Consider the following 258579-nt stretch of genomic DNA (forward strand, 5'->3'; position numbering starts at 1 on the left):
TTAGTTTAGCTTCTACTCTTAGTATATCACCAGCACTCTCATGTCAAGTGATTCTCCAGATTCTCTTAAATTGAGTGCCTCCTAACAACTGACTGGCAAGTTCTATGAAAACATAGCTCTAAGTTGTACGTTTTAGAGCCCCTAACACTTACGGCTTAATTTTGCTTTTTTTCAGTTTTGTTTGGTTCTCTCTTTTCTCCAGCTATATAACTTCTACAACTCAAAATTCTCTGCTCCAGTCAGTAACACTCTCCCAAAATCACAAACATGACTTCGAAATTTTTAAGAAACTATCTAAGGAAAAAGACGAGCCTTCCCCTGTTTCTTACACTCAAGGGTTCTTATTCAAGCCTCCTCAATACCAATGAAAAGAGCATATGTTAAAGATAGTACAATATATTCCACAGAATAGCATGAGGGGAATTTTACAAAAAATTGTAGTCTCTTATTCTGGAGAAAAAGTTGTAAATATAAGTGAAGAAGCCAATGAGAAAGAAATATGGAAATTCTTTTCTGTAAAAAGCAATTCCAAATAAGTGACTTATGGTCAAATAACTAAGATTCAAGGGAAAGAAAGTAAGTTTGCAAATAATAGGACAGATGCTGTTAAATCATCTCTAAATTGCAATTACGTATTTTACGTATACACTTACTTGCACACATAAAATTGGATTTACGTATAGCTTAGAGGTGGCCCTGAATCACAGGGTTTAAATCTGGAGTCAAGCTTATATCTGCAGACCCATAAAGCTGGGGAAGCAGGAGATTGAATGTAGGGGTTTTTGGTCTCATTTCCTGTACAAAGCGAAGTACATGTGATTTCAAGGGACAGAATAAGTCATATAAGAAAGAAGAGTCAAAGAGATTTCACTTTAATTCACAGAAAAGTATATCTAAAGTATAGAGAAAAAAATCTCATCATTTGATCACGTCATGAAAAAATACAAGCTCTAAAGCAATGAGAGAGATTCACTGATTTGCAGTGTTAGCAGTACTAAAATAATTAAAAGACAGACCAAGGAAAAACAAGACAAAAAATAAGAAGTTAAAAATATCATGGCTATTCTCTGAATATACAACATATATCAGATTTACAGCTTTTTAGCAAATATTAATAATTAGATTTAGTAAACATGTTAGTAAACATCTTTAAAAAATAGGAGGTATGTATCTAAATTAAATTAATATAAATCAGCCCCTAGATGTCATTGTTGCAGCTGAAATATCACTTAATACAGAAATTTCCTAATTCTGTAGTAGAAAAGGCTGTGTAAAGCAAAATAAACCATCTAAGTAATACAAATTCTGCTCAGTTTTAATGCCTCAATGCCAAAGCACAAAGACCTCTGAGACTGTAACAAAAAAAAGACAACTAACTCTATCTACACTGAAGGGTTATATACAAGATTCAGGTTCTGACAGTAGGTGAGCACAATCACCTCAAAGGACATTGCAATCTAAATCTCATAGTATAAACATCATATACCTCTTTCTTCTCGTAACTCCTATCAATGTTTACCTCAATACTAAAAACACTGACATTTCATATAGTTAACACATTTCTAATTCTATGTGGAACAGCTGTACGTGTTCTACATATATATATACACAAAAAATTAATTATTGTTTTTTAAATCTTACAAAGATTTTATTTTCTACAGCATTTCACAGCAACAAATTCCAGGTTAACTACACCTATATAAGAAAAAAAAAGGTAAAACTTCCTGTACCTGTTTTGAAAGTGCATCTATTCAACTTCACTGAATATTTAATTAGTAGGACAAGCATATTTAAAGTGTAATTTATTTTCTTTATAGTATTTATTATCCTTATATATCTATATCATCTCTCTAAATGAAGAAATGCAGTGTTAATTCTTCCCTGTATAATTTTTCAGTACTTCTAATAATTCTTAATCCACCTGCAACATTTTCTCAAATATAGCCCTATTTCATAAATGAATAACACAGTATTATTTTTTCCCTATACAGTGTTCTTACCCCTCTTCTCTTACTCTCTGTATTTTCATAGATTATACACCAGGTTTGCAAACTTCTGTATTTAGAGTCAAAACGTGCCCTGTGTAAGGCTCCATTTCACAGTAAGGAACTGCCAAGATGCCAGCCTGATAAATTAAAGTAGCCAATACAAATGCACCTATATAAATATATGCAAACTCTTCCACCATTTTCTAACCAAGACTCCCAAAACTTTATTTTTCATGGGATAATCAACTGTATTTCATGCACTCTGCACTTTTTTTTCCAGAAACAGAACAGCTGTGAGCAGATAAAACTAGTATGCAGATAAAGACAATATGAAACATATTCTGTCATCCAAAAAGAATGAGAAAAATAAGTCCAGGCTTATGTGTTGCAGTTAGTCTATAAAGATAGCAGAAAAATTCCTAGTTGCCAATAGTGTTTCAATGCTACTGCAAATTTCACTTTTTTTATGGCATATCTATTTCATGATAGATAAAGGCCCCCTCCAGGCTGCCAAAACCTAAAACTTAAGTGAAATATAAAAGAAAAAACCTACTTCTTTAAGTGCTCACACAGTACTCTTGGTCACTGTTCACCCAGGAAGAGGTGTACAAGGCAAGGCCTCTGTTCCAACCAGTGCTCCATGCAAGATTCACTTCTGTTGTACACAGAGCTATGAAGCAGTTTATTTAATCTCCACTCACAAGATTCAGGGACCCCATTTATATAATACATTATTATAATGTGAAAATTATAAAGCTTTTGGAATGGTTTTGGAACAGCCAGGCATGAAAGTGTAGAAAACTCATGGGCTAAATTGAATTTTTTATTGACAACTATATAACTCATTGCTGTACGAGTCATTAATGAAAATAAGCCTAATCATTAATCTTGATAACTGAAAAGAGTTTGAGACTGAGGCCACAAAGAAGAAACAGACACCTCATAGGCAAATTATGCAGATTTCTCTCATTTTAAAAGTGTACACAAAAAAGTGTGTATACTTTACATGTATTTTCTTCAAGATAGCATCTTTGCTTATGTAGCTCTACCTGGTGTTTCTAGACTATGTATTACTCCTTAAATTAATGTAATTATGTTTACCATAAAAACTCATGCCACTGACATTCTGTACTTATTACATTACTTTCAAAGCAATTTTGTATAAACTTTTACAAAAACATCAAGATTCTGAACACGTCATGATCAATACAAATGTGTCATCTCTACCACTCAGGGATAGCTGCCTTATCCAACTTTCATTTGGTTTCATGTCTCCTTCAACTTGAAAGCAACGAAAATGAAAAAATATGAACTTTGTGAATTAAGAAGCCTCTCCATTTAATGTGAAAGTATAAAATCTAAATCTGTTTTTGTTGTACAATCATACTTAGAGAGAGAATGAAATCTTTAACTTAGCCCAGCTTTAATTACAACAGAGTGTATGGAGACCATTACTCATTATCAACCCAGTATTTTTAATCCAGACATATCAGATCCCAGTGTATTTTGATTGGAAAAAGGAGGGTGAGAGTTCTGTATCTACAAGAGTGATTTAATTCAGATAACTGGTTAATTAAACTATGACTAATACAGAAGTGGAAACTAAGCTTTTAAAGGAACAGGGTCCATGAAAAATAATCACATTTCTATGAAAAGGCTCCACCTGATACAGCAGAAAAAGCTGAAACAAGATGCTATTATTATTACTACTACTACATTTAACATTGTGAATTCTGTGCAGCTTGAAATTTTTATTGTTTTGAAAAATGAAATGTATTTTAGTAGGTATTGAGAAGATAGGTTGTATCCTTGCATTTTCCCCACAGCAATTTCTTTAAGAAAAGTCTTAGCAAAATTTTATCAGTTATCTTACCACATCACAGACTGTAGGATAAGGTTTGAAGTGTCTTAAAACTTCACACAATTAAACAGAGCTTCACAATTCAAGGAATCAACAAAATAAAACTAGAAATTAAATAATGCCTATTAGAAGGATGCCTAAATCCATCTCTTTAAGAATACTTGATTTGCCCATATTTCAAATGCATCTCCTATCTCTATGAAACAACATACAAACATTAACACAACTCCCAGCTGTGGGAAAAACTGAACTTGCAAAAAGTTGCTACAATTTTACCAAGACACCCCCAAATCCAGTGTAGACAAATCCACAACAATACACTTCAAGCCCCTTTCTGGCAATGACCACTCAATTTCAGTTGACATGACCCAGCCAACAGCCGCTTCTGAAACTCATCATTCCCCTGACTTCTGAGTTTATATGAAATATCTTATAAATTCACAGCATGTATCATTTCTGGTACGTAGTTTCTAAGGTTGCCCCTGACATGCAGCATACACTTTCAACTCTGTATTCCTCTACCTTAAATCGCTAAACCTTCTTTTCAGGTCTCTGCAACTTACACTTCCAAACATTTGCTATTTTAGACCCAAAATGGGGGGTGGGAGTGTTGTTTCTGTTGTGTTTACCTACAGGTGTTTACCATTTGAAAGCTGTGCTGTAAGAAAATACCTTTCGGGAGACTATACTATTTCTTGAAGCGCATTGTGCAGCCTGGCTTGGCACTGGATACAGGAATATTGACGAAATCCTGGCTGACAAAGCCAAGAACTCAGGACACCCCCTAACTCCCGGGAGCTGCAAGGTAAACAATTACTGTGAGACTCTGAGTAAAATCACCAGCTCAGCCGCAGTGGGCCATCACGAGTGGCCGTGCACTGCTGTTGGGTCTCCGCGCCGAGCGAGAATTTAAGTTGATGAACGTATCGCTGGCGCCACCTGCACCACTGCCGCCCTTGCAGGAGGCCGGAGGCAGCGGTCCGTGGCGGGGGCCAGAGGAGCACAACCGCACCGCGACCCAGCTCCACCTCGCCTTCGGGACGGAGGGAGCGTGGAGGCGCCACCGGCCCTGCGGCTCCGAGCAGGGACGAGGCGGGGCAGGGCCCGCGCCCGTCTCCCTGGCAACGGAGCCGAGGCGGCGGCGCGGCGGCAGCGTCCACCCGCCGGTCACCTGACCCAGCCCGCCGGTCACGTGATACGGTCTCCATCGTCGCCATCTTGAAGCGGTGGCCGGGGGTGAGGAAAAAAAATTATTATTTTTTTCTTCATTAAAACGCAGGTAAAACGCGGGGCGGGCCCTCGGCGCCGCTGGGGCGAGCGGGCAGCGGCGGCGGCCCGGCGGCCGGCCGGCAGGTAGGGCGCGAAGCGCGGCAGCGGGCAGGCAGGCCCCGGGGCGACGCGCCGCAGCCCATGTGCGGAGCCGCGGGCAGCTGCGGCTCCCAGCGGAGCCTTTCCCGGGCCAGCGCCGGCCCCGGGTCCAGGCCGCGGCCGCCCTCCTTCTCTCCCCTCCCCTCCTCACCTCACCGCATCGCCTCGCCTCCCCGGCGGGCCAGCTCCCCGCGGCTCGGCCGCCAGTGCGGCGGGCGCTGCTCCTCGCCCGCTCTGTGGCCCCGGGCCCGCTGCTTGAGGGCCGCGCCGGCGGCACCTGCGCGATATTAAGCGGGGGCCGCCGGGGAGTGGCGGCAGGTGCGGGGGTGGCCGGCGGAGACCGCTGAGGCCAGAGAAGGAGGGGGTCCCGCAGGAGGGGGTCCCGCAGGAGGGGGTCCCGCAGGAGGGGGTCCCGCAGGAGGGGGTTCCGGACCCGCGACCAGACGTCCCCGAGGTGCAGTCCCGGTGCAGGGGCTCCGCTGCCGGGGAGGGACAATTGGCAGCACAGAGTTCCCGCTGGTGAAGTTTCCCTGCCCTGCGGAGCCGCGATGCGATCAGACCGGCCTCTCCGACTTAGATTGTTGTGCAAAGCGGTGGTTGGCTTTTCCTAGACCTGGAGGCATTTCACTCTGCCTGTGCGGTGCTGCTCGAGTGGGTGTTTGACACGTGTGGAACGGGCCGCTCCAGCGCAGAGGCGTGGTCTGGATCTTCCCCTTGGGGCCCCTTGTCATCCCCAGGCCCCGTATTTTAATTACTGTGTAGGTCGTTTAAAGGGTACATGCTGGCAGAGCCATTTGCCAAACTGAAGTTTTATGTCATGGGAGACTGAATAATCTTTGTTCTTAGAGAAAGCGATGTAGTTATTAAAATCCAGATTTTGTGTACAATTCTTATCATCCCTCTAAAATCCAAAGTCTGTAGTAAAAAACAAAGTCAGCAGTAAGCATTAAACTTACTCTAAACAAAGAATGACATAACACATACACACTATAGTTACACATCTAATAACTTAGGTCTGCTGCAAGCACCCCAAAGCAATACATCTGAAGGTACTCCCCTCTTCATTTTTGACATAGCAGTAGTATGTGGCAGATTATTTCTTTAATGGTTTGTCTAGGATCTTTCCTCTTAGTTTCTATGCTGCTTTCAGATGAAAAAAGTAGGGGAAATATTTGCCTATTTAGCATTACTTACAAAGTTTTAAAAGTACTGAGTATAATTTAAAGTAGCACCATGTGCTTATACTTAATTCATTCTCAAATTGAAAATATTTCAAGTAGACATTTCTTTGAGCACTTCATGTAAGGTTAAATCTGCTTTCAAGGAAAAAAGCACATTTGTGTACTTTTCATAAACATATTACAGCCAGCATGAAACACACTGCAAAGTATTTTTGTATAATAAGATGGTTTTCAAATAATAACCTTACACTTCTTTTAGGTTAATATATAATTGGAGATATTACATGAAAGGGGTGTAATTTGTCTTAGCCACATAGACAAGAGTTAGTCATTCAATATACTGTCCCAAACAGATCATAGAAATAGAAGCAGAAAATGCACATTGAGGCATCCACTGGTTTATATTTAAAAGGTTAAATACTTGGATGTTTCAGTTTAATAGTAACTCTGTGGATGCATACATTGATTCATGTTAATAAGAAGATACTGAACTTGAATTAAATAAGCAGGCTATTTGGTGTACTCTTATGTAAAATGATACATTTTTTGTTTGAAATGTATTTATTTTTACATTTATACCTCCTACAATTGATCTATTGGAGTGCAGTATTGATCACTGTTAATCTGTTTACACAGATCCAGCTAAAAGCATAAGGCCTTATGTAGCTTTGTTTTCGTGTTATCATGGATCCAGCTTCCCTATGGCTTTATATTTTATTAATTTTTCAATTTTAATGTAGATTTTAGCCATTACCAAGTAAATAATGTTTGAACTGACAGTGAAAATAATAGCATTGAAGACAGTAGTCTTGTCTTTGTTAAATTGACAAATATTGCTGCATTTTCAACATGGAATATTTTACATGAGCATGTGAGGTGTGAATGGTACTTAACATTGCTTATATTGATAGTTTTAATGATAACCTGAATTGGAAGTCTAATGCCAAATAAAGGTAACTTGAGTAGTTCTGCCCAGAGTTTTTTATATTGGGAAAGGGGCACCACAGAACCCACTGCCATATGTCTGTTCATTGTATCACTGTAGAAAAGAGTGGTTTTCGTGGGTCTTTAGGACCAGTTCTGGAAGTTCTGGTTTGGCCTGTGTATCTTTCTTGAAAAAAAAAAGAAAAAAAAACCACATGAAAGAACTCGGGATACATTTTCAAGGATGACTGACAAAAGAAATATCTGGCATTTCTTTATGTTATAGATTTTATATATAGTATATAAAAATAAGTATTGTGTGTAAAATCTATGTGTACATATATAGTGGAACTTGAATAGCTTTTTTTTTCAGAAGTAAATTTCACTGTAAGACGTTTTGTCCAGCTCTTCCACCCCTCGCCCCACAGCTTTGTCCACATCACAAAGTATGATTTCATGTAAATGTATACATACTGCCTTCTAATTTAACCTACAACAGTACCACATTATTGCCTGTGGTTTATGGTTAGATATGTTTAGAGGAAGTGTAAGTGGAAATAGTTACTGCCTTTAGCTTTCCCTCAAAAGAAAAAAATTACCCTTTATAACTTTAGTATCAATTGATTTGAGCTACAATTAAGGAACTGTAGAAAAAGCTACAATTAGTAGTTTTTCTAGAAAATGACATTTATAATAATAAGTATGATTTGACATTTGAATGGTCTTTAATATGATCATAGCGAAATGACTAATGCAAGTAAATATCAGAACTACTTTATTTTTCTAACATTTCAAGGAAAAAAATGGCTTATTTTTGTAAATTATGTTATTTCAGTTTGTTGTTTACTTTAGGACACATCAGTGTATCACAGTAAGTTTTCATGTGGTATTGTGGCTTTTAAACATAAATAGGCCAGTTACTATTGATTGGTTCATCTAAGTGTCTAGCATTCAAATGTGTAGTCCTTGTGAAGAAAAAGACAATAGATGTAACATTGCTAATCATCCTATACTTGAAAAATATTTATCTTGCCCTTGTACAGCTCGGAGGTAGGCTGTTATAGGCTCTCCTGGAATCATTCTGTCCAGCTGTATTGAACAGCTTCTACACTATTTACTAAATGTCCTCAAAATCTTTGTCTATTTATATAGCCATTCTAAAAGTTTTTATTAAGTTAGTGGCATCAGGCTTCCATATTTAGTAGAGGGGGAAATCTAAATAGTACTGAGTTGTATTTTTATTATTGTGCATGTATAAATTTTACTTTTTTATAAAACCCTTTCTTCTAGGTATTATGGAAGAAGGAAGTAGTGTTGCAGTATTGATGCCAAATATTGGGGAACAGGAAGCTGTGCTGATTTCTGAAACAGTCATTGGCCCAACACTGCAGAACAGTGAAGATCAGAGAAAATGTAAAACTGATCCACTAATCCATGTTATCCAGAAACTAAGCAAAATAGTTGAAAGTGAGAAGTCACAAAGATGCCTCTTAATAGGGAAAAAACGTTCCCATTCTAATGGTTCTGCACAGCCCTTTGACGCAGATGATCTTTGTGAAATCCCAGCTAAAGCAATTGAGCTATCTGTTATTGCTACCAAAAAGACTGAAGAGTTACAAGCAGATTATTTTGTGACTGAATGTCTTCCACAAAGCAAAAAAAAGGTGACGTGCTACCAGTGTAGTCTATGTAAGTTTCTATCACCTTCTCTCTTAACACTACAAGAACATATAAAACAACATGGGCAAAAAAATGAAGTTATATTAATGTGCTCAGAATGTCATTTTGCATCCAAAAGCCAAGAAGAACTTGAATCCCATTTCCAAAACTACCATGAGAATGATGGTAAAAATAGCATCCAGACAAAAGTGCAGCAATGTGTAAATGTCACAAGTTCATTTTTACAAGGGCCAGTGGAAGGAAATATAAAATCAGGGACTGATCAGACAGGAAATCGGGAATGTAAAGATGTAACTCAGTCTACTCATATGCCTGAAATGGGTAGGAGAAAATGGTATACTTATGAGCAGTATGGCATGTACCGGTGTTTAATTTGTCGGTACACTTGTGGTCAGCAAAGAATGTTGAAAACACATGCTTGGAAACATGCGGGTGAGGTTGATTGCTCCTATCCTATCTTTGAGGAAGAAAATGAAACTACCAACTCGTCAGAGATGGTTGTAACTCACACACCTCATAGTGTGGATACAGTTGTTCTTTCTTTGGAAAACAATGAACTTGATATCCGTAGTGAATCTTCTCTTCAACTTCAGATTTGCAATTCTGAGCAACTGTCATGTAAATCACCAGTAGGAACAAACTTAAAAGAGGAAGACATGTTAAAGCAGTCTGTAGTGCATTCTCCTACTACAGAGGTTATAGAGGAGACTGTATCAGATACAGAACAGGATAATATGATTACTGATAGCCTACTTTCATCCGCACAGAAAATCATTAATTGTAGTCCAAATAAAAAGGGTCATGTTAATGTAATAGTAGAGCGTTTGCCGGGTGCTGAAGAAAGTGTCTTACAAAAGCCTTTCTTGATGAATGCGGACATTGAAGCAGAAAAAAAATTAATCTCAGAGGAGTCCAATGTTACCTGTGAAGAACCTGAAGAAGTTTATCGTTCAGATGAAATTCAAGAAGTAATAATAGGATGGAACAATGCTGAGAAGAAAGATAATGAATTAAGCTCTAATAAAAATGTAACAACTGATGAAAATGTGCCTCCTGCACGAAGAAGGACGAATTCAGAGTCTTTACGATTACACTCACTAGCTGCAGAAGCTCTTGTTACAATGCCTATCAGAGCTGCAGAACTAACAAGGTCTGGCTTGAGGACTCTGACTGGGGAAGATGCTGTGGGTGCAGGTGCAGGTGCAGGGCAGGGAGAAGCTCATGGCCCATGCATGGCTCATTCTAAAATGGTATCCTCTCTTAAGAATCCTTCAGAGGAGTTTAGTGGCTTAAACCAAAGTGAATGTGCAATAGTTGAGATACAGAAAGAAAGGCCAGAATTATCAGAAGCACCAATTAAAATGGGCATCAGTATGTCACTACTCACTGTCATTGAAAAACTGAAGGAGAGAACAGATCAGAACGCTTCTGATGATGACATTTTGAAAGAATTACAAGACAACGCACAATGCCAAAATGCAAATGACACAAATATTCCTGGAAGTAACCTAGTAGAATATATACCTAATGTTGATCGACCGTACCGCTGTCGCCTCTGCCATTATAGCAGTGGTAATAAAGGCTACATAAAACAACACTTGAGAGTCCATCGTCAGAGGCAGCCGTACCAGTGTCCTATCTGTGAACACATTGCTGGCAATAGTAAGGATTTAGAGAGCCACATGATCAACCACTGCAAAACAAGAATGTATCAGTGCAAGCAATGTGAAGAATCCTTTCATTATAAGGTAAAGTTCATTCCTGTGTCTGTAATAGCTAAATAACCTATCTTGCTACTTTTTTAATAACTGGTGATCCCTCCTTCTAACTTAATTCAGTCTGACATCCTGGCTTCATTGTCGTTACAATTGGGGATTATTGCCAGCAGCACTTTTCAGATGTATAATTCAGCTATAATTATTCTGCTTTACCCACTGAAATAAACTTGCTTCCTCACAGAAGTTATTTTCCTTCTCTAAAAGAGAACCGTCTTACGGATGTATTGATACCGTGTTGTTTTTCTGCCCATGTGTAGCAACTACAAGAAGAAATGGAAGCATCAGAGAACTTAGTAGTTGAAACTTTAAAAGAATGCTCAGACATGCCCGTTAGTTGTGAGTGTGTGCAAAAGTAATCAGGGCATTTGGGGGTAACATGAGACACCCCAAAGCAGAAATTCTTTATTTTTTTCGTCTGTTGTTGTGTTGGTCTGGATGTTCTGTAGAACTTGGATCTGAAGGATGAATTACAGACAAGAGCAGAATAATGTACTTCTGTCATTTTTATACGTATTTTAAGTATTAGTGCTGCTGAGTGTGTTCCCACATACTCAGTTCGGTACTCAGGAATATAGAATAGATAGCATAGTATCTAGCTGTACAACTGAAACTCTTGTAGGCAATGGTAGTGCAAATTTTCCTATGTTTACTATTGTTTAGTTCTTGTTTGAAAAAAATGTACAGCTAGGGTAGCAAAAGGCTCTCTCTCCCCTCTCCTCCCCAAGCAAGTAGAAACAGGAATAACCTATTCTTAAGTCACTAGGCAATATGAAAATTGAGTCGATTTTCACACAAGCCATCATCTAACTTTTAATCCAATACTGCTTTTGGAGTATAATAATTTTGGAGGAAGAACTGTTTGCCACTTGTCTATGGGAATGGGAGAAAAAGGAAATTTGTTGTCTGAATCATATAATCCTCTCAGTCACTCTCATCAATCCTTTATGTTATTAATTAATGCTACTTACTTTGTTTTGTTTCTAGTAAAATTACCTGAGGGATAATCTGTATATATGTTAACGTACATTTTCTAACAGTTGTCATTAAAACTTGCATAATGTTACAAATTACTGCAATATTTGAAGTGACCAGTGTATGTTTGTAGGGTATATTTAAATGTGGGAAATTGTTTTTTCAGAGCCAACTGCGAAATCATGAAAGAGAACAACACAGTCTTCCAGATATCTTTTCAACAGCTACATCTAACAAACTAATAGTTTCCAATGAAGTAGATGAAAGAGAAGGTACTGTTTATATTTACACTTGAAATTACAAAAAGTCACTCATAACATTACTCGTTTTCTATATTTGTATAAAACTGGTTTTAAGACCTTGCTCATGCTGAAATGTTTTCATGCCTGTTCATAACCTTAAATGTATGTTCTTTTCAGTGTGAATAACTTAGCATAGTCAGTTTTGAGATATCTTACAGATGTTTATTGGTAGGTAAGACATTTTTAGCCCCTGTAATTTGACCTTGTATTTCTTCTCATGAAAAACAACTGGTATGGAGTATTACTATGAATTTTTAAGGGAAAAAAAAAAAATCTTTTTTTCCTTCCTTCAGCAGCTACAGTATTTTCCAAGTCACCAACAGTAAACAAAAGAAAGCCTTTTTTTAAACTCACTGTGGTAATGTAGTCTGGTGTCAGTGGTCATACAATACCATCCATTCTGTCTTTAGAAATTTCTGTTTAATTATAGTAATGTCCAAAATGAGTCATTTGTTTTAGTCCTAGAGAGGCAAACTAAAAATGCCACCTGTATCTATAATAGTTGCCAGGGTAACAGTAGGTATGCATTTTCTAAATGTATGTTTAACTGTGTATCTGCTTATAATTTAATAAAGTTTGTTTTAAAAGCGATAACAACAAAACCCCCCAAACTTGTGATGTGTTAAGGTAGTGAAATAGGGGAAAAATTAGCCAAATTTTGAAATTGAGGAGAAAATCTGGTCTTAAAATCATTTGAGTATCCTGGAAGCCTGATTATTTATTATTGCAACTTGATTGCATCCTTTGAGTTAAAGTTACTGAAAATATTTACAGCATTTTTATTCCGAAGGCAACACTGTAATTATTAGTATTTGAAATTTTACACCACTGTGGAAAAATACTAGTAATTTTATCAGCTCTGAACAATCATGGGCTGAAGTATTTCCATTTTGTGCATATAGCTTTCTGTCCTAACTATGGTCTCTTATTTGTTTAGATAGCAAAATGTACACTATAATAGTGCATAGATTGCAGTTCGAATTTCTGGGTTCTACTCTCACCTCTACAGCTGATCAGTGAGTGTGAAAGTAATCATTTAAATTGATGCAACTACTTGTGAAAAAAGGTACTAACCAGCATGAGCTGGGGTGAATGGCTTGAACCATTAATGATTTGTCCAAAGCAACATGGTACCTGTCAGAGTAGAATGAGATCCTTACCTCTTGAATTCTGTTCTCTTAGCTCATGCTGCCTCTTTTTCTGGCTTTCAGTGTACAAGTTAGAAACTTAAAAGTTTATTATCTTATCTGCCTCAGGTAAAATGACCCTTCCCAACTCCTTTTTGCTCTCATCAATGCAGAAGGCACATAAAATCAGGAAATGGGTCTGTGGTGCTTGTTACACCCCTAAGACCTAAGCCTGAGAGAGCCATCTGAAGTTGGGGGAGACAGGAAAAAGGCTAGGGAGGGTCTGCTGGTAGTGGGAATGTTCCCCATTAAGTAATGGGCTTTTTTTCCCAAAAGAAATAGCATAAATGTTTTAATGGAAGTGATAGGAAATAAAAATAGAGTTCTACACTTCGTCCGCAACAACCCCCAGCAGCACTACAGGCTTGGGGAGGAGTGGCTGGAGAGGGACCTGGGGGGGTGATTGACAACCGGCTGAACAGGAGCCAGCAGTGTGCCCGGGGGCCGAGAAGGCCAATGGCATCCTGGCTTGTGTCAGCAATAGCGTGGCCAGCAGGGACAAGGAAGGGATCTCACCCCTGTCCTCGGCACTGGTGAGGCCGCACCTCGATTCCTGGGTTCAGTTTTGGGCCCCTCACTACAAAAAGGCCATTGAATGACTTGAGCGTGTCCAGAGAAGGGCAATGGAGCTGGTGCAGGGTCTGGAGCACAGGTCGTACGGGGAGCGGCTGAGGGAACTGGGGGGTTCAGTCTGGAGAAGAGGAGGCTGAGGGGAGACCTCATCACCCTCTACAGCTCCCTGAGGGTGCAGAGAGGGGGGATGAGCCTCTTTAACCAAGTAACAAGCGATAGGACAAGAGGGAACTAGTTTTGCCAGGGAAGGTTTAGGCTGGATATTAGGAAGTATTTCTCTCCAGAAGGGGTTGTCAGGCACTGGAAGGGGCTGCCCAGGATGGTGGTGGAGTCCCCATCCCTGGAGTCGGGTTGACATAGCGTTTTAGGGATATGGTGTAGTTGGGAACTGTCAGTGCTGGGTTAATGGTTGGACTAGGTGATCAAGGTCTTTTCTAACCTAGATGATTCTGTGAAAACATTGTTAGTTTAGCTGGTTACAAATATCTATGAGCACAGCTTGGACTATTACTTCTGACAATGTTTTGTTTGTTTTAAACCAATATTTTTAAAGATGTCATGATACAAGAATAACTAGCTTGCAATGCCTGAAATATGTCAGATTTTGCAGAATAGTGTACCTTTTGATCTAGTCCTGTATGATCATCTGCTTTTGAAAACAGTATGTTTTAATAAGGTGGTTTTAGAGTTTATATCCTGATCTTGTAACATAACTTCCACAAAAGAGGAGACCCTATTCAAGAAAACTGCCTGCTTTCAATTTAATTACTTTAGAGACTTTTTAAAAAAATTTTTTTGCTGATTATTATCTTATAAAAGTGTTACAGCCATGCAGTTTAATTGATTGTTTACCCCACATGAAATTTAGTAATGTGGCTTGAATGAAAACAGTTCTCCTTTTAAACTTTTATTAACTCATACTGTGGCATGCTTAAATTATTTCAGAACCAATTTATAATCAAATTGCAACACCACTGCAGTACAGCAATCTCTTGTCAAACAGATGTCATCCCTATAAAACGACACAAAACAAAGAAGTTTATGGCATAGCATCTGTTTATGTGAAAGATGCCTGAGCTGGAACAGTTTCATTTCTTGTTTATGAAATAGTTAGTCCTAAAAGTCTCTTTATTCATCATGGTTGCACAATAAATTAAAAGGGAGCATTATGACACTGGATATGATCAGATTGTAAATGTCTAATAATGAAGGAATAGGGTAATAAGCAGCATTACAGGAGCACCTGTTACTGCTGCTAGAACAAAGATCTGTCATTTCCATGTTCACTTTTAAGAGACCTGATATCCTCAATCCAGAAAGCAAAACAGGCCCCAAACCCACAAGAAATAAGCCAGTGGAGGGGGCGGGGGACACAACAGCTCTTTTGTAACAGCGAGAGATTATATGATGTATTATAATTTATGTGCATTTTGTTGAAGGAATAAATATAAAATAGTAATTGGTATAAATAATTGCTTTTAAGTGTGTGCTACTGGGTGGTTAGCCACTTACAACTATGCAGTAGATAATATGTTTGTATAACTCTTTAAAAATCTCATTAGATACTGTTTGTTTTAAGCTGCCTGCCCAATAAAATAGCAAATTCGTAACAGAAAATACATTTGGAAGCAGTTTATTCTAAAGCTGCGGAATTTAAGATGGAAAACCCATTCAAGTAGAGCATGCAATAGCTTAACCTTCACACAACCCCTGCTCTCCCATAGATCTGCAGCTCAGTAAGTGTCTTTGTATTATTTTAGGTCTTCTACATAAATGTGAATTCATAAAAGAATAATTGTATAAATGTAAATTCCAAAGTCTCCTAGTATATAATTAAGATTATTTTGATAACTTACATCATCAAAAACCCTCATAAATTTTACTGTATGAGCATATTGTAGGAAAAATTCTGACATATTTTGCTTTAAGGTTGCTGTGCAAAAAGTGCATGTTATATATTACTTCCATATTATTATTTATAAGAATGCTAGAAGACTGAGCACTGTGTCACATTTTAAAGTAAAAAATATGAAATTTTTTTTCTGTTATCTTGGTACACAGAGAATTATTCAAATTTTGTTTCAGACTGTCTTTGTATTCAGATTGCTATTTTATTTTATAGTCATACTATATATTCTTCAGAAAAATCTTTTTTAGTTATCAGCCCTACCTAATTACTTTGTGTCTTGAACCAGAAGTGCTGAATTTTGGAGTCAAAGTTTAACTGGTGGTAATTTCCCTTGCTGTTTAAGTTAGCTGTGTGACAGTATCCCTCAGAATAATATAACTTTTTTGACATAATTCAGTGCCCACCTGTGGAAAAAAAAAATCAAAGTGAAAAGTTGAACTTCCATTTTGGGTGACTCATTCTGCTAGTTTATTCTGCAGTGTCTCCTTAGAAGAGTTTTACCATAAGAATTCTTAATTGTTGCTTTAGTAATGAAGAGATTCAGTCTGTGTTATTGGAGTCCAGCATCATCAAGAGGAAATTCCAGAACAAAATTATCTTTACAAAATCTCTTCAGTATTTTGGACTCAGGAGATGGAATTTCTGGTTTTGATAAACTCTACAGTTTCTCCTGAATTCAATCTGCTCATCCCATTCCTTTCATTTTTAGCTAAAAAGAATTGGAATTTAGGAGGTGATAAAGGAGAGGGTTTTGGTCAGTTTTAATTACTCCAAACTGTAAATAAGTTCATGGTATTTGGACCTAAGCAGAGATATGTCTAAAAAGTCTACTTTTCATCTTTTGGGGCAGTCACTTATTTCAAATTTCAAGCTTGCTTGTCTTTTCAAACTACAAGTCAAACAGTGGCAGACAGACCTTCCTCTCAGTGTGACATGAACCTTCAGTGCTCTTGACCTTGACAAGCCTTCAACAGAATTCTTCAGGATTCAGATCAGAGGGTCTCATTTGGGAAATCAGAACTTACCTTTGTCAGGGAGGGGAGTTATTTTTGGTTTGGGAAGGAGCTGGGAGGCCTGAGAAGTAGATCACCTGCTGATGTTATCAGAGTTTTTAAGGCAATATCGGTATACTAAAAAATGTCCACCTAATACACCCTTTTCTGATCCACCTAGAATCTTCTGGTGTATCCTACTAGTAGTAAACCCCTTCACAACACAAACTAATGATTTGTTTGTGCTGGAGACGTGTTTCATATGAGCATGAGGAGTTTCTGAAGTATGTTCTTGCAAGATTTGAGCTTTCCTTAGTCTTTCACACATTATTTATTGAATTGTATATTTATTTTGGTTTGGGGATGTACTTTAGTAATGATTTTTAGCCACCAGAGAAATTCTCCAAGAATCTCTATCAGAGTTTCTTCAAAGCCCATGTATGTAACTGAGTGATGGCCTGACTGTTCAGCCAGCTAATAAGAATTTGGTGTAAAGATAAAATTAACTTGAGCACCTTACTTGCACTTCAAAAAAAAAAAAAAAAAAAAGTAGAATTACTTAGACTAGTGAATATGTTAGATGCAGAAAGAAAACTGATTTTAGTTCAATGTTTCTTTTGGCAGTAGTGCTGATTTAAACAGCTCCAACCTTGGCATTCCATCATGTTTGTGCTGTTCCCTCATTTGAGGAGTGCATGAAGGCTGCGTGATAGTCTGAAATGTGAAAATGACCTGCATAAAAAATACCATCCCTCTTCCCTAATGTTAGTGTTTTAACCCAAATCAGTTCCATTATTCAGTGAGGGAGAAGGAATAGGGCTGTTTAAGTCCACACACATCTCAAAAGTATTCAAACTGCTCACTGGCGGGCACATATTTGCCTATATTAAATTAGTCATTAATCTTTGTCTCTGCAATCAATTTTTGAAGAGTGTCTTTCATTCTAGAAAGAAAAAAATATTTTTGTTAACAATTGCTTTTTAGTAATACGGAGAAGTTCCAAATTATTTCTTTACACAAATGGGTAGTACCTGTTTTCTTATCATCTCAGATCCTTCTGAAAATGTGAGTGTATGTGGATGACAAAGAGGGTTTAGGTGCTTCTGGAGGCCTTTTTCTTTTCTTTTCTTTTCTATGTTTGCCAGTTGGAAACTTGTCCTTTCTCAATGCCCATCGTTTGTTTTTCTTTATTTGATTCATTCTGCAAAGCAGTGAAACTGCTGGGTTCAGCAGTTCCCACATTTTATCACCTTTTGCTGTAACAGGATTTTAACCCAACTACAGGAAGAATGGAAGTGGCCACATAGGGAGAAAGAAGGCATTTTCCTAAAATTTTAATAATTTCATTAAATAGTAGAGAGAATGCAGAACAACATAGTAAATAAACTATTCCTTTATTATCTCTATGTCCATTGCCAGTTTGCTCCAGAGGCTTTGAAAGCATTAAATATTTATAGAAATTTAGAAGTATTACTTTAAAATGTTAATTTATGTTTTGTAATTCAGTTGTGCTGAAATTATCATCTGAGAACTTCTTGCAATGCTGAATGCAACTCTAAAATAATGGATTTTTTTTTCATATAGGAAATAAGTCTTCAGTTCAGAAACTGTATAGATGTGATGTATGTGACTACACAAGCACAACTTATGTTGGTGTACGAAATCACAGACGAATTCATAACTCCGATAAGCCATATAGGTAAGTGTCTCAATTATTGCTGGCTAATGCCACATGTTTGGTTTACTTGTTTTAACTAAAAAAGTAGCTTAATTGTTCATGCAATTTTGAAGATACTGTTAAAGAATTTAAATTACATAATTTTACTGCCAATTTGAAGGAGCCACACTTGCTGGTTGACTCAAACTATGTAATTAAGATTTACTAGCTTTTCCAGGATGCATCTTTTGCTATAGCAGTCTACTGCCTGTTTTCTGTTTGAAGCATTCAGATGTGGAAAGGGAAATAATGTTGTAATATTGAACTTTGGCCAATAGTAATAATATATTTCTTGAATTCCTTGCACACTGAAGTTTATTTTGGATTTGCTTTAATACAAGGTGTTCTCCATTGTCATATTGCTACTTTGCACATTGGCTTTTACAGAGTGTGGCAAAATTCTGCCCTTTTTCTTGTCGCCAGTCCACTCATCTTTTTCACAGTTTCAAACAATATTAACATGCTCACTTAGGATCAGATTTTATAACTTTTCTACAAGGATGTTACATAGATTTATAGAGAAACTTTGATATCTAAAATCATGTGTAATATTATAGTTCAGGTCCCCAGCAGAAAAATAAATCATGCATTTTCTATTGGTTCCTGCATAAATTCCTGCAAATTCAATCTGTGCTCATTCAGTGTGGATCTCTGTCCCTCTCTAGTGGCTAGAACATAGATCTGAGTTAATAGAATTTTTGAGCTAATATACTTCTATCTTTTAACACAAATTCTGGAAACTCAACACCTTGAAATGCTGAACTCAGCCAGGGAATTTTTCTTTTGGATAAACAAATCCAGAAGACATGTTGTATTTTGATTTGTGCATTATAATGATATCCTATAACACTAGCAAAAATTTGCAAGGTGTTTGCTCAGAGAGCAAATGTGGAATACAAATAGATTTTTTTTTTCTCCTCAGAATCTTCCCTATTGCCGTTATTTGTTATTTAGTGGGCTTGGAACAGCAGATACTGTAGCGTGTCTTATATATGGTAGTTTTCCGAATTGGTGTTAGCCAGCCTGTTAGCCAGCCTGTCTATATCACCGATTTTCCATTGGTGATATAGACTGCTGCATACTAAATTTAAGCCTACTGATCTGGCTCACTTTTCTTACTATTTTTTCATAAACCCCTTAGACAAATCTTCAGACCTGGTAGGACACTTAAGCCACAGCCTAAAAACCATAAAGATCCAGTATTTATGGTATTTCTCCTTCTGAAACATGTATTCCTCAAGCCTTCCATATTATCAGATAGCAACCTACTATACTGCTGACATTTTAATAGTTGTAAACATATTTTATTATTTGGTTGACAAAAATTGCTGGAAATTAAACTGTATAGTCTCCAATGATGCATTTTTGTAATTTGATACCTTATGGATTTTAATACTGCACAATTAAATCCTTTCAAAAATAAAGTGAGTAATCTCAAAGCATCCTGCAGTCTCAAACTGTTTCACACTATAGACCAGACTTAATAAATATTTTACCATTTCGTAAAAAGAAACAACTGAAGTCCTAACATATGCAGAGTTTTAGCTCAGCTTGATGGCTTCTGTTTCAATATGTTCTACACAAGAAGCTTGTGTGGTAGTATGTTGATATATATGAATAGCATAATATTTTGTGTAATACTTTGGGATCTAAATCCATGGGTGTAAATCTAGATCCAGACTGTTCTATATATTCTTTTTATACAAAGATACTGTGACAGAAGTAAAAAAGTAATAGTTAGACAGCATGATGTGACTCAGTTGTCTTAGGGCACTTGAACCTAAATGTGGTGATCTTGTCCCTGACTTCCATTTCAGGTATAATGCTCTGAAACTTAAGATGTTTTATTATTAAACAGATAGTTTGGCTTTTAAAATGTAATGATGAACAAAGCTGTTGCATTACGTAGAACACGTATTCTTGAGGAACAAGACTTCTAAATACAGTGTCCCTTATAGCTTATGGTCATATTCTGCCTTTGTATAACATAGTCAAGCAACTTGCATCAGGGCTGCATCCATTCAAGTGCATCCACATCTCCTTTATACTTTGTGATGCTTACCAACTTCAGTAGACGTGCACAAGGTAGATGTCAGAGAGGAACATAGTCCATATGCCTAGTGAGGTAATGTCATTGCTTGGACTTCCGCAAATATTGTTAGTCTTTAACTGCAGTCTTTCCTCTCATAGATTTTTATTTCAGGAATAGTGTTAGCAGTTAATTGTCAGATTAGTTACTTCTTGTTGTCTCTTTAGATGTCGAGTATGCGACTTCGCCACCACAAATATGAATAGCTTGAAATGCCATATGAGGCGCCACCCCCAGGAGCATCAGGCAGTGCAGCTAATGGAACAGTACAAGTATGTAACAGTTCTAATTTGGCAAAAAGCTGTGATAGTAGTGATCTTGTTATGTTAAGGTACAAAGCAGAGTTCAGATTCTATTCTTTTCCCTCCTAGACTCATTCTTTGTTCCAGTGATTTTTTTTCTTTTTTTGAGAGAGAAAGAGATTTGATGTGGCATTTCCAGGTGATGTTTATGCTAGCTAATTAAACATGTCCATGACCTCCCTCTGGTACAGTATTCAGCTTTTTCTTTCCAGAAGCGGGTTGTTGCATATAAACTGCCTATTGCAAGTAGTTTCTGGAACGTGTTAATTACCAAAGCATGCTCAGAATTGTTTGGGAGAATGCTTGTGCCAAAACCATGCCAGAAGCACTTCTAACATTTGACATTACACATTGGTAAATTCCAGTACCCAGGAATGTTCTCTGGCTTTGTTTAATATCCTAATCTAGGCACAGCCTTTGTGCATACATGTTACAGTCCAGATTGGCATCACACTGCCCTCGTTAAGAATTAGAATGAATAGCCATTTTGTTTAAGTGAGGCATGTTCTTTATAGTCTGTCCATAGATATGTGTGTTTTATATATATATATATATATATGAGAAAGTTGGCACGGATATGTGCAATTGTTTGCTACTGATTTGCAACAAAAAATAAAAGCTGGGAAAAGAAAGAAAATCAGGAATATTCTAAACTTTTCTTAGTAGAAGATTTTAAAGGTAGTAGGAAGATTCCAAATAAAACACATTCACATAAGGTTTTCTTCTCAAGAAAATCTGCTTCTACAACTTCAAAGTCCTTCCGCTGCATCTTTTTCCCCAAAATGTTCCTACTAGCATGAAGTTCTATTTGCTCTGCTGTTATACTTCATACAGTATTGCTGAGAGCTCTTAGTATTACAGAAGATTACTGAAAACCTCCACACTTTGGTCCCTCTGTCCCCAAGGAAATAGTCTTTCAAAAACTGCAAGATAATTATTTCCTCAGTAGATCAATTTAGGATACACTTGAACAGTAAAGTTTAATAATTCAACATAGGTCAACCAGTAGGGCAAATCATGCTATAGAATTGAAAGGATTCTACTACTAAACTCAATGGTAAAATAATTTTGTTTCTCTGGGAATGTCTTGCATATATTGTAACTATACATTAACTGTATGATCATTAAGTATAATGCATCAGGCTAAAAACTGTTGAGTTTCTGTGTCTTTGATTTGAACTGTATGCTAAAGCAGTCAGTGGCATTTGGTTCATGGTACTGTTCTCAGCAAAGTAAATCTGATTAGTAAATCACCTGAGTAAATTAATGCACTTCAAAAGATGAGACTGTAATTAAAAGGGGCTAAAAACAAACACTGAACTGTTGCCTCATTCACTGTGTTACCAACCCACTGACCAAGCTGTGTTAGTGAGGCAGAAAAATCATATATATAATAAGACTAGTGGAATACATGTGTATATAGAATGGAATTAAGATTATTTGTTGACTTCATGTTTTGAAAAACAATAAATGATGCCATTATTTTATAACAGCCTTATTAGAAATACTAAGATTCTTGACCTGGGAGTGGACTTACCTATATTTGAAAGCATCTGTTTTCTTTATAAGGCTTCAAATTAGAAGGAAAAGAGAAAAATAGGATAGTACATTCCAAATCAAGTAATAGAGAAAAGTGAGCTAGAAGGATATTCCTGTTGTTACCCAGCAGGACAGAATTACCTTGCTACATAAGCAAGGCAATGTACCATGCCTTCACCTAACTTGTGCTCATGATTTTTGCTGTTCTCCACAATCTTCTGCTGAGCGGAAATAGTTTCCTGTATATGATTATTTGCAAAGCATTTAAGGACTGTATCCTACAGTTGTTAAGAAAAGTGGCAAAACCTTACTGTATTGTAGTGTGTAACGCTTTTACGTAGGCATTCTCATGTTTCCAGGTTATATTTTTGAAAAGGTCTTAAAAATTTACGAAAACTTATTTAGTATAGTAGTCATGCTAACAGACACATCATAGTGTGACGTATCGGGAACACATTGCTTGAGCAGAAAACATCTTAACCTTATTGAGGAATGAGAGAGACTGAGATGCATTCCTAGCTGTAATTTATTAGAACAAGGTCACGTTCAGTTTCTAGAAAAATTTTATCCTAGTCTTTTCCATCTGATTTGGGAAACTGAAGACTTCCAAAGTAGCAGGTAGCTAAGCAAAGTAGCTTCCTTGTCCAAAAGGCAAGGAGGTACATCATTGTTACCATGAATACTGCTCTGCTCTGATGTCATTGCAGTATCACTCATCTCATGCTGAGATGACTAATTTATCATCTTTGAAAACACTTGTAAAAAACACTCCTCTATTATGTATATGAAAAAAGTCCTATGGGATTGATCAGTCCTGGGTTATTTGTGTCCATAAATATACACTACATCTCTGTATAAATAGGATTTATTCTTCTAGGTTTTGTTCTTTACTGTATAAGACTGTTTTATAGGAAAATAGAAAATTTAGTCTTGTGGTACCCACACTGATGGAAGACTATGGACAAAATTGTCACCTGTCTGAATCTCAATCTGTGGATATTCAACTGGACACTGTGCTCAGCAACTTGCTGTAGCTGATCCTGCATGAGGAGGTAGATCAGACGAGGTGATCTCAAGAGGTCCCTTCCAACTTCAACAGTTCGGTGATCCTTAAATAAACTCATATAAGCTACACAAGGAAAGACTCTATTAGTTCAATTAAAATTATCAGTGCTAATTACACAGCTCCTGCTTGGTTCAGACAACAGCAAAGAGAGCTCACTCCTGGCTTGCCAGGTACCATGCTGATGTACTCCCTGTTTCTGCAGTCATCAGAACTATTGCATTTTTGCAGTATTTAAGCAGTTTTAACAGGCCAAACAGATAAGATTTTAACTCTTTTAAGAAGTCAGAAAACTCAAACTTGACATTTCTCAGACCCTAATGAAATGAAACTGCAAACTAACTTGACCTAGCCATGAAATTGAAAAGGGGGACCAAGAAGAGGATTGACTGTTTCTCTCTGTGTACTCATCCTTTTAGAAGAACTAATCCATTACTGAACTAATAAAACCTAACTTCTAAATATTTCTCTTTTTCCTTCTCCCCTTTTTTTTTGCCCTAGATGTTCTCTCTGTGGATATGTATGTAGCCATCCTCCATCTCTGAAGTCCCACATGTGGAAACATGCAAGTGACCAAAATTATAACTATGAACAAGTGAACAAGGCTATTAATGATGCAATTTCACAGAGCAGCAGGTATGTCTGATTTATTTTCAAGCCCTACCATCTAGAATTTTCAAAGGACCCAATGATCTAAGATAAAGTTCCTGTCAAAAAGCAACAATTACATTTTGATATTTGTTTTGGGTTTTATTATTATTTCAGGTTTCAAGGACAGCTTCCTGACAAAACCTTATTAGAAGGCACAGATGAAAGTACAGTACCTATACTAGGAAGTTCAGACAACTTGGTGTCTCTTACGGAGTCTATTAACCAGACTACAAATGAAATTTCAGGTTCTGATGAAAATGAAAAACCTAACTTGATGAATACCTCATCCAGTTTAGAAAAGAACTCCACTCTACCCCACCTTGGCACAGAATACTGTGTTCTTCTCTTCTGCTGCTGCATTTGTGGTTTTGAGTCTACCAACAAAGAAAATCTGCTTGATCATATGAAAGAACATGAGGGTGAAATCATAAACATCATTCTAAATAAGGACCACAGCACAACTCAGAGTACAAACTAACTAGGTGAAGCAGTAAGTTAAAGGGAGGGTTTCATAGAATGAATATTTTCTTTGTTTGCTAATTTTTGCCTGAGAAAACTTGCTAAAGAGAATAATTGCAAGCAAAACTTGATTTCCCATCCTGAGTCCTTGTTTCAGTAGGAGTACGATATTTTAATCAGGGACCGATGAATCATTTAGGAGATAAATATAAGGAGTGGGGAATAGAACAATCCATTCTCACCTGTATGGTGCCAAGAATGTAGGATTCTTGGTTTTTTTTTTTCCTTTTGTTGTCAGGTACTAGTCAGTAATAATGCATTAATACAGTATGTTAAAACCCAAAGGTATGAAAGCTTTGTATCAATTGAAAAGTATTTTTTCTTCCTCCCTCTTTGTTGTTTTCCAAGTATTTCAGCAAAGAACTTTTTTACCCTCTTTTTTGAAACTGGCAGCAGAGCCAGTTTTACAATATGGTCTCGTAAACCCCACTGCCTGGATTCTGGAAGGTAAGGGGAGAGGATGTGGGTGAGGGCATGTGTGTGCTTGCATGCACACATAGGTGTTTGATTTTTCCCAATCTCTTCTTAAAGGACTTACAAACTCCCAAGATGTCCTTCAGCAGACTGCTGTCCTTTCTATCGATTTAGAGCAGCAGGAGCTGAGGAGCCTAGATGCATTTTGCTAATAACTATTTGGATCCTAACTAAGAAACTTCTATCTTTTGAACTGATAGTGTGTAAAAGATCCTTTATAATAATGACCTGCTGTTTCTTAACAGTTTTCTTGACACGTTCAGCAGAGCTATTATTAAAAAAAAAAAAAAAGCTTATCATAGGTCACTTTTAATTTGTGGTGATTACTTTGCAGTATGTATGAGCAATGTTTCTTAATGAGAACAAGATATTGCCACAAAGAGATGTAGATTAAATCTGTACAGAATCCTAAAAATGTAGGTGAGCACAAAGTGGGATTTTGAGAAATGTCTACATGCTTTGGAGTTCTTTGAAATCCCACTGGCTGTCTAAATTTCCCATTTTTCTGGCAGAGCTGTAACTGTAGAAATAATTCACTGAAAGATAGAGTAATCTTCCTGTAGAAAATAATATTTAAAAAAAAAGGCAAACAATATTTTAAGCAAAAACTGTATCCAGTCACTTGTAGAATAAATTTTACTGGCGCATATAATATGGATTCATAAAGGGAATTAGGGATTACTTTGTTTTCTAAGAAACACGTAGAAATCTCTCTGGTTTAAAGCCTTTAGCTTCTAAAATCACAGTACTGGTTTTGTTTTGGTTTTTTTTTCTTACAGTTACAGCAGTTTGCAGTACAAGACATTGATCTGTTTATCAGTTTGGAATGTTGTTATACTGACTAATTACCTGGCAGTTTTGTTGAGGTTATTTATAAAGTTGGCTACTTAAATTGAAATATATGCTTCAATCCAGTGAAGTAGTAGCACATCCAAAGAAGCCCTTTAGCAGCCAGGTTTAAACTTTCTAGTTTGGGCATGTATTTCTGCTTTTGATGAATGGCAGATGCACAGAAGCATGCCTAGTTCCTGTCATGGGGATGCAGTTACCTGATTTTTAGTAACTCATTACTTTAAAAATTACTTACTCTTAGAAAAACAGTATTTTATGGTTACTTTATTTATACATTTCTGGTAGCAGAAATAAGCCTACAACTGTTAATGTAAGAAGGGGGCATATGTAGTATGCAGTCTATTGTGCTATCACTAACTAGAAGTGGCAAATACATTATTGTCAGTTAAAAGTTAGTTTTCATATTCCTACAGATGGATTTTACATTTGAAAAACATTATTTATTTACATGAGCTCAAATTCAGGTAGAGATAGTAAACTTTTAATGGGATATTCATACTGTCTTGCTGACACCAATATTTTACCTTCAGTATAGAATTAATGTGAAAAGAGTACATTATCTGGAATATATCTCAACTTTCTCATTCAGAGATCCCATTTGTTGAAAAAATTAAAGGTATAATGAGAGCCATAGTAATGCTAAACTACCAGTAAGTATTCACAGAAACAGTACTTTGCCACATTGTTATTTTTGTGTAAAGGGATCATTATTTCAAAGTTTCTCAGCTAATGAAAGATGAAAAGCTGAAAAACTTGCATTCATAAGCTAAGAAGGAGATGACAGTGAACCAAGACTTAAAAGGAAGTAACCTTGAATCAAAATTACCCATTTTGGTGTATGTGCAAGCCACGCTTGCAGCATTAAGCATGGTGCACAAGGACTCATTGTAATGGGATTACTGAACAGGATGCATCTATTCACAGTAGTTGTTTGCCATCTTGTTGCTTTTTTCTTTTTGACCATGTGTTTCTATAAAACAGTAGAAAGTTAGTTGCCTCTGAAAACCATTATGAATTCTAACAAATGCCAACAAATAATTCTTTCCCATATGCACAGAAATTTATTTTTGTTTTAACTGTCTCCATGCTGCTTGCTATTAGTTGCCCACTCAGTTCCCATGGACTTTATCAGAAGTTCTGCATGTGAAGTAATTATACACTTAGTTTTTCTGAAAGCAAATTATTCCTCAGGTTATCTGCTTTAGAAGTGTATGGCTTGGCTGCATGTTATGTAAGGGTTTTTAAGCACATTTCAGAGTCACCAACACTGCAGTCTTCCCCTTTCTTTAAGCTTTTAAAATATTTTTGGATCTTCTGTCACAGTGCTGTCAGATGATCAGCTATTCACTTGCTGTTTGTTTAAATTAGATTTTATTCTGTGATACAAACTGTAACTTGCAGCTTTGTTTTAAATGCCTGTACTTCTACTAAAGAGAAAACTTCATTCATATTAGACTATACTGATAAATAGGTGCATATTTCATCTTTCTGATTTATGCTTGGGCTGGAAAAATAGAGTGGGATTCAGTCAGAGTTATTGTATTTTCCTCTTTCAGAAGCACTTGTTTAATCATTTTAAAAAATGTACAGTTGGTGCTCAAAGTAACATTTGTTAAGATATATTTAATAGAAATTTACATTTGCATTTGATATTCATGGACATGGGTACATGTATTTTTTTAAGAAAAGGTATTGTAACACTATGGCACTGCTTTTATAGCCAAAGTATAAAAAAATTTAGAAAACTGACACGTAAAGACTGCAGTTAATTCTGATACTGTATCTTATTAAATAGGATGACTTTCATTTTATAAAATTATCCAGCACATTAAGCTGCATGCCTTAAGCTGTCTCTAGGATTGTGTTCCTGATAGACAACTGTTTGGAACTATGAAGCAAAGTCTGTAGTACTACTTTAACTACCTTCTGAAATACTGTACAATGTTAGAATAATTTATTTTGCTTTACAGGAGTTTGTCACGTATTGACTTTAATATTGTATTTTGGTAATAAACTTTTTTTGTTAAACACTTTAGTCACTTTTATTTGACCTGTATGAAATATGAATATGAAAAATTCAAACACTGAACCAGTGTTTAGAGAGATGGGAATCTGTTTAAATCAAAAATTATTTTAAATGCTTTGCTGCCATTTCTCACTCTTGTGTCAAGTTATTACAGTTTTAATACTGTTAATACAAGTTTTATAAAAATACAAGTTTTATAAAAGTAATTGTGATAATGAAATATGATACTATCAAATTAAAATACTTGTAAGCCTGCATGCAGTTATGATGGGACAGTGCTGAAGTACAGAACTGCACTTTCAAAATTCATAATGAACCTAGTGGGAGTGTTTTTCCCTAATTTAAATGGAATGAAAGCTTTACACAGCTTTTTTCAGGTAAGTGATTGACTCTTACTTCTTACTTACCATCACATAAGCTAGAACATATCTTGCAACCTGATTTTAAATGTACAGCATATTTTTTGGCCTTTCTGGAGCTTTTCTCCCCGTATTTTTCAGAAAAAAAGAAAAATCTTAATGCTGTTGCTGACCAAGGAGTTTAAAAAGAAAGTAACGCCAGAGTACCCATTGCTGGTGTTATCATGGTTTACACTCATATGAACAGGCTACCTTTTTTCCTTTTGTTTATTGTTATGGCCCTGAGCCAATTAAGTTGAAGTAAAAAAAAGCTGGAATTACAAATAGGTTTAGATGCAATGCTACAGAACACAGTGTTGTGCAGCTTTTTTCACATTTTCTCTAATGCAAAACCTGGGGGAAAAGTCTCTGTAGTGGGATGAGGCATTCAGGTATTACCCTATTCACTGGACTAAAATACCTTTACTGACTTCAGCTTAATAAAGTGGAAGAGCCTCATCAGAAGTTACTTCATCCCATAAATAACCTGGTGGTGTGTGATCCAACTGGTATTCCAAGACACCTTATCTGCTGTGAAGCACAGGTCTTTCCAGACACCAGCCCTCCTCACTAGTGCTGGCCAGCCCAGAGGGAGGCTGCTGCTCCCAGGAGAAAGGGCACCGTACTTGCTCATGAACATTGCCGCTGTTGCAGAACTGGGACTGGACACAGAGCTTGTTGGGCTAGAGCTGCACTGACCTAACGTTTGATGATTATAACACTCCTGGGAATTAAGAGAAATTGAGTTAGAGCCCTGCCACACATCAGTGGGATTTGAATCACTCTGTCCTGTATCTTTGGCAAGTATTTATGGTCAGAATTATTGCAGAAAAGTTAATACATCATGCCACTGTTCTTTTTTTGCATTGTCTTCTACACGTATTTGGAAAAGAGCTGTCACACTGAGCCACTCATGAAGTGAAACGCCATTAATACTGACTTGACTCAGCTAGGTAAACAACTCAGAATTGGTAAAATTAAGATGCTTTTGCCCCAAAAACTTCAGGCACCTTACAAACTTCAAAAGTTGAAAAAACATTGCAGGTTTAGACTCCAAATTTACGTAGGCAGAACTTGAGTCCTGCGTTTCTAGTTCACAGTACTCTACAGTATTGAATGTGACAATCCAAGAGAGCACAAATGTAAATAGTATATATTGAATTTAAAGTTTAATTTGATTTCTTATATACTATAGTTTATAGATGTTTAACATTTGTTGGGATTATGGGTTACTTGATACTAATGTTAGGATTTTGCTACCATACGATCTAGTTGGAACACTGAGGAACAAGAATATCAACTAATATCATTTTGCTGCTTGGCAAGTATAAAGCCGGCATTACAGTATTATAAAAATAATACAGTATTACTGATTGGTATAGTTTGATATATTTTAATTTACATTTTATAATACAATTTTCAGACATTAATACCAATCCTGAAGTTCTTTAGTTTTTCTGTATATTCACAACTTGAAACATTGAATCTCATTATCAATGGACATGCTGCCCAACAAATAACTGTTTCAGTGAGAATATGTTGAATATCTCCCAGGTGTAGCTCTCTCCTGACATAGGATTTTTTTCTTTTTACACTTACATTGCTCTAGTTCCTGGTAAAAAGAGGCAGTAAAGAATGCCTCTTGAAAGTGTATTACTTTCCAGCTACTACTGTATTTCAGGTGTTGTCCCTAGAATATTAGGCAAAACAGCATCAGATTCATCTTTTCTGAGATCAGAGGATCAGGGCAGAGGGTTTTTCTCCCACCCCATTTTTTTTTCTAGTGCTCTACCAAAACACTTAGTGCAACAGGAAATATGATTTGTTAAAACACATAGAATTAGGGAAAGAAATGTATTTTTTATTTTTCCTCCTGTCTAATCTTTTGCTATGTGAAACTTGAACAATAGGCATTAATATTTCAAAATTATAGCTATAGCTGGATTAGTTATTCTAAAATGACTTATGGATAAGTTACTCTTAGATACATTAGCCATTATGTAAGGCTATCTAATGTTTTTCTATTACACAAACTGTTTTCAGTCCAAATAATGCTATTTCACAGTCTAGACTGCATTGGTAGTTTATGAATGTCAGTGGAGTTCGTACTGCTGGAAATCTGCAGTCATTTCCACAAGATGGAAAACTTCTTCAACTGACTATATTAATTTATTTATCCCATACAGATACATTCATACATGCAGTGTCATAAAACACAATAGAGTTAAGATGACTGTAACTCCCCCTCTTCTTAGTACTACAGCCTGTTGGCAACTACACTACACAGCCTGTCACTTAGTTCAAGATAACATCTACCCAAGTTTGAGTTCTAGAGAGAACAGGCTTTTAGTGGTCCTAAATTTATTGGACATGCATAATTACTGGATGTCTAAAGCTCTTAAATGATTATGTTTTCTCAACCATTTTTGCAACTTCTTGTTCTGTGTAATTTTACTTTGCACTGGACTCTTTACAGGTGGTGGATAAGCAGAACTTCCCCTGTAAGAAACGGCTTCCATAGCATTCACTTTCTTAGAAATTTAAGTACATTATCTGACCTCCTTTACAGAAAAACATACACACACTCAAGATACTTTTTCCTTTATTCACACTGTAAAATCACTGTATGATCTGTATACAATGTTAACAAACATCTGACATGTATGATGCGGCAATGATGCTATTAGTGATAAAAATAAGGTACATCTAATGCCCATTGTAAAGCCCATAATTCTTCAGTTTCCGTATTCTTAAACATTGCCCACAAATGTACCATCTGCCTTATTGCTCAAAAAATTGAAAGTATGGCTAGTCTGTTTGTTGCAAATTGACTTATAGTATAAATTTTTAACTATTTGGAGAGCTTAATCAGAAGAGAAAATCATTCTGTTTGTTCTAAAAAATAGCTGTAAAACATAAGTGTGCAAAGACAGGTACTGAAAAATTTCTTGATTTCTAATGTCAATGGCTTCGACTCTGAATTACCAGGATGATTACTAGTTACACAGTTTGCCCAACATCTCTGAGCATGTTTACTATGAATTTAATGCCACTTTTTGCTCAGAACACCAACTTTGCCAATGAACCAAGGTTGTAGAATGGAGGAAAAAAAAAAAAAGTATTGCTGGACTAGTAAAATAGCAATGAAAGAATCAACTTCCTGAAGAAGTGAACTCTGTCTCCACCTGTTTCACAGAATTTGTATGGATTATTGGGAAATCTGCTTTCTATAATAGGATCTTGGTGTCACTATGTTAATAAAGGCTTTATGGGGATTTTTTTTTTCTGTGATAACTATATAAACTATCTTTAAAGACACGGCAAATAAAATTTACAATAAAGAATTATTGTAAGGGTAGGTTGTAGCCGTTAAGTAGAAAAAAGTCTGGTATTGCCATTATCTTTCTGCTACAGTTGCATGTTTGTGCTGCTGTTGATCAAGAAATACAACGGAGCTTATAATGAACTGAATACAAAATACACCGCTACTGCTTAAGATTCTTATTTAAATTACAGAAACACATATACCTGGAACCACATTCTTTGGAAAAACAAACAACCAAAACACACTACAAATAAGTTCTACGTCACTATTAAAAAAAAAAAAAAAAAAAAAAAAAAAAAAAACAAACAAACAACAGAAGACCACTCCAGTTTGAGTCCAGCGGGTCGGCACGACGCGGAGCGGCGGCGGCTCGGGCCGGGGGGGGCCGGGCGGGCCTCTCACCGCCCCCAGCCGCACTGACCGCATTTGGGCGGCCCGCGGAGCCCCCCGGCCCGGCCCGGCCCGGCGCCTGCCCGCCTTTTCAACTTTAAACTACTTAAAACCCTTTCGGGGCGGGGAGGGACGAGTTTGAGCCGGGGGCGGCTTTGCCGGTCTCCGCTTTCCCAGACCACCTCGGCCCCGCCGCGCTTCCCCTCCGCAGCGCCCGGGAGCAGCGGGGGGAAGCCGGACGCGCCCGCCAGGTCCCCCCCCCGGCCCCAGGCGGGTTCCGCCCCACCCGCTGCCCGTCCCCGGTCCTCAGCCCGCCCCCTCCCCACAGCCCGCAGCTCCTCCCCGCCCGGGCCTCCCCCGTCCGGCCGCCGCCTGCCCACCGGCGCGGCCCGGCTGCCGCAGCCCCGCCGCTCCGCCTGACAGGGGCGAACAAAAGGCGCCGCGCCCGCCCCCACCCCCGCCCCTTTCCCTCCTCGCGGCGGGGCCCGGGCGGTTCCGCGCAGGCAGCGCCGGCAGGGGAAGCCGCCGCCCCGCCGCAGCGAACCCGCGGCCCTCGGAGCGCCGGCAGGTATCGGCCCCGCCTGGGGGGATGCGGCGGGGAGGGGGAGGAGACGGGCGGGCGGCGGAGCTGCCGCCGAGCAAGGCCGCGCCGGGCCGGGCCGGGCAGGCCGCAGCGAGCCGCGCCGCTGGCGGCGGGAAGGCGGTGCTGTGCGGAGCGGCCCGCGGGGCCCGCCCCGGCCGCCGGGGGAGCCGCGGCCCCGGGGCCAGCCCTCCTGCCTCCGCTCCGCGCCCGTGCCCAGCCCCTGGGGCCGCTTCCCTCTCCGCCCTCCGCCGCCCTCTCGCCTGCCCGCCGCGCTGCCCCGGCGGCCTCGCCCCGGGACCCCCCCCCACCGCGATCCCTCCCCGCCGTGTCGCCCGGGCCCGGTTGCAGCCGCAGAGCCCGCCCCGCCCCGCCGCCCCAGGCCTCGCCTCACCTCGGGCGGCTGTGGGGACGGAGGCGGGACTCTCCCTTCCCGGCGCCCTGTCGAGGCTCTCCCCGCGTGTGCCGGCCGAAAGCGCTCCCTTGGCCACCCGGCTGTGAGGAAAGCGGTGCAGGGAAGGAGCGTGGTTATGATGACTCTCTTGCCGGTATTAATTAATTATTAATTTTCTACAAACCAGCTATTTCAAAACAACTTCGATCTCTGCTCACATAGTTCCCTCAATGTGTTTCCCCAGGCACGCGGGAAAGAGGAAGCTCATCCAGTGCAAAAGCTTTCAAACAAAGTTGCGCAGTTGAGGCGTTTCTTCGAGCATTACCAGTCACTTACACCAGTGGTTACACACATATTGGTGTTTGTGCTTTGGGAATGGCAGCAGATTTTTGCGTTCGGGATGGGACACCATTGATTTTTGAATGTGGGACGGCAGGTTGAAGCAGTTTTATGTATGGACCGTGCTCACAGAGCAGAGAGCGCCTGGGAATTGACAGGGGAAGGACTAACTGTTCATTGTCTTCTTTGTAATTTTCTCAAATTTTATGGTACTTTAAAGCATCATGGATTTTTTTAATGCTGTGTCTAGTTTTTTATAGCAGGTGTTCTCTGGCATCATTTTTTGTATCTTTTTGGCCCCCTCTTTTGGGATTTCCTGAAAGCCAAGATTTAAACGAGTTACTTCCTAATTTAGGTACCTAACTAAAATACCATAAAAGGACTAATTTTTCAGTGAAGTGCTTATACTTTATTAAAGAACTGGAGCTTGGTGTGCATTTTGAGTCAAGGGCCAAAGGTGAGGGCAGTCAAAATAATGAATCATTCCAATAACCAGACAAGAGTATGTAAAATTGTGAAGTTAAGTCTATACAAATTTAAAATAATGTTTTCTATACTTTCATTTGCAACTCTGAGTTATTTTTTTTTTTTTAAATCTTGTATTTTTTTAAGATACGCTTCAACTACAGTATAGTGCTGTAAGTCACAGTCTCTATTGACAGTAAAATATGGTTCTGTTTTCAGATATTTCATACAGTATTAAGTGAATGTTTCAGTAGGAAGATGCATTGCTTGTATGTGCCCATTTAGGAGTCAGACTGAAGAATAATGAATTAAAGTGACTGACATCATGACAACCGTAAGACAGAGAAGGGTCGGAAAAGGCACAGAAGTAGCTGAAGATCAGCCTTCAGAGGAGAAGAATGCAAAGCCTGATGGGAGAATTCTGACTGGTGAGTAAATGAAAAGGATTGTATCATTATGGCTTTTTAGTATTGTTTAGCTTTTGGTACCTACCCTAAGCACAGGTTAGAACTAGGTATGTACCAAATAAATTTTTATACTTGAATATCAATCACCAAAATTAATTGGGTAAGACAAAGGGTATGCAGATTACTGCATGTCAATCTCATCTCTAATTTAAAATCCTAATATAAGTTGGTGAGAACTTTTTTTTCAATTTAGTATCAGTGACACACTATCAGATTTCATATAGCTGTTGTAGGTTCTTGAACAAATCCCATTTCAAATCATTGGTAACATAAAAGGATTGGAAGATCTCTGAGTTGTAGTTAAATATAAGCAGGCTGCACAGGAAATCTGAATTTAACTGCAAACCCTTAGGTTTTGACTATAGGACAGACTAGCCAGGTAAACTTAAGAGAGACATTAAGTGTCTTAATTTGAGGATCTGTTTAATGAAATACTGACAACATTTTGCTTGGAATTGTATCTTCAGAGTTGGCAAAGTCTGTTGGGTTTGGTTTTTTTAGTTAACTTATTTTAAGGGATGTTTTGATCTAATTTCCAAATGTTTCTATATTTTGGGTAGATGAAAGTTACATTGTTGTTTCCACACAAGTGCACTTAGGCTAAGTACAAAATGCGAAAGTGATTATAATTCTCATCTAGACCAGCCCTCAGTTTCATTGAATTGTGTAATTGGTACCCATTATGTAGATGTCACACACAGTATAAAAGAGCCATTTCAGCAATATAATTCCAGATTACTAAAACCTATATTAAGCCTTATATCAACATTTAAAAAAAAAAAAAACAACCAACCCCAAATTAAACCAGGTACATAATTGTATAATAAATTGATTGAACCACCTAGAAATGTAACCTTTCTTTCCCATTGTTCCATCTATTATAATCTTACTCTGATATCAACAGGAGGTTATCTTCAAGTGAAAGCATGACACCATTATCAAAGGCTGCTTTGGCCACTGTTCAGTCTCTTTGTGGGTATTTAGTGAGACTTCTGAACCTTCAGTGGTGTTTTTTTACAAAACCCAAGCAACTCCCAAAAATACAGGCAGCAGTTTTAAGAGCTTGAAGACGACTTTAGTTTCTTTCTTTGTGATCTAATAGTCATCCTGTATTGCCTTAATTAAAAAGGATGCCATGGAGGATATTCCAATTATTTACAAATTGAATTTTTATCTAGGTTTGTATAGGATCGTGGTGTTCTTAAACCATAACTACATTTTAGCAATTAAGGCACACCTTATTTCACTTTGCATGTAAATAAAACACTGAGCGTTTGCTATGTGAGAAAATAAAACCCACATCTCCATAAAGATCTCTTAAAACCAAGTGTCCTATTACCTGTAGAATGTAAACTGTACTAGCACAGGCAATGTGTAAATAAGTTTCCAAAATTCATTTAAGCTGAATTATGTGTTTCACAATTACAGAGCAAAATATTTTTCTTTCAAGATCATACAGGTGGAAAGCTGTGGAACATACTCTCAATAACTATTGGTGGAATTGTTGCCATCTCCCTTGGACTTCTTACTTCTGTTTATGTTGCAACACTGCATGAAAATGACCTGTGGTTTTCCAATATTAAGGTAACAGTCATTTTCATAGTTTCATCAGTGCTTTCATAAAGCATTAACATGAATGTTAGTTGAAAATTCATTTATGTATTTGTCTTGTAACTTGCTCACAAACATGGAATAATTTTTTTTTGTAATGTATTTTTCAAAAAGCTGTGCTTCTCTTCGCACCGCTTTTATGATCATTTCTATAAATACCTGTCCCCAGTTCTTCTCTAAAAGCATTGCTGCTGCTTGAGTTGTAGCTATGGCTCTTCTAGAATAGAATTTCAACAGTCTACTATGTGTTGCTCTATAATCATCTTTGTTTTATCCAAAGCAATCCAAAACCAAACAAAAAACTGTTAAACAATATGCAAAGTCCTGGCATACAGTTCTTTAAATTTATTTACACTGTGATCTTGTAATACAGTTTAGGCACAGTCACTTACTATTCAATACTAATTTTATGTATTATAACATAATACACAGTTACTAATGTTATCCTAAATGTACAAACCTCAAAACATATTTCAGACATTCATCAATGTAAAACCAACATTTACACTGTAGGAGAATTTTCATTGCCAAGATCCAGGACTGACTAGTTTTTTTCCTAGAGTCATTGTATGGGACAATAATATAGCTGTACATATACCTAAATTTAACCAGAAAAGAGAAACAGGTGAGTCATTTTCCTTTTAGATGCCTAAAATTAACTCTATTAGGTCTATGTATGACGTTAGTCAAAGAGTATGTATATTTAATTGGAATACTTGAATTGCAATATGTCTTTCCTATACTACACGTTTTTTCTGTCCAAGAAACATTTACGTATCTGTAATAAAAGTAGTTGGCATTTACTGAAACAATTGCTGTTGTATTATACATATAGTAATGTTTTGTACTCACTGTCTTCTTCTTTTGAATATATATAGATTGTATATATATTGAAGGGACACTTTAGGTTTGCCTTTTCCTTCCAGAAGCAAGTACTGATTTAGTTCCACAAGTATTGTATATATTGAAGTACAAACAGGCATGGACTTGTGGCAGTGTATTAATGTAACGGATACAGCATTTTTATTCTTTTGAACTGATACAGACACAGAGGTCACTGAGAGAAGCAAGTCTGTAGTTGCAATTAAGTTGTCCTCCAATGGATAATTATTTTGATAATTATTGTTCTCATTTTAAGTACACTAGAATGCCATTAGATATCAAAACTGAAATAAAACCCTCTAGATACTTTTAGTCTGGATTATGTTGTCTCTGTAGCTCTCATTTCATCTTGTGTTGATATAACTAGTAACATTGGAACATGAGCAATTTCAGCCAATTTGATGGAAAGGTTCTAAAAAGCATTAAGTTCATCTACCAGCAGGTTAAAGGAGAAAGATGCAGATACTCTCTGATCTCACATTATACCTTCTTCAGTAAGATGTTAACTCCACCAGAGAATGCATGTGGCTACAGTGCTAATTTTAAACTGATAAAGCCAGGGAAAGCTTTAATGAGATTTCACATATTATTAGAGATAAAATAACCAGTTGTAACACAGAGCCAAAAGTGATCAGGCTTTGTACATACTCCTGCTTTTCGGAGCTATGTGTTCAGTGAGTGTATACTGTTTGTGTTTTGCATGTACACACTCAACTGTTGTTTCCAAGGATATCTTCCCAAATAGAAGACTATAGCTCTAACTCAATTGATCAGACAAATGAAATTTATTTTGTAAACACGTCCCAAGTGAGAGTCAAAGGTACTTTTAAAGATTTGTTTTCAAATTATTTATTACAGCTTGAGACCAAACAGGTAGTATCTGCTGCAGTTTATATGCAAATACAAAGATGGTCAAATTTTCTGCAGTTGTCTGCCAAGTCAGAATCTGAGTGTGCTTTCACATTGATTAATACAAAGCTTTCTAAGGTTTTACTGTTAAATATAGTCTCGACTTACACTATTATATAGTATACTATACTTGGACTATACTAAAACATTGTGTTTCATTAACCCCCATGCATGTGAAACAGTAGTGCATCACTGCTCTGAAACATAGAAAATAAGCTCTAAATCAGTTACATTTCCATACATTTTAAATGAGTAATTTCACTTACTCTGAATTGGGTGTAAACAGGACAAATTTGGGGACTTTGTTGCTGAACTCTGATATAAAAATTATGTAACATACTATCCCCCTGATTTTTTTTTTTTCCTTTCTTCCAATAAGCTACAGTTGGTTAGATGGTAAGAATTCATACACAAAAGGGTATGTGTGGCTACTAAATTAATATAGTGAGATGTAATGGGATACTTGTTTTATCATTTTTTTCTTTTACATGAAGCTTTAAATACATCAGTAGAAGGTCTGCAGTGTTTATCTGACACTTTTGCACTAACCTGGACAGAGGTTTTATATATACCAGTTACATACAAGAGGTGAATTTTTTGTTCTGAAGACCCCATTCACATATGGACATCATGATTGTTTAGTTACAAAATTGTGCAGTTTGCCAATTGTATTCAACCCTAAAAATTTAAAGTAAAAAGAGTTCATTATGCAAAATCATGATTCTTAACTTCTGAGTAATTGACATCACAACTTGCACATACACTGCTAGTGATTATCCTTCTGTAATTGCAATTCATAGAAAACCAGTTCAGTTTTGGGTGTCTTCCAGCAATGGTTTACCCAACTAGAAAAAACTGTTTTGTGGTTGTTACACCATTTTATTGTTTTGACTATGGCTTTAAACAGTGCATTTCTTTCAGCTGCTGCAGTATGTGTGAATCTTGTTCTTATTCACTAATAAATATGCCTGCTATTATAAATTTACCATGGTTATTGGACAAAGATGTAATATAGTTTCCTTATCAGAAAAACTCAAAATGCAGATCTTAAGGAGTAGTTTATGCTATGAAAGAGGTACATTATGGGTATTCTTTTTATTCCAAGATCTCCTGAAAAAACTACAAAAAAAAAAAAAAGAGGATGCAGAATACACCTAGTCAGAAGCTGTGTTTGTGTACACATCCAGCAGAGATCACAGAAGGTTATTATTACTTATCTTGACCAAACAATTTTGAATAAAAAAGTTTGAATCCCTTCTCATGTGCATTAAAACAACAAAGATTCCTGTTTATGATGGTGACAGACAAAACAGATTTCTTAACCAAAAATCCTTTCTCAGTTTTCTGGAAACTAATTCACACTACACATAAAATGGCTAGTCCATTTTCAGTAATTTTCAATAATAGTTTTGTGACTGCTCCTCACATACAGTATCTTTTGGGAACAGGATTTACTATGAGAATAACAAAATGGGGAGCAGGGGGAGAGTTGCATCACCTCTTCTGTCAGCTGTTGTATTGCTTGTTCAAATGCACTCCGAAAAAACCTGGAATGAGCCAAGGCCACATAGTGAACTAATACTGTAACATAAACAGGTAAAATCCCTTTGGAGTAAGCATTTAGACTACTATTACTGCATTTGCCTTTAACAAAATTGCTACTTGAAAGCAGTCTGCAATAAAATACAAAATTTTAAATCTTTTAGACATACAGGATAAGAATCGTGGGATTCCTTCTCTGAAGTGCTTGTATTTTCCCTTTTTACATTTTGAATATAAAAGAAAGATGTGAAGAAGTGGGGAAAGGGGCAGCCAGCTAATTAGAACTCTAAAAAATGAACATGTAAGCCATAAAGAGAAGGAGGGCAGTCCAGTGCTTTAGTGGTACTTTTCTGAAGAAGTACCTGTTCAGAGGTTATCAGTACGTTCACTCCAGATCAAAAGTCTAATCTTAGTAGGAACCATGCCATTCTAACAGATGTGCAGGAGGTTAACCAGCCAAGAGACCATGTACAAGGATTAAATACGTTTTCTGAAGGCATGATTCACAACTGATAGCAGCTGTCTCTACTGTTTCCACTTGTATGGTTGAGGCTATTTCCAAATCTTTCTGGTCTTAAATTGAACAACTAAAAAATATTTTCAGTTACACAAACTGTGCTTTAGCTTTGTCAAAAAAGAAAAGTAATTGGAGCTTTGCTTATGCTTTTTTTAAAAAAAAAACCCAGACTTTCTTTGCTTGCTCAGTGTTCTGAATGACCTGGTTAAGGATTTTGAAGAAACATAAGCCTTAGAATTTTGCACTCTCCTTGAGAGGAAATGTCCTTTGTATTTTGTTTTGAATGCTTATTATTAGGATACAGTTGCTTAAATTGAAATCATATGCAACTCTATATATACATAATCATGGAGGATAGTGTTTTTTATTTTCCCATGAAACAGTGGTAACTTCTTTATATTCAATTTGTGAGTATTTAACACAGAAAGATAAACATGTGCTCTTTTAATGCTTACCCATAAGTCTGTATGTTTTTATTGACATGGAATACTAGGAAAAGTATAAACTGCTGTAGAACTGGAAAAAGTATTGTGAGTGAATAAAACAGATGTTATCTTAGCATGAAACAGATGTAAAACTCACTAGTGTTTGTCTCATAAAGTATAGCATTTGGTTGAATACAGCTGGTGCCAGGATTACAAATTAATCATGTTTGAATGCATTTTTGCTAATTAGATCCCCCTCTGTGACTACTCTCTCCCCCTTAATAAATTCCAAATGTTAACATTCCTTTTTTTTTTTTTTTTTTGATGAGCACTTAGAATCAGCCACATTTTGGTATTAGAAAACTTTTCAGTAGTGATGAATTAGAAACTAGAGCTTGTTCAAAATCCAGCATTCTCATTTTTCTAAATGTGTGGCTTTTAGTATTTAGTGCCAATGTCAGTTTCTTCTGATGGTATTATAATGATTTGTATATTGTAGAGCAGCTGGAGAGTTTAATTGTGAACTTACATTGAATCAGATGCGGTTTTATCTGTTGATTTTTCTCAGACCAGAACTAATATTGGTTTAGTTTGTCAACAGTTGACTTCAATAAAACACATGTTTTGAGATAAGATTCTATACTGGGCACTAGAGGAGGGAGGAACATGATTTTTTATCTAGCTTTATGTTAGCTCTGAAATAGTATTGATTCTGTTCCAGCAAGAGAGATGGGACTGTATAAGATGAAAATCTTGGGATTCTATGCAAGGATTCATTAACCAGATTGGCATTCATAAAAAATCTCAGAAAACAGTAACATTCTGTTATTTTAGTAATGTTCTTCTGTAAAGAAAGTTGAATTAATAAGATTATCTATAGAAATCTCACTTAAATTTCTTAATGACTTGCTTATACCACATACAGGAACCTCACTGGATTTTCAAATCTGGATAGAAATCTTTTCTAACTTAGTGCTTATCAGAGATACTTGCTGAGATGTTTTTATATAAACTACTAAAATGATGACTAATAATAAAACAATTTCGTATAAGATGCCTGTTACTTCTTTTCAGATTGGTTGTTCATGCAGTCTCACTTTGTCTAAATGTGGTTGCCCAAGGCTCTGAATTTGTTAACTTAATTAGGTCTTCACAACTAATGAGTTAACAAAAGGAGGTGAATTCCAAAGCAAAGACCCTGTTCTGAGAGCCTTTTTCTCTAGGAGAGCTTTCCTATCTCACTAGACTCCACCTGCTGCGATACCAGTCTAGAAAGAGGCATAGTTTGAAGTGTACCTAGTTTAAATAATTTGAATATTTTAAAATTAAAAATAAAACCAGTTTTACCTACACCTAAAACCAAGTAAAGAATCACCTTTCCTTTAACCTATAATTTAAGTATGAGAGTGGGAACAGCTGGCTTCCTGCAAGAAACAGCATTTAACAAGTGGGCAGCAGCATAGCCTGCCAGCTGAAATCTCAGTGGCCTTGTGTTGCAGTCCCAGCTATAGCACACTGAGTTAAGTGAGCTTTAAGGTGGCAAAGCCATGGAACACTATGGGAAATCTACAGCAGGAAGAAAAGGTTAAATGCATGGAGCAAGCATATGCGGTTTTGAAGTCCAGCTGTTGGCCACTGCACCTATCTAATTTTACAAAAAAATAGTAAAAGATAAAAAATATTTCCAAATGACATGCACGTTTCCCTAGTTAACTGAGGCATTGACACATCAGCCATTTGCCTTTCACCCTAATTTGTCCATTTACTTTACCTTTATTTGAACTAAGTTGCGTAGAATGTGCAAACCCGAAGACTCCAACCACTGTATATGTCAATTCCCCTGACACAGCAAGAATTTGAGTTGAAGCCAGCTTCATATGATTGTGAAAAGCACATGGAAAATGAATTTACTATTGAACTTTCACTCGCAGGAAGTCGAAAGAGAAATTTCATTCAGAACCGAATGTGGACTTTATTATTCCTACTACAAACAGATGATTCAGGCTGCTTCCATCCAGCAAGGTATTGTAAACTGTAAAGTAAGTTTTACTGTGTGTTGCCAGCAGACTATTTTTGATATTTTTTCAAATATAGTTGAGAACAAGGAATACCTTAACTGTGAAAGATAGTGTAACAATTGTACTGGAGACAGATTTATTCTGTTCATATGTCTGTTATGAACATAAAGTTCACAATGATACAGTGCTGTCCGTGCCACACCGTCACATTCTGATGAAGGCAATCATTTTGTGGGACAACTTCCGTATCTGTTAAAGTTTCAGCCTTGCTGGTTTATTCAGTATATTACTTTCATTTTTATTCTCTGGTGTAACTTGAATTATGAGCTATTTGTGGGAAGGGACATTTTTTTTGCTGTATGCGTGGACAGTAAGTGACACTATGAGCAGCTTCCAAGAAAATGATTGTATGATGGGGTTTTCTGTGACAGTCTAATGTTTTCTAGATACTTAAATGTTGCTCCCCAACAATTTTGCTTATACTGCACATTTGTCAATATTAACATCACCTGTGTTCAAAGTAGTGACAAGAAGGGTTCTCAAGCTCCAGTAGGTACCACAGATTCTGTGCTAGGAATGTAGGTGTAAAAATAAACGTTTTATACATTACTAAATATATAATACTTGAGTTAGCACTCTGAGCCACATTCAGAGCAGGGGAACTGAAGCCTCAGAAGGTCTGTTGATTCAGAGTTAATGTAGTCTGAATCCTTGACTCAAAGTTTGCAGGTTTTGATGAGACATCCTAAAATACCTTTGAAAAAGTTATTCACTGTTCAAATGAAGATGGAGGGGGAAAATGACAATCTCCTATTTCAATTTCTCTTTATCATTAAGGTTTACATGGTTTAGTATATGACAATAAAACTGAATCTGTGAGGACAATTAACATACTTGAAAGAATGAATGTTTACCAGGAGGTGTTTCTCAGCATTCTGTATAGGATTCTTCCAATTCAGGTAGGCATTTATTTATGGCTTTAGATTGTAAGTGCATTATGAAGATTGCGCAGTGAATCATAGCTCCCCTTTTTAGTTATTTTCTAATTAGAAATATTCCTGATACCTTTTTAATTTGTAAAAGCAAGCCTAATTCATATTAAGTATAATCCCCCCCCCAAGTGTTTTATGTCAACATCAGTATTCTTGTGTTTTACAGCAATACCTAGAGCCCGTTTATTTTTATATCTACACTTTGTTTGGACTTCAGGCAGTTTATGTCATTGCTCTGTATGTAACAAGCTGGCTTCTTAGTGGAACATGGCTTTCAGGGTTGTTGGCAGCTTGCTGGTATATTACAAACAGGTAAGTGGGATTAAACATTCAATGCTTCTAAAATTGTACCTCATGTCAAAAGGTAAAGCATTAAACCTTCAAATACATGATTACTTGGGAAAAAAAAAAAAAAATACAAAACAACAAAAAAAACCCCAACCTCGAGATTAGCCAGAAAGTGGCCAGAAAGTGTTTAAATAATACAAAATAATTAGAAAATAATCAGAAGTGAGCTGAAACTGTAGTCTGTCTGTAGAAGTTTGAGTAGGAAAGATTGGCTTAATTTGGTCTCTGAAAGTGGACTACATCTTCCAGATGTGTCTGGATCTCCAGATGATGTACCCTGTCTTCTCCAGCCTAGGATCCCTTAGATGTTAAAGACACCTGCATATATGCTCTTCAGTTGTCTCCTCAGTGCCCCACACCCAACCTTCAGGGATTCCTTCAACAACCTAAGATCATCAGAAGTTCAGCTTCTCTGTTCCCTTATTCCTGTAGACATCTCCTGCACTAAGGCTCAGAGAAAAAAGACGGTAATTGAGCTGTTCTAGTGCTTTATCACTTGAAGAATTCTCAATTGGGAGAGAAAAATATAAAAACTGGCTTTAGGCCAGCAGTAATCTGCTGGTATGAAGCTAAGACTGGTGACACAGCCTGTTACCTGTTACTTAATCAAGAAAATATAAGTACAATGTCAGTTCTATCAGAACTGTTAATCAGCAGCTGTAAGAAGTTTATCTGCAAACATGTCCATTAGAGAATAAGTAAAACATTTATTTCTCCTATGATGAGAGTAATTTTAAAAATACATGTAATGCGCACTAGTTCATACGTTTATTTCATATTTTCCATTTACAGAATACTTGGAGCAGATTTGTTTTGTCTGTCTTTCTAATAATTCATGAACAATGGAACCTTGTTGTCCTTTATGCAAATAGAATAAGTACATGGAATTGATTTGGATAAAGACTTTCTGTCCAGATGAAGTACAACTGAGGCTACTGAGTAACTCCATTTTAGAAGTTCTTTTCATCCAGCTAAGCATGTCTCAGATGTGTTGCTTACATTCCTTTTTTAGCATTTTCTCTACACAAGAAAAAAAGGAATTGTTTTTTGGTTTTAACTTGTAATTCAGGTTTTGTAAATGACTGTCCTTTGAGGAACTTTTACTAACTTCTGTCACATACTGTTATTTTAGAACGTTCAAAAAATGACCAGAAGTTCCTAACCAGTTTAGTGGTATTCACATCCAATGCACTGGGATCATAGTGAAGAAATTGAGACCTATTTATTCTTGCATGTGCTTTTTGCAAACCAAAAAATGAAGTAAAATTACCTGTGGCACTGGAAACTCCACATGCTGAATTTGGGGAGTGTTTTTGGTTTAGGGTTTGGTCATTTTTAAATTACCCAAGCTGTGCTTTGTAAGTAAGATTTAATCCATAGTATCAGTTTTTAACAGTAAGTGAAGCTAAAGTGCAAAATTCAAGGTACAGATTCAATGGATGACTTGCAGAACCTTCATAATGATGTTTTTTCAGAGCCAGGCATGTTGAAGGAACTAGAGTGTAGAGCCTCTATTATAATCAATAAGTAGTTAAAATACCACAAAGCTGCCTGTCATTGCAACCTCTCTGTCACCAAACTGATGTTTTATTTGTTTTAAATTTATGAAACTACATTTGTTTTGTACAGAATAGATACTACAAGAGTAGAATTCACCATTCCTTTAAGAGAGAACTGGGCACTGCCATTCTTTGCTGTTCAGATAGCAGCCATCACATACCTACTCAGAACTCATTTACAGCCTGTTCAAGAAGTGAGTATTTCTAATAAGTATGACACAGTAAAAACAGTATCAGAAAACTGTCTGTAAAACTGAGGAGAAAATACTTAATAAGTGTTTATGGCAGTAGATATATATGCACACAAATCCCTTATAGTGTTGAAAACGTTAATCAGATAAGCCTTCTGTTAATTTAAATGTAGTTGAAATACAAAGGAATACATGTGCTGAGCACTGAAAAAAGAAGTTAAGCTCTAAAGAGTACAAGACAACAGTCCTGTGTATTTAAGAAAACATAAGAGACTAACACAAAGTGCAGGAGAAGAGCTTGTAAAGTACAAGGATTAAAGATTTTTCTTTTGATTTCATTTGCTTTACAAATATAGGAGGTTGCCCTGATCTGCAAGAATAAAAGCAAATTGGTAATACAGTTTCTTTGACAAACAGTTCTTAAGTTATTACTTCTCAATTTGTTCAAATAACTGCTATTTATACCGTAGTAAAACACATACTGCATGATAATCTGTGGGCTGAAACTATTTGAGATCTCACCATTTTTATCATTACAATGGTAAAATGTAGGCATAAACGCAAGAAACTGTAACTCAGAAATGGCTCTATTATCCTCCAGCAGTTATTGCAGTTAGAGAACTCATATTAATGTTTTTAAAATGAATTTTAAATTTAAAAAATTTAAGGTGTTTTTATTGGAGGTTTTGGGGAGGGTTTTTTTGGTTTGTTTTTTTTTTTTTTTTAATGAAGGAAACTATAAAGTTAAATAAAACTTCCTTCCCTCCTTCCAGAGATTGACACTTATAGCTGTATTCATATCAACGTTTCTCTTTAGCCTGACTTGGCAATTTAATCAGTTTATGATGCTGATACAAGCATTGGCATTATTCATACTAGACTGCTTTGACATGCTTCCCACAGCAAAGGTAAGATCATGTTTGGAAATAACAAAACTTTTTTCTTTTCTATCATAAAACTAACAATTTTTAAGGTATTTTACTAACCAGTGGCCTGGATGCCCAAAGTAATACAGATTATATGTTGTGCTGCTTTGTGCTTTTAAGTAATCTCAGTGTATATACTGCAAGTGTAAAAATGAATACTCAGAACATCATTTCTGATTATTTTTCAGCTGATTCTATTTCATGTAATTCACTTCTATTGTTTAATTTTTTTTCTAGTTTTGTTTAGACACAGCTATGTTTTGATGCTATCAAGGCATTGCTTTTAAACACCATTGTAACAGTTGATCTAATACCACAGCTTAAGTATGTCCTCTGGAAGTCGCCAGAAAAAGCAAAAAACATAGCACAAGAAATGTTTGCCTGAGCTGAAGTCATAACAATGTATGAATTTCGCCTCAAGTACTGTGCGCCCTTGTTTGAAAGTTAGGTGTAGGCACTGTACCCAAAAGAAGAGGAAGAAGATAGACCCCATTGCTTAACAGAAGCAGTTAACTGTTGTACCTTGAAATTCACAGCAAAACAACAACATTGTCACTGCTATGGTGCTGACCTGAATGAATCAAAAAGTAAAACCAACTGTTACTAAGGAGAAAAGGGATCATTTGCAGTCAGTTTTAGGAAATAGAAATATACTGTAGAAGATTAAAACTGTCTTTGATTTTAATGTCACTGTGGAATCCTACTGAGATGATTTTAGCCCTTGGAAAAGCTTACATTACGTGAAAAGGGTTCTAATGTACTTTAAGGAAAGTTACAGTAGGATGAAGATTAATTCATGTTAATGTCATTTTAAATTTGAAGCAGACCTGAATATTAGTGATTGCATTAATTTAACTGAAAACTAGTATGGTGACTGCATATCAAAGTAAGTGTGGTTTATTTAACAGTTTCTAAACTCTTCATTATATCTGCAAATGTAAGCTGAAGTAGAGATTAATGTGACTAATCAGCTACCCTGGCAAATTACCAGCTTCATCCTGAATTATACCAAAATGGACTTACTGTACCACTCTTACTCCATATTAATTTTTTAAAAACTGCTACTTAAAACTCTTGAAGTGTGTTGGACCATTTGATACTGACTTAAACCACTGCTGTAATACAAGACTAAACTCAAGATCTTTGTGTCAGGTAAAATTTATGTTTCAGTACCACTGTATAAGAAAATCAGCTGGTTTTTAGTGTTTGCATTCAGTTGAACATTTGTAATAGTTTCACATAGCTCAGAAAGTTCTAGCTAAACTACTAACGTAGTTAATCAGCTAATGTTTGATTGCTGAACTGCACTTAGACATAACTCCAGTCATAAAGACATTTTAGAGGCTACAAAACCACTTCTTTGACTAGAGAAAATAGAAAACATCTCCCAAATATTAATAATTAATAATTAGCAATTAATAATTTTCCTCACTTTGCAATTGGTTAGTCCATCTACTTTATTATAGCATCAGGCTTTCCTAGGTATAAAATAGGTATAAAATGTTAACCTAACTAGTTCAGGACATAAACATAGAAAGGATATAGTAATGGCTCTAAGTGTAATGATTTAGTGCAAGATGATTTTATAAAAATGATTGATGTTGAAATAAATCATAAAACATTCAAAGAAAAACAGCTATGACTGTAAAGCTTTGTAGGCATAAAAATCTCATTATTGTTACAGGTTACGTGGCTCTATATCATTCAGATTTCTGGATTACTGCTAGTCTGTGTCCTACAGTTCTTTAATTCTATGATTCTTGGATCATTACTTATAAGTTTTAATGCTTCTGTCCTGATAGCAAGAACAATCCAGGTAGGTACCAAAATGTTTTTGTAGTACTAAATGATGTGATATATAGAGATAAATGAGTCATTTATATGCATTATAATCTGAAATTACTAATCAGAGGAATTACTATAGCTAAAGCAACAAAAACACTGCATGATCAAATAATGAATTCAATTACACTAACTACCCCAGCATATCCAAGTACATCAAACACCATAATTCTGTGATTGCTATTAACATTTATGATTGTACAAGCTGCAGTTTGAATCCTGCAAAAGATTACATAAGTGGACTTTACACCTCTTTCAGCAGGATGTGTCTCGGATTTATGGATGTGCCTCCAACAAAATATTCTGTGAGAACTAGGCACATGTCAAATTCAGTTTACTGAAGTCTATTGTTTCTTTCAAAGATTAGAATTTTTTCCTGTATTTACAGTTCTCTTTCTTCTGACCTTTTAAAATCAGGACTGTGTTTTTTATAGTTAGATAATGTCTGCACCTGTTTCAAGTTGCCTGAACCATTCTCAGATATGAAGCTTTGAACTGGAAAATTGCTCAAAATCCCATCAACTGACAGAGCCAGAAGACACCTTTGCCACATTGAGGTGGAATGTCTAATGAACAGATATTTTAAAAGGCACACAATATTATTGAAATGAGGGGAATTTTGGAACACAACCACAATTACACTGAGTGCCGGCAGTTGTATAAATATAATGGGGCCACCCCCAAAGGAAGGCTGTTTGCCTAGTTACAAAACTCTGCCGGGTCAATACTCTGGCAGTTTTTATGCTACTGTCCTACTGGACAGTTTTGTGGAAGAAATGTATCTTTATTCTGGATACTTAGTAATATGTACGTTGTTGCTTACATGAACCTAAACCAAATTTGAACCTGATCAGGCCTAGCAGATAAGCAATTTTAAATAGTCTGCATAGCTTTTGTTCCAAATATATACAAATGTACTGAAATACTAATATTTTGTTCCAAAGACATACAAAAAAGTACTGAAATACTAATATTTTCTTTGTAGAAAAACCTAAAAAAGGGTGGCTTGCTTAATAGGCTTGGGAAACTTATTCTCCATGTACTATTAGTTTTGTGCTTGACTCTTCTAATAAATAAATTCATCAAGGTAAGCAAAGAATTTTTAATATAGAAACTTAGAAAATGTATTGTTAAAAGCTACAGTTATCATTAAATTAAAAACTGCAATGAGATTTCACTGCATTTCAGAGACTGCATTTTAGAAATGAAAGATCATTTTACTAATCTTTTTGGTACATAGATTTTAAAACATACTCTTAAAACTTCATAAATTAACAGGAATAATCAAATATGAATTTGTAACTTGAAGCTCACTTGAAATTTTATAACAAGTGTAGATTTATACTGCATTCTGACTGTGAGGCACTTGCAAAGTTTTTCATTGAATTTACTTTTTAATGAATACTTGTTATAAAAACGTTGTAGAACATACAATACTTCTAGTTGCTTCTTGTGCACAGATATCTGCAGACATTAGTGACAGCAGCATGTTTTCTGCTTTTGAGTTTTAGTCTCTTCAAGAGATCTATATCAACAGATTAAAATTTATTACACGTGGAAATTAAAAATACCACAGTAAGATATGATAAGTCATTGAAATAAAAAATACAGCTAAAACAAACTTGTCCTGGGTAATCTTTATCTGTAAGTAAGAAACTAATAGATATTCTAACAAGTAACTTGCCCTTTGGACCACAGAAGCATAATTACAAACTGAATGCTTATTTGGTTGCAGAGCACCCTATCTCAGTAAGCCTTTGTTGCTTCACAGTTTCATTTAAATGATGAAAAAACTGTTTACTGTGTGAAGCTTGGTTTTTAAAATATAATTTCCTTTTTCCCCCTTCGTAGAAAATTCTTAATCTTGAGTCAGATGAACATATATTCAAATTCCTGAAAGCAAAATTTGGATTTGGGGCCACAAGGTATGATTTAGCTGCACTTTTACTTTTTTTTTTTTTTTTAATGACCTCAATAATTGAAGCCTGATCGTTGTTCTCATTTAAAATCTTGGTGATAAATCATGTATTTTTACCTCATGTTTAAGTCATACAGTTTCCTTCATAATAATCTGCACGACTGTGGCTTTATAATTGCATGGAAAAAAGAAAACTGTGGTCCTTTTTGACGTCAAGTTATGAAATACATGATGACAAGGATTATTCTTTTTTCTTCAGAGATTTTGATGCTAACCTGTATCTTTGCGAAGAAGCTTTTGGTTTACTACCATTAAATACTTTTTCAAGACTCTCGGATACATTACTTTTTTACGTCTATGTATTTGTTCTCTTCCTTATGACAGTAGCAGCTGTAATTGTTGCCTTTCGGAACCTCAGGTAAAGTATGTTTTAAAAATAATTCACATTTTTATCAATTTTTTCTTCTTCAACAGGCTGAGGAACTGACAGTTGAATACAGCAGCATACAGTATCACTTTCCACAGGTACTAAGGACATATAATAGAGAGATCAGGCAAAATAAGTAACTTCCTATTAAAGCTAAAAATATAAAGGATGTAATGAGACTAAACAAAGAAACATTCTTCCCTAGATTCCTTCAAACTCTTTTATTTGCTGTTTAAGTTCTGCACTATGTGTTCTTTGGTTGAGTTTTTCTGGGGTGGGGGAAGCAGGGGAAGGGTGTCTTTATAGAAAACAATGTTAGTTTCTCTAGTTCATCACATTTTCCCTGTGCAGAGCACTTCCAATCAAAATTTCCCTGGTGGTATCCTCAAACTGTCCAGAAATGAGGTAGGATAGTCTGTTCTGAATTTCCTGTGATCTGCGTGAAGAAGCAGGAGTGGTAGACCAACTGTGCATCGCTGCTGCCAGTTCCTGTAGCTAATCTGTAGGATTTGGAGGAGGTTACAGGACACTAGAAGAAAATTAGTACTGAACTGCTGTTGGAAATAAAAGTAAATGGTTCATTATAGACCTCTTGGTTTTACATTTACAGCCTGGGCAAAAGTCAGAAGGGATGATATAAAACTTGATTAAGCAAAAATACAAGGAGTGTCACATAACTAATGCCACTCATCATAGATTTTATGTAAAACAGGATAAACAGGAGAGAAAGGAAAGGAGGGGGAAGGGATATGAGACATTCTGATTCTGAAACTGTTATGATAATTGTGAAATCACAGTCATCTGTAAGGCATTTTGGTACTATTCAACCAGCCTCTTAAAAAACTTCCTGCATCAGTCGATCTTAAAAACAAACAAAAGAATCTGCAGCTCTTATTTTCTGTAATCCCAAACATTACCCTAATTGTTAAAACTGCCTAATTATCTCAATTATCACCCACCCAAAAAAACAGAAAAACCCCACATATTTAAGCAGCTTCTGTTTTTGCAATCAGCCCTCTACATTCACAGGACCAGCCACATCACGCGATAACCAGTCCTTTCAACACCTTTGCTATAAATGTACTTCCAGTCTGTGGCTTTAGTAGCATCCAGACATACCAGCACAGCCCCACACAGCACAGTTAAATTCTTCACTCTCATCAAAAACCCTGTGAACCCTGTGGGAGTAGCTGCTTCAAGCAATAAACCAAGCATGCTTTTCTGTAAACAATTTTATCATTCTAAAACAGCTCATTTAAACCCATTGCATTTCCAGAAAACCTGATGCTGCATCAAGTTGGTGCTATCAGTCTTAATTATATCATAGATATAATAGAAGATTGTGGACTGATAGCAGTAGTATCTCTCTTTAGTCTCAGAAGAATTAAATGCTTTTTAAAATGGAGACAACTATATGAAATGTGTTACAGAACTTAATATTTTATTTCTTCTGTTTAATTAGTGGTTCAAATCAAGTCCAGTTCATGGAAAAAATTGAAGAATGCACAGTAACACTGAAGCCTGATACTGCTTACAACTTAATTCACACAGTTCTTTTTGGATGTCTGGCATTAAGCACAATGAGGTATTTTTTTTTTAATTCTATTTAATTTTCTATTTAATTCTACTAAAGGCTTTTTTAGACAACTGAGTATATGTTAGTAAGAGTGGATAGGATCATGACCCTTCTTTCTTTCCCTGATGTATACTGAAGCATTTCCCCAAATACTGCCAATAAGAATGTTTGGAAATTTGGGAGCAGAGGTGTTCTCAAGAGACCTAACAAAGTGCAAAGTCAATCTTTTGCTCAGTTACTTCACAGTCCTGAAAGTCCAAAAATGCTGTGTTCAGAAGTTCTCTTGACATAAATGCTGTCGTCGACACTGCTTAGCAGAGCTCCAGATGACCACCAAAACCTTGTCTGTATTCTTCCAGAATGAAGTACCTCTGGACATCCCACATGTGTGTATTTGCATCATTTGGCCTGTGCAGTACAGAAGTCTGGAAACTTATCCTGAAGTGTATTCATCTCTACACATCACAGAGGGTTAGCACTATAATTACAGCATTTCATGAAGTTTGGTTTTGCTCCATGTCTAAACCAAATCAAGACTCAGAATTATAAGACATCTGAAATTAATAGTGTGTAGTTCTCTTAAACTGGATATCTCTGAATTATATTTATATAAGTTTAGTAAGTAAAACGTATTTTCTAGGGGTTTGTTTATTAAACAATTCCATTTGAATACACTAGATGGCAATATAGATGCGGCTATGAAAAATAACCACAATTTTACTAAAAAAAGTCTTAGTCACCGTATTAAGAAATCATCATTGGACGGAGAAGACCTGTACAGTCTTAAGATACTGAATGATACAGTGTTTTCCACTTTGTCAAATACAGATTTAAAAATATAGATACAAATCCATCATTTGTGATGGGTCTGTAACGGGTTTTATTTGAAAACAAAATCAGAATATGGTCTTGATTCATGTAAATTCTGCCACATGATAAATATGTCAGATATCAATACATTAAAAAGTCTATGCAAATGAATGTATCATCAGAATAACTTTTTTTTTTTTTGCTATTTCTCTTAGACACATGTCATTAAGTATTCTATGACAATAATTACATTATTATACATTTCATATAAGGTAAGAATTTATTTTCTCAATGTTTTGGCATTTTTTAGTTTCATAGAATTTTGCTTTTTCTCACAAAGAGATGCTGGTTCCTAAATAATTACATACAAGATTTGTAGCTGAATTTTAAAAATTGGGATAGACTACTTGAAGTGCAAGTACCTTTATGTATATGAAATTGTATGTAAAGGATCAGTTGGGCTTATTTGATCCAAATTATCAATACAGTTGTTCATAGATACAAGTGCTTGTCTGTATGTTTAAGTTATCAGTGTTATTTAAATGCATAATTTTGTGGAAATACAAGTTGTCTGTGTTGGTTTTAACTAAGTTGCAGATAAGATGCAGATTGTTTAACTGTGTAACAATTCATTGTAGGAGCAGAAATAATCATAGTGTTCTATACTGCTGTACCTCCTGTCATATATGTACAGAATGGTTAAACTAGTCCAGTACTTTATTTTATCTTTAGTCTGTCCCAGAAACAAATTATTGTTATGGTCAAATGTTTAAATTGTAAGTACAGAAAACATATTTGAAATACCAGCATGTACAAGATTATTAGTCTGTCATAGCAGTGAGATTTAGAATATTAATTTAAATGGGTATAGCATTGTTTTAATCTGTATTGACAAAGACAAAATATTCAGATGCTACTTTGATGGAGAAGTTATTTCTGCAATACCTACTGTGACATGAGCATATTTCTGTTAAATAATTACCTTCAGAGAAATTCAAGGTGAATTTCATTATTAAAGTTAAAAAGGCAGTAGTAAAGCGTAACAGTTAAGAAAGCTGCTAAGAGTTCACTCTGAAAGTCTATTCCCACCTTTAAAACAGTGAAACAAAAAGTCTAAACAAGACTGTTAACAGTTTGTTTAGTAAAGTTAAACTGATGTCTTCCACTTAAATTTTCTTATTATTCTGCTAGAGGACATTCTATTAATTCTTTTTTTCCATTGGCATGCTGGTTAGGGAAGTCATTTACCATTTTTATCATCTCTGGAAATGGTAGCTATAATGCCATTTCTTTTGACATGGGTGATAGCAGAAGCATGAAATTCTAATAGATAGTCAAATGTGACAGATCAACTAGGAATAATTTTCCTCCCACTCTTCATGAGCAGATGTGAAGTTCCTAAATCCTGTCAGATTCAATTCTGAAGTCAACAGAAGTCACTGATTTTCATAGGCTTTAGATCACTCATTAGTTGTGCTCCATCTGCCCAAAAAGCATTATTTTTGTGTTTGTTCTAAATATATGAAATAATTTTTATTGACATTAAAAATACAATTTTTCATAGTGCCCAGTGGGAATAAAAAAATACATCACCTCTCAGAATTTTTTTGTCTTAAGTCAGTTCTTGCAGTTCAGCTACCAGAGGAGTGGATATCTTTGTGTGTATGTCTTTTCTGCAAAGCTGTAAGTGTTAGCGAGCCTTCAGGCAAGAAGCCTACCTGACAGTTAAACTTGTCACCAGATCCCCTGGCAATGGTCAGAATAAAAAGTCTTAGAGAGATCTGAAAAGTATCCATTGCTTCTCTGAGAATGTGTTTTTATATTTTCACTCTAAAACCTTTAGAAACAAACCAACAGTTCAAGTAGATTTTGATAAGAGACTTATCTTTCTCCTTTCCAGATAAGAATTTATCTGTTCGTGCACTGTGACTGCTCAGATTGCCTGAGCAGTTTGTGTAATCACCACAAAGTTAACCAATCATGGCTAGTTTTCTTGAACTAATAGTAGGGCAATTTTGTATTTCATTACTTGTGGTTACATTTGTCAGAAGAGCTGTTCTTCAGTGCCATTCCTCAAAATAGTAATTTTATTGGATTATTAACCTAATCCTGATAAACTAATGAAAGCCTCTTTTGAGGCATGTGGTTACTACAGTCCCAAATACATCACTTGAACAATAATTTATTGAGATACAGATGCAACTACAATGCTAGTTATCTTTCAGATTTCAGGTACAGTATGTTTTGAGACCCTATAAGACATCTATATTTCTATTTATACATTTTCTTCATTAGTATAGCACAAACATCTTTTAGATAAAGTGAAAGTGCTGAACTATTATTTCCATGCGTACTTTAGCTGTGCTGCAGATAACACAATATATAACGGAGTACTAAATATTATTTATGTTTCACTTCATACTCTTTTTAGGTATATTTCAGGTGTATCTGTGTCCAGTGCATTTAGCTTTTCAACAGAATAATACCCATCAATTTGTGTTTGTATGTCAGTCATTCCTAAATTAATTGTTGGTACTTAAAATTAGTTCCTGAGCTTCAGCAAGTCTGTAGTTCCTGGTTTTGCCAAATAATCTTGATTTTTCTTTGCTAGTAAACCAACCATTCATGTAATTTCTTAAACTGCATTTTTATCTTCATCATGGCCAAGTCCTTTTGCTCCAAATATATACATTTATTGCAGCACATAGCACAACATATACCAATGATCTCAGCAGTCTTCAGCTATGCTGAAGAGCGGTCATGTACGTACTGTATGTATTTATCCTTTAAACCTAAAGTGATATAGTGACCTATATCACACTGATCTGCTCAGAGGCCAAAGAATTAATGCTTACACATTCTGAATTCAAAATAAGTGTCCTTGTATAGGAGAAGTACTGAACCTCCCATCATCAGTGGACTGTTCAGCACTTCCAAGTTGGTGGCTAGCACAATTGTCTAACTCTGGACTTTCTAGCTGGAATGAGAAAGGTTGTTTGTGGCGAGATCTGGGTGCTTACCACGGCCCTTGTGTTAAAAACTGTCAAGCGTATATCCACAATATATATATTTGGAGATAGTAACTATTCAGAAATTGAAGCACACTGAAAACTCAAAGCACACCAGACATTCAGTGAGAAACTTAAGCGTTGTTGTACTGAGTGAATTCCATGATCATGAGCCAAAGCAATAACATATGTGAAAGAGAAAGCTGAAATCTTTCTACAACCCAGAGAGTTAGAATAATGTTTTCACTCACAAAAGATTTAATTTTACTCCTGAAAGTTAAAAATTGTCTTACATCCAGCAAGTATGTGGAGGAACATACAACAACTTTAGTACCAAAATCTCCTAATAATTCAATTTCTTTCTGTAGTCATGTCATCAAGTTTAGAGTTTATTATTTTGTTTATTTTTCTAGATCTTAGTGATATTTTTCAATGAGTAATTACATACCTTAGGAAAAATATTCACCATTGTCAGTTTAGAGTATGCCACCTTTCTATTTTCTTGGGGTTTTTTTTGGTTTTGATATGAGTCAGCAATAACATGCCATGTTACCTTTTCCTATGCTTTTTAAGCCTTTTGGAAATTACAAATCCTTAAGATTTTTCCAGTCCAGAACAAAATCCTCGTGTTGGTAATTTAAGCCACTTGACAACAGGCTTCTTTTCCTGAAGGCTTCAACCCCAGAGATGAGCATGTTACAAGTTGGAAACCTTTTACATACCGCTCATTATTCTGAACAGTTTATTATATCCCTTATATACTCCATCTATTCTTTTTATCCATTCCTTGTGTCACGGTACACTTTTTCTCAGTCTGACATATACTTGATTTACAAGACAGAGTTATATCGGTGTTATTGGTCCATATATTTGTATACTTTACTTTTTATTTACTTTGTCATTGTTGTTCTATTGTATTTGGAACTCCTGAAGTTCCTTAGTTTTCTTCTGGCTTTACTAATTAAACACAGTGTTACCTGAAAAGTTTGCTACCTTGGAATCCTCTTTAATTCAGTGATAGGAAGCCACACTACCAAAATTTTCCTCCAGTGAAAACTGGTTGTACTCACTCAAAAGTTGGCAGTAGTATGATACTGTGACTTGAAAAACTTACATAGTTAATGCCACATAATAGTCCCAGCATTCAGTAGATAGCGCAGTATCATTAAATTCTCAGTAGATTGTCGGGCAGGTTTGCGGCATGATCTAGAAGAAAAGCAGAGCCCATTTCCTTCTGCCTCCACCCTGAAGGACTCCAAGCTCTAAAAACGTTTAGCTATCCAGGGTACTTTAGTAACAAAAAACGGAAATGAGACTCTACAGTCTTATTTCACAACTGCTTAATTTATTTACTAATCTCTTGAGAGATCTGAAGAGCAGAAATATGTCTATTATAATACTACTGCACTTCCCAAAACGGTAAGGTTGTGATACTGCCATAACTATCTTTTAGGTGTTTCTCAATCCACCAGACAGGATTATTTTAACAAATGTATCAAGTAAACGGTTAAACTAATAAGTATCTTAATTGACCCAATAATATCTCCTGCTCCCCAGTCCTCCTACATAATTAGTTTTAGTAAAAGAATGTATATTTTTGCTAAGTAGCTTAGCAGCATCACATTCAAATTCTTTCTGACTCTTGGATGAATATTACCTAAATTGGATGATTGATGGCTTTTTAGATTATCAGGCAGGTTTTCTTATGCTTTTTCCTGTGACATTTCACTTTGCAAGCCAGCAAGCCTTGTTATCTAAAGAAAGCAGGCTCGGAATAGGTTTCACCATAACATCCTCTGTAGTAAACACTGATGCAAAGCAATCAGATATTAGCATTGTCATTACGTCTCTTAATGATCCCTTTTGCCCTTGAGTATTCACTAGCTTAAACGACAAGAAACCCTTAAATAAGTCTTTGTTCTGTTAGCTTTTGTGGGGGAAGGTTAAGCTTTCCAGAATCAGTTTCAATCTCTATTTCTCTCCTCCAGATTTATGTATTCTTTTTTTGCAGTAAGTTTTGAATGTTTTTCCCCCAATAATTCATTGGATGTTGCTGTTCAGTCACACTTTTTTCCTTCAGTGCTTCTCTTAATTTAAACTTCTGAAATGCCATTAATGGCATCCACAGCACATCTAATGATTCTAACTCCTGATACAGATTTCCCACCTTTTTTTTTTTGTTTAGTTATAGGTTGCCTTTCCAAACTTAATGTTAATTCCTGGTGCCTTTCCTTCTCCTGTAATCACAGACATTATTTAATGGCTTGGCTATTAGTATCGAACTGTTACATGATGATTCTTTATCTCATTCCTTTTCTTAACACTTGGTCTGTCAAGAAATAACTTAAAACAACACCATTCATACTATAGTCCAGGAACTGAAATGGTTCACTTGTAAAGTAGATACACAACAGTCATATTTGGTAGCAAATTTTAGTTTCACATTGACTTTAAAATAACTGATGTTAACTAATTGAATTCTGGAAACTTTCAGTGAGATGTGCATCTGAGAAAAGCTGCTGTTCTCAGGCTCACCACAACAGGTGATTCTGTTCCTTCTGGTTACCTGGCAGGAGCTGCAGATCTCAAACTCTGAAACTGTGTATTCATACTGCAATGACAGCCACCTGTCCCTCATAAGAAGGGTAGATATGCTTATGTTTTGCAACTTATCCATGAGCTGGACAAGATCATTTATGAGCCAAGATGAAATAATGTTTCAACATCCAGAGCTTTTTCTGTTCATTCTGTCTTCAGTTTGTTTTATTTTGTTTTCATAATAGTTCTGGCCAGGAATAATGGATGAACTGTCAGAGCTGAGAGAGTTCTATGACCCGGACACTGTGGAGCTGATGTACTGGATTAAGTAAGAGGATTTTTTCTCTATTTAAGCTAAATGCTATTTGTGTAGATCTAATGCTCTTAGTTATAGTGTTTTTATTTGTCACAGCTCATCAGTGAACTCTGGTGACCCATGGAGATAGTTAAGGATGGAAGGGCTATCAAGAGGTTAGGTATTAATGCCTGTGGAGAAGAGCTGTACGCAGAGTCCCCCTCTGCTCTGCTCTGGTTCAGTATCATGCTGCTGTATTGCCTGTGCATCAGGGAATCAGTTGACTCTATTTGCTCCCATAAGTACCCATAGTTTTCCCAGTTGAAGGAGGTAAATTTGGAGGTGTCAAGTTTCTTCCATCATATAATAACTACCTCTTTACATTAATAAACTTTGCAGTGAAATAATTTTTTTTCTCCTTAACCTGTTGAACTTCTCTTTTCAACTTAATTTTAAAAAGCTTGGATATACAGTTGTAGGGCTGGAAATCTGTATTCTACAGCTCATTTCTTGAACTTTAAAATAACCTAATTGTTTATACTTATTAGAATTAATCCCAACATGTGTTCTAAACCATAAACAAAATATTTGTAATTGAACTTGAACTTGCCACAGCTAAGCATAGATGCAAAGTCTCTTTCAGAAGTATGAGTTAATCTTTTCAACCCCACCTCATCACTTCTGTTTTCTCACAGAGCATAGGAAGGTATTTTTTAGGTGGAAACAGTTTGGAATACTGCATGTAGAAAATCCTGAGAAAAAGGGCCAGGTAGGATGTTCTCTGGAGAACTGTGAATTTAAAGAATATGTCCTCTATTAACATACAATAACCACTAAAAACTTTCAGGTTAAGTTCTGAACAGAGATATGCCTGGGACTTGTATTTATTTGGAACTCTGACAAAGATTTTTAAAAAAAAAAAAAATCAGTTTTATGTTCTGGAGAAAAATATTCTGAAAGTAAATCTGAATTTACTACATTTGACATTGAACTATCTGAAGTATTTCCTTGGAGCACTGTACTGTGTTTTCATATGCAATGAACTTCAGTGAAGCCAGTCACCCAGCCTATTCTACCTATAGCAACATATTTGCACTCCGTAACGTTGTATTAATCTATAAACTAGAAGGAGTAATTTAGAAGTAAAATATATTACAAGCCTTCACTGACTTATCTTGAAAGCAGGCCATGTTTTTTTCTTCATTTAGAATCTTTGCAGCCATATTGACATGTTTTTGTGACTGATGTTTACCAGCCAGTTCCATTTAGCACTACTGTTTTATTGAAAGATGGTAAATGTCTGATAGTTCAGGTCTCCTGTGTACAATATATAGAGTTGTATATAGATTTACACATAAAATATGCACGTGGAGTTATTCCCAGGCATGAACTGGATTTGACTGGATCCAATGAGAATAATTTTTCATGTATTCTTAGTGCTGAGAATGCTAAACTGGTGCTTGTCCTCTTTTCATTTTAAGTCATGACAGACAATTACAGAGGGAAATTTTCTACTTAGAATTTATTGTGTTTAGAAATATTATTCCTGTAAAGAAGAGTTAATTATCTGTGCTTTAAATGCAAGTCAACACAATTTATGGTAAGTTTCTCAAAGTGGGACAGATTTTCTTAAGTTTTGATGTGCAAGAGAAAGATTTTACTGTACTAACACTTGATAGTTCTGCTGTAGTTAATGATCTGTCAAGGTTGGTGTCAGGAACTAATCATTCATTATTAAAACTCGGTATGAGAAACTCTAATTTGTCATGTATAGCAGTGAACTAGGAATAACTCATCTGTCTTGCAGTCTCTCCACAACAAGAAAACCCTATCTGCTTAGATCTAAATGCATATTAGCTTATCCAAATATACAATCTGAGTAATAGCCAACTATTAGCCTGTCCACTGTGAAGTGTCTGCAGATTATTTTTTTACTCTTCCACTTACTAAAATTATTGTAGTGTTTTCAGGGAGATATACTTGTTTATATCTTTACAATAAACTTACTGCATAGTATTGGACTGCATCTATTGCAGGGCACAACTTTTTACATAATGATCTTGCATAAGTCTCTTGCTTTTTCCTACCCACCACCTCATTTTCTTAGCTATTAAAAAAAAAAAAAAGAGGTCAAGAAGGTCCTGCCAGTGACCCAGGGATAGTTCACAGCTGTGTTCCCAGATGGGAGTTATATTAAAATTCTTAGTTTTGGTCTTTCTCCCTAAGACAACAGGAACAACATGCTCATTTGTGAGATGGGGAAGAATATCAATAGAATGAGCAAATCAATAGCGTGAACTTCCCTACTCTGTTTACTTCTGGTAAGTGTTTAAGAAGCAATGTCTTCTGCCTTTAAAGGGGAAACCTGTCTAGAATTGTGGAATATTTCATAAGCAGTTACCGAAAATGATAGAAAAACACCTTAGAAATCTCGGACAACAGCCAAAACAGTGGAAAAGTTAACTGAGACTGAGATTTGGCAGAGCATAGTTGTATGTCAATCAGGTGTGGGGGACAAGCAGGCAAATTTTTATATTAGTAGAAACCCCACAAATTTCGAAAAAGCTCCTAAGGTTACAAAAATGGAATACCCATATTTCAGTGGTGGTTCTTTCATTCAGTAATTTATATTAATGGCTATATTTAAATGTCAAGCCAGCTATAAATTTTAACTCTTCACTCTTTCTTACATGCCTGATTTTCAAGGGTAATCACACTGAAATCAACACATATTCCAAACTTTAAAGGCAATATTACACTTTTTTTTTTAATTATTGTTCTTAAATTCTTGGGCTTATCCTTTGTCTTTGTAAAATTCAGGCATGGACTTGATAGTGCCTGAGAACTAGGTTTATACCAACTGTGTAGGTGCACTCCTTTATGTGAACAAAATATGCATGCATAAAATTGAAGCTGGGACTAACAAAAATGCATCTTGTTGCTCTTTCTTTGTGGCTGTTGTTTTCCATTTTTGCAATTTTCAGTCTTTCCAAACCAGAGGGAAAAAAAAGAACCTTGACCGTTACTGAATATGCTTTACTGCCTATCATTTGCAGTTAAACCTGTAATATTTTCATATAGCATTCTGCAAATAAAAAGACTTTCTTTTAAAGGAAAAAAAAAAAATCTGATGTGACATATTTGAGGACCCATTTTCAAAAACCCCTTTTCTCAAACCCCTTTGCTTTTTAGATTCGTATCACACCCAGGCACGAGTAAAGGAATAATCTGAGATTTGTCAGATTTTATGGCTTTGAAAGCTAACTACAGAATTCAACTCTGGAGGACTTCTAATAGAAATAGCCATTTTATTTCTAGTGATGTAAACTATAATTGCAACGTTGGCCATTTCTGTAGGGTTTCCTTAAACCAGCTCACAGTAATTCTTTAGCAGTTTAAGAGAAGGAATTATTACCACTTTCAGAGTCTGTGCAAATAGTTCCTGCCAACCCCTTTTTATTTTTAATGAGTTATTCTTTAGTATTTATATATAATTCTCTAAATTCTTAAATGTAGGTAAAGAAAAGCTTCATACAATGTATTATAGTGCTCAGTTTACCCATTAGTTTAGCTGTAATTAACTTGTTGAAAGCTGAGAGCTTCAAAAATAAATGAGATTATTTGTTCAAAATGCCATCAGGTCTGCTTGGAATGACATGTAAATTATATAATGTAAATCAGTTTGACCTGTAAGTCCTTGTCATTATTTAGTGACATTTTGTACAGAATAAATTGTTTGCAGGTTGGGCAGTGTGGTATGGAGCTTGGCAGAAAGCTATAAAAACAAATTATCCTTTCATTTTATACATCATTTGTTCAGTCATTTGTAAAAATTGCTTCGTTTTTCTGTAATAGAGAAGTGTCATTCAGTGGTTTGAAGCACATTAACTGCCTTGGATACAGACCACAGCAGTTAGTGTCTGACTCAGGTAGGAGTATTGGAGAAAGACGCATGAAATGTAGAAACCATCCTGTACCCGAAAAATATTAGTTAATTGTCATGTCTCCCTCTAGTGGCTGTTTCAGAAGATAAACACTCAGTAACGGCCACCAGCTGAAGGTCTTTGTGTAGTTAAGGACAGACACTGGACGATGCTCACTGTCACCTCCCAGCTCCCAAGTGTCTGTCCACCGCAGTGGAATCCAGTGCCAGGTTTGTGTTCCTGGCAGCGCCAGTAAAGCGTGGGAAAAGAGTGTCGCTAGCATCTGCGGTAGTGGCACATGTTGGCCTGGGAACCATCTGAGCTGGCCCCAGTAAAATACAGACTTATCATTTTCTAGGACTTCAAACAGGTAAATCCTGAGTCTCAGGAAAACATCTGCCTTCCCCTGGAATACCTGATTTTGAACTCCATCCAGGGCCAGGGCACGTAAGCCAGTTTTCTGTAAAGCAAGCAAGGGTCACTAGATTGTTTTTAAGGTATAGGAAAAGGAGGAAGTGCTGACAAAACTCTTAATACCTGATAAATAAACAATGCACTCAGCTATATTTCACTTCTTCTGGGCAAGAGTGAATACTTCTATTGAGGGGAGGAATTGAACCTTGCACCTTCTGCATTTTTGACAAGCATTTTTACCAGTAAGGTATGGAAAAAGGGCACTATCACCATTTCCTCTTGCTTTCTTTTGTAAGAAAAGAGGCTGCAGGATGTTTCTTGAGATTGTTTTGTTTGCTTGTGGTTTTGCCTTTAATACTTGTGGGGTTTTTTTTTAAGAAAGTTTGATTCTGCGAGTTTGCATTAAATTGGGCTCTTTAGGAATCAGAGGTACAGAATTGACTTGATAAGCCCAAATGAGGAGATAAGTACTGCAGAGCATTAGAAAATTGGAACTCATTTTGAACAGAGAAGCAGACTTTTTGCACTAGAAGTTTCACAGACCAAGAATAAACAGAGAAACATGTTAAAGGTGCTTTGAGAATCATAATTTTCATTCACATGTCCTAGCTCTACCAAGTCCCTCTGTGAATCCAGTCCATGTTCTTTTCAGCTTAGTTGAAAAAATTTTGCTTTCCTGCAGATTCAAGGATGAGTCCTGGCTGAGAGCCTGTCAGGAACATTACATCAGCATAATGTTAAATTCTAAGACAAATTAATTTCATTTAATGAAACATTTATTTCATGATACTTGTGGGGTTTAATATTTTAAGTAGCTTAAATATTTTCAGACTTTAAAATGAAACTGGTTTTATAAACTGCTGAAACACTAGTCTATCAGTAAAGTTAAACTGGCCTATTAAAAATACTATCCCTGTCCTTCCTAGATGAGATTAATATACCAGTGCCAGAATTTTTAGAAGTTTGTAATTATTAATTCATTTGCTAAGCATACTCTCTTGAAAGGCAATAGTAAAATTTAATACTTGTCTCTTAACATTTTCAAGCCGATCATAGAGCTTAAAGAAGACTGAATATATAGCTGCAGTTTCAAAAGGCTCCCTAAAGTGCATCCCAAAGTGTCACAGTATTTGAGTACTATAGGTGCCATATATGCATGTACGTGGATGTTAGGCAACTATTCACATTCCTTTCTAGTTTCATTTTACTTGAATTAATGTGTGCTTCTTTCCATTGTTTTAGTCTTTATAGAACTTTCCATGGTTATATGCCTACTAAGTGCTAGAAAACACTCCAGCATACTATGACCATTTTTAATTAGCCAAATTATAGTAGCCTCTGTTGCCTGGCATTTTCCCTTTATCTTTTTTGCTATGCCCTTCTGTTGTGTCTTTACATATATTTTAGATTGTAAACTTGTTGGGGGAAAGGTGAGCAAAAAAATCATTTTTTCATTATGGGTATTTAAACAATCCTGAGATACCAAGACTGTTATTTAGATAACAATTCTAAACATTAGCTTTGAATTTCAGACGAGATCACAGTACCAATAACTGACAGCATTTTCAATCTGGCACCTTCTGAATCCCCCCCACACACACACATTTGCAAGTGGGGTGACTTTTATTGTAATTTCTCTCCCACAGTTGTCATAATAGGAGGATTAATGTCTCACATAAAGTTTTCATTCCAAGTGAATGGTGGATGCCAGGGCAATAATAAGAAGTTTTAGTATTCAGATTAAATAATCCATTTTATATAGAATACCTTATATATCAGACACAAATCTAAGTCACAATAAGTTTCTTGAAATATTAAAAAATTGGGATATAGAAATTTATAGATATTCAGAGGCTGTATGAACCCAAGAAATACATGAAATATGGAAGTAGTTTGACATTTTGGGGATCATGTTTTCCCTAAATTTCCTCACAATGCATAGTAAATTTTTTATTTGCAGTTAGAGAGTATTGTCATGATTTATCCACTTCATATTTGAAGTTGCCTGAACAGTTTGCTCCCTAAATAGAGGAGAGGCAGAAAAATATTTTTTCAGTCTTTTTTTTCCTTCTGATCTGTAGCAAGCAATGCAAAAATGCCCCTACAGAGACTTCCTCAGACTTATCAACATTTGTTTAGGTCAAACACTCCAAACACAGCAGTGTTTGCTGGGAGCATGCAGCTGTTAGCAGGAGTCAAACTGTGCACTGGACGGACCTTAACTAATCATCCCCATTATGAGGATAAGAATCTGAGAGAGAGAACAAAACAGGTAAGAGTATTCTGATTGTTTAAGCTAATTCTTATCTGTATCAGTGGCTCCATTCCAGAAGACAGATGTAATTTCTAATGGCACATTGAAAATAACATCATGTGCTTTACTCATTGAACTAACTTATTTACAGATACAATTCCAGAATTTAACAACTTCTGCAAAACTCATAGTACTTTGGGCATCTGCAAACTCACATCTGGCTGCTGGTGTATGTCTGAGTAACTGTACCTGGGTACTCAAGCTACTTCTGAGTGAACTGGTTTGGGTACTGTTGGCATTAATAGATCCTGCTGCCCAGTTAAACCCACATGGAGCATTTCCTGATTTGCCTGATAATCCCTTCAGTTCCCAGACCATCATAACATTTTATATAGAAACCATCTTGAAAAACTCCACACAAAGCTGGGGAGAGTGTTTTAAACTATTCTTTCTGATAATTTAGACATTCTGAAAGTGTTACAGGCATCTGCCAAGGCCTTTTTGCAGACAGCAGCACCATCCAGTGCTTTTGTAGTCAGCAGCAGTACTACTGTGCATCATAGTAGCCCTAACATGGAAACTCTGGCTACTGAATAAGGCTTTTTTTTTATTTTAAAAAATATTTAATTCAAATCACATGGATTATGATCTCAGTTCTTTTTCTGGTTTTAGATGAATCATGAAAGAGCAAACAAAGAAATAGTGGTAGCATGTCTTACATCTTAGTTTTCTTCTTCTATAGATTTATCAGATCTATGCCAAGAGATCTCCTGAAGATGTTTACAGAATACTGCGATCCTTTGGCACAGAATATGTGATCCTAGAAGACAGCATTTGTTACGAAAGAAGACACAGCAGAGGTTGTCGGTTACGTGACCTGCTTGATATAGCTAATGGACATGTAAGTATCCCATACAAGATTTATAAAGAAAATACATTTCGCTTAACTTGGTTTTGAAATACAATTACAATCTGAAGTAGCTTGGGTTCTTTCCACTTCATCATGTGTGGGGGAAGTAAAATCTAATGGAGCCTTTAGACATTCTCCAAATCACCAGATTTAACACTGCTTGCTTTTAATGTTATTTGATAATAAAACAAATTGGCAATTCAGCCTGGGCAAAATAAGTAATTGCTTCCTGATGAGCTTCAGGTTAGCAGTACACAGATAGTGTTCCCTTTCAGAGTGCAAATCATTTCATAGCTTCAATTCCCTCAGGACCAGTGGACGGTTGTATTACTCCATTGTGTCACTGGGAGTTTTCAAGCATTTCTGGGGTACCATGGAACTAGACCTCATAACCCAGAGCAGCAATGTGCCTCTGACAAATCAGCTTTATCCACCACAGAGACAATATTTATAAATCCTACTGTTTAATGTTTTTTTTCTTCCTCTCACTTGTTTCATACAGTCACTATTAACAAATCTGGCCACCCTGACCCTCTGAACATATTGCTGAGGTTGTTTTTAGCTGCTTGTTCTTGCCTAGAAATATCTAAAGATATTTCACAAATATGTTCAATTTCATTACAGATCATGGATGGTTTGGGAGAGAATGAACCTGATTTGAAACCTTCTCTGTATCCTCGCTTCTGTGAGGAAATTAAAAAAAACCTGCCTTCTTACACAATACACTTCACTAGAGTGTTTCAAAACAAAACATTCCATGTTTACAAACTTGCTAAGCATAAATAACATTTCCAACCATGGCTTCAAGTTCAGTATTTTAATGCTAGGACCCTCATTAGCAAATGCAGAATTTTACAAACGTGTTACATTTGTAAGACATTTTACATTGATGGTTTCTTGTTTAATTACTGTGATTCTTATTTTTTTTAGGCAGTTTAGTTTTGATAACATTCTCGATGTTGCCAAAATTTTTCAGATTCATAAATAAATGCTAGCAGAAACCATTTTGATTATAAAGTCTGACGTTCTGAACACCTAGGGTATAATTGTTTTCCAGTTTTAACTGATTGGAAGACACACAAAATGAGCAGCCTGCATGACCACTGCAGAGTAGATAGCCTATGAAATTCTGCTTAGCAGTGTCATTTTTACTATAAAATGATAGAAATTCAATGAAAGCAGGCCATGCTGCTCCTATACTGAGTATGCATTATCTTTGTGAATCCTGAAAATGGTCACAAAAATTCAGTTTTGTCTTACAATGTGATCCTCTTTGACAGATCCTTGTGCTCTTTCAGTGCCTCTTTTTTGAATTCTTTGGGAATGTATGTGGATATGAGTTTCCAAGCTTGCGAGTGTGATTGCAGAATCAGTGAGTGCAGATTCAGCAACCAAGTTTGAAGGGTAAAACTTTAATCATTGTCCAGCATTTTTAGTGATATAGAAACATACTGGTTTATAACATTAAGCATTTAAGTGTTACATATTTCTAATGAGAAAGATTGGAGCATGCTTGATGCACATTGCATGTTTGTATCCTCATAAAATGCTCAGAACAAACAAAAATCCAAATTTCTCAGCTTGGATTCTCACAACACTATTTTCTGTATTCGCTTTCTGAACTACAGGGGATTGTTTTCTCCCCACATGGATTCCAGTAGGATACCAAAATTGAACACTGCCAACCTTATAAAAGAAACATTCATCTGTAAAATCAGCAGGAAACTTAGGTCTTTAAAATATGTTTGGGTATTAGAGCTTTGTTTTATGTTATTTCAGACACAAAGCTATGTATTTTAGCAGAAAACCATTGTGTCCTTGCTCTTTATCCTAAAAATTAGACTGCAGTTATTTTAAATTGACTTGGAGGATTAAGTGAAGACAGGCCTCAATCCTGACAATTTTGTGATTTGTTTGTACCCTTTGTCTTTTTACCAGCTAGAACTTTGTGAATTGTATTGACTTTCTAAATGCTATGTAGATAACACATGACTTCTGCTGTGTTTTAGCGCCGCTTTGGTTTTATATTGAAATTAGAGATTAAATCTGATTGAAAGTCTAACAGTACTCTCCAACTTTAATTAGACATCCACTAGGATCATTTGTTTCTTATGAAAAACAGAATTGTAATAATCAAGTGCCTCTAGGCCAATGTTGAATTAACATTTGAACACCTATAAGAGTGTTTGTGGCCTGTGCAAATAACTCAGTTATAATAATTACCACTGCAATTAATTTCTAATGATGGGAAACTTAAAGTGCTACTGATAGAAGACTCCACATTTAATTTAATCAAGATGTGTAATGAGATTAGCTTTTGCAACTGAGCTGTGTTCCAATTCCAAACGATTTAAATGTTTTCTCTTTTCAGTTTTACTAAGATAAATTACTGAAGAGATGGAGATAGTTATGTCAGATGCTCAAACTATTTTATATTCAGTAAATACTCATTAAACAATGTTCAACATCTTTCTGCACTTCCACGCTAACAGAAAAGGAAAGTGTGCTTTAATCAGACCGTATTTAAATCAAACATTGACAGTAGCTAGGTTGTTAAACTGAGCAACTGAAACTCCTGAGTAATTTCTAGCCTGTATCCCTTAATGAGGTTGGAGACCACTGCAGTTTAACATAATACAATAATAAAACATTTTAATCAGTATTAAAACTTTAATTAGGCCTGTAATGATGCATGCCTTTTCTTGCTGAAAGCATGGGTCAGTGAATTCTTCAATGAGTGCCTTACAGTAATTGAAAACAAGCACATGTAAGGTAAAGTAATGTCTAGGCTGTATTGTCTTACTTGAAAATGTGGTTGCACATTTCTTTAAAGGTACAGTAACTTTCCTCTGATTGAAATGAGAGACTCTGAGAGCCAGTGGTACCCTAGCATTTTCAGAATTTACTTGTAGGTAACAGCTGAGACTAAGAAGTCCTGACAGTAACAGTAATTAGTTTTAAATAGGCTTTTGTCTATTAAAAATACAGTCTCTGATATTATTGAAGGAGAAATTTAACCTTTTTGTAGAAACTACCAAGTGCAAATGTTTTTGTTTTGTTTCTGTTTGGTTTTAAAAACCAAAAGAGACACCAAGCCAAGTTGGTCTTAGGAAAGCATAAAACCCAGTGGCTGTTATGATCCAGAACCACCACAGTGACACAGATTCTTCTTGCAACACAAACATCCCCCAAAGTAGCACATGAGAAATTTGAAATTTCAGATATGAAGTATTCTGGAGATTGCTTAACTCTTGCAGTTCATTCTAATGGTTCCTGTATCTGAAAGATCTGATATTAAAGGAAAGAGTACGATTCAGTGACGATGTAGTACAGTGTTCAGAAGGTCAATCTCCTTAAAACAGTAAAATAGAAAATGCCAAGGAACAAAATCACTTACTAGCTCAGAGGAAAGCAGCACACGCCTCAGCACAGCCCTTGGAGAGAGGAGCAGCTGCTTCTCTGCCCCTCATTTAAAGGCTTGGCCTGAGCAAAGCAGGCTGGGGCAGGTGAGTAGTTGGGGCTGGCTGAGGCACGAGGCTCTGGAGCAGGTGGTGGAAAGGGCTGTGTGGGCTCTTCCTAGCCGTGGGGTGCAAGAGTCCGAGAAGTCTAGGAGGTAGGTGGTGGTTGGTTTAACTGCCCGGTAATTCTTTTCTACTTCCCGTGTCTTGTTATGATTTACATTCACTGCGTTAAAAATGTGCAATTTTTTCTTAAATAACTTCACCTGTTCCTGGGCTACATCATCCTGATGCACCTGATTTCCAAGCAGTTGCTGTGGCATCACTGTTTCATTTGACCTACCCCAGGAGCAGCCCCCCTGGCAATGCATTTACTGCAGTCCCACAAATAACCACCCCTGGGAATGGCACGTCGTGACTTCTTGTCTGTGTTACCTCTTGTCTGCGAGGACCTTGAAGCTGTGCGTTATCAGTAGAACTGTGGTATGAACTCCTTTTTTTAGACTGCAGAGACAAAATGTTATCAAGTAGCTAGAGTGTTTTTAGGGGAGAAAGGCCTTTGAGATCCACAAGTGTATTTTCAATTCTTGTTTCAATGTCTGCCAGTGAGATCTAACATAGTTATTTTATAATATGTTGTTGTAAAGAGATGTAATGACTCTTGTATACTAAATAAATTGTGTAATTTGAAAATCCCTTTTTTGGGTTTTATGTTGGGATGGATTGAGAAGGGTGTAGTTAGGGAATCAACTTTGTTTTGGTCCATACGGAGGACAGCAAAGTATTTCTCAAGCAGGAAGTTTTGCCTTTTCTCAAGTTTGTTACATTACATGTATCACTGACTCATTGAATTTTTTTGTGTTCTTGCTGGACTTCCTTTCTCTGTTACAAGGTGAAGGTCTGTCAGCACTTACACCCAACACGCTTTAACTCTAGCAGGGTCACTGGACTGAGGCAGTCACTCCATTTACATCAATATAATTTGCTTTGACCAGTGGGGATCTGCTTGTTTCCCCATTGTAGCTCAAGCTTTAGTATTCCTACTCAATGAAGAGAAACATGCATTCTTTTGACAGAGAAAAATTACACATATCAAGTGCTTTATTTGAATTGGGATGTCCTGGTATAGGTAAGTTTTTGTAAGTTTAGGCATTCTGGTGGCTGGTACTAGCCAGTAGGTCAGACTTAACAATCAGCTTTCCTATGGCTTGGCTACATGTTATATGCTTGAAATGTTATTTTAAAAGAGGCGAAACACAAAGATTAATGTAGTTGAGAGGCAGACAGATTAAATAATAATAATAATATCCACATGATTATTTAAATTTCAGACCTTTACAAGTATTTTATACTAAATAAAATGTTATTACATGTTTAAAGTCTGTAAAGAACATGGAAGAAGATTATTAAAAGTACCAGATTATTGATAATCCCACTACCTAGGGATCCAGTAATTTTTTAAATTTTTTTCCCTGCATTCACCCATTGCAAAGCTTCCTGTTGTCAAGTCAGCTGGTCTTGTCCTTGGGTGATGTCAGTGCTAAACCGTGCTAAGCTTTTGGTAGAAGTACTGAAATATCTGTACGTCAGTGTAAATGCAGAACAAGTGAAGATGATTTCAGAAATTACACAGTGATTAAAAGAGCAGCATGCAAATTAAAACAGATAAATTATTAGTAATCCCTAGAAAGAGGAAAACTAGGTTTTAATAGGGCGTGACAGCTGCACATGAGTATGTCCTACTACTGAGATTGTATCTACACAAGTTCCTAAAATAGTTTTAAAATGTTTTCTGCCCTTTCCTATAGTATATTCTGTGAAACGTATAGCTAACTGCAGTTACACAAGCAGCTCTGTGGTTCTGGTTGTCCTGTTCCCCCCCATAGCTGCACTGGGGGAAGCTGCAGTAAGCAGTAGAGCAGCAACTTGAGGTTGGCTTCCAAGTTGCCTGTTTGGGAACATAATGGGAGTCACCTGGACCTCAGCAGGCTGTGCAGGCACTGCCCCAGCACCAAGCTCCAGGACTGGCTTGCTGCTACCCTCGCTCAGTGCATCAGGGACAGAGTAACAGCTTCAACAGATGGGACTGAGACCTCCATATCACAGAAGACTCTGCCGTTGGGTTATTTGGGCACATTCTGGGGAAGGCAAGAGAGTGAAGTTTTTTTTCCCAGGTGCTCAGTAATGGGTTTAACTGTGACTCTCCTCTCAACCTAGTATTCATGTGGGAATGCGTTACAATCGGGGCTGGGCAGGAAAAGGAAGGAAAATAACTGGGGTGTTTGGGGATGTATTAGAGTCTTGCAGTTTGTCCTGCCTGTCAAGCCTGGAGCTCTTTTGACCGTCTCCCTCTGGTGCTGGTACACGAGTCCTGTCGCATGCTGTGCACATGAAGGATCACGGGGTCTGTCCAACGTGCCAGCTGCTTCTTGGCACTGAAAATCCCAGAGTAGGGAATAAGCCTCTGGGTAACACCACTTGAGGAGTTCTACTGAATGTAAAGTTAAGGATTTCTTCCTTCTTTGACTAACTGCGGCAAAAACCACAACCATGCTATATGCAAAAAAGGACTTAGAGATCTGAGAAAGTACCAGTCTGTGGCCCCAGCCATCCCCAGCCTGCAGGATAACTCAGAAATGGTAAAACGTGTCGTTTGAGTGTGTAACTAGAGCCTGGGTCTGCACATCAGTTGCAGCCGCAACTGCGGCTTCCCTCAGCCTTTCAGCCAGAACAGCATGCGTGACCTGTGTCTGTAGAAGTATCTGATTAAAGCTGAGTGAGAAATAGTTCAGTAGAGTCCAAGCTTTAGTCTACCTTCAAAATATGCAAGGAAGAGACATCATACACAGGAGGCTTATTTATTATTTATACAGTGCCTTAGCCACACGTGACACTTCACAGGCAAATAAGGACAATCCTTGCCCCAAGGGGCTTACAAGCTGAATTATGTGACAATAGCCACAGTTAGGTAAAGAACACAAGGTATGCAGACACAATTACTGCTGTATGTCGAAGGAATAGATTTTTGTGCATAACACACCTCATTTTCCTATCCTGTTTGTGACTGCTATGATCACAAAATACAGAAGCTGACATACCTGACCTGTGAACACCATAAGATATTTTAGCCTATGTTTCCTCACAGGTAGATGTATCAGTAAAATTACAAGATCACAGACTCTCCCATCTGTGAATCAAAACTATGAGGCATAGGTAAAAATGGCATTTAGCTTTTCCACATGAAAATGCCACATCATCTGCAGTGTGTACCCATTGGTTAACTGTGTGCTCAAGATTTTCCAAAGTGTGTCACAAATGCACGCAAGAACAAGATACTGTGTGAACATTTCTCATTTTGGAAACGTGCAAATTAATCCAGCCTGTAGACTGCACTAACCTTTTTCATTTTTTTTTAAAAGATATGTATAAAAATAAAAAGCCAGACCTCCCAAAACAAGCTACTGATGCAACTGTAAGCAAAGAAGTTTTAATGTCTTTTACAATATATTGTTCCATGCTTTGTTTTAATGAAACTAATTATCTTAGAATCTATATGATAGATTCATATTATCAGCTGATAATATATACTATTTACATATATTAAGAAACAGCACAGAATAAGGTTGTGTTCTTGGTGCACTTTGTTCCATTTATATAGACAAGTCTCAATATTAAAAAAAAAAATCAAAATTAATTTTATGGAGCCTTCTCTCTTCCAAATATTGTCAAGTTTAAAAGTCCAGAATACTAGCTGGACATTAAACAGTCTGAAAAAGGGACTGACAATCTAAAGCACAATATTCCACCCCTTGCAAACCCTGTTAGTTTTTCCCTGTGTTTCTCTGTCCCAAATTGATGATGATTTTCTACTAAAATGTGTCTGAGGGAGGCCTGTATTATTATGTGCTGTCATTCACAGGTTTTGGAAAATTACCATCTTTGCATGGTAATTTTTGGCAGGGTTTTGTTCATCACAGGATTTTAGTTTTAGAAGTCCCAGTGCTGGGGAGGTTCTTTTTTGGATACAGGAAAGACCTTCAGTCTGCTGACATCCTAAAGCCACTAGGCATTCTGACAGCACCCAAGGATGTTGGGTTTCTTGCTCACTGAAAATGCATCCATCTCCACAGTCAGCTCTTCCAAGCGCCCTCATGATCCTCTTGTAACGTTAGATTACAGTTAAGGTATTTTGAGTACTTTGGGGTTTTTTAACCTAGACAAACAATTTGGTATAAAAAGGGTACTGGAAAGTTTTAGTTGCAATCCCAGCAACTGTAAAATTTCAGTAATTTAGGAACAGTGTACAAAACCCGTAGAGGCTTCGCTCCAAGCAGCATTTCTTCAAGAGTAACAGCCTCGGATGAAGATCATCAAGTCACTAATTTGATTCCACTGCTTAAAATAAGGAGTGTATTTTAAGAATTCTCCAAAAGTAATTAAACATGTTGTATAGTAACTGAGGATTTCCTCAATCTATTGACCTTCTGGGTGTAAAATTACAAAAGTATTGCAGAGGAAGTTGATGAAGGAAAACAGGATTTATGCATACAGCTTGTCTATATTATCACACAGAAAATGTCACTGTGTTTATTATGTTCACACCAATTCATCAAGAAATTAAGGATACTCTACAAGTAAGAATATTTTCTCAGATGACCTTGTAAAACACTATAGAACTAAAAATTCTTGGAGATATTTGGAATTTTGGGATGGGTCACATTTAGTATTTTTTTTACATCACTGGCTTTTTCTGACCCATTACATTAGTGCCAACTGTTATTACCTCTGCAGAATCACACCACCTTTTGAATCCATGAAATGAACAGTTTCAAAGGTGGCAATGAGTCCCTTACCTTTTTTAAACATAGCACATGTCTGTGGGTCAGCAAATAATCTATTTAAATTACTCCTCTATATAACATCTGCAGTTTTCTTTCAAAGTTCTGTCTTAAACTGACATGTAGAAACCCTTAAAACAACTATCAGAAACGTTAGTTAGCTCTGATTTGGGCATAATCTGGTCTACTATAAACACAGCTTGTGTTCATTAGTGTATTTCCCCCCAAAATAGGAAAATGCAGAAAGGTTCTTCCACAACCACCACGTGCTTTAAGGCTTAAGAGGAACACATCTACTACCTCGCTTTCTTCACAAATCAAGGCTGAGTAACTGCTGTTACGAACAGTCTCCAGAAAGAGACTGTCCATGAAGAACAAACAGTTCACGTCAGGCTCTTACAAGGCCTCAGTGCTACAGCAGTAATTACCACCGAGAACCTCCTGAGCCACGAAACCAAAAGTATCAGCTGTTAGTTCTTTACTGCTGAACTCCCTCTACGAGCATTTTTAAATATGCACATAGGAGCACTTGCTTTAAGACAAATTAAAAATTGATAGGCACTTATCTCCACTTAAGAAACTTGCGCCCTTGTGTACATAACCTTGCAAATAATTCATCTACCAATTACAGTAATGAATCAGCAGAACAAAGGCTAAGGTCCTCAGTTATAAAGGGAAGCATCAAATAGATTTTCCTCAGCATAGTGAGCACCACCAGTCCCCTCTTAATTGTAATGTAACACAGTGAGCCTTACTTGGTCTTCTTCCCCACCCCTTCTTTGCTGTAGTTGTGGATAGTTTCTCTGATGTCATCCAAATCCTCATGATGCTCAGATATGTGGTAAACTCTTCCCTTCAGATCCCAGCGAGCCCCCATGCACACAGCACCGACCAGAGCTGTGTAAACACACAGGAGCAAAACAGAACGTCATTCAGAACCAAATAAAAATTTACATACCGAAGTGCTGCAGTATGGCTCAGACGGCCGCCGCTCTGTACCAGTACTGCAGCACCAGTTTGCAGTCAGAGCCAGCAAGGCTCTCGTTTTGTGTTTCTCAGAAAATGTTTGATTTTTGCACTCTTTAATAGACTTACAAGTGAACATCATCTACAGAAGAAAAGGCCTTTAAAGAGCATTTTAAAATAGTGGTTAAAGTACGACTTTGAAGCTGTTAAAGAACTGACTGACACCAGCGGTGTTCAGAGACCTATTTACTGTATTGAGTTAAACTTTGTAGGAGAAAATGTATACAAAAAGGTAGCACTTAGTAACGATGTGTTGGCAGTAACAGATACAGAGAAATGAACCACAAGACAACACGACAGAAAAGAAATTACTCATACATTTTACTAGAAAAAGAAAATCAGGTGCATTTTGCCCTAGCACCTCTGAATTTAAACATTTTTCTTAAACGCTTAGGTGCATTTTACACACTGACAGTTGTAAAGCTTCAACATCAGACATGTAAATTATGTAAATAGAAACATTATGTAAATAGAAACTTGTGTACCACTGTTACCAACTCTATAAAGTTGATAAAAGCTCATAGTAAGACCTCACACCATTGGATACCATAACTAACAATGCAGTGAATTAAAGAGACTGGGCTCTTACAGAATACATACATGGCAGAGCAGCATCTAGTTGAGCTGGGGACTGAACCTGGTATACATGGAGGTCTATGCCCTGCACTGTGCTCTGCAGTTATACCCTTCAAGCTGCATCAATGTGTTTAAGATGTATATTTATCTCTTCCTCCCTGCCCCCCCCCACCCCCAACAGAATGTGTCTCACAGATTTTTACACATGTGGTAACATTTTGGTGGCCATTTTTTAGCCGAGATAATTTTGAGATACTCAAGTCTTTTAGTGTTCTACATCTGTCTTTTACTGTGACTGCTAGTAGAAAGCCAATACTTAAAATGGAGATAGCCCATGTTCCAAGAGTGCAACAGGAGTATAAACCAGAAGTACCCCCACTGAAAATAATATCTCTTCCATACAGGTACCAACATTACAAGCTCCTGGCTGATCTTCTGCTCAAGATCATACAATCCTGAGCTGTCATTAAGCAGTGCTGTCTTTAAAAGCATTCTGTGAAGTTTCTTGCTGCTTTGAGCCATAGCATTAGTGTTAGGGCAGCTGCAAGCACCAAAGCATCACTGTCTTTAACTGCACAAAATGAGCTGAAGTCCCCTCCTGGCAGGGTGGGGTGTGGAGGGTTCCTGTGATACTGAACCAGAACCAACGGGAAGTTCCACATTTGAATTTAAAAGATGTAATCAGATGTCAGAAAAGCAGCTGTCTGATCTATTGGAAATCTGTAAATTTATAATTGAAGTTGCATGAATTAACCACTTTAAAGTGCATTACCACCTTCTAGAAGCTGTGTAAGAGAAAGGGCATCTGAAATCTTGAGAACAAGGAATTTTATTAAAAATTCTCCTAATGAAACTTAAAATTGTGTGATAACACCATTGTTAACCACATATACTAAAATTTTCACAACAATGCACACCATTTAGTTAAAAACTGTTTCTTCCTCAGAATTTAGACCTGAAAGATTAGCAGGATTATTAGGTAAAAGATGTTGTTTCTTCAGTTGAGTTCAGTCAAGCACAGGCAACACAAAGTCAGCTCACAGTAAGACTGCTCTGACACAGCAAAAAACATTTAACAATGATCCGTTATCAACCTCAACTAACTGAGACTCCAAAAGCTGTGAAAACAGTTAGCTTCTCACATTATTTGCTGTTCATATTTGCATGGCAAACAGTATCTAGCAGAGTTGGGAAAATGACAGTATTTCAGGTCACTACACAGATGGATTCGAAGCAGTCCACAATACACTTTCATACTCTTACTACAACTTCTGAATGAAACTTACATTAACACTGTACAAGCCATGGGAAAAATCTATGTCCTTACTGAGGCAAACTTTCATGAAATTTGAATAAACAAGAAGGGCTCAAATATGTGATCCTTCCTCACTAATGAGATCCTTCTTTCTCTTTCCTCTTCTTTTTAAGATATGGTGCCTAAGCCTGAAAATGGCTGAGGAAGCCAAAAACAGCTCTTAGGAGCTGTGACACCACTGGTAAGACACAACAGACTGCTCCTGTCTGACCAAGTGTATTCCTGCAGAGCAGTATATTTCTCCTAGACTGAAAATTGTGTCACGCTTAGTAGTATTTTAAACAATGTTTATCTGGTAGCAATTTTCGCTCTTGCTGTTCAGTCGAATTTGCTTCCAATTACACATCTGAACAATTCCTTAGCAATGAAGTGAAAATGTGCAGAAAATAAAATGTCAAAGACTTTTCATTGCTCACAAATGTTGATTCACTTAGCAATATATGCACACAGGGATGAAAAGTAAGTTACTGATGGAGCTGAGACCATGGCAAGGAAATGAAGGCAGAGTCAAATCTCCATTAGGAAACGGAGTTTTTCAGCAGAAGGAAGAGATGACAGCTGTTCAGGACAAGATGGATAAATGAGTTCACCAAAGGTAATACAAGATGTAGTTGCCATAACTACCTAACAGTGCCAAAAAGCAAATGCAGATGGCAAACATGGAACTAAAGCTCAGGCCTGTGTCCTTGTGAAAGATCGCCAGTGTGATTTCACAGTTACGTCCAGTATAGCCATCAGGGCAGTGACATTGGAATGTGGTTGGTGACTGCGAGCTGCAGGTACCATAGTTACAGGGCCTTTTAGCACAGGCAGTGTAGACACACTCACTGTCTACCAGAGACGTTCTCCATGAGCATGTGTCCTGGAGGGCAACTGAAAAGACGAAGGCAAAATAAAAGCATTACACTGAGAAAAGTAGGCATGAAAGACAGCATTTAAGATTTTAGAACAGTTCTTTGATGACACTCTATATACAGTTTCTGAAGTAGCTACAAGATGTTACTCAGAATAATTACAGGACTAGTCTTTTCTAAAGCAATCATACAACAATGAGCTCCACAGCCTTAAACCCCAACATCTGGGGTTTTCAGAACTTGGGTAGTTCCACTGGCTTCTGCAAGATTACCCATGTGAAAGATAGCTGGATTGGGGTCTGCAGATGTGTCTAGGTAGGACAAGTTATGCCTAGTGTTTCCATCACAGTGTATTTCCAGAAAAAAAAATACATTTCTAGAAAATTCTGTTTGTGTGGAGAGTGGCAGTCAGTAATGATCGAAGTGTACATTTTCACAGCACAACTAACTTGAATTAGCACTGTCCTAACCTCAGCCCCAGCCCCACACAAGCACTCTGGCCTTAATGACCGGTGCTTCTAATGCAACTTGAGGGGCCTGTAAGGGAACAGAGGTCATGGCGTGAGACAGTATAAGAGGTCAGCCACTAACAAGAGGAAGCACACCTACACTGCACAGCATGAGCTTCACAAGACAGCCACGCTGGTGTTCCACTCCACCCCAGGTAACATACCCTCTCTTCCTGATCTTCAGGGTTTACAAACATTCTGGATTTGCTGCTATTCTTTGAACATTTTCAATTAAGACAGGCAGCCGAAACTGTTACAGAATCAATGGAGATACACTGATTTACACCAGCTAAGGGTAGCACCTAAAAGGACAGTGTTCTCTCAGTAACCTATGCAAAGCATCTAGCTTAGTGCTCCACTGTGGTTCAACTGATTTGATGAGATTGCCAGTGGCTGCCTTCAAGTGGCACACTTCTTCAGCATCCACCCTTTCCCACCTGAATCTTAAGGGGTTTGTGCTTTTATTTTCACCAATTACCTGCATTCATGCATCACCCACAAATAAATACAAACAAATTCCTGGTTACATGGGTTATTCCTACAAGCCTCTGAAGAACAGCCTTGTTTGACGCCTTGGGCACTTAATACTGACACCAGCTCCTTCATGTGAGTGTCCAGAGGGATTCTGTCGTTATTAAATCTGACATCCTTCATACACCCTGAGGCAAGGCACAAAGAGACTCTTTTAAAAGCCATTCAGCAAGAATGATTTGAAGCAGCTGTAAGATTCAGCAGTTTATGTTTAACAAAGGACCCAGGCTACCAAAGTTTAAATCTAGAACTGAATCTACCTAAACTTTCATAGCATTGTTCTCTACCTATTGATTGAATTTATTAAAGTTTTGATCAAGATTCCCAGCATCTTCCACAAGAACCAAGTGTTGCTGCAGGCTCCTATTTGCTTGTGTTCAAGACAGTGGAACACACCCCTTTACTATGTTTTCAATAGAAAAGTCCAAATATTGTGGAAAATCTGTTATATGTGGAAAATCTGTTATATTCTTCAATGTGTACCAGTATAAATTGTGTTTGTGTTTGGTTGATGTCTAGTAAGAGCAAACCACAAATAATGGTGACACAGCCTTGGGTCACTGATAAAAATTTTGTACTGAAGATGACATTAATTTCATATGCACAAGATGCCTCAGCATAAAAGCATACACCTTGATGAATTAAGTACATTTTATAACTTCAAAGCCCTTAAAGTTTCAGCTGCTTAACAGCAACATTAATTGTCCTATTTAAAATGACCTTCATGTAACCACCTGACTTTATTTACTTAAAAACAAATACTATTACTCTCATAAGTAAAAATTCAAAATATGGTCCCTAGTTCTCAGCACAAACTTTAGTTATCAGAATGCTTCTAGCATAACAATAGAAAACAGTCTTTTTCTAAATAATTTGTGATATAATTATGTTGTAAGTTGTTATTCTATTTAATGCACACACATTTTATAAGTTTTCTCCTCGCACTTTTGTGTTATTCACTGAAACACTTTTATTTGGCGAAAATATTACCACCCTGTTTCAAATGGATTTACTAGAATCTGGTTAAAGACATGAAAGGCATGAGGGAGAGAGGTGACAGACAGGTGCCAGGCACATTTAATCAGGTAATGGTTATGTCTTCCTTGTCAATACAGAAGATGTGCTGCATCACTGTGCACTGATTATACTGTGACTTTAGGGGAAGGGTGAGCTGCCAAGCTGGGGACAGAGTAAAAAGCTGTTATGGGTATCTTAACCTTACGTTTCTCTATACTTCTCCTTTGTGTAACTATTAAATTTCCAAGCTGAAAACTGATTTGTTTTTTAACAGACATCATGACTTCATCCACTCAAAAATTTAAACTGTTAGCTCTAATTCAATAACCAGTTTCTAATTTTAGTTAACACTGCAACTGAGTGATTGTAAAATCTGGTAATACAAAGGTAGCGCATAAAGGTAATAAACCAGAGTCTGTTGTGTGCTATGCAATGCACATATAAAATGGAAGTATTCCCCTCAGCATAGGAACTGTTGTATTCGGTCAGTCAGGACAGCTGCCAAATGCACTGGACTGAACCCTGCAATGAACCACTTCTGTGTATCTAATGCAATGAGCCACCCACAGTCCACCTGAGAGAAGCTTTCAGAACTCCAGTTACAAATACTCTACATACAGTCTTGTGAAGAGGTTACCATCTTTGTTCCAAGTCCAGTAGCTGAGAGTATTTGCACATAATTCCCTGTTGTACCTTTTTTCTAGCAAGAGCAGATTATTTGTCCCTTTTGCAAAGTGTCATGCAAGAAATCTGTTTACTTTGGGCTCTACATAAACAAGAAAGCTTCTCGCAATATGCCCAAGTAGTACCAATAAACCTTCACTTTTACAGGTCCATATTCTGAACAGTGAGATCAAGAATTCCTCACCTTGAAAACTCTTGTTTTGATTGAATGGGTAGGTGTTTCCAAGGACCAAGATGCTGGGGTCAATCACAACCTCTTTGTATATTCCTGCTGCTTTCAGAATTTCTCTCTTCCCACCTCCTTCATAAAGGCGAAGAGTAAATTCATTGCCATTTCTCTCCAGTGTGACATGATGCCATTCACCATTATCAATGTGGTAGGAGGGAAGGCCTACAGAATAGTCTCCATCACCCAGATTATACGAGACCGTCAAGAATCCCCGAACAACCTTGCAAATAATTAACAAAGTAGTAAGAAAGAAAGTAAAAGTCACCACCTGACATTTTGTATTGACCTGTAATTTCAATCTTAAAGCATTTGTTTAAATTTAGGGTATGTTTACACTGCACATACAGTATAATATAAAGGTACTTTGAGCGCTACTGAGCTAGACAACCTAAATACTGGTAGCTGTGTACTCACAGCAGTATGCAATGCACTCAGAGGAATTTTACCCTGCAACTCTCTTGCACAGATTTATGGGGTTCTTCAAATGGTCAAGAATCTGGTGTATCACCTCTACACTGACAGGTCAAACCAACCTGGCTGACTCATTCAGCAGTATGTATAAAATGCTGTTATTCTCAGTCTGACATCTTTTGAACTGCTAAAGGCACCTCTCTTGGCAGAGCCTGAACTATGCAGGATCAGCCACTCCTGACCAGGGCTTAATAGGACACCAGGGTAGACACACCATTCATCCTATTGTGTAGAGTAAACTATATTGCACTGTAACTAGCAATAAATTCCCTTGAAATCCAGTGGGATACCATGGTTGTGTAGTCAACATCTTAAGTGAAGGATCAGGTCAGCAAGCATCCATAAAACCAATTCCAAAGTTTTTATGATTAGCAGAAGGGTTTTGGTTCTATTTCTGACTCCTGAGCTAATGTTTCTCTGGGCTAATTATTCACTGGCATTGATTTGACTTTATGCTGTCACTGCCTGGAATGCCTTGCTTACCTGCAGGGTGATGAGTTCATCCTTATTTTGAGACAGCATGCTCATGAGGACACTGCCAGGCTGCCGTGTCCTAATCATGGCTTCAAACAGCGTCCTACGGGCTGGGACGCTGACGGGAAGCTGACTTCCTGGACCAAATGAATATTCTTTGGCAGCTAAAAAGACAGGATAAAGACCTTTAAACCATTTTGTAGCAAGAAGGAAATATTACTGTTTCCATTATTTTCATAATAAGGGTTGAAAGTAGAAGAAAAAATTGGAATGCACAGCATGGATCCATGAGACATAACTTGTCTTTTGGGACATGTCCCTTTATCTACTTCCAGAACTTCCCCAGTCATTCTCCCACCTCATCTTCCTCCATAAAGAGGTGATCTCCCTCCTGACTTGATCCTGCTAATGCTTCCCCTTAAAATGCTCGCACAGTATGATAGGCAGGAAAGCAGGAGCTCTGACCAGGACATAGGAAGAGACTGCAGACAAAGTCTTAAGTACCACAACCAATTTTCACAACATGCTATTTTATAGTTTTCTTTTTGCTGAAAACTTTGGCTCCATGAGGGCTAAAGAAAAGATCCTACTATACTGAAAGCACAGATCCTTAGGCCAACAGAGTCTCCTCCAGATACCAACAGAGCAGTAACTTCCAATTCCTGCTGTGAAGTTCTAATTCTGCATAGTAAGTGGTACTGGCACACTCACATTTAAGTTTTAGGTTACTAGATATTTCTGAAAGTGTAAACAGAAGCAAATTTTAAAAACTGTTATGAGAACAAAAAATTTTGTTCACAATTCTTTTGTCATGCAGTCTCCATTATACAGTTATTGTGCAAACACCTTCAGGACTAAAGAAATTATCTGATCCTGAGAATGTAATTTCTCAAAGGGAATTAGAAAATAAATTATTAAAAATTGCAGGAGATTACACTGAAACATGGCTTTACACAATGTAAACATCAGAAACCACTGTGTTGGTTTAGGCCCTGCCGGGACCGGAGACCACATTGCTGTAGCCCCTCCCCCACCCTCAGCCGGTCAGGCTGGAAGTGAGGCACAAACCCCGGGGTAAAATAAGAAGAAATTTAATACAGCAGTGTGATAAACAATCTGAACAACAGTAGCAATGATAACAACAACAAACAGTAATAACAGTGAACAAGACAAAAGATATACAGAGAAATACTGCAATGGATACAGACAGCCCACCTCGTGCTTCCCGTCACCAAAGCCACAAAGAAAAAGTTCCTGCTGTCCCGCACCCGGACCTGACGTCAGCATGGTATGGATAACCCGCCTGGAGATCCCTTCCCCCTCTCTGCTGGGGAAACTTAAACCTATCCTAGCTGAACCAGGACAACCACCTGCAAACATTTTAAGTTTCCTGTAAAATTTACTAGCCTATCAATAACATAACAGAAAAACAGACTTCACCTTTATCACATCGATGGCCATAGTAACCTGGCAAACAATGACAAGCAAAGGAGCCCCAGTCTCCAAGACACCTCCCATGAATACCACAGGAAGAAGACCTTAGGCTCTCACAGCTCCCATCTGTAAGTGTGCAGCCAGGGAAGCTATCCAGGGACTCTGCAGGAGCCTGAAGGTCATATACCTTCAAGAGAAAATTGTATGACATTGAAATATCATTTAAGAAACATGCTTCATTTTTAAACAGAAATAGCTATACCATGTAACAGTCTGTTCATCTGCATTGCTTAAGATGCTAAATTTGTTTTTTGACATTCAGATTTATCAACTTATTTTGCCTTTGAATAAACTCAACTGACTATAGAAGGGAAAAACCACTAATACTTCTGAACAAAGCAGACAGCTAGCATACATATACCCCTATACAACTGCCATTCAAAAGTTCCTCGAATGTGCAAAGAAGCTTGGTAGACAGCTGCATGAAGTAGTGGATAAACAAAGGCACAGTTTCTAGCTCACAAATACATCTGTTTGTAATTGAGAAGTAACTTTTCAAGGTAACTGTTCTAATTATGACAGAAAAATCCAGAATTTTCTTGTATTTTACACTGACATGTACAAGCATTGAACAGGCTAATGGAAGTGAAAGTTTCAGGTATAAGACAAATCTCCCAAAAATTTCATAAATAAGTTTATTCCTTTGCTAAAGCAAAATGTTACACTTTTCTTACCTGAGTATCCAAGATGAAATTGCGCAAACAACCAGAAAAGTGTTTGTGTAGCAACTGTGGATAAGAATATGGTAACGATTCTTTAACACCATCCAGCTGTAAAACATGGTTCATGCTCAAATACCTTTAAAAATATATGAATAACACAACCTGATGTGAATTTACCTTCAAACATGAGCATTATATTATAAGGCAGGTAACAAACATCTACACTTCATTTCCAATTAATAGAGGCTTTATAAAATAACAAAAGAATAAAAGTATTTAATCATCTTCTTTCTCTGAAATGCAGCCAATGAGCAGAAGCTGGCCCTTTAAAATAAAGGGTTATTTATTTTTTTAAAATGACTGTGAACTATTGGGAGTTTAACTGTGGGACATTATTCCAATTCAGGTATGTTTGTGTACAAGTTCGGAACAGCTGTGATATTTTAGACACCATGTTCTCCTTCAACTGCTTGTGTATGCACATTCATCCTGTGCTGTAGGAATACTACAGAGAGTGTTTTGTGTATGATAAGGGCCAGAAACCTAAAAGCTGGGTCAATGTGGTCTGAAAGATATGATACAAATGGCCCAGGCTCTCCAATGTCTCCCAATCATCTCTCTGAGCCAAAGAATTCCATTTTAGTCCTCACAGTTTCTTTTTCCCCCCGAGTATCAACTCCAATTTTTGTTTTCATTTGTTCTTTTATTTTTCTCTTTTTTTGTGTGCTCCTTTCATGGCCGGGAGGGCTCCATGCATCTGCTGACAAAGCTTAATCCCAATGCTAATGGGCACACTGGCTGGGACTATCTATTCCACTGCTCAAGCATCTTTATTAGTACAAAGGTTTCCCTAAAATATAACCTGAATATTCCTCACTGTAACTTAAAGCCCTGTAGAGAAGAGATTGTCTAAATACTCTTTGTAGCATTCTTTTACATACACTGAGACTTATCATATCTCTCCTCGACTTTCCCTTCTTTCAGTTAAGTGACCTCAATTCCTTCATTCTCAAGAAGTCTTATTCTCAAGGCAAGCTGATTACAGTCACTGCTTTTCTCTGGACTATACCCAGTGGGTACACCACTATCCTGCACTGCGGTGCACAAGCTGGACCCAGGACTCCAGCTGAGGCCCAGCAATGCTAACCAGTGTGGAAGGATTATCTTCCATGTCTTAGAGAGGTACACATGTTGAGGTATTACTGGGTAGTGCTTGCCTTTTTCACGTTAATGCAGCATTACTGACTCACTCACTCTCCAACTACCATCCATATCTTTTACAACTTTGCAGTTGTTCCCTTCTCTCTATTTGTGAGGCTGGTCATTTCTGCATACATGCAGTACTTGGCCCTTTGTCACAGTAGAAAAATACAGTGTATTTCCAGGTCCTATTTTCAGTTTGTGGAGATCATTTTTAATTCCAAGCCATGCCAACATACTGGTCATTTCACCCAACTTGGTGTCATCAGCATGGGCAAGAGGCATCAATTCAAAGGACTGAATTATCATAAATCCAAACCCTTGAAGAATACAGCTGGACACATTCTTCTGCTTTGAATGTAATAACTGCTTTTTGAATAAGATTTTCCAAGTTTTTCAGTTTTAACTGAGGCTAAGGGCTGACTCAACAGTAAAAGCAATTTAAGCCACCAGAGTCATTATCACACCTTGGCTGTGTTACTTTGCTGGAAAACAAACACTGGTGGATTGTATGAGACACTGCAGCCCACAGTCAGGCAGACCAGCACCAGTCTACTTGACTCAGCAGTTTCAAGTAGTACATACAGCAGGCTGAGAGCTGAACAGCTGAGGTATGGCTAGAGGTGCACTCCTCTGACTGCCATAATGGCAGCAACCTTGGATCAAGCAGAGACCCCGATGTGTTAGTCTGCCTTAATACATTTGCAAAGGTTGTCAGTAGGAGCCCTCAGCCTTACACCAGTCAGAGTGTAAGACTGGTTGAGGATCCAGAGTTACTGCCATTAAAATAGTCAACTGGCCTAATTTAATGAAGTTTTCAAGAATAGGCTTACAGTGACTTGATAAATCAAGTGGAGAAATCCTGTGGGTAAGGGTTGGTACACAGTAGCCACAAAAGCTGCTGTATTAACCACACAGTGTTCTGGGGTTGTCATTTAGTATTGCAACACTACTTGAAGGAAGACTGGTTCCTTAAAATGGTTTTAGCACTTTAAAGTTCAGACTTGACCCAGAAGATCCTAGAGAAAAGAAAATGCTTTTATGCTCCTAGTCATTAGTAATTTGGCTTCAATTTGGTAGGTAAAATGTTCAAAGGCCTTAGAATAAACTGCCTTAAAGTGAATCTCCAGAAAGATACCTTGCTCTTCGTGGAACAGACCCAAAGACTTCACAATTTATACGGTTTTCAGTGGACAGCCATTTGCCTAGTCCTTCTATCTCTGAAACAACAGCTGCACTGCAGTGATCCAAAGTGAATCAAACATCCTACATGAAAGCATAGGGTTATTAAATTAAGAATTTCTGTAAAATTCAATAACAAGTTATATCGAAATTTCATCTTTTTCTTTTTGCATACCAACAAGTAAAAAGGGTTGGGATTTTTTGTTGTTCTGTTTTCCATCTTGCAATAACCAGTAAAGCCAAGATGGAACCATTTAACAAAAGCAGCCACTTAATTCTGCATTTAATTTATGCTTCTCGGTAGTTTAACTACTTTTACAAAAACTGTAACTGCCTTTGAAAATAAATATGGTTTTTGTGCATAGGTAATTGATTTCAGTGTCCAAATTTGTACATTGAATGTGCAAATTACAGCTAAGCCTTTATGCACATTCCGCATGTACTGCAGAGCTTAAAAACCAGGGAAAAAGGTTCCTCTGATTTTGGAACATGGATTACAGCATAGGTAGACTTGGAACTGACAATGCTGTCTTCTCAAAATTTGTATTATTCATCAAATCTACAAGCAAAGTTAGAATAATACATATAATAACCCAGTTTATTTTTTCTACCCTCCTGGTTTCTGCAGAGGTAAATGCTATTGGAAATATAAATAACCTGGTGCAGAAAAAAAAAAAAAAGAAATTAAGTAACTGACCTGACCATTGGTTCTGACTTCTAGTCGATGCCATTTTTTGTCTGCTACATTCAGGTGACTTGGAAACTGCAGCACCACAAAACCTGAGCCATGGCTCATCTTCAGCACAGGAATACCACTGGAGAGTTCTAACACAACATGAACAAGAAATTAAATTCAGCTACAAGAATCTTTCCATTTTGGATATGTTAGCAGTTAGGGAATATACTGATTTAATGGTTATTACTAGTCACATAAAGTGGGCTCCACTACAGAAATAACTAGAATTATATTCTATGACTTATATTATGGAGAAATATTCAATGTAGTATTTATTTTTATACTTTAGATCGTGCCACTTTGATGTCAAAACGCTGAAACTAATTCCTGATAATCAATCTGCAATTTTATAATGCTCTAAAACAATAACACATACAGGTTTTACTCCCTCCCATCTTCTATTCAAATTTACAAGTAACTGCAAAACAAGGCAAAAAAGGTAAATGATTAACAATATCCAACAACATTAACTCTCAATTAATTAGGAAAACATAAAATGCCAGCCATAGTGTGCATGTTGTATATTAATTCACAAGAAATAAGCAGTAGTAACCTTTTAAATATGTGTCAACATAAAGTAATGAGCTCTACTTGTGTATAAATGTTCCTACATTGGCACTCTGGGGCTGGATTCATCCATCAAACCATTGCCTGTTTAAAAAAAAGCACAAAAATGCCCTGAGACTGAAAGCAGTTTAAGTGGATTTCCTTTCTCACTAAACTAGATAAGAAAGACATGCGACTAAGACTGCATTAATTGTGTAATATCTATCTTCAAAATACCTACATTTTTTTATAGCACAACAGTTTTCCTAGGGGGATTATTTTTTATATATATCAATCTGTCTATTTTGCCTTTCCCTTGATTTCTACAATTCTGCAATGGACCTAAAGCCATAGGTGCAGGCTACAAAAATAGACATCAAAGAAGTAGGACCAGTTAGGAAATGTTTCAAAATATTTTCAAAACAGAAAATAAATAATCTCATAAAATGGAAAGACAGAAATCATACTGTAACTACTACACAGTTCACAAGTAATCCATACACAGAAGACATTTAAGTTTTTCACACACTTCTGCAGAAGTACCTATTGCAATGAAGTTTTCTGTACTCCCAGGTTCTGGATTTTATAAAGGACCACTATATAGTAAAAGTCCATCTGGAACAAGAGCAATAAACTCTAGAGAGAGCAAGCTTTCAAAACAAGGCCTGATGGGAGGAAACCATGCATAACCATTTCCATGGAAACTGTGCTTAGTCTGCTGGCAGTCTGGTCCATGGAACGAAGCAGGACAAAGACATCTGACAGAACACAAACAAAAAAAGTCAAAATTCCCCAATGTTCAACTTTTTGTTTTGTTTTGTTTTACATGCAACAAATGTAGCACTTAAATCACAGTTAAAAAGCAGCAGTGAAGCAATAAAGATTTTAGCAGAGTCTCAGGGACGCTTGGCTATTACTAAAATACTTTAAGAGTACAAAACATATTTATCCACTATACTATCTCCACCAAAAAAAGTATTTTTGAGGCCATGTTTTGCGAACTTATTTCCTTAAATAATTAGCATAGAACACCAAACATCAATTGGTTAATTTCTTACAGAGAAAACTCAGGGAGGTTAATTCCTAGCTAGAATAAACAAGTATAATTTCACTAAAGGAATAGTGGTGCATGCCAGGTGACACTACAATAAAGCAAGTTTCCTATCTAATGTTTCAAAGCTCCTTATTACCCATTGTTTAAAATACATTTCACTCCTCCTAAACACCTGCTGCTACCACTAATATTTACCTTTATTACTACTCTTCTGGAAAAGAAAAAAAAAAAACAGAGCACTCTTCCCATTAGGTGCTCTTAAAAACTGACGCGCGTTAATTGTACCACTGTCTTTTCCCCCGAGTTTTCTTTCTTACTCACACACTATTTCCACCACTTTCAGCACTACATCACCATTACTGGGCCGTTAGTAAAGATGCTGTTGTCTTTCAGTTTACACTCCAGTGTACTCAAGGGGTTTTTGTTTCTCCTTCAGTCAGAGGTACATCTATGAGTTTTTTAGACCTCTATCTTGTAAGCTCCACTTCACTCTTTAAAAATAGAAGAAAAAAAGAAGTAAGAATCTGCAATACAAGTTTCCTCACCTGTAACCATTCAAAGTGTCAATACACATCCCACCATTGAGACAAGGGCTTCGAGGGTAGGAGGAACAGGACTGATGGACTCGGTCCCTAGCTGAACAGGCGCAGACCGCGTTGACGGTGGTTGTTACCGAGACAAATGACACGCTTCCAGTATCCGTCACGGTTGGGATATCGCTCATGGCAAGGTAGTTTGTACAGCCATTGCCCTCACTACAATTCGCACTCCTACATTCATCTACATTGATCTGTGAAATGTTCAACTGTAAAGCTGACTGGATCTAAGAGAAAATACAGTTTAACACACACCAGTGATGTTCTAATGAATGCTTTTACTTACTCCTTAATTTCTGAAAAATCTAAGTCATCACAGATTTACTGAAATGCTTTAGTTTCTTGAGTATAAGTTATTAACATCCCTGACTATATATAGGCAAGTTTGACAAATACTTGAAAAATTTGAAAAATTTACAATAGCAGTATTTCCTAAAAACTTAATCAATTACATGACTGTCTGTGTACATGTTAAATCTGTCCTGGTCTCACATGATTTCCAAGAGCCAAAGGTCTGAGAGCAGTGATACTCCACCTTCTGAGCTGTGTCATCTGCCTCACACTTCTCTGCACTCTGACAGCAACAGGCATGTTTTAGCTCAAGCCAGGATAAAAATTCTCCCCTGCAAGTTATACCCAGAATTTTTTTCTTATTTTCGCTCACACATAAGGATACAGAAACAGAAAAATGCAGGGCTGAGCTGCATTCAATAATAACCTCCACAGACAGTGGCCTGACAAGACAACTCCGTAGCAATTAGAATTCAGTCTGTTGATATGTGCCCCATAAACTTAGATTTAATGTCAAACTATTTGAAACAAAACACAGTCAGCGCAGCATACTGGTTACTGTATTCTATTCGACATTAATCTTTACTCGTTTGTTGTTTTTATCATTAATTGGGGTTGCACCTGAAAGCCCAAATAACCAAATAAAGAGAAAAGCCTCACTGTGTATACAGGTCTTGTAACACAGTAATAGTGTCTCAGCAGTTTGCAACTTCTAATCCAGACCAAAGAAGTAGCAGGAAGCACAAATAAGGGAAGCATTCTGCTCACAATAAGCCTGAGAACAGTAACAGGGCTGCCATTGTTTCAGACCTGTTGTACTTCAGCCAGTAGCCTACACAGTGGACTAAGTTATCACGAAGTTTGTTCCCTGGCACAACAGATTTCTTCCTTTTACTTGTTTGGGGATTTTACATGGGCACCTATAAAGCTTCAGTATTTGATTTGTATTTGGTGATTCAAATACATTAAAATGATGTGTATTTAGTGCTCAAACCTCAATACAAGAGACCTCATACTCTCACAGTGGTATACACTGAGGTATACAAAAGTAAAATTAACAAGTAGATCAGACTTGGACTGTCTTTATTTATACCTTTAATATGTATTTTTTCAAGTGATAGAATGTATGACATATATTAAAACAAGCTTTGAAAAGATAAAAACAAATACATAAATAGTAAAGCACTTATTTTTTTCACTTGTGCAGTCATCTCAATTCAGCACTCTAAAAACTTTGACCTTTATAATCAATTGTCAGTATATCCTCAAATATTTTAACATGTATTGAAAAACACGTCCCCAAAGGTATAAAATATACTTCATAATGACGTGATGCATCCTGTCAATGCAGTTTCGTGTCTGCTGCTCACATTGTTCACCATTAGCGGAGAGTCTATAATGCACTTTTGGACAGCTATGTAATACTGTTACGGAAAAACATAGTGTACATAAACAACCTCGGGTCCTTTACAGTATTAGGATGGATTATTTTTCTGCTAAATAAAAATAGTTGTTGTAAGCTATATCCCAAGGAGCTAATGCAAACATATTATTTATTTGGCAATTCAATGAATAATTCCAGTGCTAATTACTTATTTTCTGTATTTATAGTTGAACACATGTACAAAAACTACTGGAGAAATTCTCCAGTTATGATTGGTTTTCTGTAAGCTATTGCTGATTACTCACTAGAGCTACTCATTAAATATTGAAAGGTGATATATAATTAATACAAACATATTTTTTCATTAAAATATGTGAAGCAATCCCCTCGTTACCACTTTGATGAATTCACCTGCCATATATTATGGCACAGAATATTTGAAATCAATGCAATTTTCTGTATTATTTTTCAGTAATTCAATAAATATGCAAAAGAAGCAGGCGTTATGCTTCATGAAGACTGTCCATCTCTGGTATTTCCTACTTGGTCACTCTGGAGAGACCACACAACTATTCAAGATACAGTCAGATGTAGGCAGGTGGTACATTAAGATATTCCTGTTTGGTTCCCAGAACCAGGCAGACTCCACCGTATTCACATAAATGGGAAGAGCTGTTTTCTCTTCAGGAAAAATCCTCTGTAAGATGTATCATGTATTAAACCCAAATATGCCCTCATAGCCACAAATTTCCCATCAGGAAGTGCTGCCTTGTCTAGGTCAAGTTACAAGACAAGCAGTGGCATTTTGCCTTTGTGCAAGGCAGCAGCTTTTGTGTCTATTCAGCAGCATCTCAAGGGCTTCTGCAAAGCCAAAATCTGGAAGACTACAGAAAATAAAAGTGGAGACAAGACAGACTGTGTCTGGATAACTGAGTTAGAGAGCATGCAGGATCTGGTAAGAGAGTAGAACAGTTAGGGAACACCAGGAAGGGGAAGAAAGAGTCTTAGATTCAAATACTATTTTCCCTTTCTAACAGTAAAAAAACAGTTGGGGAAGGCTGTCACTTAGTATTTTAAAATGTCCTTCAATGAGTTAAATACTATCACAAAATTGGTTGTCTCCACCTCATTTATCTGTTGTAACTGCTCTTTACCCTGCATACTCCTTCTAGCACGATTTTTTCTACTGAGTGTCATCTCTTTGTACAGTAGAATTTCCATCTGGGTGGCATCAAGCCTCTACTGTAAGTGTCTAACCACAAGCTGATGATCTGGGTATTTCCATCAGTATCTGGAATGTCCACATAGCTGCCATTTCCAAGACATTCTCAGTAGCGCTTATAGGCTTCTAGGGATTCTTCTGATTTCATATTCAAAATTCTGATAGATTACACAATGAAACACTGACTGGAGAAAACACAGGCAACTGTACCATGATGGGAATGGAGAACCATCTTTCTGCGACTAAACAGTGTTTATATTTACTGAACCAGAAGTTAGTACAACCACAAAATAATTGTAGGTATAGGACTAAGGAGAAAGAAATCTTGAATTAAGCACTTGCTTGACAAGTGTTTTTTCCTCCCCCAAGTGAATCAAAAAACCCCTTATCTGTAGATGTGGACAGTCATTCCACTGAGATTTGGGATACATAGCCTGCAAACTCAGTATCTGGGTGAATTACACAGATGCATGATAACCCCAGAGAATATACCTCATTTTTAAATGCTGCCATCTCAGCATGCAGTTTCTCAGGTCTGTAATATGTCGAGCCATCATGGACTGCAAACCTTACATCTGTCTGTTTTCCATCAATGCTCATCACACTGAAGACAATGATATTACTAATCTTAGCAGGTAACATTTTTGCTCGTAATTCCTTGAACTTGTCATGTCTTGTTTTGCCATCTTCATCTCTCCTTATGAACTCCTCTGCTGTGACATCTGAGTTTGGGATTCAAAAACAAACATAAAATACTGGGGGACCACAGGTTAATTTCTCAATTTATTTCTTATTTAACAATACCAGAAAGTGCCCTAGAGTGATAAGTAAATACAATAATACCTACATCACATAATCATTCAGTTACAGAAGCAGGTGATCTAAACCCTCACCAGCAAATGAAACTAACCTGACAGACGCACACTGGCTGAGTTTGGTATGGCTTCATTTTCCAGCTCTGTGACATGGATTTGTACTGTAGATACAACATCAGGACAAACTCCATCAGAAACTTTAAGTTGTATACTCCTTGAGGAGTGTTATCCACCATCATCAAAGAACCAGTCCTCTGATTTAATCTGAAAGACCTAGGCATAAATCTTCAATTAGAAAACCTTAATAAATCAAAATTGAGCATTTACTTTATTTGTTAACATAATTCAAAAGGCCTTAAATGTTACTATGAAGGTTATAGTATCAAAATTTAGGGGAATTCAGAAATAATCTCAGAAAAGCACCAGAAAACCCTTAATTCAGAAACTACAATCTGCAGAGTTTATAAAAAAAATGTTTCTACCACTCCCACATCCCCAGACTTTCCCAAACTTGAATAAAAGCAGTGTGCAGTTGAACCACAGGGTTCAACATTGTCATCATGCACAGGTCTATGAGGTAAGTAATAGAAACTGATAAACCCACACGAAGTCATTCCAGATTCTTGTTTATCCATCTGGAAAAGGATAACGTCTGTACAAAATCTCTGATATCATCTTCATTTACCACCTCAAAGGGACAGTAATCAGTAATTATGGAAATATTCCATGATCACTATTACGGAACAGTAACCTGTTAATATGGAAATAGGCCCAGGGGCTGCTGACAGACAGAAAGTCAGTCCTTAATTTTGGATTATATAAAGCTTTTAAAGTCTTATTCACAGCAAAGACAAATACATTCATTTTCACATCCATTTTCTGTATTTCAAACATCATACAATTATGTTATATGCCATCTCACTTCAGGATATGAGCAAATAATGTGTAAGTAGGAATTAAGGATCCAATTCAACATTTCAATTAACAGAAAAAACCACTAATCTGAGTCATGGCTGTCACGTGCAACTGTGAATTCAGTCAAAGGAGATCACCAAATTCCCTTCCACTTTTGATGACATGATTCCATTCTGCCTTTTTAATTTGGGATTTGTATTCCACCAATTCTACCATTTGAGAGCAAGAATTAAAAACTCTGCCTATGTTTAAATTGGATCTTACAGAATGCACATTTTAAAATAAATTAATGATGACATCTGACTAAAAATCAACCTCATGGTGAGATCTTGCATTCTATTGCAAAAAATATTTCATGCATTAATTTCTTAATACCTAGTTACCCAAGTAAAAAAAGAAGAGCAGCACTCAGAAGGTACATTCCTTAATACACCCAATAATCCTGGCTTTATGCACATCCTGAACACAGAGAAATAAATAGTGAGTAAAATAATTACAGAAGCATAAATATTACTCATTTTGACACAAATACAATCCTCACTTGAGCAGTTTTCCTTCAGAAAGAAATGTTTTACTGTCCCAGTCATCTTGATCTGGTGCAAACACTTCCCCAAGCACTGTGGTTGACCATTTTCCTGTTGAGATAAATTATAATAAATCTGCATTTAATTTTTGCTTTTCAGCGCACTTTATATTCTGCCGCATTCATTATTTTCAGATCCCTGCTCAGTTTGGTGATGGTTATGATCCAAGATTCTTAAAACAATCCATAGCCTGTCATATGATTTCTGCCATTTCTGGAACTGTGAGTATACTATGGATGTCACATGAAAGAAGAAAAGCTGAAAACAACACAAGACAATGACAGAATGATACAAAAATACAACTATATAAAATTCTAAAATCACATCAGGAGTTAATCCCCAAATGTTTCATTCCTACTCTATTATTTCAAATGGCACACAAGTGGAATCCACCAAAAGAGGAATAGCATCTTGGGGGGTGCAGCTGGGAGAGAAGGATGTGACTGAGAAGCCACCAAGCTGTGCCAGTTCTTGGCCCTTTTTTCAGGCCCCTGTGGGCTGCCACGGAACATCCAAGCAGCTGTTCCAAAATAACAAAAGAAGCAACTCCAGGGAAGGAGACCCTTGAATTCCACCGTCAAGATCCAGCAACATATGAATTTTTTAAGGTTCCAATCAGGAGCCAGTCTCCCCTAGAAACTTAATTCTCTCATTTCTACAGTAGGATCTTGTCACACCTTTTTCTAATTTAGGCATACTGAATTCAGCAAAAATAACTCCTTGCAAAAATACCTTCTGTGGATTAATATTTTCTAAAATTTATCAGAAATTCTACCATTGCAATGATAATTGCAATAAACTGCATAATAAACTATGCTTAATAAGGGCCACCGGGACTAGTTTAAGGTTAAGTTTTACATTCAGTTTCAGGAAAAACACAGTAATAGAAATTCAAGACATAATAAACTGTTCATTCTCTGCTAAACTACTCTGATGAGAAAACATAAAGAGGACACATTTGCTCTGCTCTCTCCCACTACAGCGTTAAACCTCGTGGTACTGTGGCTGCTATCACAGAGTAGCTCTCTTGCTAGTATTTGTTGAACTAGGTACTGTGCACCACTCAAGAATGCATCCAGAACAGCATCCTTTTTTTTTTTTTTTTCAGTTCAAAGACTACATCTTCTGGGAAGCAGTCACTTCCTGCACCCCAAAGATTATTTTTTCCTAAAAAAAAGCACTGACTCATCTTTCTCTTGGATCTTTTCTTGCCAGCAGAAAATCTCTCCCCACAAGATATCTAATCTTGCTCAGCCGTACACTGGCTGTCACAGCGGAGGTGGGACTGGTCTACAATTTCTGGGTAGGGCTCATCTATGAACCTCTGTTTCTCTAAGTTGCTCCACTTCTGCCATTCTCATCTCCAGATCTCTCAGCATCAGATACTTTCTGAATCACATGTGCACATACAAAAACCTCTTCCTCCATGTAGGTGAAAACTAGTGAACGGAAAACAGATTTTATAGGTTTATAAAAATACTGCTTTTTCTGCAAGTGCAATATATACTTCTTTGCATCTAACAGTTTTTTGGTAAATGATCTTTTACACACTAGGGTCTGAGCTTTGCAAATATACTTTACTCATTTCACTTCGTAGTTTACAGAATTAGAGTTTTAGTTTTGAAATATGTTAACCATTTAAAGAATAAATTAAGAACAGCAAGAGAAAAAACTATGTGTAAAACTGTGCTATATTTATCAATCTGATATAATGTCCAGATAGCACTTACCTTTGTAACTGTACACACAGACTTCTTTATGGCCAGATTCGCGGCAGTTGTCATTTTCATCACCAATTGTTATAGTCAGGGTGTTTGTATAGCTCATGGATGGAATCCCACTATCTGTTATAACTACTGGCAGATGAAACACCTTCTGCTTTTCTCTGTCAAAGGACCTCAAAGCAGTTACAGTTGCTATATTATTTCTGTTGTCAGTAAGAGAAAAGTCCAAAGAATTCTCATAATCTGGTGGCAATGAAAATGTAAAGGGCGGCCCATTTCCTTCACTGTCTGGATCAAATGCATGAAGCAGGTTTGATGTATGGTTCATATACACTATTTCAGGCCTCAACATATTTTCCCAAACTACAGGCATGTACGGTGCATCAAACCCTGGTCCATTGTCATTAACATCAAGCAAGTTAATCAAAATCGTAACATTTCCAGTGCAGGCAGGTGTCCCTTGATCTGAAGCTTCTACAATTAAACTGTATTTTTGAATGACTTCACGATCCAGTGTGTTTGCCACAATCACACAACCATGTTGGTCAACTGCGAACTGTCCCATAGGATCCGAATCTGACTTTATAGAATATATAATGTTCCCATTCAAACCAGAATCCTAGTCTGTGGCTCTCACAGTAGTTACTGTAGTACCTACAGGCATGTTTTCAAAGAAAGGGCTTGTCTGAATAAACTGAGAAAGGAAAACTGGGCTGTGGTCATTAGAGTCTTCAACGTCAATCAGGCATACTGCAATACTAGAAAAATCAAGATCTTCCACTGTAATAGTGAGATTAAACTGCCTTTCACGTGCATTCTCAAAATCCAAATTTTTTTTCAGTCGAATAGTAGCACATTGCCATTCCTTGACATTCTCAATATAAAACTTCTGCTCTGGGTCTCCCCCGATGACACTGAATATTAAGTCAGCATTTTCCCCAACATCTGCATCTGTAGCACACACTGGCAGAACTTCTGAGTCAATGGCACTGTTTTCAGGAACTAGTGCCTGCCACATCTCTTTTGTGAATTTAGGTACATGATCATTGACATCTGCAATCCAGATAGTGGATGTGCCAGTTCCTGTTAGCCCTCCCCCATCTCTTGCTTCAACAGTCAGAAAATACTTGCCAGTCCTTTCTGTGTCTAGCATTCCCCCTGCTACGTGGACTGTGCCAGTATTGCGATTGATATCAAACATGTCAGTACCAAACTCATTTTTTACATTCTCTGTTATCATGTAAATCAGGACAGCGTTAAGACCTACATTTGGATCATCACGATCAACTGCACCCATTTCCATGACTAATGTGTCTGCAGGAGGATTTTCAAAGATGCTCCCATTGCAATCATCAGGCTTGCACGTGAACATGGGTGCATTGTCATTTATATCCCACACGTTAATAATATCAGCAAATCCCGTAAGTCCTTCTCCACCTTCATCAGTAGCCAATACAACAAATCTCCACAGTGCTCTCTCTTCCCAATCCAGCATCTTGTGTGAGTAAATGATGCCTGTTTTCTCATCTATCGTGAAAACATCAGCTGCACCATGCCCATGTAATGAGTATCTCAAGTCTCCTTCATCCATATTACTATCAGGGTCATTGGCCATAACCTACAAAAGTTTTGAAAACAAACACACAGAAATTATAAAATACGCAATGACTGTATTATATTATATATGCTGCTAGTCTAAAGGAGTCCAAGCAAAAGCATATGACATGCTATTAATATCTGCATGACAGATGAATGGCAAATAAAAGGTGGCTGAGGGTCAATTCTGAGTAGATAAATACACTTTGCACCACAATAACAATGTAGATATTCTAATACTAAGATAATAATTTTTTTTCATATTGTAGAGGTATTTTAACTATCCTATTCTGATAGCTACTTTAAAATGTTAATGATTTGCTTTACAATCACAAATGATCCATCCTGTTTATCCTACTTAATATCTTTGTAATTATTTTTTCCATAAAAATCCATTTCTCTTCATCCAGTGACAAAAATACCTCAGTAAAACTAAATTTCATTAATATGTATAAAATTGATTATTATTAACATACCTGTATCAGAGTAATTAATCTGTGCTCTTTCATTGACATATTACAATCTCTGAAACGGGGTACACTACCTGAACTACAAAGACTGGTAACCCATCCATTTCCTCAATTATACTTCCATAGTATTCATTGACAGAGAAAACGGGAGTCTCATCATTTTTATTCATGACACTGATGATGATAACTGCATAATCTTCCCGTTTCCCATCAGAGGCCAACAAGTCAATCTCATACATTTTTGTTTCTTCATAATCCAGTGGTTGGGCAATAAAAAAGGCTCCTACTTCTGGTTCTACATCAAGTACTCCTCCTGTGTTTCCAGCTGTTATCTGATACCGTAATTTAGCATTTGTTCCTGTCAATTACCAACCGTGACAGAAAACATACATTTCTTGAAGCAGATTAAAACATTGGATGTTAAGATGAAGTACAAGTCACGCAATAACTGATTTTGGTACCACAGTTATGAGATCTTTTAAAACAAGCAGCTATGTCAGATCACTTAGCAGCATTTTCAGTTCTGGTATGTCCAATTACATCTGTGTCAAATTATAAAATGTCTCTTTGCAATGAAGTACTAACTGTGCTTTTACTTATGATCCCTTGAATTCACTGAAGGATCACTATGACTGGTCAAGACTATGGGACAAATTCATCTTTGCTAACACCCAGCATGTAAGAATGAGTTATCATAAAATACTTCATACCGTAGAACCATTTTGCACTTACATTAATTTATGCATAGACTTTACCAACAAACAGGATAATTCTGTATCAAGCCAGAGGAGACAGTACTAACAGAACTTCTGAAAATTTCAGATGCAGTACCAATTTGCTGATGGTTTTAGTAAATTGGTAAAGACTAGTAAATTTAGTAAAGACTTTTAGCCTTTCTACAAGCTCTACATTCACATTACCATTCTTCTCTTCTTCCCTTCTTTCATAGCTACAAGTTTAATCATTTGCTTTATTAAGAGGACAGAAATGAAGTGCTGTATATCCATCACATCAGGTCCCCTGATCCAACAGTACAGAGTAGATTTACAGGCAGCCTAAGTAGTAAACTGTAATTTCCCTGAGTTAGTAAATCCTTCAGAACAACTTAGCCACATTTGCCTCAATCTCCTTGAGTGAGTGAGGAATAAAGTGCAGCCAGGATCTACTTGCACTTCACAGACATGCTGACAGAACAGTCCTTTGGGAGTTGTGCAACAACAAAAAAGTATGGTTTCACCATACAGTAAAGTCAAATTAGTAGTGGACCATAGCCAGAAGATGGAAGTCTGTACTGTTCCCTCTCTTTTATGAGCACCGGTTAAGTAGTTGTTTTTACATGACTGATGGCTGAATTACAAACTGATAGCAATATAGCTAAGCCTCATCATATGCATTTAGGAAGCCCAGTTTCACATATATGAACATGTACCAAAAAAAATAAAGAACAATACAACTATACTGTCCACAGAGAAAGCAAATGAATCTCACTGAAATCAAGTCTGATTCATTCTAGTTAACCAGGACATTTTTATTGGCACTCATTTGTAAGAAAATTATATGATCTATAATAAATTTGTATTTGCTGGCACAGAAACTATTCCCCATCATCCCACATTAATGCATTGCCTCCTGAAATAAGTTATTTGACTTATGCCTCACCGCTCCCTTATGAACTAATGTTCACGCCTGATCAGTTCACACTTAAGAGAAGTTTTTAAATCTAGAGACAAAAAGATATCTTCCTTTCTAACACCACTAAATATGTCTTGGTGTACTGAAATTAACTCATTAATATTTTAGACACAATTATGGCGAATTTCAATACTTCACCTTCATCTTCGTCATTAGCACTGACTGTAATGATAGTCGAGCCCACATCCTGGTCTTCATCCACATTTACTTCATAGACACTCTGAGTGAAGACAGGCTTGTTATCATTCACATCACTGATAAAAATGTGCACGTAGGCCGTGTCTAGAGAGACAAGAAACAAGAGATTAAAATACTCGGCTGTGCCACTTCTGTCAGCTACAATTCCTTAAACTGTCTAGCTGCACACTAAATGAAGACAAATATGCAGACAATACAGAAACAAACCCTTAGGGTTGTGGACAATATATATACCAACATTACCCAAAAGCACTTGGATATCAAATGAATGTCGCATCCAATTTGTTTAAACAGATAATATGTGAATAACTGACGCCTAATACGGCAACTGTACAGTTTTTAGTCATAACTTTTTGTCCTGAAGCCACAAAAGCCAAATTTTAAGTCTTTATTTAAGCACAGCTGTCAACTAAGAATGAGGGTTTCTATCTTGAACTTCACTACTTCATACTTCATAATTACTTCTGGATGAACACAGTATCAGATGCAGTGCTCTGAAAAACACCTGCACTACCCAAAGATCTGCATGCTACAGATAATGGGTGTATCTTCACTAGCTAGGAAATACTCTCTAAACTCTATGAAGCCCTAGTTTTCTATTCATTTCAGAACACAAAACTTGTCTGATCATCATATAAAATATCTCTGACAAGACTGTTGCACAAACAGTAAGGAAAAAAAAAGAAAAACCAAAACAAAAAACAATACAGTAAACATTCGTTCTTGCATTTCCAAGCTTCTGTTTTCAGAGACCAATCCATGCAAAATCATGCTTGCAACAGACATCTGTCTCTTACCAGAGTTTGGTTTCCCATGTTTTCCAAGTCGAGCTGATTCAGAGCCATCTACTGACTTGACTTCTAGAAGATAGGACCCCTTCTTCTCTCTATCAAACACTGAGGCAGTGTAAATTGAACCTGTCCGTGAGTCCAAGTGAAAGTATGTGTAGTCTCTACCACTGTCATGTAAGAGATAGTAAATTATCTAAAGGATGTAAAAGAAGTTGTTAATCCGTGCTTTACTTCTGTTGAACAGTTCACAACTAAATAAGTACTTAAAAGACTGGTAGAGCAGTCTTGTGTTTAAGAACTTGACCATGGCCAAGAAAGCTGAGTAAAACTGCCAGTTTGAGCAATCTACTTTAAAGTCCTTCACTTTACTTCCTTGCATGTTGACTGCTGATCTGTAAATGGAAATAAATTTGTGTTGTCTAATCAATTCCTGAGTTCACTAGTTCACATTTGCACAGTGCTTGTGCAACAGCACTCAAACTCAGCTAAAAATCCCATGTACTAATGTAATAGCCACATGTGAGCTGAATTTGAACTTGCTATCATGGACCATGTTCTAGTCTATTATATATGTTTCCGTGCACTTCACTTCAGCTTGCACTGTTGTTCTAAGGATATGCCTACTTTCAATTTTTAAAAATCAGTAATGAATACATCCAACTTTTGGTGTTGACAAATTTTCTAAGGATTCAGTTTTCCACACCCCCAATGATTTACAACACACAGAAGCTTTTAACACACTTTTTCTTCCATTAATTTATCCAATTGTATTTTAGGTCTATGTACACCTTTCCAAAGCAGACCATTCTATAGCAAGTTTTTCACCTGAACTACAGGCTGTGTAAATATTTCTTCTTTGTTTTCTATCTCACACCTACTAGTTTTAGTTGCATTTTTCACATGCAAGACAGAGAAATATGTAATTAACTATTTCATCTCATGTTTTGCTATTAGTCATCCCTTTTCTAGGTTGAAGACTTCTAGTCCATTTAGCCATTGTTCATACAGAAGTTATTCCCATATCTTTTATCACAGAAGATGTAGGTCCCTGCTTGCTTGCCTCACCATTCTGACCAAGGTCAAGGTCGGTGGCAGAGACCTGAATGACAAATGTGCCAAGACCAGCTCCCTCTGTTACCGAGGTTTCATAAATAGATGAAGTGAAGAATGGGACATTGTCATTGACATCTAAAACATCAAAAAGAGTGCATAAAGAGAACACTATAAAACTTTAAAGAAAAAGGAAAAAAAATACTATGACTATACTATAAGATCACTGAACAGCTTACTCACCTGTTACATTAATATAGACTGTAGCAAATGCTGCCAGAGGAACCGCAGCAACACTGTGCTCGAACCCTTAGCAGAAAGTTCTTTGTTGTTTCATAATCTAGTGGCTCAGCTACCAGAATTGAAGCAGAACCATCATGTCTGTTTGGAGTCAGGTAGAAACAAACTGGCATGTTGGTCTCTCGAACAAGTCCCTCTTCCAGGTTATAAGTCACACAGGGATCACCAAGAGAAGTTGCTTTGATTGTCTGCACAGTTCAAAAAGTATAAGTAATCAACACTTTCGTAAGTACAGCAACATTTCTAAAAGCTTTTGTGCACTGACTCTCCCAGATCTTCACCTCTCAACTGAAAACACTAGAACAAGTATTTCCTGATACCAAATCTTAACCCTGCCTGATACATCTCCAGGCTGCAAACAGCTGCAGCCAAAGGCTCTCAGCCATTACATGTTTGGTTACTTGTGCTTTTACCCTAAAAATATGTGTTTTGGAGATACTTCATAAAGCTCTTCCAATTATTCATAACGAGCAATCACACTAAACAACTCTAAGTACTGCGAAGCCCAATAATCACCTCAGGTAACACAGCAGCATTCAAAAACTGGATCACCTATAGCGTTGTCCAAATGGGAAGGAAATTAAATAGTGGTTGCATGCATATAAAAAAATAAATAAATAAAAACCAGCAAAAATGCTGGTTACTATTAGCATTTCTAAAAGAAAACTGATAGCAAGTTATTGGGTCCTACAATACACAAAACTGTTAAAAAACGTCACTATATTTAAGCACATAAGCAATGTTCAGTTACTTTACAGCCTTAGAGCTATATACAGGCAAACAAGTCTGTCCCAACCTTACAAAAATTGATGTATCTCGTGTAGTATTCTCTGGAATAACAACTTCATAGCTGTCTCTTTCCCACTGCAGAGGCTGGGGTTTTTTGCACTGGTAATAGTTACCAAAGTTCAACTTTACTGCTCCTATTACCTCCATTTGTAGCAATAATCTCTCGAATTATAGACGACCTCTGAATAATAAAAAAGGTTTCATTATAGAGGCTTTTGATCAGGGCTCCAATGAGCTGCTTTTTTTTTTTTTCCACAAATAATATATAAAATTAAAGGCACACTTTAGAAAACTTTAGAAGGAAAATAGCCACAACTGCAGAATACTGAGCTCAGAATATGAAGTAGGTACAAGGTTGCTATTTTATTAAGATTGTTGGAAAATGTGGCTATTTGTCTCAATAAACCTTAGCAGATTTCACATAAAGCTTAAAACAAAACAAACAAAAAAACCACTTTGTGCTCTGAGTTCTTAAGCTTACCTATCAACAGTTCTTGTTATAAGGGCTGTAGTGTTCTTAGATTTGATAAAGAAAATATATTTAAAGGATACATCTTCACCAAAGTATTGTGCGTCAGTTACTTAGAAGTTAAACTTCAATACTAAAACTATCTATTATGTATTTAAAGATTGACATCTACAACAATATTTTCACTTCAACACACATTATTTTACAATTCTGAAAATATCAGACTCCTTATTCAAAAATGGCTGAAACTGGTAAATTTTAGATAACTACATGCAACAGTATTGTTCATTATGCCTTCACCTTCCTGAGGGGTAGCTATGCTTAGTCCACTATGACTAACATGTATCAAGTTGAGAATCTGTATCAGAAGCAAAATTTCACACTCTTTCTCATGCAGGCTGGCCTGTTAACACAGTGAAGTTCTTGTTGCCCTGCTTATGGTCTCAGCTCTCCAGTCCTTGGTATTAGAATGCCAGAGGTCATGAACTGGAAAGAACAAGTTCTCAGAGGCAGTGCTGTCAGCTGCTACTTTCCAGCTAAAAGCAGGACTTCCTTATATGCAATTTACAGTCAATGAACTCATCAGCTAAAAGCCTCAGACTCATGCTTAATTTAAACATGATGTATTGATCCTTTACTGTGAAGGGATAACACACATGTAAGGACAAGCTCACGACCTCAGTCCCTCCTAAAATATATTGAGATAGCCATCTTAAAAAGGAAAGCAAGCACTGTACCTCAGATATGGGTTGGTTCACAAACACCCAGCCCATAGTAGAATTAATTTGTAAATAATTTGGTTCTTCACTTGCTATTGAATATGTAACGGCAGCATTTGAGCTGTAGTCATCATCATGGGCTGCAACACGAAGAAAGCTGGTCCTAACTCTTGTGTCCTCTCTCAGAAAATCTAATGTAAGGAAAGGATATTTCAAACTGATCATTAATTCACGAAAATACCATGAACATCTTACTAAGATATGAAGAAATACTAAAATAATAATGTATGGAGGCTGTAACTTTATCTTCCTTGGAATGATGGCCATAAAAATCAAACTGAATATTCTAGAGCTGCTATAACTCCAGAGCTATGGATCACATTTGAACTTCGTATTATCACACTCATAACCTGGAATTCTTATTTCTTATGAGACACTACTCTTTTTTTGGCTTGTATTTTCAGTAGGTGACTAATTGTTCTGTATGAAATATACATAAATGGTATTTTAATTTATTGCATAAAACCAGAAAAAGACCACATTGTGAGAAACTACTTTCTAGGATTTGTGTAAAAACTGAGAATTATCAGTCTTCATTTTTTAATTAATATTACATATGCCTGTAGGTGTTTATTCATAAACAGGATGGGGTTTTTGAAGAACCAAGAAGTAAAGGTAAAACAACAACAAAGAATGATTAAATTCAAATGGGAGAAATATGTAATCAAAAGTTATGACAAAAACCTATTTAATCAGAAAAGGATACAGTTAGTGCTCAGTACTGCCCACTCACACGCTTATTCCAACTTTCACATCTCTGTGTATACCACAGACACTTGGTATACTCAGGTAAGGAAAGATACTGACATGGCTATTCTTTCAAGGAATTTTCTCATAACAACAGGAAGGCCTACGAGCCAAGACTGTACTTGTTACACTGCACACTACACAGAATAACAATTCTGCAATTAATTAAGGTAAGTGCATCTCTGGCTGCACTTAGCTGGTCACAAGATCTACTGCCAGGGAAGACAAAACACAAAAATCTTAGACATCAGATAAGCTCACACTCAGGGCACTGAAACTCTATCCAGTGACTCTCAATTACATTCATAGTGGGTGTTTTCAAATCTGGGATCATTGTCATTTTGGTCCAGGATGATAATATTTATCTGACATATTCCAGTGAGTGGTTCCGCTGCCTGATCTGTTGCTGTGACAGTGATAGGATATTCCCTCTGTTTTTCTCAATCAAATACTTGAACAGTTGTCAGAGCTCCTGAAAACAAATTAAATACCAGATAGTTAAAATACTATGCATTTGACAAAATTCTACATTCAGATCTTTATTTGACTGTCAATACATTGAGATACAATGCAACAGGTTAAATACACCTATAATGTGAACTTCAGGTTCAAGGATCCAATCACAAGATTTAACAAGTTTCAACAGCTTAAATTCTACTGCTCAGAAAGACACAAGCTTCATATACACTTACATCTACATACAATTGGACTTAAATTTAGAAGTGATCTAAACTAACTTCACTGAGCACAGTGATCCAAACTAAGAGACTGAGTTTCTAAAAAAATATTTATTCTGAAGAGCAGTTAAGTATAAGGTAAATGCATGTTTTCTGGTTTTTATCCTCCAAAAGTTCAGCCTGAACTTAGTTTTGGCTTTCCAAGACTTAGTCTCTTTGCTGTTTCTAAGAGTACAGGCATTTGGATAAATCATTTATATGCCATTAGTAACGCTGAAAGATAATGTGCATTTAAAATATGGTGGGGTTCTTTACATCTAGTTACAAAAACACTTAAGTTATTCACACCGCAGAATTTCTATATTTCAGGTAAACATCAGTTCTAGTTCACTACTGAACATGTATGAAACTAAAAGGAGAGCATTTGTTCATGAAGGTAATACAGTTTATATTTTGTCTGCTATCAAAAAACTCAATGAAAAAGCACAAAGTCTGATTTTATTTAAGTTTTTTTTTTCATCAATGTAACAAAGTGGTTTCTATCTGCCAGTAGCAGTTCTGATATTCTCTTTACCTGTGTCAGGATGAATACTAAATGCGGGTAGGACATCACCTCTGTGCATCAATCCATATTTCACTATACCATTGCCTCCCTCATCAGCATCAGTGGCTTCAACCTGCAGTACAACTGTCCCCGAAGGCTGGTTTTCCAATACAGAAGCTGTTCCCGATAATACTGACACTAAGGGAGGAGTGGAAAAAAAAAAGAAAAATCAAGGATTTACTATGCCATTTGATTTAAGGATATACTAGAGGGGGAAGAAAGAAAAAAAGATTTAGCTATACTTCCCATTCATATGCATTGATGTTAATGTTTTATCTGTATCATGATTAATATACAGGCTTCACTTTCTATTTTCCAGTTATACAAACAAAACAGAAGACGAGGTCACTGAGCATCTCCAACTAGTGACAATATTTGGAGAAAAAGTTACAGTTACATATACCTCCAAATGCAAATATTTTTCTACATTAGCAAAAGACATAAAAGAGGGCATACACTTGCTGAAACCACAGAATCACTTTGGTCAAAAAGCAATTTCTACCCAAAGTAACTTTGTCAAGGACAGATGACTGAGACTTACAAAGACTGACATGGATAGTCACTGACTTTTCAAAATATGCAACATTGCCCGTCAGCATCAAATTTGAAATTTTTCAACAGCGGATCTTTAATATGAATTAACATTCTGAAAACATATTCAAGCATTTATTTTTTTTACAATACTTTATAAATTAAGCTAAAACACTTTCATTCTTCTCTTTCATCGATTCCAATCATGAGAAGAAGCCTTTGTAATTTAGAAAGGTATTCTGGAACAAGTTCACTGCACAGATAGCTACACCTATCGATTCCTCCTCACAGATGTCACACAGAACCTCCAAAAGTTATTCCCTCAACCTTATCTTCTAAAATGCCAGCAATGAGATGTGGTTCAGGGAAGAGACAGTGCTCACAGGGGCTGTTCTGCCACAAGAGGAGAACAAACCATGAAGTCTTAGGAGAGAGATGGAAGAGATGAGGAAGACAGTAGCATCAGGACACAAAGAGAGCCAAAAGTGGACCAGTCCTTGAAGAGCTCATCTGCTGTATCACTTGCAGTGACAACACAGTCTTAAATATTCACCACACAGTATAATACAAATGACCAAGCCTCATATATTTACCTTCTGAAAGACAGGTTTGTTATTGTTGACATCATCAATTTTCACAACAACCTGGGCAGTACTTGTAAGAGAACAGGGCCCTCCTGAGAAGTTATCATCAGTAGTTGTGACATTAAGTACATATTCTGTCCCCTTCAGCCTAGGAAACGGGCTTGAACGATGCAGTGGGCGGAGGAAGCAAGCAGTCGATTCAATGTGAATGATAGAGCAAGCTTCAACTTTATTAAAAGAAATCACATCTTATATAAGCACTCTACAATACTACTCGCAAATCTATTGGATATATCTAAAAGGTTACATTATAATATCCCAACCCCTTGAGGTATCAACATCCTCCATCTTCTGACTTGCTTTCTTTCCCAAGGTTGTTTTCCATTATAATCAAGGCCACTCTGTACCTCAGTTTCTCTCTTTGTTAACATAACAGTTCTTTGTTAGCATAACTGAGCCCTGAATCTCCTTCCTTGTTAACATAACTGTACCCTGGGTTTTTTCCTTTGTTTACCTCAGATGGCTGTAATCAGCTCCTGCACAGACCCATGACCTTGCTCTGCAAGCCATTCTCCAACAAAACGAAGTCTAACTAGCCCTGTAAAAACAACAATAGGATGTGGGGGTTTATGTTTTTACTACATTAACCAATCACTGTTATTCTTCTTACTAGTAAGCACACCAACAAACCATTCTGCCTTACTTGCTCATCAATAAACCACAAAGCTGCTGGAGTTTAATTTAACTACAGTATTTTTACTGCAGCCCAATATAAAAACAAAATTCAGACAGCATGACAGGTTTGTTAGGCTGCAGGTATGTCTACAGAGCTAAATGAGACAACAGGTACAATTCAGTTGCCCTGCACATACTAGCTTTAGCCTATCTGCTGCATAAAAAAACCTCAAACAAAACAATAACCCAGAGAAATGTTATGGCAGGCTTCTGCTTAACCTGCACCAGCCCCACCAGCATGCCTGGCTATGTTCTGTATCATTATCATGATGAAGCATGTCACCATGTCTACTGCTGTAGCTACCAATGCTAGCTCAGCTGAAGCTAGTTCCAAGTTTACCTTCCTGTGGCACAATCATAGCAGCATCCTCAGAAACCTCTATTTTACTACTCTCCCAGGTCACCCAAATGATACACCCTGCTGAATGGGACATAAAGGCACCATCAGAGGAAGAAGTATGACAGATTTGCTACAAAAGCAAAAGAGACTCCAGCTGAGACCATGCAGTAAGAAGCTGTCATTCTTTTGCTGCATCATCCATCAACCACGTCTGTTATTCATCAGGCATAATAGTGATTGTCATTACAACAGAGTATTGTCACAGCATCAGTGTCACTCAATTTGCCTGCAAATGTATTGTTTTAGCTGCAGCACTGATTTTTGACACATCCTCACTTACCCTGACATTTCTGTGACAAGGGGATACAGACTATTCCCCTGACATCATTTCTGAAAAGAAACTGCTGCAAGCCACTGTATAAACCTTTACTGGTTTATCAAGCAACAAAAGCCCAAAAGTATTGTGAAAAAAATGCTAATGTTTCTAAAATTTTCAGAGACCATAAATATTCATTGGTAAAAAAAAGTATGTAAGAACCATACATAGTTATCTATGTTAAAACTATGGAGCTAATCCTAAGAGATATTATCAACCAGATGTTAAGATTCTTTGAGCACTTACAATACATATTTTTACAAGCATCAGATATACTACCCCTGTGGCAATCAGACACTTTTAAAACTATCATTCCTCTTTAGGTACCAAAGTATCTTTAGAAATTTAACTCTTGGAAGCTACAATTTTATTTTTAAGTCAGAAAGGATAAAAAGAACTCTCAATAAACTCAGGATCATGTTTCAACACTTGCAAGTTACCTGCTGACCATATTTTTGGCAACATTTCAGAATCTAACATTAATACTGCAAAAACATGATTTCCCCTGAAATTAAAATTTTGTACTCAGTGATCTCTACGAAATAAAGAGAAGGAATAACTTAGCACAGCTTACCCCTTTCTATAGATTCAAATGCTTGTGCTTTGAGAAATTTAAGTGCAGATTTTTAATTACAATTCAAACAGGTTAAATATAATGTAGTTTAACTGAAGTTAATTAAGTCACTTTAATCTTTCCATGGGATTTCAATTTGATTGCCTGTTCCTGTCTCGAAACATCCTCTTTTGTTTTTTCAAGCAATAAACATCAAAAAATCCCTGTTAATTTAAAGGGATATGCCAGTCTACTCAGATGATATGTGTTTATGCTTTTCTTTTAACGAGGACACTGACGTTGTGGTATTTTATCCTTTGGGGTTTTAAAAATATGTGACTACTGAAAATAATTTTAAAAGATGTAAAAAACAGTATTTCAGAACAAAATACTTGAACTGCAAAGTATTCTCCACATATTTTTCATTCTCGTGTATGCAGTACTCTTGGCTAAATCATCATTGGTCATGTGAATGATTTTGTCTTTATATGAAAGTATACTTACTTAGTTCATACTTTTGCCTTCACTAAAATAAAACAGTGGTAGTTCATTCTGCCTACAGATGCATCATTCTGTGTCACTACAACACAAGTAAACTCAGTTAAGGAGTGTTTGTTCACACATGCATAATCAGGACATAGACGTAAGCATGGGGAAAAAAAGCCTCATCTAAAAACCCAAATGCCCACTTTAAACCAGTTGAAATTGAGTTATTTTAAAAGTTGCTCAAAGAAAACTACTCCAGCCAGAACTGTCATCCTATTGGATTTTTTCACCTCACATGGCTATTTGATTACTAATAGTATCTTTGGCTAATCACAGCAGATGAATGCCAAGCTTTGAGTGCACCAACAGGCCTTTCAAACTCTTCCTCCTGTTCCCTGGTTTTGGCTGCCCATGTTCAAGGCCAGCTCTGACAGGATGCAGCCGGCTAACCTTGGATCAGACAGTCAGTTGTCACAAGCCTTGTCTGTGGCCTCTAGCCCATGTCTTGGGAGCCGCGCTTAAGCTCAGGTCCTTTCCCAAGCCCCGTCCCCGCCAGTGTGTGCTGTATCTGGCCGTGCATCTTGCTGCCCCTGACATTGCCTTGCTGCCTTGGCTTCCCAGCTTGACCCGAGACCTGCCCCATCACTGCATGTTTGTCTGGAGACCACTGGACTGTTGGGTGAACCACGTTTATATCACAGGACCTGCTCTGCTCTTCTTGCTCAGGATGGTGGTCTGTGGCTGTGAGGTCCTGGCCCCTGTCTGCCTTGCTGTCACCCTCGACTCCCATTTCACCTTACCCTGCAGAGTAGCCTTTTCTTGCTGCACCTCTGAAACTAGTTTCCTAAATTGAATGTTATTCAAATACCTGTTTGACATTTTGGAATGTCACACTTACTGTTATCAATAATAATATTCTCTATTAAGTTACCAGTTATCTATAATAATGCTCTTTATTAATTTACTGCCTGAAAGCAAACACTGAACAAGTAAGACAGGTCAATTACACAAAGCTTTTAGGAAAATTATATGGGTTTTTTTAACATTATAAGACAGCCTAGAACAATTGCATCTTTTCCGTGCACTTTGTACAATTAGGTTAGTGTTAGCTTCAAAAATAGCCTACACTATCCAGTTTTCATAACTGCTACCTAAAGAAGACCAAATTCAAGCTGCATCAGAATAAACATTATGACTGCAGCAGCAAAAAGATAATATAGTATTACCTTTCTTAGGGTCAATAACAAAGTTTCCTTTTTGATTCCCAGACAGAATATCATATGTCACACCATCTCCATCAGGGTCAACAGCATTAACTGTAGCAATCAGTGTGTTTGGGCCTGCATCTTCAGAAACAAAACTCCCGTAGCTGTTAGAAGAAATTATAACAACACAGTTACAAATTTAGACTGAAAATAATATATCTAGCACTTTTACAACAGCTACTGACTACCTGTACAAAGGGTACTGCAGAGATTTGTAATTTATTAATGCAATTACACTGTTAAGATTCTTCTTTGTTAACCGGTGAAATAATAGTACTGACGATCTATCCAACCATTCATGTCTTTCTGTCGTTACCGCCTATGGATTTCCATTGCAAACTTTCAGCAGCATTGAAGCTCTGAAGCTTAGCTTTGCAACAAGTCTTGGGCTAAATGCAGAATTCACTTTTTTTAAATTTAAAATAATTACTTTCATGATTCAAAGATCAAAGAAAACATTTGGTAAGTTAAAGCATTGCTTGTTACAGCACAGTTTCTGACACAAGCTGTAAAAATGCTTTCAGCTTAATCTTTGCAACAGCATGAGAATCAGATGTGGAGGATATGTGCATAGTGTCAGTTTTACAAAAACCTCATCTCAAGTCCAGACACATTACTGGCATTGTAAGCTCTTAAGAGGCATTATCAGCCTAAGCTTAATGCTCTCTGGAGGAGAAAAGCCTCCTGCTTTAGCAAAGTCCCAAATATTTCTTATATTTGACCAGATGAAGCATAGGCCAGACTAAACATACTACAGACCTGTCCACAGCAGATATGCCAAAGCTCAGCCGTAAGAATGAACTACAGCTGGTTGTATGCAACAATATAGATAAAATATATATGTACCACTGGGTTCAGAGTGCTTATGCACCCACTCTCCATATGCTGAGAATAGGAAAAAATTCAAAGAAAAAGAAAATGGATGCACTGAAAACCTCTCCCTTAGCTTTTGCTGTCTAGATACGTGGGTTTTCATCAAAACCTTCACAGAGACAGCTTTTTTTCTTCTCCCAATTTAATATGCAATAGAGTAAATTATTCTGGTTTAGCTCACTCACAACCCTCAGGACATTGTCTTAACTCTGAATCTGGAAAGCATATGAACAGTAATTCTGATAATTTTGAACATGAAATATAGGGACAGAAGAGTTCAAGTCATCAGAAGAGGTCTCTTAAAAAGAAGAAAGTAAAAACTGACAAACTTAAACAGAGTGGTAGCCTTAAGCATTTTATAACTGAGATACAGAATAACTGTGATGAAAGAAAGCTCATGGCAAGGAATCATAAAGTTTATACTGGACTGTAAATCTATTTAAACAAAAAGCTAGAAGGACAACATCATGGTCTTGATTTCTATTAGCCTGTCACAGAGCATAACATTAATTGCAAAGTAGTTTCTCAACAGGACCTAATTTATGGGTGCTCGTGATGAAGCAATTTCACAGAAACTTCAACTTAGTTCTGCCTGAAATTCACCTTTGGGTTAAAGATTTTTTTCATAACTGGAAAGATAAAGCAAAATCAAAGCCTGGTTAACCTGGTTAAACAAAAACTTGAGATAATTTGAATTCCAGGAGCCAAATTAAACTCCAGTCAGTCTACACATTGTTTCCCTGCTAACGCATAGGGAACAGAAGGGCTTCTTGTGAATGTTTAGTAGTTTAAAATAATGTTCATTTTAATCATATTCTTCAGTAAACTTTAAATATAAGACCTGGCAGGTTTGGGTTGGTTTGGTTTTTTTTTAAAAAAACTATGTTTTGTGCTTCCAATTTGTTAGACATGTTTACAGCATCTTTAATACTAGCACTCATTTCTGATTTTAAAAAATAGAAACAAATACAAGATTAATAGATACAGATAAATACTCAACGACCCAGAATACTAAAATAAATAAATAAATGAAAAGTAGGCATCATCTGAAGAATGAGAAACTGAATCTGGTTTAGTATTTGAAAATGCATAGCAATCTAACAAAAAATTACAAAAGATCAACTTTTCCAAGCCATATCTCCTAAGCAATGTTTAGGAAAGAAAGGAAGGCTGAAGATTTTGAAACCAGAGGTCGCCTTTACATGAAATAAGGACTGTCAGTGAGGCATTCTGCAAGATGGAGGGAGGGAGGCAGACATGGCTGCAAGATGGAGGCAGGCAGTCTGCCAGAGGGAGGCAGTGAGGCAGGCAGGCTGCAAGAGGGAGGGAGTGAGGCAGGCATGGCTGCAAGAGGGAGATAGGGAGGCAGGCAGGCATGATGCAAGACAGATGGGGCATGCAGGCTGCAATAGGGAGTGAAGCAGGCAGGCTGCAGGAGAGAGGGAGAGAAGCATTCTGCAAGAGGGAGGGAGTGAGGCAGGCAGGCTGCAAGAGGGAGGGAGTGAAGCATTCTGCAAGAGGGAGGGAGTGAGGCATGCATGGTTGCAAGAGGGAGGGAGTGAGGCAGGCATGGCTGCAAGAGGGAGTTAGGGAGGCAGGCAGGCTGCAAGAGGGAGGGAGTGAGGCAGGCATGGCTGCAAGAGGGAGATAGGGAGGCAGGCAGGCATGATGCAAGATAGATGGGCCATGCAGGCTGCAATAGGGAATGAAGCAGGCAGGCTGCAGGAGAGAGGGAGTGAGGCATTCTGCAAGAGGGAGGGAGTGAGGCAGGCAGGCTGCAAGAGGGAGAGAGGGAGGCAGGCTGCAAGAGTGAGGCAGGCAGGGAGCCTGAAAGAGGGAGGCAGGCAGGCTGCACGAGGCAGGCAGGCAGGCATTGCTGCAAGAGGGAGGGTGTGAGGCAGGCTGGCTGCAAGAGGGAGGCAGGCTTGGGGGAATTGAAAGGCAGGAAAAAGTGGGGGTCAAAATGGAGTGGAAGGAGCAGAATGACTGGCAGGCTGCAGGAAAGTGGAGGCCTAGATGCCACAGGGCAACTCTCTGCCAGGAAAAAGGAGATGCAGAAGGCGGAGCACGTTCTGATGGGCATTAGTGTTTGAAAAAGGCTGGGAAGCCAAAAAGGGATGAGAGGCTGTAGTGGAATTAGAGATGGTGAAATCACTTGAAAAGGAAGGGGGAGACCTACAGGCGCATTTTGGAAGGAAAAAGAGGGTCAGCGAGCAAGACAGAGGAAGAGAGATAATGATGAGTGGAGACTACAAAGACAGAGAGAAATCATCTGTGGGGGGAAAGGAAGGTGGGAAGGAAGGAGAGCAAGAGACCGTCAAGAAGAGAGAGGGATTGAAGGGATGAGAGAGCAAGAGTTTGAGAAAGGGAGAGGGATCGGCATGGGCTACAAGCTGAAAGGGAAAAGGCCGTCACGGAGCAGAAGAGAATGGCACAGGGAGCTGGGCACCAGTTTATACCGAGTAAGAACACCACAGAGAGGGGTATGGATCTCTACAGGCAAAATGTTTGGGAGAGGATGGAGGGCTGAGAGAAGAATGGAAAAGGGACAGGCAGTGATGGAGAAAGAAACAGTAGCAACGGAGAGATGAGAAGAGGGACAGGTCCGAGGCAGAGAGGTGGGGAAAGAGCATCAAGCCAGCGATGGGAACAGGCCAGAAGGCTCAGGAAAGAGAGGAGGCAGCATTGAGGCATCTAGAAGACAGGTGAGCAACAGGGAGCCAGAGAGCAGGTGACGACTGCCGAAGAAAGAGAGACAGGGAGTAGGATGCTGGCCTGGAAACAACAAGAGCAACAGACAGAAGTACAGAGAGTTGGAGCCTGAGAAACGACAGGAAGAGCGAACAAGAGAGAGAGAGATTAAGCCATCAGTAGATTCAAAATCTTCCATCGATTCAATTCCTCAAAGAGCACATCATGGCACGAATGTAGGCCGTGCAGAAAAGCTGCAGGAGACCTAAAAGAGAGGCTGGAAGGGAAATACAGGCCAGAAAAGTGGGGTATCCAAAAAGGGGTGGGAGGCCGAAAAGAGGTGGGAGGCCGGAGGGCAGTAGAGGCCAGAAAAAAGTGGAGGCCGAAAAAAGGGTGGGAGGCTGAAACGGGGTGGGAGGCCGGAGAGCAGTAGAGGCCAGAAAAAAGTGGAGGCCGAAAAAAAGGGTGGGAGGCTGAAACGGGGTGGGAGGCCGGAGAGCAGTAGAGGCCAGAAAAAAGTGGAGGCCAAAAAAAATGGTGGGAGACTGAAACGGGGTGGGAGGCCGGAGAGCAGTAGAGGCCAGAAAAAAGTGGAGGCCGAAAAAAAGGGTGGGAGGCTGAAACGGGGTGGGAGGCCAGGGGAGGGTAGAGGCCAGGAAAAAAGTGGAGGCTGCCAGACGGAGGGAGGGAGGCAGGCAGGCTGCAGGAGGGAGGCAGGCAGGCAGGCATGGCTGCAAGAGGGAGGGAGTGGGGCAGGCATGGCTGCAAGATGGAGACAGCCAGTCTGCAAGAGAAAGGGAGTGAGTCAGGCAGGCTGCAAGAGGGAGGCAGGCAGGGAGCCTGAAAGAGGGAGGCAGGCAGGCAGGCTGCAAGAGGAAGTTAGTGAGGCAGGCATGGCTGCAAGAGGGAGATAGGGAGGCAGGCAGGCATGATGCAAGATAGATGGGGCATGCAGGCTGCAATAGGGAATGAAGCAGGCAGGCTGCAGGAGAGAGGGAGTGAGGCATTCTGCAAGAGGGAGGGAGTGAGGCAGGCAGGCTGCAAGAGGGAGAGAGGGAGGCAGGCTGCAAGAGTGAGGCAGGCAGGGAGCCTGAAAGAGGGAGGCAGGCAGGCTGCACGAGGCAGGCAGGCATTGCTGCAAGAGGGAGGGTGTGAGGCAGGCTGGCTGCAAGAGGGAGGCAGGCTTGGGGGAATTGAAAGGCAGGAAAAAGTGGGGGTCAAAATGGAGTGGAAGGAGCAGAATGACTGGCAGGCTGCAGGAAAGTGGAGGCCTAGATGCCACAGGGCAACTCTCTGCCAGGAAAAAGGAGATGCAGAAGGCGGAGCACGTTCTGATGGGCATTAGTGTTTGAAAAAGGCTGGGAAGCCAAAAAGGGATGAGAGGCTGTAGTGGAATTAGAGATGGTGAAATCACTTGAAAAGGAAGGGGGAGACCTACAGGCGCATTTTGGAAGGAAAAAGAGGGTCAGCGAGCAAGACAGAGGAAGAGAGATAATGATGAGTGGAGACTACAAAGACAGAGAGAAATCATCTGTGGGGGGAAAGGAAGGTGGGAAGGAAGGAGAGCAAGAGACCGTCAAGAAGAGAGAGGGATTGAAGGGATGAGAGAGCAAGAGTTTGAGAAAGGGAGAGGGATCGGCATGGGCTACAAGCTGAAAGGGAAAAGGCCGTCACGGAGCAGAAGAGAATGGCACAGGGAGCTGGGCACCAGTTTATACCGAGTAAGAACACCACAGAGAGGGGTATGGATCTCTACAGGCAAAATGTTTGGGAGAGGATGGAGGGCTGAGAGAAGAATGGAAAAGGGACAGGCAGTGATGGAGAAAGAAACAGTAGCAACGGAGAGATGAGAAGAGGGACAGGTCCGAGGCAGAGAGGTGGGGAAAGAGCATCAAGCCAGCGATGGGAACAGGCCAGAAGGCTCAGGAAAGAGAGGAGGCAGCATTGAGGCATCTAGAAGACAGGTGAGCAACAGGGAGCCAGAGAGCAGGTGACGACTGCCGAAGAAAGAGAGACAGGGAGTAGGATGCTGGCCTGGAAACAACAAGAGCAACAGACAGAAGTACAGAGAGTTGGAGCCTGAGAAACGACAGGAAGAGCGAACAAGAGAGAGAGAGATTAAGCCATCAGTAGATTCAAAATCTTCCATCGATTCAATTCCTCAAAGAGCACATCATGGCACGAATGTAGGCCGTGCAGAAAAGCTGCAGGAGACCTAAAAGAGAGGCTGGAAGGGAAATAGAGGCCAGAAAAGTGGGGTATCCAAAAAGGGGTGGGAGGCCGAAAAGAGGTGGGAGGCCGGAGGGCAGTAGAGGCCAGAAAAAAGTGGAGGCCGAAAAAAGGGTGGGAGGCTGAAACGGGGTGGGAGGCCGGAGAGCAGTAGAGGCCAGAAAAAAGTGGAGGCCGAAAAAAAGGGTGGGAGTCTGAAACGGGGTGGGAGGCCGGAGAGCAGTAGAGGCCAGAAAAAAGTGGAGGCCAAAAAAAAATGGTGGGAGACTGAAACGGGGTGGGAGGCCGGAGAGCAGTAGAGGCCAGAAAAAAGTGGAGGCCGAAAAAAAGGGTGGGAGGCTGAAACGGGGTGGGAGGCCAGGGGAGGGTAGAGGCCAGGAAAAAAGTGGAGGCTGCCAGACGGAGGGAGGGAGGCAGGCAGGCTGCAGGAGGGAGGCAGGCAGGCAGGCATGGCTGCAAGAGGGAGGGAGTGGGGCAGGCATGGCTGCAAGATGGAGACAGCCAGTCTGCAAGAGAAAGGGAGTGAGGCAGGCAGGCTACAAGAGGGAGGCAGGCAGGGAGCCTGAAAGAGGGAGGCAGGCAGGCAGGCTGCAAGAGGAAGTTAGTGAGGCAGGCATGGCTGCAAGAGGGAGATAGGGAGGCAGGCAGGCATGATGCAAGATAGATGGGGCATGCAGGCTGCAATAGGGAATGAAGCAGGCAGGCTGCAGGAGAGAGGGAGCGAGGCATTCTGCAAGAGGGAGGGAGTGAGGCAGGCAGGCTGCAAGAGGGAGAGAGGGAGGCAGGCTGCAAGAGTGAGGCAGGCAGGGAGCCTGAAAGAGGGAGGCAGGCAGGCTGCACGAGGCAGGCAGGCAGGCATTGCTGCAAGAGGGAGGGTGTGAGGCAGGCTGGCTGCAAGAGGGAGGCAGGCTTGGGGGAATTGAAAGGCAGGAAAAAGTGGGGGTCAAAATGGAGTGGAAGGAGCAGAATGACTGGCAGGCTGCAGGAAAGTGGAGGCCTAGATGCCACAGGGCAACTCTCTGCCAGGAAAAAGGAGATGCAGAAGGCGGAGCACGTTCTGATGGGCATTAGTGTTTGAAAAAGGCTGGGAAGCCAAAAAGGGATGAGAGGCTGTAGTGGAATTAGAGATGGTGAAATCACTTGAAAAGGAAGGGGGAGACCTACAGGCGCATTTTGGAAGGAAAAAGAGGGTCAGCGAGCAAGACAGAGGAAGAGAGATAATGATGAGTGGAGACTACAAAGACAGAGAGAAATCATCTGTGGGGGGAAAGGAAGGTGGGAAGGAAGGAGAGCAAGAGACCGTCAAGAAGAGAGAGGGATTGAAGGGATGAGAGAGCAAGAGTTTGAGAAAGGGAGAGGGATCGGCATGGGCTACAAGCTGAAAGGGAAAAGGCCGTCACGGAGCAGAAGAGAATGGCACAGGGAGCTGGGCACCAGTTTATACCGAGTAAGAACACCACAGAGAGGGGTATGGATCTCTACAGGCAAAATGTTTGGGAGAGGATGGAGGGCTGAGAGAAGAATGGAAAAGGGACAGGCAGTGATGGAGAAAGAAACAGTAGCAACGGAGAGATGAGAAGAGGGACAGGTCCGAGGCAGAGAGGTGGGGAAAGAGCATCAAGCCAGCAATGGGAACAGGCCAGAAGGCTCAGGAAAGAGAGGAGGCAGCATTGAGGCATCTAGAAGACAGGTGAGCAACAGGGAGCCAGAGAGCAGGTGACGACTGCGGAAGAAAGAGAGACAGGGAGTAGGATGCTGGCCTGGAAACAACAAGAGCAACAGACAGAAGTACAGAGAGTTGGAGCCTGAGAAACGACAGGAAGAGCGAACAAGAGAGAGAGAGATTAAGCCATCAGTAGATTCAAAATCTTCCATCGATTCAATTCCTCAAAGAGCACATCATGGCACGAATGTAGGCCGTGCAGAAAAGCTGCAGGAGACCTAAAAGAGAGGCTGGAAGGGAAATACAGGCCAGAAAAGTGGGGTATCCAAAAAGGGGTGGGAGGCCGAAAAGAGGTGGGAGGCCGGAGGGCAGTAGAGGCCAGAAAAAAGTGGAGGCCGAAAAAAGGGTGGGAGGCTGAAACGGGGTGGGAGGCCGGAGAGCAGTAGAGGCCAGAAAAAAGTGGAGGCCGAAAAAAAAGGGTGGGAGGCTGAAACAGGGTGGGAGGCCGGAGAGCAGTAGAGGCCAGAAAAAAGTGGAGGCCAAAAAAAATGGTGGGAGGCTGAAACGGGGTGGGAGGCCGGAGAGCAGTAGAGCCAGAAAAAAGTGGAGGCCGAAAAAAATGGTGGGAGGCTGAAACGGGGTGGGAGGCCAGGGGAGGGTAGAGGCCAGGAAAAAAGTGGAGGCTGCCAGACGGAGGGAGGGAGGCAGGCAGGCTGCAGGAGGGAGGCAGGCAGGCAGGCATGGCTGCAAGAGGGAGGGAGTGGGGCAGGCATGGCTGCAAGATGGAGACAGCCAGTCTGCAAGAGAAAGGGAGTGAGGCAGGCTGGCTGCAAGAGGGAGGCAGGCAGGCAGGCTGCAAGAGGAAGTTAGTGAGGCAGTCTGCAAGAGGGAGGGAGTGAGGCAGGCATGGCTGCAAGAGGGAGATAGGGAGCTAGGCAGGCATGATGTAAGATAGATGGGGGCAGGCAGGCTGCAACAGGGAGTGAAGCAGGCAGGCTGCAGGAGGGAGGGAGTGAGGCATTCTGGAAGACGGGGGGGGTGTGAGGCAGGCTGGCTGCAAGAGGGAGGGATGCAGGCAGGCAGGCTGTAAGTGGGAAGGAGTAAGGCAGGCATGGAAACAAGACAATGCAGGCAGGCAGGCATGGCTGCAAGTGGGAGGGTGTGAGGCAGGCAGGCTGCAAGAGGGAGAGAGGGAGGCAGGCTGCAAGAGTGAGGCAGGCAGGGAGCCTGAAAGAGGGAGGCAGGCAGGCTGCACGAGGCAGGCAGGCAGGCATTGCTGCAAGAGGGAGGGTGTGAGGCAGGCTGGCTGCAAGAGGGAGGCAGGCTTGGGGGAATTGAAAGGCAGGAAAAAGTGGGGGTCAAAATGGAGTGGAAGGAGCAGAATGACTGGCAGGCTGCAGGAAAGTGGAGGCCTAGATGCCACAGGGCAACTCTCTGCCAGGAAAAAGGAGATGCAGAAGGCGGAGCACGTTCTGATGGGCATTAGTGTTTGAAAAAGGCTGGGAAGCCAAAAAGGGATGAGAGGCTGTAGTGGAATTAGAGATGGTGAAATCACTTGAAAAGGAAGGGGGAGACCTACAGGCGCATTTTGGAAGGAAAAAGAGGGTCAGCGAGCAAGACAGAGGAAGAGAGATAATGATGAGTGGAGACTACAAAGACAGAGAGAAATCATCTGTGGGGGGAAAGGAAGGTGGGAAGGAAGGAGAGCAAGAGACCGTCAAGAAGAGAGAGGGATTGAAGGGATGAGAGAGCAAGAGTTTGAGAAAGGGAGAGGGATCGGCATGGGCTACAAGCTGAAAGGGAAAAGGCCGTCACGGAGCAGAAGAGAATGGCACAGGGAGCTGGGCACCAGTTTATACCGAGTAAGAACACCACAGAGAGGGGTATGGATCTCTACAGGCAAAATGTTTGGGAGAGGATGGAGGGCTGAGAGAATGGAAAAGGGACAGGCAGTGATGGAGAAAGAAACAGTAGCAACGGAGAGATGAGAAGAGGGACAGGTCCGAGGCAGAGAGGTGGGGAAAGAGCATCAAGCCAGCGATGGGAACAGGCCAGAAGGCTCAGGAAAGAGAGGAGGCAGCATTGAGGCATCTAGAAGACAGGTGAGCAACAGGGAGCCAGAGAGCAGGTGACGACTGCGGAAGAAAGAGAGACAGGGAGTAGGATGCTGGCCTGGAAACAACAAGAGCAACAGACAGAAGTACAGAGAGTTGGAGCCTGAGAAACGACAGGAAGAGCGAACAAGAGAGAGAGAGATTAAGCCATCAGTAGATTCAAAATCTTCCATCGATTCAATTCCTCAAAGAGCACATCATGGCACGAATGTAGGCCGTGCAGAAAAGCTGCAGGAGACCTAAAAGAGAGGCTGGAAGGGAAATACAGGCCAGAAAAGTGGGGTATCCAAAAAGGGGTGGGAGGCCGAAAAGAGGTGGGAGGCCGGAGGGCAGTAGAGGCCAGAAAAAAGTGGAGGCCGAAAAAAGGGTGGGAGGCTGAAACGGGGTGGGAGGCCGGAGAGCAGTAGAGGCCAGAAAAAAGTGGAGGCCGAAAAAAAGGGTGGGAGGCTGAAACGGGGTGGGAGGCCGGAGAGCAGTAGAGGCCAGAAAAAAGTGGAGGCCAAAAAAAATGGTGGGAGACTGAAACGGGGTGGGAGGCCGGAGAGCAGTAGAGGCCAGAAAAAAGTGGAGGCCGAAAAAAAGGGTGGGAGGCTGAAACGGGGTGGGAGGCCAGGGGAGGGTAGAGGCCAGGAAAAAAGTGGAGGCTGCCAGACGGAGGGAGGGAGGCAGGCAGGCTGCAGGAGGGAGGCAGGCAGGCAGGCATGGCTGCAAGAGGGAGGGAGTGGGGCAGGCATGGCTGCAAGATGGAGACAGCCAGTCTGCAAGAGAAAGGGAGTGAGTCAGGCAGGCTGCAAGAGGGAGGCAGGCAGGGAGCCTGAAAGAGGGAGGCAGGCAGGCAGGCTGCAAGAGGAAGTTAGTGAGGCAGGCATGGCTGCAAGAGGGAGATAGGGAGGCAGGCAGGCATGATGCAAGATAGATGGGGCATGCAGGCTGCAATAGGGAATGAAGCAGGCAGGCTGCAGGAGAGAGGGAGTGAGGCATTCTGCAAGAGGGAGGGAGTGAGGCAGGCAGGCTGCAAGAGGGAGAGAGGGAGGCAGGCTGCAAGAGTGAGGCAGGCAGGGAGCCTGAAAGAGGGAGGCAGGCAGGCTGCACGAGGCAGGCAGGCATTGCTGCAAGAGGGAGGGTGTGAGGCAGGCTGGCTGCAAGAGGGAGGCAGGCTTGGGGGAATTGAAAGGCAGGAAAAAGTGGGGGTCAAAATGGAGTGGAAGGAGCAGAATGACTGGCAGGCTGCAGGAAAGTGGAGGCCTAGATGCCACAGGGCAACTCTCTGCCAGGAAAAAGGAGATGCAGAAGGCGGAGCACGTTCTGATGGGCATTAGTGTTTGAAAAAGGCTGGGAAGCCAAAAAGGGATGAGAGGCTGTAGTGGAATTAGAGATGGTGAAATCACTTGAAAAGGAAGGGGGAGACCTACAGGCGCATTTTGGAAGGAAAAAGAGGGTCAGCGAGCAAGACAGAGGAAGAGAGATAATGATGAGTGGAGACTACAAAGACAGAGAGAAATCATCTGTGGGGGGAAAGGAAGGTGGGAAGGAAGGAGAGCAAGAGACCGTCAAGAAGAGAGAGGGATTGAAGGGATGAGAGAGCAAGAGTTTGAGAAAGGGAGAGGGATCGGCATGGGCTACAAGCTGAAAGGGAAAAGGCCGTCACGGAGCAGAAGAGAATGGCACAGGGAGCTGGGCACCAGTTTATACCGAGTAAGAACACCACAGAGAGGGGTATGGATCTCTACAGGCAAAATGTTTGGGAGAGGATGGAGGGCTGAGAGAAGAATGGAAAAGGGACAGGCAGTGATGGAGAAAGAAACAGTAGCAACGGAGAGATGAGAAGAGGGACAGGTCCGAGGCAGAGAGGTGGGGAAAGAGCATCAAGCCAGCGATGGGAACAGGCCAGAAGGCTCAGGAAAGAGAGGAGGCAGCATTGAGGCATCTAGAAGACAGGTGAGCAACAGGGAGCCAGAGAGCAGGTGACGACTGCGGAAGAAAGAGAGACAGGGAGTAGGATGCTGGCCTGGAAACAACAAGAGCAACAGACAGAAGTACAGAGAGTTGGAGCCTGAGAAACGACAGGAAGAGCGAACAAGAGAGAGAGAGATTAAGCCATCAGTAGATTCAAAATCTTCCATCGATTCAATTCCTCAAAGAGCACATCATGGCACGAATGTAGGCCGTGCAGAAAAGCTGCAGGAGACCTAAAAGAGAGGCTGGAAGGGAAATACAGGCCAGAAAAGTGGGGTATCCAAAAAGGGGTGGGAGGCCGAAAAGAGGTGGGAGGCCGGAGGGCAGTAGAGGCCAGAAAAAAGTGGAGGCCGAAAAAAGGGTGGGAGGCTGAAACGGGGTGGGAGGCCGGAGAGCAGTAGAGGCCAGAAAAAAGTGGAGGCCGAAAAAAAGGGTGGGAGGCTGAAACGGGGTGGGAGGCCGGAGAGCAGTAGAGGCCAGAAAAAAGTGGAGGCCAAAAAAAATGGTGGGAGACTGAAACGGGGTGGGAGGCCAAAGAGCAGTAGAGGCCAGAAAAAAGTGGAGGCCGAAAAAAAGGGTGGGAGGCTGAAACGGGGTGGGAGGCCAGGGGAGGGTAGAGGCCAGGAAAAAAGTGGAGGCTGCCAGACGGAGGGAGGGAGGCAGGCAGGCTGCAGGAGGGAGGCAGGCAGGCAGGCATGGCTGCAAGAGGGAGGGAGTGGGGCAGGCATGGCTGCAAGATGGAGACAGCCAGTCTGCAAGAGAAAGGGAGTGAGTCAGGCAGGCTGCAAGAGGGAGGCAGGCAGGGAGCCTGAAAGAGGGAGGCAGGCAGGCAGGCTGCAAGAGGAAGTTAGTGAGGCAGGCATGGCTGCAAGAGGGAGATAGGGAGGCAGGCAGGCATGATGCAAGATAGATGGGGCATGCAGGCTGCAATAGGGAATGAAGCAGGCAGGCTGCAGGAGAGAGGGAGTGAGGCATTCTGCAAGAGGGAGGGAGTGAGGCAGGCAGGCTGCAAGAGGGAGAGAGGGAGGCAGGCTGCAAGAGTGAGGCAGGCAGGGAGCCTGAAAGAGGGAGGCAGGCAGGCTGCACGAGGCAGGCAGGCATTGCTGCAAGAGGGAGGGTGTGAGGCAGGCTGGCTGCAAGAGGGAGGCAGGCTTGGGGGAATTGAAAGGCAGGAAAAAGTGGGGGTCAAAATGGAGTGGAAGGAGCAGAATGACTGGCAGGCTGCAGGAAAGTGGAGGCCTAGATGCCACAGGGCAACTCTCTGCCAGGAAAAAGGAGATGCAGAAGGCGGAGCACGTTCTGATGGGCATTAGTGTTTGAAAAAGGCTGGGAAGCCAAAAAGGGATGAGAGGCTGTAGTGGAATTAGAGATGGTGAAATCACTTGAAAAGGAAGGGGGAGACCTACAGGCGCATTTTGGAAGGAAAAAGAGGGTCAGCGAGCAAGACAGAGGAAGAGAGATAATGATGAGTGGAGACTACAAAGACAGAGAGAAATCATCTGTGGGGGGAAAGGAAGGTGGGAAGGAAGGAGAGCAAGAGACCGTCAAGAAGAGAGAGGGATTGAAGGGATGAGAGAGCAAGAGTTTGAGAAAGGGAGAGGGATCGGCATGGGCTACAAGCTGAAAGGGAAAAGGCCGTCACGGAGCAGAAGAGAATGGCACAGGGAGCTGGGCACCAGTTTATACCGAGTAAGAACACCACAGAGAGGGGTATGGATCTCTACAGGCAAAATGTTTGGGAGAGGATGGAGGGCTGAGAGAAGAATGGAAAAGGGACAGGCAGTGATGGAGAAAGAAACAGTAGCAACGGAGAGATGAGAAGAGGGACAGGTCCGAGGCAGAGAGGTGGGGAAAGAGCATCAAGCCAGCGATGGGAACAGGCCAGAAGGCTCAGGAAAGAGAGGAGGCAGCATTGAGGCATCTAGAAGACAGGTGAGCAACAGGGAGCCAGAGAGCAGGTGACGACTGCCGAAGAAAGAGAGACAGGGAGTAGGATGCTGGCCTGGAAACAACAAGAGCAACAGACAGAAGTACAGAGAGTTGGAGCCTGAGAAACGACAGGAAGAGCGAACAAGAGAGAGAGAGATTAAGCCATCAGTAGATTCAAAATCTTCCATCGATTCAATTCCTCAAAGAGCACATCATGGCACGAATGTAGGCCGTGCAGAAAAGCTGCAGGAGACCTAAAAGAGAGGCTGGAAGGGAAATAGAGGCCAGAAAAGTGGGGTATCCAAAAAGGGGTGGGAGGCCGAAAAGAGGTGGGAGGCCGGAGGGCAGTAGAGGCCAGAAAAAAGTGGAGGCCGAAAAAAGGGTGGGAGGCTGAAACGGGGTGGGAGGCCGGAGAGCAGTAGAGGCCAGAAAGAGTGGAGGCCGAAAAAAAGGGTGGGAGGCTGAAACGGGGTGGGAGGCCGGAGAGCAGTAGAGGCCAGAAAAAAGTGGAGGCCGAAAAAAAGGGTGGGAGGCTGAAACGGGGTGGGAGGCCAGGGGAGGGTAGAGGCCAGGAAAAAAGTGGAGGCTGCCAGACGGAGGGAGGGAGGCAGGCAGGCTGCAGGAGGGAGGCAGGCAGGCAGGCATGGCTGCAAGAGGGAGGGAGTGGGGCAGGCATGGCTGCAAGATGGAGACAGCCAGTCTGCAAGAGAAAGGGAGTGAGGCAGGCAGGCTACAAGAGGGAGGCAGGCAGGGAGCCTGAAAGAGGGAGGCAGGCAGGCAGGCTGCAAGAGGAAGTTAGTGAGGCAGGCATGGCTGCAAGAGGGAGATAGGGAGGCAGGCAGGCTGCAAGATAGATGGGGCATGCAGGCTGCAATAGGGAATGAAGCAGGCAGGCTGCAGGAGAGAGGGAGCGAGGCATTCTGCAAGAGGGAGGGAGTGAGGCAGGCAGGCTGCAAGAGGGAGAGAGGGAGGCAGGCTGCAAGAGTGAGGCAGGCAGGGAGCCTGAAAGAGGGAGGCAGGCAGGCTGCACGAGGCAGGCAGGCAGGCATTGCTGCAAGAGGGAGGGTGTGAGGCAGGCTGGCTGCAAGAGGGAGGCAGGCTTGGGGGAATTGAAAGGCAGGAAAAAGTGGGGGTCAAAATGGAGTGGAAGGAGCAGAATGACTGGCAGGCTGCAGGAAAGTGGAGGCCTAGATGCCACAGGGCAACTCTCTGCCAGGAAAAAGGAGATGCAGAAGGCGGAGCACGTTCTGATGGGCATTAGTGTTTGAAAAAGGCTGGGAAGCCAAAAAGGGATGAGAGGCTGTAGTGGAATTAGAGATGGTGAAATCACTTGAAAAGGAAGGGGGAGACCTACAGGCGCATTTTGGAAGGAAAAAGAGGGTCAGCGAGCAAGACAGAGGAAGAGAGATAATGATGAGTGGAGACTACAAAGACAGAGAGAAATCATCTGTGGGGGGAAAGGAAGGTGGGAAGGAAGGAGAGCAAGAGACCGTCAAGAAGAGAGAGGGATTGAAGGGATGAGAGAGCAAGAGTTTGAGAAAGGGAGAGGGATCGGCATGGGCTACAAGCTGAAAGGGAAAAGGCCGTCACGGAGCAGAAGAGAATGGCACAGGGAGCTGGGCACCAGTTTATACCGAGTAAGAACACCACAGAGAGGGGTATGGATCTCTACAGGCAAAATGTTTGGGAGAGGATGGAGGGCTGAGAGAAGAATGGAAAAGGGACAGGCAGTGATGGAGAAAGAAACAGTAGCAACGGAGAGATGAGAAGAGGGACAGGTCCGAGGCAGAGAGGTGGGGAAAGAGCATCAAGCCAGCAATGGGAACAGGCCAGAAGGCTCAGGAAAGAGAGGAGGCAGCATTGAGGCATCTAGAAGACAGGTGAGCAACAGGGAGCCAGAGAGCAGGTGACGACTGCGGAAGAAAGAGAGACAGGGAGTAGGATGCTGGCCTGGAAACAACAAGAGCAACAGACAGAAGTACAGAGAGTTGGAGCCTGAGAAACGACAGGAAGAGCGAACAAGAGAGAGAGAGATTAAGCCATCAGTAGATTCAAAATCTTCCATCGATTCAATTCCTCAAAGAGCACATCATGGCACGAATGTAGGCCGTGCAGAAAAGCTGCAGGAGACCTAAAAGAGAGGCTGGAAGGGAAATAGAGGCCAGAAAAGTGGGGTATCCAAAAAGGGGTGGGAGGCCGAAAAGAGGTGGGAGGCCGGAGGGCAGTAGAGGCCAGAAAAAAGTGGAGGCCGAAAAAAGGGTGGGAGGCTGAAACGGGGTGGGAGGCCGGAGAGCAGTAGAGGCCAGAAAAAAGTGGAGGCCGAAAAAAGGGTGGGAGGCTGAAACGGGGTGGGAGGCCGGAGAGCAGTAGAGGCCAGAAAAAGTGGAGGCCGAAAAAAAGGCTGGGAGGCTGAAACGGGGTGGGAGGCCGGAGAGCAGTAGAGGCCAGAAAAAAGTGGAGGACGAAAAAAAAGAGTGGGAGGCTGAAACGGGGTGGGAGGCCGGAGAGCAGTAGAGGCCAGAAAAAAGTGGAGGCCAAAAAAAAGGGTGGGAGGCTGAAACGGGGTGGGAGGCCAGGGGAGGGTAGAGGCCAGGAAAAAAGTGGAGGCTGCCAGACGGAGGGAGGGAGGCAGGCAGGCTGCAGGAGGGAGGCAGGCAGGCAGGCATGGCTGCAAGAGGGAGGGAGTGGGGCAGGCATGGCTGCAAGATGGAGACAGCCAGTCTGCAAGAGAAAGGGAGTGAGTCAGGCAGGCTGCAAGAGGGAGGCAGGCAGGGAGCCTGAAAGAGGGAGGCAGGCAGGCAGGCTGCAAGAGGAAGTTAGTGAGGCAGGCATGGCTGCAAGAGGGAGATAGGGAGGCAGGCAGGCATGATGCAAGATAGATGGGGCATGCAGGCTGCAATAGGGAATGAAGCAGGCAGGCTGCAGGAGAGAGGGAGCGAGGCATTCTGCAAGAGGGAGGGAGTGAGGCAGGCAGGCTGCAAGAGGGAGAGAGGGAGGCAGGCTGCAAGAGTGAGGCAGGCAGGGAGCCTGAAAGAGGGAGGCAGGCAGGCTGCACGAGGCAGGCAGGCAGGCATTGCTGCAAGAGGGAGGGTGTGAGGCAGGCTGGCTGCAAGAGGGAGGCAGGCTTGGGGGAATTGAAAGGCAGGAAAAAGTGGGGGTCAAAATGGAGTGGAAGGAGCATAATGACTGGCAGGCTGCAGGAAAGTGGAGGCCTAGATGCCACAGGGCAACTCTCTGCCAGGAAAAAGGAGATGCAGAAGGCGGAGCACGTTCTGATGGGCATTAGTGTTTGAAAAAGGCTGGGAAGCCAAAAAGGGATGAGAGGCTGTAGTGGAATTAGAGATGGTGAAATCACTTGAAAAGGAAGGGGGAGACCTACAGGCGCATTTTGGAAGGAAAAAGAGGGTCAGCGAGCAAGACAGAGGAAGAGAGATAATGATGAGTGGAGACTACAAAGACAGAGAGAAATCATCTGTGGGGGGAAAGGAAGGTGGGAAGGAAGGAGAGCAAGAGACCGTCAAGAAGAGAGAGGGATTGAAGGGATGAGAGAGCAAGAGTTTGAGAAAGGGAGAGGGATCGGCATGGGCTACAAGCTGAAAGGGAAAAGGCCGTCACGGAGCAGAAGAGAATGGCACAGGGAGCTGGGCACCAGTTTATACCGAGTAAGAACACCACAGAGAGGGGTATGGATCTCTACAGGCAAAATGTTTGGGAGAGGATGGAGGGCTGAGAGAAGAATGGAAAAGGGACAGGCAGTGATGGAGAAAGAAACAGTAGCAACGGAGAGATGAGAAGAGGGACAGGTCCGAGGCAGAGAGGTGGGGAAAGAGCATCAAGCCAGCAATGGGAACAGGCCAGAAGGCTCAGGAAAGAGAGGAGGCAGCATTGAGGCATCTAGAAGACAGGTGAGCAACAGGGAGCCAGAGAGCAGGTGACGACTGCGGAAGAAAGAGAGACAGGGAGTAGGATGCTGGCCTGGAAACAACAAGAGCAACAGACAGAAGTACAGAGAGTTGGAGCCTGAGAAACGACAGGAAGAGCGAACAAGAGAGAGAGAGATTAAGCCATCAGTAGATTCAAAATCTTCCATCGATTCAATTCCTCAAAGAGCACATCATGGCACGAATGTAGGCCGTGCAGAAAAGCTGCAGGAGACCTAAAAGAGAGGCTGGAAGGGAAATAGAGGCCAGAAAAGTGGGGTATCCAAAAAGGGGTGGGAGGCCGAAAAGAGGTGGGAGGCCGGAGGGCAGTAGAGGCCAGAAAAAAGTGGAGGCCGAAAAAAGGGTGGGAGGCTGAAACGGGGTGGGAGGCCGGAGAGCAGTAGAGGCCAGAAAAAAGTGGAGGCCGAAAAAAAGGGTGGGAGGCTGAAACAGGGTGGGAGGCTGGAGAGCAGTAGAGGCCAGAAAAAAGTGGAGGCCAAAAAAAATGGTGGGAGGCTGAAACGGGGTGGGAGGCCGGAGAGCAGTAGAGGCCAGAAAAAAGTGGAGGCCGAAAAAAAGGGTGGGAGGCTGAAACAGGGTGGGAGGCCGGAGAGCAGTAGAGGCCAGAAAAAAGTGGAGGCCAAAAAAAATGGTGGGAGGCTGAAACGGGGTGGGAGGCCGGAGAGCAGTAGAGCCAGAAAAAAGTGGAGGCCGAAAAAAATGGTGGGAGGCTGAGACGGGGTGGGAGGCCAGGGGAGGGTAGAGGCCAGGAAAAAAGTGGAGGCTGCCAGACGGAGGGAGGGAGGCAGGCAGGCTGCAGGAGGGAAGCAGGCAGGCAGGCATGGCTGCAAGAGGGAGGGAGTGGGGCAGGCATGGCTGCAAGATGGAGACAGCCAGTCTGCAAGAGAAAGGGAGTGAGGCAGGCTGGCTGCAAGAGGGAGGCAGGCAGGCAGGCTGCAAGAGGAAGTTAGTGAGGCAGTCTGCAAGAGGGAGGGAGTGAGGCAGGCATGGCTGCAAGAGGGAGATAGGGAGCTAGGCAGGCATGATGTAAGATAGATGGGGGCAGGCAGGCTGCAACAGGGAGTGAAGCAGGCAGGCTGCAGGAGGGAGGGAGTGAGGCATTCTGGAAGACGGGGGGGGTGTGAGGCAGGCTGGCTGCAAGAGGGAGGGATGCAGGCACGCAGGCTGTAAGTGGGAAGGAGTAAGGCAGGCATGGAAACAAGACAATGCAGGCAGGCAGGCATGGCTGCAAGTGGGAGGGTGTGAGGCAGGCAGGCTGCAAGAGGGAGAGAGGGAGGCAGGCTGCAAGAGTGAGGCAGGCAGGGAGCCTGAAAGAGGGAGGCAGGCAGGCTGCACGAGGCAGGCAGGCATTGCTGCAAGAGGGAGGGTGTGAGGCAGGCTGGCTGCAAGAGGGAGGCAGGCTTGGGGGAATTGAAAGGCAGGAAAAAGTGGGGGTCAAAATGGAGTGGAAGGAGCAGAATGACTGGCAGGCTGCAGGAAAGTGGAGGCCTAGATGCCACAGGGCAACTCTCTGCCAGGAAAAAGGAGATGCAGAAGGCGGAGCACGTTCTGATGGGCATTAGTGTTTGAAAAAGGCTGGGAAGCCAAAAAGGGATGAGAGGCTGTAGTGGAATTAGAGATGGTGAAATCACTTGAAAAGGAAGGGGGAGACCTACAGGCGCATTTTGGAAGGAAAAAGAGGGTCAGCGAGCAAGACAGAGGAAGAGAGATAATGATGAGTGGAGACTACAAAGACAGAGAGAAATCATCTGTGGGGGGAAAGGAAGGTGGGAAGGAAGGAGAGCAAGAGACCGTCAAGAAGAGAGAGGGATTGAAGGGATGAGAGAGCAAGAGTTTGAGAAAGGGAGAGGGATCGGCATGGGCTACAAGCTGAAAGGGAAAAGGCCGTCACGGAGCAGAAGAGAATGGCACAGGGAGCTGGGCACCAGTTTATACCGAGTAAGAACACCACAGAGAGGGGTATGGATCTCTACAGGCAAAATGTTTGGGAGAGGATGGAGGGCTGAGAGAATGGAAAAGGGACAGGCAGTGATGGAGAAAGAAACAGTAGCAACGGAGAGATGAGAAGAGGGACAGGTCCGAGGCAGAGAGGTGGGGAAAGAGCATCAAGCCAGCGATGGGAACAGGCCAGAAGGCTCAGGAAAGAGAGGAGGCAGCATTGAGGCATCTAGAAGACAGGTGAGCAACAGGGAGCCAGAGAGCAGGTGACGACTGCGGAAGAAAGAGAGACAGGGAGTAGGATGCTGGCCTGGAAACAACAAGAGCAACAGACAGAAGTACAGAGAGTTGGAGCCTGAGAAACGACAGGAAGAGCGAACAAGAGAGAGAGAGATTAAGCCATCAGTAGATTCAAAATCTTCCATCGATTCAATTCCTCAAAGAGCACATCATGGCACGAATGTAGGCCGTGCAGAAAAGCTGCAGGAGACCTAAAAGAGAGGCTGGAAGGGAAATACAGGCCAGAAAAGTGGGGTATCCAAAAAGGGGTGGGAGGCCGAAAAGAGGTGGGAGGCCGGAGGGCAGTAGAGGCCAGAAAAAAGTGGAGGCCGAAAAAAGGGTGGGAGGCTGAAACGGGGTGGGAGGCCGGAGAGCAGTAGAGGCCAGAAAAAAGTGGAGGCTGAAAAAAAGGGTGGGAGGCTGAAACGGGGTGGGAGGCCGGAGAGCAGTAGAGGCCAGAAAAAAGTGGAGGCCAAAAAAAATGGTGGGAGACTGAAACGGGGTGGGAGGCCGGAGAGCAGTAGAGGCCAGAAAAAAGTGGAGGCCGAAAAAAAGGGTGGGAGGCTGAAACGGGGTGGGAGGCCAGGGGAGGGTAGAGGCCAGGAAAAAAGTGGAGGCTGCCAGACGGAGGGAGGGAGGCAGGCAGGCTGCAGGAGGGAGGCAGGCAGGCAGGCATGGCTGCAAGAGGGAGGGAGTGGGGCAGGCATGGCTGCAAGATGGAGACAGCCAGTCTGCAAGAGAAAGGGAGTGAGTCAGGCAGGCTGCAAGAGGGAGGCAGGCAGGGAGCCTGAAAGAGGGAGGCAGGCAGGCAGGCTGCAAGAGGAAGTTAGTGAGGCAGGCATGGCTGCAAGAGGGAGATAGGGAGGCAGGCAGGCATGATGCAAGATAGATGGGGCATGCAGGCTGCAATAGGGAATGAAGCAGGCAGGCTGCAGGAGAGAGGGAGTGAGGCATTCTGCAAGAGGGAGGGAGTGAGGCAGGCAGGCTGCAAGAGGGAGAGAGGGAGGCAGGCTGCAAGAGTGAGGCAGGCAGGGAGCCTGAAAGAGGGAGGCAGGCAGGCTGCACGAGGCAGGCAGGCATTGCTGCAAGAGGGAGGGTGTGAGGCAGGCTGGCTGCAAGAGGGAGGCAGGCTTGGGGGAATTGAAAGGCAGGAAAAAGTGGGGGTCAAAATGGAGTGGAAGGAGCATAATGACTGGCAGGCTGCAGGAAAGTGGAGGCCTAGATGCCACAGGGCAACTCTCTGCCAGGAAAAAGGAGATGCAGAAGGCGGAGCACGTTCTGATGGGCATTAGTGTTTGAAAAAGGCTGGGAAGCCAAAAAGGGATGAGAGGCTGTAGTGGAATTAGAGATGGTGAAATCACTTGAAAAGGAAGGGGGAGACCTACAGGCGCATTTTGGAAGGAAAAAGAGGGTCAGCGAGCAAGACAGAGGAAGAGAGATAATGATGAGTGGAGACTACAAAGACAGAGAGAAATCATCTGTGGGGGGAAAGGAAGGTGGGAAGGAAGGAGAGCAAGAGACCGTCAAGAAGAGAGAGGGATTGAAGGGATGAGAGAGCAAGAGTTTGAGAAAGGGAGAGGGATCGGCATGGGCTACAAGCTGAAAGGGAAAAGGCCGTCACGGAGCAGAAGAGAATGGCACAGGGAGCTGGGCACCAGTTTATACCGAGTAAGAACACCACAGAGAGGGGTATGGATCTCTACAGGCAAAATGTTTGGGAGAGGATGGAGGGCTGAGAGAAGAATGGAAAAGGGACAGGCAGTGATGGAGAAAGAAACAGTAGCAACGGAGAGATGAGAAGAGGGACAGGTCCGAGGCAGAGAGGTGGGGAAAGAGCATCAAGCCAGCGATGGGAACAGGCCAGAAGGCTCAGGAAAGAGAGGAGGCAGCATTGAGGCATCTAGAAGACAGGTGAGCAACAGGGAGCCAGAGAGCAGGTGACGACTGCCGAAGAAAGAGAGACAGGGAGTAGGATGCTGGCCTGGAAACAACAAGAGCAACAGACAGAAGTACAGAGAGTTGGAGCCTGAGAAACGACAGGAAGAGCGAACAAGAGAGAGAGAGATTAAGCCATCAGTAGATTCAAAATCTTCCATCGATTCAATTCCTCAAAGAGCACATCATGGCACGAATGTAGGCCGTGCAGAAAAGCTGCAGGAGACCTAAAAGAGAGGCTGGAAGGGAAATAGAGGCCAGAAAAGTGGGGTATCCAAAAAGGGGTGGGAGGCCGAAAAGAGGTGGGAGGCCGGAGGGCAGTAGAGGCCAGAAAAAAGTGGAGGCCGAAAAAAGGGTGGGAGGCTGAAACGGGGTGGGAGGCCGGAGAGCAGTAGAGGCCAGAAAGAGTGGAGGCCGAAAAAAAGGGTGGGAGGCTGAAACGGGGTGGGAGGCCGGAGAGCAGTAGAGGCCAGAAAAAAGTGGAGGCCGAAAAAAAGGGTGGGAGGCTGAAACGGGGTGGGAGGCCAGGGGAGGGTAGAGGCCAGGAAAAAAGTGGAGGCTGCCAGACGGAGGGAGGGAGGCAGGCAGGCTGCAGGAGGGAGGCAGGCAGGCAGGCATGGCTGCAAGAGGGAGGGAGTGGGGCAGGCATGGCTGCAAGATGGAGACAGCCAGTCTGCAAGAGAAAGGGAGTGAGGCAGGCAGGCTACAAGAGGGAGGCAGGCAGGGAGCCTGAAAGAGGGAGGCAGGCAGGCAGGCTGCAAGAGGAAGTTAGTGAGGCAGGCATGGCTGCAAGAGGGAGATAGGGAGGCAGGCAGGCTGCAAGATAGATGGGGCATGCAGGCTGCAATAGGGAATGAAGCAGGCAGGCTGCAGGAGAGAGGGAGTGAGGCATTCTGCAAGAGGGAGGGAGTGAGGCAGGCAGGCTGCAAGAGGGAGAGAGGGAGGCAGGCTGCAAGAGTGAGGCAGGCAGGGAGCCTGAAAGAGGGAGGCAGGCAGGCTGCACGAGGCAGGCAGGCAGGCATTGCTGCAAGAGGGAGGGTGTGAGGCAGGCTGGCTGCAAGAGGGAGGCAGGCTTGGGGGAATTGAAAGGCAGGAAAAAGTGGGGGTCAAAATGGAGTGGAAGGAGCAGAATGACTGGCAGGCTGCAGGAAAGTGGAGGCCTAGATGCCACAGGGCAACTCTCTGCCAGGAAAAAGGAGATGCAGAAGGCGGAGCACGTTCTGATGGGCATTAGTGTTTGAAAAAGGCTGGGAAGCCAAAAAGGGATGAGAGGCTGTAGTGGAATTAGAGATGGTGAAATCACTTGAAAAGGAAGGGGGAGACCTACAGGCGCATTTTGGAAGGAAAAAGAGGGTCAGCGAGCAAGACAGAGGAAGAGAGATAATGATGAGTGGAGACTACAAAGACAGAGAGAAATCATCTGTGGGGGGAAAGGAAGGTGGGAAGGAAGGAGAGCAAGAGACCGTCAAGAAGAGAGAGGGATTGAAGGGATGAGAGAGCAAGAGTTTGAGAAAGGGAGAGGGATCGGCATGGGCTACAAGCTGAAAGGGAAAAGGCCGTCACGGAGCAGAAGAGAATGGCACAGGGAGCTGGGCACCAGTTTATACCGAGTAAGAACACCACAGAGAGGGGTATGGATCTCTACAGGCAAAATGTTTGGGAGAGGATGGAGGGCTGAGAGAAGAATGGAAAAGGGACAGGCAGTGATGGAGAAAGAAACAGTAGCAACGGAGAGATGAGAAGAGGGACAGGTCCGAGGCAGAGAGGTGGGGAAAGAGCATCAAGCCAGCAATGGGAACAGGCCAGAAGGCTCAGGAAAGAGAGGAGGCAGCATTGAGGCATCTAGAAGACAGGTGAGCAACAGGGAGCCAGAGAGCAGGTGACGACTGCGGAAGAAAGAGAGACAGGGAGTAGGATGCTGGCCTGGAAACAACAAGAGCAACAGACAGAAGTACAGAGAGTTGGAGCCTGAGAAACGACAGGAAGAGCGAACAAGAGAGAGAGAGATTAAGCCATCAGTAGATTCAAAATCTTCCATCGATTCAATTCCTCAAAGAGCACATCATGGCACGAATGTAGGCCGTGCAGAAAAGCTGCAGGAGACCTAAAAGAGAGGCTGGAAGGGAAATACAGGCCAGAAAAGTGGGGTATCCAAAAAGGGGTGGGAGGCCGAAAAGAGGTGGGAGGCCGGAGGGCAGTAGAGGCCAGAAAAAAGTGGAGGCCGAAAAAAGGGTGGGAGGCTGAAACGGGGTGGGAGGCCGGAGAGCAGTAGAGGCCAGAAAAAAGTGGAGGCCGAAAAAAAGGGTGGGAGGCTGAAACGGGGTGGGAGGCCGGAGAGCAGTAGAGGCCAGAAAAAAGTGGAGGCCAAAAAAAAATGGTGGGAGACTGAAACGGGGTGGGAGGCCGGAGAGCAGTAGAGGCCAGAAAAAAGTGGAGGCCGAAAAAAAGGGTGGGAGGCTGAAACGGGGTGGGAGGCCAGGGGAGGGTAGAGGCCAGGAAAAAAGTGGAGGCTGCCAGACGGAGGGAGGGAGGCAGGCAGGCTGCAGGAGGGAGGCAGGCAGGCAGGCATGGCTGCAAGAGGGAGGGAGTGGGGCAGGCATGGCTGCAAGATGGAGACAGCCAGTCTGCAAGAGAAAGGGAGTGAGTCAGGCAGGCTGCAAGAGGGAGGCAGGCAGGGAGCCTGAAAGAGGGAGGCAGGCAGGCAGGCTGCAAGAGGAAGTTAGTGAGGCAGGCATGGCTGCAAGAGGGAGATAGGGAGGCAGGCAGGCATGATGCAAGATAGATGGGGCATGCAGGCTGCAATAGGGAATGAAGCAGGCAGGCTGCAGGAGAGAGGGAGCGAGGCATTCTGCAAGAGTGAGGGAGTGAGGCAGGCAGGCTGCAAGAGGGAGAGAGGGAGGCAGGCTGCAAGAGTGAGGCAGGCAGGGAGCCTGAAAGAGGGAGGCAGGCAGGCTGCACGAGGCAGGCAGGCAGGCATTGCTGCAAGAGGGAGGGTGTGAGGCAGGCTGGCTGCAAGAGGGAGGCAGGCTTGGGGGAATTGAAAGGCAGGAAAAAGTGGGGGTCAAAATGGAGTGGAAGGAGCAGAATGACTGGCAGGCTGCAGGAAAGTGGAGGCCTAGATGCCACAGGGCAACTCTCTGCCAGGAAAAAGGAGATGCAGAAGGCGGAGCACGTTCTGATGGGCATTAGTGTTTGAAAAAGGCTGGGAAGCCAAAAAGGGATGAGAGGCTGTAGTGGAATTAGAGATGGTGAAATCACTTGAAAAGGAAGGGGGAGACCTACAGGCGCATTTTGGAAGGAAAAAGAGGGTCAGCGAGCAAGACAGAGGAAGAGAGATAATGATGAGTGGAGACTACAAAGACAGAGAGAAATCATCTGTGGGGGGAAAGGAAGGTGGGAAGGAAGGAGAGCAAGAGACCGTCAAGAAGAGAGAGGGATTGAAGGGATGAGAGAGCAAGAGTTTGAGAAAGGGAGAGGGATCGGCATGGGCTACAAGCTGAAAGGGAAAAGGCCGTCACGGAGCAGAAGAGAATGGCACAGGGAGCTGGGCACCAGTTTATACCGAGTAAGAACACCACAGAGAGGGGTATGGATCTCTACAGGCAAAATGTTTGGGAGAGGATGGAGGGCTGAGAGAAGAATGGAAAAGGGACAGGCAGTGATGGAGAAAGAAACAGTAGCAACGGAGAGATGAGAAGAGGGACAGGTCCGAGGCAGAGAGGTGGGGAAAGAGCATCAAGCCAGCAATGGGAACAGGCCAGAAGGCTCAGGAAAGAGAGGAGGCAGCATTGAGGCATCTAGAAGACAGGTGAGCAACAGGGAGCCAGAGAGCAGGTGACGACTGCGGAAGAAAGAGAGACAGGGAGTAGGATGCTGGCCTGGAAACAACAAGAGCAACAGACAGAAGTACAGAGAGTTGGAGCCTGAGAAACGACAGGAAGAGCGAACAAGAGAGAGAGAGATTAAGCCATCAGTAGATTCAAAATCTTCCATCGATTCAATTCCTCAAAGAGCACATCATGGCACGAATGTAGGCCGTGCAGAAAAGCTGCAGGAGACCTAAAAGAGAGGCTGGAAGGGAAATACAGGCCAGAAAAGTGGGGTATCCAAAAAGGGGTGGGAGGCCGAAAAGAGGTGGGAGGCCGGAGGGCAGTAGAGGCCAGAAAAAAGTGGAGGCCGAAAAAAGGGTGGGAGGCTGAAACGGGGTGGGAGGCCGGAGAGCAGTAGAGGCCAGAAAAAAGTGGAGGCCGAAAAAAGGGTGGGAGGCTGAAACGGGGTGGGAGGCCGGAGAGCAGTAGAGGCCAGAAAAAGTGGAGGCCGAAAAAAAGGGTGGGAGGCTGAAACGGGGTGGGAGGCCGGAGAGCAGTAGAGGCCAGAAAAAAGTGGAGGCCGAAAAAAAGGGTGGGAGGCTGAAACGGGGTGGGAGGCCGGAGAGCAGTAGAGGCCAGAAAAAAGTGGAGGCCAAAAAAAAGGGTGGGAGGCTGAAACGGGGTGGGAGGCCAGGGGAGGGTAGAGGCCAGGAAAAAAGTGGAGGCTGCCAGACGGAGGGAGGGAGGCAGGCAGGCTGCAGGCGGGAGGCAGGCAGGCAGGCATGCCTGCAAGAGGGAGGGAGTGGGGCAGGCATGGCTGCAAGATGGAGACAGCCAGTCTGCAAGAGAAAGGGAGGCAAGCAGGCTGCAAGAGGGAGAGAGGGAGGCAGGCTGCAAGAGTGAGGCAGGCAGGGAGCCTGAAAGAGGGAGGCAGGCAGGCTGCACGAGGCAGGCAGGCAGGCATTGCTGCAAGAGGGAGGGTGTGAGGCAGGCTGGCTGCAAGAGGGAGGCAGGCAGGCAGGCTGCAAGAGGAAGTTAGTGAGGCAGTCTGCAAGAGGGAGGGAGTGAGGCAGGCATGGCTGCAAGAGGGAGATAGGGAGGCAGGCAGGCATGATGCAAGATAGATTGGGGCAGGCAGGCTGCAATAGGGAGTGAAGCAGGCAGGCTGCAGGAGGGCGGGAGTGAGGCATTCTGGAAGACGGGGGGGGTGTGAGGCAGGCTGGCTGCAAGAGGGAGGGATGCAGGCAGGCAGGCTGTAAGTGGGAAGGAGTAAGGCAGGCATGGAAACAAGACAATGCAGGCAGGCAGGCATGGCTGCAAGTGGGAGGGTGTGAGGCAGGCAGGCTGCAAGAGGGAGGGAGTGAAGCATTCTGCAAGAGGGAGGGTGTGAGGCAGGCAGGCTGCAAGAGGGAGAGAGGGAGGCAGTCTGCAACTGGGAGGCAGGCAGGCTGCAAGAGGGAGGGAGTAAGGCAGGCATGGCTGCAAAAGGGAGGGAGTGAAGCATTCTGTAAGAGAGAGGGAGCGAGGCATGCATGGCTGCAAGAGGGAGGGTGTGAAGCAGGCAGGCTGCAAGAGGGAGGGAGGCAGGCAGTCTGCAACAGGGAGGCAGGCAGGCAGGCTGTAAGTGGGAAGGAGTAAGGCAGGCATGGAAACAAGACAATGCAGGCAGGCAGGCATGGCTGCAAGAGGGAGGGTGTGAGGCAGGCTGGCTGCAAGAGGGAGGCAGGCTTGGGGGAATTGAAAGGCAGGAAAAAGTGGGGGTCAAAATGGAGTGGAAGGAGCAGAATGACTGGCAGGCTGCAGGAAAGTGGAGGCCTAGATGCCACAGGGCAACTCTCTGCCAGGAAAAAGGAGATGCAGAAGGCGGAGCACGTTCTGATGGGCATTAGTGTTTGAAAAAGGCTGGGAAGCCAAAAAGGGATGAGAGGCTGTAGTGGAATTAGAGATGGTGAAATCACTTGAAAAGGAAGGGGGAGACCTACAGGCGCATTTTGGAAGGAAAAAGAGGGTCAGCGAGCAAGACAGAGGAAGAGAGATAATGATGAGTGGAGACTACAAAGACAGAGAGAAATCATCTGTGGGGGGAAAGGAAGGTGGGAAGGAAGGAGAGCAAGAGACCGTCAAGAAGAGAGAGGGATTGAAGGGATGAGAGAGCAAGAGTTTGAGAAAGGGAGAGGGATCGGCATGGGCTACAAGCTGAAAGGGAAAAGGCCGTCACGGAGCAGAAGAGAATGGCACAGGGAGCTGGGCACCAGTTTATACCGAGTAAGAACACCACAGAGAGGGGTATGGATCTCTACAGGCAAAATGTTTGGGAGAGGATGGAGGGCTGAGAGAAGAATGGAAAAGGGACAGGCAGTGATGGAGAAAGAAACAGTAGCAACGGAGAGATGAGAAGAGGGACAGGTCCGAGGCAGAGAGGTGGGGAAAGAGCATCAAGCCAGCGATGGGAACAGGCCAGAAGGCTCAGGAAAGAGAGGAGGCAGCATTGAGGCATCTAGAAGACAGGTGAGCAACAGGGAGCCAGAGAGCAGGTGACGACTGCGGAAGAAAGAGAGACAGGGAGTAGGATGCTGGCCTGGAAACAACAAGAGCAACAGACAGAAGTACAGAGAGTTGGAGCCTGAGAAACGACAGGAAGAGCGAACAAGAGAGAGAGAGATTAAGCCATCAGTAGATTCAAAATCTTCCATCGATTCAATTCCTCAAAGAGCACATCATGGCACGAATGTAGGCCGTGCAGAAAAGCTGCAGGAGACCTAAAAGAGAGGCTGGAAGGGAAATAGAGGCCAGAAAAGTGGGGTATCCAAAAAGGGGTGGGAGGCCGAAAAGAGGTGGGAGGCCGGAGGGCAGTAGAGGCCAGAAAAAAGTGGAGGCCGAAAAAAGGGTGGGAGGCTGAAACGGGGTGGGAGGCCGGAGAGCAGTAGAGGCCAGAAAAAAGTGGAGGCCGAAAAAAAGGGTGGGAGGCTGAAACGGGGTGGGAGGCCGGAAAGCACTAGAGGCCAGAAAAAATGTGGAGGCTGCCAGGCGGAGGGAGGAAGGCAGGCTGCAAGAGGGAGGCAGGCAGGCAGGCATGGCTTCAAGAGTTAGGGTTAGAGTTAGTGTTAGCATTAGTGTTAGGTTGCAATTAGTGTTAGGGTTAGGGCGCAATTAGGGTTAGGGCTAGGGTTACGGTTAGGGCCTAGGTTAGGTTTAGGCTCTGACTTGGGCTTAGGGTGCAATTAGAGTTAGGGTTAGGTTTAGGGTTAAGGCGAAATTAAGGTTGGGTTTAGGGTTAGTGTTAAGGTTAGTGTTAGTTTTAGGGTTTAGGTTGGGTTAGGGTTAGGGTTAGGGCACCATTAGGGTTAGGGTTAGGGGTTTGATTTAGGGTTAGGGTTTGGAGCAATTAGGGTTAGGGTTAGAGTTAGGGTTAGGGCACTATTAGGGTTAGGGTTAGGATTAGGGTTAGGGCCTGAGGTTAGTGTTAGGGTTATGGTTAGGCTTAGGGTGCAATTAGGGTTAGGGTTAGGGTTAGTGTCATTAGGGTTAGTGTTAGGTTTAGGGTTAGGGCACCATTAGGGTTAGGGTTAGGGTTAGGGTTAAGTTTAGGGCTAGGGTTAGGGTTAAATTTAGGTTTAAGGTCATTAGGGCTAGGGTTAGGTTTAGTGTTAGCGTTAGAGTTAGGTTTAGGGCCATTAGGGTTACGGTTAGTGGTTACGGTTAGGGTTAGGTTTAGGTTAGCGTTAGGGTTAGGGTTAGTTTTAGGGCCTTTAGGTTTAGGGCCATTAGGCTTAGGCTTAGAGTTAGGGTTAGGATTAGGGTTAGGATTTAGGGTTAGGGTTTAGGTTTAGTGTCATTAGAGTTTGGGTTAGAGTTAGGGTCATTAGCTTTAGTGTTAGGGTCAGGGTTAGGCTTAGGGCCATTACATTTAGGGTTACGGCCATTAGGGTTAGGGTTATGTTTAGGGTTAGGGGTTAGGGCCATTAAGGTTAGGCTTAGGGTTAAGGTTAGGCTTAGGGTTAAGTTTAAGCTTAGGGTTAGGGCCATAGAGGGTTAGGGTTAGGGCCATTAGGATTATGGTTAGTGTTGGGATTCTAGAGGACTTTCTGCAAGAGAATGCACCTGTGAGCAATCCTGCTTGAGAACAAGACTGATAAGAGCCTCAGCCGAGCAAGAATGCGATAAGGATGTGACCCTGAATGAGGGGAGAGAAACTCGACGAGACAAACAACCCCCAGAAGGTGTTAGGACGGAAGAGGAGGTTACACAAGGCAGGAAGCCTGGTAAGGCTGATGTAGCACCTTTTATCCAATCATAAGAAGGTTTAAAGCGCGGGCTAAGTTAACTGTCCAGTCTTGAGCACTTGTACTGCATGTTACCCACGTGTGCGGGAGAACATTATAAAGGGGCTTTCTTAGTTGCAATAAACAGTCATTGCTTGATGACATTGGTCGTGTGAGTGCTCAGCTCTCCCACAGAACCAGAACAAGTATGTGCAAAAGCTGAAGTTTGCCCCTTTCTCCGTCAAGTGCAGGTGAGCTGTCAGTTGCAAAAATAATCTGTAGAAGTTCTTGAGAGAAAGGAAAATGTCTCAGTGGTTTTGAGAAAAAATTGTTATACTGGTCTTGGGCCAGCAGGACGACTCTCCTGGTACAGACTGCTGGTTCAGGAGCAAAACTGACCTAAGGTTTTAGTAAATGAAGTTAGAAAAGCAGTCATGGAGGCGGGTTTGCAAGCCACATTTACTCAGTCGTCGTTAGAAAATGTGCTGTGTGGACAACTTGTGACACCATTTGATTGTCATCAATTAGCAGCTATGATACTAACACAAACACAAAAGCCATTGTGGAGAGATAAATATATGGAGTATGCCGAAGCTAAGCCTGTAGAAAATTTGGAAAGGCAACCAGGAGATCCTCTGTATGGTGTAGGAGTACATCATTACACGGGAACGGGAATGTTTGCCGATCCACAAGCGCAAGCTCAATTGCAAGTTGACATCTTACGAGATGTAGCCAGAATGGCAATACGAGCATTTGTGACGCTGCCTGAATCAGGCAAAATTGAAGTGTCTTTTACAACAGTCAGACAAGGACCAAATCAGCCATTATGACATTCATAGACACATTGCGAGATGCTATTTACAAAGAAGTGGATAATCCTGATGCTAGAGATGCATTACTACAGAAACTAGCCATTGAGAATGCAAATCTGGAATGTAAGAGAGTTTTGTTAAATTTACCTAGAAATGCTACATTAGTAGAAATGGTGGAAGCTGCCAACTGTGTAGGAACAATGGAAGAGAATGCAAAAGTCTTAGCAGGGGCTTTTGCTGCTGCCCTGAAAACAGGAGGAGAGCAATGTAGATGTTTTTCCTGTGGAAAAACTGTCCATTTTAGTTGGCAATGTCGACAAGGAAAATTGCACATGTCTAATCAACCCCCTCAATCTAAACCTCCAGGAATTTGTCCACGATGTCGAAAAGGGAAGCATTTTGTTAAACAATGTCGATCTCGTTTTGATCGTGAGGGACATCCTTTGCCTATACAAAATCAGGGAAACTGGAGGAAGAGCGTGGGTCAGGACCGCGCACAGACACAAGTCCTCCTGACAACCAGTCACCAAGATGTCTGCAACAGCTTGCAGCAAGAACTTGCGGCAGCGCCGGAGTGAATGTAACAACGATAGAAGATACAACCATTATAGACTCCAGAGTTCACAAGATACCTACTAATGCACATGGACCTTTAGGATTTGGACTTAGTGCTCTTTTATTGGGCAGATCAAGTATAACAATGCAAGGCATATTTGTTATGCCTGGAGTAACTGACAGGGATTATGAAGGAGTAATTCAAGTAATGGTCTGGCCTCCAAGTCCTCCAGTTTTCTTACTGAAAGGGTCTCGAATTGCACAATTAGTACCATTCAAAAACCAAGCACCATTTACAAGTTCAAAAATCAGAGGTCACGGCGGATTTGGCTCTACGGGACAAGATCAGCAAATTATGTGGGCTTTAGGAATCAAAAGTTCCAAACCTAAACTAATGGTCACAATGATTCTAGGAGAGGTGTCAAAGCAAATAGAACTGTTAATTGACACAGGAGCAGATGTAACAGTGATTTCTGAGAAACAGTGGCCAAAGTGCTGGCCTCTTGTTGATGCCCTAGATTCACTTATGGAGTTGGTGGAAATACAGCCACTAAAATCAGTAAAAATATGATTCTGTTTTGTATGCCAGATAGATGGTTTGAAATGTATGACAAAACCTTATGTAACACATATTCCAATCAATTTAATGGGAAGAGATTTATTACAACAAATGAAGTGCATTGTCACTACTCAGCCTTTTCAGTGATGGCTACTGATCAGCGACCTGTACTCAAACTTCAGTAGAAAACAGAAAAGGCAGCTGGGGTAGATCAGTGGCCATTAACCACCGAAAAGGTCGCAATCTTGAAAAATTTGGTAAAAGAACAATTGGACCCTGGTCACATCAAAAAATCAACTAGTCCTTGGAATACTCCTGTGTTTGTTATTGCAAAGAAATCAGGAAAATGGAGGTTACTCCATGATTTACGAAAGATCAATGAGGTTATAGGAGACATAGGTGCACTGCAACCAGGTCTACCATCACCTTCAATGATTCCAAAAGATTGGGAGATTTTAATAATTGATTTAAAAGATTGCTTTTTTACCATTCCTATTCACCCTGAAGATTCAGATAAATTTGCTTCTTCTGTACCCTCAGTTAATAAGCAGGAATCTGTGGATACAGGTATCAGTGGACGGTCTTACCTCAAGGAATGAAAAATTCTCCGACAATTTGTCAGCAATTTGTAAGTGCAGCATTACGACCTTTTAGGAATAAATATCCTCAATTTTTAGTGTATCATTATATGGATGATATCTTAATCTCTAGTCAGCACATCAGATGAAGTAAAGAATGATCTTTTTCAAACATTGCAGGATTCTCACTTACAAATAGCTCCTGAAAAGGTACAGACTTCAGTGCCATGGAAGTATTTGGGATGGAAAATATTAGATCACATAATTGAAACTCAACAAGTTATTATAAACACAGATATTAAGACTTTAAATGATTTGCAAAAATTGTTAGGAAACATTAATTGGATTCGAACATTAATTGGTATTGACAATCAGACATTACAATCATTATTTGATTTGTTGCAAGGGGACTCAGATCTCAATAGCCCTCAGCAATTAACACCACTCATAACTCAGGCCATTGAAAAAATAATTAATAAGCCATCGACAAGCACACAGAATAATGTATCAATGTCCTTTGCACCTTGTTCTTATCAATAACAGTTATCAGCCTTTAGGATTGATATCTCAATGGATTGCCTCGGAACCTGAAAATAGTAAGTTCAAGATTATAGAGTGGAGTTTTCTATCACATCAACCTTCTAAAACAGTTACCACAAGGCCAGAAATGTTTGCACAGTTAATTATGAAAGGTCGTAATCGCATTACAGAACTGAATGGAATTGAACCAGAAATTATTGTCATACCAATGCAAGAGGACTATTTGCAATGGTCTCTACAGAACAAGCTGCATTTACAAATTGCTTTATCAGGCTTTACTGGAAAAATACAAATACAACATCCTAGTAGTAGAATGCTAACATTTGTAGGTCAACACAGTTTAGAATTAAAGCCAAAACTAAGTCCCACACCTGTATAAGGCCCTACTGTTTTTACTGACGGGAGTGGTCGCACTGGAAAAACTGCTCTCGCATGGTTAGAGCAAGGACAGTGGAAATCTAAAGTCTCTGTTATGCAAGCTTCTCCGCAAATTGTAGAATTAAAAGCAGTAGTAATGGTCTTTGAACTACGGCATGACAATCCAGTGAACATTGTTACTGACTCTGCATATGTTGCAGGCCTAGTTCAAAGGCTTGAAAGAAGTTATTTGAAACACCTTAATGATCAGCAATTGTTTACTTTACTGAAGCAACTATGGCATTTATTGTCACTTAGGGTATAAGTATATTATATTTGCCATCATAGAAGTCATACAAACTTGCCTGGATTTTGTGCAGAAGGCAATGCCCGTGCCGACATTCTTACTCAGCCAGTTATCCTTTCACCAGTGCCAAATACGTGGCAACAGGCACGTATTTCACATGAATTTTTTCCCCAGTTGGCCAAAGTTCTTAAAAAGCAATTCAATATTCCACTATCTGAAGCTAAAGCTACTGTTCAGTCTTGTCCTGACTGTCAAAGAATTTCAAAAGGAACTGCTGTGGCAGTTAACCCTAGAGGGTTGTTTTCTCTTCAGCTGTGGCAAACTGATGTCACTCATATTTCTGAATTTGGCAAACTAAAATATGTTCATGAATCTATTGATACTTTTTCAATGGCTGTTTGTATGACCTGGCTGTTTTCAATGGCTGTTTGATGTTCAAACTAATTTTCGCCACACCTTCGTTACTCTAGGTGTTCCATAGAAAATGAAGACCAACAATGGTCCAGCATATGTGTCCTATTCCACTGAGAAATTTCTCAGAAAATGGGGTGTTCAACATATTACAGGTATTCCTTATTCTCCCACAGGACAAGCAATTATTGAGCGTATTCATCACACGATCAAAAATTATTTACAAAAACAGGGGGAATTGGGAGAAACTCCAGTAAACAGACTAGCAAAAGTACAGTATGTAATGAATTTTTTGTGTCTTGCAGGTGATGATCTTATTCCACCTATGGTAAAACATACAGTCTATGTCAACAGGTTTGGTCGAATCAACAGATCGTGTCAAAGTTTTAATTAAAAATAGAGAAGGATCATGGGAAGGTCCTTATCAGTTAATAACGTGGGGAAGAGGTTACGCTTGTGTCATTACAGGGTCAGGACCTATGTGGATACCAGCAAAATGGGTGAAACCAGCAGTGGGACAAGACTCGACTGTACCTTCTGCATTGTCGTGATCATCCTTGTTTCAAGAATTACGACTGGACTGAAACTACATCAAGTGCATCAATCACTGCTGAGACAGAACATATGGGTAACTTTAGCCAATCGGACAGGTCAAGATTCTATATGCTTATCTACATCTACACCTGACAATCCGTTTCGTACCTGCCTCATAGGCATCCCGACGTTTGATCCTAAACAATTTAGAGGGTGGGTAAAGGATAAGACTATCTTAAGTATCAATAAAACCCAGATTATCACTATCTGCAATAGGACATGGGGTGGTCTCTGTGGAAAATGGACAACCATAAGGCATCAATACCCTCATCTCCCAGATGCAATCCAAACAGCATTGATTATAGAAAAATTGAATGTAACTATGTTACCTCCACCAGAACTGGACCTTCTCGGCTCCATGCCAAGTAAACCAGACTTGTGTGATGTTCAGAGGAACAGAGCTCATGAGGATAGCAATAATAAATTCTGATCAAACCCGGCAGGGAAAATCTCTGTTGTTAACATCCAAATAATTCACTTTGGGTAAATTCAACTGAAAAATGGTATCAGAATGCAATGCATATTGCAACAGAGGTCTCTGGACTAACATGAGCTCACCTCAACATCCTTTAGCACTACCAGAAGGATTGGTTTTGATCTGTGGAGACCGGGCATGGCCAGGTATTCCAGCAGGAGCTTTAGGAGGTCCATGTTACCTTGGAAAGCTAACAATGTTTATGCCTAGCTACCAACAAATTCTTAATCATACTATTTGGAATACCCCAAGCAGTGTAAGACGAAAACGTGCGGTATGGCAACTAGATCAGAATTGTCAACATGAAATACAATTTTGGGATACTCCTGCTAGAGTTGTAACAGCTTTGTTTACTCCCCATCTTGCAGCAGGAAAAGCTTTAGGAGATATAATTAAACTAGTGTGCTGGACTGCCAAACAACTGAATTTGACGTCAGATATAATCAAAAGCTTGCTCGTGGATGTAGATAGTGTTAGACATGCTACACTGCAAAACCGTGCTGCAATTGATTTTTTTATTATTAGCACAAGGACACGGTTGTGAAGATTTTGAAGGAATGTGTTGTATGAACCTGTCTGATCATTCAGTATCAATACACAGAAAGTTAACTGAACTGCAGCATAATATGCATAAGCTAACTGTTACAGATTGGGGGCTGAATGAGTGGCTTGCTAACTGGGGTATCACTGGATGGCTAAAAGATCTGGTGAAACACCTTATAGTTGTAGGGATTGTTATATTAATGATCTTATTTTTTGTGCCTTGCTTTTTATGTTGTGTTAAATCTTTGTTACAGAAAGAACATCAGAGACTGATTGCTGTTACCATCAAAGAAAAAGAAGGGGGAATTGTGGAGAGATTTTTGGCAGAAAGTGGACATTTCAGCTCGACGATGTCCTTGACTGAAGAATAAAGAACAATTGAAGAAATTTGGCAGCTGGCAAACAAGAAAACGCAGAGTTGCAAGAACTATAAAACTAAAGGACTGATAACCAGGATGCCAACAGTAGAGTTAATCTTTTAGCTTAGCCAATCAGTGAATAGACTAGAGTGTGTGAACAGTAATTGCATAATACATTGTAACAAATTATTATAACGCAGCCTAACTCACGCTTACTGACATAGCTTTGAAAATGGTATAAATTCTGAGTGTTAAAAACAATAAAGGTCTCTATGTTTGCACTGTACACAGAGTCCATGCCTCCGTCTCCTCAGTTCCTGGATGTGAATCCCCAATGATGCTGTCAGTGAATCCTGAAAGCATGACTCCTCTGATAAGGGGACTCCCAGAATCACTCCAATCTACTGGGATTGATCTCCAAAGGACCATAGCATCTTTAGACCCTGCAGAAAAGCTGCACAGCTTTTTAAAAGGTAGAAGAGACGAAAGTAATGCTGACACAGAGTCACCTTTCAATCATAGCTCGACTCCTTCCCACCCAAAACATAAAAAGATATGGACATGGGGGGATGTAGCAGGGGAATTGATAGACTATAGTAGAAAATACGGTCCTGTGAGAACTCTGGAAGAGAAATCTAAAGGAATCTGTCAAGTAGGAGCTAAAGATCTACCCCTTTCTGTTAGTAAACCTGTAACCATTCCCTCTGGCCACACCACTGTTGCTGACTACTCCCATTCTAAAACAGGGGGAGAAGGAGGACAGCCTCTGACTCGACAACAGTGGTGGGCTTTGGGCATTAAAAAGGGAGTTCCCAGGGATGTAATGGATGGTTTACCCCTTAATAAGCTAAGCAAGCTGAGACCAAAGTGGTATGGTCCAAAACAACAGCCACAACATTCACAGTCAAATAGAGAAATCTCTCCTGTCATGCCCACAGCCCCCCCTCAGAGATCCTACATTTTATCCGTGGATAAGGTAATTGTAGAACTAAAAACCATTCAAATTTCTGTGTTTTCAATTTTACTAAGATTATCGGATGTGACTTTTCCTATTCGGCCCCAGTCATATCTCACCAACTTTTACAATCTAATTACACGTTGATGCGTGAATTGCTGCCTACACCCATTGGAATGAATCTCACTTTAGTAAAGCAGTTACTCCAACACAAGGATTTGGTTGAGATTTTGGAAAAAAATAGGGAAAACGGACAGAAAACCTTAATAACTGTTCATCACGATGTGGAAGAAATACATCGAGTTTTGGAAAGAGTGCAAAAGGATGCAGAACATCGATGGTGGGACACACTTTTCAGATGGTCGCCTACTGCTACAGGCATCCTGAATAAGTTGTGTCACCCCATTGTGGTTCTCTTGATATTGGTTTTGATCAGTTTGGCTTTATCAGCAGTATTGTACATCATAACCTGGAGAATGATGAAGCAGTTAATACATTTGATGTCTGTCTTGAACACACACACTATGTTTGATGTCCCATTCAATATGGATAACCCCAAATCAATTGATGTTTTAAAACCCCATTAATTCTTCTTTTATATGGAGAGCTTTGATTGTAATTGTTACATAAATCTAACTTTTGCAAATAGTTTGATCCCTGTAGTTTCCTTTCTATTTTCTCTCTCTCTCTCTTTTCCTTTTCTTCTTCCTCTTCTTTACTAGGCTACCACCAATGGTCCTGACATCCTGACAACCATGATGAGCCACAGGGCGGTGTAAGAGTCAGTCAGAAGATCAGCATTGTCTCAACATTGTCATCAGGGACATGGACAGTGAGGTACCTGACAACGGCCTGCTTGGCCTTGCCGATCCCTGGAGCGGAATGTGATGTCAAGGCTCCTGAATGCAGAGCTGTGTGGCACAGCGCGTGCAGTGCTGCTCTCCTGAGCACTGACCCGTGCAGTGCAGGCAGTGCCAGGCTGTTCTGCAGTGCTGGAGCCGTGCAGTACAAAGAGTGCTGCGCTATTGTTTGGTACCTGGGCCTACCCAGAGCTGTTAAAGATAATCGCATAGCCACTGTCAAAAAAGATGGATCGCAACTGTTGCCGTAACATCGATGAAGAAATCATGAACCTTAGATGAACTCTGCTTCATTATAATACCAAAACACACCTCCTGGTGGAAGGCTGCCTGCCCCCCCCTCAAGACTGACCACGCCTCGGACACCCCTCCCTGTGCATGTGCGATGGCCTCGCTCGAGAAGGGCGGAGACCCCCGAGGTGGAGGTGGAGCAAGGTGTGTTACTGAGCATAAAAGGATGACTTCTGGACAATGAAAATGGGAAGCTTCCCCACCAAGGACCACGACGATCGATGACGCAGCATCAGCTGGACCCAGGACCGTTAGGATGTCGTGAGATCAGTGGTGGTAGCTATAACCTCTCTCTCCCCTCTAAAACTTTACTTTACTTTTCTCCTTTCTTTCACCCATCCCTATCGTGTGCCACTTCACGGGCAACACAATAAAGTTTCACTGTCTTATTGCTGCTATCCCCTTTGGTGTTGATCACCTTAATTTTGCATTTTTGAGATCGTAGGAAACGAACCATCACAAGTCCACCGAGTGGACCGTGACATTAAACTGGCGTCACGGACAGGATCCTGAGAGACAGTGGGGTGCAGGTTGTGTGTGGTCTGTAACAGGGGAAGAAAGTTTCGTTCCAGCCACACCTGGCCCTACACCTGAAAGGGTGAGAGGTGTCCAGAAAGGAAGGGGAGCGACTCGAGTTTCCCGCACACCACACATGCCTCACTGTATTGCGCCCCAAACTCGAATTGAGGGCTCTGTCTATCAGGATCAAGTGCAAGGATCTATTAGTGCAAAAGGAGGAACTGTCCTCAGTAGATGAGGTCGACTACCCAGGGAAGTTAAAGCAAGCACGGAGCACGAGAATCACTGTTGCCCTGGAGAGCTTTCCGGGCAGCGGGGAAATCCAGGCAGAGAATTCCCGGCTAGCAGCTTGTCTGTGTCTGGGAAGATGCGATCATTTATAACATGGAGGAATGGGATGGGGGTGTAGGGGGGGATGTGGGGGGCAGGAGAGGGGATATGGTGGAGCTTGAGGATGTGGGGGGGGACATAGGGGGGACATGGGGGTCCTGGGGGGATGGGAACCCCTCCCTCCCCTCGCTGTCCCCCCAGAGCTGCTGTGGGTGGCAGGGGCCGGCGGCCGGGCGCGGCTGGTGGCCAAGGGGTCGCTGGGTGCGGGGGCGCCAAGGGGGACCCTGGATGTCTGGTGGGTGGTGGGCGACGGGCGGCTGCTCACCCTCCTGCCCCTGCTGCTGCACCAGCACCCAGTACGGGCAGGGGCGATGTGGGGCACGGGGGGTGCCATGGGCCGGGCGCTGTGGGTCAGTTAGGTGCCCTGGGGTGGGTGCCGTGGGTTGCTGCGGGTCACTGTGGGTCCCTGGGGCGGGTGCTGTGGGTTGCCGTGGGTCTCCATGGGTCACTGTGGGCCCCTAGGGCGTGTTATAAATGATCGCATCCAAATTTAGTCATAAACAAAATTTCCAATTTATTAAATGTTATAAACTGACTTCTTAAAATTGGCTGAGTCAGAGTTTCCAATTTCTTTATTTAGCAAGCGGCAACAAGCAAAACAGCGCTGGCCGGCCGGGGAGTCTCCTGCTCCAACAACGGCCCACACCTCTCAAGGAATTTTGTCTTAATTTTATACTACAAAGCATTGCATATTCATTAAACACCTATATATATACATTACCTAAACCCGCCTACTCCCGCTTCGTATGGTAATTCGCTTATCAGTCCTTTATGCTTGCGCAGATGCTGCTGTAAATTACAGGTCGGGGTCTTCAAATCATGGGAGGTGGTCTTTGGGAGGAAGGCCGTAGGTCCTCCTCACAGTGTCCTTTTCACCCTTTGCCTGGAATGTGATGATTTTACAAGATTGCAGTGCTCTTATCAGGCTAGGCTCATTACTGGTCTTGAGTAAGGAGATTTATGGACATCCTTGATCATGCTTTATAAAGTACAGGCACTTTTCTCTCTTGTTGCCCCCCTCCTCCTTTCTTTCACTCTCTTACACAATATCATTTTATCATGTTAGTTCAGTTAAGCACTTGCTGTTAGTTCTATATAATGTGCAATAGTTCATATGACAGTTCACCTTTCCATTGTCTTTTTGCCAATTTTGATGAACAAACAGTGTACCATCCATCACATTAAATAAATAAAGGTAAGTAAAAACAGCGCTGGACGGACCGGGAGCCCCTGCTCTACCTGGTCCGCGCCGACCGGTTTCCCTCCTTAGTATTTATCCTCTCTTTCCTCATACATATTTATACCCTTTAATACATATTCACAGGATTGCCAGGAAAAGGGCGGGTTTCTGGAGATCTTTCTCCCGCATGCTCTCTTTGTCTGTTGGGGTCTTTTTCGCCCCTCTCTGGTGGTCGTGGGATGAAGTAAACACTCCTCCTCGGCCTGTCCTTTTGGTGACCCCGAACTTCGCACATGAGTCTTACAAACAACTTCTTTTTGGGCCTGGATAACTGTAAACAACACTTAACAGAACCAGTTGGACCGGCCCATTAGAACACAGAGTCAGCATGGCTTTGTAAAAAACAAAGAGAGTTATTTACACATTATGTGACGCTGCCCCCTCAAACCTGCAGTTATACAAAAACAGTTCAGTCAAAAATACATTTAAAGAGAAATATTTTAAACTTATTTTACACTGTGCAAACCCATATGCCGAGGCAGGTGAAAATAGACTAAAAAGTCCTAACGTTATTTTATAATAACACGAATCATGTAAAATTATTTCACACCCCACATCCCCACAGACTCCTCCAAATCCCCTTCTGACCCCCACACCCCTTCCTGCCCCCCCATATTCCCCCTACATCCCTCCTGCCCCGCCAAATCCTGTCCTGCCTCCTATATCCCCCCTACAACCCCCTCCTGCCCCCCCACATCCCCACCACACCCCCTTCCTGCCCTCCCCATCCTGTCCTGCCCCCCCATTTCCCCACACACACACCCCCCTCCCCCCCATATCCCCCCCACACTCCCGGCCCTCCCCATTGCATCCTGCTCCCCACATCCCCCACACACCCCTCCCTGCGCCCCACATCCCCCCTCCACTCCCTTCCTGCCCTCCCCATCCCATCCTGCCCCCCACATCCCCCCCGCGCCCCCGTACCAACAAATCTGCGGGCGGCTAACCCTAACACTAACCCTAATGGTGCCCTAACCCTAACCCTAGCCCCTAACCCTAACCCAATTGGCGCCCTAACCCTACACCCTAACCCTAACTCTGCTGGTGCCCTAACCCTAACCCTAATTGTGCCCTAACCCTAACGCTAACCCTAATGACGCCCTAACCCTAAACCTAACCCTAACCAGGGATGTGGACTCTGGAAAACTGAGTTGCCTGCTTTTTCTGCTTGACCTGCTTTGGTGGTGGAGTGGTCCTCTTGAAATGTATAATTACTGCACCACCTCCTTCAGTACATGTTGGAAAAAACATACGTGCATGATCTGTCACAAGAGACTGTCTATGAACTACCCTATTTACATATGTAAGTCCTACTACACATTGAAAGTATGCCTAAACTTTAAATTTAGTAACAAAACTTAAAAGCTTTTATTTTTTTTACCGGTAGTAGCAAAGTCTCAGAGTCAAAAGATCATACCACATTTGTCAGTTTAACTCTCAGATTTGATTGAAGCCAATTACCATCCTGTAATGATCAGCCTTCCAACAAAAATTTAAAAAGCAACAGTAAAAGACAAAGATAACAGAGTTTTAAGAATGTGTATTTACATTGTCTGGGAAAACTCAGGTGCTTTATCACTAACATTTGAAACATGGACTGTAACAGTTGCTGTCCCAGTCTTCGGCTCTTCCCCTTTATCTACAGCCATAATTATGAACTCATAAAGATGGTTAGGTTGCTCATAGTCCAACTGTCTTGCTGGAAAAATAGTACCATGAGAAATAATACTAAAGTCTTGACTCAAAGTGTAATATAGTATTTCAGCATTCTCTTTTGAATCGCAGTCAGTGGCTGTCACTATTAAAAGAGAAGAAGAAAACATTGTGGAGATCAAAGTTTCTGAATTGGAATGTGAAGTACTTTAACAAGAGACTTAAGTGTAGTATAAGATTGTAAGAGCATTTGCCTTCACCTGTGGTGCTTGAAATAATTTATAGAACTGTGCTATCCCCTGTGCCTTTTATTGAACCAACCCTCACTTGAAAATAAGTTTTTTAACAAACAAACAAAAAAAAGTTAAGTCCATGGTTGAATTCAGCCACCTGACCTTGCCTTTGCCTGCTGGATTTAAAGAGCCCTGGACTACAAAGAACATATTACCCCACAGAGACGTGTATTCTCATGTCCATCAGATCTATACTGCTGACTTAAAATCACTCAGACAGATCACACTGTGTGACTAAAGATGAAATATTTACATATATTATTCAATTGATGCAAGTTAAATTGATGTGTTTATCAGGTCCTACCCATAACCTATAAAAACCTATGCTAAAAGCACAGTTACCAGAAGAGTACAGGATAAATCATTAAGAACAGTAAGAGGTTATAAAATCCTATTTACTGGGGAACAGCAATTTTCCTGTAGTCTAATTTCCTTTTTCCCTTACAATTTATAAAAAGTTTATGTAAGGGTTAAAGACTAATATAAGGCCCTTCTACAGCTGTTCAGTTCACATAAATTTGCTTTATTGCCAGGACCTGCTGATTTTTTTTTATAAGCATTTGAAATATAAGATTTTTGCAGTTTACATAATCAAAATTTACATAATTTACAGAGCATCATCATTTAAAGTTTATGTTATTGGTTACATTAGGAAGAAGCAAAGGCTTCTCAAGCGTCCAAACAAAATGTCACATACAACAGTTAAATCATGCAAGAGGCTTTTAATGCAAAAGAGCAGTACTGGCTACAGCAAGCCCACACAGGAAGATGGGCAGAGAAGGTGAGCTAATGTGTCTATAATTTCTGATCCAACATCACTCTCTTCCTTTAAAAAAAGAAATGTTGCCAGATTGCTACTATAAGCCTGCTGCTATAATACCAACCACAACTGAAGTCCTGTGACTTCAAAATCCTACAAAAATTTGTTTCCTTTGTCCTCTGTCCACCAAAATTGTTTGGGCTTGGCAGTAGTAAATAATTACGAGTCAATCCTACAAGGTGCCATCTGCCTTCATAGAGTTGCAACTACCCATGCTGGAGCAGGTAATTTTGTCTTCTGAACTGAATTCTAGTTAGTGGGAGGAGAACTTACACTGAATATAACAAATTGTTTTAGAAGTACTAACCTTGTAGAAAAGCAGTTGTCATAGTAACTGTTTCAGGAACACCAACTTTGCTCTAAATCAACTGATGAAATTCGGGGACACAATCATTCACGTCTGTGATTACAACCAAAACCTGAATGGAAAAGGGGGTAACGTTAAAAAGCAAAGTGAACTGAGGCAATAACTTCACTGCTCTAGAAATACCAGAGGAAAGAATTTCCAAAAATCATCCCTGAGGGATTCAGAAGCTATAGCACATAGGATGTGCCATTTTCCTTAGACTGGTCTTTTCCTGCTGAGAACTGTTGAAATATTAGATTCCAAAATACCAGGAACTGCCAGGCCCTAGTCCCCTACAGCAATATTTTCTACTCAACTTTCACCTCTGTTGATTATTTCCTATTACTACTTTAAAGCAAAATGGACCATCTGCTTCCCAAGCATCCTTTTTCCATTATCTTATCTTCCAAGACTTCAATGATTTCTAACACTAAAAATTCTACTGCCAAGTATATTACATTTTAACAGTATAAATCTGAAACCAAATTCTGAATTCAATTACAGCAGAGTAAATCAGATGTAAATTGAGCTAATTATATTAAAACAAGTAAGAAATACAATTCTGCTTCTAAGATCTTTTAAAATATTTTCTTATTCCTATGTCAAATATGAGCCCACAGTTGCATTGTTTATAATCCAAACAGTAAGGCATGTGTTAAATTAGCTTTTATGGCACTTCATACCGCTACACCGCAGACTGTCTGAAGTTGGTTGAGGTATTCTACCTCACAGTGCAACAGGTAGACATATACTACATCTTCCCCTACACAGGTTCATACAAACTGTTGCTCTCTCATAACTACTGATGTTGTATCAGTGTAAAACAGGTACAAACTAAACTACGTTTAGGCTTAACATATTTGTAAAACCATCTCATAATCCTCCTTCAAGTCATATTCTACCATTCTTCATCTTGCAGTACATAAAAGGGTCAATAGAAATTATCAGTCTCTGGTGTGCTACAGCCACAGTTTGTTGCACTGACATACTGTTTCACTGTCGCTCTGTGTCCTCACACTTGTTCCTCATAACTTTGCCTCCTGTTCCCTCTATAATATACATCTTCTTTCCTGCACCAGGAACAAACTGTTATATTGCGTGCATTTCCTAGCTCAGTGAATCCTTGAATTCAAACAACTAATAACTATATTTAGAAATATTTTTGCTGTCAAACAGCTTCTAAAACACCATGAACCATCATCTTCTAATATCTCTGAGTTTTTATTACTTGCTCTCTTTACAAGTTCACTTCATGTTCTTGGTAGAAAACATATCATTTTCTGTTCTGCCTTTGTTTTAAATTGGAATAATCTCAAATATACATCATACTTTATGTATAAGTAAAAACCTCACATCTGGCTTGGCTGCATCCAATTCCATATCTTCCCAGTTGAGGCCTAGGACACATGACAGCATGGTTTATTGATCCCTAAGAAATAGCCTTTTCAGCACCTGCAATAATGTACTCTAAGAGTACATAAACCAGCCCTCAATATCTACCCATAAACAGATAGACTTTTAAAATGGACACTAGAATAGATAGCATGTGCTGGGGAAATGGAAGCCCCTAGTGAATCTGGACAGCAATCTGGAAAGGCTGAAGGAAAGTGGAAATACATACACATTGCCAGAAGTGGACACCTACCTCAGCTGCACTGCTGAACTGTTCCTCATTTTCCTCTGCTCTGACCAAAAGAAGATACTGGTGCTGGTCACTCTCATAATCCACACTTCGACTTAAACTGATATCCCCTGTTGTACGATTAATATTGAACAGACCACTAGGATTAGTTAGTAAACTGTAGCTCAGGGATTTCTTTTGATAGGATACAGCAGTGACTGTAAGAAAACTGCATTTAAAAAAAAAAAAAAAAGAGGACTTTTAAGCCTGTAATAGAACATACCGAAAAAATGACAAAAATAATGCACATGAGAAATGATGGTGCAATCCTGTAGGTCTGATCAGAGCAATACTCACTAAAGTCAGTGATGGCTGTACCTAAACATTTTGTTATAGAGTAGTTCTATCATTCTATCATCTCGAGGTTAAACAGGTAAAGATAGGATTCTTGGAAGCAGAATACAGTAAGAATTAAAAACACAGGAACAAGACGATTTCATTTTTGCTGCAGTTGAATTTGCCTACTCTAACTTTTTTCTATGGCAAGAAACTAAAAGATAAAGCAATATGCAGAAGATTAATAACAGCATGGTAAGTTTGCTGCTGCAGCCACACCATCCTAAAGTTTCAACAGGTAACTGCAAAAGGATAAAAGCCAGTCACTAAAGGTGAGCTTGTTACAGGTTATACAGGACGTGTTTTTAGCTCTTGTCTGGCACTATCTTCCCCTGAAGTCCAATGTGTTTAAAGTCTTCAAGCAGGAAAAACACAGTATGACATAAAAGAAATTAAGGATTTAAAACAGAATACTAATTCCTCAAGTGTTTGTTGCCTTATCATGCATGTTTCTTAGGAAGAAGAGTTCTGTCTCCCAGAAGAACCCACCAACATGTATGATCCACTGACAACAACAATCAAAAAGACAAAACTCAGTTTGTCCAAACACTTCTTTCCCAGTTATGTTTCACTGCTGCTGTCTTCTCACTTCCCTCAGGTGCACTACTGAAACACAGGAAAAGGTCGCGGTAGGTCATTATCTCACATTAGGGTTTTTTTCTGTCTTTTCCTGTGATGTGGTCTCACAGTCGGTTTCAGCCAGCACATTTTCCTGTCCACGGGAATTACTCTGCCCTCCTTCTAACTCCCTACACTGGCTGCATGTTCACACCACCTCTCCTCTTCTGTCAGCACCACAAATCACAAGACCATGCTGTGAGCACGTTTAACAACCCAATTGAAAACTTTTTTTGGCTTTGTCTGTCATTGGATCAGTCTGCCTATGTGTGCTGGGTTTGTGTGTGGTGTGGTTTCAGTGGCGGGGTAGAGGGCTACAGTGGTGGTCCCTGTAAGAAGCTTCTCAAAGCTCCCCCAACTCCAAGTCAGACCTGCCTCTGGTCAGGGCTGAGACAATTAGTGACAGCAGCAGCACCTCTGTGATAACAAATTTAAGACAGGGAACCTGGGAGGAGGAGTGGGAGTTGTAAGGAGGATTTGTGAGGACACCTATGCAAACACTGAGGTCAGCAGAAGAATTTCGGAGGAAGGGAGTGGGGACATGTGCCAGTGCACCCCCCTGCAGCCTGTGGTGAGAGGGCAGGGCCACCCTTGTCACCCACGGAGGTCACTGGTGGAGCAGATATCCACCTGCAGCCTGTGGAGGGCCCCATGCCAGACCTATTGGCTGCACCCAAAGAAGGCCAGGGCTCTGTGGGAAAAAGCCCCCACTGTTGTAGGTCGGCACTGGGAGGACTGGAACACACAGGAGGGACCCACACTAGAGCAGCACGGGAACGGCTGCAGTCCATGGGAAGGACTCACACTGGAGAAAGTTTGTGGAGGACTGTCTCCTGTGAGAGGGGAACCACACTGGAGCAAATGAAGAATGTGAGGAGTTCCACCTCCCCCCCCAGGAGGAAGAAGGGGTAGGACTGACTGCACCCCCCTGTCCCAGCCCCCTGCACCGCTGGGGGAAGGAGGTGGAGAAATCAGGAGCAAAGCTGAGCCTGGGAAGAAAGGGAGGGGTGGAATTAAGACACAATCAATGTCTACTAATACTTCCTGTATCATTTAAAGAAGCAAGAAACCGTAATTATTCAATACCACTTTCCTGTATAAAAAGGTGACTAAAAAATACATCAATCAAACTGTATCTTGATCACTTATATTAAGGTATCTAAATTGTTACATTATCTAATTATGATTCACAAACAATACTGAGGCTTTGAGGAGATCAAACAGAAGTTAAACTAGGAACACAATCTCACTGCATTATTTTTAACTGCTACTTACGATTTTCCTTGTGGCATACTTTCAGGAACATAAACAAAGTATGATATGTTGGTGAACTGTGGTGGTCGAAATCCAGCAATTACAGAAACAGAGGCTGGAGACCCTCTGCTTCCAAGTTTATCTGCTGCTAGTACAGTCAGTAAATACTCCTTGTCCCTCACCAACGGCAAACCTGTTGTTTTAATCCAGCCAGTGTCTCTGTCAACTTCAAATCTGTCTTCGCCACCTAAAAAGAACAGTTCCACAAATTGTTGTCAGCAAGAACATTCTTACTTGATTAAAATTAATAGGAAAATATGGTATCAAATCCCAAGTTGGCTTTGGCTTACAATCAGCATGCACAGAAATATTCTAAAGTTGTTTAGAACTTAGAAATCAGTAATTACATCCATGATTACATTTCTAAGTTGCATTTTACTTTTCTAGACAATTCTTACTCTTCTTTATCCTCCAATACTTTGATGTTATTTGACCCTAAATATCCTTTACCAGAAAATATCCTGCTAGAGTCCTGGCCAAGAGGAACAAATTCACCTTTGGAACAGTATTGCTACTCCCCTTCTGCCTAGACAGTTTTGAACTATTACTGAAGTTTAAGACCTCCAGAAAGAAAATTATTAATGAGTCTGTACTAGCTTTGCAAAGCTAAGGCACAACCCCAGACCCTTAAAAATTTGTTAGAAATGAACCAGAAGCATGACTTTCACAAGGGAGAAGTAATATTAACCCTCTCCACCCAACAAACTGTGCTCCATATACTGCCCTATTTCATAAACAGGCAGCCCAGCAGAGAGGTACTGACTACTGCTGCCATTGCCACCCCCTTGCCAAAGCCCTGAGGAGTACTGACTGCTCCAGTCCCCACCATCCCCCAAGAGACAACCTGGGCACAAACCCAACTTTGAAGGGAGAACACACTTCAAATCTGTCAAATCTGTCTGTACCCTTAATAAGAGTTGTCTATTCTCACATACAGACCTGAAGGCTCATCAATCTTTTGCAAGAGGAACAGAGTATCTTTCACTAATGAAACTGAGGATGAAAGACAAAAAAATCAGAGTGGTAAAATCTAATACACAGGGTATGACAGGGTTAAAATTTACCTTCCAAGAGAAAATATTCTACAGCTCCATGGATCCCCTCATCCGCATCCACAGTGAGCAGCTTGTATACTTCAGTACCTCCCACAGCTTCAGGGGAAACCACTGCCAAGAATGGGAAGGGCTCCTTGGCCCATTCAGGTACGTTGTCGTTCACATCTGTCACAGTAAGTGACAAGTGCACCAAGTACCAATCCTTTCCTAATGGTCACAGAAAAATGAAGATATACTTAGACAGCTACTTAAAGGCACTCAGAGTAACAGAAGCATGTATCAATTCCTGACTGTGTATTGTCTGCAATACTGACATGTAATCCAGAAAAACTTGTAAGGCTCTTCTGCAGTCTACAGCATCCAGACACAATGGGGGGAAAAAAACAACCAGTACAAGTACTGATGAACTGCAAGATCAGGCCCACCCATATTACATTCTAATATCTCTTTAAGGAAAGATTACACATTCTTGAATTTTCAAAATTTAAATACACATTTTCTGAAAAGTTTTTTTGTTGAAGAAAAATAAGTTTATGCAATGATTACAGTAACTCTGAATTTTGAAAATTAAATATTTGTTGCCAAAAAATTCTAATCCATCTACCCTAATTAGTGATTTTCCTGGTTAGAAAGTTCACTGAAATCCTAATATGGTTTTCACCTCTATTATAAGATTAAATGCTGCTAAAAACAAACAAAATCCCCAAAGCAAACCACCACAAAATAGAATTATTCAATTCTTCAAGTATCAACAACAGAAAATCCTTAAAAATTGAGAAAAAAGTATTTGCTACACCTCTGCCATTATTAAATCAACCAGTGAAGATAGTAGAGCTGCTAAACAACTAATAAATAGCAGGCAAGTATTGCTGAAAAGTGGCAGAAAGGAAAAATGCCAGACTGAAGAAACTGCTCTGAAATTGCCAGGAATGGAGTTAAGCATTCCTGTTAAAGGAGGAAAGCGTGGGAAATATCCTGAGTGAAAAAAGTTTCTGAACACAAGACCAAAGGATAGGATTAAAATCTTCACATTCCAAAGAAAGCAAAGTGATACAGAAGACAGAAAGCCATTTTCCCCTTAATGAATTTATATATACTTTCAACTGGAAAAAAAAAAAAGCTTCCTTCAATCACAGCTAGCTCAGATTTTGAAGCAACTTAGCTGGGGTAACACAAGACTGTGACAGAGTATTCTTTTTGTAACTGGTAATATTTATCAGTAACATCAGGGAGCACAGCATAAATATGATTTAGGCCTTCTGGCCAGCTTAGCTCTTAAGTGGACTGGCTCTGAACTTGTAAATTTTGCTTCAGAAGCCAACTTGGAGTGTTCCTGCAGTCCATATTTAATGCCTCTGGCTCCAGAAGACTGCTGTATGCACACGCTGTCTGACTGAGAGCAGTACAACTGCACTGACATGGCACTATGCCCCAGGTAACAAGCCTGGGGAGGTGAAAGGGAATGTGGTCCAGGTCAAAACAGCTGTCAACATTTAAAACATGATTTATCCACAAGTTTAATAATGGATGTAAATTCAGAATTTTTGAAGTTGATGGTGTCAATGCTTGATTTTAGAGTGTATTTATTATTTATATATACGTGAAAACATACCTACACATATGCAGTTATTTTCAAAATAGCTTTACAAGAACTGAAACAACTATACAAAGAGGAATATCTAAAAATATCAGTTTAAATTTAAATCTACTTAATAATTCAAAGTACTTAGTATTTAAGAATCTAAATACAAAGTGTTGCCAAAATGTCTAATCCTGTCAACAGTATTATCTTGCTAAGGAGGAGTATTCTCCCAGGAAAGTGTGTCACTTAGGTTGGACAGCTGTACTCTCTTCCCCTCTCCACTTCCTTAATTTCAGCATTACATCCCTCTCCAAAAAAATCCATGGTCCAACTAAAACATGTTACTTTTGTCTGATGTATGTATTTACTGATGTTATCCCTTCACTCCCACACAGGTACTGCAAGCTTTAGCTTTTCATACTTAGGAACCTGATGGCAAGTGGCCTATTTAGCACACTGTATCATAATCTGCCATTTATAAACAACCACTAAGTGGATTGTTATAAAGAAAACTCCCTGGTGCTGTGATTAACAAAGTCAAGTGTAGGTTTCTTAGTTTAAATCCCTGAAACTTAATCCATCATGACCTTTGATTACTTTGTTCTTATCCAGAAAATTCTCGATTAAAAAAAAATCAGCGTTCACCCCAGATAATCACAGAAGTTGTTCTCAGTTAAACTGTTGAAACAGTATTAATTAATCTGAATTTTACAACTGTGGGTACCTCAGGTTTATTTCTTTCTCTAAAGAGCAACAGATAACATATTGACAGTAACTTGTTAAACACTAATTAATTTATTTGTAATTATATCCTGGACTCAGAATCTAACATTCCAGGGAATACAATATTATCTTAAGATAGCACATATGAAAAAAAGGTGGCTACAGCAAAACCGAACTTCTAATTTATCAAACAGTAAATCACAGAAGCAATCAGTCTCCTGAAAAAGAACCTTAAACATGCTTTGCACCATCATAGAACTTGGATACATGCAACACACATTTTTAGGTTTTCATGGAAAAATTATCAATTACCCTGTACATCCAAGTCTTACAAAGACTCTGAGATGACTTGTGTGTGTTAGGTACTGCACTTCTGCAGTCAGAAATGTTGGGAGGTCTGCTGTAAGGATGCTCAAATTCGGCTTCTCCATCCAAATGTTGGCTTCACATGCAATGTGCAAAGAAAGTTTCAAAAGATAAACTCAAATTGCCTCATTACAAAGAAAGACTGACACTGAGGTGAGAGTACTGTAGCCCACACTGCTATTGCACTGTCCTTGTAGTGACCCAGGTATAGTTCCCTTCAATATTTAAGCAGACTCTGTGAAAGCAGCTGCATGCTTTCTCCTCTGTATAGCACAAAAGCCACAAGGAGCACCAAAAAAACATCCAAAAACCATGATATAAAAAGCAGCAGCATAGATATTTTTTCCCACTATCACACTAAAAACAACCAGATGTGTTTCAGAGATGTGTTTCATGTCAGAATGTGCATTTCAAAAGTTCCAGGGCAGCCAGTCCAAGACACCTAAAGAAATTGAAGAGGAGGGAACTTGTTGGACATTGATCTGAGTCTGAGGTTGAAATACACCACAGCGACTCACAACGGGGTAAGCTCTAAGTGAGAAGCACCAAACGAGATCAGTGTCTGCTTGAATGCTCTGAAGATTTTGGTTAAGAGGTTGTCCAAAAAGACTAAGTGCAAAAGGAAGAAGCTAGTGTCAAAATTGCCTGTCTTTTCTCAAAAGTACAGGTCTTGTGGAAGCTGTCACGAGTTTGCAAAGACCCATCGTTAGCTTAATTTGCTGGGCATACTGCAAGCTTAAAATAGGAAGCACTAAATTAGAAGCCAAATTAAGAACCTTTGAAAATCTGCCTCTCTAATAGCAAGATCTATTGAGGATTTGAATGCCACCTTAGTAACCCTGCCAGGAGTAGAAAGGTTACTGATCTTTGTCTCTCTGGAGTCTGAAAATCAGTATCCTAATCAACCCATGACCTCATTCTGTTTCAAGCTCTGCTGAAGTTCTTAACATACATGTATTCCTCTATCAAAAAATAAGTCACAGTCAAAGAATAAATTATTTTTATTGAAAAAGTAGTAATAAACCTGGATACAAATTCCTCTCTTGTCACTTACCGACTGTCAGTTCACTGAACATTAATATGCTAGTACTTCGTACATAATTATAACTGAGAAATGCCTCTTGTAAGGAAACTGTGGAAAACTGCAACAGGAGTGAAATTAATCTTCACATGTTATAGCAAACTTTATTAATCAAAAACTAAAAGGAGTTGGGCATGTTCCTCCAGGTACTTCTGTTTTAATACTTAAAAAAGACTTCAATATCATTTGACATCTTGGCAAGATCAAAGCTTTCAGCAATACGCTGATTACCTCTGAAATATCTGAATAATCTTAAGAGTTTTGTGAGGATGATCAGCAACGCACATGATCGAAGAGACCAGCATAAGTGCCTCTCTTGAACAGTACAGGTTTCCACTGTGTGGGACCTTACAGGTCTTATTGGTATGTTATCTTCTTCCGTCAGCCATAGACAATCTGATTCATAAGTAAAAATACTAAATAAATCATCATGATTTCGCTTTCAGATAAAGGCAGTCTGGAGGAAAATGATGTAACTAAGCTTTCCCTTGACTGCGTACCATGTATCAAAGCAAAAACTGTAACAGAAACACCAAGCAGTACTGTACTTCTCTGCACAGAGACCTACAATCGTGACCTAACAACTTGTTAAAACAACATCAGGGTGTCCAATGAAGCAAGGTCAGACAAGGACTTGCCAGAGGCCAGATACTTGACTTTCAAGCCAGGAATACAGTAGGTATCTTACACTATTTCATCCATTTAAAAAAAAAAAAAAAACTACTAAAAGAATTGTTCTGCCAATTACATTGTTGGCACACACGCAGATTTTGCATTTGCTAGATTTTCTTCCCTAACTTCAGACAACAGAAAAATTTAAATTGTTTTCTCACAGATGCTGAGCAACAAGATATAAAACTCAGAATGGCTCTTGCTGCATGTAAACATGACAGTAACACAACACTGGAACACCTTATATTAAAAATTAGGATTTTTTAAAGTTATATAGAAAATAATACTTCATATTCAAAAGGGTAAAACCATCTTTTTATTTGATCAGAAAGTATTTTTCCTTTTCCTATTTTTCTTCACTATGGAAACTAATAAAAATAATCTGTGAGCAGATTGCTTTTCCAACATATTTGCAAATACCACTTACTTGCTCTTTGCAATATCAAAACTAAGCCCTCTCTACAGGTCTCTTTTCAATTTCTATAAAAAGTTAAAACTAAAATTATAAGCTCTAGTCCAGAGGTCTTTCCTATTTTAACTGCTTAATTCCCTATTAGAGTCAATTCGTGTATCATCAAAAATCCTTCTTAGGGCAGCTCACCCTGGTCTGCTTTTCTTCTGATATTCGCTCCAGTTGGAATTACTTCCTTTTAACTTAATACTACTGACAAAAGCTGCAGCACTGAAATTTATTCCCTATCACCAAAATCAATCTTCATAATCCACTGCTGAAGCCTCATCACAGGTATCTATCTATAATTGCTTATTTTCCATGCCTATCTGTGGTTGAAAACTGATAAACAGAACGATTTATTATACTGCCTTACTCTGAATTCCAGCTACATTAGGTAACATAATACACTAGCTGGCCCAAATTTCTGCTCACAGGAAATATATGATATGTCATAACCCACAATTTTCATCCTCTGGAAAAATATTACATAAGCAAAACATGAAGTGACATGCTGGGAAGTTTAATCATAGCAAAAATGCTTTTTAAAAGCAGCAATAACTAACTGGAAAAAAAAAAAATTGAGAAAGTTTGTAAAATACCTTTCTTTAGGTCTGCCTGTAGGCAAACTTCTAGATCCACACAGCTAATGAAATCAGCTCTCTACCAACATACTCTACGTAAGAATTACACATCAACATAATCCAACTGCTGGTTTCTATAGCAGAAGCATTTCAAAGACTGCTTCTTTGTTTACCTACATAACGTCCCTAGGTGTTAGCCTTTCACTATTTTATGTTAAACTAATTTTAGCACTACACCTGTTTAACCTTTCAATAGATGAAAAAACCACAGGCCACCTCAGCTATCTGAGGAAAATGATTTAGTAAAATCAGAACTACTGTATATTCAATAACATTCCTTCAAATCCACAAGGTCCAAGCCATAATACAGATAGGATTTGTGCAATATCTAAAATCTTCCTAGTTTAAGACAAAATTCACCTTTTTGAAAAGGAGTCACTTCTCCAAGAAAAAGCATGAAAATCTGTTATTCAAATGTATTTCAGAAAACAGCAGTGCAGATCAAGGACAATGCCTACTGTCAGCCTCCTCACTAGATTCTTTTTTCTCAGTCTCCACAATCAAAAGGCAGACAGTGCCTTCTTAAGCACAGTTGTGAAGACTGAGAAGCTTTTAATAAAATCAGAGTTAAATATACAGGAGAAAACATAATATAACTAATGAAAGTCAGAAATTTGATCCTTTGGTGAGATACAAACCAAATTTGTATAATAAAATAAAACTCTTCTTATTTTAAAAGAAACAAACACCAAAAAAAAAGGAAACCCACAACAGGGAAGAACCTTAATACTCATACGCTATGAAGACTGGGTTACATACTTTGCCAAAAAGCTTAGGAAAATTTCTAATAAACTAAAAAGGGTGTCACAAGCTTGTAAAATAATTAGTAATTTGTCATATCAAATTGAAGTCATTTAGAGGGACTTGGTATTTAAAAGGAATGGAAAACCCTCTCAAAATCATGAACCTCTATAAAAGTCCAAGTTAAAGACTTGTCAAAATTGAAGAATATACTGAAATTACAAGTAGTGACCAAGTATCTTGATCAAATAATGGTCCTTTCCTTCTCTAGGTTCTTCACGGCTATACCGAATCTACATTTATCTGAAAAAAAACCTCTTCTGTGATGTCACCATTCATTTTCTAGGAACAGGTTTCAACATAAGTAACACAAACTAGCTCCTCCAACCTGGTATCAAAGTTGGGTTATAAAGATTCATTGCATCGCACACATATACTGCAAACTAATAAATCCTGTCATTTCATATAGCAACTGGAAAAAAAATATTCCCCTACCTACTTACACTGTTACACCAACAGCGGCAGGAAGGAGGAGAGGGCTTTCATAATTAATCATTCAGTTAACAACTTCTGAATGTCACAGTGGTTAAATCAAGCCTTGGAAATCATGCACACTGAAAGTTTGCTTGCAAAGTCAAATACTGTAGGTTGGAGTTGCCTCTAAACCCATCTCTTTTCACCATGTCAAATTATGAAAGATGCTGTCAATCTGTGAAATCCAATGTATTCTCACAGTTCTGATTTCATTACGATTATATGACTGTCTTTTCTCTCAAAAATCCGATGGATACTTCTGTAAAATGAGACTTGAAGATAAAATCCTTGTATTCATTAAAATGTACGCTTCTCTGCACCAGTGTAATTGATAAAACTGACAATGTCAGACATTCTGATTTTAAAAATCTGACAATGTAGAATATGTACTTGACTGAACATGTCTCTATGATTGTGGACAAATATCATACATTCCTTGAATGTATGGAGAGAAGAGGTATTATTATCATTAAACAATAATGGGTGAGAAGCTAGGTTGCTCCTAGCATTTTTAGGTCATGGCGATTTATTCTTAAAAGGACATTATGAGAGTCTTAAAAGTCTTGCAAGCCTTTAGGTCAATATCACTCTTACATTCTGGTCTACGTCAATCTGCAAATTAAGGATTCAAGTTAGTATTTTTCTTTTTGTTTTTTAAATTGCTCCAACTTTTACCTTAAATAGACAAATTTTGAAAACTCAGAGGTTTGTTATTTGTTTGGGTTACTGCAAGTAAAATATTTTGGGTTTGGTTGAGAGGGCATTGTTGTTTTGAGGAGGCTTTGCAAATATCATACTGGATTCTTCTCATACCTCGCTCTATAATATGTCTTCATGTAAAATATCTACTGACTTGAAGTTTGGAAAGATACATCTCCAGAAAAAAATCTTAATATCCTAGGCCTCTAGCTGCAATTAGGAGAAATCTCTGTTCCCATTTTCATACCATAACATGAGATAAAAGCTACTGGTTACTGTACCCAGTCCTACTGTATATCCCCCCCAAAATAGAGAACAATTATGCATGAACATTTCTCTAGTGTCATTTCTGAAAATTCATGAAGTATATATGATGGACTACTTTTATGTACAGTAGTTTGTTCATTCATAAAACATAAACTTTCTAAAAGAGGTAACTTTGATGGGCTCAAGCTGTGGACAGCCCACATTCCCTCCTAATATGCCTTATCTTTTTTTTCAGACAGAATAATGACAGTCTGTCACATCTCTGTTCCTTACCTTCGTATGGCTTTTAAAATAGAAGTCAATGCAAACCAGAAAACAAAAGTAAAGAAAGCATCAGAGGAGCTAAATGATCGTGGCAGAGGGGATCTTAATATAAATTACCAATTAGAAGAGAGTAAAGTGATAACCGTGTTATCGGGGACTTCCCAGTGTGGTAACGCATCTGCTGAGAGCACCAGACAGAAAAACTAAGCGTGCCCAGATGTGAAATAATGACTACAAATTAATAATCACAACAGACATGCTTAAATAACAAAACATGTGTCTTAATAAATAATTACTGACTGCCAAAAATCATTACCATAAGGAAAGAACTTAGCTAAAGAGACAGCACCTACTGTATCACTGTAAGTTGGGAAGTTCTCTTGAAATTTTCCTTTAAAACTTCTTGGGAAAAATCTGGTTTGTTTCTCTGTAGCCCATCATGTGCAAGGAAAAAAAAAAAAAAAGGCCACCAGAGCCAGTAGCCACACCAACATAGCCTGCTGTACTTTGTTTCATTATGCACAAGAAAGTTATTATTAATAATAATTTTTCAGAATAAGAAAACAAAAAAGATAAAAGATAATTACTATGTCAGAGTATCACTGGCCAAATGGAGATGTTATAAACCAGCTTTGAGGAAGATGCTATCTGTATGTTCTGTAATTTACTATTTCCACATAACAGACCATGGCACATCATGTTTCAAAATTCACATGCATCACCAGTAAACTGAAGTCTACTCGTACCACACAGAACTCTTGTTATTAAGGCCAGGAAAAAGCAATAAACTGGTATCTGCTGGAGCACTGTTATTGCAAGGAGAAAGGACACTAGGCTGTAAGACTTCACATTTTTTTGCAGCAGTGAAGAAAGACTGATACATCTTGGTTTCCACTCCAGAGTGCGCTGCGGAGTAAGCTGTCATATAGACAGTCTTCCTTAGCTACTTCAATTCTCTTCTGCTCTACCGCCCCCAACTGTCCTTATCCCAAAGCTGGCACTTCCTCAACACTTGACTTTTATAGGCAATTCCCATTTAAAGAAGTAGAAAAATTTGATATGCATAAGATTAATCATTTAAGGCCATCAGATTTTCTATTTAAGAAATTATGACCACATTTATCAGAAAAAAAGAAAAGTATATGTCTGAAACAATGTATATTGTTAAATACTGTATATTAATGTTAATCAAATGGAAATAGTCTTCAAAATACTGAATTTGTCCCCTATTTACATGAAAACACTTTGAAGTCAAAGTAAAACTTACTGTGGGCTAAGTCTCAGTTTCTCTTTTACTCTAAAACCTAAACCTAAACGTACAAAAAATGTTTAAAAATATATTCTATCTGCAAATTTGGATACTACACTTCTGAGACTGAAAAAATAAAGGTTAGGAAAAAACTGAAATAAAACTATTTCATAATCAAATAAAGTGTAACATAATTGCCATGTCAGTCAGAAGAACAATGGCCAACTGGAGATGTTATTAACCAGCTTTGAGGAAGAACCTATCCATAAATTCTATAATTTACTACTTCCATCAGATTAACAGATTTGTGCTAAAATTTAGTTAGATATTTAAAAAAAAAAAAAACAACAGAAAAACCCAAAACCCAGACTTATTTATTTTGCAGAAACTGAGTGTTTGAGATGATAAACAGCCAGAAGATCTAAACAGCTTTGGTGTTCAAGTCCCAGTAGTCTCACAAAGATATTTTTAATCTGACTGCTTGGAGTAGACAGCATATAGTTTATCAGTCTGAATGTTTTGATACATCAACATGGTGCTGTAAAGCTTCCCCAGACATTCCCTTCTACCACAAATAAGTCACATTCCAAACCTGTGAACACCTATAGCTGTCTCAAATGCACATAGAATGTTTATTTTCTTTTCACTTAATAACATGAAACCCATTGCAGTTTAACAAAAAATATCTGATGGATAATAAGTGATGATTTCAACTTAAGGACAGCTTGATATGTAACTGTTAACAAGCTTATAATTCATAAAAGAGGTAATAAGAATAGAAAAGACAAAAAATCACTCAGAAGCTACGTCATTCTTAGGGATGACCCCCATAGAATCAATACAGCTAGAAAGGGACTAAGGTCTCAGATAAAATTAAAACAGATGATCCTTCGCTTCCAAGCATGAAAAGCTTGAAGGTTTAAGATATACATATGACTAACACTGGCATCTTCATGCTCTGTGTCAATTTAAACAGGACAAATATACTTAAAATGTAAGTGACTGCTGTTAACTATTTGGAAGGCATGTCAAACATCACCCTTAGTAAATCCTCTGATAAGAAAAAATGATGATAGGGGATTACAGAACTAATTCCCATGGATGAAGTAAGGTCAAAGGAGTTTGAGAGCACAGAGGATTAGAGACACGGGGTCTTTCACACACTTCCCCCAGGCACTAATGGAAAAATAATGGCCTCTTCTCAAATTAAATGCTAGCTCTATGTTAAAATAGAAATTTTTATTTTCTGTTCACTGGGTGAAGACTTCAAAAATAGTATCATGCTTTTGTGTAAATTTTTTTGGTGTAATTTTTTTGTGTAAGAGTAAATAAATTGTGTCCCAGTAAATTAATTGGGATAAAATCTGAACTGCTACAGAAAACGTGAGCATAGCCATCACTTCATCAGGCAAGGTTAACTGAACAATATAGCCCAGGGCAGGGTGACCAGTGGTGGTCATTAGAGGTATTTGCTCATCAAGGACCATGTGACAAGAAACAGTCTCATGAAGTTAAGCCCTGAAATTTTGGAATTCTGTTTAGCATCTTGTTGCTCAAACTAATTGTATGAGTTCTTCCTGATGTTTTGCTTTAGTTTGGGGCTGTGGTATCTGTGAAGGTTTTTGTTTTTTTTTCTTTTGGCCAACATATTTGTAAATTACGAAAAACATAAACATTGTTGGGCCTTATTTTAATTTCAAATGAGTGGTTTCAGCTCTCAAGATTGAGTTTTCTGTTCAATGTCCAGGCAGAGCAATTTATGCTCTCAAGGTAGTCAGGGTACAGAGAATATTTTATATAAATGCACTCACGCTGCTGCTGAAGTTGCAGAATTTAACTGCCAAGGAACAGCGAGGACAAGCTGCTCTACAGGGTAGAGTAAGGTGAAATGGGAGTCAAGGGTGACAACAAGGCAGGCAGGGACCTCACTGTCACTGAGCAAGAAGAGCAGAGCAGGTCCTGTGATATAAACGTGGTTCACCCAACAGTCCAGTGGTCTCCAGACAAACATGCAGTGATGGGGCAGGTCTCGGGTCAAGCTGGGAAGCCAAGGCAGCAAGGCACATGTCCACAATTAATTGCAGTCTATCCAGTCTCTGAGAGTCAGAATCTATTCTGCATATTTCACAGCGATTATTATCCTACTCCTTCATACTATTAGCAGTAATATATCAGGCTAGTGGAAAACACTTCAAACTATTTAGTAAAATGACAACATGGTGAAAAAAAAAAAACAAACTGAAAATAAGTTGAAGTTGGTTCTTTTGTGTTTGTTTGTTTTTTAACTGGGTTAGCAAGCATTGCTTTGGAAAAGAAACCTCTCGTATGACAGTCACAAGTTTTGTTCCAGGCAATCTCACACTTCTATATTCAGAGGATATACAAGTACAAACCATCACAAAGGTGAAACTAGCAGTAACCAGGGGCAAGGGTAGCTACCACTTTTCTAACAACATCTTATCTATCCTGACAGAGGAAGCTATGATGTCAACAAAGGGCTGAAACTTGAGCTACATGACAGAATGGGTGAACACCCCATAAGCGTACTCAGGCTGGCCCGACAGATTTTGTCACTGTCTCCGAGCAATGATATCCCCTTTGGCATGTCACCTTCCTCGAGGCTGAGTAGCAAAAACAGGACACAGAAAGTGTTTGTATTTGGGAAATTGGTGTATCCACCTCCTGGTTAGCAGCCAAAGCTCAAGACAGAACTCAGCATAAAGCCAGTCCAAGTGACTGACACCAATATGCTACAACGATAGGCATGACAAAAACCAAGTGGGAATGAGAGAAGAATTTGAGAGATGCTCCTCAGTACCCCAGTGAAATGAGGTGGTGATCTAGTCTGCTTCACAGGGGGGAGTATCGATGTCACTGAAGCTGTCAGCACTAAATAGAATCCCTGCAGGCATCTGCAGGGATTTAACAGACATCAAGGAATAAACTGCTTCACTCCTATGGGCTACCACTCGGCCAGAAAACAGAAGAGGTGAGGGAAAGGAATAGCATGGGACGCCTTTCATCTCTCCCGCCTGCACTGCTCTGTGGCTAACAGAAGTTACTCTGAGCAGCTGCACTGCTGAGAATAGTTTCACAAGAAGTCACATAATACAAAACCTTATGTGAACCCTTCCAAGATGAACCAAACCAACCGATTTCAGCTGACACAATTTTCTCCAGAATACTCACATTCTAGACAATCTTCAGAACATTGTTACAAGTAACACAAAAATAACGAGGCATGGTGAATGTACAGATATCCACCACCCAGCCAATTAAAAATACACTTAAACTAAGTTGCGCATAGGTGAAAAATATTAACCAAGATGATAATTCAAAATTTTAAAAGTTTTAAAAAGCGATAAGATGTAATCAGCCAGAGATAAATGAAATGAGCCATTCTATGTACCTCGGGTAAGACCCTGTGAACGACGACAATCTGAATCATAAACATGCCATGTTAATGGTGCACACTGGGCTCCTCAGATTTAAAAAAAAAAGAGAAGTCACATAAAGACAAAGGACAAAGGCACTGATCTTGCGAAAACTCACATCATGCTTGTGAGTCAAACGTGCGACTCAAAACTCAGTGACTTCAGCTGCATTTTTCAAGTTAAGCATTTAGAGGATCAGAGCTATGGGAAGCATTTTAATTGAAAACACTTGGATGTAAGAAGCATAGTACATCAAACACTTTGTCTCAGCAAGACAAAACTTTGCTTCGTCTCCACATGTATATAACGTAAGTAACACTCTTTTCTTACACCGTGCGTTCTCCATGGTGCTCATTAAGGACGAAGAATTTCAACAAGCGAAACAGTTAAGTTCTGATAACCTTACTACTCCAAGCCATTTTACGTGGCTGCACCGTCCGTATTCACTAAACAATGCAATGCTTCTTGTCACCTACAGTGTTTCAGTAACTTGCATATTTCAGAGCCCAAAACTACCTTTCACGACAGAGCAGCGTCGGACACCCGACGCTGAATCACCGTTCCGCGCTCGTTGTCACTCGGGGACTTCTCACTCCTTCAACGACCAACCGGACTCGCTGAGGGGCCAAGGCCACTACTCTGAAGACGACGCGACATTTTTTTGCGGCGGCGACGGCGGAGACGAGCGCAGCCGCCCCGTGCCGGCGGGCAGCCCCGCGTCCCCACACCCGCACCCACCTGAGCGCTCCTGGACGCGCACGACGAGCTGCCAGGCGGCCGCCGCCTCCCGGTCCAGCGCCGCCTCGCCGCTCTCCCGCCCCACGCGCAGCGGCGACTCCTCGGCGGGCGGCGACGCCACCTCGAAGCAGGCGGAGGCGAAGGACGCCGGGGCCAGCGTGGCCAGGCGGCGGCCCGGGCGGGCGTCCTCGGGCAGGGCGAGCGCCAGCGGCGCGGCGGGCGGCAGCAGGGCCCGGCGGCGGCGTTGCGGGCGGGCGGCGGCGGGGCGGGGAGGCGGCGGCAGGCGCTTGACCTGCGGCAGCACCTCCAGGTCCAGCGGGTCGCTGAGCAGCGGCGGGCGGCCGCGGTCCCGCGCGTAGAGGCGCAGCGGGATGGGCGCGCGCAGGTGGAGCAGGGAGCGCACCAGCAGCACGCGGCCGCTGCGCGGCTCCACGAAGAAGTGGGCGCTGCGCGGGAGGGCGAAGTAGCGCAGCTCCGCGTTGGCGCCCGCGTCCGCGTCCTCGGCGCGCGCCTGCCACACCGGGGACCCCAGCGCCAGCGTCTCCTCCACGCGCAGCTGCGTGACGGCGGCGCGCGGCGCCCCCAGGAAGCGCGGCGCGTGGTCGTTGTCGTCCAGCACGCGGACGGTGAGCGCGGCCAGCTCGGCGGGCGCGGGGCCGCGCGGCAGGCAGCGCGTGCAGCACAGCGCCAGGCGCAGCGAGTAGAGCGGGCGCGCCTCGCGGTCCAGCGGGCGGCGGGTGCGCAGCCAGACGCGGCCCGAGCGGGCGTGCAGCCACGCCCGGAAGTGCGAGTGGCCCTCGCCCAGCAGCTGCAGGTGCCAGCGGCGGCCCCGCACCTGCGCGCACCAGGGCTCGGGCCCCAGCCGCGTCAGCGGGATGCTCAGCCCGCGCACACGCGTGCCCGCCGGGCGGTTCTCCGCGACGTGGCCGCCGAACGAGGGGCGCCTCCGCGGGGCGGCGCGGGCGGCGGCCAGCGCCCAGCAGAGCAGCAGGCAGCCGGCGACGCGCGGGGCCCCGCGGGGGACCATGGCGGGCCGAGGGGCTGCGCGGCGCCGGCCCGCGCTCCCCGCAGCGGCCGGGGCAGCGCCCGCCTCCTCCTGCCGCCGGCGGAGCGCCCGGCCCCAGCCACCCAGGACAAACGGCCCCGAGCGCCTGACGTCGGACGGCCCCGGTTACTGCGCTGCGTGCCCGTCAGCCAGGATTATCCGGCCCAGCCGCCGCCTCGCCGCCCCCAGGAGCCAGGTTCTTCGCCCGCTTGCTCCGGGCGGCGGTGCACGGGGCGAACGGCCCCTCCCAGCGCCCGCCCGGGTCTCTGCCTGACTTCTAGGGAGCTGCGCAGTAGGGAGCCCCAGTTTTGCCCTCAGCACGTACTTGAGCGGTGTCACCGGCCTGAAGTCAAAATGAATCGGCTCCCTAACACCTCCAGATTTGTAACGGTGAAAAATTTCTTAGGTGACCTAACCTAAACTTAACTGGAGAACGCTGCTGGTAATACACAGAAAGAAATAGAATCCAACATTTACTTAACTGTGTTGGATTTTTGGCGTGAGTAAAACTAAAACCCAATAAAAGCAAATGTCACCATTAAAGTTAACTGGTATCAGGTAAAGGAACAAAGTTACTATATTAAGCAGTTCCTCTGCAAAACAGAATTGTGCTTTCAAGAATAGACAAACAATATAAAATGGATGTTAGCTATATAAATCCAAGTGCTCTACTATTACCACAAGGGTGACCTTCTCCATCCTGCAAGTAATTAAAGGAGATACAAATCACCAGCTTCACACATTAACGTTATCTGTGTTTATGCCTCATACTGAGTATCTGTCCTCTTTCAAGCAGGCAACATGTTATTGTCATTTGCAGTGTAGCTGCACTCACCTTCCTCCCCTTCCACACCAACAGCAGCCATTTCAGACTGACACATTTCTTCAGGGTGCAGGGCAGTATTACTCTTCTATTGACCCACAGAATGGAACAGGCACAAGAACTTCAACAAATAAAACATCTATCCCTAACATGCACTGAAGCACAGAAGAGGGAGAAAAAGGCTGAAGAAATGCCATCTGAGGAACAGGGCTGCTGATAAAGCTCTGGTGACCCGTCAGAAAGGCAGAACCACTTATCTGAAACAAAATTCACCTAGAGTACTAAACAGGAATTGTTTCCCCCATGCCTCAAACATGCCTGAGATTTGAAGCATTTTCAGTTCTGCTTTAGCATAAAACCCATGGTGTAAGAAGTTGCCATATGTGAATTCCAGTGCAGACATGGATGTCTTGATTAGGTCTTGATAAGGATGAAATAATAAATGGGTCAATCTTTCATCCCTTTCTCTAACTGAACTGCATCTTCATTATAATTAACAATAATAATAATTAATATGCCTTTTTTTAAAAAAAATAAAATGTTACAGTCCTAATGATGTTAAAAGTTGAGATATGCAAATTCTTCAAAGTTTTCCTCACAGCATTAAAATGGCCTTGAAATCTCTGTATAAAGAACACTCCTATATGGGATGTTACCTTCAGTGCTTTGGGGGTGGCTTTTGGTTTTTTGGTCTTAAAGAAGAAAATTTGTGAGGTCTATGGAATGTGTACAGAGCAACGGGCAATACAGACTGGGATGGGAAGAACCCATAACTTGGTCACAAAGATTTATATGGCTCCAAAAGAAAAGGAGCTTTTCCAACAGTTCCCTAACTGGTAAGATACTATGAAGAATCCACAACTAGTATTTGATCAGAATTTGACCAGACCATTTTGTGGGATCATTTTAGTGAGTTCTGTTTTCTAGATCCACTAGGATTTCTCACTGTAAAAACCTGTGAAAATACACCAGGAACAGAATTACATTTTGAAAGGTCTTTCATTTCTGCATCAAAAATTCAACAGACATTTTAAGTAATTTAGACACAAATGTGGTTCTAACTGACTTTAAAGATGAGCCTCGGTCCTGGTTTCCAGTGCAGAATTCAACCTACATTATTTAAATCAACATGTAGACAGAAAACTCAGAGATTGCACACAGTTTTTTTAGGAAAATAGAGACTTTATACTGTTTGTTAAAAAAGAAAAGGTTGTTGATTTTTATAGTTCACTGCCCTGTGGTAAACATAGACAAATACTTGAGACTCTAATCCTATTACGATCTCTGCAAATTAGTGGGAATCTAAATTGGTGCCCTGGATACTTGTACAGTCAGAATCTTCCTGACTGCTGCCCATCTCCAGAAGTTCTGACCATATGGGCACTGACTTTACCATACAAGCTCCTCCGTGATTCTACTTCCAAAGTTTATCAAGACAGGAGACCTAGAGAGTACAATTAACTTTACACAAAATTTGCTTCCTTCTCCTGACTGTCCAACAGCGCTCTCTGAGGTTCTCTGAATGTTCCAGACCCTTCTCCCAGAGTCTTTGTAACACTGATTTATAATACGAATGTAATTTTTTAAAGAAACATCATGCCAAGTATTTGATGCAGAATTTGCATTTTACAAATTAGATTTCCTTTAAAATAATTAACAGGAAACATTCTGAGGAAAATCTTGCCTTAACCTTATGGAATTGCACTGTAAATATTGAGGCAGGACAGAAGAATGATGCCAGGCATTCTTCCTGTTTTACATATACCTCGTAGCCAAAGGGCAGAATGGCTTAGGGAAAAGTGGCACAATGTACTTTACTTTCGATCAAAAGGCAAATATGCCTGAAGCAGCGAGAGCTCTTGACTGCCGCATACCCAATAGCTGGCTTGAAAGGGGCTGCAAGTCCTCTGGGATCTTTTACTATAAATAACTGCAAATAGATATCAATAACAGAATTAATATACCCCCTCCGGAGCCAGCTGCTGCATATGTCATCTGGTACACCTGACAACAGCACTCACAAGCACTAGTTTATAAACTTTCAGGAAGGGTTCTGCCCTGCTGCTTTTCCAGATAAATGAAGCTCTTCCTACACTGTTTACTTCCAACTCATGATTCTACAAGTGTCTTGGCACACAGCTCTGCAGGATCTAGCCCAAAGTGACAAGATAGTCCCTGTGCTATTTTAGATGGTTTGTAGATTGTCACTTTTTATAACAACACTTGTAGCTCCATTTTCTCAAATGCAAGTATAAGTGATAATCCTTTCCTGTATAATTTTGCAAACTAACCTAAATTATTCAGAAGTACAGCTGCTGTTGTCTAATCCTTGCTAGCTCTTTATGCAGCTTTCTCACTGTACATCACAATTTTTTCTTGAAATCTAGCAGTCAAATGAGTGCAAGAAACACCTTCTGTCATGCTAAGAGCAGAATCCTTCCTGCAAAACTGAAAAACTGATGACATTTCCTATATCTTTCAGTATTTTATAACAATTACTTTCCAGTTTATTTCAACTAGCTGGAAGAGATTTTCTGCTGTTAGGCAGAGAAGTGTGCTATATACAAGTCCAAGAAGGTTACAATCAATGTTTAATCTATGTAAATGGACATACTTCTTATGCAGTCAGAAACACCTCCTACATAATTTATAATCAAATTAAATGAGATACACATACATACAAAAAACTGAAATCTGAGGTGTGTTGAAATCAAACAATACAGCAACAATAAATTCTCACTGAATAACACTCTAAGGGTATATCCTGTCTTCCCTGGCTGGTGCTTTACTACTTATGAAATTAATTACATTATTAATAATCTCAGTAAACTGCTTGAAAAGCTTTTCTTAAAAATCCTAAATTTTCACAGGATAAAGTTTTTCTATTGATCAAAATTTTGACTTATGTGACAGACATAGAAAGAGTCATTTCACTTTTTTAAAAATAATTACTTTTGTAAATTACTTCATACTACTCTCTAAATATCCATTTTTCTCAAAACTATGCTTCATCCCTATAAATGCCTTAATAAAATGTCTGTGTGAGAAGCAGACTGCTGATTTTGCATTCAATACATAAAACACAATGAGCACATATATGCCTGACACTAAATCTTAGTAAACCTTCCTTAGAGTATTTTTCAGTTATTTTTCTACATGCAGTAAACAGAAATAATCAATTCATTCTTGCTTGTATTTCCTATTTACAAGCATCATTCTCCCAAACTTCAGTATCTTTTGTTTTGGTTGTCATATTTCTCTGTGTTTCAGAATGCCAAACTATTTTCACCACAGCAGAACTAATCAGAACATAATTTACATTGTCAAAATTTGCAGATTTGGCAAAGAAAACGTATCATCTGATTCAATTCTTCCCAGGTTCCAGCAGAAGCCAGTCGGGTTTCTGGTGAGCTTCTCAGCATCCTGTCTAAAAGGCTGTTGAGAAACCCAGTCTTCCAGATTCCGAAGTTCTGGGAAGCACATCAGGTGGACTGCAGCCCTACGGCCTGGGATGTTAAGGCTTCCAGGGTCTGGAGCAGATAACTGCTACAAAACCAGGGAGCCCACATCTGCCAAGGTGAGTAGCTCTGAAAGCCAGGGACGGACTGACCTAGATCCAGTGTAATGCTCTTCCATAGAGATTTTCTAGATTTGAGAGGGGATTGCTCATAAGTGGTACGATCCAACTTTTTCCATATCACACATCAGCACATTTAACAAAAAGGTACAACAGATTTATATATTCTTCGAAGATAACGTCTGTTTAAAGAACTATGAACAGTGTGACAGTACCAAACACTGGTGTCTGTGCTCATTTGAGGTGTCTTATACTGTACATCAGAATTAGCATGTGTGTCAGATCAACAATTTATATAAGAAATATTCTGGTTTAGCGAGTAATACAGAATAATATACTACCCACAAAGACAGAAACCACCTTTAAAGTTTTAAGTAATTATCTTATGTTCATCTTTGAAAATTAAAGAACCTCTTGAGTGATGCAAGCCTAAACTAATATTTTAATTTAGCTGACTTCAAGCTCTTACATGTTAAAAATACTCAAGCATATTATCGCTGGCAATTTAGAAAGCGAAGCTTATGGCTACAATCAGGGCATACAAAACACTTATACAGGGGAACACAGAGAAAATATTCCTGTTTCCACAGCCCAAGGAGTCAGTAAGGAATGATGCCTCTAAGAAGGAGTCATAATTTTCCTTCATGTTATACAAGGGTGTGGTGAGACAAGGTGAAGGCAGGCAGTCTACCTCTTATTGTTCTTACTGTAAAAATTGTTGAGGCAGCAGATCGCCTGCTTTCCTTAAAATACAGCTTAAATTTTCAATTTTGTCCTGCCTCCACAACCCTTTCTTAGAACAGCTGCTGACTCACGTGAATGTGGAATATCTAAAATGCTGCAGGGGTCATCTCAGATGTTCTCACCATACCTTGATGTAAGCAACAGTAAATAACAAAAGTAAAAAAGGAGCAAGCACTACTTTTTATCTGTCTCACCTTTTCTTTCCCAGCTCTAGTCTTTTGATCACCTTCCTCTGTAGCATTCTGTAGCATTCTGTGCAATCTGGCCTCCATTTACTTTTCTGTCTCTCTTTTCACCTCTATCTGTGAAACAGCAGCCTAAAGGGGTAACAGACAGTGAGTTAAAGTGGGTTAACTTAAGTGTTTTTAACTTGCATCTTCTATTCCACAGGCTCTTAATTAAATAAATAATTAGAACCAATATTGTTCCATACCATATAAAGTAGATTCTCTTTCATAAGCTAGAGAAAAACTTAATAGTTGGAATGCAATAAATACTTCCCTTAATGATGAAAAAAGAAAAAAAAAAAAAGTGCATTTCTGGTACCTGTGTCATTTCCAAAAAACAAGTAAAAAAGTAGCAATAGTTTATCTTTGTTATTACAGATAGAAACTCAACACACAGGAGGGAACTGCATTTGATTCTTACATGATAGTATTTTAATAGAGTCACACTTTAAATTTAACAGATTCTAAGGATATGGAAGGGGGTTTGTTTGAGGTTGTTTTGGGTTGTTTTTAAAGCAAAAATAATTTTTGGTGGACAACAAGGTCCTATGGTATACTACCATACATCTCATAAACATAAAACCTTAACCAATGCAATGTAACAAAAATGGACATACACTCAAGTATGAACATTTCTAGTTTCCCAATGTAAAAAAAATGTGTTACTACTTTTATGAAGGGTCTCAGTTCACACATCAACTGCCCTTCATTCTTCACTGGGTATTATTTAGATGAGTTACACCAGTCTAAGCTTATGAGATAACAACCAATCTCATGTTATTTAGGAAGGTTTGATGTGACAATGGGAAGAATTAATACTCTTTGTATATTAGATTATATAAGATCGAGTATTTCTAGAACAATGTATGTCATGTTAATAAACAGCTTGAAATGGTTGGGTATCTTAAAACATGCTATGAAAACACCAGAATCATTACCACATCAGAAGTGTTTATATCAAACTTGCCTTTCAGTGACATGAATTTTGACTCCTATTGAATTTGTTAATTAATAGGCATATTAATAATAATTAATATCTGTGAAATCTGACCTGATGCCTCAGGTAAGACAAAATTGTAGCTACACAATGCTATACGAAACTTAACTACCACAACAGAATCCTATTTTTTGCCTTATAAGCCCTCATTGGCCAAACAACAAAGCCTATGTTTTCAAACATCATTCAACTTTGGGGCATTCAATAGGCCAGTTTGCACCAGAAAATTACATCTGTTGAAGTACCTCAAAACATGATATACAAAATAAGGTGCTAAGAATGTTGTTTGGTTGTTTGGGGTTTTTTTAATTATACACTACACGTTTATATTTTAAAGTATATTTATAGTGTATAGAGAGATCAGTTACTAGATAACATTTTCTATTCTACACACAGTATGTTTGCTATGTAATGTAGCTAACATAATTACATAGTACTTATATTACATATTATATACTGTATATACTAGGTTGCACTCTAAGAGATGAACAGTTATCAGAAAAGAAGTTTAAAAAATAAGGAAAAGTCTTTTTAAAGAATTTCTCTTCTGTTTACCATTCATCATCAATATAAATGACACACAAGACCCTGTGGACACATCAGATGTGTATAAAACTTTCAAGAATCCACTATTTCTGCATCACAATTTAAAGTCCTGAACACTATAAAGCAACTCAACCAGTACTGAAAAGCCTTCATCTATTCTTTCATGTGTGCACATTTAGAGCTGTCCAGTTTTCAGAGGCAATATACTTCTAAGCAGATGAAGAAGAAACTAGGCAGCTGACTAGCTAAAACCAGAACACAGCCTAAAGTACTGTGCCACATGCCGCCAGATTTTTGTAATGAACCAAACTCTCCTTTTTTGCTTCCTGAATCTCATATTGTAATTGACAATAACTACAATACCTTCTCAAAACATAAAACTCATCAACTTCCAGCTCACTGCTAATAAACTCATATAAAACAACTTATTAAGACATAGCCTTTAAGTCTGTGAGCAAAAAATATGCAATCAAACACACAACACATATCTATAAAGCTAGATGAAGTATTTGGACTACTGCATCTTTCTCTGACTGAAGCAAAGCATATGGTGGTATAATGGAGCATGAATTTACAGCAACAGAGATGTACGATATAGATTAAAACTTCATCTGTGAGAACATACTGCACAGCAAAAAACCCAACTATTTTTGTGTTTTCAGGTTTATGGCATGAAGAACAAATACTCTTTTGTAGAACTAGGGCTCCCTCTGCTGCTAACATGGAAGTAAAGACCAAAACCTTCCTCGAAATCCACTCAAAACGTGCTCCTGAAATAGACCCAGATTTTAAATTTCTCAAGGTATAAACATGCTTGTCAGGCTATCTGGATGGACAGAAGGTTCTCAGGTAGGACTGATAGGCTCATGTTACCCATTTGGAGCATGCAGCATGGAATGGTCCAAGGAAAATTAATTCCACTCCACTAATTGTGTCTGCATTCACTGCAGGAGTTCTTAATTAAAAGTATTAATGAAACAAGCACTTTGTACTTTTTGTTACCTTTTAAAACTAGACCAGAAATATTTGGTAATACATCTTCATAGAAACCTCTATTTTTAGGAAGTTGTGGCTTATTTGTCCTGGTAGAACAGGTTTTAGTGTTCCAAGATTTTTCTTTTGTTAAATTAAAACTCATACTTTGAGTGAAATATATAAGGCTTTAATAAGAAAGTGCGCCTGACCAACATTAAAAACTGAAATTTGAGATGTCAAAGTTACTCATTTAGCATGACTGAAGCTATCAAGTGAGTGTGTCAACAACAGTTGCTTTGAATTGATACTAGGGTGACACTGTACCAAGTCTGATCAAGGCCAGTAGTACCTTTTATCAGCTTTCCACACACCTAGATTCCAGAGACGGGGCCAGACCTCATAGCTGAGGGGCAGAAAGCTGTATCATAATATGCTTCTTTTAGTCCCAACTGCCAGCTGTGGCTTGAACTTGGAAGCAGTGGTCACAACAAGCTATTTTGGGGGGAGTCACGGCTGAACACAGCTTGAGGAAATAACACTCAACGTTGCACATGTGAGAAGCTTAACCCAGTCCTGCCCCCCTCCCCTCCTCATTTTAAGGAAAACAGACCTATAAACAACACAGCCAAAGCGGGATCAATCCAAGGTCCACGGCTATGCTAAGGGTAGTAGACTATAATGGCCGCACCAAGCCCAGCAGCAGCTTACCCGGCATAGCACACTCGTTCTGTACTGCACCCTCACGGGAACGGAGCCAGAAAACCAGCAGGCCTGACCCAGCCTGATTTGGGCTCCTTGTATCGCCAGCTCTCAAAAAAGGGGCTGTAATTTCCCGCATTTTCTCTTCACAGACTCGCTACAGCTACAGCCACTGTGCTGGGGAATGAAATCGCACGTTGGGCTCACGGACCCTACGGCCCTGGAAAGGACAAGGAAGAGGCAAGCTGACAGAACAGAAGTTCGGGCAACACTATGAACTCCTGCATGGAGAGGGGCTGAAGGGCACGACTCACGGCCGCCGGCGGCGGCGCCACCCCGAGGCTCAGCCCGGCCCGACCCGGCCTCAGCGCCGCCCCGCCCCGCCCGGCTGCGCGCTCGGAGGTGCACCGGTCGCGCCTGGCGGGGCGGGGCGGCGCAGGCGCAGTCCGGGGCAGGCGCTGCGGCTGCGCGGCCGCCCGTCAGCCATGGCGGACGAGGAGCTGGAGGCGCTGCGGCAGCAGCGGCTGGCCGAGCTGCAGGCCAAGCACGGGGTAAGGCGTGGGGACGCCCCGCCGCCGCCCCGGCAGTGCCCCTGCTCCCTGCCGCCGGGCCGGGGGGGGGCGGGCGCGCGTCCGAGCCTCGCAGGAGCGGGGCAGCGGCGGGGGCGCGCCTCGTGGAGGCCTCGCTTGAGTAAGGGCTTCGCCTCAGTAAGGGCTTCGCCTCGAGGCCGCGGGGGGAAGCGGCCCGGCCGTGCCCGGTGCTTGGGCTGTAAATGTCGCCGGCTGCCGCCCCGGTGACCGGCGGGGGGCAGCGGGGGAGGCCCCGGCGGGGCCGGCCCAGCCATCTCCTCTCCCGCTGCATGAGCAGCCGTCGCCTTCAGGGCGCTTTCGGCCTGTCTCCTGCTACCTGCCTTGGCTGCCCTGGCTGCTGCCTTCCAGGTTCAGCACATAAGCCGTCCCTCCCCGACATTTTCTGTGCCACTCACAATCTTGGGGATTACCAGCATCAGTCTGTCCAGCCATAGCTGTTTCTGAGCTGAAGTGTATCCGTCTGTTCCTGTGAAGGGATCTTCCATACTGATGTGTTTCCTCTCTCCGTGTGCTTTCGTATTCTGCTTTCACACTTTGAAATGTTACCTAGAAAATTTGAGGTGCAGATTCAACATAAAATTCAGGTTTTTTCTCTTTGTTTTGTTACTTGCTTCTGAATAGTGACCTCAGTTGCCAGTATTGGTCCCAAAATACCATGCCTGGGATTGTGTTTTCTTCTGTGTTGATAAATAATGAAGTGTTACATTGAATTTCATTTGTCCTTAGCTTACTTTAGTGGGTTTAAAATGCTTTTGTCTGTTTTCTGGGCTTTAGGAAAGTTTATTATCTTAGACCTAATAGAAAGGTCTTTTAAGTCCAAACCTACAACAATCTGTGGATAGATCCAGTAGCACTAGACATCACACTAGACTGTGTTACTGCTTTGTGGGGAAAGCAGAGAATGGCAGATTTATTTTGCTAGGGTGGCAGATTCTTACTTGCAGGATCTCGTCCATGGTCAGGCGGGTATAGCAGGCAGGCTTAGCTTACGTTGACTCTGCTGGAATATTTAAATTTACTGTCCTGTGTGGAATGTTTTTGGATGATTGTATTTATTTTGTTCCCATTCTTTAGGATCCTTCCAGTGATCCATCTCAACAGGAAGCAAAACAGAGGTATAAATGAGAACTGTTGACCTGTGGTCTTACATCTAATAATTTTGAAGCTTGCTCTTTTTTCTTGAATATTTAATTTCTTTGGAATACCCACCTGAACTTTTTGTTGTTGTTGGAAAAACCACCAGCAAAGAAGCTGAAATGCTGAAGATTTAATCCAAGGAGAGCTAAAATCTGATTGATCCAAGTGTGGCTCCCAGGCCACGACTATATTGGATGATCTACAGCAGAGCTGTCAGGCAGTCTGAACCCTGATGGGGTGGGAGGGTGTGGAGGAGAACAGCAGTATCAGCTCATTTTCACTTTGGACTCAGCTGAATGCAATAATGTTATGACCCTTAGTGATATAATAGGATGCTTTGGGCAAGCAGCATCACTCCCACTGTCATCTGCTTTGGGAACTCAGAAGCCTTGGCTTTTCAGGATTGTTAAGAGTTGGTCATAAGAAATCTTGAAGGCTGGCAGAACTCCTCCCAAACTGGAGTTTTGTCTGAGTGATGAGTTTGGGTTTGGCTCTGTTGGTACAATGAGAACATGTTTTCCTAGTTGATTTGATTTTTCTGGGACATCTGTTGCAGTTAAAACTGTGAATCAAAATTATTTGTGCCAGAGCTTAGCATGGAAACAATGTTTAGTATTTGCACTAAGTGGAAAATTGAAAATTAAGTTTTTAAAGAGCTAGACTTTGCACACAAAGTTTGTATTAACTGAAATGGATAAACTGAAATTCCAGTTTTGCAAACATTGTAAGTATATGAAGACTTACTGAGAAATTCTAAATAAACAGTGAGATTTGGTTCTGACTTGCAATTGTATGGACTATTCCTTATGCCTGCTCTACCATACACTGCCTTTGGTGAAATTCCACATGGAACTGAATGTAGAATCTTTACAGTGCGTAACATGGCTTTTATCTTTTAAGATGTAATAATAAACAGTAAGAAGGTGTAAATAGTAAACTCCATCTCAATTTCTTGGAAGATGTCAGCTATGTAACTGTCAACACATATAAGCTACCCATGACAGAAGATGCTATACAAGAAATGATGTAAATGTAAGGTTTGAAGGGACCTCAAGAAGCCACTTAAATGTATTGCAAGTATTCTGTAGTTTGCTGTTTTGTGTATATTATTTTAGGTATTTGGAATCCCACTTCTAATGTGTGTTAATTTTTCATTATAGGGAAGCAGAGATAAGAAATACTATTTTAGCTCAAGTTCTTGATCAAGCAGCTCGTGCAAGATGTGAGTATCCAAGTAACTTTCTAATAAAAAGTTCTTAACTAGTGTACCCTAGCTCTGCTCAAATCAAGCACATATGTGCTTGTATAGAGGCCAGACTAAAAAAATACTGTTGTTGATGGGAAGATAAAACTAATATAGCTTTTCAGTTGGTGATATCAATGATTGGAGGGGAAGGGGTTAACTGACATCCGAATGATATTAGTAAAAAAATGGGTTTTAATTAATAAGTAGGAATTGTGGTGAGAGTCAACATTAACATTAGTTAATCTAATTTGGAACAAGCATTTAAAATTAAGAAATATAACTACCTTGTACCTTTGTTTTACATAAATGAAAATGCCTTTTTCAATTTATTTCATGACCCTGGCATGAAGATGACTGTTTCACAGGGTTATTTGTCACTTTTTAGTTACTAGTGAAAGTATTTGGGTATGTTTTAAAACAAAATGAACAGAGCCTGTTTTTGTTGCAGTAAGCAATTTAGCACTTGTGAAACCAGACAAAGCAAAAGCAGTAGAGAATTATCTTATACAGATGGCAAGATTTGGACAGCTAGCTGGAAAGGTGAGTTACATTTTTCTCATTTTTTCTGCATATATTCATTTTCAAGCCTAATTCACTCTAAAAAGATGGTAGGTTTTTTATATCTGTACATTAACTGGAAAAGGCAATTGAGAACTTCTAAATAGTACTATATAATTCCATCAAACACCTTTTCTGAGAAGGGAAAATGTGATTCAGTTGTTTGATACTAAACATCTCTCAGAATGTGTTTATATGGCTTTTCTTTTGCTTTCCTAGGTATCCGAACAAGGTTTGATAGAAATACTTGAAAAAGTGAGTCAGCAAACAGAAAAGAAAACAACAGTAAAGGTGAGCTTTATTTCCTAAATGTAATTTTAATTTGTTACAAAATAGAGCAGAAACCTTACATGTATTGGACCATTTCAGTTCAGGGTAGAACTTAATTTCGTATTTAGCACCTCTCTTGCCAACAGTGGTAAGTGCTGGGACTCGGCCACAGCAGCCCCTCCAGGCACTGGGATGTCAGCGTTCTGTCGGGAGGAGGCTCTGCCCTGGGCCTGTCCTCTACCAGTATGCAGACAGGGGCAGGTGATGGGGTGAACGTTCTGCTTCCATGCGACCTATTCATTGTCAAACAGAGTGGAGTTTGAAAGGATTTGCTGTGACCCTTCTGTTTTCATGTCATGTATCTCATTTTAGTTCAACAGAAGGAAAGTATTGGATTCTGATGAAGAGGACGATTATTAATACTACTGTAAGACTGTCTGCCAAACAAAAGGCCTGGAGAAAGGCAACATGCTGTTGTCAGGCAGAATGCAAGATCTGAAAATGTTTACGCTTTTTCTTTTTTTTTATTATGAAAAGGCCAACATATGAACTTGTCTTGTAAAATAAATCTGAGAAGGGGATTTTATAACTTAAATTTTTGTAGTATAAGAGGCCTGAGCAGTTTGGGGTTCCCCACTGCTTCATTAGCATGAACATTTTGTTGCCCTTTAGTGTGTAAGCTATGCTTTCAGCAACTGCACACACTTAACTTGCTGCTATTTGAGATACCATAACATGAGAAGGAGCTCAGTGTAAAGGGAGCAGCCACTCTAGGAGTGTAAAGACTCACCTCTGGGCTCTAAATCACAGAACTGTTAGAAATGAGATTTCCTGAGCCCCTGCAGGAAGCCTATCCAGCAGCCCACTGGCTGTCAAGTCCTCACTGAAATCTTACAAAACAAAGGGAAGGTATCAAAGTAGTGGTTTGATCAGAAGACTTTGTATCAGGCAGTCTGTGTAAAGAAATTGTAACCAGCGTACAATTGAACCATTCCCCTACGAAATCATCAAGCTATCTCGAAAAAAGCAAGTTAACTGTGTAATACAGCACTGTTCAGACACTTGGTATCGTATATTCTTAAAACTACCTCCATTTTTATCAAATGGCTGGAGTGTTTCTTACCTTGAAAAAAAAAAATACTGTTTTCCTAAACTTTCTGCAACTCCTGCATGCATAAATTAAAACTGAACTTGTGCTATACGTTTATTCAAAAACTATGGTTATAGAAATAAGTAGCATAAATACTGTAACATCCCAATAAAGACTCTACCACCACAAAACCCTTTTCTGACATAATTTAACAGGAACATGTATGATCCCAACTGCAGTGCTTTTTGGAACAGAATAAAATTGTTTAAAGTGAGCACTAGTGGGTGTTTTTCATCTTGTGTGAATGTGATTAAAAAGTATTTAAACAGTTGTTATTTTCGTTTCATGTGGACTAGACTGGGCATTTTGCCTGTGTGTGTTTGGGATTCCTTAACTTCAGTAATATTGTGGATGTATGCTGAATTTCTTTAGACTAATGACCCTTTACCAGTGTGAAGAGTTTCAAGCCAAGGTGTGGTGATAGATGGTTTAAAAGACTTCCCATTAGGGCTACAGCTATATTCTAAGCATCCAAGCTTCCCATTCCTAAATTTACCTAAGCTTTATTGCTTTGCTGTTCTCCAGAATGGCTGTTCCAGATTCTCAGTTGTCCAAACGTGAAGTAAATGCTTTGGATTTATTTTAACTTAACAACCTTTTGGAGATTAAACTGGACTGTACAGTAACATGCTCTGCAGACAAATTGTGTTATGAAGCTGACTTCAGTGTATTTGCAGTACAGATTGCTAGGGCAAGCTTCCAGGGGTACTGCCTTCAAATCCTATTCCAGTTTAGCTTTTGATCATCATGTCTTTAAATACTAAGGGAGGTTTTTTTAATTACAAGCTTGGTTAAGCCTGTCAAAGAAAAGTTGCAAACTACTTATTTTAGCTAAGTAATTTGTTAGTCGTTATCTTTCCATCATTTAGATTATATTGGAACTGTTTGGCATTAAAGTGGGTTGGGTTTTTTTTATACATAAGCTACACATCCAAAAGGCCTGGAAATAAGCTTTATCCTAGACTGAACACTGAATAAAACTGAAGCATGGCTTGGTCAGTTAAGTAGCCTCAGGTTTACAAGGACAACTGTTCTGATACTGTAATAGAATAGAAAACTCAGGTTAATTCTAACAAATTTATACTTTTTTCTGTAAAACTCTAAAAGAAACAATATATTCTGTTACATGTTTTAAAATGTGGATTTTGTTTAAAAAAAGTCAGTAGACAATATGCATGGAGTCTGTATTAAGTCACCTGAGTAAGCTACTGTGTTGGGTTTTTTCTTGCAAATTTTATATTTCATTTGGGGAGGGGGGGCAAGTTTTTCACAGGCAACTGCTACTTTAATGCTTGGCTGATTCTTAAATTTAAAAAATTAACCAGTAATTATGTAACTGCTGATACCAAGGCTGAAACTTGGGAGCATGGCAGGTGTGTCGTTGCTTGCCTAGAATACAACTAAATATGCTTAAAATATAACAGTATTGAACAAGTTGTCTTCCATAGCCTTTTGTATTCAAAATTTGATTTTAATAGAAAAAAAAGGATCTAACTCAGAGCTCACATTCTCTGATATTTATCTCTAACCCTTTTTAAAGGTATTTACTAAGCTATCTTAAAACTTGTTTCCAAAGCTATTCAACCATGCTGTGATTAAGGATCAATAAAAAAGACTTGACACTGAACTTAGTGTCGTTGTGCTAACTTAGGTTCTGTAGTTACAGCAGGATATTCTGTACTTACACTCTGTAGCACAGTATCACCAGTTATAAGCTAATAAACTGATTTTTGTCATCCATATTGTCAGGCAGCCTTAAGACAAGAATCATTTAGTTAAATGCATAGTGTAATTAAAACATAGTGAGAATTTTGCTTATGGAGTTTGGAAATCAGATCCATGAATATTTACTTGTATCTTAAACTCTGTAAGTAATCTCTATATTATTTTTGCTACAGGTAAGGGTGACTTACTCTAGGTCATCTTTATAGTATCACAAGATGAAAAAAAACAGTTCATATCTCCTCTTGGTCTTTTGGCTTGTAATAGCTTATCAATCCTACTTTTTTTTTTTTTTAATGGGAATATAGTGCTGGAGAAGGAAGTTAGGTGCATATGTTCAGTTTTGGTTCTATATTGTACATCTCTAGGTCTTAAACACAAAACCACACAACCTAATAATGGTAATCCATGAATGCAGGAGGGGAGAAGGTCATACTGAACTTGAGGGTAAATTCCAACAGATCCCTCAATTTGCACATAGACACACAAGGTGAAGCCTTCAAATGCCTACAAAAACAAAGCAAGGAAACCTGCATAAAAGACGCAATGCTTTGAAAAAAGGACTCAAAAGAAAACAGCATTTTCAAGTTATTTTACTAGCTTTTTCTTTCCATCATTTGGCACAAATCCAAGGCACATTAGAAAATCAGAGGAATTCATAAATTATTAGAAAAATAAACACAAACCTCATCTCCAAATGTCCATATGTGCACTTACTGGACATTTTATCTCTTAGATTAAAAAGTTATTTGAAAAAATCACCAGTATGTCCTCCAGCTTTGTACTTCGCCAGGCAGTTTACTAATACCACAGTTAAAATAAACAATTATTCATACAAATAGTTTATGGAATAAAATGCAAGCTGGATGTGATGAGCCAAGAAAAAAAAAAAATACTGCACATAGAAACCTGGCTTGTGCTATTTACATGTTCTCCTACCATAACCGAAACAGTAGAAAATGAAGTTCAAATCTAAGCAGCCATCTCGTAGTTACTTGTGAGCTTTCAGTTCTTCACTGATCACCTCTAGGAATGGGGTAATATTTGGCCTATTCCAACAAATGCTTACTGATGCAAGCAATACCTTCCATAATTGGAATTTCACCTTTTTAGAGAGCACTCCAGAGTAGGGTCCTAAGCAGTTTTGTCTGCAGATGTTGCCCAGGTTCAGAATCATGAATATTTGTGCGTTTTTGCATGACTTGCTTTAGAGGAAGAAACAAAAAAAACCCCAACAATTTTCTGTGTCCTCATACATGCTTGCCTCTACTACTTTTTTTTTTTTTGGATTAGGCTGTGAACAGTGACTCCAAAGTTTAGCTTTCTCAAGGGCTTTCCACTTTTTCCCCAGTATCTTGTCTCCTGTGTAAGAACTTGATCTTACAGATCCAATACAGGGGAGCATTGCAAAGAAATTATCAAGGATTGCATCCCTTCACGTTAATAGCATGTCTAATGCAGCGTTGAAGATGTTACGGACTATTATTTTCCCAGCTACTGAAATATACAGAAATATATACTATAATGGTTTGTAACATTACAATAAAAATAGACATTTCAATTACCTCTGGCAATAAATACCTTGATATCCAATATATCTTTATATATATAAATATATATATATTTATATATATATACACTTATCCAATGTAGTGTTAAAAACTGAAAATGCAAAAATTCAAAGACATTTAAAAACAAAGTGGGTAGATGAAAAATACAATACAGGGTTTCGTTTGGTTTACTGTTACATACAATTTTTTATTAAGTGCTAAGCAGAATAGGAAAGTAATTTTGCTGTCTACATCTCAGTACATCCCTGTTTGTTGAGATCAGTAATGATCTGGCTGTGTAGTTACCTCCAACATAAGCAGAGGATTCAGTCTTCCAAAGTGCTAGGAACATTCTGTTTCTGCTGAAGAGTCATCCTCGTATTCTGTTCTGAAGGCAAGCTTGCAAGCATCACCCAATTCTTTGATGTACAGTGAAGGGTTATTGAAACTAACACCAGCTAGTTCCTCAGCTTTTGACATCAAATTCAGGCTTCCCTGTCAATGTTTCGATACCAAGTCATCACAGCAGTCTCTGGATTGTAAAATATTTGGATCTCTAGGGCTGGATAAACTATTATCACTGACATTCTCTGCTGAAAGTGGCACATTAACAGTGTGTCTTCGGTGCATTAATTTACTCCTGCAAGGAACTTCTACCATGTCATCATGGTTTACAAACTCACCACTGCATCCTGTGTCAATAATCTTAGCTTTGCTCTGGTCCAGCGTTTCAACAGATTTTAACTTGGTTTTATCGAAGCTTTTAATAGCTAACTGTGAGGATAGAAAAATGGTGTGTTAAAAGCATTGTCTACTTCCTTCATTAGAGAGAAGTAAAATAAATAGTGTTTCTTGAATATAATTATCACATTAATTTCATGTTATTCTTTATACTGAGAACACAGCCAAGGATTAAAAATAGCATACTTTGTAGGACAGTAATTATATTCAGTCTACATTTGAGAAAACAAGATGAGGCCAACCTGCCCCAAGCTACACATACATCAGTACCAAACTGAAAAGAGAATGAAGGCATCCAAAACTTATTTTCACTGCACTATCCCAATATCATCCTAACTCTTCCAAACACCTTTTGTAATCCAAGTCTCAAGGTACTTGAAATTAACAGCCATTTTTTTACCATTAAGAAATGTGTAAGTAGTAACAAAGACAGGCTCAACCAGGCACTGCTGAAGGCAAAGGCAAGACTTCCTGCTTCCAGATCTTTCCTGTCAGGGAAGACACCCCTGCCCTCCCCACCTCCCTTAAAAGACTCTTTTTGGTCACTCCAACTATTATCTTCAATTTCCACATCTGGTCCTGATTTTTTCCATTTCAGAGTGTGTGGCTCTCCTTGATTACTGGCCACTCTGCAAATGTTAAAATAACTTAAGAGAAAAAAAAGAATCCAAACATGCTAATGACAGATTTTCTAAGATAAGAACTAAAGGCAGAAAATAATTACAATACCCTTTTACTGAAATAATGGCAACAACCTTGAAAAAGTTTCAGATGGAGCTTATACCCACTAGCAATTTAGAGCTCTATGATTTCCAAAGCCACGACAGTCACACATGCTTAAAGTGCTATATATCATGGTCACATAGTAGTTTTTTGACACCTGCTGTACTTGCGTGACATAGTGCCTTCAGCGAGCCACAATGATAAAATACCACGCTTAATTAAATAGTGGGATATTACCATTAACACTAGAAAGAATTAATAAAATACTGCAGTTGTATAGAATTAATTTGGCATTCTCAAGGGTCTTTGCAAATGCCCCCTCTTAAGGGCTCTATGAAACAGAACAGTATTGCATTTTCTCGATGGAGATGAGCGGCAGAGTCTGTATTTCCAATGCTATGTCAATCTAATAATGGACAGCTACTGAACTAACCTGGTAGAAAACTGTTTTCTTTTGAATAAGTTAGTTTCTCCTCTTGATTTAGTATGCTGAAATGGCTCAGCAGCAGGTCCAATGAGAGTCAAAGCCAGTGTACAGGAGGAAGAGGGAGCACATGCTCTGGGTGGAGGGCAGCACCCAAGGGTCAGATTGGTGTAGGGTGCCACAGTACCCCCAAACATAGATGAATTGATTACATATGTATGTATCACAGCTGACAATGCAACATGCAGTTTGCTGTCACCTGCGCAAACAATCTCCTCCTACAAGAAGACCTATCATGCAAACCCTAATTTTAACCTACTGAAAAATGTCTCTCTTGTACATAGCATCTCTGTGTGGCTACAGCTCTCATGAGCTGTGGAGTTTTTCGAGTCTTGGTATAATCTAGATGTTACTAGACATGACACAGAAAACAAGACAGAGATGAAGCCTGCAATAAGAGGCTTATGGTGTTTAAGATGTTTAAGAGGTGCTATAGAAGCACCATTGAAGTTTGAGCAATGATGAAACATTAGCAATTTAGCAAACAGGTCAGAATTTTGGGATTCATCAACCACCACTAGTAAAGAAACTTTCCTGTAATATGTATCTATATTAATAGCAGACAAAACAAACAGATTTGCCATATTATACAAATAATTCAGCAAGTATTTCCACTTACCTGATGTAATAACTGATAGTCAAAATTAGGGACACTTTTATCTCTTGTTATTGTTCTCCGTAAATGTTTTGCTCTAAAAATATTTTAAAGAAATTAAATTGTCAGTCTTTCCACAAAAATCTCGGCCACAGATAATCCACATGGTGGCACTATCTCAACACAGAAAGACCACTGTCTGACACCACCACCTCAAAACAACAGCCTACTAGTATTTCACATGTTTTATCACAGAGTATACGTTAACATTTAAAAAGATCATAGGCAAAACCCAACCACTGAGTGAAGCACTAAGATAATATTTTTAACGCAGTCTGGCTCTGAAATTATTAAATTTATGGTACACCAAGTATTAGTGCAAAACCAATTTTAAATACGTTTGCAAGTACTCCTGCACTGACAACCTTTTCAGTCCCACTGCGCAGCACGTCACTGCTGTTCACCAGTGAGTATGTCATGCCTAGAACATCTGTCTGGTGACGTGGATGTGCATGCCTTGGAGAATTAACATCTACTGTCAAACTAGTCATATATGATGTCTAACAATGCTTGACCCACTTTTGGGCTTTATTAACAGTTGTATTTCTTGTTTGCTTACGGGAAACAATAAACATACTTCCGAGGAAGCTTCTATGCTTACTTGTTAAATCTGTTAATTGATTGGACCAGTTGAAGTTGTCTGCTTATGGGATCATCAGCTTTCTCACATGGCTTAGAATTCACTAGGGGTTTAAAAGAACAGGCAGCTAAAATTACAACTGAGTCACACTTAAGAATTAAAAAAACACAGTTCTGAATGAAAAGTGGTATCTACTGACATTAGATTTTACAGTAAAACTATAATAGTAATAACTTGAATCAAATCCATTTATCTTTGGGAATTTTAAATCATTTTAAGTTGCAGGAGTAAGCATTCTTCATCAGATGAGCATGACTAAAGCTTCTGAAGAGACCATGTAATTCTAGACTTAATTCCAATTTTTACAAACCTGAATTAACACACAGGTGCTGTATCACTGGTTTGTTAATTATTACTTACTCATGTCTTCTGTTGTCCTTTTAGAACTATTTTCATAATATTTGAAAGAACTATATGAATCTTGGGCATCAGCATACTGTTACTAATTTTGGTTTTGTAAAAATGAAACATTTACAATCTTTCCTAGGAAAGCAGGCAAGAGTTGTTCTGAAAAGCCTAACTAAAACTCACCCAACAAACTCATGGATGCTGAAATTGGCACACTACTGCTCCTCATCTTTCCTAATGCCTGCTTGTGCAGCTTCACTGTCTACTCTCCACAATTCTGGTGGCAGAAGGTCCTTCCCTGTGCTGATTGTCTAGCTCGGCACAAAACTTGTGACCCCCCCACTTGCCCCAGGTTAGTGAACTGTATCAGCCTGAAAATAAATCTGAAAAACTTCTGAGCCACCATAAGGAAAGTAGTGGATAAACAAGACCAGAAGCTGAGGGCGGCAGGGAAGAGGTGAGGATGGATGGTGAGTAACACCATCTCTTAAGAGGCAATAAGCCATTACATCAGCTCAGCTGTATCGTCAAAGCATACTATGTGTCTCAACATATTTGCTTACACTGTGCTATATGCTGCCATTTACTGAAAGTCATTCTTTTGCAAACTGTGCTTAATGGTTTAGGCAGTTACCTCTGTAGCTCATATTGACATCCCATAATATGAGAGACAGTTACTAATGGAAGAGTCACTCCCTAACCTGTTTTAGGGCAATGGAAACGACAACTAGAGATTTAAATTAATCTGGTTTACTTTGCACTGAAATGGACAATTATTACATGGTTAATATAATCTCAAATGTGGCATTTTTTTTACTTTAAATGCTTTTGTATGTAAAATTCACACACACACACACAAAAAAATGTAAAAACTGAGTTTGCAGCAGTCATGAATATAATACAAAGTCTGCTGCATTTAGTTACAGTATTTTAGGTGCTACCTGTAATAAATACACAAAATAGTTGCCTGTTCTTTAATTATATGTAAATCAATTATATAAAATATTTGACATAGCTGCACATTAATTCCTAAATCCCTTTTTACTCATACCAGTGGAAATATGACATGTACCTTTTTTTCTTATCTTGATAGAAGCATGCTGCTCACATTCCTTTTCTCTCTCTGCTGATGTAGGTACATAGCTTGGTGCTGTTTCCAGCAACTTAATGATATTTGAATTCTTAATTTTAAAAGTTTCCATTTTCACCATTATTAAAGAAAAAGAAAAACATCAGTACAATTTAGGACTCTAGTCTATGCAGTGTGTTAATTAACCGCTGCCAAATGAATGTAACACACAAAAATACCTCATTCTAAATACAAACTTTAAAGAGTATAATTTTGAATAGGGACAAAATCAGTGTTCCACAAGTTACACTGTACCAGAGTGATGATTCTGTAGTCTAGACCTATTATTTTAATAATTATTTATTTTTAATAATTATTTTAATAATTATTTATTGCTAATCTAATTTCAGTTTAAATTGTAATACATATACTAAAATTGACTCAGCACAGGATTTTGTTGTCATAATGCTACATCTCAGAGGTTATTTAAGCGCATAAAGATATGCATTAAATCATTTAAAGAATAATTCCTTATAATTTAATATTACATACTATGTTATTGCTATGAATATAGGGGAAGGTCGGAGTTATAAATGACAAGATAAAAGGTATCAAAAGGCATGAAGGGCAAAAGATGGTGGGTGGAACAAGGAAGATTGCTAGCAGTGTAATTGATTAGTGAACGGTGTTCGTTTTCCTATATTCAATATTTGTTCAACTTTCTGCCGTTACTAGCACAGATTTTAATGTCATTTTCATTCACATATACGCTTTCACTCTTTCTAGACTCATCCTTTTTTTCTAGAATAACTTATTTTAGAAATGCAACAGATTTCATATACCACAGGTATCATATTGTATGTTGTTCAATAAACAGGCATCTTAGTCTTTATATCAAGCATAATTGCTAAATACAGAAGTCTTGGCTAATACTGTTGTGACAAGTATTTATATTTGTTTTCATTCCTATATTATGCATATGGAACTTTAGGAAAATCTAACATCAGAACTGAGCTGCACTTTCTGCACTCACCGGCTCAGCGCAGTCTGCAGGGGTACAGTTCCTTTCGTTCCTTATGTGTGTCATTGCACCATTCTGAAGTAGCAAGTCTACCAGGGCTTCGTTCTTTCCTATCACGGCCTCGTGCAGTGCTGTATTTCCTTTGGCATTAGAAAGGTTAACAGAAGCTCCATGCTGGACAGCAAGATGAAATTGAAGTTATAAAGACAGAGTAGCATGAAATGGAGATAGCACATTACTATCTGTATTTCTCCTCTTTTCTTTTCAATGTATGAATGAGAACAATGCAACAGAAACTTGTAGCTGTATACGAACACAGAAAGCATATACTAGCAATCACCAGTTCAACAATAAGCCACCTGATCATATTATTTACTCCTTTCTCATAGCCACAATTTCATGGATCAGCTCATTTCATTTTTGTATGTATCTACTACATATTCCAAGTTTAAGAGATATTAAAAAAAAAAAATCACAAAACCCACAAGAAACCCTACAGCATAGAATCCTAAGCAGGAAAACATAACACCTGCCAAAAAAAGTTTCATAAAAACAGTTAGCTGTACAATAGTAAAGTAATATTTATCTAATAAAACACCATGAAAGGAAGGGATTGAATGGAGTGAGATAACAAATACTTTTATTTTTTCCCTGAGTAGTTTTGACGAAGAAATGTGCAACTAAAAATACGGATCCCAAGTACTGGATAAGTACATATATCATGTAAGAAATGCTAATCTGAACATTCTGTTTTCAGTGATCCTACCTGTAACAACAAGGCAGTAGTCTCATACTGACCATTCAAGCATGCATAAATTAAAGGAGTATTTCCATATATATCCTTTTTATTTTGTTTAGCATTGTAATCCATCAGACACTTTACCACCTATTGAAAAAAGTAACAATTTTTTAATTTATGATACCAGCTAACCATAATCATGCAGTGAAAGCCCCCCTCCTTTTTTTAAAAAATCCATTTTTTTTTAAATCTAGAATGAAAAAGAGATGGAAGAAAAAAGGATGAAGAAAACAAGTCTTATCTTTGCCAAACAGATGATAACCACAAGTATCTCTTCCTATCACACTAATTTTCATATTTTACCACACACTTCTTTAAAAAAAACTTAGGCAACTGAAAGAAAGGACAGAAAATAAAACTTGAGGTATGTGAAAAACACATCATCGGCAACTTAACAAAACATCCAAACCAAACCATCACAGCAACAGTATCCTTTCACCCTTTCCAAACTCATTGTACATGCCACATGAACTAACCTTCATTAAGCTACAAGTTTGAGCTGTATTCTAGTTTTCTTCTTGCTTCCCTAGTGCTTTGTCTCCCCACCATCTTCACAATTCTCTCAAATTTTTTTTCCTCTTGCAGTCCTCAGCTCCTTATTCTTAAAACTCTAGTTTTCCACTTTTCTGCATATTCCCATTTGCGTTTCTGCACCTGCTTTTTCATGATTGTTGTTTTTCCTCTCTCATTTACTCTCCTTCCTGTATTAACACCCTCCCATCACTAGCTCATGCTTCTCCTTCCCTGCTTATGCTTCCCTGACTTGCAGTGAGGAATGAGGTTATCTGCTACCCTCAGAGCTCCACTTGGCTCACAATCTACTTAAATGTAAATATTTAATATTCTGCCTGTTGAAGATACCAAGTCCACTGCATCAACAGATGTACACACAACCTCCTTGAACAGAAGGTACAGAGAGAAAATACATAGGAACATTCAACTGCACAAGTTATTTTTAAAGTGTTCGATGTATGACAGTAGATATGTGCAGCACTTTCATTAAACCATTATTTCAGGTCATTTAAAAAGGAAAAGGTGCCTACTGAAACTGTTTCAGTTGAAAGATCCCCTTTTCATCTGGAGAATTTAGAGACTGAAAGAAAAAAAGAGTCACCTAACTAATTTTCACTGTTACTGGTTTAGTCTTGTTGATAATTTATTGATAATTTCACAAAACAGCTTTTTGTTGGTGGTTAAGTGTTAAATAGCTTGCATTTATGAAGAGGCTCAGTTACCTGGAAGTGACCTTTCTGGCAGGCTAGATGAAGAGGAACTGCATGTTTTACATTCTTGGCACTGATACTGGCTCCATGTTGCAACAAGAGAGAGACAAGCTCAGAGTGTCCATGCAGTGCAGCCATATGCAATGGTGTAAAACCATCTTGGTTTGAAACATTTACTCCAAGTCCATTAGCAGAGATCCTTGCAAATTTCTGTTGAAGAAAATACACAACAAAACTATAGAATTAGTCATGCTACTTTCTGTTGACAAGAATGCAGACAAATACCTGCTAAGTATATGGACATTACAAGAACTTCTGCTACAAAGCCTGATTTGAGACCTTCAGAGAAAGAGTTCATAAACCAGAGCAGCTTGGTAGTATTTTTCAACAGAACAATACTTTTCTTCCACCATGGGAGCTTCATATAGAGAAATTCCAGACAAAGTATTCATGGTATTAAAAAGAGGCTAAAGCAGCACATGTTGAGATGATATAGCTGTTAGGATGCTCATACATATGGAGAGTAAGTGTTAATATTATGAGTTACTTTCATTTATACAGACATTTATGCTCTTGGAGATAGACACTACATACCTCTTTTATTGCTATATGAAGCTCCAGGTAGTAAAGATAAAAACTAAAATTAATTTTATTCATGTGGAAGTAACACTGGCGCAGAGAACTGACTCCCATGTGGAGTCAAAATAAGGAAACTCCCTGTAAGACAGCTTACACAGCAGTACAGTACAGAACATCCTTTTTTACTCCTCTCACAAACTGTGAAGGTGCCTAACATTTACAGTGGTAGACAATCTTTCATCATGCCTACCTAATGTGCCTACCTAACACAGTGGTTAAGACTAGTTAAAAAGTTCCTTCTACTTTTCATTCAGTAGGCAAGCAAATTCCACCACAAATGCCATTCCTTCCCCTGTTATCAACAAAATAAACTTTACATTTCAGGCTCTGGCATCTTTAGCACACGATCTCTGTACTGAGGGTACATGGACACACATTACCAGAGAATAGAACGTGGTCTGAATGTGAAGCATTTTAGAACAACTAGCATACTCTTAGCCTGCAGAAAATGAATTTAGAAGAAGTTAAGCTATTTTACATTTTCTCAGTTAAGTGATACGGATACTGTTACCTCAAAGTAAACAATACATTGAAATACTTTGTTTTGTTTTGCAATGACTTATCCAGTTACATATACATTCAGACATAGTAATACATGCTCTTCCTGAAAGGCAAGTAATTGGTTTTCTATTTCCAAAAAGCTGGGATCATTCTTTATTTACATTTTTAAAAGTCTATTGTAAAGCCTGACTCTCCTCTACAGTCGTGATAAATAAGGGGAGAGGAAGTCTTTCCAATTGAAAAGGAAGTCTTTGCAATTGTATTTTATCTCTGAAGAGGTTTTAGATATAGCTTGTATGAAAGATATCATGCAATTAAAAAGACTTTATCAGCATTATATTGATTATAGGATTAGCAGGTATTCCTTGCTAACCTGATTACTAACAGATAAGTAGATGTTGTCATTTAATCACTGATACTCTGTGACAGTTAGCAACATAAACTACAAAAGAGAACCAGGACAAACTGAAGCTTAAAGATTTTTTCCCCTTTATTCAAAGTTGTCCAAACCTTAATGACAGCAGTCCACATCCTCTAAAAGCAAACTGCAAAGTTTTTTCACTCCATTAGATGTTAGGCAAATCTTTGAACACTGTTCCTGTGTCCAAATTTTTCTACAGTTCAATTAAGAAGAGAACAATTTGATAACACCAGGTGAACTCTGTTAAGATCTGCATATATTCAACTGCTTTTTAGACAAAAATACAGAGGTGTTGGGAAATATGAATGCTACTTCCCTAGGACTAAAAGTCACATTACAAGAATATAAATTATTCTTTTTACGGAATTAATATTCCAACCTTTTGTGCTGGCCCACATTTTGAGCACTGGCATAACGGATGGCAGAATTCTGGTTTTGATGTACTGGCTGTGTCATCCTCATCTTCTAAGTCTTCTTCCATCCATTCCAAGAGATACCGTACCTAGCATAGAAAGCAAGTCCTCCTTTACAGAGTCCAAAGTTTCCATGTTCTAATAAATTTGCATATGTAGACAAGTAAGATTTCACAAACATACAGTTGTGAATATCTCAGGGAGACCATACAGCTACCTCCTGGCATCAGCTGCCCAGAGGCCAAATTAAAAAAATCAAATGTTATTGTTGACAAAGCATCTAGAAATTTCACCAAGCATAGCAGTGAAGTAAATTATAAATGACTTCCTGCTGCCTAATCAAGATTTCAGTGTTCACTTATTCCAAACCCTCCAAATCCTTTCAGCTCAGATGATCTGTGCCAGCACATATCAATGCAAATTTTGTTTCATCTTTTGCCTTAGCGAACATAAGAAGTGACAAGGATGATAACATTTAACTGGTATTCAAAATTTTGCAGGGGCACTGACTTTTCTTAGGTCTGTCACTTCCCAGGAGCTTGACAGTTGCCCTTTTTCCTCAATGTGCAGTACCTCATTTTTGAGGGAGAGAGAGGCCCTTCAATGAAGACAGTCTTAGGACTCAGAACATTCATGTGTGATTTGCAAACAGTGATATTTACTGCATGTTAATTTTACATTGAATTCTATGTAGCAAAGAAAGGCTGTTTAAATTACACACTTTTACCTTGAAATTCATTAATCCACTGTAAACTAAAGACATCTTAGAATTAGCAGGGGCTGTATGAAGTCTCCATTACTACACCATCTGGCAATGTTAAGCCTGACATCTATCTACTGTTACCATTCTGAGTTTGTATTACACTCAGTGAGACAGGTCTTTCAGAAACTCAAGACAGAAGTGGGAATTAAATTGGTCTCATAACACAACAGACAGTACATTAACAGTCCCCTTCTTCCAGGTGCATGAAAATTGCTAACATCATGGCACTCAAAAACCAAGACAGAAGGAAGATCAGGGTGCTTGTGTGTGGAGGCTAGATCTCCCAGAGCTCCTGCAGATCTTCTGGGAAGTTCCCAGACACAGCAAATTACAGGATTACATAGTGGGTATGAGGCTGTAATACATGTCATCTTGTGAAGGGTTTTCCTTTTACTCTTTTCTTTTTAGCAACTTTTAAGAGACTTGTCTAAAGAAGTATCATTGTCTTATTACCATGAAGAAAGATTAGCCCTTTGTCTCCCACTGAACAGTGGCATGGAACAAAACAGAGGAACCACTTTTTGCTGAGACAGAAGTATCTTTGCTGGCTTTGTGGGTTGGGTCTAATGCCACAGAACTGGATCAATCCAAGAGCTCTACAGGTGCTAGCTAAGAAGAGAATGGGGAGAAAAGAATTTCTTAAAAGGTTCCTTCCACTGTATTTACTCTCACACTTGTCAGCAAGTTCTGCTTCTTACCATTAAGGTAGCTCTGGGAAACTAAACACACCTTAATAATCTATCCAATTAAACAGATGCAGCTAGAATAAATCCTAAAACAACTAGTAAGGGCCTTATACCTGATTCTGAATAATAACATAATTGAGACAGAAAATGCATGTTTTTCACAGGGAATATTACTTTCCATGCAAATTCCACATTGTTCTCTGGAGTAAAAAGAAATCTCTTGAGTTTGTCTGTTTACGGAAGGCCACATGTCTAAAATATTACTGTCACTTCCCTCGTTCCCTGCAGACTGACCATGACTCTCACAACTGACACCTTCTTCTATCACAATTCAATACTGCTGCTCTCATTATCCAAATAGGCAGCTCCGAACACACTAATAACAGTGTCTCACCAAAAATCTGAGCATGCTACTCCTGTGCGTATCTCTATAATTACAGTGGAATAGCTTTTTTTGTTTGTTTGTTTAAAGGGTTTTTGGTCAAAAGATTAAACTTACTTTTCAGCAGGCACACCCTGAACTATCTCAGCAAATTGTCCATCATCTCCCTTTGCCAGCTAACTTGTCATCTAAAATCTTTACACTGCAGAGTAACACATTTCCTGGAATATTTAGCAGAGCACTCCAGGGGCACTGTATGCCAAACTTTTAGCTGGCCCACAAGACTTATTTTGTACATGAGATTTGCTTTTTTTATGGTGGATTTGCACATATCCATTGCATCAGAATAGTCAAAACTGGCTGGGTGGAAGGAATTTCAGAAGAGTGCCTAAACCAGTATTCTACACTCAGACAATGTCAATTCTTCCTTAATACCGTTTGACCAATCTCTTCTGAAATACTTTTAACAGAAGAGGTTCTGTAATGTCCCAGGTCTGTTCTTGTGTTATTCCACTCTAATAATAAAAGGTGGGGGTTTTTTATTTTCTTGGCTTTTAAATCTAAGTATCTTTGTTGAAAGCTGAATGGTTCATCCATCACTAAGGAGCCACACCATACACCTGAACACCAAATCCAATCACTAAGAATGAAAGACCAACACTTGATGTTAAGCAGTATTGACTACTTCTATAGCCTATTTTACTGCCTTAGAGCCATACAAAGGCTTTGTTCAAAGCAATATACAATGGACTAAGACAACTCTTGACAGTCTTCACCAATAATGGAGCTAGAATAACTTTCTAGCAATTCAGCAACCACTTAACATGTAAAAAGTACAGTTTGCAAACCACTCAAAAAAAAGCTGCTGCATAACTGAAACATATTTTGGGAATAAAGCTTAATCCTTTCTATACAGATATTCCCTCCATACTGTCTCAAAATATTTCTTTTTTAGTACAGACACAGAAAATTTAGAAAAGTGGGCTAAATTTTATTTTCAAAATGTTGAATTAGTTGCCATTGAGTCAACTAAAATGTCACTGATTAACATGATTATCTCCAATCTAAAGCACTTGAAGTTTGCAGGTGCTACAATGATGACAAAGGTTGTTTTCTGGCTTCCTGAACAATCACAGTATAATATTTAAAAAAAAAAAAATCTTCCAGTTTCATAGCAGGTTTTTTAAATGCCTCCTCTTGCAAAGCTCAATTGGCTGTCACAGGGGAAACCCACAACAGCACTAATGTTCCTATGGAGACAGACCTCAAGCTGTCAGAATAAGATAAGACTTTTTAAATAACTGTGGGTTTTTAATAGAGACACAAGCTGTAACCTTTGCCATCCAACTGGACAATTCTCTTAGAATGAAGTTTTACATGAACTTGAGTAACGTGGAAAGTAAAGGCACAAAAAATAAGGTGATTCTGTCATCTGAATATATAGATCAGATTTCTATATGCTTTCCATTGCTGCTATCTGTTGAGCATTACTAGAAACTAATTTTTCAAAAAAAATCATAGTGCTATTTAATTTTCTTTAGATATTTTCATGATGCAGTTTATTGTCGCAAAGTCTGTGAAAAGTTAATTGTAATACATTCATGTTTACTACTTGCCAGAAAGATGCTAAGTATTATCATTGTATGTACTGCTGCTTCTTGAAATGATTTAAAGGCTGACCTAGAAATAATTACTAAGATTAAGGTACATGTAAACTAGAATAATTATATTTACTTAACGACTGAAAGTTGATAAATTTGTTTCTATCATCTAACTGGAATAAAACATGAGAGAATCAATATTCACATGGTATGTATTTTGTGACGCAGATTATCTGTTTTACTATGACTGTGTGATGCTTCGTTAGCATCTGTAACTCCTGGTACAGATCATCTTAAGAAATTTTTCAAAACATATATCCAGCAGAGAAACTCTGCATTCTCACATGGGTTCATTATTTTTTTCTGTGCACTAGAAAACAATTAAGAAGTGTACAGCCTTATACATCTTTCCAGAGACAAAACTTCTAATTTAGATTTCCATGTCATCTACAATTTTTCAGTAGACTGACATTAGAAGCACCTTATTGTTCAAATTTTCAGGAATCAAGTGGAACAGTAACTAAAAAATATGTCAAGACAGGTGGTAAGTATCACTAATTACAGAACAACAACTCTGAAACTGGTATTATTACAGTCATCAGTTACCTATCTGAAGTGAAATCCAAACTACAGTAAAGTTGTATGCCCCTGATATAACTTCTCTGTACTGACTGGTGTCACTTAAATTTCCCCTCTGGATGAAATATTAATAAAAATACATCACAACAAAAAAAACAAGAGCCCATTTTTAATTTATAGTACCTATGCACAATTATTACATGCAGTAAACACACAATAAAGAGTAGACAATACTCAAGCATTAGAGAACCTGGTAATTGAGGCATCAGAAAGCATTTGTGGATTTAAAAACACTGTATTACTGGAATGTCTCCTAAGTCAAAAAAACACCAACTGTAAATCCCACCATTCTGTTTCCAGAACTGTGCACAGCATTGCCACTGGAGCATGTGCATCAAAGCACCTATGGGGAAAGATGCAATGTACTTCCGTGACACAGGAACAAGCAACTGGGAACAGTAACACTTTCTGTTGGATTTGCTGTCAAAAATCATGTTTACCTGAAAACTCATCTATTTTGCCTTTTTTTTGTTGTTTTGTGCTAACTGCATATTCAGTCCGATACTGTGACCTCAGTATATGTATCATTTTACAGTTCTGCAATGCACCATGCTCCCCATCTAACAACAGCAGCCTGAGCACCTGCAAGCAAATAAACTGCGCTTTCCCACAATATTTCTTTTTAATGCCTGGGCTGAATGTTGTTCTTCACAAGTTCTTTGCATCTCCTAGAGGTGACTATGCATACATTTTTAAATGACAGGCCTTCACAAAGGAATTTTTCCATTTAAAGTAATTTCTTCAGTGCAAGAAGTCATGGAAGTGTCAAAATAATGGGCCTTAAAGCACTGTAGGCAAAATAATTTGGGGACATGGAATGAATGTTCTTTGTAGAAAATTAATTTAATTTGATTAATTGTTGCTTAAGAAAGGTATTACCCAAAGCATTCTTCACTTAGTACTATTTACAAATTGCTTCCTCAATCTGAATGAGGTAAATTGAAATTCAATAATATTCAACAGCCATGCTAACACTCACCATTTCCAGATCTCCATCAGCAACTGCTCTCAGGAGTTTTTCCACCTATGTATGAAGAAAACAATTTATTTGCTTTTTTAGCATTGGTATTAAGCTGTACACAGAAAATCCTGCATCCTTTACTAACCCTCTAAACTCACGTGGTAGGATTACTGCTAGTGCATAAATGTTGATAAAGTTTTAAAGGAAAAAACTTCTTCCTTTATGAATTACAAAAGCTGTGCAAGGCCTGTGGCCATTTGATGATATCTGACTTGCTTAGTTAAAGATAAACAGTACTTACCTAAATAGAGGACATGTAGCCTACACACTAACAAAGCCATGTAAACTGATATACATTGTTATGCTGCTTCAGCAGCGGCTGACCAAGCATTCCTGTTGTGAGCCTAACTCTAAAAATCCCTACTCAAGACAAATTTCTACCCTGATAAACAGTAGTCCTGTTTGGACTCTTGCTGAGATACTGATACTATATGCTACCAGAAGCACAAAGGGTGGCAGGTTTTATTTTGCTATTTGAGAAACAACAGTTTAAGATGAAAAAGATGTTTTCCAATTGTTCACATCTGCAGATTACTGGTTTATTCTTATGTTAAAACCCAAACATTTACAAATCTAACTTGATTGCAAGTATGCAATTTGTTTTCTTACTTAAAATCTGAAAATCTATAAATATCAAAGGGTACACAATAGCAAAAGCCAGGTCTCTTCAACTCAAAGTTATTCCTGGGGTCCAGCACTAGACCAATAAAGTACATTTATGCTCAGGCCAGCTAATGCCTGAGCACAGCTGCTCAGTGTGGGTATTCTCCTGTTTATGAGCTCTGCAGGGGGTAAAGAGGCAAGTGAGGGGAAGAAGAGATGGAAGGTGCTCTGCAGTGCACTGATGCCACTCCCCTGATCCCTCCGATTGCTTGTAAAAGCAGGAGAATGAGATGTTGTTTTCTCCCCGCTTCTCCTCTGCTTCTATTCTCACCTGAAGGAGCTGAGATCTAAACTGATGAAAATGGGATAGGTGCCAGTAAAAGGGCAGGGAGAGTCCACTAGTACTATCAATAGGCAACTTGTCCAGCCTCTGCAGACTGTTGAAGCATCACTTAATAAGCTTTGTGAAAGTCTGTTTCAGCATTATAGCGAATAATACTTGCACTGTGCTGCTGTGTAAACAAAGTTGTTTCAGTATTAAGAAACATCTTGCAAGTTGAAGATGTCATGGAGTAACAGCTACAGTCACATTTCAGTCTTTATCTAGAAATTACTACCTTGCTGACTGTGACAGCAGTGTTTGGTAAAGCAAACAAGGAAGAATGAGACTAAAAGGAAGTTGTATTTTACTCGTATGATCTCTTTCTTCAGGATTTTAGGAGAAGAACAAGATGCATCTACAGATCAGATGATAGATTAAATCTCTTCATTTTTATGTCTTTTTAGGAAAGCCGCTAAGTTTCATTTTACTACTAGATTTCTAATACAAGGTGAAGCTCCTCTAAGTCACACACTAGGCACTCAAGCTTTCCTAACTTTGAAAGTCTAAAAGTTAGTGTCTAAATCTAAGCCAGTGTGGTGGTTTGACCTTGGCTAAATGCCAGGTACTCACCAAGTCACTCTATCACTCCGCCACCCCCCCTTGTTTTTTCTCAATAGGGCAAAAAGGGGTAAAGAAAATAAGATAGGAAGAAACCCAACCCTTGTGGGTAAAACAAAAGCAGTTTTAATGTATGCAAAGCAAAAGTCTGCACGCGGAAGCAAAAAGAAAATAGATTTATTCCCTACTTCCCATCAAAAGACAATGTTGGGCCTCAGGAAGCAGGGCTCCGATAAGCCTAGTGGCTGCCTTGGAGGACCAAGGGTGACACCCCACCCCCCACCCCCCTTCCTCCTTTCTCTCAGCTTTATACTGGGCAGATGTCACATGGTCTGGAATATCCCTTTGGGCAGCTGGGGTCAGCTGTCCTGGCTGTGTCCCCTCCCATCATCTTGCCCACCCCGTCCCACTGGATGGGGGGGAAATGTGGGAAGAGCCGTGGTGCTGTGTAAGCACCTCTCAGCAGGAGCCACCACACCAGGGTGCTGTCAACACCCTGCCAGCTCCCAGCATAAACCACAGCACCGTGAGGGCTGCTGTAGGGGAAAACCAGTTCCAGCTCCACCAGACCCAGTACAGCCAGTCATTTAAAGCCACTCTCTGGGAACTACAGAACAGAATGTGGTCAACAAATGACACTTGTGCAACTCAGGTCAAACTAAGCATCTCTGAGATTAATTCCTCTCTGGAGGCACTGATTTCTCTCCACTGACTAAGGAGGGAAAACAGATGATGTTCAGGAGCCAGTCTTATCACATACAAGATAATACAGTAATAGCAAGTGACCCGTAAACTGAGATAATTTCTTTCCAAAAATAACAACTTCCTTACGGTTCTAAAAACTGCCTCAGGCCCTAGCAGTGAAGAAACATCTGTTATGCAGCTTATAGATAATTTATTGGGAGTACCTAGGGCAAGATGTCTGCTACATGCATTTCCCCATCTTTCCAGTTTGCCTTCTCACTCCTCCATGGAAGTACTTTCCTTTAAATGTAAAAATAGATTAAACAAATCTACTGCAATTCACTCGCATGCTTAGTTTCTCTGTTGATGAACTGTGCAAGGAGTTACTAGTTCCAACAGAGGAAGTTCCAAATTTACATGCCTGGCTCTTTTCCTCTCTCTTTTCTAAATTGTAAACAAGCCACATACGAGACATACACCGTGACCGGCTCATTTAAGTGAAGAGTTTAACTGACCAGCAGTATTGATTAATAAAGTTCTAACTGCATCCCCTTAATGCATGGTCTAAGCCTTGAAGTCTGGAAAACTGACCTTATCAGCTTCCAGTGGCATTCGCTTCATGGAGCTCATTCAGGATTAGGCCCTTGCCTCTTTGCTTAGTAAGAATAAGAGCAGTGAGCCCATGTGAAACTCGGCAGACAGAAATGAACTAAAGCTGGATTACAGGAGGTCATCAACCCCAAGAATCTAAGATGTAAGCCACTTGTAATCTTTTTCCCTTCTTTGAACTACAGTCTTAGCTCTTGGGCATAATAAATTTGTTCCTTTAAGGAAAAATAAATCCTCAATCTGTGAGATGATCTTTTATATACATTAGACTTTATTTAGAGTGCTTGACTCTGTACAAACAGGGAAGTACACTCCCATATTAAGGCTCTGAGTAACTGATAATGAAGTCTGAAGTAATACTGTCCAGTCAAACCTTATATCTTTGAGTCTATTAAACATTTTTAGAGAACACACTTTTGCCAAGAGTTTAATAGCAGGAAAAGGAAGAATTTGAAGGTGGAGGTGATACAGAGAGAAACAAAAATACTGAGGAGGTCAATTTAGAAAAAAAAATGGAACAGTGGAACAGGAGGACTGCAAAAAATAAAAGAGAGAAGCATCAGGAGTGGTAATGTGACAGTCTGGGAGGGGATAAATGGAAAGTATGGATCCAAGGTCCCACACGAAAAAATTCAGAGGATGGCATCTTGGTTAGTGCAGACAGAGCAAAATCAGCAAATGCGTATGTGCAAAATACTTAGTATACCATGTGTACTTCTTCACATGTTACAAAATTAATTTCCTATGCCTATTCTGAAAGCTTGTCTTAACATTCGCGTTTGTTAGATTGTTTGGCAGTATGCCTGTACTAGTCTCTTTTTCCTGACAGATTTTGTAAGCTAACAACAGCATGTAATTCCTGGACAGGACAGCAAGGTCCTTGGGGCACTGACTGCCATTACAATTTTGTACATCTCAACAAATTCTCAAATTGTGTAGTTAACTGCAGTAAATCCAAACAACTGCTCCAAATATGCTTCCAATTTTTCCCCAAAAATAAACAGCAGAGACACTGATACCACACAAAAATAAGTGTTTAGATACTGAGATGACAAGCACCTGAGGATAGCAGCATACAATTTTCCAAACCAGGCAGAAGGCTATTACTGAAGAAGCAAGTGTTGCAAATTATCACTCTTCTAGCTTCCTTCACTTTGCTTATTGTCAAAATTTATACCTCAGACGTACCTCTTTATAACTACTTTTTACTTCTTCTGGCCTTATATCAGTTGATGTTGATGACAGGCTTGAGACAGATGATCCTCTGCTAAAGGTTTCTGTTGAACGCTGAGGAGACCTAAGCGGTGACTTAAAGTTGTCAAAAAAAAACCCAAACCAGATACATATCAGATTAAGCAGGTTAAACATAGGCAAAAAAAAGTTTAGCAACTTGCACTGGTTGTTACCTCAGAAGCACTCTGTCCTCTTTCAAACGTTACATAGTTTAATTCCATCAATGACAAAATCTGCATAAAAATATTAATAAAGAGAACCAATGTAACTCTACTTAAAGAGAAATCTACTGAATGAAATTCAAATTAGCTGGCAACCTAATAGTAATAACAGACTGACTGAGCAGATTAAAAGTACCCATTTACAAATTTATGTTCTATACCACAGACTGTATTCACACTATTAGATTTAAAATGTGACCCTTCTTCTTCCTTAAAGTGAAACATACATTTTAACTTTAAGCATCTACACCTCCATGGAATTGCATCAGAAAGAAATCAGGCTAGAAGATAAAGAGGAATACCTTGGAATTTAATGCACACTGTAGGGAAGTCTCTTTCATCCTGTTTTGAATTTCTGGATTTGCCCCGTTTTGCAAAAGCACTTCTATGATCCCTTGATAGCCCCAACGAGCAGCTATATGGAGAGGAGTATCTCCCTTTTCATTACCAATATCCAGTCTACAGGAATGCACATCATAGTAGACTAAAGCTTTGACGCACTGGAAAGAAAAGGAAAGCTATCAATAAATTATAGTATTGTTTTTCAATTCATATAACATGTGCAATCCTAAAAAGGTTTTTTTCATTGCTGCTCATACAATCCACTGCCTAAAGGGCAGGCTTTTACGATTCAGTGTCATTAAACAAAGAGTTAAATAACTAAATCTGCACAATACCACTATCTTTAATGTGAATGTATAATAAAATTTTCTATGAACTACTTAATAAACTCCTAATTTACAGCATGAAATAGTTAGCCTCCAAATCCTTTTTTTATTTACTTTTAAAAATATGTATGTTTAGTGCAAATTCACATCACAGTTTAATTCCATTCCATTAGAATGTCCATTTAGTTTGTTACAAAACAATTACTTACATCCTCATGACCATAAGTGCAGGCTAAATGAAGTGGAGTATTTCCATTATTGTCCTGAACATCAGTACTTGCCTTATAGTGCAATAAGAGAAGCTTAAAAGAAAAATAAAAGTAGACATTTAAGTAACTAAAAAATTAATGAAAAAACAATTGTTACTCTGTAGGTTCCTTTAGGTTTCTAGCATGATGAAGCACTTCATGAAAAACTAGCTATGCCAGACCCTACCCTCTCCTGTTTCAGACACTACCCTCTTGGCATTACAGTCCTGGTTTTGCCCTACCCTAAGAAAAAAATAAAAGCTGCTTCTTACGTATTCAGAGTTGTCATTGAAAAAATGAATCATCTACTGCAGCAAACACTGCAATACATATACATGTTAATCTATCCTGTATTTTAAGAGCCTATGTAAGTGAAGACACAGCTTAATTTCAACAATGCTAACTGAGGAATCTCACATATATAAAATTCAAGTACACAATAATAAATGTAGTTACACTGTCTATCCTAAACACAATATGAAGTCATTTAATTCATTCCAGTGACTGCAATGGTTCTTCTGTCTTAAAGAAGAACAGAGATGTTAAGAGGCTCTCCATTTGTACTATGTATTAGAGATTTGTATTAATAAAATGGATGAATTCTCAGGCATGCATAGCTGTCAACTGCTTGGTTATTACAAATGGCTGAAAACTTTGCAATATACGAAAAAATAAAATATCATGCAAACTGCAATGATAAAAGATCCTCAATTCTGACAGCGTACACAGTTCTGGTAAAAGCTTCTCAGAAGACCTAAATGACAGTAACAGTAGAACAGCTTAGTACGAGACATATATTTACTATTTAGGTTAAGTATTTCTTTTTATTTCTAATTAAGCCTTTTGGTGCTTACTGTAACATTTTGATATCCCTTCTGACAGGCAAGGTGAAGTGGAGTTGAACCATGGTAATCTGTAGCATTGACAATGGCTCCTTTGGCTACTAGTAAATCCACTAATGATGTTTGCCCTTGAAAAATATGCAGACATTAAAAGAAAGAAGTAAACTTTTCAGAAAAACATTTCTATTTTTCAAATTCAAACACGAGCTATAAACTAAGACACCCGGCATTCCTGAATACTATGTTCCCATATACTGTATATTCACTTCCTTGGTATTTGGTGTTTTGTTGCAGATTACTCAAGGTCAAAGCTCAATAAAAGAACCTCCAGCTAAAAGCAAGCTGTGCTTGTATCTTATGAGTAAGAAAATAAGAGACAAAAATGCCATGTCACACAAAGCACTCTCCTTGGGATTCAAGATAATAATAAAAAGAGATTATTTTAAAAAACTAAGAAAATTAATGCCTCTTCTCATAGATCAATGGCATAATGAACATTAAAAGACAGGAGATGGTCCAAATCTATCATTTATAGCCAGCTGCAGGACAGAGAAAAGATTAATTTCTCAATCAGACAGTTCTTTAAAACAAGACTGGTTTCTGATGACACGTTTTTACTTTTTTCACAGCTGAAGAAAGAACTACTGTGGTAACCACTAAGGCAAAATAAACAGTGAAACAAACAAACAAACAAAAACTTAGCCATTAGAAACTCATCTTAAAACAATATACAATATCTTCAATCTGTGCCAAGATACCAGCTTCCACAGCAAATAAGCAGAAAACCATTTAATGCAAAATTCACTCTTTAATGCAAAGTTGGAAAACATGTTAACATAAAGGTAAGGATCATAAGGAGTGGGAAAAACTAGTAAGGAAAACCAAAAATACTCACCACAAATAGCAGCTATATGAAGTGGTGTATATCCCCGATCATCTCGGGAAAATGGAGTGATAATAGAAGGATCGTTCAGTTTCCTTTAAAACATAATGGTTTAAAAGCAGCTCAGTTACCTATGCACCAGTGGTAAGGAGAGAAAGAAAAATTTGCCAAGGCTGACAAAAAATTGATTTTGGAACTTTTTATCCCTTATCCTTTCACATTGACAAATTTTTCTATAAAGAGATTTACATTTTGTTAAGAGATGTGGTTTTGTCCAAGACGTGTAAGTTAGGTTCAAGAGAAGAAATATTTCACACCACGTTTACCAAAGGACAACCTACATCACAAAATTGGCTGGTTCCATGACATTCAGTACTCTGCTTTTTCAAACCATACAAACATACACTCTTTATTACATCCTGAAGTACTACCAACTTCCTCTACAACCCAAAGCAGCATACTTTCTAAAGTAAATCTCAGATGAAGACTTTCACATAGCTTTTTCTGTATTTGTGGAGATTAAAAGTGCTTACCCAGAAACTAGCCTCTCACACTTGTCACAGTAACAGAGTGGATGACACATTTTCTGTACAGTGTCCTTATCACTGTCACCTTGACTTAGTAATCGCTCCACTTCCTCCTGATTACCTGAAGCAATATGCTACAAAAAGCCAAGAGAAAAAAAGAAGATGAGGAACCAATATAAAAGGCCTCCTCCTAAGAAAAAAAAAAATAATCAGAAAAAACACAGTAATTTACTGAAGCGCAAAACAAAAGGAAGCGATTATAAAAGACATGTATTCAAGCATTAGAAAGCAGAAATGAACAATGTCACAGCGCAAAACCCCCTAATGGGCATTCACTATTAAAAAGAATCTGTTCTTGGCTTACTTCACTTTCTATAAAAAATTAAAACAATTCCTATTGTCCTCTTTAGACTCAGTCACGAAATTGTGCTCCCTCTGTGCAAAAACATTTCTATAAAATTACTAAGTCTCTAGCCATAAGCTGTGAACACATATAATTAGAAGCTCTGGTTTGTGTCCTTGTATAGGCAAAATTATTTTAGAATGACTATATAAGATTAACATATAATATAAAGTAGCTGTCAGGTGACCATGTTTAAATTATTTCAGAAAACTCTTTTAATTTCAAGCACTAAAAGCTGTGAGAGGCAACCAGATAGTAATATCACATCTGTGCATTAAATGGGCCAATCAACACCAATAGCGGTAGCATTTCATCCTAATTTCTTCCATACTTCATATAGCATCCTGAAATCCATAAGATTATATTAACTTGGTAACATTTTGGCACAGAAATGCACAAGACTCAAAATACACTCTTAGCATCTACTAAAACACATTTCGCAGTACTAATGTAATTAACACTGCATTACATTTCAGAAAATTGCAGAAAGGAAGGGAAATAAATGTGCAATACATAAGTACATATATATTCTGCCACAAAAGTTATTAACCTTAAACAAGCAGTCTATTGGTGTAGCAGACATCTGGGTCAAGAAGTTCATCCTTTGTCTTAAAAGCAGCTTGTCACACAGTCTCTCAGATTCCTGAAAATAAAATCTATGGATCAATTATCTATATACTCATTTATAGGCAAAAGTACCTTAACAGTGGAATTAACTATAAAAAATAATAAACACTGTATTTACCATTTAGGAATTATCAGATGCACGTAAAACCTAAATCAGTTTCACATTTAGGATTCTGAGACTTAAAGAGACACCTGCTCTTCAAAGAAATAATAAGCAGATGTTCACCAGAATATTCCTTTACTGTAATTCTCCATTAAATAACTGAACATTAACACAACTACAGTTGTACCATCTAAAAAAGAACACAGCAGAATTAGAAAAGACATTAAAAAGACAACAAGAATTGTAAAAGGTGCAATGCAGCTTTTTTACAAGGAGAAATTAGGATTCTTCACTCTGGAAAAGATTTGACTGTGCTATTGTAGTCTATAAAAATCACAAAAAGTCCAAATAAAAAATGCAAAGAATGAATATCCACTATTCCTCAAAATATAAGAACTGGGATGCCCACCAAAATCATCACACATTAGGTCTGGAGAAGAATGGAGAGAGGAGAGAGAAGAAAAAAATGTTCTCTTATTGTAGAACTCCTTGCCATAGGGTGTTGCAAATATCGATAGTATAAACGGACTCAAAAAGACAAATTCGTGTGAGACATGTCTACTGGTGGTATTAAAAAAGATGACCCCTATCCAACTCTGACTCAAAGACTCTGCTGAATTCTCTGCTACTTGCTGGAAAATAAACGATTGTACCAGGTAAAGCATCACTCTGTAACAGACTCATTCATACAGTGTTTCCTAGTGGTCACTTCTTGAAAATTAGAGATTGAGCTAAGCAGACAAGTAGTGCAACTCCCACATCAGTACTTCCCATTTTCTGAGCAATATGAAGATAGACTCAGGATGTATGAAAGAATATATATATATGCCTCCAAAATCAGGTGAAAATTCTTAAGTAGAGTCAGATTTTGAAATGGCAACATTGAACCTCACACAAAATAAAACAATCTAAAGAAAACACTTCTAAGAAAGTAAATGGAAACTCTGCACACAGTTGATTCTGATCAACTACTGCTTATTATTGGCAGCGAGTATCATTTTTTTGGATGTTGTTTTTGGATAATGGTTATCTCCCTAGAAATAGAAGGACTCCCAGCATCCATCAAACTGAAGACCACTGCATTTAAGATAGATGCCCCTGTATCAGAAAAACTTTGACAGTCTAGGATCCAGGCTATAGCTTCTGCAATTAAGTCTGTAAAGACCAGATATAAATGAGTAAGAAAAGTCCAACTCAGCTCTTTATATTAGTAAGTCAGCATGAAGTTGAAGAAACTAGTGAACTGCAAATAAAGATCACTTAAACATGAACAATAGATTTCAGATTTTTCTAGAGATCAGATCACTCAAGTTTCAAAATCAACACAGATGCCTCTCAAAGCTGTCTAAAAAAATCCTCCGTTGTATAGCAAATAATGTCTTTAAAAACATGAATCTGAGATCTGGAGATAAAAGTTCCCATCTGTACCTCATAGTAAGTTGTCTGTGTTTAGATACATGAAGATGACAAATATTCACCAAACTTTTCAAACCTAAGTACTTTAGCTAAAGATACTCAAGCATTTCTTTTTAGAATTACAAGGCATATAACACTAGTGTCCTTGGACAGATTCTTCAGTGTGATCAAGAATAACTTCCCTAAGAAATATTTAATGAGAAATGCTATTAAGTAGAAAAAAATTATAAAGTTTTACTGCTGCTACAAGTTTCTGAAGTCTAATCAGAATTTCTAACAAGAATGCTCACAGACAGCTTTATACTTTCACTGTAGAGAATCTGAGTAACCACTAGCAAGAACTACTGTAGTTCTAGTACTGTTCCTTCTACAGTGTATTTCACAGGAGGAGAGTCACCCAAGTGGAATAATTATTTCAGTCTCACTTGAGACAGCAATCCTTATGTAGAGGTATTCTTATTTCTTATATAAATTAAAAAAATGTCCATCCCAGGTGAAACTACGTATCTTTGAAAACGAAATACAGAATGACAGAAGAATCAAGTTGAAGCATTAAGCAAGTCTGGGCCTTCAGAAACAAAATTCACTTGTACCAGCTTCATTTGCACTCCAGGAATTCAGGAAAAAAAAATTAATTGCTTTGAGTGAGACTCTTAGTTATTTTAAGACCTATAGTCTAGAAAATACACATCAAAACACTAACAATCTTTTTATCTAACACCATTCTCTGTACTAGAGAAATTAAATATTTGTACCTATGAGGATATGTATAATGACCCATCCAAGGTGACTTTCACAGATTACAACTGATGACTTGGGGAAATTATCCCCACTCCGCCTCCCCTACAAACACTTTATTAGGCTCAGTTTATGTCTTCGTTTCCTGGCTTTTCCCACCTGCTCTTTCTCCATGATAACTTCATTACCACCTCAAGCTCTTCCCATACAAGAACAAAAAAGCTATTTCCTAGTGGCTGGCTCTAACTCCCTGTTTTATATCTTATGTCAACCCTCTGAATTAGAGAGACTTACTACACATTAGCTGTGGATAAGAACATAGTGAAGGTCCAATACTTATTAACTGGAATTCTAATCAAACAAGTTTGACAACTCCCAGAAAATAAAACGGGATTTTTCATGCTATCAGTTACATGTTCCTCTCCTCCCCACAACCATAATGTCTCTTTAAGACTTGCATGACCTTGGGTGAAGGGATTTGGCAAGTATCTCTTAAGTGCAATTTTCCTACTGACATGAGGGTGATAATATGCCCATTATCCCACAAGGTACATTAGTTCCCTGCTGAGTTTTCTTTATGCGGTTAGCTTCATTAGGGATTGGACAACAGCATTACTCAGCTGCCAGAAGCTCCATCTGAAGCCAGCTATAAAATTAAGTGTAGCCACATGAGGGGCTGTAATGAAGCCCCAAGGCACAGCAATGCTCCTGCTCATTTATATCCCACAACCACTTCCAGCACAATCTGGAAAATGAAACCATGGGGCTCCAACACAACAGCTGCTGCTGCTTTAAACAGAAAGTTGATCTCCTTTACCAGAGAATAAAGGAAGTATCTCAACTGATAAGTTCATGAAGGGAGAGCAATGCTATCAGAAGTTCCTGCCATGTTCCTCCACTTCCTCACTACCCTTTTTTCAATTCCTGTCAGGAGGCTATTTGCTACGTAGTTTGTTTCTCTTGTATCACCTCCCTTACCCTACACTAGAGAAAAGGGTGGTCTAGCTCATTCCTTTTCAGCTGTGCTAGAGGACAGGGGATCACCTACTGCCTTGTCTTCAAGGTTCTGCTGTTTTCCATCTCATCTCAGGGTGCTGCCTTTAAGCCCTGTTGACACCTATGAAGGCAATGTAGCAGGAAGAAGTTCCCGCTGCATACTCACTGTATGCACACTGAAGAGAGAAAGCTAGAGGCTAGCACTCTAGGTCTGGAGCTGATCCAGCTGAGGTATGGACAGAAATACATATTGCTTGCTCTTATATTGGTGTAAACACTAATGTAAGTAGTATGAGACTGCCCTCATTTAGACTTCTCAAATATGTAGTTCATCTTTCAAGACAGAAGCCTCCCAAAGAAATAAATGTAGTATCATAATGGCAGTGGCACTTAAGTTATAATCACTAGAGGGCAAGCCCAGTGTCAAAAAACTGCTATCCTTAGCTATATAAGGAGGGATAGGTCCAGGCATTTAATAGGAAAGAGTCTTTATTCTAGAAATTTAAGAGCAGTATTTTATTTTTCAGCTTGCTGGCATTGTTGTGGAAGACAATTCTACTTTGGTTCCAGTTTTCCATCCAAACCACCAACATTGGCACTTGGATATCATTAACAATCAATATACAAGTGACTGCAGGAAGCAAAATTGTCTGGCTGGTTGTTTTTCTTTTAATCTAACATTTTTATTTATTTTTTTTTAAACACAATTCAATACAACATTACAGACAAGAAATACCACAGTGTCTTTATACAAAATGAGAAAGTGCCTTCCCCTTGCCCCAGAGTGTACAAAACAAACCTATGCATTACAAGTTCATGGAAAGATCCCAGAAAAGAACAAAACCAAAAATAAAAGGCTAAAATGTTACTTTAAGAGCTGCTTCTTTAAGATTGTGCCCCAGGTTGTCCCATCCCAAGCCCTGCACACTGAGCCATTATTCTGGCCCCTGCAATTAGATTCCAGTGCTTTGCAGCTGGGCAGACTGAGACACATTTGAGTTCAGTCCAGTTCCAAGTTCAGTCCTTTTCATTTCCACATCAGATCAGGAAAACCTTATTTTGCAACAGTAGAAAGTTTTACAGTAACAGTAAGACTGGATTCTTTTACAAAATAAGCTACAAAGTTATTCAGTTTCTAAAGTCACATCAATATCATTTTTGATTGGCCTGCAGAGATTTGACCTAACTGACAGAAGGTCTAGTTGCCCAATAGGAACTAACTCATGCATCCACAAGCTTCCTGCCCCCACTAGGTTAGAGACCCTCAGAGCCAAATTTGACCTCCAACCACCACCTTACAGTCCCGCACTCCAGTCACACTATCAACTTGGTGCAACACAGTAGTCTCTACTGCAAACACATTGAATTTTTAGAGTATGAAGATTTACTGAATAATTCTGAATTACACTGCAATCTCCATTCTGCTAGCATAGCTGAGGTTTAAAATTAAAGAAAAATCCATTTAAGCTATGCCTACTCTCAAGTACTGCACCGCTTTCATAACCATGATAGAAAGAGTACAAACAGGAGATACTAAACTTACTGAAGACTCTGCTGTTAAAAATAGTGCTGTCGTCTTCTTCTAACCATATGAAGAGGTAGACTTGACATTTAACTACTTCCTCAAGGAATACACAATGAACAAGTATTGCTATGGGATTAGGACTTCAATGTAATCATTTAGATCATTTCAGCATTTGCTTCAGTAGTTACCTCAACTCATTAAGTGCAAAAAAGGAATTCATGTTAACTGTTTGTATTCTCTGACTGAATTTACTCCCACAGTGGTACACAGTCCCACAAGGCTATCAAATGCACATTTGACAGACTTTAAGAGCAGCTTACTGTTGATCTGTCAGAGAGATTGCCTTGTCGTATGTATTCTATCGCAGCCTCAATGGAGGTTAGACAGTATCCCAATTCATCCTTCACTGAAGTACAAAGCCTGAAGTTCTTGATGTAACTCAAGTTGGCCATCCTGAAATAAAAATTTAAAGACATGAAACACTAAAAATAAGACACTAGCACGACATACCTTAATACTGCAACTTATTTTAGGCAATCCAGGCAGATAACAGGCATGGATTAAGAAAAAGCTTCTAGAAAGAATGTTGGGCTAGCAATATGGTTTGGTTTGTAGACAGATCATAACTCTACTTATTTCTTAACTATTCAATAAAAAGTTATTAACTGGATATAAGGAATATGACAGATTAAGAACGGCAGCAGGAGATTCACACATTCCAAACATATTAATGTTTAAAGGACCATAAGCACCAGTGTAATGTGATAACTACAAATTAAAGGATAAATACTTTTTAGTTATGGGATACACCAACACTAAAATTCAGTTCAGGCACAGGCAGGTTTAAATATACTTTTACTGATAGTGGGGAGAGATAAAGCCATTAAGTATTCAAATCTAGCTTCTCTGTATCTAACTCTAAATGGATCAAACATCTAGAAGCTGCATAAAGGTTTCACAACTCCAAACACAGATGAGGAACAACCAATCTTTGAAGTCTGTATTGACATGTAGATGTGGTAAAGAGATGGCTTCCCATTACAACATTTTTCTAGGCAGAGAATCAAAACAGCAAAGACACAGCACTTGAATTCCTGACAGGTCCTTAATTCAATCACACCTGCAATACATCTTTGCTTTTTGTCTTACTAAAAATAGTTTTCTGCATTACATCAGCCCCTCTTACACTATAACTAAGTTATTACTACATGTTCAGAAACATTTCTCTCTTACATGTAAGATGATATTATGGAGCTCTGTGTAGCCAAAACATAGTTACATACCAGTTTGGGATTTCTGTTTTTACAAGTAAATACAGCAAAACAGAGAGAAGGTCATCTGCACACATGGTTTCCATGTTAACTGAAAAAATAATTTTTATCTGATGTTAGTCATGTCATGGTTCAAATCAAGAGCAATACCTATAAATGGAGTTTCACCACCCAAGACTAAAGGCCAGTTCTACTAGTAGAGAATGCATTAACCAAGGCAGCCATTCAAATGTTCTCAGTCTCCCTCTAAAATAGGCTGTCAAAAACCAAATACAGTTTATACTGTACAAACTGCAAGATTTGACTAGCATCCCCTCCTTCCTATAAAGAGCCAGAGCAGTAGCTCAAGATTTCTGAAATTCTTGAGGGAAAGAACTACCCCTCAAAGTTGATACACTTTTCCATAAGCCAGGAGTCTTCCTGGAGAAAGACAGAGATGAAGTAGGCAAAGCATAAGTTCACTGTACTATCCCATCTACTCAGTGTAAGTATTCTCTCTCTCCAGACTAGATAAAATAAATACCAGGTTAAGTCGTCCACGCTTTCCTATCACAGAATCATTTCTATAATCCATGGTAGCACTTTGAATGGAACATATAGAAGGTTTGTTTGTCCCCCACCAACACTGCATTTTGCAAAAAATGCATCTCAAAAGGATAGATTTCAGCATTATCAAGGTGCATGGACAAACAGACAAGAATGATCTAGCAGCAATCCTCAGTGTTTAAAATGGATCACTTTGAATTCCTCTTCACGAGAAAAATCTCCTAGCACATGCTTCTCACATGCTCTAGCTAAAACATATGTAAGCTAAAGCTAACCAAGCACCCCACCTCATCCCTGAGAAGCAATGCTGAAGTGTCTGTCTTGCCTCCATTATGCTTTGTTTATAGAGACCTGCAAGGCAGACCCCAGACTAATTGTGTTCAATCCAGCTGTTTATATACCAAAGTGCTTTGTGCATATTGGTTAAGGAAAAACTTTAAAATTAAGTTATTAATCCACTAAATTACTGACCTCTTTGGCTAGGAGATTGCATAATAACTTGTACCACTTTTCGCAGACAAAGTAGCTTCTGTTGAGGGGAAGTACATTTGTTCAACTGACCCAGTTCTCGCTTTGCACGCGGTATATTAAAACTACAAAATAATTTGAAAGAAATGATCAGCATACAGAGTTCTTGTGCAGGATGCTCAAAACCCAAGTTTAACTTATTCAGAGCTGAAATGAAGAATGGTATTAAAATATTTCCATCTCTACTCCAAGGACACTTGCATTTCTGTATGTTGTAGATGGAAAGGGAAGCGTAAGAATATAAAAGCAAAGGAAATAGTAATCATTGCAAAGACTGCCCTAAAACTACACTTGCAAAGCTTTATTTTTTCATCTCAAAGGAATGAAGTATAAGAAGAACTTACTACTGTCTGAAGGAAGACACTTTTTGGCTGGCCTGAGACCTATTTAAGACAATCTCAGTGATTCCTCAAAGAGTCCAGAATAATCTCTCTCACCTGAACTCAGGCTTCACTCCAATGTCTTTTTGCTGCAGATCTTGAAGGCTCCTCGTGATTTTGTTAAAAGCAGCATCCTAATCAATAGAAAGCCACAGGTTCTTATAAAATGCATTAGATTAATGTAACTAATCTTTACCAATCAAACTTACCTCACTTGCCTCAATAGTCCCCACATATTTGAAGACTAGATCATAAATAGCATGGTGGATATACATCTGTAGAAAAAGACCAGTACTTTAGGCATGAAAGGGAGAATTAAAAATAGCTTGCTAATTATTTTCTTTCATTTTGGATGCTTACTTCAACTGCTTGTTTAATCAGATTCATCTGCTCTTCTTGCTTTGCAAGCATCTTCTGGAAAAGGAAAGCCATACAAACAGCAAGAGAAAGTTAGATAATTTATTGCTTAAGTAACACTATGTATTTAGTGGAATAAGTGTTTACCAAGTGCGAATCTCTCAAAAGATGCTGGAGACATTTGGTATAAAGTGCATTGACAGAATCCTGGGCAGGGAAAGAAAAGAAAAAAAGCAATCAGGTTCAGGTTAATCTGACTTGAAGCAACAAAGCATGAATAAGCAGAGAAAGGAAGTCTTCCCTGCCTTAGAAGCATGCACCATAGTAAGATTTTTAGCTAGAAAAATTGCTTTACCTAATCATTAAGATGTGGTAATTCACAACCAAGAGTTCTACTTTCTCCCTTCCCACCTTCCTCAACTCTAGACTGCTCTGACACAGAAAAGCTCAGTAAGACAAAGATACCCCAAAGCAGTGAATTATATTTAGGAAGTTAAACATCAAGAAGCAAGATACTGACTATGTAGTGGCGGAGGCTTTTCCTTTCATGTTCTTTAAATGTTCTATAGAAAGATCCTATGCATTTATCAAATCTCTCACAGTGCCTTCCCAAGAATTCTCTAACATCTTCAATAGTTTTAAGAGAATAAGAGTTTGATGAAGCTGTAGATTCACCTAAAATGAAAGCCAAGAATTAACTCATAGGTTTAATATGTATGCATGGTAAAGTACTTTCTGTGCGCACATACACTGCCAACTGGTGTGCAATGAAACATTAATTCAGCTTACTAAACCTTTAACTGGAGGGATTTCTTTTAATTAAAAGAATTCCATGCATCACATTTAGAGTAGGGTCTCTTGTCTTTTATGTCAAGTATTTACTTGGAATAGGTAAAACTGATTTCACATGCTTTTTTACCCTGGGTAATTTATTGCCACATACATGACTCAATCTGAGTCCAAGTCAAGCTCAAAAGCAGAAAAGCACATTACATTGTTGAGGGAATACCCATGCAGGAAGTCAGTGTGCTCTAAGCAAGCTGTAAAAATCCCATCTTGGATTTTTACATAACCTATGCTTTATTTAGACACACTTTCTCTGAATGGGAGAGCAAAGTTGCTTCATGTAAACATTAAACCAAACCCACTTTCCTTCTGAATAAGACAATTGAACCCCCACTTAAAATTCATATTGCTTTTCCAAATTTTTTTTTCTAGGCAAGTCTTTCATTTGCCATCAAAAGCAGCCAACTAATAACAGGCTTAGATCTCATTAATTTCAAATTACTTTTGAAATTACAAATTACCTCACTTCTGAAAGACTGCTGTACAACTACATTAAATAATGGCCAAAAAAGGAACGCTATCAGAATAATTTCTTAGATTTATATTAATATTTATAGAATTTAAGCCTAAGCCTATATATATGCCACTTTTTTTTCAGAACAACTTCATACTTTCCTCACAGTACTATTTTCTCACTACCCTAGTATTAGTTCGCTGTGTCATTATTTGTTTTGAACAGATATTCTTATGTATTTAGGAAGACTAGATGTTTTTATTTCAGAAAAAGCATGTTTTAAGAAGCTTTTGTTCCTTTTCATTAGTAAACACATATTGTTAGATGTATTCACAAGGAAATCTTGTTACATTCACAGCTTTAACAGTAGCCTTGGAAATAGTGTTCCAGCCTTATCAAGAGCACTTTCAGTACTAGGACAAAAATTAACACATTCAACTTAATGAGACAGACCAATCCCACAAGAGCTGCTACATAACTATGCTATACAACCTCTAACCACTGATTAAGTGATCATAAAAAAATTTACCTCTCCAGTTTTCTGTGTATCCACCTTGCATCACAAGACATGTCACATTTAAGACTAAAACTCTTTAAGCAGTCAGAACTAAGCTGAGCATTGCTAAAAAAATTGTGCTGGATCACATATTCCACAGATGATTTCCAGTGCTCTGACTGGGGCATAGACCCTATAGAATTAAGTTTGCCTGGCAGCAACTTAATATTTCTCTCCAGCAGCATACCAACATCCACCCCAGCAGGATAATAAACGCTAAGAGCTTTCAACCAAGCCAACGCTTTTCAGAATGAAGAAAATGTATTAAGCATATCAAACATACTCATTTGCTCACTGTGCAAACAAGACCACCAAGTTAACACTTCAATACATACTTGAGCTTTCTGTTTTTTCCAATGGATGAGCTATGCACAATATACTAAAGCTTTCTTCTTTTTCATTGTAAAATGTTTCCTCAAAAAGAACAGGTACTGAGAGATGACAATTAAAACCAGTTCCTAAGATGATGAGGTTTCCTTGTATGAAGATCTCCTGAAACAAAACAAAAACCAGATCAAGTGTAAAACTCCACCAGAAGAAAGTTACTCTTTGGCTTCTGCATCGCATAGTTTCATTGTATTTCCAGGGAAAGAAGAGAATCTCAAGACAAGAAAGCCCCAGACTCATGACATTCCACATTCTCATGCTGTGTAGACACCAAAACAACTTCCATCTACAATGGCCAGCTAAAGCTTGCTTACACCTGTTTTCTTTACAAGTCTACTGCTGGAGGTTTCAGACAACCTCCAAGGTCCAAGTGACTATTTGCAGATTTTAGAGCACTTTTAGTAGAAGGGAAATTGAAAAACAATCTAAAATTGGGGCCTAAGTCCAGCTTCAAAAAACCACCATACATCTTGTCTCTATTTCTGACACTCAACTTTATTTTCTTAAGCAGCTCTAGTGAGAGTATCTGCAGGAGGAAGATCTGGATGACTGCCCACAAACAGGGGCAAGATCTCAGACTATTCTGCAAAATTACAAGTGAAAAAAAACGTGATTCTGTGCGGTGTTAGCTTCGGTTATCATGCCTTGCTGCTACATTAGTCAGTTTCTACTCTACTTACTGAACAGAATTAATATCTCAGGCCTCAAATACAACACAATACCATCATAATTTTGTCTTAAGCCTTGGTGAACTTGCATCTGCGTGCAATATAGACAGGCTACTACCTGCCAAAAAGCTAGAGAGACAGTTCTTAAGTGATAAAGGCCCTTCTGCCACACAGCAAAATTCCTAACAGCCACAGAACACAGATAAATTGACAAAGTTACTTCACCAAAGCAGTAAGCTGAAATCAGAGGCGGTGTTACCATCTGAAGAGGACAACTATTCTTGTGTACATGCCAAAATATAGGTTTGCCAGAAAGCAGTATATTGCTGAGAACTTTGGCTTAGATAGGCAATGTGCTACTTTTGCCAGTTAGCTCTAACTCCTAGTTACCTCTGTACCCATTACTTCACACTATCAGTCATCAACTGCAGCAAATTGTTTAGTGGAGTGTCCCCAAGCTACATTCAGATACCAAAACAGAAATACCTTTCCATTTAAGGTCTGAAAATTTTCTTCTAGCGGCTTCAGAACATAAGATTCAAACTGGCAGGCAGAAAGACTGTTGCTTGAGAGGCTTCCTTTGCATGGAACTAACACCTAAAAAAGTTAGATCATGCTTTAGAGAGAAATTCTGTGTTTACACCAATAGCTTTTACCCTTCAGAGGCAAGCAACTGAATCTAGCTTACAAACATTTACTAGAAAATGTATAGCAACTATGCGTGCTTTTGTTTAAATAAACAGAAATGCCACTGATGGACACAGATCAACTTAGAAGTTTCATCTAGTGACTTATCTGAAATAAGATTGACAGATGTAACCAAAGCAAACAATACTAAGAGAAGGAGATGAAATCTTAAGTTACTTAAGACCAGCCACCTGAATGACTTAAAATTAGGCAGCTAATGAAAGTAAAGTATATTTTCAAACTAAAATGAAAACCTATCAGAAAGAATAAAAAAAATCTAATATAAGAAACATCTTGGGTCTACTGCACACTAACAGATTGGCTGTTTGAGACATTCGTAATTAGCAACATATTATGAATAAAACAAACACTGTATACACACTGAAAAGAAATACTTCTCATTGTCAAGGAAGATAAGCATGAGGCAAATGGTTCTTTCAGTACTCAGAAGCTTTCAGCAATTATGTTAGAATACAAATGGAACTCATGAACAGGTCTTAGCATTTCAGCTGATCACACCACCATCTTAAGTAAAACACAACTGAAAGAACTCCGTCCAACTTAAGGCTTAATTTTATAATCAGGTAACAATAACCCCAAGTTTAATGTAGTTTCCACACTTAATTTTGGATGAAGACTAATTGCAGAATACCCAGATTAGAAGTCTTAAAGACTAGAGTTTTTATTCCAGCTCAGTTTAATGGCTTTATTTTTCCATGTAAAATGCTGTCAGAAATGAGTAATTGTCTGTTCACCAGAGATTTCATAAGATCAATTCCATTTTAAGTTACAAGTAAATGGAAGAATATTTATCTTTAGTTCACAGCAAAGAAAATAAACTTCCTGTAAAGTTTAGTAACAACATCAACTTTGACCTTTCACTACCATGCAATTTAGCAAGGTCCATATTAGTAAATAACAAGCAACTTAAACCAAAAGCTGCTCTGTTTCACTTCCAAGTTTTGTAGGCTTGCACTAATCTTTACATGGGTCATAGCAGGCATACAATTTAAATTCGCATACCTACTATTTAATAAGCAGCTTTTAAATCTACTTATACTTACAATGCCATGGAGCTCTGCAACTTTACTGCATAGATCAGGACGCCGCTTCTGAATGGCCAAATAAAAGGGATTTTTCAAGATATCTTCATCATACATAGCCATATGGACTTCAGATATTCCAAGGAGATTTTCTAAAATACATAAGGTGAATATTAAATGTATCATACATGGTATCTGTTAAAACATAGTATTTGGAAATACCTAGGAGGCAGTTTGATTCCCCTTGTCTAAAAGGAAAAAGCAGTTTCAGGTCTTGATGTAAGCAGTCAATGGCATGCTTAACTAATAAGAAGGTAACTATAGTTACTAGAAGTTATTCAGAAGTATTATTTTCCATGAATATATATTTCCAATTACATAATTATTCTCATAATGTCTCCTTAGATCTTATGGGTGTTGGAGTCTAACACCACATGATAGGTTTGGACAAAACTTAGAAGAAGAAAGAAGTTAAGATCTACATTATTACCACTTTGATATACAAGTTAACTTGCACTGCTAAGATCTAAAACAAGCCAAGAGACATGAACTAACAGCTTCTTTACCACAGATTCTACTGCATCACAGGACATTGACGCCTTTGCAGGATGTTCATGTCAGTGTCAAGACTCATCTGTGTAAGGATTACTGACTGATACACATCAATGAGACACCCAGACAGTGTAACAGGAATCCTTGTGTAAGGCAATCCTCAATTTTCCAAGGAAAGTTATAGTAAAGAGGTACACCAAGGAGATATGAATATCCATGTCATAATTAAAAAGTCACTGTGAAATGCATCATTTATGGTCATCTACTCCCACAGAAAAAGTCTCAATGATCTGAGGTCAGGCTGATACATAATATTTGGTAAAACAATGAGCAAAAAAAGTGACTGTAGACAGAAAACCCTACCTGTAGGTACTGGAAAAAGCTATCACTAGGTGTGTCACAGGGGAAAGATGATCTCTAGAGGTACTAGACCCTTGACTGCTTGCTTCCTCAATTCTAATTCTCTATAAAAAAAACTATGACCCATCCTAGACACAAGTGCAGGAAAAACTCTAATAGGTCCCTTCTGGAATAACTTCCAAATTATTCAGAAGAATCGAGAATAACAGGCTTACAAGTGCTTAACTAACTAGTCTGTTCTATGTCTTTTCCCCTCATCCAGATTCCCTTGGGAATCAACAGAAGTTGCATGACTTCCTCACGGTATCTCAGCTATATGTTCTGGGAAAGAGTGAGAACACCAGCAGAACTTTAATTAGAGCAAGTCACCCTTACACAATCAGTACTCCCCTGTTTTCTTAAATGTAGAATTATACCTAGCACATTATTTGCTCAGTGTGAGCTGCTTATGCTCGTTCTGTTGCACTTTAATATCTGACTGCCAAATGCTGTACTGGTACTTGATCATGGAAGAGACATGAAACCATTGTATGGCAGTTTAATAGAATGGAAAAACATACACACAACATACACTGATTTTTAGATAGTCTTTGAGTTTCAGCTATGCTGTTAACTGATCTATAGTCTGTTAACTGATCTACAGTCTGGTTCCTCCTTATAATTAGGCACAAGCAGAGCTCCCTTAGAGCACTAAACACAAAGATGATCAGCTAAAGCCTCAATTTCCACTATACAGTTATCAGCAGTTACTTACAATTTGGACAACCTCAGCCTAAACCACTGAAGTTTGGCAGTGGCAGATAACTGCCTTCAGCAGTTCCAGATAAAACGGTTCATCCGCTTTCAAAACGTACAATAAAACCAAGGGCTTCTATGAAAGAATACTAATTCAGCAGGCCCAAAACAGTGTTCTTTGAAGAACAGATCTGAAGTTGGCTAACAAAGAGGAAGAAAACATTTGCTCCTGACACCTTCACAAGCCTAGCCAAGTTTAGTAATTATGAGACTTCAAACCTAGAAAAAGCTTTGCACAATATCTGTCCTATCACAGTGCCTGGGTAAACAGGATGATCACCAGTAATTCCGCAGATGATGATTGCTATAAACATTTCCTGGCAGGCAGCTGCAATCCAAGTTCAAACTGTGGGCTTCCTCAGCCCGTGGTGGAGGAAGGAGAAAAGGCAGCACAAGCCCAGTGGCAGGTCTGCTTCAGGGACACAAACATGTCATCACTGATCCATAGAACACCACAGCTAAGACAGACCTTAACAAGCAGAACTAGTTAGCTACAAAAAAACCCTGCCTGCTGAACTGCTGGCTAGGCCACAGCTCCACGTAAGATCTTAAATGACTGCAGGTTACAGTCCAAACATGAATCTGTGACAATTTATTATATATATTAAGTCAGGCACCAAGCAGAGCTGTATGTACACACACGTGCAGTCTGCAAAACAGTCTGCCACAGTAAGACTTATTTGGGAATCCTACATCCTTTTTTGGGTGCTGCACTTCAGAGGACGTGAACTGACTGGAAGAGACTCTGAAATGAAAAAGGCAAGAAAGCCCCAGAAGCAGGATCCAAAACAAAAAATGCAGTGATGTTTATGCTGAAGAAACTGCATGGAACAGGTAAGCATTTTTTCTCCCCAGATGGATCAAGCTCTCTGTGAAAGGCATTTTCACCACATCTGTAGAAGAAATAGGCCTTGACAGAAGAAAACGGACTCAGATTACAGATCAGGAACACCTTTCAAAAGAGAAGATAAACACATGTTAGATTGCTTAGCAAAGCTATCAAGTCTCTCATGTTGTAAATCTTTAAGAACCTGTTAGACAAACCTCTACTAAAGGTGATAACGGACACAGCGAAGCTAGGGTGCTAGATTATATGGTCTCTCAAGGCACTTTCCATATCAAGCTTTTATTAATGCAGTTGGCCCACTGAGGGATCTTTACCTGCCTTTCTATTTGGTGAATTCATGTTCAGCATCTGGTCAAGCAGACATTGCTATGACCCTCCCCAAGGCAGTGATGGGGAAGGTATTAGCATACCGTGTACTGATTCAGGGAAAAGAGCACATGGATGCAAGAAGACAACCAAGCATGAGACTGAAGAGACAAAACTACAGTGCACGACTATTTCAAATTGCTATATCACCACTTTTTCAGCTTAACGAATCTAAGTCCAGAGTTCTTCCCATAATAGAAAGGGGAAGAGAAGAACATTCTACAAATGCTCCTCATCTAGAAACCTGTATCTCACCATCAAAAACAAACAACTGATAAGTTTTGTCTAGAAAGGAATTAAAAACAACATTTCATTCCCTGGCAAAACAGGAGGAGATTTACTGGAGGAAGGGAGCTCCCACAGAAAACCTGAATTTATGAAGCTTGCTGTCTGTATGACTGATGTAGCTCTTAAATCATTGCCTGCACCTGAAAAAAAAAGCCACACAAGCAACCAGGGTACTTTAAGATTCATGCCAGTTGACAGATCATCACAGGAAGAGCTTGAAATTATAATCTTGAATTCCTGGTTCATGAGTTACACACCACAAATAACTAGCTTTAAAACACTTTGTGTCAGCCACGTATATCCTTTTACTACAGAACTACTGACAGGGTTGAATCACACTTGAGAGCTCTAGCAAGAAGTGAAAAGAAACTGCATTCAAACATTGGGTTTGGCATTTTAGCTACTGTAATGCAACCAAGATGCCATCAACATGCTGTACTCTAATAAGGAAGCTAAGACTTCTATTTCATATGGGTATTTGTCACCCACCTTGAGCAGAAGCAGATTGCGAACAGTGAACTGACTGCTCACTGCAGGCATGTTCCTACACAGCAGGAACCACCACCAGCAGCCAAATTAGTCCTGTTCTGAGAATCACAATTCTGAATTACCTTCCCTTTTCTCTCTCCCTTAACCCTACATCTGCTCAGTGCTACATTAGTGGATAACTATCATATCTGATTAAGATATGGGTATGAAAAAGAAAGGGTAGAATACTTATTAACTGAAACAGTTAAGGTACTATATTCACTTGGATGTCCTTCACCTATCCACAGCATTCCTCAGAGAGACAGAAGTGTGAATGTATAAGCCATCTACAATTTAAGTAATACAGAAAAACAAAGGACTTTAGTATAAAGTCTACAGAGTCAAGAGAATACATTAAAGCTTCCCCAAATTTTGGCTCCGGAATTTCTGAGATTAAGTCAATTTCTTTCCAGCCCAAGTTAAATGCATCTGAAAACACTGGCTAATGCATTGCTGTAATTCTAAGAATGCATTAGAACACTCCACTGGGAGTTTATTGGCAGAACACAACATCCAACTTCAACCTAATTTAACAGGGAGGGAGGCAGCACCAGGCAGGATACAGATTTATTCTTCTAGTTGCACCTTGGACAACTTCAGATTTGCTAACACTAAGCGAGCAGGAAATGTACAAAGCCTTATATTCATTACCAGAACTGTTTAATGCTTAACAGCATTAACAATTGTCATAAGCCATATTCACTATGAAGTTTATTAAATTCTATCATGCTGAGCTGTAAAGCAATACACAAGTACTAATGTTATATAAAAGGTTTAAATGGAATCACTTAAGTATGTGGCTTCACGCTTGTAAACACAAAAATAGCCCAAATTGCTGGAAGAACAGAAGCTAACTGCTAATAAGCATTATGTTACTGTTTTAAAAAAAAAAAAATCATAATCGTGAACTTAAAATGGCCAAATCCTTTCCACATTAAGAGCAGAGTGATAATTCTAAGGATATAACTAATGGTATAAGGGTTAGCTAAAGCAGAAAACATACCACTGAATCTAAACACTTCACTGTTTTATCCAAAACACTGGAAATAAAGTCTTATGACCTTTGGTACTGAAAACAATGAGTAGGATTTAACTATGACAGTTTGTCACTGATAGTGTTTTCACCATTTTACAGATTGTCGAGCGAGGTGCCTCTTATAGACCTATCAGGTTTCAGTTTCTTTTAAGAAGCATTTTGAAATTTAGACAGACAGTCATTAAGTAGAAAATGTCATTGAATTTGCATTGTTACTTGGCAGTTTTATCAAATCCACATTCAAGTTACACAACTATTTACTAAATTTTTAGCCACATCATCTTCTGAACGGGCTGCTATACCACTATTAAAGACTGACTGCAGAGAAAATGCCTTTCATAACAGAATTAGGGATTGTGTATACAAACACTTCATATTCAATATTAAACAGTATAAGATCCTGTGATGTCACTAAGGCATTTTGATAATACTTTGGCAGAGCAAAGACAGCAAAACAGCTACTAAACTGGTAAAAATTATTAGCCTAGTTCAGTAATCTGAAATCTCTCCAGGAGAGCAAGTTAGGCTATTACACTGGGATGCTAATATCAAGTACATCAGTGTCCTCTCCACAAAAATCCAGCTACATTCTCCAAAATCTTCAACACCAGATCCATTAGCACGTCATGTTCCAGAAGCATAAATTCAATGAATTTTACTTGCATAGCAATACTGTGAGGTTTCACTCCTCAAGTTTCACATGATGGCATCAATTTCATCTTGGCTTGCAGACTCTATAACAGTAACAACCAAGGCTTAATAAACCAGTAACTCGAATACCACTTGCTGAAATGCTCAAAATTATGAGAAAATCAGAACAAGCAGCAGCTTATTAATCAAAATATGTTTAGCTCAGAGTAGCATACACATTTCTGCTAAAGTTTGTATGTGTACTTATCACACTAGTAAATTGCAGAGCCCTGCAGAAAAATAAGATTAAGGAATTGTTCCCAAATTAATTTCCTTTTTTTTTTTACAGAAGTGCTTCCCCCCCACCCCCAAGAGCACTGCATGTTAGCAAGAACAGCCAAAGCTAAGCATATCTTAAAGCACTTTGCAAGCAAACAGCAATCTAACAGTGGAATTTAACTAGTTTCAGTCCAAATAAAAAGCTAGTTACCACTTCAGCCACTGTTTTACCTGCACTATTTCTCCTCATTTACCCCACTTCCAGGCAAAGGTTACAATGTGGACTTGAGCCCTCAAAGTAAAAACAAAACATCCTTTCTCTGGAACCTTATTCCCTCCCCTAAGGGATAAACACTGAGCACTTTTTTGAAAAACGGCTCTGAAACATGTTCCAGTGCACCCTGCTCACCACGAGGGAGCAAAGGAGGAAACAATTTATTCCTACTCTTTTCAGATTCACCTTCAGCTTGTATGATTTCTGTGAAACTGAAGTATGTCAGAATCACACCTTTGAATTATCAGATTATAGAGTGGCAAATTTGCATCAGTCTGATCAAGACTTCCTAACAAACTGGGAAAAACTAGGTTTTATGATCCCAGAACATCAGTCTGACAATGGAACTGGAGAGGAAGGGTCAGCAGCATTCCAGGAAGATGTCATTTCTCTCAGCATCCCCCTTTCAGGCAGACATTTCCTCCAAAGAAGCGTTAAGTGCCAGCACAGGATCTCATGATTTTGGTTTTGTCTTTCCTCCACAGCCCCAAGCCCTTTTTAGGCTTAAGAATTCTGGCTCTCCTACCACCACTCCCAACCTTCTCAGACAGGCCTCCCCCAGAGACTCTACAGCACCTGCCAGCAACAGGGCATACTGTGCAGGTCCATTTGTATCAGTTCCTCAGGCAGCTTTTCATTACAAGTCCCACCTTGTAAACGCTAAAATTGTAGTAAGAAGTTTCACCCTTTGCACTTTAACAGTGTATCTGCAGCATAGTTTGATGTGGACACATTCCTACTTGTGTCAGACTTAAGGGGAAAGAACACACTGGTTTGACTCTCCACAGCCATCTTTTTTCCTCCAGAGAAAGTACATTTTAACATGAGTGGCTCATCCTTCAACAGGCAAGCTTCCCACTTTTATCCAGTCACTTCCATTGATTTTTGAGATAATCTTACTCATCATTAGCCAAGTATTAGGAACAAGCTGCATTCTCCTCTTCACAGCAAGATAGAGACTAGGTTTCCAATTCTCAATTTTTGCAGGTTTAGAAATCCACCAAAGAAGCTGCAAAGAATTTTCATTCTTTGGATTACCACTATTAAAACTGCATTAAATTCTCAGGTGGGGAACCCTGAGCTATTCACAAGCTAGTCCTGGAACAGGAGTGCAGAGGGTGCTGGTCAGTGAACCACAATTACAAGGAACATTTAGAGGAAAAACATTAATAAAAAGTACAAAGTTCCCAACCCAGCTTCCCAAACAAGGATGCTTCCTCCAAATATTACTGAACTGCATTTCTGGCCACCCCATCAGGCTTGCAGACGTGTCAGCATGTCACCAAAATGCAGTAAAATAACTTATTGACACCAATGTGAGGTAGATAAACAGATACTCCTTTATTAACAGCTGGGTGCGTAGGGGAGTCATCTCACCACCAACACACCTAACTCGTGTAGCATGCTGATTATAAAGGATACAGTAATACCTAATAAACAAGTTCTCATACATAAACATGATAGTTCCCATAACTCATTTTCTTATTCCCACCCCTTTCCGGTCATGTGCACTTGAGTCCCAAAATGAGACAGGGGGCTGCTTTTGCGACCACCACGGGCTACTGACCCAAAAGAAAGACCCTCCAATGCCCTTGACTCAAGGACTTTGGCTCACACTGCGATTTTAACATGCTTCAAAGCCCTTCCACAATGTAACTTTTAGAACACCTGGTCTACAGAGCAATAAATCATCCTTACCGAGTAGTCTAACAACAGTACCTCATCATGAGTCTTATTCTTTGATTAGAAATCTGGTTAATGATTATTACCAGCCTACATGGCCTTAGCCTGGGACTTTACAAAGGACTTAGTAGCAGCATAACTGGTTGTACGGTTACTCTAAACCATTCCTTATTTAAATCCAAATCACCAAGAATCATTAAAATCAGTTCAAATTAATAACAAATCAGTAACAAGCACAGGTACTTCTTTGGAGGGGGGGAGAAAAACTAAGGAGTTGAAATACAAGCATCAACAATGTTTTACTTAAGCCAATTATTTTGATTCTTTAGTTACTGAGGCAAGACAATTATATAATCCCCCAGCCTGTGTACTAAGTGTGCAGTGGGCCTGAGCACCATACTGCTGAGACGTGGGTCACAGAAGGCAATACCATTTCTTGACTAGAGAGTTACAGACTACCACTCTTCACAGCAGACCACATAAGGCTGACCGACTCCAAGATTAACAGCAAGTCTGTAAAGAAATCAAGTATGAAGGGTCAGACCCAGCACAGGCCACCTGCCAAAATACAAGAGAACTGAAACTAGCAGCCCTGTACCCCATCGCCTTAGTTCGGATTATTCTTAGACCAGACAACTGCACAGGAATTTAACCTCTGTGTATCTCAATAGGAAAAGCAAGTCCTTGCAGATCAGCACTAAGTCTCATCATTGCAAGAAACTTAATCAGACCATTACTAGAACATCCATTTATGAGTAAAACCGTAGAATGACACTAGTTCCCTCCTTTAGGGAACAGAGCAAGGGTAAGGAAGGCTGGAACACAGTTCAGCAGGCAAGTTGTTCTAACTAGCAAAATAAATTATTTTAACCACCACTAGTGTTTTGACACTGTGTAATGCACCATACACCAGCCTGAGGTAATTAAGAGCTTCCTGACAGTAAACACCATGACACAGACGTATCAGTCTAACATTCTTCCATGAAATAAATTAAGACTCTTGCTTTGGATCAAATCCTCAAGCCACTTTATCATCAAAACGCCTAGTAGAGAGTCAATCACAGATTAGTTATTGAAGAAGGTTGCATAGTGTTATCAACAGGAGATAGGGGGTTGATATCACATTTCATTTTCACTGTATCCCATCCTTATTTTCCTTCCTCATCTCACAGTGGCTCACAGACAGGTCACAGCATCCTACAGACTGAACTCAGTATATAAGCTTACTCCAAAAAGCAAGCCTATAATGGCAAAGCTTACCAAACACTTGAAACAGACTTGTATTTACCTAAAATTCTACTTGAAAAATCTATTAAAGTGAGGATATAGCATTTAACAAGTAGTGATGTTCAAGAAGCATCACAGAATACTTTGCAAACATTTTTAAGGGTACTGGAATAGGGAAAACATTGTCATTAACGTCGATTGCAAGAAAGCCTTTTCACAGAACCAGAAAATACACTTCTCTTCCTACTCATTATGCTGCTTCCTAATTTACTTCTAAGGATTTTTAGACTCCATCCTAATAGTCTTCTCAGGACAATATTTTGGCTAATCATCATCTTGTTTGAAAGCAGTATCAAGATTTTGATTTTCAGATCATGCCTGTCTAACAAACTACAACCGAATTTTACAAGAGTTTCCACAATCTACCCAAATTGGATAATACCATGCAGCTGAACTTAATTTAGCACTAATCTAAATAACAGCCTCTTTCTTCCCACATGACACACCTAAAGATGTATTTAGGCATTATCTGATAACAGATTATAATTGCTGCCACCTTCAGGTTTAAGTAGTCACATGTTCTTGAAACATTACCCCCCCCTCCCATTTTCAGTTACTTCCAGAGAAGCAGTTTCAAGATTCTGTTGTGCCACAATGAACAGTAACATTAGCAATATGTGGCAGATTTTAAACACAGCTACTACACACACAGATACGCATAATACAGTTAGCAATACGCTTAACACCGAAGTCACACAGGACTCCAGATTCAAACACAGAGCTAATCCTTTTTCCACCTGACAATGATTAAGTAATTACAAGACTTCACTTATCATCAGGTCAAAATTATCCTGTGCTTTTTTGTTCCTACAAAGAAACAGGCATTACTGATTCATTTCTAAGCTACCAACCCACAAAGTGGTAGAGAGCTGTTCAGTTTACTCTGTAGCAGCTTGGCACTCCATGGAAGTTAAACAGTAGTTTCTTCTACAGATGGCAACCTGCAGCAGAAGCTACATATGGCTTAGAGTTAGAGCCAAAATTAAGGTAGAACAACAAAAACCTGTCAGTGGAGTCCAAGCTACCAGGATCCAGAAAGAACACAGCCTAGACAAACCTCTTCAGGCTGTGCTCAGCACCAGAAAGCCAGTCTGCCTGGACTGTGCTCCTCCCAGCAAATTATCTTGCTCAGCTCATACTGCATTACAGTGGTGACAAGATAAAGGAAGACTCATGCTCCCCCTTCTCATGGGAGTACACCTGCACATCTTTTTCAAGTTACTGTAGCATCAGAAAACTACCCAGCTACCCACAAACACTGAGGTATATGTAGTAGTGTATGTTATGACAACCAAGTTCTCCAGAAATCCACTTTGCCAAAGATGCAGCACGTGGCAGAGACAACACAGTTTAGTTTGTGTAGCACTCAACATAACCAATTCTGGTTTTGGAGAAAGTTCAGGTGTACACGTAAGCACGGTCTCGTGTCTGCCACTAACTGCTCTATCACACTCCAACCCAGTCACGAGGGTAGCTGTGAAGCACTATTTCTGCTAGCGGGGAACCGGTGTGTTTCCTGCTGCTTGACTCGAGGTAACCGCAGACGATCCGGACCACACAGCAGCGCTTCCCACCGGCCTTCTTTAACCACCCGTGCGAAAGGCGAAGAGCGCAGGGGCTCTTCCCGCCAGGCCGGCCCGGCCCTGCGCTGCCCGCCGCGCCCCGGGGCAGCCGCTGCGCCAGCCGCCAGCGCTGCCCTCCCGTAACCGCCAGCCGACGCGAAGGGGCTTCAAGGAGCTCCCGGGCGCATTAAGCGCTTCTGCCGCTCGCCGCGCTCGAGAAGCGGGACGGAGGCAGGTGACAGGGAGGTCGCGGGCCCTGGCGAGTGCCGTCCGTTCGTGCGGCCGGGGGTGCCGGAGTGGCACAGGGGAGCAAGCGCGCCCCGGCCCCAGCCCCGCCGCCGGCCCTGCGCAGGCCGCGGGACAGGCCGGCAGGGCCCCGCCCGCCGCACGGCGGCCAGGCCGCGCCCTGCCCCCGTCCCGGGCGGGCGGGAGGGCAGCGCCGGGCCCACCCCGGCGGTGGGGCGGCCCCGCGGCTCCCCAGTAGCGGGTCCCGCAACCGCGCGCTCCCTTCGGCGCCGCGGGAAGCCGCCCGCCCGCCGAGAAGCGGGCCGGGGGCGACCCAGGCGGGAGCGCTACTTACGCCGGCAGCATCGTCCCCCTTCCTCCCCGGCCGCAGGAAGCCGCCGCCGGCCCACCTCCCCCAACCGCGCCGCACCTCAGCCGAGCCCTACCGGGATCCAGGGCGGGCCCGGCGCGGCGGCGGCGCCGCACGAAGCCAATGGCCGGGCGGCGGCGGGGAAGCGAGCGCGGAGGCAGGCGGGCGGCGCGGGCCGGGGCCTGCGGGGGCGGGGCCTGCGAGCCCTTATAGGGCCGGGCCGGGCCGCGCCCGGGAGGCCGCGGGCGCTCCCCGCGCGGAGCCATGTGACTGCGCGGGCGCCCGGCGGGGACGGGTCGGACGGGAGTGGCGGCGGCGGCGGGGCACCGGGGCCGGCGCGCTTCCCCGCGCGGCTCGCCTTCGCGAGAGCTTCGTCTTCCGCGCGTTTCCTTTCTCCGCCCTCCTCGGTGTCGGGCACTTTTCAAAAAGCGGCGCCCGGCCGCCCTGGCTGCCGCTCCGCGCGGTGCGGAATGAGCCGCCCCGGTTCTCCTGCGCGGGGGCAGTAGCAGGCGGGGAGCGATGCCGCCTGCCCGCCCGGGGCTCCCCGCAGCCCGCCCCGGCTCCTAGAGGCGTCGGCGCCGCCTGAGCAGCCGGCGGGGAGGCGAGGCGGGTGAGAGAAGAGGGTGCCGGCCGCCTGCGCTGAGCCGAAGCTACCACTTGCCATGTATGCCGGTAGCGCCTGGCTTGGGCAGCTCCCCGGTGCCGGCAGCGGGTAGCCGGGGCGGAGCGGCAGCAGGGCAGACCGGCGGGGACGCAGCCCCGCGCCGCCGCCGGGATCATGGTGAAGGAGGAGTGCAAGGCGCTGCTGGACGCGCTCAACAAGGTGACCGCCTGCTACCGGCACATGGTGCTGACCATCGGCGGCACCTCGGACTCGCAGAACCTGCGGGAGGAGCTCAAGAAAACCCGGCAGAAAGCCCAGGAGCTAGCGGTGGCCAACAGGAACAAGCTCACCACGGTCCTGAAGGATAAAACCGTGAGTAAGGAAGACAAAGCCGAGTTCGAGAGGCTATGGGTGATTTTCTCCACGTGCTTAGAGATCCTGGAGATCGACATGAGGAGGGCCCTGGAGCTGGGCCACGAGTTCCCGCTAAACGTCCCCAAAAAGCACCTGATCCAGACAGGCATGAGCGGGGGAACCTCCGGCGTGGCCGCCAGGGCGATGAGCGTCCAGAACATGAAATACGAGGCTGAGCACAACATAGACGTGGTGGATTTGAAAGACCTCGAGAACGAAATCAACCAGGTAGGAGAGATGATGTACGAGATGGAAATGAAGGTCAATGTCCCCCAGTGGACGGTGGAGGCTAAGCAGGACCCGGGGGCTGAACTAAAATCCACCATCAGCGTGGGCGCTTCTTCTGTTGGCATGATCTCTGTGGAGGACAATAAGTCTTTCTGCGATATCAGCAAGGTTCTAGCTGGGATTATTTTCACCGCTGTGCTCATTATCGCTATTGTCCTGGCAGTGTGTGTGGTAAAACTCTCTTAGGGTGGTGCAGGCTCTGACAAGAGCAATCCCCCTCCGGTCTGTCTTTGGAGTGTTTCACACTTCACTTTTAATTTCAAAACGGGTCACCTGGATGAGCTGAGAATTTAAACCTAGCACCTGACAAACCAAAGGAAAACTTTTGCCTCTCAGTATCCTAAAATGCACAATTTGTTTCTTCCTGCTTTTTGAAGAGAGATGCGAATCAGCTTGCAGAATAGGATGTCTCCATTTGCTGGACTTGTAACAGTTAACTATGGAGTATCAGGGTATTATCACTACTGGCTGTAACAGGGATTTGTCTGCTATTAATAGATCACTATTCTCAGAAGCCTGTATTTTTTTCTTCTCGAATAGGCTCTGCTGTTTGCTGCTGGTCACTGTTTACAGTATTTGAAAGTAACACAAATTTGGAGGCTAACACTGGTGTTTTGTCCGACTGCATATAATACCTTTTTATTTTTTTCATCAAATACATAAAATATTATTTCAGTGGAGGAAAAGAGGAAGGATTAAAACCCCAATAAAGAATGTAAACGACCTCTATTTTAGATAAGTTAATAGCTGGGGAGGGGGGAGGTGAGGAGGAGGATGGAGAAAACAGAACAAGCAGTGTTTGATACCAAATACTGTTTGTTGATTTAGGCTGGATTGTACAGAACCCAGTTGCATGGGTTGACAGAGCACACGCAAATGAGTAATGGCTTTCCAAATCCAGGGAGAAAAGGAGAGTTGCATATTCAGAAAAATACTAGCAAGCCTCATGTTTCAAATACACATTTACCACAATTTTGTCTTCCTCTGCAGAAAGGCTAATTCTTGCCACTGGCTCAAATTTTTCTTTCTGTAGAAGCAAACAGTTTGCACTTCACAATTAACTGTGAAAATAGGAGCAATGAATCTACCCACAGTAGAAGCAGTAGTTTTTGAAGATAGATTTTGGGAAACAAAAATGATGTTGAGTTAAAGCAGACCTTTCTAGTAACCCACAGAGATCCCCTCTCGTGTTGACAGGCCGGGATCAATGCCAGTATATGTACAGTTACATTTCTGCAGGTTCCTAAATTCTTTGCAGAAACCCAGACAGAGGTAAAAATGTGTCTCAGTTTCATATCTCATTCATGTCTGATTAATCATTTGGGAAACGGGAAGCCTGTAGGATTGGTCCAATTTGGTAAACTGCATTTTTGGGAGGTAAATGCAAGAGCAGCATAAAAATTTCCAGTGCTTCCCTATAAAATTGTCAACACTTAAATGTAAAACAGACACTAACATTGCAGAGAAGCTCTATAATGTTTTGTAAAAGGACCTATGTATTATGGTATTATGTAATTTATGAAAATGTCTTCTGTTGCTGTGAACACACGCTATCCATTCAAGAATGCTTGGTACATACTTTATAGTGCCCTCAGTGTAAGAGGTACTCCACAGGCAAATATAAAGTCCCTGTAATTTTGGAGTTTTAGTAAGTTATTATTCTTCTGCACTGATTATTATGGACACATTGTTACTTTTTGATAATCGGACATGTTTTGTGAAGTTACAACAGTCTTCATGCTTGTTAAAATTATGTTGACAACACTCATAAACAGCTAATATTTTTGAGTTAAAAACTAAACATACTTTGAAAAACTGCAGCAAAATTTATTCTTTAAAACTTAAGAAAACTGGACTTGAGAAGAAAAAGTGTGTGACAAATTTGAATCTGGTCACTTGTAGGTGAGAAAAATGTTGATGAGTAAAAATAGTAAGTGGAGGCCTGAATTAAAAGCTATAGACTATCATTATGTTGAAGGATAATGTGAGTTCTGCATATTGATCCAGTCTAGCTCCCTTCTCGTGGGAATTCAGTTTTATAAGAGGACTCCACACTCCTTTCTATTGTATTGGACTCATTGTGTAGCTCTGTTTCATACGTAGTTAACCTAGGTTCGTAGAGATCCCCAGCAGCGTTCTAACAAAGTCAAGCCTGTATTTATGGGTGCTACTGTTTCAGTCTGCCTAGACAAGGTGTAATTGCTGTGTGTTGATTGATATGAGAAGATCTCCTTCACAGTCATACCGAGTCAACATCTTTATGGAAAATACAGCAAAAGCTGCAGGAAAATGTGGGTATTTCTACCCTTTGCACTCTCCTTTTATGTAGTTCACAGGAACGTGGATAAGATGTTGGACTCTGTTCTGTGCTTCTTGAAAACTCCATGTTCCTTTTGAAATCAGATTGTTTAACCACATGTTCTGAAAACCCAAGTAATGCAAGCATGGTTTCTGGTGGATAAGTAAATGGCAACACCTACATTATCTTGTATCTTGGTATCCTGAAGTGGGTATACTGTTTATGCACAGTTAGTTGTATAGAATTTTTAAGAATATGTAATCTCATCTTCAAAACAAGCCTCAGTGAGTTGGCAAACTGTAAATTTTCAGTCTGTTACATTTTTTTGAGTTTAGATTTTTGGATACAAGACTCAATTCATATAAGTAGCCTATAATTATGTAAGTCTTGCTTCATTATGAATATACATACAATTAGAATTTAAAGGACTGGACCGTGGAAAAATAATATATTTTCAGATCGTAAATCAAAGTTGGCTGCAGATTTATTCATTCTTAGTTTGCTCCTAAAAATCTGTATCATTTTATATTTAGGCTATCTGAAATTAAGAGATTAAGTAGAATTCTAACAGAGGATTGGCGCCATCTAAATGGATAACGTTCCTGCCATTAACCTCCTACGCTCGATACAAGGGTACACTCAATGTGAGAGAGTTCAGGCACAACAGTGCACAAAAGCAAAACCAGATAAAACCACCACTGCCTAAAAGTACTGATGCTTCTTTTAAATTAGAAATAAAGAGCTGTTGTAGATTTGCACTGTTTGGTTTTTTCCATCACTGGAATGCAACGGGAAGGAAACTGGAAATATTAGTTTTGTAAGTGAAAAATGGGAAGTCACACTTTAAAATACTCTAAATAGCATGATGAAAACGCAAATGCTCTCATGCTGATCAGTGAATGAGAATGTTACTGTGTTTTCAGTACAAAGAAGGAGATCATTCCTTAATTTCAATGTTCTACTTCAGTTCTTTTGTCTTTATTCACAGGATATACACATTAAATTTGCTATATACTAAAATCTTAATTCTTGACTTGAATTATACTGGTTTTGCCTGTGCATGGGGGGTATTTTCTATACTTTGAATAATTCAAACTTGTTACTGTCACTATTTAACTTAAAGTACATTCTTATATCTTATGGGTTGGCTTGCAGCAGTAATTAAAACCAAACAAAAACTGGAATATTAATACAGTTTGTCAATAAGCTCTTCTAACAAAAAAGTTCCTATTTCAACCACAGGAATAAAAGTAACATGCTAAGCCCTCTCATTACAGTTTTCTTTACATAAATGCACCCTTCTCAAGCTCCCAAAGTTGTAGTGATACATCTTAATTTATACTGCAAAGGAATCAGCTGCCTGAAAAGTCAAGAAATCTCTGCCTTAGGCAACAGCTACAATAATATTTAGGTAACAGGGATGACGTTGCCTTCAGCACTGCTTGTTCAGTGTTGTTGCATAACATATGGAACCATTGGCTCAGGCAACTGAAAACCAGAGAACATGTTGGACTAGACTAACGTATTAGAACCTCACTGTGTTAGGATCCAAACTCTGCCCCCTTCCAGCCCACTAAGCTTGCATTTACTTTAGCAAAAATATACACAACCTACAGAGTGTGAAATTTGGTTCTGTGGTATTGATAGCAACAATGATCACCAATTGCATCTAACTATCAGAATTGAGTCTGTTAAATGCAGCAATTTGTGATTTTATTCCAGGACTTCCAGTCTATCACCATAAAGACCCTCTACACTGCTTTTTAGTTAACTAACAAAATGAACACAGAACCATAATTAAAGTGATTCTCCTTATGTTGCAAACAATGTAACATCAAACATCAGCTTTATGAATATGAAATAAAATTAGTTTCAGAATTCCTCATGTAATGTGAATTTTTTTTTTTCACATGAATGCAATTATATAAAAATGGACTAAATGGACTGATACCATTAGCTTTTGGATTAAAAATTAAACATGTGCTTATTGTTTGTAGTCTGAAAGGACTGGTTATGGGCTTTCTTTTCCTTTTCTTACAAGGTTTCTGTTGTTTATGTACATTTTCCAGAAATACCTTATATTTAAGTGCTAATGGAACTCCTAGTCAACATATTTACCCTTCACAGATTTTCATTATGTAAAAAGTCATTCAGTAAGACCACTGGATTACAGATCTCTAAGTGCTTTCTCTCAATACGATTATGTAAGTCTTTTAATGCAGGAAGAGATCTGGACAAAACAGTAGTCTACACGTGAACAGCATTTGCTATGGTAAGCATACAATAAAAGTGGGATTAGAAAAGTATATCTTTCACATAAAATTACCTGCATGTGTTGAGAGAAGGGCAAGAAAAGGAAGGAGATGGATGGATGGATGGATGGATGGATGGATGGATGGAGTAAATATGTCTTCATCTTATGTTAGCAAAGTATGTTATGGTTTTTGTTAAATATAATAGCATCACAACCTTATACTATAGCTTCTCTATAAGAAGGCATTATCCTGTATCCAGTAGGACAAAGAATATAAAATATCCCTGAGTGGAACTGACTACCCATTCTCTGATTAACTCAGTACAGAGTAAGAGTGAAAATATTTTGACTTGCTACATGTTCATACCAATTTTACAAAAGACAGCCCTTTTCTCTCTCTGTTACACACTACAAGGACTTTCTATTGGAAGCAGGCGGACCCAGAAGCCTGGATTCTCTCATCCATCCTGACAGCTTGCTGCTGCAGTACTATGATGCAGTTGGAAATGTAGCTTAATCAGCTACCACTGATTAAACCTGTGGAAAGGTGCAAAGTCACGTGGCATTTAACCAGCATGAAGGCTCTTCTGCATCTTCTCACACAGCCAAGCCACGAGCATTTCCTGCTGGAAGCACTGTGACTAGAAGCCATGTAGGCAAATACAAATAAAATCACAGCACCTTTGAAAATCTGTCACCCACAGAGGCTAGTTAGCACAAGCAATTACTTTTCTTGCTCAGTTCCAGTAATTTTGTCAGAATTTCTACTGTGGTTTTCCTAAGTGTCAGGAATTGACTTTTGAGCCTCCACAGGGTCAGGTGGGTTTTGTTTTGACTGAACTGTGTGTTTTCTTTTATTTACACTGTATTGCATGACATTATTTAGCAGATACTAGTAACGTCTCCACCTAAGTAACAAATCCTCTGAATGCTGGTTCTAATTCAAGTGCACAGAAATGGAAGTCACAATCATAGTATAAATGTGGTCTGTTATTTTGGTCAGTTTTTCACTATGCATTAAAATAATCATGGAAGTCTATTATCAGTCAAGTGTGTCTCTTGTACAGAAATGTTCAAAGAAGATGTACAACTGAACTCATTGATGTGTCACAGCATAAGGAATTACACTGCCTTCAAAAAACATGGGATTTTTGTAAGAATAGTAAATGTCAGGTCATACAGCTATGTATAATTGTATTGAGAAAAAAAATATTTAAAAATTCAAATGCAATTCCTTTGTATGATCTTCAAGAATCTATATATAAATAGCATAAACCTTGGGGAAAAACAAGTGAGAAAGGCAGAAATGAGAAAAGAAGACGAAAATATTTAACTATTTATACCATATAAAATGACTGAGGAATACCTGACACACCAAACATGATACTCTCTTAGCAACTTAATCTAATATGCTAATTGCATGTGTAACTTTATATATAAATACACATTTGAGTTCTGGGTCCTAGAGGGAGTGGTGTGAATTGTTACTCACATAAGCCATCACTACTCAGGTTAGTGAGAAATTACATGTGTGAAAACTATTCATGTAATTAAAACCTGCAGAATTAGAACCATAATTTCAGTTTGCATAAAACATGTAATCCATTATGCGTCTGTTGGAAGTAGAACATTTCCAGTTGTTAATACTATCTGTAACCTAGTTTTCTGATCTGCTTTGATTTGTTGTAAGTATTGTTTTGTATGAAGGTAGCTATATTTTTTTAATTATTATTTTTAGTCAAGCTACATAATGGTGCTATGATTATAAAGCTGCATTTCCTAGATTTGACATTTATTCACGTTTTGGACAATACTTGGAAAATTATAGTGAATAATATATTTACTTTTTATATTATCTGCTGAGTCTGCCATTGATACTGTATGAGCTAAACAATCTAAAAGCTTTAGAACGTCATTTTGAAATAAGCCAGTTTAAGAAGTAGTAGAAATGTCCAGTGAAATCTCTTCATTTTCTGACTTGAAGTTGTAACACTTTGTTTGACATAGTAGACGCTACATCTGCATGGGGACAAAGCTTTTACCAGATGCATATAAATTAAACCAAGAACTGACTTAGTATAATAATCTCCAACTCACAGAATATCACGTAAGCCAAATTAAATTGTGAATTAATGGTGGACCTTGTTTTTCATCTGAAATTCATTATTACAGTGATGCGATCTGCACTGATCTGTATATGCAAAAGAATTTATGCAATGATACAACAAAAAGGAAATCATTCTATTGCGAAGTATTCTAATCACACAAAAGAAACCCCAGAAAGCTAATTTTACAATAATTTCTATGTATCTAGTGACCTGAATCTTTTTTTCTTTAAACAAACTAATGTTTTCTTTTTCCCAGAAGCAGTAACTGAAGAGAAAAAAGTTGAAGTAACCTCCAGATTGCTGAAATATGATCCCACACAGAATTATTATCAGTGCAATAATCTTTTGGTGTTTCATTGGACATAACTTTTGCATCGCTTCAGAAGGGTTTATTTTTCAATACAGCACAACCTGTTTTTGAAAACAACCTGAAATACAGAAGTATTTGGGGTCCATTAGGTTAACAACTGAATGTTCTGGAACACAGGCAGCATGAAAGGCAGTCAAATTCTTAAGTTTTTAGCAAAAATATTTTGTCTTAAATAATTTAAACCTGGAGGGGACCTCTGACTTTCCAGCTTTCTCTATCTTACTGTCACACCTATAGCTAATCCTTGCTAAGAGACTTTTCTCCAAATTAAAGCCTCCTCTACTCCCAGCCTACATAAGAGCCCTTGAAGCCTAGTGCCAGAGCCCAGTAGAATGTAGGATGTCCTTGTGCTGAAACACTTAGACTACAGTAATGGAATAAACTACCATGCTTAGTTTAGGATTGGCAATCCTGAGTAATAGATTTTCTCAGATTTTCCATTCTTTCTGAAATCACTCATAACACTATACAGATTTTAAGTACAAACACAAAATAAGCATTTTAGCAGAATATATTGGAAAAAGAAGTCATCAAAGTTGGAGATGAAGAAATGAAACATGCTTTATAGATAGCTTACACCTAGTTTGACTTTAAGGCATTTCTATAACCATTTGGGCTAGCTCCAGCTATCTCACAGAGCTTAGCTTTTACCTTTCTTGGTAGGCAACTGGAAGGGGGTAGAACATCCCTTTGCATCCTTGCTCTTTGCTGACAGAGTTTCTGAGTGTTCATCCTTGGAACCTCCTGCCACCTCCAGTCCTGATAACTGGGTCAATTAAGGACTCGTATGCTCATTATGCTCCTGGAATTTTGCATGAGATGACTTCAGCTTTGTCATGAATGGATATTGAACTACTCTTTGTAAGACAATACTGAAAGGAAGTTTAAAAATTGTCATCAATAGGTTGAATATCCTGACCCTTGGTTAAGGAATGTCACCCTCCTTAGGGGGAAGAGGTGCCTTACACACCCCTGGATTGTGTGGAAAAAATGCAGCTACTGCAGTAGAGAATAATGTTTACCCTAACTTGCACTTGGCTGCCTCTGGTCCCAAAGGACTGCTTCAGTGCTGTGAACAGTCATGAACAATTCTACAACCACACAACTATTTCTTTACCAACAGTCTGTATGTGTTTAAGGTTGCAAACAGCAGCAAACATGCCAGCCACACACTCAATTTCCACGCCCCATGCAAGAATGACTATGAAATTAGATCTGCTACATTTAATACCAGTGGATACCAGTGAAACCAGAGGAATTGCTTTCTAGGATATTCCTGCTTTACATACTAGCCCTTGTGAGACTTTAAACTGCACTAGGTAAGTAAATAAATAAATAAACAAACCCATGCCATTTAGAAACTTAAGATAACAATATAATCTGCACTATTCTCTATTAGCAGATGTTCCTAAAGATGTTCTGAAATAACGTTCCAGGGTTATCAGACACTGCATTTTTGCCATAGTAAGCCAGTTTCATAAATGTGCTGGTATTACAACTGACTTGAAAATTACGCAGTTCATTACTGGTACATGAGTATTTTCTACTTAAAATACCTTTATGTTGCAGTGATCTGACATAACGGACCCTAAATCGTTTTGATGAGCCATCAAGTCCACTGGACATTAAATCTTGAAAAACCTCAATAGTTCCAGCAGTAAGCAGCTTTTAGGCAAAGCATATTCCTAATAAGAGGTATACTTAACACAGTAAAATAGGTAACTATACTAAATGCAAAAGGCAAACAAATATGAGGTGATCATCATGACTTCAGGTTCAAAATGCCTTCTATTTAGGGAACAGGCACATTAGTGCACCTTTTGCTTCCATTGCCTTAGATGGTAATCATTGATGAGCAATAACGATTAAATTAGTATGAAAAAGGAGGCTAGAGTTACAAGATATCCTGGGTTTGCTTGTATATTTGGTCATGAGGAAGGAAAGGAAGGGGAGGGCAGACTAGTATCTTGTCTGGCTATACCACAGCTGGTGTTCTGCCTGTTTTCGTATCATCAGTTGGCTAGCTGACCTATTCTGCTGCCTAGCCTCAGGATGAACTTACAGCCCAGCTGTGTAGACCTTGACTGAATCGTTGGTTTTGTCAACTGACATATTCCAGCATCCCACTTGTTTGCCTCAGTTACCCTGAGCCACATTTCATAGGCATTAAGTACATGCTCAAATAGAAAATAAAATGGAGAAGTTGTCAGAGGCATGTGCAGGTGTGTGGGTATTTGCCAAATGGAATCTAGCAAGAGAGGGATCATGAACAGGAGAAGGATTCTCCATATTACATGCATATAACATTCTTTAAAACTGTCTCAACCTGTGTCATCAGTTTTCTTCTTCCTGAATGCCTTACAAATTCAAAAAAACAACCTATGATTAAATTGAGGAATTAAAATCAAATGAACAAAATAAATGCTTCCTAAAGTGAAATGTCTGTACAAAGGACTTTTTCAGTTTCGCTCTCTTGCCTGAAGAGATTTTTTTTTCCGGTAACAAGGTACTTAAAAGCCTCAAAATGAAAGAGTTCTATAATAAAAATTAATAATAATTATACATACTCCTCCCCTTTGAAGTATACTGAAACGATTTCAAAGAACTTGGAGTATGGCATGTTTAATTAAAGACCTAAAATGATTTTTGTTATCATCATGCCTGATGTGGAATTAAGATTACTCAGAGGCCAGCTGGCAGGTCAGCAGTATTACGGTTACAAATCCGAGTCCTTGGTTCCTGACCCTGTGCTGATTCCTGTAAGCACAGCCCCTTCAGCAGTACTCTCGGTAAGACTTCGGGGTCCAAGGTAGCTATTCAACTGACATCATGTTATGCTGTAAGTACTCTCAGTGCTATGAATGAAGCCTCAGGAAGCGCAAGCTACTTCAAGCCATGGTTTTTCAAGTAAGTTGAAAGCCACCGCCGTGTTTCTCTCAGCCATTCGCCCTGTGCCTGTAAGCCCTGTGTATTTCCTTAAGCTTCTGCCCTTTGAGGACACTACTTACCGGCTTAGGGCTTATCGGGCCTGAGGCATTACTGACCGCTCCTGACAGGCCTCCGTCCCACCTGACCGCCGCGGCCCGCCGGCCGCTCCCGCCCGCTGCCCGCCGTTGCAGTGGCTCCTCCGGGAGCCCAGGCGGCGGTGCCGCCCGGCCGGCCCCGCAGCGACCTCGGCCGCCGCCTCCCCGCCGCCGCCCAGCATGAACCGCCGGCTGCAGCACTGGAGGGAGGCGGCCACGCTGCTGCTGGCGGCGGGCAGGCCGGGGCGGCTGCCGCGCCCCCCGCTCGGCCGCGGTGACTACGAGGTGCTGCTGCTGCAGCGGAACAGCCGCAGCGGCTTCATGCCCAGCGCCCACGTCTTCCCGGGCGGCCTGGTGGAGGCGGCGGACTTCTCCGCTGACTGGCTGGGGCTGCTGCCCGCCTCGCCTCGCTGCGGGCTGGGCCCCGTGAGGCCGCCGCCTCCCGGCAGCCGCCGGGCCCCGCTCTTCGCCACCGACCGGGAGCCGCTGGGCTCGCCGCTGCCGGGGGAAGTCGCCTTCCGCATCTGCGCTATCAGGGAAACCTTCGAGGAGGCGGGAATCCTTCTGCTGGTGCCGGGCGGCGGGCCGGCGGCGGGCGGCGGGCCGGCCCCCCCGCTGCCGGCGGAGCGCTTGCCCCCCGCCGCGGAGCTGGGCGAGTGGCGGCGCCGGGTGCAGGCGGACGCGGCCTGCTTCTTGCAGCTGTGCCGGCACCTGGGCTGCGTCCCCAATATCTGGGCTCTGCAGGAGTGGAGCAACTGGCTGACCCCGGTGGGCAGGGCTGGCCGCGGCGGCCGGCGCTACGACACGGCGTTCTACCTGTGCTGCCTGGAGGAGCGGCCGCCCCACGCCTCGCAGGACGACCGAGAGGTGACAGCCCTCCTGGTAAGCGCCGGGGCCGGCTGCTGCCCCCGACCCTCGCTCTCCGCCGCCCCGGCCTCGGAGAAACCGCCCAGCCCGCCTCAGGGCAGCTGAAGTAGTGGAACAGAGCTCCAGCCGTCCTGGCCGTGCGAGGGACCGGGCGGGCGTCTTCGCCGTGGTGCTGGTGGGTGTGCAGCAACCTGCCCGCCCGTACCTGCCACCGCCCCCTTCGGTCAGCCTCGGAGCTCTAACTGCTCTCCCCAGAGGGTGTTTCGTGAAGGTCATTTTACGTGAAGTTTTATGGCACAGGATGATCATTTCCACCTTGAATTCCTGTACTTTTCAAAGGTGGATGACAAGTAGTCACTTCTGTCCGTCCATTCGTGCAGTATCAATGCAGGATTGTCGTTACCGCTGTAACATTCAGTGTGCGTGGGGAGAGCCCCGTGGGCTGTACAGAGTGTGCTGGGGCTGCCAGAGCCGCGAGTAAATTTTGTCTTTTGTAGTTACTTGGAATATTTTAAGTAACATACAAATTAGTTGAAAGAGTGTATAATTGAAATCATATTTGGAGCTATATTGATGTTTTTTGTTGTTTTTTTTTTTTTTATCAGAGAGGGTTTCTATTTATTTTTTTTTTTATCAGAGAGGGTAAAAAGAGTAAAAAAATCTTCATGAAGAAAAGTCTTAAAGACAGCCCAGGGTCAGGTCATTAGGGCCTTTTTCTAGACGTTTTTCTAGAATTCTGAAAAGTTTGAAAGCAAGTTAGAAGTAGATGACAAACCAGACAGTTCTATGAAAGTTTACCTCACAATTTTGATATTACTGATGTTTCAATGTTGGTTTTTTTTTTTGACAGATCTTCCCACAGAAGTTTAAAAGTGCCTGAGATCTTATCATCAAAAGAGTTCATGTTTCTTACAATTTCATTAGTAACAGCATAAATCTACTGCAAACACTTACGCATCCATTTATATTACCAAATTCAACATGTGAGATGAAATGAAGATAACCAGTAGTTTAAAGATGCAATGTTTAAGCATGAATAGCTGGGCGTTCATGCTCTGAAAACAAGCAGATGTTCAGAGGTACTTTTAATTCTTGAAGCATCAGTAGCAGCCTCTGAGCTCACATTGAGTTTAAGGTTTTCTGTTGGTTTCAGCTGACTTTTAGCCAAACTTGGCATGTCTGTGTAAAATAAAAACTTACTTTATAGGAAAAAGAGTAATTTTATAGATTACTTAATGTTTTTCAATTTTTAAAAATTTCTTTGTTGTTGTTATTTTGGTATAGTTTATACATGGCTTTTATTGTGTTTGGAAAACATGGACTGTTGCAAGCTCTTCCACTGTAAAAACTTCCTTGCTAATGGCTTTTAAAGTTACTGATACTTTCTACCTGCTGATGAAACTATTATTTCAAGGTCTGTTTTCATCCTACAGTGGTCATCACCTGCAGAAGCCATTGAACGCTTCAAGTCTCAAGAAATATGGTTTCCTCCACCTCAATTCTATGAATTGTGTAGGCTGTGCAACTTCTCTTCACTCCATGAGTTACACAAGTTCAGCTCTGATCGAGCTCTAGAGGGATGTGAACAGTGGATGCCTGTGGTGTTAACTGCTTCCGATGGCTACATTCATCTACTGCCAGGTAAGAAAACAGATGAAGGTTCTACTAAATGTATAAAATCTTGGGAATTGCTATGTACTCAAGCCACATGACATAAACCCTCTCTAAGTGTAAGGAAAATATTCTTTTAAGTCAAGTTACTGCATGCATTTTCTATTGTTTGGCTTCCTTCTTTGATACAGTTGATAATGACTATTGACAGAGACAAGATAGACAGACAGCATAGCTATTTCTGCATTTACTCATAATCTCATATGTTTCCTATTAATATGTTTATTTATGAAGAAATTCTAGCATTTCTGCTAATTTTTTTTTAATCTGAAGGAGGTATTAGAACTCCTCCTATTTAGTCCTTTTCAGTGAGAATTCTCATTACTTCAGTTAATTGTTTGTAAGGGCAAGTGGATCAAGTACAGCTGCAGCGTCAGTCTTCACAACTGTAGTGATAGGACGGTCATCTAAAAAGATACACTAATTCATTTTCCTCCTGCTTTTTCTCCTACATGTCTCTCATTTCATAATCATGTACATTTTCACCTTCTCTTTAAGAAAAGCTGCATGTACTATTTATTATATCTGCTTCTTTAGTTCGCTTTTTGTTATGCTTTCTCCTTGTCACAACTGACCTCTCAAATGTCTGTATTTGTGGTATATTAGCACTCTTGCACAAGAGTAACATGCATTTATATGGCAAAACACTGGGGTTTTTTAATAGAACAAAATAGCAGTTTGTATTCTTAGTCCTACTGTAGCCTGTCTTTATACATTTGGAAAAGTATTTTTGTTCTCCACCTACTATATACGCTGATATCTGAGCAGGCTGTGATTATAGCATGTTAGTATTATCAGGAACATGGGAACATTCAAATCAACACCTTGAATGTGTGATGCAGTGTCACTGACAGATACTTCAGCAATTTATGGCTGTATCTTCAAATTGGAAGATATTTAGAGGCAATTTACTTTTGTATTGTGAAATACATTCCCACTGAGTTTCATGTCCTGATAAATACTGAAAAATGGCTAGTGTCACTCAATCAAAAGGCTGAAAAATAAGGTAGGCAATATATAACTCAAACTTTTTTCTGCCCTCAGGAGATGAGTTATATCCAGAAGATCCAGATTATACAGGAGAAAAGAAAATAATCATGTCAACAGATAAGAAGGTTGAAGATATCATGAAAGAGGGTAGTGTATTTCACAGGATAGTAACAAAGAACATCAACAATCTTGCTGTCTATGTTAATATTCAACCAAAATATAAACATATGAATCCATTGATGATAAATTCTGATTGGGCAGGTTACAATAGCAGATTATAATATTTTTTGTTCATAGCTAGAATATTTTTAATTACATACATGGTCAGTGTGGTTTTGGTCCTTTCTAACCGTTGCCAAATAGTCAGGAAAATATTCCTTTGTCCTGCCAAAGTGTTTTCTGTGTGCCATTTGAGATTTATGTGTACCTAATTCTTTGAGTCTTTGAAACAGTTATGTGAGTTACGATGTTCAGAGGCTACTGAAAAATTAACATAACCATCAATTTAATTACTGATTAACTTAAATGCAATTTGATGGTAATTATACTGAGCCATTACCGCCTTATTCTACTTACATACCAATTGAATATGCTGCAACATTGGTCTGTTGGGCTACACAGGTCCTTTTCTCACTGCAGATGTAAGTATATATATTATGTTCAGAACAAGTACATTTTGAGTTGAATTCTTTCACTATGCTTCCCAAAGTTATCCATTAGACACCTGTAATGTGTGTCTAGGAATGAATGAAATCTCCTGTTCTGGATCTGCTGACATCTCCCAGTCTATTCTCTCCCGTTTTTGGGAAAACCAGTGTAAATGTATATTCATTAGCCAATAATCACTTATTTAAAAAAATTATTATAAAATTAGTGTTTACATTTGATGTACCTAATCTCTTTCCACTAATGGTAACCTATTCAAAATTTACTATTCTCAAAGATAGATGACTTTGTCTAATTTATCTGTATCAGATTGAGTGTATTCTCAACATTCTTTTTATTCATGATCATTTTTATCTTCAAGTTGTTAGCAATTTAAAAAATAGAAAAATACATTGTTTAGCTCCAGAAAGATACCAACAACTGCAGGGAATAATGTACTACCTTGGAAACACCCACTTCCACCCACTTTTAACATACCACATTTTGCTTTTCAGCTACTTTAGTAAATACATCTGAGATTTAAGAACTTCAGAGGAAGGATTGCTTCTTGCTTTTTTGTTTGGTTGGTTTCATCTTTTTGTGCAATAAGTGGAGTAAATGGAGCAGTGATATACATTCTTTTTGCTCTTGAAGAAGAATGAATGATGACTTGAGATTAGCCAGTAAAGTTGTTCAGAAAGCTTTGTTTCAGCTTTTGTTCTGTATTTCAATTAAAATTTTATGCAATATTTTCATTAAACTGGTTTGTAGCATTTATTTGGATTGGAAAAAACCACGTGTCTTTCCCTCTGAACATGCTCAGACTGTTCTTGGTTTTGTGGACCTTGCTGAAATTTGTATACCTCTGCTAAACATGGATCATGTGAAGCAGTATATTATGTATAGTGTATATTATGCAGTATAGTATCTCCTTCAGAATATTCTGGGCTAACTCTTCTGAACATGAAGACCACAGGAAGACTAAAATGGAGAGTGGAGGAAGCAAAGTAAGTACCCTGTATTGCTGTCTTACATAATTTTTAGCTTTTTGAGACTAACACTGCTCACTGTAGTACTAGGCAGACAAGAGGGAAAGGCATGCTATGGTCATATTTGTGGAGTCTATAGTAAAAAATATCTTGGCTTCAAAATGATTTAGTTATTTATTCATAATGGGCAAAATAAGTCATCATAAGTCAACATTGCTAGGTTGTTTTACACATTACAATGAGACAATACACAAATCTAACAAGATACAGCATTGATAAAGATGTATTAGTTGGGCTCTCTTTCACCTTCTATGTAGAACCAAGACTCCTTATTTTGAGCTGGTGGACAGTAATGCAGTATGTTAGCCCAGGGAAGGATGACAAAGAAACACCTGCAAAACTATTTTATTTGATTGTTGTGTTAGCAACAATGGTAAACTAGTCTGTTCATGCAGACAGAGGCTTAAAAAAATATCCTATCTGTGATAATTGGTAATAGAATCATAGAATGGTTTGGGTTGGAGGGGACCTTTTAAAGATCCTCTAGTCCCACCCCCCTGCCCTGGGCAGGGACACCTTCCACCAGCCCAGGTTGCTCACAGCCCCGTCCAGCCTGGCCTGGAACCCTGCCAGGGAGGGGGCAGCCACAGCTGCTCTGGGAAACCTCTGCCAGTGTCTCACCACCCTCACAGGGAAGAATTTCTTCTATATATCCACTCTAAATCTTCTCCCTTTCAGTTTAAAACTATTACCCCTTGTACAGTCTGTGAGAGATGACTTGTAATAACAGGCCTGCGAGAAACAAGGACAGAAAAACAGCTTGAGAAAGAGATGAAGATTAGTGTGGATAGTGGAGGCCCTCCGAGCTAAGGAATGTCTCAAACACTCGCAGGTAACAAGACTATAGTCATGGGGTGGATAGTGTGGAGGTTGAAGCTGATAAGGCTGCCTGGAGAGCACAGGATACAGCTGGAGGGGAGAGCCCTGTGGAGACAGGACAGCTCTGCTCTGCGGCATCTGGTCAAAGAGTTTCAAGAGCCATCTGTCTGATGAGTGACCTTTGCTTCATTATCCACAAAATGCATATAAAGTTAACACCTCTGAATATGCTAATGAAGACTAACAAGATCATGCTAATTACATCATCCCATGAAACACCCCTCCCCATACATGGGATACATAGGTACGTGGGTTGACCTAGAAGAGAGGCCCAAGGAAAGTGGGTATAAATTAAGGGGGGGAAAAGGCAGGGGGGGGCCCAGAGAGTGAAGTGAAGTGAAGAAGACACATGCGTCCTGGAACCCTCGCTGATGGGACTGACACGGGAACCCAGACCATGATCTCTATTCCTCTATTCTCTCCATCTCCTTCTTTTCCTTTCCCCCCTTTTTCCTTCACTATCATTAAGAAATGCAAAGCATACTGTATTGCTTGCCACAACTCGTTATATACTTAGCCAATTATCATATATCCAATTAGTACATTGTGGGAAGTTAACAAATGTTCAGAGACTTGTCTCAGTGTTGTTCACTCAGGGGTTTATGAATGTGAGTCACTTGTCTCTCTTGTCTGAGCGGGATGTGACACAGTCACTACAGGCCTTGGTATGAAGTCTCTCTCCATCTTTCTTATAACCCCCCCTTTTAAGTATTGAAAGGCAACAGTGAGGTCTCCCCAAAGCCTTTTCTTCTTCAGGCCAAACATCCCCACCTCTCTCAGCCTTTCTTCACAGAAGTGTTCCAGCCCTCTGATCATCTTTGTGGCCTGCTCTAGACCCACTTAAGCAGGTCCTTGTCTTTCTTGTACTGGGGGCTCCAGAGCTGGATGCAGTGCTCCAGAGCTGGATGCAGTACTCCAGGCAGGTCTCATGAGAGCAGAGTGGAGGGGGAGAACTGCCTCTCTCACCCTGTTGGTAGTGCTGCTTTTCATGCATACAGTTGGCTTTCTGGGCTGTAAGTGCACATTGCCTGCTCATGTCCAATTTTTCATCCACCAGTACCCCCAAGTTCTCTGAAGGTCTGCTCTGAATCCTTTCATCACTCAGTCTGTACTGACACTGGTGATTACTCAACCTAGGTACAGGAGCTTGCACTTGGCTTTGTTCAAGCTGAGTTCCAGATGGGCCCACTTCTCACACCTGTCCACTTCCCTGCTGATGGCACCCCTTTCCTCAGCACACCACCCGCACCACTCAGCTTGGGGTGATCTGCAGACTTGCTGAGGCTACCCTCAATCCTGTGTCTATGTCCTCAATGAAGATATTAAACAGTGTGAGTCCCAGTATGGACTCTTGAAGTGCACCACTTGTTGCTGGTTTCCACTGGGATGTTGAGCCATTGACTAACTCTATGGATGTGGTCATCCAGCCCATTCCTTACCCATCTATCCCCTAGCCCATATATCAAATCCTTCTCTCCAGTTTAGAGGCAAGAATGTTGTGGGGGACCGCATCAAAGGCCTTAGAGAAGTTCAGGTTGCTCTTCCCTCGTCCACTGATGTAGTCACACAATCATAGAAGGCCACTAATTTAGTCACGCACTATTTGCCCTCAGTGACACCATGTGGGCTGTCTCAAATGACCTCCTTGTCTTTCACATGCCTCAACATGGCTTCCAGGAGGATATGTTACATGAAGCACAGAGGTGAGGCTGACTGGTCTGTAGTCCCCACAGTTCTCCTTTTCACTCTTTTTAAAATTTTTTAAATGCCTTTCTCCAGTTGCTGGGGACTTCGTGTGACTGCCATGACTTTTCAAATACAGTGGACAGCAATTGCACCTGCAGTTATCTCAGGACCCTGGGATGCATCTCACAAGGTCTATGTTCAGATTCCTCAGATGGTCTTGAACTTGGTCTTCTACAACAAAAGAGACTTTCTTCCCTCAGTCCCTACCTTGAGGCTCAGGGGAGAGATGTGGGAAAAGTGACTGTGAGTGAAAACTGAGGCAAAAAAATTGTCAAGTACCTCCAGCCTTCTCTACATGGGTTGTCACTAAGATCGCCCATCTAATTTATCAGAGGGGTGGGGGACATGTACACTTTCTCAAGTCCTCCTTTTCTGACCAATATACCTGCTGCAGCTTATTCTTCACGTCCCTTGCCAAATTCAGCTCCAGCTGTGCGTTAGCCCTCCTGATCCCATTCCTATACACCCAGCTACCATCCCTATCTCCTTCCCTTTGGATACACATTCCTGCTTCCAGTGCCTATGCACTTCTCTCTTGCACTTCAGTTTGACCAGAAGGGCCTTACTCAGCTATGCTGGTCTCCTGCCTTCCTTGTCTGATTTCTTCCACATGGAAATCATGAGCTTTTGTACTTCAAGAAAAACATCCTTAAAGAGCTGCCTGATCTCTTCTGCTCCTTTATCACTGAGGGCAGTTTCCAAGGGGCTCACATCCACTAGTTCCTTAACTAAATGTTCACTCTCCTAAAATTCAGGTCTTCAATTTACTCTTCATCTGGCTCATAACCCTCGAGATTCTAAATTCAAATATACAAAACAATAGATGTAAGAAAACACAAAAAAATGAAGAAATTGTATTATCTGCAACGGTTTTGATTTTGCAATATAGTCTTTCATAGTTGCTAGAGAGCTTCCTTCATTATTTTTTTATTGTTCGGTACTTTATGGTTGTTCTGCCAATCTACTTTTGTGGTAGAAAATAGCTATTAGAAAATATTTTCAGAGAATAAATTATTCAGTAACCTAGATACAGCTTAGATTCTTACAGAATTTTTTACACACCTGTGTGCTGCTATATATTATGCCTTTAATTCTAGTACAAGTTTTGCTCTGTGCCAAAAACCATTACTTCAACACTAAATCCATATCCTAAGTGTACAGTCTGCCTCTTCGTCTCCTATAACTTTTTTTCCAATAAAATGATCCAGTAGGGGGAGCTTGAAGGCCAAAGGACAAAAAAGTAACAAAAATACACTATTTTACACAGAAAGTTATGACAATCATTAGATACAAGCATAAATGGCTTCCAATATATATACACGAAATATCTTTTAATATTAAGTTAAAAATATTACCAAAGCTGTAGTTTCAAAATATTGAGCCACTCTTAAGTATGGCCTTCTGCCCAAAGAGGTCGTCTCCACTTCCCAGTTGCATGTTTCAGCCCCTTCTCTTGGGCTGGCACCTTGACTCTATGTAGCCTTGTGCAAAACTAAATCAGGCCTTAAACACTTTTTTTTTTTTTTTTTTTTTTTTTAAAGCCTGAATGGAAAGGGTAGTATACAACAAAGTGAATTAAAAAAGAAGGAAAA

General features: G+C 40.1%; 6 protein-coding genes and 1 pseudogene across 15 annotated transcripts; 5 read left to right on the forward strand and 2 right to left on the reverse strand.

Annotated features, from left to right (window-relative positions):
• The first annotated feature begins 5047 nt into the window (after window positions 1-5047).
• Window positions 5048-27949, forward strand: ZNF507 (zinc finger protein 507). 2 transcript variants are annotated; one of them, XM_074913389.1, is made up of 7 exons: window positions 5048-5085; window positions 8613-10750; window positions 11919-12024; window positions 18300-18414; window positions 20689-20793; window positions 23927-24061; window positions 24191-27949. In XM_074913389.1, the coding sequence occupies exons 2-7, from the start codon at window positions 8618-8620 to the stop codon at window positions 24552-24554; spliced, it is 2958 nt and encodes a 985-aa protein (XP_074769490.1). In that variant the 5' UTR covers window positions 5048-5085; window positions 8613-8617; the 3' UTR covers window positions 24555-27949. The 2 variants fall into 2 exon arrangements, with proteins under 2 accessions (XP_074769490.1, XP_074769491.1); XM_074913390.1 differs by lacking the exon at window positions 20689-20793.
• Window positions 27950-32422: 4473 nt separating this feature from the next.
• On the forward strand, window positions 32423-70284 carry DPY19L3 (dpy-19 like C-mannosyltransferase 3). Of its 4 annotated transcripts, none has more exons than XM_074913026.1 (19): window positions 32423-32628; window positions 34124-34266; window positions 35756-35889; window positions 42123-42213; window positions 43047-43168; window positions 43368-43513; window positions 45179-45302; window positions 46073-46207; window positions 47910-48041; window positions 49053-49154; window positions 49919-49992; window positions 50245-50403; window positions 51875-51997; window positions 52348-52459; window positions 53014-53070; window positions 58590-58672; window positions 65116-65248; window positions 65973-66131; window positions 66765-70284. In XM_074913026.1, the coding sequence occupies exons 2-19, from the start codon at window positions 34164-34166 to the stop codon at window positions 66924-66926; spliced, it is 2151 nt and encodes a 716-aa protein (XP_074769127.1). In that variant the 5' UTR covers window positions 32423-32628; window positions 34124-34163; the 3' UTR covers window positions 66927-70284. The 4 variants fall into 4 exon arrangements, with proteins under 4 accessions (XP_074769127.1, XP_074769129.1, XP_074769130.1 ...); XM_074913027.1 differs by lacking the exon at window positions 32423-32628 and adding an exon at window positions 32818-33188; XM_074913028.1 differs by lacking the exon at window positions 53014-53070.
• A 4903-nt stretch (window positions 70285-75187) lies between these two features.
• On the reverse strand, window positions 75188-174379 carry LOC141963933 (neural-cadherin-like; annotated as a pseudogene).
• Window positions 174380-183173: 8794 nt separating this feature from the next.
• PDCD5 (programmed cell death 5) lies at window positions 183174-187882 on the forward strand. Its single transcript, XM_074913566.1, has 6 exons — window positions 183174-183268; window positions 184382-184422; window positions 185605-185666; window positions 186139-186230; window positions 186468-186539; window positions 186891-187882. Exons 1-6 carry the CDS (start codon window positions 183203-183205, stop codon window positions 186936-186938), a joined length of 381 nt encoding a protein of 126 aa, XP_074769667.1. The 5' UTR covers window positions 183174-183202; the 3' UTR covers window positions 186939-187882.
• Window positions 187883-189966: 2084 nt separating this feature from the next.
• On the reverse strand, window positions 189967-237970 carry ANKRD27 (ankyrin repeat domain 27). 6 transcript variants are annotated; one of them, XM_074913108.1, is made up of 31 exons: window positions 237857-237970; window positions 226720-226850; window positions 225455-225565; window positions 224249-224405; window positions 222578-222732; window positions 222205-222264; window positions 222061-222114; window positions 221910-221975; window positions 221758-221834; window positions 221264-221385; window positions 220259-220337; window positions 219296-219428; window positions 214121-214213; window positions 213174-213301; window positions 212653-212735; window positions 211770-211885; window positions 210877-210969; window positions 210302-210499; window positions 209952-210011; window positions 209734-209853; window positions 205668-205712; window positions 200584-200706; window positions 198656-198853; window positions 197388-197507; window positions 196634-196795; window positions 195604-195712; window positions 194145-194226; window positions 193508-193580; window positions 193041-193106; window positions 192406-192411; window positions 189967-191714 (listed from the first exon to the last, which is right to left on the reverse strand). In XM_074913108.1, the coding sequence occupies exons 2-31, from the start codon at window positions 226819-226821 to the stop codon at window positions 191439-191441; spliced, it is 3267 nt and encodes a 1088-aa protein (XP_074769209.1). In that variant the 5' UTR covers window positions 226822-226850; window positions 237857-237970; the 3' UTR covers window positions 189967-191438. The 6 variants fall into 6 exon arrangements, with proteins under 6 accessions (XP_074769209.1, XP_074769212.1, XP_074769211.1 ...); XM_074913111.1 differs by lacking the exons at window positions 192406-192411; window positions 193041-193106 and having other exon boundaries at window positions 222061-222111; window positions 237857-237969; XM_074913110.1 differs by lacking the exons at window positions 192406-192411; window positions 193041-193106 and having other exon boundaries at window positions 237857-237969.
• Window positions 237971-238052: 82 nt separating this feature from the next.
• Window positions 238053-243264, forward strand: RGS9BP (regulator of G protein signaling 9 binding protein). The gene has a single exon (XM_074913115.1). It carries the CDS (start codon window positions 238559-238561, stop codon window positions 239270-239272), a length of 714 nt encoding a protein of 237 aa, XP_074769216.1. The 5' UTR covers window positions 238053-238558; the 3' UTR covers window positions 239273-243264.
• A 5893-nt stretch (window positions 243265-249157) lies between these two features.
• On the forward strand, window positions 249158-254078 carry NUDT19 (nudix hydrolase 19). Its single transcript, XM_074913586.1, has 3 exons — window positions 249158-250022; window positions 251441-251648; window positions 252723-254078. The coding sequence occupies exons 1-3, from the start codon at window positions 249321-249323 to the stop codon at window positions 252947-252949; spliced, it is 1137 nt and encodes a 378-aa protein (XP_074769687.1). The 5' UTR covers window positions 249158-249320; the 3' UTR covers window positions 252950-254078.
• The last annotated feature ends 4501 nt before the right edge of the window (window positions 254079-258579 follow it).

The sequence above is a fragment of the Athene noctua genome, chromosome 9, assembly GCF_965140245.1.
Source record: "Athene noctua chromosome 9, bAthNoc1.hap1.1, whole genome shotgun sequence".
Taxonomy (NCBI): domain Eukaryota; kingdom Metazoa; phylum Chordata; class Aves; order Strigiformes; family Strigidae; genus Athene; species Athene noctua.

Bases quoted from the DNA above. Each gene is read 5' to 3' on its own strand.
- ZNF507 (XM_074913389.1), top strand. From the start codon at position 8,618: ATGGAAGAAGGAAGTAGTGTTGCAGTATTGATGCCAAATATTGGGGAA. The intron at 18,415-20,688 runs GTAAGTGTCTCA...TTGTCTCTTTAG, and splicing joins AACTCCGATAAGCCATATAG to ATGTCGAGTATGCGACTTCG. The intron at 24,062-24,190 runs GTATGTCTGATT...TTATTATTTCAG, and splicing joins GCAATTTCACAGAGCAGCAG to GTTTCAAGGACAGCTTCCTG.
- DPY19L3 (XM_074913026.1), top strand. From the start codon at position 34,164: ATGACAACCGTAAGACAGAGAAGGGTCGGAAAAGGCACAGAAGTAGCT. The intron at 42,214-43,046 runs GTATTGTAAACT...TTTATCATTAAG, and splicing joins GGCTGCTTCCATCCAGCAAG to GTTTACATGGTTTAGTATAT. The intron at 48,042-49,052 runs GTAGGTACCAAA...TTTTCTTTGTAG, and splicing joins TGATAGCAAGAACAATCCAG to AAAAACCTAAAAAAGGGTGG.
- PDCD5 (XM_074913566.1), top strand. From the start codon at position 183,203: ATGGCGGACGAGGAGCTGGAGGCGCTGCGGCAGCAGCGGCTGGCCGAG. The intron at 183,269-184,381 runs GTAAGGCGTGGG...CCCATTCTTTAG, and splicing joins AGCTGCAGGCCAAGCACGGG to GATCCTTCCAGTGATCCATC. The intron at 186,231-186,467 runs GTGAGTTACATT...TTGCTTTCCTAG, and splicing joins TTGGACAGCTAGCTGGAAAG to GTATCCGAACAAGGTTTGAT.
- ANKRD27 (XM_074913108.1), bottom strand. From the start codon at position 226,821: ATGGCTATGTATGATGAAGATATCTTGAAAAATCCCTTTTATTTGGCC. The intron at 222,265-222,577 runs GTCAGTATCTTG...TTCCCTGCCCAG, and splicing joins AAAGCCTCCGCCACTACATA to GATTCTGTCAATGCACTTTA. The intron at 197,508-198,655 runs GTAACTGAGCCT...TTTTTTCAATAG, and splicing joins GCCAGAAAGGTCACTTCCAG to GTGGTAAAGTGTCTGATGGA.
- RGS9BP (XM_074913115.1), top strand. From the start codon at position 238,559: ATGGTGAAGGAGGAGTGCAAGGCGCTGCTGGACGCGCTCAACAAGGTG.
- NUDT19 (XM_074913586.1), top strand. From the start codon at position 249,321: ATGAACCGCCGGCTGCAGCACTGGAGGGAGGCGGCCACGCTGCTGCTG. The intron at 250,023-251,440 runs GTAAGCGCCGGG...TTCATCCTACAG, and splicing joins GAGAGGTGACAGCCCTCCTG to TGGTCATCACCTGCAGAAGC. The intron at 251,649-252,722 runs GTAAGAAAACAG...TTCTGCCCTCAG, and splicing joins CTACATTCATCTACTGCCAG to GAGATGAGTTATATCCAGAA.